The sequence below is a fragment of the Antechinus flavipes genome, chromosome 2 (assembly GCF_016432865.1).
Source record: "Antechinus flavipes isolate AdamAnt ecotype Samford, QLD, Australia chromosome 2, AdamAnt_v2, whole genome shotgun sequence".
In the NCBI taxonomy this organism is placed as follows: domain Eukaryota; kingdom Metazoa; phylum Chordata; class Mammalia; order Dasyuromorphia; family Dasyuridae; genus Antechinus; species Antechinus flavipes.
In genome coordinates this window covers 366,284,562-366,572,919 of record NC_067399.1, presented here as the reverse complement: position 1 = coordinate 366,572,919, position 288,358 = coordinate 366,284,562, and the positions used below count along the sequence as shown (strand labels likewise).

Genomic DNA, 288,358 nt, shown 5'->3' with positions numbered 1-288,358 from the left:
TTTAAAATGAAGAAATTAGAACTATGTAATCTCTAAAGTCCACATTTGTGATACTGTGGATGCAGGCATCCAAAGCAGGGGAAAGCTTGCTTTCTCCTGTAGGTGTTCTTGTCATAGCTAATACCACTCTCTCCCTTCTCTGAATCCCAGTTTTCTTTGATTTTCAATATTTCATTTCTGTTCTTTCTGTTGTGTCCCAGAGCAAGGTCAGCTTAAATCTTATCTGATTAAAATGAGTGCTTTTTTATATGGGAATCAGCATAACATAGTGAACCAAAACACTGGGTTCAAATGTTGTCTCAGATACTTAAAGACTTTGTTAATTATTGTTATATATAATGGTTTTTCTTCTCAGCTACTTTTCTTTGTTGTTATAGCTCTCAACTTAATAACAGAGCAGTTTTTATTGACCTGAGCCCAGAATTCATACCTGTTCTTATCCAGTGGACTCTGTTCATCTGCTTTTTTTATTTTGATGTGTATTAAATTTGATTTAAATAATACTTGGAAATTTTCTTATGTGATTTCCTGAAATAAGTAGAAATTGTCCATATTTCTTAAGAAGTCCAAGTACTTTCAAATTGCCTCTCTGAGTTGTCTTCTAATTGTTAAGTTTTATAAAAGTTTTCAACCTTCCTAGTTGAGATGTCCTTTGATCTTATTTTACTGTTGATCTTCCAGGGAATAATCTTATGTCATGGTGAATTGATATTTTTATTTATATTTTCCACTAGTATCTCAAAACTGTTCAGTTTTGTTTTTGTTTTGTCTTGTTCTTTCTTTACTTAGATCAGATCTCCATATACTAATTATGCTTTACTTGAAGTAATTCTGTCTTTATTTGTCTTTCTATTTATTATAGAGTTTGTTATGTCTCAGTATAGTTATAGCCTTGTTTCTAGAACTATTATTGATGTTAATTTGTTATTTTTTCATCATGGTACAGTATCTAGAAATACTCCCTAACTCTTAGGCAGTTCTCCCAACTGAAAACTATTCCAGATTAAAGAAGAAAAAGGAAAGGATCATTAAGGCAATTTAAAATATATCCATTTAAAAGAACAGAAAGCAATGTGGAAGGAGACAGATAAGCAATATAGGTTTAAAACTAATATGTTGAATGTATTATGTACTTTTTTAAAAGCGCAAGTTGTAATAGAGATATACAGCTTCATGTACAAGCCTTTTTCCTCTTCTTTATAGAAACGTTCATAATATTTGGTATAGCAGTACTCTAAACTTACTTTTCCAGAGCAAGGACAGTTCCATCACTCTCTCAGGGTTATAAGAATAGCTAGAGACATAGGTGGCTATTCTCTAATACTATTAGCTTAAAGCCCCATTCCAGTGTACTGTTACCTATCAGTAATTAGCTCTCCAATTCCATGTAAACAGTTAACATAATTTAGATTTAGATTTTACGAAGAGATATTTACTGCAAAGAGATAGTTAAAACAGAGATACAAATATTCCTTGCCTGGAACGAGGGTATACACCTTTCCTGTGGCTCTTCAATCTCTGAGGAATGTGGGTTCAGTCTTGACAAGAGTTTTCTTTGTAGCACTGATGCCCCCAAATTCATTTCCAAATACAGCCTTGCCTTTGCATGAGTCCTTGTCTCAACTACTGCTGGGCCATTCTAAAGATGATCATGGAAGTGTGTGCAGGCTATAGTGGACATCAAGAGAACCTATTCGACAGGCAGCCTTACCAAGAAATCCCAAGGAACTACGATGTCTATACAGCAGGGTTTACCGAAGAGGAGCAGTTAGAAAGAACGCTCAGAAACAGCCTCCGTGATCGAGGTGGTGTTAACAATGGTCCTCCACCCTATGGATTCAATATACGCCCGGAAGATGAAATGAGAAGGCAAAGACTGAATGTTTGTTGCTGGGCTGATTGGCAGTAAAAACCAGCATGGATTCCAGCTCCAGACTAATGGTTGCTTCTTCCCTTTAACAATAAGATTGTGTCTACTTAAAAATTTATTCTTTGGTCTATTGTATATGCTGAAAATATGAGAAAATAAAAGCAACTTAGACAGTCCAGGACAGACCTTTGAAAGTTCACAAAGCCATAGATATTTCCAGTTTCCATCTAAAATCAGAAACAAACAAACAAAAAAATAGAAGTTAAACAGTAGCAGCAATGGGACTACACAATCATAGGCTTTGTGGTCCCATGTCGAGGCCTGAGGCCTCCCCTCCCAATGAAGGCTTAGTCCTTGCCTCCTTGCTTGCTTATAGCAAGGCGGGAATGAAGAAGACATAGGTTCACTTTAGCCTTTTGATTCCTGCTTAACAGCCGATCAAAAAGGCTTTTCTTCATCATGTGATAAACTGGTGCCTACTTCAGTCCCTGGGGATTTCATCAGTAGAACCCAGGCTCATTGTCTAGTCTTGGCTCTGCTTACTTTACTCTTCATCCGTTCCACTAGATCTTTCCATGTTCTTATCATTTCTTCCTTACATCCATACGCTACAATTTGTTTAGTCGTTTCCTAATTGATATCTAACTTTATTTTCGATTAATTGCTTTTACAAAAGGGGCGGCTATTAATAATTGGTTATATATAGGACTCTTCTATTATCATCGGCCTCCTTGGGATATAAGCCTACTCATAGAATCTCAGAATTAATGATATGAACATTTTAGCCTCTTCATTTGCATAATTATAAATTGCTTTCCAAAATAGTTATACTGATTTACCACTCTACTAACATAACAGGGCACTAACGTGTCTATTTTCCCACAATCCCATCTTTTGTCATCTTTGCTAGTTTTTATATTTGCTGACGTCAAGATGGTTTTGATTTGTATTTCTCTGATTATTGGTGGTTTTGAGTATTCTTTCATATGATTGCTAATAGTTTGCAGTTATTTTGAGAACTTTTTTATCTACTAGAGAATGACTTTTGATAATCTACATTTTACGTATATATGTATACCTATAATTATATCTATATGTACAGACATATTTGTTAATTGTTTATATTTCTTGACCACTAAATCCTTATCCAAGAAATTCGATATGAAGATTATTTTTTCCATTAAAATGTTTCCCTTCTTATTCTAGTTGTAGTAACTATGTAGCAGCATTTGAGTTCCATGTCATCAAAGTTAGTGTTTTTTAGTCTGCAATTACTTCTATTCTTTGTTTGGCTGACAATGTCCTCTAACTTATAGCTGTTAGAGATATGTGATCCTCTTGATTTTTTAATAGTGTGATTTTTAATATTAAGATCATGTATTCATTTAAAATGCATTCTGGATATGGTATAGGTTTAGTCTAAGCCTAATTTCTAATAGACTGATTTCCAGTTTTTCCAGCAGTTTTTAAAATCAGATATAAAGACCTTTCCTAAGTAATTTATATTTTCCACTGCATTAAACACTGAGTTATTGAGTACCATTGTTTTGGATTTTTCCATTGTCTGATTTGGTCCATTGATCTAGCTTTCTATTTTATAAACAATACTAAATGGTTTTAATAATTGCTGCATTATGATGTAGTTTGAGATATGGGAGTACTATTCACTCTTCATCCCTATCTTTTTTTTCATCATTTTTCTTTAATTCTTTCAAATGAATTTTATTAATTTGTTAAGTTTTATGAAATAGTCTTTTGATTGCCTTCCTGGTGTAGACTCAATCTGGGTGTAATGTATAATCTTTTTGATGTGTTGCTGTAAGCTCTTTGCTAATATTTTATTTACAAAATTTTTGTTGATATGCATTACACTTGTTGCTATATAGTTTTCTTTCTCTGTATTGGGCCTTTCTCTGGTTTAGATATCAAGATCATATTTGTATCATAGGAAGAGTGTCTACTTTTGCAAATATTTTCTGTTATATTGGAGTTAAATTTCTTTTAAAGGCTTGATAAAATTTGCTTGTAAATCTGTCTTGTCCTGGATTTTTTCTTTCTTTAGGAATTTATTCATTGTTTGTTCAGTTCTTTTTCTGAAATTCGATTATTTAAATTCTCCATTTTTTTCTGTTAACATAGGAACTTTATATTTTTTATAAATATTCATCTGTTTCATTAAGTTGTTGATTTTTAAAATATTTGTTTGGGTAAAATAATTCCTAATAATTTCCTTCATTTTTGTATTATTTTGTTGTATGAATTCTCCTTTTTCATCTTTGAAACTGATAATTTGTTTTTTTTCCTCTTCCTTTTTAAAATAAAATTAACTAAGAGTTTGTCTTCTTTGTTGTTATTCACCTTCACCCATTCAGTTCCTCGTTTTATTTATTAAATGTTTTAGGGTTAATCTTATTTGTTGTTGTTTTTTTACTTTTAATTTTATTTTCATTTTTATTTTAGTGTTTAATTGGGGTTAAATTTTTTTCTAGTTTTTGAAACCTCTATCTCAGTTCCTTAATCTATTTTCATTGATCTAGATGCTTTTCATTGACATTTGTAAGATCTCCCTTCATCACTATCATCATTCAGTAAGTTCTTGTCCTTTGAAGTTACCTCAATCTATATCTGCCATCCAGTCAAAATTCTGTTAACTGTTGTCTTTTGACCTCTAGGATATTTCACCTTTTTCCAGGATGAAGGGACTGCTGTCATATAGTAGAGAAAGTCCAGGGAGTCAGGAATTGAGTTATGAGAAAGAGGAAATTAGACATGAAGAGAGATCACTGCTGAGGAAGAACATGTTGTCTCTTAACAGATTAAAGTATTTAATTACTTAAAATAAAAAAGCTAAGCAGCAAATGTTTATATAGGAATATGTCTAGTTTTTTTTGTTGTTGTTGTTTTGGGTTTTTTTGTATTTTTAACAAATGCTCCCCGTGGCTCTCCTTCTCTCTCCCCGTGGACTCTGGAAAACTTTAAATTTGGAACTCTAGAATTGAGAATTCCTTGTGAGGAAACCTGCAGGGCTGGAAACATTTATTCCCATAATCACTAGTTTTGACTTTTGTTCAGAAACAGGAAAGCAGAAGGTGGCACTGGATGTCTGAAAACACCCCTCTTAGGCTAGATGCTATATACTCCTCCTGTAACTCTCCTTTTATACCTTTATTTTGGCCTTGTACTCCCAAAGTGAGGCAGACAACAACTTTTCAAGATTCTTGGGGAATCCCTGGAAGTTGGGGTATCTTTTTTCTAATGGTATTATCTTGAGATTCCTTCTATATACTTTCCTGACAGTTATCTACCAGTGTTAATCACACAATTTTATTTAATCAACTAACACAAATTAGCTTTTAGAAAGCTTAGAAGATGTAGTAAATAAAAAGTACACAAATTTCCTCCTAATATCCAAGAGATATGTTTTCTTTTAAATCTCCTCTGTTGTTTGGGATAGTGGGTTTAAATGTCACAGTTTCTATATAATATTGGTCCCACCAAATTTATGTCCACATGCAGTATAACTGCTATTTGAATCTGCACCATAGCTACACACAGAGATGGATACCAAAGGTGGACTAATGTAGATTAACAAACATTTTGATTCTTGGGTATCAATACTGTTGTGGTTGGCTGCAAAACCTAGCATGTACGTCATTCCTAGCTCTCAGGTGGTTCATTGTCTTGATCTTTTGAAGCTCATGAGATTGTGGTTTTCTCTAATCACCCATAACCATGAAAAATAAATGCAAAGAAGCAAAAAGCAGAAACCCATATTCCCAAGCCACATGTTTCCTTGGGTGAGGTGAACCTGAGGCTCTCTCCTTTCAGTATTGTCTCTTCCCCCACCAGAATTCAGCCAAGCAGAAAGAGTCAAACCAAGAGATAGGCTTGGTTTGACTAGTTATGAATGAGCCCCAGTTCCAGCTCCAAAGAGACTCCTCCTCACCACATGATTAGTTGACCAGAACCAGTTACAGAACTGTCAGAACATGCTCCACAGACCATATGGGGACTTTGTCAGTGGCACATTCTGTATATTTTCCTAAATGTGGGACTTATTCCTAAACTCTGTTACTTTTTTTTGCTCCTCTGTCCAAGGGAGCACAAAACTTCCTCTTTTTCCCTTGCTGCATTCTTGTCTGGAAATAAAATAGAGAGTTAGCTATAGCATGATTTTTTATGGACTTAAACTTTTCTGCAGTGTGGAAGAAATAACTGTAGTTTTAATTAATCTAGCATAAGTTTTAGACCAAGTCCTTGGAGTTAGAATGATATTGCCCAGGAATGTTATATAGCTTGTTTAAAAAACCTCAAGAAACACTTCAGTAAAACATCAAGCTAGTTGAAAAATCTGGAGTTATTCAAGATAGGAGCACAGCATTCTGATAATATTGTTGAGGAAGAAGTTTGAGGGTGGGGAAGAAAAAGCCTTGGATTTGGTCTCAGTCTAAACTTCCTCCTTCTGCCTTTACTTTGGAGGAAGACCTTACAAGCCTCGAGTGGTCCAGAGAATTATTGGACCTATATTCCCACAGTGTCCTAGTGGTATCCTGGATCAGTTGGTGATTGGTAACAATGACAGACTAGATATAGATTCATGACTCCACAAGGAGCCTGGCAAAGAAATTGTACCATGCTTGAGGGAAATAGTCTATCACCTCTCTATCCAGAAGTGGGTAACATGCTTTATCTTTTCTTTATGAGATATCTGTTTCTGGGTTATGACAGCCATTAAAAGTGAGTCTTAAAATATAATAAAGTTAGGACAAGGCTTTACATCATTGCATCACAAAGTGATAAACCAAGATTTTTTTTAAAATGATGAAACATATTCAATGACATTATTCTCACTAAAAAAAAAAAGTTACAAAAATGTTTTTGTATTGTTAAATAAAAATTCTTTAAAAATATTTATTTCATCTTTATCTTATCCTTAATATCTACTTTGTGTATGTTTTGTAATGTAGACCATATATGAATGCAGTATGTTTTTAAATTATTATAGTAATCTACATATATTATTTATAACTAGAAACTAAACCAAGGATTTTTCATGCATAGGGAACTCCTTCAGAGTCAAGATGTTCCCTCTATCAGGGCAGGTCAACACCATCTCTGGAAATTGTTTGCAGCCCTGACAGCCTCCTTAGAGACAGATAGATGGTATGTGACTAGAGCACTGGGCCTTAATTCAAATCTGAGCCTCAGATACTCCTTAGTTATGTGACCTGTGGTAAGTTACATAATCTCTGTTTATCTCAGTTTCCTCATTTTAAAATGGGGAGAATAATAGCATCTACCTTGCCCCCCAAGTTCTTAAGAGGATCAAATGAAATAATGTATCTGGCACATAGTAGGTGCTTAATTAATGCTTGTTTGTTTGTTGTTTATTTCCCTGAGAAGTTGTGACTTGTCCAGTATCATAGTCATTATGTCATGGTTGCAGAGAGGAGGAACTAGAAGCCAGGATCTCTTGGGTAACAAAGCTGCTGTCTTTCTTCATTCGGAGCGTGAGCTTGAGTGGTGGGATTTGCATGGAGCCTCCAGATGCCCTTTTACCATCTTTTGTGTTTCCTTCCTTTAACACTGATCCTGTGAGCTTGAAATGGTCCTGAAAGACCATGAGTGCTGTGAAGAAGCAGCTAAATCAACCAAATCAGTGGCAGCTGCATCAAGTCTCACAGGTCCCACAGGACTTTTCTATGGATGCTCAATGATAATACTAATGGAATACATAGGAGAAGCCAAGGGCAGCCAGGGGCCTTAGAAGGAGACTGGTAACTGGGATGCTCAATCTGATCTGTGGGAAGAGGCCCCACTGCCAATTTTTTGTGATAGAGAAAAGCTGTCCTCTGCCCTTTATTGGGATCCATTTTGTCACAAAAAGCAATAGTCTAAGGAAGCCACCAGTCTCTTTTAATGGATGCAGTACTCAGCTCCTTTTCTGCCTCTATGGAAGGGAGAGGATCAAGGGGACAAGTCAGGGTTTATCACATCAAGCCATTCAAAAATATCAAAGCAATCTTTCAGCACTGGGCCACCACATGGTGGGGAAGCAAACCTAGATGTTCTTAATCTCCAAAACCCCAAGGAATGAGTTGTTTTGTCCTTGAAGTTTCTAAGGAATCTCTGAGCACATACTCCTTGGGATAGTCTCTCTATTCTTATTCAGTCTCATTAAAAAGTTTGTTGAGTCTCCCTGAGTCCATGATTAGACAGGCCTTCTCTGTCTGTCTTTGTGTACAAGGGATTCCTTGAGAAATCTTGCTTCAGTGTTCTACTCCACCCTTGCAGTGGCCAGGGAAAGAGCTTCTCAGTGACAGATTCCAGGATCCAACTCCTACCCACTGTTCTCTCAACAACATGATTCAGCTGCTGCAAGAGAACTATTAGCTGGGCCCAGGGAAGAGAAAGAAGAGTCTCCCATAAACTGCCCCAGGAATTTTTGTGTCTAGAAAACTGGGAACCTCTCAGTGATCTTAAGAATTTTCCTATGTCCTATAACAGGAGGGGGACAACATAGTCAGAAATTTCAAACTGTAGTGTCTGATCTCAATGAACATAGCTACTGAAATAAAGTGACATTGTTACTGGCTTATTCATTCTCCAACTATCAACTGAGCTATGCCTAAAAGATCTCAGAAGCATTTGGGGTGGAGGGCAAAGGTCAAGGGGGAGTCCCTTTTCTCCCTCATCTCCTTATAGTTTTGACAGCTCAATCTCTGCTACTTATTCCATGATCAGCCTAAAGCTATTGCTTCACAATGTCAGAATCAGATTCTCTGGCTTGTTTTACTTTAATAGAATAACAACGTCCCCCTTAATATTTTATTCAGTGAATTCAGGGCAAGTCTGTGCACTTGTTGAATCTTGCTGGGGAGATCTCTTAGAACAGGACCATCGTCCTCCTCTTCCCAAGTCTCCAAATAGTTTCCATATCACCTTGTCCTTGGTGGTTAGAATCTTAGAGGAACCTGGTGCACAAAGAGTAATAGTTAGGAAATCAGCAAGTGTTCCGGGTAGTCTATAGATTTTCCAGTTTGAATTTAGGCAATGTCTTGTGGTGTGCTCTTCATATGTGTCTTAGTCTCTCTGATCAGAGTAGGCATAAACATAAATTATTAAACTGCTATGGAAAGAGTTTATAATACCCTTACAACAGTTTCTGGTTCATTCTATCTTCTGTGTGATTAGGAAGAAGCAGTATAATTGAGCTTCTAATTTATGCTTTAAAATCCAAAAAATAAGAGAAAAGAGTAGAGGATAATTCTGATCTTTTGGGATGATAGAAACTGGAGCAAAATCCTGTAAAGGATAATTGGTTTTTGTCTTTTGCTCTTGAAAAGGACCAAAATGACATCACTATGTTGGAGTTAAGGTTCTGTGTGTCCAGCTGTTGCTTGGAATGCTCTACCACAGGTCAGGCAAAATGGTCATATGGACATTTGGGGTGGAGATGTCTCTAAATTTGTGCATGTCACATTTCCTTTAAGCCACTGAATTTTGCTTTGCTTTGAGAGTACAGCATCTTCTTTGATAAAGGTTTGCCAGGCTGGGTGGTCCTTTACCAGGTAGGACTTTTCTGTTCAGCCATATAGCACATGGCAGAAGGATCTATTGAGGGTTTGACTACAATGTTGAAGTTGTGTTCAGGACCTTCTTCTATATCCTGGACTGTAGATGAAGGTCACTGAATAGAATGGGACTGCTAGGGGAACAAATGGGAAGTATAGCCACCTTGGAATTAAATTGCTCCAAATCAAACCAAAAACAAAATATATATTAAGCATCTTATGTATAATGGTTTAATGTTTTTTTCAGTTTCTAAAATGTAATTAAATGACTGAAAAATAAGAAATCACTATGGCCATGGCCTTGATATTTGATATTTATCTTGTGCTGGGGCCTAAAACTAAGAAGAAGAGGATGAACCTCATGGGGAAGCACTGGCATCAGGCATGGAAACTTGCAGAGAAGGTTCTAGTGCTCTTTGAAGGGGAGAGGAAGAACAGCTTAATATTCAATTGGAATCTTCTAGAAGATTAAAGGGAAAAATACACGTAGTTGCTATCCCCTTCAAAAAGCTCTGTGAAGATTATGATGGACAGCCTCTTTTTTTTTTAATCTTCATTTTTCTATTTTATTTATTTATTATTATTTTTTAAAATAACTTTTTATTGACAGAACCCATGCCAGGGTAATTTTTTTTTATAACATTATCCCTTGCACTCGCTTCTGTTCCGATTTTTCCTCTCCCTCCCTCCACCTCCTCCCCCAGATGGCAAGCAGTCCTTTACATGTTAAATATGTTGCAGTATATCCTAGATACAATATATGTGTGTAGAACCGAACAGTTCTCTTGTTGCACAAGGAGAATTGGATTCAGAAAGTATAAATAACCCGGGAAGAAAAACAAAAATGCAAGCAGTTTATATTCATTTCCCAGTGTTCTTTTTTTGGGTGTAGCTGCTTCTGTCCATCCTTGATCAATTGAAACTGAATTAGCTCTCTTTATCGATGAGATCCACTTTATGGATAGCCTCTTCGTCCTGCTTCATCCCACTCATCATTTGAACTTGATTGGAGTTCATGGGCAGCAAATTAATCCTATTAAGTGAGGTAACTTGATTAGGACTCTTGTAACAGAAGCTCAGTGGAAATGACTTCAGAGGAGGAATCTTCTCTCCTCTTTCTTTGTTCACCCCCATCCCCAAAACAGTATTGCCAATGCTTGGAAATGTGCTTTTAGTAATGAGGATGGGTGTTCATGGGCCATCTATATTGTTTCATTCCCCCTTGTGACTAATGCCATGCATTTAAGGGATGGCTATGGTTAGCCTTGCCAATCTGTGGTCAAGATCAAGACATGGGGTATGCTGGAGCCAGTACAAATGTCTTGGCAGAGTCAATTGTTAAATCTTCAAGGTGAGCATTTATACCTTAGAAATTGAAGCATTTGCCACAACCTCTGCAAATTAGGACTTCATTTATTGTTTTGTAGATTGTCGAGACTTAAGAAGAAGATGGAGAAAATGTTACTAGAACAGATTACACTTGAATTATGATTTACAATTTTTTTCTCCTTTCTCCCAGGAAATCTTGGAATTCCAGCCTAGGATTTGATATTTATCTTTCCTTTTAGGATTTTGCCTCTGGACTAGCCCAGTTGGATCTAAATGTTCCAGTCATATAGTGCCTTGTGTCCTTGGTTCAGATACTACTGACTACTGTTAATTAACTGCTGCTTGAAGGTATGTGTTATTGATTACATCAATTTTATTTGCATGTGCAAATGAATTGATTGATATTGCTTGTCTTATAGATATTGCTGTATTTCATTCAGTTATTGTTTTTTGCATTTGCATCTATTTTGTTGCTTGGACCTACATGTTTTATTAGTTGCTTTTTCATTATTGATTTGCTGAATATAGTCTGATTTAAAATTTGAATTAAATGGAAGTTTGTCCAATCCATAAAAATAATGAGCAATGGTTATAAAAATATGACTAGGTCTTTTACTCTTAAATGTAGCCCCTGATTATAAAAATAAGGACATTATAAAAACATTGAAAAAAGCTAAACGAGATCCAGAGATTTATGTGATGATCACTAATAACCTCGAACTAAGTATCAGTCAACCAACAATCATTTATCAAATACATACTGCATGTCAGTCCCTGTGTAAATCACCAAGGGATACAAAACAAAAGTAAAAACAGTCCCTGACCTCAAGGAACTTACCTTCTATTGAGAAAGACTACATACATAAAAATACAACTAGATGATACATTGAATAAGGAGCTGAGCCAGGAGTCAAGATCTAAATTAAAATTTAGCCTTAAATAAGTACTAGCTGTGTGACGCTGGACAAATCAATCGACTTCTGTTTGCTTCAGTTTCCTCATCTATAAAATGATGAGAATAATAATAGCACCTGCTTTCCAGGGTTATTGTGCGGATCAAATGAGAAAATATTTGTAAAAGGTTTAGCACAGTATCTAATATATAGCAAGTGATATATAAATTTTAGTTATTACTAGTTGTTACACACACACACACACACACACACACACACACACACACACACGCAGTAATCTGAAAGGGGGAAGGTCCTACTAGTTGAGGAAACCAAGAAAGACCTCCTTCAGAATGTGACATCTCAGCTATTTTAAAGGAATCTAGAGACCATTACAAAAACACCAGCTGAAGATACGTAAAGAGAGTTTTCTTTTGCTAGAGAAATGTACTACAATGCCACAATTATGTTGATTGTATTTGACAGACAAATTCAGGTTGGATCTGCACAGGCTAATTTCCACTGGACTAACTTCTGCAAACAGGGATAGGATCAGGTACAGGGCTCACCTAGACCCTGAAAATATTTATCTTGATTGTTTCAATAGTTGTTTATAGAATGATTCCACCTGGATACTATTATATATACAGTCAGATAAAGCTAATGTATTGGAGATTTTTCTAAACTGCTTTGTTCCTTATTTTGCTCTCAATTTTACTCTCAGTTATTCTGTATGTATTGCCTATAGTGGTATAACAGAAGAATATAAAAATGTAAATGTGTATAAACTCTTGGACTTTGAATTTTGAGAATTAACATACTCTAATACAACATGGCAAGAATTTAAGATGCCCATAAGATATATCGTTTGCTAGTCTGCCAATGGTTTTCAATGTTGGGTTTACCATGTGGATATTAGTATATTCCTATAACAGAGGAAGAAAAAGAGAAGACGATTTTTGTTTGCCCAACTGGATTTTTACCATTTTAAGTGTATATTCCAAGGTATCTTGAGGTACCTGTCATTTTTCAGTGGCTTTATAGTAGAAAGTAATTGGAAACTCAAGGCATTTAGAAGTGTTGGCTTATCTTAGTAATCTCACTGTTTATATAAAGCTGCTATATGAAATAAAATGAAAAAAGACCAAATGTATTAAATCAGTTCGAGAATGCGGATCTGAAGTTGCCAATTGAGAAACACCAGTTCTGTCAGAGCTTCCATCAAGTGGATGGGTCACATTGGATGAAGCCAGTTGAGAAATATTTTTATCTTTGCTGGATCAACACTCACTCCTTGCTAAAATGCTCACAGCCTTTAATACTGAAGGTCTTGGGGCAGCTAGATGGTGCAGTGGACAGAGCACTGAACTTGGAGTTAGGAGGACCCGAGTTCAAATCCAGTCTTAGATACTTGATCTTTACTAGCCATGTGATCCTGGGCAAGCTATTTAACCCCAATTGCCTCAATAAAACAAAGATTTGAGGTCTCCTTCAGGATTTATTGGTTCTTATTGCAAATCTGTAAAGAATCCTATTAATAAATATTGAATATGAAAAATTTAGAGAAGCCTGAAAAGACTTACATGAACCAATGAAGAATGAAATAAGCAGAATCAGGAAAATAACATATACTAAGAACTCTAATGATGGAAATGGAAAGAACAAAAAAACACAACTGAACCTGGTGTCATTAATTATAACAACCAAACTTGGCCTCAGAAAAAGAATTAAATAAAATTCATCTTCCTCCTTTCTTTGCAGAAGTGGGGGAACTATTGGAAACAAAATATTGCACAGACTATCAGATAGAATTGGTTTTGCTGAACTGTTCTTTTTTTCTTTTTTATTCTTTTTACAAAGGATGGCTTATTAGGGAGGAGAGGAAGAGGATAAATTTGGAAATAAAGGTGACATAAAAATAGAAGATATCAATAAAATTAAAATGAAAGAATTATGTTGCTATTGCTAGACTCAATAAATGCTAATTGACTTCACTGGAATAACCTAGCTGGTAGGTATATGATTGAAGAGGACTACAAGCAAAAATGGCAAGAAAAGTCAGTTTGCCCTATACTCTCTGAAGCCATTTGGAAATCACTGGACTCATAAATGTGAACAAGCTTTTAGAGACTTGTTCTTTAAATACATGCTCTGCTATTGGTCTGTGTCCAAGCAAATCAATTGTCTTGTATGCAGACACTAACTTAGAAAACTAGAGAGCATTCTTATATCAAGAGAACTTGATTTTCATCAAAAACTAATTGCATTTGCCCAAAGATAACTTAGTAACAAATATCATTTTCTCTCACTCATCATGTCCTATCTATTGTTAATTTCACCCTGAAATCATCTCCTGAATACACCCAATTTTCTCTTCTGATACCCTTGTGTAGGCTCTAATCACCCTGTAGCTAGATTGTTGCAATAGTCTAGTCTGAGTTCCCTCCAATCTATCCTCCATTCAGTAGTCAGTGATTTTTCTAAATTGAAGATCTTATCATGTTCCACCTCCCCTCCTCCCAATAAACTCCAGTGGCTCCCTAGCAATTAAAAAGTTCCTTTGGCATTCAAAGCTCTTCATAACCTAGCTCCATCCCCACCCTACTCCAATCCCACTTTGCTTGTCTTTGTATCCTTACATCTTTCTTTACTCTTTGATACAGTAACACTGCCTGCTTGCCATTCCTCAAACAAGATACTCAATCTCTTGGCTCCAGGAATTTTCCCTAACTGTCCCTTATTTTTGGAATGTGCTCCCTCTTCATTTTCACCTCCTGGCTTCCTGATTTCCTTGAAGTCCCAAACTAAAATCTCACCTTCTATGGGAAACTTTCCCCAATTCTGCTTAGTTGTGATTCCTTCCCTCTCTTGATTACTTTCAAATTATCCAGGGTACAGCTTATCTGTACATAGTTATTTGCATGCTGTCTCTCCCATAAGATAATGAGCTCCTCAACCAAAGGGACTGTCATGCTTTTCTTTGTATCTCCAGAGTTTAATACAATGCCTAATAAACTGTACCAGTTACTAGTACAGTTAATATTAATATGAATGATATTAATGCCCAGCCCAAAGTAGGCACTAAATAAGTATTTAGTGACCAACAAATGAGAATTGCAATACATGAACTTGAGTTACTGTTTTTTAAAATGGACATTCATTGAAAAATTTAAGAAATTATGTATGGTGCTAATTTCAGATTTCAAATTTCAACAATCTTATTGTTTGATCTTTTCAGTTATGTCCAACTCTTTATGACCCCATCTGGAGTTTTCCTGACAAAAGTATTGGAATGGTTATGAGGAACTGAGGCAAATAGAATTAAATGACTAGCTATAGTAAGTTCAATCGTGTGTTGAAGACCCTGAAATTCATTTCCACTGTCTGTTGTCCACAGGGGAGTTTTAGCCTTTCTAACGAAGAAAGAAGTGATAAATAGAATCTGGAGAGAAATAACCGTTTTTAGTGATGTAGACTATTTGGACTACGTGATAACTTAGAAAATCATGATTCAGATTGAGAAGACATTGTGTACTACGACCCACTGATTCTGCCTTAACTTGAGAAGGCCTAAAGTCTGAGTGACTGGGAAAGATTGAACCCACCTGAACATCTTTTCAATTGTAGAGATCTTTAAAGTACAGAGGGATTCCAAAATATATGGGCCAACCATCATAAAGTCAAGTTTGAGGATGCAGGTGTTTATGCTTAAAGAACCTTGAAATCAGTTTAGATTAACCACCTTCTCACTCATTATAAAGGCAGAAACAAGTCATAGAGGATTTAACCAAATTAACACAATGTTGCAAGAGATTTAGGAAAAAGTGATTACACAGGAAACTAGCTGATTGCTAATAGATAGCAACATCCTACTACCATGTGACATATCATGAAGGAGTTACTTTGCATGGCACCAGTCTCCCTATTTTTTTTTTCCATGGCTATCTTTGGATTGGAGTCCTGACCATCAAGAATGCTGGAGAGATGGACAAGAGATGCCAAAGTACAGTCAGAGGAATAGGACTACTGTACATGGAGTTGAGTTTGCAGGACCCTGGAAAGCTCCAGAGTCACCTAACTTGAGACAGAGATCATTCACTCCATCTGTAGGGACAGATGAGACCATTCTTCTCCCTTACCTATGACAGAACAGCTCTGCTTTGCCAATGGGAATAATCCACTAAGAATATCGTAGCAGTCCCCTGGGAAAAGTACATGTATGAACTCAGGCATTGATTTAGTGACTGGTACTATTTACTCATGGCTGATGCTTTTTTTTTTTTTTTAAATCAAGCAATGGAAACAGCATTTGGGAGTCTCAACAGAGTGTTCTACTATCTTCCAATTTTTACAATAAATATATCTACATTACAATGTAAATTTGTCTTCCTTCTGGATTCCATAAAATTGAGATGAACATAAGTGAGGAAATGAAACAACTATATTTGGAATTTTTTTTGAATTTTAATCTGGAGTGAGATACAAGCCTAATTTGTGATATTTTTTTATTGTTTTCAGTTATCTTACAGCTAGTATCTGAGGCCAAATTTGAACTCACAAAGATGAGTCTTCCTGACTTCTAATCCAAGACTCTATCCTCTGTGTCACCCAGCTTTATGAAATAATATGTGCAAATTATTTTTTTTTCACTTTTATGGGCAGGGTAAGTGGACACAGTCAGATGTTTGTTGCAGTTTGCCTAATTTTCTGATTATCTTACTAGATAAGTGGAGCAAACTTTTTACTTCTCTATCTACCTTTAATAATGGGAATTTAATAACTAATCTTTTTCATTGCTTTATGTTGAATGACCATCATTATATCCACATGCCTACAGCTCTTCTTTGCCCTCCTTCATGCCCTACTCTGTATTTCTATGTTTCTCTTTATGCGTGTTTTATCTTCCAATAGACTATAAGCTTCTTGAGAATAGGAACTGTTCTGCAAACATATATTGTATCTAGGATATACTGCAACATATCTAACATATATAGGACTGCTTGCCATCTAGGGGAGGGGGTGGAGGGAGGGAGGGGAAAAATCGGAACAGAAACGAGTGCAAGGGATAATGTTGTAAGAAAAATTACCCTGGCATGGATTCTGTCAATATAAAGTTATTATAAAATAAAATAAAATATATATTTAAAAAAACAGAGAATAGGAACTGTTTTGTTTTTGCCTTTGTATTTCTAGCACCTAAAATAGTAGCTGGCACATTTTAGGCACTTAGTAAATATTTTTAAAGTTGAATTAACTATTATTGAACAATACTGTACTGTTACATAGTAGGAAAACACATTGAAAGCACCTGTGGAATCAAAGCAGCTTCCAAATAAGGCAATTTTATGAATCCCTATTAGGATCCAGTTTTCATAATTTTGTCCTTTAAACCAGAGCTAATTTTGAGCTATTTATTTCCAGGGAGCAAAATACCTCTTGCTAAGAATGTCACTTTGAAGACACAGGATTTGGATCAGGACCTAAGCAACAAAATGAAACTTAAAGGAGTGAGGATGTCAAAATAGAGGGAGTGGATACAAGCCACACTCAAAGTTCTCCAAACAACTTTATTTATTTATTTGCTTAGTAACTATTACTTTATTTTTATAATTCAGCTCAGTTGGATATCGACTTATAATTATAGAAGTTTCAGGAACCACATAGTATCAAAAGATTTCAAACTGAAAGGTAACTTAGAAATCAAGTAGCCCAAATTTCTCATTTTAAATCAGAGGTTATTAATCTGGGGGAAATCCATAAACTTGTGGGTATTTCTTTTTTATAGCTTTTTATTGACAGAACATATGCATGGGCAATTTTTTTTCTTTTTTTCAAATGTGAGTTTTATTGGGCTTTTTCTTTTAAAATTATTATTATAGCTTTTTAGTTACAAGATATATGCATAGGTAATTTTTCAGCATTGACAGTTGCAAATCCTTTTGTTCCAACTTTTTCCCTCCTTCCCCCAGATAGCAGGTTGACCAATACATATTAAATATGTTAAAGTATTAGTTAAATACAATATATGTATACATGTCCAAACAGTTATTTTGCTGTACAAAAAGAGTCGGACTTTGAAATAGTGTACAGTTAGCCTGTGAAGGAAATAAAAAATGCAGGCAGACAAAAATATAGGGATTGGGAATTCAATGTAATGGTTCTCAGTCATCTCCCAGAGTTCTTTCCCTGGGTGTAGCGGATTCAGTTCATTATTGCTCTATTGGAACTGATTTGGTTTATCTCATTGTTGAAGATGGCCACATCCATCAAAATTGATCATCATATAGTATTGTTGTTGAAGTATATAATAATCTTCTGATCCTGCTCATTTCACTTAGCATCAGTTCATGTATGTCTCTCCATTATGAAAAGGGCTGCCACAAACATTTTTGCACATACAGGTCCCTTTTCCTTCTTTAAAATCTCTTTGGGATATAAGCCCAGTAATAGCACTGCTGGATCAAAGGGTATGCACAGTTTGATGACTTTTTGAGCATAGTTCCAAATCACTCTCCAGAATGGCTGAATGTATTCACAATTCCACCAACAATGTATTAATGTGCATGGATAATTTTTCAAAATTGACTCTTGCACTCACTTCTATTCCATCTTTTCCCTTACCTTCCTCCACTCCCTCCCCTTGATGGAAGGCAGTCTTATACATGTTAAACATGTTAACGTGTATCTTAAATACAATATATGTGTACATATCTATACAGTTCTCTTGCTGCACAAGAAAAATAGGATTTAGAAATAATGTAAAAATAACCTGAGAAGAAAAACAAAAATGCAAGCAGTCCACACTCATTTCCCAATGTTCTTTCTCTGGGTGTAGCTGGTTCTGTTTATCACTGATAATTGGAACTGATTTGGATCCTCTCATTACTGAAGATAATCACTTCTATCAGAATTGATCATCATACGATATTGTTGTTGAAGTGTACAATGATCTCCTAGTTCTGCCCATTTCACTTAGCATCAGTTCATGTAAGTCTCTCCAGGCCTTTCTGAAATCCTCCTATTGGTCATTTCTTACAGAACAATAATATTCCATAATATTCATATATCACAATTTATTCAGCCATTCTCTAATTGATGGGCTAAAACTTTTGCTAAAGTTCTTATTCTGCTGATAAGTAGCTACAATCTTCTTGCTAATATTTTATTTAAAATGTTTGCATCAATATTCATTAGAGAGATTGGTCTGTAATTTTTTTTCTCTGTTTTGGCTCTTCCTGGTTTGGGTATCAGCACCATATTTGTGTCATAGAAGAAATTTGGCAAGACTTCTTTACCTATTTTTCCAAATAATTTATATATTATTGGAATTAATTGTTTTTTAACTGATACAATTCACTTGGAAATCCTTCTGACCCTGGGGATTTTTTTTGGGGGGGTTCATTGATGGCTTGTTTTATTTCTTTTTCTAAAGTGGGGCTATTTAAGTAACTTATTTCCTCTTCTGTTAAAATGGGCTATTTATATTTTTTAAATATTCAACCATTTCAATTTGATTATCAGATTTGCTGGCATATAGTTGGGCAAAATAGTTCCTAATTATTGCTTTAATTTCTTTTTCATTGGTGTTAAGTTCACCCTTTCCATTATTAATGCTGGCAATTTTTTTCATTCTTTTTCTATTATCTGTTTTGTTAGTTTTTTTTTTCATAAAAACCAACTCTTAGTTTTATTAATACAATAATTTTCTTAGATTCAGTTTTCTTAATCTCTTTTTTGAGTATCAGAATTTCTAATTTGGTATTTAATTGTTTTTTTTATTTGTTCTTTTTCTAGTCTTCCTTTTCCAATATGGCTAATATGGAAATAAGTTTTTACATGATTTCACATGTACAATTGCTATCATATTGTTTGCCTTCTCATTGAGTGGCAGAGGGGGTAAGAGGAAGAAAGAGAATTTAGAACTCAAAATTTAAAAATAAAAGAAAGTGATAAATAAATATTTTTAAAAGAAAGAGGAAAACCAAATTATCAATGTCAAAAATGAAAAGGGTAAATGAAAAACCAGTGAAAATGAAATTAAAGCCATTATTAGAAGCTGCCATGCCAAACAGATAAGTTTAGTGAAATGGATGGCTATAAAAATATAAATTCCCCAGATTAACAGAAGAGGAAATAGAATAACTATTTTATTCTATTTTAGATAATAAATAACCCTATTTTAAAAAAAGAAATCAAATAAACCATCAGTGAGCTCCCTAATAAAAAATCCTTAAGACAAGATGGAATTGCAAGTAAATTCTACCAAACATTTAAGGAACAATCAATCCCAGTACTATATAGAATATTTGAAAATATAGGTAAAAAATGAGCTGTACCAAATTCTTTTTATGTCACAAATATGGTTTTGACACCTAACCCAGGGAGGACAAAAACAGAGAAAGATAACTACAGGACAATTTTGCTGATGAATATTGATTAAAAAAATTAAATATTGACAAAGAGATTATAGCAATATATCACTAAGATCATACACAGTGACCAGGTGGGATTTATACTAGGAATATAGGGTTAATTCAAAATTGGGAAAACTATCAGAATTAGGAAAACTGACCAGATCAGCAACAAACCAATAAAAATCATATGATTACCTCAATATCTACAAACAAGGCTTTTGACAAAATGCAATACTCATTCCTACTAAAACATTAGAAAGTTTAGAAATAAATGTGTTAGAGTGGTTATTAAAAAATAGATATAGTCATACATTGTTGATTGATCTATGAATTGATTCAAACATCCTAAACATAAATTTAAAATAGAAGATCAAAAAGAATACATGATTTAGAAGTAAAGATGATACCATAAGCAAATAAAGGAAGCATGAAATTGTTTACCTGTCATTTACAGATAAGAGAAGAATTTAGGGCCAAACAAGATATTTCAGAGTGGATACAAAATGTACAGTGGATGATTTTGATTATATTAAAAGTTTTTGCACAAAAAAACCCAAGCACAATCAAAATTAGAAAGAAAGTGGGGAAAATGGGGAATTTTTTTTACACCAAGTATTTCTGATAAAAGGCCTCATTTTTCAAATATGTGGAGAACTGAGTCAAATTTATAAGAATACAAGTTATTCTCCAATTGATAAATGGTCAAAAGATATGAACATACAATTCTCAAAGAAATCAAAACTATCTATAGGCATAGAGTAAATGCTTTAAATCACAGTTCATTGGAGAAATGTAAATTTAAATAGTACCACCCCTCACACTGGATAATATGACAAAAAAGGACAATGATAGATGTTGGAGGGGATGAGGAATACTGGAACACTAATGCAATGTTGGTGAAGTTGTGAACTGATCTAACCATTCCGAAGACCAACTTAGAACTGTACTAAAAGGGCAATAAAACTACATGCTCTTTGATCCAGCAATACACTACTAGGTCTGGATTCAAAAGAGATTTTTTTTTAAGGGAAAAGAATCTATCTGTTCAAAAATATTTATATTAGCTCTTTTTGTTATGGATAAGAATTGAATATTGAGGGGATACCTGAATGGCTGAAAAAGTTATATAATTTCTTTTCTTTTCTTTTCTTTTTTTTTTGTTGTTGTTGAGGCAATTGGGATTAAGTGACTTGCCCAGGGTTGCACAGCCCAAAAGTATTAAGTGTTTGAGCCCAAATTTGAACTCAGGTCTTTTTGACTTCAGGGGTGGTGCTCTCTCTACTGCATCACCTAGCCATCCCTTGGTATATAATTTCAATGGAATATTTTTGTGCTGTAAGAAATGATGATCAGGATCATTTTAGAAAAACCTGGAAAGACTTACATGAATTAATATAAAATAAAGTAAGCAGAACCAGAAGAAACTTGTACACAATAACAGCAATATTGTAAAATGATGTATTGTTCTCAGCAATACAGTGATCCAAAAGGATTCATAATGAAAAATGCTATTTGCCTGCTGAGAAAGAATTCATGTTATCTGAATACAGACCAAAGCATACTATTTTTCACTTTCTTTTGTTGTTGTTGTTGTTGTTGTTGTTCTACTTTTCTTGAACAAAATGACTAATGACCTATATCAAATGTTTACCATCTCAGAAAAGGGACAGGGGAAGGAGAGAGGGGTAGAATTTAGATTTTAAAATGTAAAACAAAAGTCAATGGTTTTTGTTCATTTTCCTAGCCTATTACTCTGCTTTTAACTCTGTGTTAAAGTAGAACTATTTCCAGGATGGAGGGTGCATTGTCCCAAGCTTCAGGGTTTTGTGCGGCTATACAGACAAAAATCTTAAAGAAAAATATAGCAGAACTCATGAAAGATATGTATCAAGAATTTTAAAATATTTTTATAAATGAAATGAGAACACTAGAGACAAAAAATAGAAAAGAAATTTAAATAACAGAAGAAAGAAGTGGAAAGGGTATTAAGAGCTTGGCATAAGAGGTAGAAAATCTTATCCATGCAACAAACCCCATAAAAATTAAATGAAGCAAATAGCAATCAATATCTTCATGAGAACATAAGAAATATTAAAACTAAGTCAAAAGATTAAAAACAGAAAAAAAATTGAGATATTTCTTAATAAAAACAATGGACCTGGAAAATGGATAAAGAAGAAAAAAAATTAAGCATCATTGGACTGCCTGAAAGCCTTGATTGAAAAAAAGAGCTTAGATAACATATTGATTTCAAAAAAATCTTAAAAGAAAATTACTCAGATCTGTTAGAATCAGATGGTCAAGTGGAAATAAAATCTGCCAATCATCTCCCAAATGAAAGCTCTGGATGAAAACTCCCAGGAGTATTAGAGCCAAAATCCAGAACTTTCAGGCCAAATTATTAAATTACTAAAAGTGGTAAAAAGAAAAGAATTCAAATACTGAAGAGCCACCACCATGATCACAGAATATTTAATTATCTCTTTATAGGGATGGAGAACTTGGAATAGTCCAGAAGGTAAAGGATATAGATTCACATCCAGCAATAACTTACCTAGCAAAACTAATATAATTACAAGAGAAAAATGGTTTTTTAATGAAATAGAGGACTTCCAAGCATTCCTGATGAAAAGACCAGAGATGCATGAAAACTCTGTAAACATGGAAATTGAAAGAAGTTTTAAAGCGTAAACATGAGTGAACAATGATAAAGAACTAAATGTGGATAAACTGCTTATATTCTAAATGGGGAGATGATATACTTATCCCCTTTACTCTGTTATCATTATGGGGTTATAGAAGCAGTGTAATTAGAAATCTGAGAGGACTTCTGATATGTCTTGATAATCTCAAAAGAAAGGAGAGGGGAATTTTCAGGGGGAAGGGAAAAAAAATTAAAGAAATTTAACTCACATAATCAAGGGATACAAGTAGAAATTTATACAACAAGGGGAGGAAGCAACCAAATATACATATATATATCCATATGTGTATATAATGTGTGTATATGTATATTTACAAGAGTGGGACACAGAAATCAATTTCATTCATAGGGAAATAGGAGGGAAAGGATAGAAGAGAAAAGGGGAATTAGAGGAAAATATTATTCCTAAACAAAACTATATTTAACTCAGGATGCACAAAAATATGTATGACTCATTCTGAGGTGGCAAAAAATGGGAATTTTGAACAGTGCCATCAATTAGGAATGGATATGGGGTGTGTGTGTGTGTGTGTGTGTGTGTGTGTGTGTGTATTGTATATGTATATACACATACATATCTATGTGCTGAAATACTATTGTACTTTAAGAAATGAAGAGGTTTTTCTGAGAAACCAAGAAAGATTTATATGAACCTATGCAGAGTGAAGTGAAAAGAGCAATTTATACAAATACAAGAATATTATAAAAATAAACAACTTTAATAACTTTTTATTGATAGAACCCATACCAGGGTAATTTTTTTACAGCATTATCCCTTGCACTCACTTCTGTTCCGACTTTTCCCCTCCCTCCCTCCATCCTCTCCCCCAGAAGGCAAGCAATCCTTTACATGTTAAATAGGTTACAGTATATCCTAGATATAATACATGTGTGCAGAACTGAACAGTTTTCTTGTTGCACAGGGAGAATTGGATTCAGAAGGTATAAATAACCCGGGAAGAAAAACAAAATGCAAGCAGTTTATATTCATTTCCCAGTGTTCTTTCTTTGGGTGTAGCTGCTTCTGTCCATCTTTGATCTATTGAAACTGAATTAGTTCTCTTTATCGAAGAGATCCACTTCCATCAGAATACATCCTCAAACGGTATCATTGTTGAGGTATATAATGATCTCCTGGTTCTGCTCATTTCACTCAGCATCAGTTCATGTAAGTCTCTCCAAGCCTCTCTGTATTCATCCTGCTGGTCATTTCTTACAGAACAATAATATTCCATAACGTTCATATACCACAATTTACTCAACCATTCTCCAATTGATGGGCATCCATTCATTTTCCAGCTTCTAGCCACTACAAACAGGGCTGCCACAAACATTTTGGCACATACAGGTCTCTTTCCTTTCTTTAGTATCTCTTTGGGGTATAAGCCCAATAGAAACACTGCTGGATCAAAGGGTATGCACAGTTTGATAACTTTTTGAGCATAGTTTCAAATTGTTCTCCAGAATGGCTGGATGTGTTCACAATTCCACCAACAATGTATCAATTTTTCAATTTCAAATCAATTTCAAACAATGTCCCTGTTTTCCCACATCCCCTCCAATATTCTGCATTATCTTTCCCTGTCATTCTAGCCAGTCTGACAGGTGTATAGTGGTATCTCAGAGTTGTCTTAATTTGCATTTCTCTGATTAATACTGATTTGGAGCATATTTTTATATGTCTATAAATAGTTTCAATTTCTTCATCTGAGAATTGTCTGTTCATATCCTTTGACCATTTATCAATTGGAGAATGGTTTGATTTCTTAAAATAAACAACTTTAAATGGGAACTCTTAGGAACTCAGATCAGTGTAATGACTAATCACTTCTAGAGGACTAAAATGAAGCAGACTACCTATTTCCTAATAGAGATGTGAAGAACTTAGAGTGCAGAATGAGACACAGATAAATTCATATATATAGATATATAGATATATAGATAAACATAAACATTTTCTTTTGGACATGATCAATAGGGAAATATGTTTTGCTTCATTACATTTATTTCTAACAGTGGTTTTTTCTTAATTTGGAGGGAATAGGGAGAGAAGCTAGATTTTTGTTGATTGAAAAAATTAAAACTTAATTTTAAGATATTTTGAAATAATTAGAGCATTAAGGTGGCAAAAGAATAGGGATTAGACCTGTGATTTAATTGATATAGAGAGCTCTTGGATAAGGATATTTGTGTAGACAAGGAGTTGATCAATAAGGGTTTGTCTAGCATCTGCACCTATTATTTTGGCAGTGCCAATAAGTAAACTGATTTCAGTGGTGATGAACATATTTAGTTTAAAATGTCAGCATAAAGAGATCATAGAACTAGGAGGTCACAGAATAAAATTATAGCAACTGCTCCTCTAATGAGTCTGACTTTTAAGCTTTAAATTTTGACTCCTTTTAGATTAGGGGCCCTGGAGATTCCTCTTTGTTCTTACAGGGATTTGGTCCTTATATTTAGGATTATTTGGGTCCTTGAAACCATAAAGACCTCAAGTCTCTATTCTGATCCTATTCAGGAGGGAAGCTCCAAGGGCATTGTGTTTGAGATATGATGGAAATTGTTTTTCTTTGAATTAATCAATTAAGGTTTGGGGATTTATGGAGGAGAATCTGCAAGTGTGTCTCCTTCACAGTTTCTCAGGCCAAATGTGATGAATTGAACCAATTAGCTCTGTTCTAAGAGATTTTGCCCAAGAAATTCCTCTCCTTCTCTAATTACATAAATTAACCTCAGCCCTGATGCTGTCAAATAGTGGTTGGTATTACATTGCAATCCGGGTTTATCTTGGAGGAAGATTGGAAAAGCCTTTGTTAAATTTTGAACAAAAAGCAGAAGAGGTGAACAATGGGTCATAATACCCCTTCCTTTGATTCAGATCTCTTCTTTCTTTCCAGACTTGCGTTCTCTGCTTTGAATCCTGACCCACATTTGCCTGACCTCCTCCCCTTCACTCTTAAAAAGCCAGGGTCATTCCTGCCATAACTATATGGCCTTAATAAACCCCTTCTCCCCTGCCCTTTCTGTCTCCCATAAAAGAGAGACAAAATGAATCACACTTTTCATTCTGACATAATGTGGTGAAAGGGCCATAGGACTGGCCATCTGAACCATCCTTTGCCTCTGCTAATATTCTGTATAAATCATCTAGTTTCTACTGGCTTTTAAGGAATGATATGTAGACCCTAATTTGGGGGCATGAGTCATGGAATACTCAGGCTCTCCTCCCAAAAGAAATGAAGATGCAGGTGGGTGACTACATGGCAACATGTACAAACAAGAAATTTTGAAGGTGTGACAGAGCAAAAGATGTCGGCCAGGCATGTGAGGGGACCACTTGGAACGCTCATTCACCATTTTTTTTTTAAATTTTATTTTATTTAATAATAACTTTGTATTGACAGAATCCATGCCAGGATAATTTTTTTTACAACATTATCCCTTGCACTCACTTATGTTTCGTTTTTTCCCCTCCCTCCCTCCACCCCCCCCAAGATGGCAAGCAGTCCTATATATGTTAAATATGTTGCAGTATATCCTAGATACAATACATATTTGCAGAACCGAACAGTTCTCCCGCTGCACAGGGAGAATTGGATTCAGAAGGTAAAAATAACTCGGGTCATTCACCATTGATATCATAGTCAGAGTCAAGAAGACATAAAGATGCGCTTGAACACAGATAAGAGTCGCACAGGATGGGCTTGCATAGATGGGTGGCACCTGACTCCCTGGAGGGAATACTTACATTGATGAGGTTTTAGATCTACTAGTATCTGAAAGTCAGGAAACTCAGTAGTTCAGTCCTATAGCAGCCCTCTTGTCAGGGCTTCCTAACTGCCAAAAGAACCAACCCGAGGTTCCAAGTAAATCTGGACTAAGCTATATTCTGTCCCACTCTTTGTTTTGTTCTCTTCCATCTATGTCTTTATGTTTAAAAGGGCTTCTATTCCTCTGCCTTTCCATTCATTTCTTCCAGTTAAAAATCTGTTAAATTCTAGCTCCAATATCACTTCCATGAAGGCCCTCCCTTTTGCCTGGACCTCCTCTAAAAAGATTCTTTTCTATCATTTTTCAGAGGGCTTTGATGAAACTTTTTTTGTTCTTAAGAGACCCTTCCTTAGGAACATGTTAAAGAGTACAAGCTTCTTGGAGGCATGATTCTGTGTAATTTCATTTTATCTTTCAATACCCTGTGTTTAGCAACGATATTGTATTAAGTTTATCAAATTGATGTGGTATATGAATGTTATGGAATATTATTGTTCTGTAAGGAATGACCAGCAGGATGAATACAGAGAGGACTGGCGAGACTTACATGAACTGATGCTGAGTGAAATGAGCAGAACCAGGAGATCATTATATACCTCAACAATGATACTGTTTGAGGATGTATTCTGATGGAAGTGGATCTCTTCAATAAAGAGAGCTAATTCAGTTTCAATTGATCAAAGATGGGCAGAAGCAGCTATACCCAAAGAACACTGGGAGATGAATATAAACTGCTTGCATTTTTGTTTTTCTTCCCGGATTATTTTTACCTTCTGAATTCAATTCTCCCTGTGCAACAAAACTGTTCGGTTCTGTACACGTATATTGTATCCAGGATATACTGTAACCTATTCAACATGTAAAGGATTGCTTGCCATCTGGGGGAAGGGGTGGAGGAAGGGAGGGGAAAAATCGGAACAGAAGTGAATGCAAGGGATAATGTTGTAAAAAATTACCCTGGCATGAGTTCTATCAATAAAAAGTTATTAATTAAAAAAAAAAGTTTATCAGATTGAATGCTCCACTGTGCATTCTTTCCCTTGAAAAGCGAAGAGGGAGATTTACTATTTCCATTCCTTTTTAAAACCCCAAGTACATGTTACTTGCATCAAAAGGTTAGGCTTGAACAATAAACTAAGAATGATTTCATCAGCATTGACCATCTATGCAGACAATTCTAAGATCTGTTTATCTAGTTCTCTCCTTACCTCTAATCTTTCATCTCCAAATAGCTAGTAGACATCTTGAATAACATAGACATGTTAATCTGCATCCCAAAATCTCTTTTCCCCCAAATCCTCTCTTCTCATCACTTACTACTGTTGAGGGTTCCATCAATCTCCCAATCACCGAAACTCAAAACCCAAATATTACTCTTAATTCTTCGTCTCCCCTATCCATTCATTTTCCAAGTCTTGAGGACTCTTACCTTCATGTCATCTCTCTCACACATGCCCTTCTCTCCTCAAGCCTGTCACTACCTGAGAGCAGGCTTTCCTCACCCTACAACTGGACCGTTTTCCTGGTGTTCCTGCCTACAGTCTCTCCCCACATTAGTCCCTTCAATACTAAGCTTCCAGGCATTTTCCTCAAGTACAGGTCTGAACACCTGACTCCCCAACTCAGCTCAACTCTAGTGACTCCCTATTGCTTTTAGGATCAAACAAACAAACAAAAAAAGCCTTTCACAAGCTGACCCCTTCTAGCCTTTCCAGTTCTTTTTACTTCTGACTTCCAAATTCACTGCAAATTTCTCTGCAGAGCTCCCAGCTCTGCTGATACCAGCCTTCCCTACTGCCTCTCCCTGCCTTCTCTCACTTCCACTTCCTGGCTGCTCCAACATCCTACTTTCTACAGAAAGCCTTTCCCAGTCCTCAATTCTAAGGCTTTCATTTTCTTTATCACCTCCATTCTGTATTTTTTATATATATGTAAATATATATTTTAAGTATATAATGGTTTGCCTCTCCCAGTAAGTAGGGACCTTTTTATCTTTCTTTGTACCCTGAGCTCTTAGCACTGTTTCTGGCACACAGAAAGAGTTTAATAAATGTTGACTTCAAAGCATAAACTGATCCTCATCTTTACTTTCTGATATAAACATTTTTAATAAAAACAAATTTACATATTTACATATGTACAAAGGATCACATACATGACTTAGTAATGGATGGTATTTCAGACTCGAAAGCCAAGGCACATTCATTTCTCTCAAGCACTGTGGGGCACACAGCACTTCCTCAAGTTTATTATTGAAGAATTGGAGGGGGCACTGACTCAAAAGGCAGTATAAATAAATGCAGGTGGTCAAGCGATTTTGGGGGGAGGAGGAAATAGTGTATACATAGCTCAGTGAGGAAAAACTATTCACAGCCAGTTTGTGAACTAGGATTCAGGAGAGGGTTTTCCCTCTAACAGAAAGTCTGGAGGAAGTAACCTTGTACGTGATTCATTTTTCCTTCACATTTCACTGGCCTTAAAACATTTACATGCCAGCCCTAGGGTTTTTAGGGAAAAGGGCTCACTTAGTGCAAACGATTATGAAATAGGGCCATTTTTTTTTTTTTTTTTAGTGCAAATGACTGTTACCAGTGATTCTGGCTGATGCTCTTGTCCAGCACAGCACATCAAGAGGCCTGACTGAACTGACCCTTCCTTCCTTCCCCCACATTGGGATACAGAGCGTTTGTCTAGACCTCCCAGCTGCCACTGGGGCAGCCCAGAATACAGCAGGTGGGAGGTGAAAAGGGGGGAAGCTAATGATAGAAATGGAGTTGCAGCCCCTGCTTCACTGTTTGTCTGCCATGCATTGAAATCCCATTGCCAGTCTTCTTAGGGAACAGGCCCAGACCACAAGGTCTGGCCACAAGGTCTGTTTGAATTAGCCACCAAAACGCTGCCCTCGAGCTCTCTGGAGACAGAAGACACATTACTGCCCGCAGGAAATAGCCTGGATGCTAGGTGTTCTGACAGGTGTCAGCACTGTGTCCATCCAACTTGCATCCAGGGTCCTTAGTTCTGTGAAGGCTCGATGTAGACTCAACTCAATAACCTCTGGAAGAAAATGAAAAAGGAGAGGAGAGATCTGTCAGCCACAGGCTAGATGGACAAAATCTTTTTGCAAGACTTGCAAATTTAAGAGACATGTGGGTGACTTTCCTTACTTCTATCACTGGAAAAGAGAGGGCTCCCAAACCCTACGGTTATTCTTTCATGAGGGATCAAGAGGGTCTTAGGTCTATGACCCAAATATAATCAATAGAAATAGAAAAAAAGATACATGTTGCTGTGCATGAATTCTTTATTTTCTGTCCAAACTTGCATGCCAGTGAGTGAGAGAGCAGCTAGGAAAGCCATTCTTATTTTAGCAGCTTTTCAGGGGGTAAAAAACACTAGCTATTTCTTAATCTGTCGTTAGAATGTGGTTCTCACAGTGAAGGAGGAGTTTAGAATTGGGGATGTTTGGCTTCTGTTACTCTTTGGGACTTGCCCACTAATAACACACCACACTTTTGTCAATCTTTGGTTATGAAGCACCTTCATTATCTCATTTAATCACTCAATTAAAAAGCATTCACTAAGTTCCCCTTATGTGACAGACGGTGTTAGATGCTAGGAACACAAAGATAAAAGCTAAACAATGTCTGTCCAAAGGGCATTTATTTTCTAGGGAGCAGACTAGATAAAAGGTAAAGAGAGGGCAGTACCTGGGGAGATCAGGAAAGATGTTCAGTATTAGGTGGAACTAGAGCTAAGTCTCCAGGGAAAGTAAAAAATTCTAAGAAAAGGGAGTACATTCCAAATGTCGGGGAGCACTCAGAGAGGACAGGAGCTGGGAGTGCAGAGGAACAATTAAGGGTAGTGTAGCTGGTTCGGGGACTAATAAAGAAGGCTGAGGAAGGGCCAGGGTGAATGCCAAACGGAGGGAGTCCTATCTGAAACGCGAAGTCTGGAAGTTGGCTGAGTAGGGGAGTAGCTTGCACTTCAAGGAAAACACTCTAGCCAAGGATGGGCTGGAGTGGAGGGACATCAGGCAGAAACCAGTCAGGATTCTGCGAACATCTGGGCAATGGGTGATGGGAGCCCAGTGGGTGAGTGGGGACAAAGGGAAAGAGAGGATCCTCCTGTCAGCAGCCCAGTGAGGCAGCAAACACAAACCTTATCCTCCCTGTTCTCCAAGGAGGAAAGGGAAACCCAGAGGCCAAATGACCCAGCCCCAAGCTTCCCTTCTCCCACAGGACTGAGCCCAGGCTCTCCCTACCTCCTGACCCGTCCACATCGCTCTCCTCTTCTTTTAAATTGAAGCTGAAGTTACTGCAGAGGGACTGGGTGCCGAGTTCATTAAGCAGATAGCCTTTACCGTCGATGTCAGTCTGCTGCCATTCCGACTGTTCTATTAGCTGGAAGGGAAAAGGAAGAAAGGGGTCATCATCCTGTGTACTTGTTTCCTCACAGACCCCTACACAAAGCAAAGTGCTCAGGGCCAATACTGTAGAGAGGCCAGGTGCGCAAGAGGTTTGAAAGGCAACATTCCCCTCCCTCACAGCAAAACCCTAATTGACCAGCCCACTATACTGACCCCTCAGCCTTATTAACTCCCTAATTCATTATTCTTTCTCTCCATGGCACCTTTTCCACAATGCTCCACCGAGAGCCTGAAGTTAAACTTCAGTCCAAGTTGGAACGGACTTTAGATTATCTAAGTTCAACCCTTCACTTTCCAGATGGGAAAACTGAAGCTCAAAGAGGAGTGACCTACATGGGGTCACACAGACAACAAGTGATAAAATCAAGATTTGAACTGAGGTTTTTGGACTCAATGCTCTTAACTCTATCATACTGTTGTGTTGAGCTTAATTCGATGAGAAAATTTCAAACAAGGCCAGAATTGAAATATAGCTTTCAATTTTCTTCCATCATATCACTCCTTTGTGCAAAAGGTTTCAGTGGTTCCTCACGGCAGACCACACTGTAAAAGGCCTATTGAACATCTTTACCTGTTTGTCCTACAAAACCTTAAACTCAGCATGTCTGAAGCTAAGCCCATCTTTCCTAACATTTTTCTCAGTGGAACGTTGCCTTTCCAGCCACCCAGGCTCCTAGGCCTCAGAGGCATTTTTGGACTTTTCCTAGCTCCTCATTCTTACTCAGTTGTCTAGATTTTAATCATCACAGCATCTTCTGTACTTGACCTCGGCTTTTTATTGATCTGCATACTTCCTTTCCCACTATTGTAACAGTCTCCTGTCATTCTAACTTTCCTGCCTTAACCTGCTCTGATTATATAACTCAACTCAAAATGCTCCAGTACTTTCTCCCCATTGCTTACCAGTTAAATTTTAAATGCCAGACTCTTTCAAATTCTTCCCTAATTTGTCTCCAACTACCTCTCAGCCCAATCTCATCTGCTTCATATACTCTATTTAAATGGTAGCCAAACTGAATTTCTCTCCACCAGTCATTCTCAAATTCTTGCACTCTTGGCTTTCCATGCACTCATGAGCAAAGCATAACCTCATATCTTGAATGGATTCCCTGACTTTAACTCCAACCTGCATCTACTCAAATTGGTTTTTTTTCCTTCTATACCAAACCTAAATACTCCTTCCTCTGTGAATCCAGCTGACTCTCTTACCACTTTCAGCTCAAAGCTAAAATAGTCTCTTCCTTCTTAAGAGAGTGAGACTCAGTGGTCTCTTAAATTTCCTCCCAGCTCTATGGACTATCCCATGTTTCCCCTAATGTCTTGTATGAGTTTTCCACACTCTCTCATGTCATCATTATGTGTGTGTGTTTTCCCTTCACTAGACTATAAGCCTATATTTTATCTAGGTTTGTAAACTCAACAACCTAGCAGTAATAGCTCCTATTCATGTGGTGCCTTAATTATTACAAACACCTTTATACGCATTACCTCTATTTGAACTTTGTAATAACTGTGAGGTAGGTCCCAAGATGAGGAAACAGAAGATGAGAGATTCAGTGACCTGACTAGGGTCACACAGCTCTCTGTTCAGGGAGCAGGGGTCAAACCCAGGGCTTTCTGATACCAAGCCTAGCACTCATTACTAGCCAAATGCCTCAGTGCTTTGTCCATGCCAGCCACTTAATGCTCATTGGACGAAAATTTTCTCTTAAAAAAAACAACTAGGTGCACAAGTTTCCTGCAGCCGGAAGAGATACAATCTTGCATTTCAAGGGTGAATACTAAAGATCAGCCTCCATTCCTTTAGTGCCCACTGACTAATGTGCAGGAAGTTGGCTGAAGAGTCAACCTAAGATGGAACCTCAGGGGATCTTACATTAGCCATATGAAAGTAATGGAGATTTCTTTCTCATTATACAATGCCACCAACAATACTGAGCCTTTTTTCACTTAGATAAAGAGAACTGTAGTAATTTGTGTGTGCCTTCCATTTCTGTGGTAATAAATTAGCACCTGCCATTTTTTTCTCTAAAGGCTTCCTTGTTTTTTGTTTGTTTTGTGTTTTTTTTCATGACTAATAAACTGCCACTTCCTTAAAGCTGACCTTAAAAGGATTTTTTACCTTGATGATGTCTTCAGGTAGTTTTTCCTCCTCTTCCTCATCCGTTGCTAATGTGTTGGGGTGAAGGATAGAGAAAAGGTGGTGGTTGAGTCACTATTCACTCTCTTTGGGAAGCCAGCCCCATCAAACTCTCCCTGAACCTAATTCTATATGCCAGCCTCCTAACAGCAGGAGGGCTCAAAGCTGGACTGACTGGACTACTGGAAACAGAGTCATCACCCAGGGAACTAGTCTGGGCAGTCAGCCATTTCTGGCCTCCTAGATGCCAGGAAACCCAGTCACTGCTCCCACCCCATCTTCTCCATGTTAGAAGAGGGCTATACCAATGGCAACCTACACAGAAACCAAGGAAACAAGCCGTCCCTCCTCCCCCTTTCTAAACCACACCTCTGCCAGTCCTGCCAATAATCCCATCGGACAGGACTGCTTTGTTATGGCCTCTCCTTCTCTCCCATGCCAGCTATAGGCCACCTCTGGCTCATAATGCCAGGGAATCTCTGCCACTTCCTTTCTTTCTGGCCTATCTTTGAAGCTTTCCAGTGAGAAGGAAATGCTAACGTCTCCCTGTTGGGATATTCCAGATGAACCTTCAGGAAAGTGTTACAAAAAATGGGAATCCTAGAATGCTCTCTGTGGTCAAGACTAGCAATAGTTGTATGGGTGGCAGGAGATACAAACCATCGGAGCTGGAAGGCATCGGTGACACCTGGAAGGGGTATATGTCATTGGTGCTGTCAGGGATGATATCCATTGGGACTTGCCAATCAGGGAGGGTGCTGCTGACATCACAGGAGGAGAGATCTGGAAATGGACAAGAGCTTCAAATTTGTGTAAAAGATCTCAGCTCTTCCCATTCAGAGACAGGGAGCTGTCAATTAGGCCAGCTCATAACTGAAAAAAGAAATTCCCATTAAAGCGATCCTGACCCCTCTGCTTGAAGACCTCCAAAAGATTTACTTCCCTTGGCAACCTATTCATTACATTTTTGGAAAGTTCTGATTCTTAAGAAGCTTCCACCCCCCAATTTTAAGTTCTGTGCAATTTCTAGTCATTGCTCCTGGTTTTGACCTCTGGGACCAACTAGAACAAGACTAATAATCCTTCTTTCAAGTGATGGCCTTTCAAATACTTGAAAACAGGAATCAGGTCCATGACTAGTTATTACTCCCAGTTAAAGAGCACAAGTCCTTTCAACCCATTCTCATATGGCACAGATTCAAGGACTACCTACTCTACCAGCCTGATTATCTTCTTCTGGATGCTAACTAGCTTATCAATGTCCTACTTTGGTGTTCAGAACTATATAGAGTACTCTAGGTGTGGTCAGCCAGGGCAGAGTACACTGGGACCATCCCTTCTTTACTCCTAGAAGCTATTCCAGCCTTAATTCAGCCCAACAGTGGATCAGCTTTTTTTTTTTTTTTTTTTTTGGGGGGGGGGGCACTATTTATACTTATAACATAAATCCACTAAGACCTCCAGATTTTCTGGTCCTAAGCTATGGAAATAAGACCCAGATGAGATCTGTATCCACTGGGGAAAAAACAAACATGCAATCTTCAATCATAAACTTTACTCAAGATGTTTTAGGTCCTAAATTTTAGGGGAATGTAAAAGTGCCTAAGGCACAATGTTTAAATTTCTAAACACCAGGTCCTGGATGCCTCTTGTGTCCAGTATCTTTTGAACCTAAAAGTAAATGGACAAACTTGGCTAACAAAGAGCCTAAAGAGCACTAAGAAGATCTTTTCGACCCCTCTTTTAGTAACAATGATCTTGAGAAAGAGCCAAGTTCTTATCCCACCTCTGCCTACTTAACTAGTATGCATATTATTATTTTCAGGAAAATAAGGTTAGACTAAGGTCCCTCCTAGTGCAGGACATTACACTGTGAGGCAGTCAGCCCCATCCTGAGGGCAATAAGGAGCAGGAAGGCTCACATTCACTACTTACCCAGAGAGACTGAGGAGCTCTCCACTTCCATGTCCTGCTCTGCATAAGCATGAGCTGTGTAGCCACTGTGGTCGTCGGGGAGAGTCAAGCTGCTAAGCCCATCTGACTGGGTGTCGGGGCTGGAATCTGCACAGGACTGCCAAAGACAGAAGAGACTCAGGACCCTGATCTCTTTCCGTGTCCCCGGGGTCACCAACCAGAGAATCTCCTTAGAGAAATACCTACCTTTCTCTTGCTCTTGCTTCTAGAGTCTTTGGATGACTTGGACTTTCTCTCTGTGAAACACACATGTGAGATTAGCATCTAGGCCATCCCTTTGAACGTAGCCTCCCTCTTCTCCTCCTATCTGCCCTCCCTTCTTAGCTCCCCTCAGAGGTCTCCTCCCCTGTACCTTTTCGCTGATTCTTAGTTAGAGGTGGGAGCATCCGGTACACTCTCACAGCTGAGCTGCCCTTGTTCCTGCTTTGGTCCTTCACTTCCTCTATGTCAGGGAGCGAATTCATGGCACATCGGAAATTGGCCTTCCAAGTCTTAGGGTCTGGCTCCCTTTCCCCAGCTTTGTATCGGCCTGAAGAGGATAAAAGAGGAAAGCCAAGATCATTGGGAGAAGGCACACTACAGAGTGTCTTATTATTTACCTAGGGAGCCTTAGACTAGAAGTGAAGTTTTTGACAAACATCGCTCTTGACAAAGGCGGTGTCTGCTATGCCCCTAACAGCCTAGTGGAAAAGTTCTATATAACCTCAGGCTATTCTGGCCCGCTCAAAAAAGACCCTATTTAACTCCATGCTTTGGCATTTCCCTATATAATACTGTTTTACAAAGGTATATATTCTAGCTCTCCCATTAGACTATAAATCTTCTTAACTGGTCTATAAGTTCTTAGCTGGTGGTTGATTAACTGGATGGATTAAGTGGCTGTCCAGTAATAAGAAGTAAAAAAGCCATATTTACATATTCCTATATTATCGGTGAAAAGCCCAGACTGAGCTGGGCATTAGGTCAGTCAGAAGAGACTTCACAAAGATTAGCAAAAACAAAGGTCTCTGATGAGAGACTCAATGCAAAGAAAACATTCCTCCTTCTGACAAGAACAAGCTCGAAGCATTTTAAACAAAAATCATGCATTTGGATCTTCATCTCCCATTTTCTTTCACCACTGAGGTTTCCCATAGCAAAGGCCCAACCCCAGGGATAACATTTACCTACCTGTGTGAATGGCCCAGCTCCGAAAAAGACAGGCATCCTTGTTGATGTCCCAGCCTTGCTTTGCTGCATGCTTCCACGGGATCTGGAAGGTCATCTCCTCCTGAAGTGTGAAGCAGAGCTCAGGATGAATATAAAACTGTACCTCTGTGTGTATCCAAAAGTCATAAGAAGCAATAATATGCAATGGCAATGTATATAGACTAAGGTAGGAGTTATACAATAACAAAATAAGAGACAAGAAAATGTATGTCAAGTATAAAATCTGAAGTTGATTCTGATAGGGGACTTCACCTCTCCCCAATTAGACCCCCATTGTGTATAAGACATGATGTCCTTTGGCAAGGGACAGAGGACTTATAAGTTCCTCAGCATATATGCTACATTCACAGCAAAACCATCCCTACCCTTCAAAGGCAATCTCTGACTCTGGCTCTGGGTTTTGTCAGGATCCTTTTTCTGGTAAAAGTCTATTTCCATTCTTCTGAGATGGAGTCCTTCTCTTAGCATAGTGATTCTCAATACTGTTTTCTAAACTGACAGATCCCCTAACAACCACCGGCTGAAGGGTAAGAGACCCAAGTTAGAGCTCAGGATTTGCTGCTAACTCATTATCAAACTTTAAGTAGGTTGCTTCAGTTCTCTGGAATTCAATTCCCTTATCTGTAAAATGAGGATACCTATCTCTATAAAAGTTTATGATGATCAAATGAGATGATGTATAAGACAACTTTGAAAAGTAAAAATAGTATAAAATGAGAGGCAGCATGGGTAGTAAGATAGATACAGGTGGGAGGTAACCCAAGATAACCTGGGTAAAATAGTCCCTCTGACACACATTGGCTGTGAGATCCTAAGGAGATCATGTAATCCCTTAATGTCCCAAGCAGCTCCCTAAAATTAAGTAAGATTACGTAGGCCCCATTTGCTGATCTGCATTGGTAGAGGGAATTTCATCACAGGGGGTTTCCTATGTTGATGAAATCACAAGTCTAGGAAGGAAAATACAAGTTATTATTATTACTACCCTGTATTAGGAAAGGTTGAATAAAGGCTCATCCCTAGTCCTAAAAGTAGAATATACTTCTGGCTGATTGTATTCCTTACAACTCTCAGTCAGAACGTTGTCCTTTGTCTATTTCTGGCACCAGGGGTAGGATTCTGCAAAGGGTAAGGCAGGCCAGTCCTAGGAGCTCAAAATGCTGGAAATGGGCACCACTATAGAACGCTGGTTACTCCTAGGCCGGCTCTTGTCTATGCTAAAACAGGGGGGTGGGAGTGGCCAGAAGTTCTGCCCGCCAAGGAGAGCAGGTGCCTTGCTGATTATGCCTTGTACATTTATAGTATTTCATACAGAGTCTGGCCTGGGAAAACACATTCTTCTGCCTCCTAATCTCTTTCCTCTCCCAGATCCATTGGGACCTTTAGTTCATAAAGCATGAGGTCTTGGCCAATAGGAGAGGAGGAAAAAAACAACAACAACAACAGGTGGAGCTCTCACCTTGTTAATCCAGGTCAGGCCTGGGATTTGGTTGGAATTAATCTGCATCTCTAGCCAGGGTCTCATGCGCATTCTGGCAATGGGCATGTTGTCTGTGAAGCCAAGAAAAAGGCTCAGGTTTAACTGCCGAAGGAAATAACCTGCTCTACACACTCACCTCCATCCCACGGACACAGGGGACACACATATGCAGCTACAACACCGAGGTGATGCACGCATAAGGAAGGACAGCTAAAGCAAGAGGACATGCTTAACACTGAACACAAACATTTTGGATTCTGAACTCTTCCCTTCTCAACAAACGGCCTGAAGACATGAGAGCCAAAGAAGGGCAGGAAATAAGATAAATCGAGAATTCTCTGCAAGAGATTAAGGCCCCTTTTTGTGTTTAAATGCCCAGCCTGCTTTTTTTCACAAATAGAAAATTCTTTGTGAAGGCGGGGCCTTAATTTTTATTTTCTAGGCCACTTGTTGCCAAGAAAAGTATCTCTAGCTATGAATTATCACCGTGGGGATGAACAGTCCACTCTCCACTGTTATTAACAAAACTAATCACTTAGGGCAGCCAGAGATTTCCCTCCCTATTTTGCGAAGGGAAACTTCAACATTTTCTAAACAACTGCAACTTCTCAAAACGCAGCCTTTCCGCAGAGCGTTAACTATACAGTCTCACAGCAAACTTCACCCCACCCACCCCTAGTACTAAGGAGGAGCTCTGCCTCCCAGCCGAATTAACCTTCCTCCAGGAAGCCCCTCCCACGGCTGTCTTGGGGGGCAGTGCCTCCAGTTCGGCCCCGTAACAAATGCCCCAGCTCTTTCCCAGCAAGGAGAATTTGCGCCCAAGCGTCCTGGCTTCCTGGCCTGGGGATCATTGGGGCTTGAGTCTATGCACTTGCTTCTCGAGGACAGGTGGCTCTGAACTAGGTTTTCTGAAACTTGGGGACTAGACGGCAACCGGGTCACTCTTCCCCGAGTTAGGGGGATGGGCAGGTTGGCCCTGAGTTGGCCTTCCCTAGGGTGCACGTGCAACACAGGCTCCGCTGAGGTAGCCGCCCCGTGGCTTCCAGGCCGTGTAGTTAGTTATACCCTCCAGGTGTCCCGGGGTAATGAGCCTGTGCTCCAGGGGTTGAGTAGTTTCACAGCGGCGTGTGCTCTGAAAAAGCAGTTGAATTATCATCATCTTTAGGCCGGAGCCAAAGGATCCCAAATGATCCCAGGACCGAGAACCAAAAGCCAACGGCTTCCTGGCCCGAGGACTTGGGAAGGGAAATGGGTGGAGGGAGGGTCAGCGCGTCCCGGCCTTTCCTCTCTGTGGGCAGCTAGCACCCCCTCCCTCTGGGCTGCCTGTCCTCAAACGCCCTCCCAAGGCCAAGCTCCTCAGGCACAGCAGAGAAGAGCAGTAGAGCAGAGCTCAGCTGAGCTCAGCTCAGCGCACAGCACAGAGCAAGCACGGCACAATACACAGCAGACAGAACACGCTACAACTCAGCTCAGCTGCAGCGGGGGCGCCAGGTTAGCTTTCTTGCTTTTTTTTTTTTTTTTTTTAATGGTCTTTACTTCCTGGTCTGGGGAAGAGACGCCCGAGCTTTTAGGAGATGCAATGACAGGGGCTCCCTAGCCAGGAGTGCGCCCCTCCCCCCGTACCAAAGGGTCAGCCCCGAGCTGCAGACATACAGCTTTCCTACTTTCCGTCCCAGAGCTCTTTCCGGGTGCGAGGGAGGAGGGTAGTATTATGGCCCAGATTGTCCAGAAAAAGATGTGAGCTAAAGGCCCAATTTACCTGGGTCAGGGGCCCGCGCCGCCGTTGCCTTAGAAGTCTGGCTCGGAAGGCTGAAGCTCGTCTTGTTCCCAATTTTCGCCCGCCTAGTTTTGGGCCCGCTGTCGCCTCCCGTGGGGCAGCTCCAGGTTCTTCAAGCAGGGAAGGTTAATCTGCAAATCTGCTAGCCTCACTCCAGGGGTCCGCAGCCGCCTTTAGTCTGCAGAGTTCGTGACAAGGATTCGGCTTCGGCTTCGGCTTCGGCTTCTGCTTCTGCTTCCGCTCCTGCTCCTGGCCTCCTACCTCTTGGACGGCGCCTTTCACTCTGAGCTTAGGTCCTGGAGCCGGCCGCGAAGACTAAACATCGAGCGGGATTCCCCGCTCTGGGCAGAGCCGGTCCCCGCCCAATGGGGAGCCGCGGCCCCGCTGATTGGCGGATCAGAGAGCATCATTTCGGGGAAATCAGGCCGTTGTAGTGCTAGAGGCTAAGGGGGAAGTACAGCGCCTCTTTCCCTCCCTAGTTAGCTTGCTACATCTCCCTCAGCTTTCCTAGCTCTCTTCCCTCTCCTGCCCCCGCGGGTTACGGACACACCCCCGAAAGGCTGTCTGGCTTGCCCAGAAGAGAAATCCTCTGGGCTCCAAGCTTCCAGCTGCCTGCCCTTAGGGAAAAGGAGGGGAGAGGCCATTCAAGAAAACCCTGCTCATGATTTTTTATTTTTCACAACCAGCTTTTGAAATACTGCACTTCTGTACAATTGTCATATTCCTCTTGTTATCTTTGCACTTTCCGGACCAAGATGAACAGAAGGCAGGGGTGTTACCCTAGGGGGAGGGTACTACGCAATGGTGCCAGGGACTCACCTTTCTCTGGAATGTAGTATCTGCCGTCTTCAGGGTGGCCACAGAGATTGAAACCAGGAAAATCAGCACAAGCCATTATACCAGACAGTGAAACACCTGGAGTTTCTACTTCTCCTCTTGCCCTTGCTTTCCCAGTATTAGAGATAGATGGCAGTGAGATCGATCTGTCTGTATCTGTCATTAAATTTGAAAGTAGAAAACTGCCAATCCTGTTTCTGTTACCTTACTTTGATTACAAAGTTATGAGGAAAATGTTTTGTGAACCATAGAACACTAGGAGTAAACGCTACAGGTAGCCTCTTCCCTATCACTGTCTTTCAACTATAAGAGCAGCTTCAGTATGCTGAACTCCTTCATCCCTAGTGATCTGGATTTTGAAGAAGCAGAAGTAGGGTGAATCCACTTGGCAGTTCAGTACAAATTCAGAATAAAATGATAATTTGTTTGGGGGGGGAGACATAAGATTCCCTTCCCCATCTTTCCCTTTTATCAATCTCTTCAGCTTCAATTAAGTCAATAAAAGTTTTTTAAGTAATAAGCACTGTTGAAGCAAAACTCAATCAATAAACATTTATTAAGCACTTACCATGTGCCACTTGCTGTTTGGTGGTATCAAACTCTTCATGATCTCATTTGGGGTTTTCTTGGCAAAGATAGCAGGAGTGTTTGCAATTTCCTTCTCCCAGTTCATTTTACAGATGAGATAATTGAGGCAAACAGGGTTAAGTGATTTGTCACAAGGCTAGTAAGTCTGAGGCTGCATTTGAACTCAGATCTTCCTGATTCCAAGTATGGTGCACTATCCATTGAGCCATATAGCTGTTTGCACTACTTGCCAAGTACTGTGGTGCTAATGATGGGGATACCAAAAGTGGCCCCCAAAAACCCAAAACAAAACAATTTCTGCCCTCAAAGAACTCATACCCTAATGGAGGAATTCATAATCAGCTCCAGTTATTCCAGATAGCAGAGGATTGGTTTCTTCTCATTTTGGCACTTCAAACCCTTCACATTCTGTCTCCAATTTACCTTTTTAAGCTTCCTGTGCACCATCCTCTTTCATACACTGCTTTCTATCTAAACTGGTCTTCTTCTGGTTTCTACTACACTGCATTCCAATCTTCTCCTGTGTCTGCCTCTGTCTAGGTATATTCCCATACCTGGGAAGTTCTATCTTTAATCCTTAGGTTTTTTTCCCCCATCCAAATTACAGTATGTTTATTTTATATATCTTTCTCTCTATACATATTTTTTTCTTTATAGTGTAAGTTCCTTGAGGGCAGAGACTGTTTTATTTTTGTCTTTGGGTGCCCAGTATCTAGCACAGTTCTTGTTGAATGAAATTATGGAAGAACCTCTTTTGTAGACTCATTGTCAAGGGGAGAAGTAGATCTGAAGATGACCTTTAGAAAATTCAGATTTATGATACTTCAGAGACAAAAGAGAAAGTATCAAAGCATGTACCTACACACATATATGGGACACACACACACACACACACATACACACACATACACACAGGAGGTATATTGGAAGGCTTTAAGAACCTGGATATCCATGGGTGATCTATGTGTGGTATTGTGGAAAAGGGCACTGGACTTGATGTCAGAAGACCTGCATTCAAATTCTACCTGTTACCACTATTGTAATTTTCAACAAATGACTTCAGCTCTCTAGGTCTCAGTTTTCTTATCTGTAAAATGAGTTGGACTAAATAGTTCCAAAGATTCCTTTCAATTCTATATCTCTATTCCCATGAGATGAGACTGGATGAGGAAGAACCAAGGCTTCTCTTGTTCTTAGTTATGACTTGATGACATGTCAGAGGGACCAGTAATTAAACTGAGTTATAACCTATTAACCTGGATCAGATTTCAGGCCAGTGAAATTGCTCTCACATAGTTAATCTCTGTGCTATTTGACTTCCTGATACATTAGGTACGACTTTGCTTTCAGATGACCTGTCTAACCTAAGCCCTTCAACCTCGTGAGGAGTTGCTGCCCCAGGAACTTAACTCATTATGTCCCTTACTTCAACTTCTGATTAACAGCCCAGAGAATTAGACTGTTATAATTTGTGATCAGAATTGTATATATGTATATATATATATATATATATATTTCCGCTTTCCAGTGTGTCATTCAATCAACTTTGTTCTTCCTTATGGAAGACTTGTACATCACTGAGCCAACCTTATTAAAGGCAGGGTCAGGGTTTTTCTTCTCACCTATTTTTGGTGTAGTGAAAACAAAGGATGTATTGGAGATATATCAAATAGATCTAGTGAGGGCTTATTGCTAAATTTTCAATGTGATCATTTATATTGCTACAAATCAGGGCTTGATTTAGTGTTGCTTGTCTAGACATAGGAAAATGAAGGAAAAAGTGTTAATAATGCAGATTAAACTTAAAAGTGAGTACTGTATATATTTTCTGTCCCTTTCCCTCCACTTGAGCCAATTGTTACCAACACATCCCTGAATGGAAAGAGGACTGCATATAGTCATAGACCCTGTTCTGTTATTTGTATACCACATAATTTTTGGCAAGTAATTTAATCTTTTTGGACCTCAGTTTCCTCATCTGTAAAATGGGGGAGTAGATCAGTAGTATTTGTTCCTGCTTGGTTGTTGTCTTTCATGCTGAAAGAAAACCAAAATGACATCACTGTGTGAGAGCCAAGGTATCCCATTGTCTGACTGTGGTTGATTCAATAAAATTAGCTTGTAAGGTTCTATTAGAGACTGAGTACAAATAATTCATATGAACATTTAGAGTGGGGATGTCTCCAAATTTGCACATCTCATGTTTCCTTTGAATTACTGCAGTTCTGCTTTATACACAGATAAGAATTGATAAGGACTTGCCATGCTGGGTGGTCCTGCTCCAATATCTTCCACATCTCAATTCCAAAGTTTTCAGAGAGACCTTGAGGGTGACTTTGTCTTGGTTTTCCTGACCTTCAAGTGTGTAAGCACTTGCTTTTTTGTGAGCTCTTTGTAAAACAGTCTTTTAGGCAAACCAGTGTTTGGTATTCAAACAATATAGCCAGCTCAATCAGAGTTGTACTTTGCAGTAGAGTTTGAATGCTTGGGAGTTCAGTTCAAGAACAAAATCTCAGTTTCTAGGATCATCTCTAGCTAGGTGATCTTCAGAATCTAACTAAGACAATTCAAATGGAAGTGATTCAGTTTCTTGGCATGGCACTAGTAGACTGTCTAGGTTTCAGAGGCATATAACAATGAAGTCAGCACAAAAAGTCTGTAGACTTTCAGAATGTTAGACAGCCTAACTTATCTCTCTCATACTTTTCTTCAGAGCCGCTCAAACGCTGTTAGCCTGTAAATGTGTATCTCATCATTTATGTATACATCTCTAGAAAGAATACTGCCAAGGGAAATAAACACCTACAGCATTCAGAATTTCTCCATTTGCTGTAATTAATGGTCCTATAGATGGATGGTGTGATGCTGGCTGACGGAAAACCTATTTTCTAACTAACTAAACTAAACTAAACTAAAAATTTTCTAACTAAACTAAAAAACATGGGAACAAGCATATGCTCCTGTTTTATTCCACTGACAACTGGGAAAACATGAGAGCATTATCTATTATCCAAAACTTGTGCAAGCATGCCGTCACGAAACTAGTGTATAATACTGATAAACTTTTCTGGGCAACCAAATTTTGCTGTGATCTTCCCCAAACTCTCCTGACTGATAGAATCAGAGGCCTTGGACAGATTGACAAACACTATGGACAGTCCTCTATTCTGGTTCTACTATTTCTCCTGGAGTTGTTGGACAGCAAACACCAAACTGATCATTCTTCAGCTCTTCTGAATTTAGGAAGACTCTGGCAAGACTCTTGCCAGCAATGATTAAGAGAGAGATGCCCCTATGATTGTCCCAGGATCATCTATTTCCTTTTCTTTTATAGAGATGGACAATGGAGGCAGTCAGCTTTTATATGAGCAGTGCATCCTTTCCCTTTTCCTTGTAAATCTCAGCTGGAATAGAATGATTGCCAGGCATTTTGTCACACAAGAGGGGCCAAATGACATTTAAAACCTCTTTCTTAGTTGGAAGTCTGGCTAGAGAGGAACTGACTTCAACTGGAGGTATATAAGTCAATGACTTCAGCAATGGTTGATGACAGTCTATTGACAATGCTATGGGAATGTTCATTTTCTCTTTCCAGATCATGTCTTTATCACTAATCAATGTGACTGCACTGAGCAGTGAGTAGTTGAGATGTAGTATAGGTCTTTGGTTCATCAATAGCCTTCAGAGCATCATAAAAACATGTTAGATTGTTATCATCAGCTTAAAAGTGAATATCATCTGCCTTCTTACTGAGCCAAGAATCCTGCATCTTTCTAAGCTTTGTTTGTAGTTTACTTTTCGTACTTTTTTAGAAACAGATGAATTATCCTGCCGGTAAACCCTGTGGAGTTCTTGTTTTTCATTTAGCAACATCTGAATTTCCCCATCGTTTTTGTCAAATCAGTCTTGATGTTTGTGAATTTTCTGTCTGATGAGTAAAAGCAGTGTTCCACACCAAATCTCTGAAAGCTTCCTTCTTTTCTGCTCCACCACTGCCAACCCTGCTCATCCTTCCCTCCAAGACCATAACAGACTATTTACCCATGGAGAAGCACTCTAATCTGTTGACATGGAGTCTTCTGGCATTTGTCTTGATATGGGGGGTTTCTGCTTTAGTGAGTTCCAAGATTTAGCTTGCAGAGGATAAGTCTATGATCAGTCCAGCACCCTGTACCACACATTGACTTCTGCACTCTCACATCCTTTCTCTTCTCTTTACAATGACGTAGTTTATTAAATGTCAGTGTTTGTTTTGAGGGTACATCCACAGACTTTGGAAGACAGTTTTAGTTATGAGAAGGTCATGAGAAGCACAAGTCTTCAATAGTAAGTGACCATTGCTGTTGTATTTCTGACTCTATTCCTCCCAAGGACTCCCTGCCATGTCTGTGCCTACTCTGGCATGAAAGTCACCCAGAATTATAAACTGTCCTCCTGTCATACTGAAGAGGAGAGTCTTCAGGTTTTCACACAATTTTTCTTTGACCTCATCAAGATTAATCCTGGTAGAAACATATACACTGTGATGATGGCGTGGCACTTTTCTGCAAGTGGCAATCACATCACCAGGAACCTTTGTTCATGCCTTTTGTTGAGTAGCTGAGATTTGATTGTGAAACTTATGTAGGCTTCATGATGCTCCCATGATGGCAGCCACTTCAGAAAAACATATATCCAGCTCTGACTTCAGGAAACTGGACTTCATTTGCTAGCCTTGTTTTACACAGTGTTGGTATTGGATGCAATGTCTGCTGAGATCTCTGACAAGAGCTATTTTCAGAGTTTTTTCAGAGAATTCTATTGGATTTCTCGTTGTCCACAAGTGTGCATACTTTCTATGTTCCAGCGGTAAGTAGAATCATCTTTGTAAAAGTTTTTGAACTTTTGTGCTGCAGTGAGCAAGCCAGGGCTAGATTAGTTGAAGTAGATCATTTTTTAGGAAGCCTTTTTTTGCCTCTTTCTTATGCCGGAAAGTGAGCAAGTGTGGTCCTTTAAAAAAAAAAAAAAGCTGAGACTGGGAGAGGGCTGCCAAATCCCACTGCTGTGTTCAGGGGGAAGATGATGCTATGGCTTGGGCCAGCTGTGTGCAGAATTCCTAGTGTATTCACACTTGTTGCTTTGTCACTTGCCTATCACTTCAGGACTTTCATGTAGGTAAAAATGGTAAAGTGGTATGAATATTATCTTTTGACTTGAACATAAATTGAATGAACAGCTCTAACTACCTGAGCACTAGACACAATCTTCTACATAATGTACCTAAAATAAAATAGTACTAATTTTTTTAAATGAAAAAAAATCTATTTTCTGTCCCTCTTCTAATTGTAAAAATGAAAGGAAAAAAAATCATTTTTTGTTTAGGAAAACAAATTCCTGTATTGATTATATCTATAAAATTTGTCTCATTGTGCAACCTGCTTCCATCACCTCACTGTCAGGAAGTGGGTAGTATGCACGGAAGCCTTTTCTAATCCTCTCTGTTGCTTGCTATTCATAACGTCCTGAATTTTAAAAAGAGGTAAAAATTTTTTTGAGCACATGACTAAGGGAGAGCGGTTGTGCAATGCAGTTTAATAGCTTCTAATGCTTTCCCCACCCCAATATTTTGTATCATTTTTGTATACTTCTATATACGTCCATGATATCTTCCTGAGCTAGAGAGTCTATAAGCTCCTTGACATCAAGTATTAAAGTTTTACTTTTGTCTTTGTAACCCCACATTTTGCACAGTGTATGGTACAGCATAGACAGTTGGATTTATTAAGGAATCTTGTATGATCTTAACTTATTCAGGGTGATAATTTGATGGAAGAGAGCTATCCAATTGATAGAAATATAAGAAAGATCTATCCTATTTTCCTCAAAGTCAGCCTGCCTTGTGGTGCCAGAGGGGAAACAAACATTGGATGCTAGTGACCCAGATTAAGTTTGTTGTCGTGGATGTTATCTAACAACAGTGCCTTAATTTGCTGGCACAGTTGAACTCAAGATCAGTACCATTCATTATCCCTTGTTCTTGGAGGAAGAAGGCCACAAGATTGGCAAATGAAGACTAAGGCCCTCTTATACTAAGTCTGTGGCCCTTACTATGTGGGACCTGAGAAAAAGTCAAACTAATCTACAGAAACCACAATTTCCTCTCGGTAAAATGCTTGCAAACAGAATCAATCCTCCAGTTAGATGTTTAGTTTAAAGGTTTGGGTTGTTTTACTTATTTATTTTTAATAAATATTTTACTGGAATTCTTTTCTTTAAACATCTTTACCACTTCTCAGTGATTCTTACCCACTACCTCCCCCAATCAGAATCCTCCTTTCTAACAAAGAATCACAATTAATTAAAACAAACCAACACACTGGCCATATCTATGTCTGCCTCATTCTATGACTAAAGTCTACAACTTCTCTGCCTGCTTCACTCTCATTGCAGTCATAATTGGTAACTTTGATCAATGTTCTGATATCTTCCTGCATTGTTTTCCTTCATATTACTAGGGTCATTGTGCAAATTGTTACTAGCTGATGAGTTTGAGAATAAATGCTGATGCCAGAGGAGTAATATTAAACTTTGAACAGAACAGAGCCTGATAATGATAATTCCCATTTATAGAGGAAGAATAGGATTTCATCTGTTAAAAAGTTCATGGGAATGTGTTTTTTTTGGGTTAAAGGAAACTGCTAAGGATACCAGAAAAAGCTTTTTGTTGATTGAGTGGTTTCAGGGACTTGATGACTCACTCCTTTGTGACAAGGACTTAACCATGAAGAAGCACTTTCATGAAAGCTGTTCATGAATGAAATTATACTTTTTGCTTTGGATTATGATATTCATTTTCAATATTCATCAGTTTGATTCTCATGGTTGGACTTAGGTTGTTTTCTGAGTTCCATTGGAATTTTGATTTTAAAGATTTTTTATTTTACATTACATTTCACATTACATTCTACTTTTTAGAATCAGTTTCTTTGTCCAGTAACTGCTTATTTATCTTGTGTATATGAGCAGGAGGAATTCTTGATAAGAAAATTTTCCAGGTCATTCAGTCAACAAGCTCTTATTAAGTACTTACTATGTGATAGGCATTGTTTAAGCATTGGTGATGTAATGAAGGCAAAACCCAACCTCTGTCACATATAATTCTATAGGAACTCAAGTTAGTTTAACTTTTTTAAAAATCAAAATCTTTTAAAACTACATTGTGCAATTCTTCTCCATTAGACAGCTGAGTACATGGAAAGTAATTTGCCTTTCTCTTGGATGCAGGGCCTTTCACATGAATAGCAAGCAATAATGTGAAGTTGAAAGAACAGGAAGATCTAGGAGCTGACTCCAAATCTGGTACTTGTTCAAATGACAGAAAGATCCTATACATGGTGTCAACCATGTTGTCTATGCTGACTTTAGCCCTGATTATTTCTCCAGACTTACACTTCTAAGTGTAACTGCTTACTGTGCATTTCTACTGACATATACTAGTGATACCTTAAACTCAAGATATCTAAAATAGAAATCATCTTTTCCCCAAAAGGGAGATTTCTTTTGACTTTCCCATTTCTGTCAATATATGATATTTCAGAAATCTTAGTGTGATTTTAAGATTTAATTGATTGTGAGCTCTTTGAGATAAGGCACTTTTTCTTTCTTTTTTCTTTTTCTTTTTTAATATCCCCAAATCCTTAACAAGTTATTGACACATAGTTATTCCTTCTATATTTTGGGGTTAAGGGTATAATACCCCTTCTCAACTTGGAAAATTTCCCTAATTTTTTTTGGCCCTTGCTTTGTACCAGAGAAGAAATATGATTTTTTTTTCTTTTATGAGATGTTAATAGTATCTTATTGCAAAATTTGGGTCAACATGATACCAAACCATACGTATATTTTATGTGTTTCTGAGTTTCTAAACTTTTTTCCATCATCTCCTGGCCTTCAAATATGGGACTTTCACAAATTTCCCAAAAAATTCTCATTTAATTTTTTATGCTGAACCCCAATATAATGAAACCACAATGGGGAAAGTTTCTATGTGGAAGGAATTACTGTAGTAGGTACTTAATAAATGTTCATGCACCAACACCCTAGAACATCACTATTCTTCACTTTAGCTAGGTTCAAAACTTCTGTCATCTTTGTCTTCCCTTCTCACTCCTCCCCATCTGTGGCCTGAATCCAACATTTTTGGATTCTTCTTCCACAGTGTCTCTTATATTTCCTACTCCTTTCAGTTCTCACTGATGCCACAATAGTCTAGGCCTTTTATACCTCTTACCTGAATGATCATAGCTTCTCATTTGGTCTCTGGTTTTTCTCCCTAACAACACAATACTGTAGTTTAATCTTCTAAATGAACTGCTCTGGTCTGATCATCTCTTACTCAAAAACTTTTTAACAAACTCCTCAACAAACTCCTCAGTTACTTGTCCAAAATCCCATAACCTTCCACAAAAGGTTCCAACTTGTACTGAATCTTACATACTTTTATGGAGCTTCTGCTCCAGCCAGTGCTTTATCTTTGCTATTCTTCCAGCATCTCCTTTGGCTTCTGGCGTTTTGCTTTTGCTTTATACTGCCCTCCCTTTGTGAAATGATTTCCCCATCTCCCCACTTAGGGAAACTTCATCCATCCCCAGAGGGTTCATGCCATCATGGATAGAGGGAGAAGTGCTTGACCTTGACTCCCAGAGGTCCTGTCTCTAGCATGGAGTGACTGTCACCCTATCTATGACTCTCCTATTTGGGGTTATCCTCCTTGAGAAGGATCTGCAGGAGGTGCCTCCACTTTCTCTCCTCGCTCTCTCTCCACAATTCTCACAGCATTCTGGCTTCCAACCTTATGGTTCAGATGAAACTGCCCTCATAGAGTTCCCAGTGATCTCCAAGGTGCAAAATCTAATGGCATTTCCTCAGGTCTCATTCTCAATCATTCAGTCTCCACTGACCTCTCTGTAACTTTTGAACACTGTCGGGTCGCTATCCCCTCTTTGATATTCTCTTTCCTTGTTTTCATCATATTGGTTTAAATAAATCAGGGGTCCTCAAACTATGGCCTACGGGCCAGATGCAGCAGCTGAGGACGTTTATCCCCCTCACCCAGGGCTATGAGGTTTCTTTATTTAAAGGCCCACAAAACAAAGTTTTGGCCCTCCAACAGTCAGAGGGAAGTGAACTGGCCCCCTATTTAAAAAGTTTGAGGATCCCTATAAATCATCTTTTCTTTTTGAAGGTTCTTCATCCACATTGTACCCATTAACAGAGGGAATCTCCCAAGATCTGTCCTGAGCTCTCTTCTCTTCTTGCTCTGTACAGTTTCACTTATTATTATTATATATTATTAACATAATAATATATTATTATTATTCAGTTTCCATGGTTTTAATTATCATCTCTATGTAGATGACTTCAGATCAACTTATCTAGCCCTCTCTCTTAACTGACACTCTCTTCCTAAACAATAGTCTCACATCTCTGACTGCTTTTTAGACATCTCCAAATGGATATCTTGCACATTCTCTACAACTTATTCTTAGAAAATCAGGTAGTCAATTATCATTATTAATTAAGTGCCATATGCCAGACATTGTATCCAACTCTGAGGATACAAATAAAGGCAAAACAAATAACAAAATCCAGATATGCTCTCAAGGAGTTAGTCTAGTGGATTCCACAGTCTAGTGGAGATGATAACATGCAAACTGTATTATGTGCAGGCAATGTAGATACAGGATAAATTGAGGGTATTCTCAAAGGAAAGGCACTAAGATTCAGAAGGACTGGGAAAGGCTTCCTGAAGAAGGTAAGAATTTGAAGGAATCCAGGGAAGGTAAAGAGACAGGACATTCCAGCATTCCTGGGACGAGGAATAGCCAGTGAAAATACTCAAAATCAAAAATTAGTGTGAATGAGATAATTCAAGGCAATTCCAATAGACTGGTGAGGAAAGTGCCATCTGCATCTAGAGAAAGAACTATGGAGAATGAATGCGGATTAGAGCATAGTATTGTCACCTTTTTGTTATTTGTTTGCTTTTTTCCCTTTCTTTCTCATATTTTTTTCTCTTTGATCTGATTTTTTTGGCATAACATGACAAATATGGGAATACATTTAGAAGAATCACATATGTTTAATCCATATCGGATTGCTTGCTGTCTAGGGAAGGGGAAGGGAGGGAGAGAGGGGGAAAAATTGGAACACAGGGTTTTGTAGGGAGGAATACTGAAAACTATCTTTGCATATATTTGGAAAAATAAAGTACTATTTAAAAAAAAATAGTGTAAAACAGCCTGGAGGCGATTATTAATAATAAATAAATAAATGAACGATAAATAAATAAATAATAAAGGATGTGAAGCCAAGGAAGGTCTAAGAAGAAGGAAAGGTAAGAAGGAACTGTGTTATAAAGGGCTTTGGAAGCCAAACAGAGGATTTTGTATTTGATTCTGAAAGTGATGGGGGTGGGGGGGCACTGAAAGTTTTTGAATAGGGGAAGGGGTTGAGGACATAGTGAGGCCTTCAATTATGGAAGCCAGTTTGACAGCTGAGTGGAAGATGTACTGGATTGGGGAAAGAATTGGGGTAGGGACACAACCAGAAGGCTATTGCAATAGTCCAAGTCTGTGGTAGTATATACATATACAGAGAAGTATTTTGGAAGTAGAAATTTAGGATTTGACTATTAAGAATTGGGTATGGAGGGAGAAAGTGAGGGAAAGTAAGGAGTAGAGGATGACATAGAGGTTTCAAATCCTGGGTGTCTAGGAAGATGGCAGTGGCCGTGATTGTTTGAGGGGCATGGAGTGGGAATAAGACATCCAGTCGGATGTCTAAGAGGCATACTCAAGTCCCTGTATCCTTGTGTTAGGACTACCTAACAAGATGTGACCAAGCAGAAATTTGGTTAGGTAGCTAGATAGTAGAGTGCTTAGATTGGGCTTGAAAACAAGAAAACTTGAGTTCAAAACTTGCCTTTGACATTTGACTGAGTGACCCTGAACAAGACTTTATTTTTCTCAGCTTCAAGATTTTCATCTACAAAACAAAGGAGGTTAGATTTGATGGCTTGTAGGGTCTCTTCCTGCATCAACTGATGATCCTTTAAGACCCAACTCAAATTCTATCCTTACAGCTGTAAGTGATCATTCCTTCTTAGAATTCCTTGATTCTTACTTTCTATCTTTGGCACTTAATTTCTATTGCCTTGTTTTGGCCCTTTCTCCATCTAGATTATAACCTCCATGGGGCACAGTTCTTATGGTTGGTTTTTTTTTAAACCTTCACAGTACCTTGGATATAATAGTTGCCTAGCAAATGTTATATTGCTCTGACGGTTGGCTGCACTCTTAAAATGAGATCTGTTTGAATGGAAATACACATGCACATACCAGCAAAACATCTCTCCTTCTTCTATATGCTCTGAACACACATGTACTCTGTGGGTATATGTCATATCTATGCATGATTCCTATACATGCTTACTCTTCATAGTGATAGGATTTATATTTTTGGGAGAATGTATCCCAACTTTGTAGGGAAAATGTTTTATTGAGATATTTTTCACTTATTATTGATTAAATGCCCTTCCTTTGAACTAATTGTGTGTACTGGCTGATGGAAGAAAAAAATTAGCATTTGGGGAAGATGCATCGAGAAAGCTAAAGTGCTAGTCTTAAGAGTCAGAAAGAACTGAGTTTACATTCTAGTATAGATTCTAGTTATGGATCCCTTATTCCACCAGTTTCCTCATTTGTAAAATGGAAAAGATAACAGTTTCTACTTAATAGGGTTGTTGTGAGAGTCAACTATCATACAGTGATTTGCAAGCTTTGATACTAAATATTAACTGTTATCAATTAGCAGCAAAATTCTCCTACACCCAGGATTTAGAGAAGCCAGCTTTTGGGGAAACATGTAGCATATATATATTTTTAATCAATATGATATGCTCTCAGGGAAACTACATTGGAAAGGAGCCTGGCATTTGATCTGTGGGTCTAAAGATAATAACTTCTTCACCAAGTACAGCCACTTATTGGGTGTTGTGGATTAGATCTGAACCAAATTACTCTATTTCATAAGTGCAATAGAAGAGTAAACCAAGAACACTAGGCTAAAATCAATGCTACAATTCTATTTCTAATTATGTAAAGTGCTAATATGAATGTAATAGGTGTGATTTCCAAATTCATTTTCATTTGAAAACATTGGGAAATTGCCCATAATCTTATGCTTCCCCACTGGTGCCTCTTCCTATTTATCATAGAAATATGCCTTGGTTTCAGACTCAAGGGACCTAGTCATGATGTCTCTCTTTCAGCTAGGTCCAGGAAGTGAGGATGTCTTATATTAAGAGGGTAGAAAGAGCTTGTTTTTTGGAAAAAGTTTGTGTTCCATCTTTGACAGTCCAATCAACAGGGGAACAAGGAAGCAGGGATAGTTGTGGCAATGGGTGCTAGGCCTTGCAATGGGAAACAGCTCAGGGGAAGCCCAGCCCCTTGCTGGGCTTTCATCCAAGTTTCAATCTGTGGGGAGAGGTCATTCACTGTCTCTACCCTTTTCCTTCGGTAGAACAGTCTGAGGCTGGACGCCTTGATTTTAATACACAGCCTGGGCCTTCCCCTTGGGTTGACTTCCCTTACTATGATTCCTGGGTAATTCCCCTTAGAGACCCTAGCCTCAGACCATTGTAGATGGATAGCCAAAACCAATAAGGTGGTATCACTCGGGAAGAGATTTCTCTTCTTGTGGCAACTATATGTTGTGATGGAGACCACTAAGCTGCTCCCATCCTCTTCACAGGCCTTATCGATCACATCCTTGACTCTCAATTCAGCTGTTCCAATTCAGGTATTTTGGTCAAACTCTTATGTCAGTGGGGGAGAAGGAAAGGATTGTCAGACAAGATGATTTGATTTATTAGAGAAACTTAAGTTCATTGGAGAGAAAGGAAAAGGTTTTTGGGGATATATCTTCAAAAATTTTAAAGTCTTTGGAACTCTTCTCAACTCTCTCTAGTTCTTTTTGGTTCCCCAGTGAGGAACTTGTTCTTGGCTCTTCTAGGACCTTGGGGCTTTGTCACTTGGCAAAATTTCCCTCTGAAATACAACCAGGGAATTACACCCATAGAAAGGAGATGTAGGAAAACCCTTGTGTGAACACTTTTGGCCAAAGTAGGCAGGATCAACTGACAAAATCAATAAGGGCAGTACAAAGATCAGATCAGACACACGGAAGTAGAAATAGTCCTTATCAGGACACAAAATAATTAATTTTTTTTTCACATTTTTTGTTTGTATATAGACTTAAATTTCCCAATGTATCCTTTCCCCCAGAAAGGTGTTCCTTTTAACAAAAATAAAATAAAGAAGAAAAAGAAGTTGGGGAAAAGTAACTAACGTCAAAAAAAGTAACACTGTATGCAGTGTTTCACACTCATAGTTCTCCACCTCTCCAAAGAAGAGTGGGGATAGTATCTTCTGAGAAAACATGTAACTTTACTTTGCAAGTGCTTTCATAATCAACTCAACAAATATTAAAAACAGCATAATTTGTGTTGGCATAACTACACATCAAATGGTGTAAAGCAGTAGGACAATGTTGTTTTGTAGATGAGAAGACTGAGGTCCAGAGAAGTGAGTGATTTGTTTATGATCACAACCCTCTTTTTTCTTTCCCCAGCATTGAGTCTAAGGCCCAGTACAAAGTAGGATACATACCTACTGACCAAGTGACTGGCCTACCCCTCAATCTCAAGGAGAATTCTGGTATCCCTTCTGTTTCTTGCTGTCATCTGGTGTAAATCCTCTTGGCCTATACTTGGATTATTGCTGCAACCTACCTGCTACTTGGTCTCCCTGCTACAAATCTTTCCCCACTCCGGGTTCATCCTCCACTCACCTGTCCAAATGATTTTCCTAAAGTACAGATCTGATAATCCTGTTCAGTATACTCCAGTGGCTCCCTGTCACCTCTAGGATCATATATAAAATCTCTTTGGTTTAAAGTCCTTCACAACCAGCTACCTTCCCCATCACCAACACCCATCTCTGGAGGCAGCAAGGTGACCCAGTGAGTGCTGGGCCAGGAGTCAAGAAGACTTGAATTCAAATCTCACTTTAGACTCAGCTTTGTGGCCTTTGGCAGGTTTGGTTAATCTCTATTTGCTCAATTGTAAAAAGAAAATAAAAATACCCACCTTGAAGGATTATATGAGGATCATATAAAATGAGATAGTAGCCATGATACCTGGTACATAATAGGTGCTATTTGAATGCTTATTTCCTTGCCCTGTCCTTCCTTGCTGTTTCTCAACATAACACTCTGAGCATTTTCACTAGCTGTCCCCAAGCCTGAAACTCTCTCCCTTAACTTTGCCTCCTTGTTTTTCTGCCTCCTTCAGGTAAAGTACCATTTGCAAGAAGCCTTTATCCAGTCTCTTAGACCTTAGTTCCTTACTTCTGAGACTACCTCCAATTTATCCTGTCTTTCTTGTTTGTACATAGTTGTTTGCATATTATTTGCTCCATTAGCTTGTGAGTTCCTTGAGAGAATGGACTAGAATTTTTTTTCTGGCCTCTCTTTGTATCCCCAGCGCTTAGCACAATACTTGAACTTTAAATACTAAACTGAGAAATGTATCGTTATTCTAGAGTCAGTAGGGAACCACTGGAGGTTCTTTTGGGAAAAAAATGGTATATTCTGACTTGTGGCTTGCTTTGGCAGCTTAGATTGGCGAAGCTAAAAGAAGATTATTGCATAACCCAGAGGAGAGGGGCCCGAACTAAAGGAGTAGCTATGTAAATATAGAGGAAAGGGAATGGATTGGAGAGGTTTTGTGGGGATAGAATTGGCTTGATGACTGGTTGGATATTGAGAGTTGTGGGAGAGAAGAGTCAAGGATGATAATGAGATTTTGAACTTGAATCCAAAAAGATAGTGGTCTCTCAATACTTCCCTCATTTAATCTATCCCCATTTAGACAGCTGAATATTAACTAGACTCTTTCCCTCCTCCTTCCTCTCTCTCTTTTTTTTTCACCTTTACTTTTCACCCATGTGCAACAACTTTGCTGATTGTAATCCTGATTGCTGTTTGGAATTTCTCGCTCCTGAACTTTAAGGAGAAACAGGGGGAAAAAATCTGAAAATTCACAGAATCATTGCTTCTTAGGAACTATTTATTGACAGGAATCAGAAAGGGTCTACTACTTAGGACAGGGCAAGCACAACTGTGACTGGGAGTGAGAATATGGTTTATGGGGAGGGGCAGAAATGAGGCCAATTTGTGACTAAGAAACAATCATAATGTTTCTGGGCTTCTGGGAAGGAGATCGTAGGATTATGATATAGGAAGAAATCTTAGGCCAATCCCCTCATTTTATGGCTAAGGAGCTGAGGCCCAGAAAGGCAAAGTCCCTTCCTTGTATCACGAAGGTAGAAATCATATCCAAGGAGAGATCTGAAACCAAGTTCTCTGACTACAATTACAGCATTGTTTCCATCACAAAAGAGAGGCAAGCCTAAGGCTCTGCACTGGTAGAATTTGAAAGGAAAAGAGCTTATCTAGTCCAACACCTTTTTTGCAGGTGGGGAAATTAAGGCCCATAAAGAGATTAAGTGACTTGATCAAGGTCACAGAATCCAAGAACAAGATTTATTAAGATCTTACTCTGTGCAAAGTACTCTTCAGGGTCCTGAATATAAGAGATTAGAGCAAAACAATCCCAACCTTCTAAGAGACTGTGAACATTGCTGGGGGCAGTAAAGGGACTAATTACAAGATATCTACAACACTGATACAAATGCTTCGCCTGAGCACTAGCAACTAGGAGGCATTAAGAGATGGAGCATTCCTTACATCCGGGCAACCTGGGCAAAGGCAAGAGATGGAATGCTGTATACCCCGAACAGATAGATGGCATTTAGATTATGAAGAGCTTTAAATTCGAGGGTCAGATGGGGGGGGGGAGAAATAAGGAGAGGGGTGGTAGTGTATTTTATCTAAGAGGCAGTAGAGAGCCACAGAAGTTTTAAGGGATGGCAGGATTCCTTCGATTTAGGAATACCAATTTGGTAACTGTTGAAGAGGATGGATTGCAGAGGGAAGAAACTAAATGAAAGGAACCCATTTAAGAAGCAGTTCAAGCAAAAGGTGATGAATACACGTGGTTAAGCTGAGAGTCCACTATACCAAGGTGCCCATACAAATCAGAAAGAACTTTGAACCATTTGTCAGGGGAAAAAATCAAATCTATTTATTTTTTTTAAAAGAACTATTTTTAAGAACAAAATTTAGACATTAGAGCTCTTGATAAGAAGTTAGAGTGGGAGCTAAGGAGAGCAGATTTTCCTTTCCTGTAAATGCCTTTTTGAGAGGAAAAAGGCCGGCCTCTAAGACTGTCACATTGTCACAGGGAGACACAATAGCAATAATATTGGCTTGCATTCCTGAACTATTGATAGTGGGTGAATATACTCAGAACAGGGACGGATTAAGTGAATTTGGAATGATCAGGGAGAATGAAGTTTGACTATTCCTGGGCGGCTCATGCTATCAATAAAATTCCTCAGTCTTTTTCTGGTCCCTCCGGCATTCAGCTACTCTCCCCGGCTTTGTAAGGAAAGCGGCTGATTTCCCACCCAGAAAGGGGGGAGGGGATGGGGATAAGAGAGGACTAGGGAGGAGTCCTGGTGAGGAAGCTTTGGAGGTTATAACTGGGCTGATTTCCTGGAAAGGGCTAGAAGAGTCAGCCTCAGCTGTTTTAGGGGGCGCTGTGCAGGTCAGATGAGCTCACCTGTAGCAAAAGCTTCAGCAAAAAAGGTGGGGGGAGGGGAGGGTTACAGAGAGGGGGCAGGGCAGTCTAGCCCGCCCTGGTTTTATGTTCCTTCCTGCACTGTCCCGGGCTCTAGACTCTCCTTTCTCAGGTTTGGCTGGCAGGTGTCCTGGACTGCTAAATAATTAGTCCGAGACGTGCAAAATCCAGAAGGTAAATCTATTGTTGAAAAAAAGTGAATATTCTATAGTCATTGATTATCCACAGTTTGAGAGCCTTTACTCCTCCTCCCTTAAGCATAGGCAATAGGGAGACTGACTTCATGCATATGAAAGATGGATCACCGAGGAAGGAGTTTGGACGATTTCCACTTCCACAGATCAAGTGTGGGAAGAAACAGGACGGTAGATTTTCCCGAACTTAACCGCTTCTTCGGACTGGAAAGGGCTCAGTCCAGTGTTTTATAGAGAGGAAAAAGCGGGCCCATCTCTCCGGGCCTCAGTTTCCTCATCTGTAAAATGAAGGGCTAGGTTTAGAGGACATCAGGTTTCCTCAGCCCCCTCCGGCTGGGCTCCACGGCTGGTTTTCCGGTCAGTGTCCCGAGGCGCCTGGCACAGCGGGAGCCACCACCCCCGTTGCACGCCTCGATCCTGCGCCTCTGGCTGCGGTTTCGGTTTCTTGCAAAGCCCGCTCGGACTGTGAAATCGAGGAGTTTCCGGGAACTGCAAGCTGAGCCACAGTCGGCTCAGCGCGGCCCCGGGCGGGGTGGGGGCGGGACGGGGCTGCCTCGCTGCGGGGGAGCCCCCGGGGTCAAGGGCAGCTGGCTAGGGGGAGTCCCGGCCTGAGTCAGGGTCCTGGCAGAACGGCCTGCAGAAATCCAGAGGCTGGAAGTTCCAAGGGGGAAAACCGGCCCTGGAAAAGCCCAGCAGGAGGACCCCAGCGTTCGCTCTCTTTTTCTCCCTCCCTTCCTTTCCTCCCCCCGGCTCCTTTCTCCAGGCCCCGAGTTCCTGCGTCCGGAAGGCCGCCCGCGCTTCCCCGAGGCCTGGGCTGCAGGCGGGAGGAAGGGCGGAGGGCAGCGCCCCCAAGCGGCCAGTGGCGGCAGTGCCACTGAACCGGAGGGAAGGGAAGGGGAAGAAGGCCCCGGAATTAGGGGAATGAAGCGGAGAAGGACCGATGGCTGTAGGGTGAGGAGAAGAGAGAGAAGGGAAAGGGATCTCCCATTTATTAAATTAAAAGCCATAAACAGCAGAGCTCTGAATCCCTCAGTCCCTCCGTCAGAGGAGGGACCTATTGAGAGTAGTCTACCAGACTTTTTTTTTTTTTTTTTTGGCCACTAGGCTCAAGCCACTAACCCAATCCGACAGAGACATTGCACAGGATTTTCTTTTAGAAATTTTAGTTTGTTTTTTAATATCTAGGCCAAATCCTCTCCCAAATCTTATTTCACATGTAGGACTCTGACTCTCTTTCCTCAGTTCAGGGCCTTTTCCCTTGCCTGGAGGAGGAGTCATCTAGCTTGGCTTCAGTCCCTGGGGCTGATGACCCCGAATAAGTCAAGAGATGGAGGGACAGAAAGGGAGCCGCAGAGCCACTCCCAACATAGCTGGAGTAGGAGGAACATGTATTAGGATTCCCTGTCGCTTAGGTTATTTGAGGTTTTCCTCTAAAAAGGTAGTTGAACTGCCCTTCAGGCTTAATTTTCCCTGGGGACCATCACCTTTGATTTGACTTCAAGATGGCCCAGTACAAAAGCTAGTGCATGAGGAATCAGGGGATCCTCCTTGCAGGAGTTGTATGCAAGCTTGATAGAACACAAAGGCAAAGGGAGCTGTATCCAACTGACCTCAATGCTACACAGCCTTACCATGCCACAGCTAAGTGAACTTGTTTATATTAATTCTTATAAATTCTGGTCAGGTCTGAGGAACAGTAACTCTTAACTACCCATGGTTAGCTTATGGTCATCAGAAATCTACTGCAGAATCAGTTCCCTGAGCCAACTAAATTTCAATGATGGTCTCTAAGGCCCTTTAATGAAAACTAGCCCAATTTACTGGCTATTTTTCCTAAAAAGGTAGGGAAATGATAGGTCAGATTTAATTGACCCATGGACTGAAAACCTGGGCCACTGAAATAGCTTTTTGGTGCTAGAAAACCAGGCCACAAAGAGATAGGGACCACTCTCCTCAAGTTTGTCTGGTTCTCACACGTAACTAGCTCAGAGGAAGAGAAACTACCCAGTGGAATAATGTTATATCTTTCCTGAATAGCCTTTCCATGCTAGGGCTAACTAAGTAAGCTTTCTTTTGTTTGTTAACTCTTAGGTGGTCTGTGAGCATTTCCGTTTTCTACCAGTGCTGGACCTAAACCAACAAGGCATCCTGAGGCTTGCTTTGCCTGGCATTTTCAAAACAAAGTGGGAAGAACTAATGTCAGTAATAGGAATATTGCATAGGGAGTGGGGGAGGAAAAAGGTAAACAGCTGTCAATGGTGAGTCATTTTGTAGAGGATAATAGAGATTTGTGGGAGACCTTCTGGGTTCTCTCCATTATTTGGCTCTCATTCAGCATTAAAAATAGGGGAACATGTATGGCAGAAGAATTGCAAAACACTAACAATATACAAAGCTTCTTGTATGGAGGAATGAATCCCAAGTCCTTTCCCCTTTCTGAAAGCCCCACCCAGGTTAAGATTGTGTAAATCATAAGATCTTCACATGCACCAGAGAGACAAATTGCCTCCCCAGAAAGAGGCCTCTTTGCTTCTCTGTGGGCTGAGAGGTGAGTTCTGTCATCTTGTTTAAGGGCCCCAACCCAAGGTAATACTGTAAAGTACATGGGCTAAGCAGATCATTGGTAAAGGGTAATGGGAGCAGGGACCTTCATTTTATGGAAGAGGAATCTCTTGATTTTCTATGGACTTGACTAAGTTGCATACTGTTAACATAATAGCATTTTTATAATATAAATACAGCTTACCCTCATAACAACCCTGGGAAGCACATACTATCTCCATTTTACAGAATCTCACAAACTATTATATGGTCAGATACCTTGTGAGCCAGAAGACTTGTAAGGAAGAATGCTAATTGTTGAAGTTCTTGGTCCCACTATGTAGGGGCAATGAGATAGAGATGTATATGGGTCTTCAAAATGTACCCAAGTCTTTTGTGTCTAGGAGTCTATGACATAAAGGTTACATAGAGAAACTAAAGCTCAGGCCAGAAATTGCCCAGATAAGAAGCAACAAAATCACCAACCAACCAGTTAGAGCCTCTTATTCTTCCCCCACCACACCATGCTGCCTTTCAATCAAATCTGAATTCTCATTTTAAGGAACATTCCAAGTGTATGTTGCAATGGTTTTGTTTTGTGTATGTTACTATGCTGAGTTGCTTGAACCAGATAGAGAGCCTTCTCTTTTCCCAGCCCTCTTAATTTCATTGCCTTCTTTCTGTTAATCATTTCCTCATCATCCATATATAGCTTGTTTGTACATACATAATTGTTTACTTGTCATCTCTCCATTTGATTGTTAGCTCCTTCAGGGCAAGGGTCCCTCTTTTGCCACTTTTTGTATCTTCCTTGTTTTGCACAGAGGTTGGCACTTAATAACCACTTAATAAATGCTTATTGACTGAGTAAAAGATTCATACAAGGTCAAGGTACAAGGAACAAAGCAACTAAATTCTTGTCATATGTCATCTTGTGTGTGTGTTCACAAGGATTTCATGGGTAGTTTATGAAGATACATTTAGCTCCATTTAAAAAATGGAGATGCTGAGGATAATAAAGCAATTCTTACTTAAACTTCTATTTATATACAGTACCCAAATTTCACTTTTTCTGATGCATTCTCTTTTTTTTTTTTCCTAAAAAAGAAACACACACACATTAACTGAAAGTCAAATACAAGAGTTTATTCTGGGAGAAACAGAAAGGAAGAAAAAATAATAAACATTTATTTAGCACCTACTATGTGCTACACATTGTGCTAAGCACTTTTACAAATATTATCTTATTTAATGCCATACTAGAATTAACCCTTCAATGTAGGTGCTATTATTACCCTGTTTTACAGTTGAGGAAAGTGAGACTTGTGCAAGGTCACCTAGCTAGTTAAATGTGTTTATGTACCATGTTTCCCCGATAATAAGACACTGTCTTATTGATTTTTTGGACCAAAAAAAAAAAAAAAACCCAGAGGGCTTATTTTCAGAGGAGGGCTTATTTTAATGAACATTGACAGCAATTTTAATAAACAGATAAATGTGAACAAAAAAAACCCCTTTATTTAATAATGATCATGTCATCTTCTTCAACAACATTGTCATAAGTGTCCATACCCTGAATTCTGTCCTGGATGTCTTGCGCCTCTATTTCCTTCAGAAGAAGTGGACCCAATCTGTCATGTCCAGCAATATAGCTCTCTTTAAATGACCATGTCTTGTCCAGGTAACCTGCTTGTAGTGCCTTGGCCACACAGCTGTCAGTAATTTTATCCTATGACTTCTTCACCCAAGTCACGACTTCTTGCAGACAGGGCTTCACAAAGTTTCCACGCTGATTTCTTTCCATTCTATTTTCAATGTAGTCATTGACTTCCATGCGCAAATGGTCCTTGAATGGCTTGTTTATTGCAATATCAAGGGTCTGGAGATAGGCAGTCATTCCTGCAGGAATCATTACTTGATCTATTCTTCTCTCTGCAAGGATGTTCTTCATTTCTTTAGCGTGGTGAGTGCTGGCTGAGTTCTTCTTTTATCCTCCATCATGCCCCCCATACTGGGTTTTTAATGTTGTCCTGCCTCAGCTCTCCTCTGCGGCACTGCTCTCAATGGCACCAGCAAGCAAATCACTGGGGAAGAACAGGATGACACACTCACTGCTGCAGCTCTGATTGGATGCAGCTCAGAGCTCGGCGTGCATTTCACCCGGGGGGGGGGGGGGGGGGAGAGAGGAGAGACAGTGCATACAGAGGGTACCGTAATGTAGCATGTAGCACAGGGGATCACCTTCACTACAGTAGCAATCTCAATAGGGTTTATTTTCGGGGGAGGGCTTATTTTAGAGGAATCTTACACAGTAAGGGGAGGGCTTATTTTGGGGATTGGTCTTATTATCGGGGAAACATGGTAGATAGAAAAATAGAAAGACAAATTAAGATTTCATTCTTTTTTTTTTTTTGTGGAGTTTGCAGGGCAGAACAAACCTGAATACTCTGTGATAACAAAATAGAAAACTAATATGTGGCGAGATAGGAACCAAAAACTTTCATAATATATAGGCAGATAGATTGCTTTTGATCGAGAAGATCAGAGTAGTTTAAAGCAAGTAAATAAATCTACATCGTTAACTCTTATTCTACATGAATCCCAAATCTATCTCCAAATACGAAAAAAAAATGGGTAGGCTAAACTGTCAAGACATCCCAAATCTATCTCTGAAGACAGAAAAAAGAAATGGGTAGATCAAATTGTCAAGATTATCCATGTGTATTTTTTATAGACTTATTTTAGATATCCTTACTGTTTTTGGTTTTGTTTTCCCAGTGCCTAACATTAGCACTTGTCTCACAAGGTTGTTGTGAAGATCAAATAAGATAATATTTATGTAGCATTTAATATAATACCTGGCACAAAGTAGGCACTTAAAAATGCTTATTCTCTGAACTGATCCAACCATTCTGGAGAGCAATTTGGAATCAAGACCAAAGGGCTATCAACCTGTCCATACTCTTTGATCCAGCAATATCTCTACTGGGTCTGTATCCCAAAGAGATCATAAAAAGGGAAAAAGGACCCACATGAACAAAAATATTTGTAGCAGCCCAAGTGGTGAGGAAGTGGAAACTGAGTGTATGCCCATCAGTTGGGGAATGGCTGAATAAGTTATAGTATGTGGATTTTATGGAATTTTATTGTTCTATAAGAAATGACCAGCAGGAAGATTTCAGAAAGGCCTGGAGAGACTTACATGAATTAATGCCAAGTGAAGTGAGTAGAACCAAGAGAACATTGTACATGGCAAAAACAACAAGATTATAGGATGATCAATTCTGATGGACAGGGCTCTTTTCAACAATGAAATGATTCAGGCCAATTCCAATAGACATAATTGAGAGAACCATTTGTACCCAGAAAGAGGACTTTGGGGATTGAATGTGGATCATGACATTTTCCCCCACCTTTTTGTTGTTGTTTGCTTACTTTCCCCCCTCCTCTTTTTGATGTGATTTTTCTTGTGCAGCATGATAAATGTGGAAATACGTATAGAAAAATTGCACATAATATATTGGATTTTTATTATCTAGGGAAAGAGGATGGGGAGAAAAAAGGGAGAAAAAATTGGAATACAAGATTTTATAAGGGTGAATTGTTGAAAACTATCTTTGCATGTATTTTGAAGATAAAAAGCAATTGTTAAATTGCATTTTTAACAATTATTTCCTCTCTTCCTCTCTGTCAAAAGGCTTAATAAATACTTTATTATTGATTACATATTTAGCACCATGCTAAGTATTATAGGAGAATCATAAAATACACCCTTGACCACAAGAGGTTTATAGTTTGTCAGGGGAAATAAGACTAAAACAAATGACATAACAGAAGAAAACCATGTGGAAAAGTACTAAATTATGTAGGATAGACATTAGAGAATGAGATGGTACATAATAAATGCTAATTAAATGGTAGAAGAAACAGTACAGTAGAATGAAGGATAGGAGAGAGTAATGAGGCTGGTACAATTTCATAGAGAAATGTAAGCTGATATCAGAGAAAAAATGATAAATGAAATAATTTTTGAAGCATGGCATGGCAATTGAGATTTACAAAGAGATTTCAAAATTTATTCTGAAGAAGGGGCTTGTGGGAAAACTAAAAATTTTACACCTTCAATAACACTGAACCACTTTAAGCACTAAGATTTATGTTGAAACCATTTTTCATGTTTCACATACACATACACTTTCAAAGAGTAAGACTTCCATAAATTTCATGTCAGTCTATCAATAAGCATTTAATTAAGTGCTTTCTATGGGCCATGTACTGTGCTAAAAAATCTGCCAAAGATAGACCCTATCCTCAAGGAACTCACAATCAAATGTAAAATCATAAGCAAATAGTATATGAAAACATGCTACACACAGGATAAATGGGAAATAATTAACTAGAATTAAGGGATTGGAAAAGGTGTTCTATAGATGAGATTTTAGTTGGGACTTGATCCTTCAAGGGGAAAGCCAGGAGGTGATGATGAAGAAGTAGTACATTCCACTTATAGAGAATAGTCAGTGAAAATGCCAGGAGATGGGAGATAGGGTATCATGTTTGTGAACAACAAAGAGGCCAGTGTAAGTACATCAGAGAGTAAATGGAGAGATGTAAAGTATCTTCTGAAACTCAAAACCCATAATCCTTCATAACCTGACTTTTGACATGAGGTTTTATATTGACTTCACTTTTAGTATGCCTTACCCTATCAGAAGGTCTCAGGGGAAGATTTTACCTTTTAACAGTTAGCTGTTCCTCTAAATAAATGTATCCTAAGCTGGGACTCCCCCTTCCCAAGAAAATTCAGTTAAACTTAATTGCCTTTTTTGGATCTTCATCCAGGAAATGCCTGCCAAATGTGGGTGATCTCTTCAGCTTCCATAGATTTCATTTTCATCTGTATGTTGAGGATTCTCAAATATATTAATCCAGTCTTAACTTCTTGGCTGACCAACTAACTAATAGACATCTCCAAGCGGATTTCCTATCTCAAGAAGAACAAAACAGCTCACAATTTGTCCCCCCATCCCATATCCTCCTCTCTTTCAAGTTTCTCTTTTATTATTAAAGGTACCACTATTCTTTACTATCTTTCCTAGCCTCATAATCCAGGTATCATCCCTGACTCCTCACTCTCTCAACTCCCATATCTGTTTTGTGCCAAGACCTGTTGATTTTACCTTCGTAACGTCCCTCCACTATGCCTTTATCTTTCCTCTGATATTACCCCTGCCCTAGTGAAGGCTCTCATCTCCTCAATCTAGACTCTTACAATAGCCTTCTGGTTAGTCTACCTGCCCCAGATCTCTCTTCAATCCAGGCTTCCTCCAGTCAATTGCCAAAGTGATTTTCTTAAAACACAGGTCTAATTATGTCACTTCTTCTTTTCAGTAAACTCCAGTGGCTCCCTGTTACCTCTTAGAGCAAATATAAAATCCATTGACATTCAAAACCTTTTACAACTAACTTCCCTCATCCCCACCTTTTTTGTTTTTGTTTTATATTTTACACTTCCCCCACATACATATTCTTTCACTTAGTGATACCATCCTTGTTGTTCCTTAAAAAACGTACTCCATTTTCTGATTCTGGAACTAGTCACTAGCTCTCTGTTATACTTGAAATGGTTTCCCTCCTCTCTCTGCTATCTTCAGGTCACAGCTAAAATTCCATGTTTTGCAAGAAGCCTTTCCAAATCCCACTTAATTCTAATATTTTCCTCTATTGGTTATATAACATGCTGGAGTTTTTACAAAGTGAATGTTTACTTTATAATCACAGATATACAAATTTGCTTCTTACAACCCATATCTTCCTTCTTTCCTTCTTCATCCCTCCTACTCCCCTTTCCAAATCAGTCTTGAGTAGGGAAGTAGATTAGGGTCATAGTTTAACTTTGTTCCCATAGAGCCTAGGCCCAGTTCCAAGTCCCAAACCTCTCTTGGGCTTGAGTTCCAGGGCTTCATGCTGGCCTGGCTTGCTGTACTTTCCCACCTGCAGTCATGGCCCAAACTTTTGGGCTCATGGAAGCTGGAACAAGGCAATTAACAGAGCAGAAACAAAAGCTGCAAAACTCATTTCTTGGGGCTTCGGTGACAAAGAAGTCACAGGGGAATACAAGTCCTTTCCTTACTATGGCCTCCATGGCAAACAGAGCAGCTAGAAGTTGCTGAAAACAGCTGAGCCAAAAAGATGGTGGTAAAAGAGAGCTCCAGAGCTCCTGGCTTTTCACCTGTTTCATGGTGTTGGATAAGGCCAGCTTCATGTTAGACTAACTGGACAAACTCAAAGGCTTCTTAGAGCCGGCTCTGTGTTAAAACCAGGGAATCTTTAGACTGGTCTAGGGTTATAATTGTTCTCTCTTTATCCTACATTTGGCTTGTTTGTACATAGGTATTTGCATATTGTCTTCCCCATTAGATTGTGAGTACCTCAATGTTAGAGACTGTCTTTTGCCTTTCTTTATATCTCTAGTGCTTAAAACCATGCCTGGCGCACAGTAGGTACTTAATGAATAATTACTGACTGGCTGACTAATGTATATCGCCCTGTGCTTAGTTCTGGGGATACAATAATTAAAAATGACAAAAGTTCATTCCACCAAAGCATCTGAAGTAAAAATAATTAGAGGGACAAAGTATCTGTAGAAAAAAAAAGAAGTGGATTTTTAAAAAGCAATAAAGACAAATGGATAAAGACACACACCTAACTCATAACTTTAAAGGGGAATGGATTAAAAAGTAAAAAGAATGTCAGAATGGTGTTAAAATCAAAATTCCACTATATGTTGCTTATAAGAAACACATTTAAAAAGCAAATAAACATAGAATCAAAATGAGAGGTTGCAAAAAATTTTGTTATGTATCAGGTGAATCCAAAAAAGTATGAATCATGCTGTTAAGGAAAGATTAACAAGAAAAATCCACTACAACATTAAATAAATTGCATCATGCTTAAAAGAATTATGAACAACAATAAAGGAACTAATATCATTATATCAAATTGTGTAACATCTAAATCCATAAATGAAAAATTAATTGAAGTGCAAAAAAGACATGAATAGTAACATAAAAAATTAAATTTAAATGTTCCTTTTGCAGAGATAGACAATGGCAACAAAGAAAAAAAGGAAATTATAGAACTGAAAAAACTCTTGGAGAATTGAAAATAAAAAGATTTATGGTGCCTTTTGAATGAGACCACTAAGAAATTATTTCTCAACACCGTGTGGTAAATAAAATAGACCATGCATTAGACAGAGAAACTAAAATTATAGTCAGTCATTATACATTTATGAAGCACCTAGTAGGTGCTAGGCACTGTGACAAACAGTGGGGAGAAGCTCATAATCTACTGGAGAGGGGGGAGACAACATTCTAACTATATACCAACAAGCTATGTATAGAATAAATAGGACATAATTAACAGAGAGAAGGAACTAGAGTTAAAAGAGATTGGGAAAAGTTTTCTGCAAAAGGTGAGATGAGGAGACAGATATGAAGAGGGAGAGCATTTCAGGCTTGGGGAATAGGCAATGAAAATGTCTAGATCATTTGGTTATATAGAGCATGGTGCAATTAAAAAAACAATTCAGGGATCATAAGCAAAAAACATAGACTTTAAAGGGAGACTTAATAATGACATCCTAAATAATTAATGGGTTAGCAAACATTGTAGAAACAATAACCATCAAAAAAGATAATGATAATGATGGGACAAAATACCAACACTTCTGAGATACAGCTAAAGAATCAATAGAAATAAAATATATCCTTTAAAATATGTAATCAAGCAGAAAAAAAATCCGGTGAACTCAATATACAGTTATGAATTAGACTTTATGTTCCAAATTTTTTCTCCCTCCCTTTCTTTCCTCCCTCCTTCTTAAGACAGGAAGCAGTCTGATATAAGTTACTTACGTGCATGCTTTTAAAAGTGTTTCCATATTTGTCATATTGTGCAAGAAAAATCAGGCCAAAAGGAAAAAAAAAAAAAAAAACACGAGAAAGAAAAAGCAAGCAAGCAAACAAATAGGTGAAAATATTATGCTTCAATACACATTGAGTCTCCATGGTTCTCTCTCTGGATGTGGTTGGCATTTTCCATCTCAAGTCTACTGTAATTGTTTTGGATCAATGCATTGAAAAAGCCAAGTTCATTTTTACATAATCTTGCTGTTACTCTAAGGTTCTCCTGGTTATTCTGACTTCATCCAACATCAGTTCATATAAGTCTTTCCAGGCTTTTCTGAAATCAGCCTGCTCATCATTTCCTATAGAACAAAATATTCCATTACATTTATATACCTTAACTTATTCAGCCATTCCCTGATTGATAGCCATTCGCTCAATTTCTGATTCCTTGCCACTATAAAAAAGAGCTGATAGAAACATTTTTGCACATATGTCCTTTTCCCTCTTTTATGATCCCTAGGATATAGACCTTGTAGTGACACTGTTGGATCAGAGAATATGTAGAGTTGTATAGCCTTTTGGGCATAGTTCCAAATAGCTCTCCAAAATAGTTGGATCATTTCACAACTCCACCAACAATGCATGAGTGTCCCAGTTTTCCCACTTCTTCTTCAACATTTATCATTATCTTTTCCTGTCATGTGAGCCAATCTATAGATGTGAAATGTTACCTCAGCATTCTCTGTCTTCGTCTTCCTCTAATGAATAATGATTTAGAACATTTTTCATATGACTCTAGATCGCTTTAATTTATTCATTTAAAAATTGTTTGTTCAAATCCTTTGATCTTTATCAATTGGAGTATGACTCGTACTCTTATAAATCTGACTCAGTTCTCTGTATATTCTATAAACGAGGTTTTTATCATAAACATTGGTTATAAAAATTATTTCCCATCTTTCTGCTTACCTTCTAATCTTGGCTTGTTTTTGTTTGTGTAAAATCTTTTAAGTTTGATGTAATCAGAATTACCCATTTTTCATTTTAGAATATTCTTTAGTTTTTCTTTTGAACATAAATTCTTCCCTTCTCCACAGATCTGACATGTAAACTATCTCTTACTCTACTTATTTGCTTATAGTATCACCCTTTATATCTAAATGTTGATCTTATTGTGGTCCATTTCAAAGTTTTATGTAATTATTTTCTTCAGTGCATTTTTTGCGCTTCCTTTTCCATTTGACCAATTCTACTTTTTTAAGGAGTCATTTTCTTCAGTGAATTTTTGTAGATTCCCCCCCCCCAACTTTTTGTGTTTCTTTTATCAAAATATTGACTCTTTTTTCACGATTCTTTTATATCACTCTCATTTCCCCCCCTTTCTTCTACTCTTATTTGATTTTAAAAATCCGTTTTGAGCTCTTTCAGGAATTCTTTTTGTGCATGAGACCAATTCACATTTTTTTAAGGCTTCATATGTATCTGACTTCACAATGTTGTTCCTTTATGAATTTGTGTTTTGATCTTCTCTGTCACTATAGTAACTTCTATGGTCAGGTTCTTTTTTTTTTTTATTTTTTGCTCATTTTTTAAGCTTCACTTAACAATTTTTAACTTTATGTTAAAATTGGGCTTTGTTGCTGGGGTAGTAGAGGTACTATCCCAAGTTTCTTGCACCAGAGGCTCATGGCCTCCCTGCTAGTCCCTCCGAGGGATCAGGACCTCACTGCTGGCTTGCCATGAACACCACATACATTGGATTGTGCTCCCTTGTAACTAAGTTGGACAAGTAAGTAAGACAGACTTTTCCTGCTGACCTTCTAAATTGTCTTAGCCTAGAACATTGTTTTACCCCAATCTTGAGGAATTATTTTATAGTTGTTTGGAGGCAAATCTGGGAAAATCCAGGTGAGTTCCTGCCTTACTCTGCCATCTTGACTCCATTCATCTCTTCATGGTATTTAGCTTGTTAGATATTTGTGGTGATCTTCTTTTATAATAAGTGGAATAGTTCTCTCTGGAGAAGAGAGCAGGTTTCTCGGGGGAGGTTTTCTTGGAGGCAGCCTCAGTATCAGTTGAAAGTAATAATCACCTCAAAATGCAGCCAGGTGATAAAAGTTCAGATCTTTTATTGTCTCTAATATAGCCCGGTTAGTTTAGAGCCCTCTGAATGTCTCCAGATCCAAAGGTTTTGTCCTTCAGCCTCTGCCTCTGCTTTCTTCAACCTCCAGCTAGCACAAAGATGGAATGAATCTCTTGTCTCCTTCACTTGGGGCTCGGCTAGCTTTCTGGTGAGTCTTTCAGACCAGCTTGGTCTCAGTGGGGGGAGTGCAGGAGCCCAGTCACCAACCACAGTGGTGTGAGATGAAGATGAATCTGGTTGTCCGCTGAACTCTCGACTCGTAGCTTCTTCCTCTGAAAACTCTTCTTCCGCCACCAGCCAGCCAAGTGGGAATATTCTCTCTTGCCTCGGAGAGAGGGCTTCTGGCGTAATTCCGCTGAAATCTGGACCAAGAGCCTCTTGTCTGTTTCTTTTATACAAGAGGGAGGAATTGTGGGATACGAGAGAGAGGGATTATGGGTTTTCTCCCATAGTGCTCTCTGGCCCTAAGAGCTTCAAGGGAGGTATGAATTCACAAAGTTACAAAGTTTACTTTGTGAATCTCCTATACTTGTGAACTCCAATGAGTAAAGGTGTGAACACAAGCATTGTATCAATTAGTTCTACTTAGTACCTTGTTTCAGGTTCTGGCCCAAAACATCTTCTTGTAAGATCAGATCAATAATCTATCAACTCTAATGAGTTAGCAGTTTGTAAAGATTCCAACAGATATTCATGGGCAGTGTTCTCTCTTCCCTTTCCTTTTTGATTTAAAGACCTTTGATTATATTTATAAGACTCAGCCAGATATGTTTTTGTTAGATCTCATGAATTGCCTTCCATCTCTGTTAATCCTTTGCTTTAAACTGTAATGAAACAAGGCAAGTCTTGAGAGATTTCTCCACATTTCATATATGCTTTCCCAGTTATTGCCTTATTGTTTCCCTATTGTCTGATGGAGACCTCCCAGATTTCTCCTCCTCCATCCTTTCTAGAGCTTTGTTCTAACCTTAGAATTTGAAGGGTCTAACTTTGATTAAGAAGCTAGCTTTCCTGTGTTAAGTGATTATGGGAAAGAGGAAGAAGAGAAGCTACCCTAGCAAGAAAAGGGAAGCCAGGGCAAAGCTGAAGAGAGAAACATGCAGGACCTGAAGTTGCTGGAATAGGGACTGGCAGCAGCCAAGCTCTGGGACAAAAGCCCTTGGAGGCAGTTGGAAAGGCTCTTTGGGCTGTTCTGAAGATTTTAGAACCTAAATTTTAATTTCTTTTTTCTCCACTCTTCCATTGCTTGCTGTAGTCTGGCAGAGCACCATATTACAGTAAGAAAACAAATTGCTGCCCTGGTACCTCTCAATGTGGGGATTGTAAAAACTCTTCTACTTGATTATTTTTCTTCAACTCCTAACTGAGGATGTTTCTCCCATCATCACTTGGATTCTGTTCATTCTTTCTTGGAGCACAAGTTTCCTCTTTAAAGGTCCAGCTCCATCATCTTAATTTTCTAGTAAATTTATTTTTTCTTTATTTTTTTAAAAGAAACATATCCTTATTCTCTTCATTGATTATCTTCCCTTTTCACGTGTTCTAAAATTTTATTCTTCATTTCTATATAGTCCTATTTATTTCTTCTTTAATATTTTAGTATTTTTTATAGCAATTAAAACTTCTAAATTACTGTTTGAGCTCCATCTTCCAGTTAATTTCTACTTAATGACCTTTATATATCTTGCCTTCTTGTAGTTTTTTCCTATTGTGCTTCACTCTTTTTCTGTTTTAATTTTTTTTTTTTTTTAGGCAATTGGGGTTAAGTGACTTGCCCAAGGTCACACAACTAGGACGCGTTAAGTGTTTGAGATTAGATTTGAACTTAGATCTTCCTGACTTTAGAGCTGGTGCTCTATCCACTGTACCACCTAACCCTGTTTCACTCTTAAAAATATTAATTGATGAGGGAAGTAGTGTGACTAGAAGTAGCACTCTATCCATTCAATTCCCCATGATCATTTTCTTTCCTATTGCAATAATGATGCAGAGATGACTCTGGGTGTGTGTCTGCCTTTCTGCCCTCTTCTCTGTGCCAGTTGCCCTTAGAATCTTGAATTTTTCTTTTCCTAAGCTAGGATGTTAATGATTGTGATAAAATACTCTTTCAGAGAAGATGATCTCAAGGCATCACCTCCATTTTAAAATCCCCATCTCCTATCATAAGAATAAATCTTTTCTTTCCATAAGTGCTCTTCAGTGAGGACTCTTTCTCTTTATCTTTTTTTTTTGATACTATCTTTACAATTTTTATTGTAAATATTTATAACCGCCAATAAAAACAAGTAAGAAATAAAATTTAAAACGAAATCTCTAGCATTTAACAGGGTAGAAATAAATTTAATATTCAACAAACATGCAAAGAACATACTTTTGTTCTGCCTTTAAGAAGAGCCAGCTCAAAATTTTACTATCTTCGACCCATGACTCTCCTTTTTTTTCTTCTTTTTCTTTAAAAGACCATTCAACAAATATTTTTAGGTGTATGCTATATTCCAGATATTGGGCTAAGTGCTAAAAATACAAAGATAAAAATAAAATCATTCCTATCACTCAGAAGCTTTTGTCATATGCTAGGTATTGTTAGAATTCTTACAAGGTGCTAAGTCACTGGAATTGATAGACAATAATTACCTAATTTAGCATGGTACTTAACAGTTCTCTAGTTCACTAATGAACTTAGTACTTATTAGCATTACACCTTTCACACCTTTAAGATTCACACCTTTAAGAGAGCATATATAACCTAGGAGCCTCAACCAGGATTGAGTCCAGAGATTCACAAGTCAGAAGCCCACAAACCTGCTCTCGGAGGTGGAGTCAGATTCATTCCAACTTCCACCTTTGTGTTGGCTGGAGATTTGGAGGAAGAGAGGCTGATGCTGGCAGAGGCAAAGGACTAGTGGCAAGAGCTCTTAGAACCAAAGAGAGAGATAGGCCTCTAAGAAAGCTTACTGAGTCTAAGGAAGAATAAGACTTGTACGGAGAAAATAAAGGATTTGGACTTTAATCCCTGGCTGCATTTGAGGTGATTATTACTTTGAGCTGAACCTAAACCTGCTCCCAGAAGCTCCCCAAGAAACCTGCACACAAAGAACATTATATCTTAGAGGAGAACACTACATGCTATGATATATTGTAATTAACATACATACAATTCTGGCTTTACTGATTTAATTATTAATTACATCATATAGGTCTTTTCATATTTCTTTTTTTAGATCCTATAATTATTATTTTTTACATGCATTATTATGTTCCATTACATTAATATACTATAACTTATTTAGCCATTTTCAATTGTTAGATAGAGTTTATTTCTATTTTTTTCTACTATGAATAAAATATATGAATGTTTATAAAACTAGGGACTTTTTTCCTTTTTAATATTATTTTGGGGGTGAAATCCCCCCAAAATATTGCTTGGTAAAAAAGTGTGTGATAATTTTTTGACCCACTGTATGTTGATTCTACAGAATGTTTGTAGTAATATAACTACAATGTCTTAACAACAATGTATTGGAATTCCCATTTCTTTATTCTATGTTGGTTCTGACATTAGAATTTTTTAACTTCTTTTGCCATTCTAGAAGGTATAAGAGGTTTTTTGTTTTCTTGTTTAGGTTTCCTTGATTTCTGATTATTGAGGAATTCACAGTTCTATTTCATCTGGTTATTAACATCTATAAATTGTTCATATTCCTAAGCCATTATTTCCTTGTACAATATAAGTTTTCCAGATATGTAATGTTAACTTATAGGGTCTGGATGACAAACCTTTATGTTTACTGCAAATATTTTCTCCAATCTTTTTTTTTTAATTTTAGAGATATTGCTTTATGTAGGGAAAAATCCATTTTTTTTTGTTTTCGTGTGATTAAACCTATTGATTATTTCAGTACTATGCTCATTATTCTGTTTCTGTCTTTTTCCCTCTCCCAGATTGTCTCAAATTTCTTTTGAATGTCCATCTTTTTTTTTCAATGATGATTAAGCTCAAGTTTGTAGACTTTGTCATTTTGGGTTATAGCTTGAGCTCTTTTGCTTTTCTGATGATTCCATTCTTTTTTTTGAATTTCCCAAATTCATCGAAATTTATTTATTTATGTTAATCTTTTTATTTTTTCTGGAGGTGATCTATGGATTATTTGAATCAAGCCTGTTTTCTAGCCAGAAATTCTAGAAAATTATTTTATGTTACTTCCAGGATTTATCAAAAGCTTTTTAGATTTGTCATGTTCTTTTAAAATTGTCTCTGTCCATCCTATTTTTGAGGTCAATAGCTTATACTGATTGTGAGTTCTTTAATATAGTTACCATTTTCTTTTCTTCAGCCTGATTTTCTTCCACTTCAGCATTTTTATTTTGCACATCTATTATTCTCTCTTTTGTATTTTTTGAGAAACTCTATTATGGATTCAAAAAATTTTCCACATCTCCTCTTTTACTTGTTCATTATTATATTGAAACTTCTTTAATTTTAAAATAAATTTTATTCATGTTTTTATGTCTTCATGGTTCCCCCCGGGTTTTCCTCCTTCAACTCTTCCCAGAGTGCCAAACCAAATAAATAACAAATAGTATTTTTAGGACAAAAAAATGAAAGGAAAAATTAGCATAATTAATAAATACATTGAAAGAGTATAAAAATATGTGCAAAGTGAAGTTCTTGTAGACCTCTCATCTCTGCAGAAGGGTTGGGTAAGAAGAAACATAACTTCTTTTCTTATTGATTTTTTTTTCTCTTTTGGAACATTTTGGAATTGCTATCCAAACTCTCTTGGGATTCAACAAATCCCAAGTTGGGAGTCTGTATTTCATTGGGCATTGATTCCTTCTCCTTTGTTTCATATTTGTTGAGAGCTTTGTAATTTCTTTGTAATTTGTAATTATACTTTACTTACCATTTCTCCTTGTTTTAGAATTCTATGTTGACTTACCAGTTTGTGTTCTGGATTTTTATCGAGCTTTCTTCTTCTAGAAATTTTTGATATTTCAACCTTTCTCTTTTTACAGGATATGTCACCAGAAAGTAATTTCTGATTCCTCTTTTATTTCTGGGCATATATTGTGGTCTGCCTCAGCTTTCTACCTTGTTAGAGAAACAAGATTTCATTGGTCTTAGTTCTTCTCCCCACTAGCCTCTGAGAGCATCAGATTGACCTCAATCATTGAGTTTCATTCTTCTTTTCTTCAGATCTAGTACAGTTTTCTGTGCTATTCCTCTGTCTTTCTTTCTTAGCTCTTGTCCTTTCCTTCTCTGTCTTGGCTGAATAAGTATCACTTTTTTCAGGGTTCTGGGAAGGTTGAAATAGTTTCTTAAGTTTTTGAGCTCTCTAACCTAGGGAATTCTTTTAGGTAGAAGGCAGCATGCTTTGTGCTGATCAGTTACATGCAGGAATGGGAGGCTGGCAGGGAAGGTATACTAATGCAGCTGCAGAGGATTCTAACATGGGCCCATCCACAACATATGGATCAGGTTCGTGTGTGTCTAATAATAAGAGCATGGAGTGTGGTAGAGTAGGGGTGCCGAGGGAGCAGTGTTAAAGTTTTTCATTCTGATATTAACTCAAAAGAATTTTACCATATGGAAACTCACTTTTTTGTTCCCTTAATTCAGCTGTCAGCATTCCACAAAATACATAATTATTCTTTGTGAATTTTTTTGAGAGTTATTAAGGACTGGGAAAAGTATTTGGTCCCCTATTTTGGTCAAGTACCTATATAAATATATTGCATTTTTTTCAGTTATCCTCTGGGTCCATGCTTGGTCATTACATGTTATATAACTCTTTCCATTGATATATTTGTAATCATTGCGAAAATTGTTTTATGAGTCTGCTGAATGTATTAATTCATATTAGACTTCCCATGCTTCCTTGAATTCTTTACATTAATCAGTACTTACAGCATTCATGAACCAATTTGTTTAATCCTTTCCTCATGAATCTATTTTGTTCCCAATTCTTTGCCACCACCAAAAAAATGATTGTAGATATTTCATTTTGTCTTTGACAATATATGCTTGGCATATATTCTTAGTTGTAGACTCTCTAGGTTAAAGTATATGGACATTTTAGTCATTAATTTAGATTGCAAATTGTTTTCCAATAGGATCTAACCAATTTATAGCTCCACTGATAATCTATGTGTGTCTTTTCCCATGGTTCCTTCAACACTTTTTCCATCATTTGTTATCTTTACCAATTTGATTGTTGGTGTAAGGTGAAAACTCAGTTATTTCTATGCTCTTATTAGTCATTTGGAACAATCTTTAATATGGTTGTTAATAGTTTTTGATTCTTTTGAGTACTGCCCTAGTCTTATCCCTTAACCACTTTCTAGATAGGTAATCCTGCAGACATTAAGATCTGGCCTCCCATACTTAAGTTAACAGCTGTATGACTTTAGGTGAATTAATGAACCTCAGGCTGTCTTAATTTCCTCAACTGTAAAATGGAAGTAATGATAGATACTACTTTCTAGGGTAGCTGTGAGGACTAAATAACTTTTTTTTTTTAAACTAGGAAGCGTTAAGTGTCTGAGGTCACATTTGAACTCAGGTCCTCCTGACTTCAGGGCTAGTACTCTATCCACTGCACCAAATAGCTGCCCACTAAATAATATTTGAAAAGCATTTAGCACAGTTCCTGGAACATAGAAGGTGTTTAATAAATGCTTTACTTTTTTTTATTTCCTTCTGTCCATCAGAAAATGACTTTTTAATATTTAGATGTCATTTTGAATTTATTATGGTATATGGAATAAGATGTTGATCTAAACTTAATTTCTGCTAAAAGGTTTTTCATTTGTTTTAGTAGTTCTTATCACATAGGAAGATTTTCCCTGAGTAATTTATATTGGGTTTATTGATCATGAAGTTGTTTAATTCAGTTTTCTTATTTTTCCTTATTTTGTTTATTCCATTGAACTACTTTTCTATTTTTAGCCAGTACCAAATTGTTTTGATGATTACTACTTTATAATTCAATTTGAGGTCTTAAAGTGAAGAGCAGCCATCACTTTGAGGTAGAGGATGGTTTAAGTAAATACATGGAAGAGTGAGCAGGAAGGGGTAACAGCTAGTATTCCATTTTGGTGGTATACAACAGTATTATATATGAAGAGGATCAATATTACTAAAGTTGAAAAAGTAGATGGAAGTCAGTTTGTGGACACCTTTAGATAACTGGCTCAGGAATTTGTACTTTATCTTATGGGTAGGATGCCCTTTGAGAGATTTCTCCAGCAAGGACAATGGGTGACACTAACTTCAGCCCTCTCTCTAACCAAGTTCTGCTGTGTGGCTACTAGGCTACATATTTAAGTCAGTTTAGGGTTGGGAGGATACATCTGTGGGCTGGTTATGGAGAGGTCAATCTGTGAGAGAAGTTTGGGTTGTATAACCAGGATTGCTGGTGGGGGGGGTTGGGTATTAATTTATGGTTGATGAATTTGTTTGTCTCACAAGGAGATCTATTCCATTTCCCTTGGCCATTGAATCAGCCAGCCTGAATTTATACAAAATCATTTGGAAGATAGAGTGGATGATGATAAAATGTTTTATCACTTAGGTAAATAAAGTAGTAGAGGGATACCAGAAGTAAAAGTTGAAGACAACTAACACTTAAAAAAATTGTTTATTAAAGTTTCTTATATCCCTAAGATATCACAGTAGTTTTCACAAAAATGCATTTATGACCAGGTGAAGAATATGCTTTAGTAGTACCATGACAATAGAATCAAGGGGAAAAAAGAAGACAAATAGAAAGCTTACTACCCTCCTACCCTCTTACCCCCCAATAAGTTTCAACTATGGTTGTCACACGACTTAAGTAAGTACCTCTGTTACTTAGATGGGTAGTTATACTCACACCTATAATCTAATAGGAGAAACTCGAATCACATCCACAGTCTTAGTCATTTTTTCCATGATAGAGATCAGAAAAGGAAAGCACCCCATGTCGTCACTTTTGGCATCTATACAAGTGCTAGTAGTATTGGCTTCTAGCAAATATTTACTTACATCCAGTTTATTTGTAGCTGGGCATAGATGGATGAAATTTAGAGACTAGTTAGCCCCCTTTTCCAAATATAATTTGAAGGGAAAAAAGTTGTCCTCTCTATACTCTGCAAGAAAAATTTCAAGACTTTGAGAAAACAGATATTAATCTATTTTTCTCTCCCTAATCTCCTCAACATAGTCTGTGTTTCTACTAGGAAAACAATAACAACCATAACTATAACCATTGATCTCGGAGCAACATTAAAGGTTTGACTTATTTAACAATGGGGAAAAAGTGCAGAGTTATGATGTTTTATTTTATGTGGGTCTGGATAAGTCCAGTCCTAATTTGATCACCCCACTAACTGTACTGAGTAATCAGAGAAATTCTGCTGGTAAACTGCTGCAAGGATGTTGCCATTCTATATAATAAAATCCATTTCCACTCTAACATTCAAATTTTCTCAGTCTCTGTACTTTCTTTAGCCCTTGGGAAACAAGCCTGGTTAAGTATTCCTTGGGAACACAGGAAAACAAGACAAGCAAAATTACCATCTCTCAGCAAATGAAGAAAGGAAGAAAAATAAATATTCAATTTTATTAGTGGCCTTTTTTCCAGAAAATCTCAAATTTACTCTGTAAATTTAGTATATCACCCCCAGATCCATTCAAATACCCATTAATTCTAGTACTTCTTGAGAGAAGCCAAATCCATTCTGATATTTAAAGCAACCTGGGTCTTGATTTCTCTAAGGACAGCGTCTATGTGCCAACTTAACAAACAAGAGAGAAATGGGTTCAATGTCATAAATACCAGGATGTTTTAACACCCAGGACATTCAGTGTTTTCATAAGCCCTCATAGAAAAGTTTTTTGCAATTTCTTACTGAATACAGGCTTCACTAAAAGGCTGTGGTTTTAAGGACTGTGTGTCTCTCTTCTCCTTCTTTTAATATCCTTGTGTCAGTGCTGTTGCTGCTGGGAGTGTGTCTGTATTTTATTCTGTAAGAAAAATGGCAAATGAAATTTAGTAAGAAATGTAGAAAGCCAGCCTCTATCAGAGATATTATCTATTTCAATCATAGCATTTAACATCATATTAGAAAATATTTATGTAAATAAATACATATATATTTATATGTAATGTATATATATTTATAAATATAAATATTTATATTTAAAAGAGTAGAACTTCATTAAGGAAAAAAGGAAAAGTTGTCCTCTCTATACTTTGCAAGAAAAATATCCTATGTCTCTTGTGATTGTTCTTCCCATTGTCTGCAATGGACTAAACCTCTCATTTCTGTGGAGATGATAGGTATAGAGATTATGTTGGGCAGGATCAGATAAGAGGATATATACTGGGAACACCTGTAATGTTTTAATATACCAGAGACTAAATTATTCCCTCACTTCTTCCCCCTCCCTACATCTCTATTCTACTCAGAAAGTATTTCTATGCTATTTCATGGGCCATCTTTCATAGCTGGAATGCTCTCTATCCTCATATTCACCTTCTGGCTTTCTTCAAGAACCAGATAAAATTCCACTTTCTATAGGAAACGTTTCTTGATCCCCCTTAATTCTAGACTATCTCTTGTTTATCTTGTGTGTAGATACGAGTGTGTACAAACACACCCACACATACAAAAAGTTTGTATAGAGTTGTTTGCATGTTGTTTCCTCCATTGGATTCAGAGCATCTTTTTTTTTTTTTTCTTTTTAACTGTTATTTTTTTTTTTATTAAAGCCTTTTATTTTCAAAAAATATTCATGGATAATTTTTCAACACTGACCCTTGCAAATTTCCCCTCTTCCTCCACACCCTCTCCTAGATGGCAAGTAATCCAATATATGTTAAACATGGTAAAAATATATTAAATCCAATATAGGCATACATATTTACGTAATTATCTTGCTGCACAAGAAAAATCAGATCAAAAAGGAAAAAAAGAGAAAGGAAACAAAAATCAAGCAAACAACAACAGAAAGAGTGAAAATGCTATGCTATGATCCATAGTCAGTTCCCACAATCCTTTCTCTGGGTGTAGATGGCTCTCTTCATCACAAGATCATTGGAACTGGCCTGAATCATCTCTGAGCACCTTTGAGAAGAGAGACTGGTATCCCCAGTGTTTAGTTCAGTGCCTGCCACTGAACATAGTAGGTGCTTAATAAACATTTACTAACTGATAGCAAGATCACTGGATCCACTTTCCCTAGTAAGTATTGCATGGAAAGTTCTTTGGGCTTTTCTATTTTTATTTTGGACTACTCCAAGGAAATAAACTATTCCTGTTACACTACATAAAAATCCATAGAGTTCTGTGGTATCCAAATGGAACAGCCGGGGAGAATGCTAACTGTGAGGGTTGATTGAATCAAGAAGAAATGAGATAGACAGGATCTCAGAGGTTTCCTTACCCTTTGACCCTCAGCATCTGATCAATGGTATCTGGGAGAGGGATCCCGAAGCTCTCTGGGAGGAACAAGGTAAGGATGGCTGTCAGGACGGTCAGACTCCCCATGAGGATGTAAGGCAGGAATCGGTCATAGGCACCTAAGACACAGAAGATCTGGGTAATCAATGGGACTGTACCATGCTATTATTTGGCCCTGGTACTTACTGAGGGAGTCTTTCAAGCCTCTATGCTTCCCATCTTCTCTTCCCTATCCCATCCTTGCTTCCCCTCACCAGCTCCCAACACAAAGTTCAGAACAGATTTGCCTATTGGTTCAGCACTGCTGTGACTTACCGGAAGCAAAGGCCAATGGGCTGAGGACCACAGCCTCTTGGGCATCTATATGACTGCAGCTAATCAAGGATGCTCTTGAGGGCCAGTACACTTGGTATTGTTACTGCATGTTTCCCAGTGTCATACTTCCAAAACCACTAGTGCATCAGCTGATAGAAATAACCTGACTAGATGAGCCTCACAGATCTACAGCCTGTCTATGTATTTTTATGCTAGGTAAAGCAAGTTTCCACTTGTTGGAACCACCTGGCTTGTGCATGAAGGACTGCAAATGCTCAAGGGCAGAATACTCCAGATCCAAAGACAGGGATCACAGCTGGGTAAATGTGGCTACCTCTGGCTGAGGAATACTCTACTACAAAGCCAATGCTGGCCACAAGATCATCAAATTAAGAAAAGAAACCAAGTGGTGAAAGCATTTAATTTGAAGTCAGGAAAGAGGAGTCTCAATTCTAGCTTGGGCATTTAATAACTCTATGAACTTAATAAATATGAGAATTTTATATAGTTTCTTTATTCTCAGGATTATATTTATATGGGAGAAAGTAGCTAAGGCAAAAATAATAAAAAACTAAATGTGAGCTTTTATATTTCTTGGTTATTTTCTCATTTGAAAACTAAGGATCTCATTACAGCAAGTATCTATGATAAAGGCCTCACTTCTCAAGTATATAGAGAACTGAGTCAAATTTATAAGAATACAAGCTATTCCCCAATTGATAAATGGTCAAAGGATATTAATAAGCAGTTTCAGACAAATAAATCAAAATTATCTCATCATATGAAGTGCTCTAAATTATTTTTGATTAGAGAAATACAAATTGAAATAACTCTGGGGTATCACCTCATACCTATCAGATTGGCTAATGTGACAAAAAAAGAAAATGATAAATATTGGAGAAGATGTGGGAAAATTGGAACACTAATACACTGTTGGTGAAGTTGTGAACTGATCCAATCATTCTGGAAAGCAATTTGGAACTATGCCAAAGGGCAACCAAACTATGCATATTGGATCTAGCAATATTTTTACTAGTTCTGTATTCTAGAGAGATCATAAAAAAGCTAAAAGGACTTACATGTGAAAAATATTTATATTAGCCCTTTTCATGGTTGTAAAATATTGGAAATTAAGGTGATAACTATCAATTGGGGAATGACTGAATAAGCAGTGGTAGATAAATGTTATAGAACACTATTGTACAATAAGAAATGATGAACAAGCAGATTTCAGAAAAATATGGAGACTTGTACAAACTGATACAAAGTGAAATGAGCAGGACTAGCAAGAAAACATATATAAAACAGCAACATTGTGTGATGATCAACTGTGACTGATTCAATTGTTCCCAGCAACACAATGATCCAAGACAAGTACAAAGAACTCATGAAGGAAAATGCTATCCACATCCAGATAAAGTGATGGATTCTGAATGCAGATTGATGCATACTTTTTTCACTTATTTTACTCTTTTTTTGTTTTTGATTTGTTTCTTCTTTCACAACTATGACTAATATGGAGATTTTTTTTTACAAGTGAGCACATGCATAACCTCTATAATTTTAGAAAGAGGGAAGGGGAAGGAGGAACTCAAAATCTTGTAAAAATGATCTCCCCCCAAATTGTCTTGATATTCAATTGGGGGAAAATAAAATACTATTTTAAAAAAAGAAGAAAAAGTTAAGTTCCATTCCCACAATCAGCCCAGGTCCTTCTTGCCACTAACCCATGAATTATGCTTTTTGGTCACTCAGAGACACCATGTGGTAGAATCATACATTTTCAGAGTTGGAAGGGTCCTTGGAAATCGCTTTTTAACTCTGAACAGAATTTAAGTGATCACCTCACTCTTTATTGAACTTAGCTTTTCATAGAATAATTTTATAGGGAAATCAAGGACTATGTTTGTCAATTAAAGCCAACAGTTTGTTCAAATCTTGTGCTAAATTCTGTCATGTTAGCTTAGGAATATGACTGGTATATTCCTTTTGTCTAGATTGCACATGTTCCATAGTGACTCACCGAGGTAAACAAAATAAGGAGACAAGATGCTGCCCAGTCGAGAAGCCATGGAACTGGCTCCCACACCCATGTTCCTGACCACTGTGGGATAGAGCTCAGCTGTGTACACGTACACCATGGCAAACGCGCAGGTAATCCCGAACTTTCCGATCATCACCAAGGTAGTTGACAAGAGGTATAAATCTGGGGAGAGAGAGCAGGGGCAGGAAGACCATCCTTCAGTGAGGTTTGGAGCAAGTACCCTGCTTGCCACATCACTTGGATCACTTCTAAAGTGCTGATTGACTTCTTCTTGCTTCAAGATTTTCCCCTTATACAGTAAAGACCTTCTCTCCATTTCTTTGTCAGTTTGTATAACTTCCTAATGTAAAAAGAGAGTTGTACCCGAGGTCCTGATTCCAGTCTAGTGCATGTATGAAATCCACCTGGAAACCCTAGGACATGTGGTCAGATGCTGACCACTATCAGAATAGTGTCATGAAGAAATGGAGAGTCTCAGTCTATATATGGAAAGAATACTGCTGAGGTCCTTTCAAGATCCAAATTTTTGACTTTATTATAACCTAAGGGTTGTTATATTTGGCTCTAGAATGTCCTATATATTGGTAGTTATTGAACCTGATCCCCAAACATTCCCACTGTGAATATGCTTTTCTGTTTTTTTTAAGTTTTTAAACTTATCTTAAATTTAAATTCAAAATAAGAAAACATTGCACAGCAGAACATGAGAGGTTTCAATATAAAGCAATAAATTTCCCTTTCAGGAAAACCTATGTAATAAATTCTATACATTATTTTTTTAAATGTCCAGCTTTTCTTTGTTTTCTTTAGGTTTTCTTTTGTTCTCTGCTGTACATTTTTTACTTTGTTTTTCTCCTCTCTCCAAAGAAGGCTACAACTAAATGTATTACATATATATATTTGCACATATCTATATATGCATATATGTAAATATACATATAGACATCTATAAACATACACTAATGTACACTACTATACATATATATGTAAGACCATATGATGCTTATTTCTAGTTGTCATCTGTTTCTCCGTAGGTGGACAGCATCTTCTTTTCTAAGTCCAAGGCTTCCTATGTTTTTTTTAAATCAACCAACTCATCATTTCCTATACCATAGCAATATTCCAGTCCATTCACATTCTGTCTAAGAGACTATGAAAGTTTTTTTTACCCACCTTTTTATATTCCTTTTATTCTTGGCTGCATAGATTTTATTTATACAGGAAAATTTTAATTGATCCATTTTATACTTCAAAAATGCTTTTACCTTACTACTGAATCTGTTTCTTTTACATCTTTTTTCCCCCGGTTCCTTTGAAGTTCTTAATCTTTTGTTCTTCTAAATGAAGTATTTTTGTTTTTTCTAACTTAGAAAGATATTTTCTTAGTAATTTAAATGGGATGTCATTATGTAAATAGATTAGTTATGTAAAATTATCATTTAAAAAAAGTTATATTGGCTTTACCTAACAATGAACAATAAATATTATTTATTTCTGACTTTATTTGGATAAAGTGTTTTATGTTTATATTTGTATAGTTCCTATGTCTGTTTTGGCAGATATACTCTCAAGATATTTTATACTGTCTAGTTATTTTAAGTAGTTTAAAATAATATTGAATAATATGGTTGACCCAGAGTATAGTCTCCCTATTATTCTCTTTTGATTAAATCTGTTTTAAAACTCTTTATCTTTGTCTGAAGTCATGATTACTACCTCAACTTTTTAATATAATTCTATTCATGAAGTTTATGTTTGTATTTCTCATTTTTATAGCATTTCGTAAAAACAACATATTGTCAAATTCAGATTTTTAATACACTATTTTTGTTATATGGACAAATTCATGCTATTCACATTCTAAACTATAATTACTTGTATATTTCCCTCCTTTTTATTTGTCTTCACTTTCTTTCTTACCCTAATCCTACCCCTCCTCACTTTTCTGCTTTACTTCTATCCGCTACTTTGCCTTCCGATTTCTTATCCTACCCTTTCTTTCAAGAATCCTTCTCTTGTTTTCTCCTTCTACCCTATGCCCTTGTCCTCCTATTTCTTTTTGAAGTTACAAGACTTTTATTCTTTTATATATATATTGTTTCCTCTTTAACCCAGTCCTGATGAGAGTAAGATTTATTACCCATCCTCCACCAATACTAACTCCCTCTGCATCAATTTTTCCTTTTTTTTAAAGCCTCATTTATAGGAGATAATTGCTCCTTTTTATCTTTCCTTACACAGCTTTATTTCCATTTTCATTTTTTAAATAACACCATCATATTCAGAGCAGTCCAAACCTTTCTTTCAAACTAATAATAACAAATAAAAATGACAGTCATTTAAAGACTGATATTTTCATATATAAAAATAAATGATTTGATTTTCTTGAGACCTTTATAATAGGTCCTTCTTAGTGTTTTTATTTTTCCAGAATGTTATATGCCAATTTTCCCCTTAAGTTCTGCTCTTTTTGTCACCAATACTTGAAAGTTTCAGTTTGTTAAATGTTCATTTTTTTTTCATTTAGGTTTATACTTAACTTTGCTGGGTAAGCTACCCTTAGTTATAACCCCAGCTCTTTTGCTCTATAAAATATAGTATTTCAAGATGAATTTATTTCTAAAATATGGAGCCCTGTGCTGCATACATTGATATTTACTTCATTTTTAGCTGCCTGTGGAGTTTGTTCCCCAGATGGGTGTTCATATTCTTCTTTTATTCTATTCTGTACTTTTCAAGGCAGATTTCTTCATATCCATCCCAATGTTCCTTAGGTTATTTAACTAGTTTCAGTCAGATAATCCAACAGTGACATGTCAGTGCCATCTCAGAGTCAAAATCTCCTGACATTCTTTAAGTATGCCTCCTCACATTAGTACTTGTATGTAGTTTAGCACTTTGCCTATAATAAATGCTCTGCTAGAAGATCCTGGATAGATTCTGGGAACACTGAAGCTGGTAAGTAATAAAATAATATTTCTCTATTAAGCTATTTCTGTCCATCACATCTTGGCCTGGGTAAATGAAGATCTCTTAGAGGTTAGAAGTAATCTCTTAGTTGGATTTCCCAACCACTGACCTGGCTTGGATCAGGACTCTGTCCCAAGAACATGGGACTAGGAATGGCTACTCACTAAGGATACCTAGTGTCAGCATTTGCCCTCAATTCCTATGTTGCTTTGGCTTCCTTAAGACAGGGAAATGATGCAGTTCAATACAGGACAGGACAAGAATATGACATGGGATATTTGGTTCCTGCCTGTGGTAACAGGATGGTTAGAGGGATAGGAAGAAATAATTCCTGCTTTGCAAGTTTTCCTTTCTTTCTACCAAGAAATATTTCTCACCCGAGAGTCAGATGTGTTGGCCACAATCAAGGCAGTGTCAATGTCTGTAAGAAAAAAGGGTTTTAACAGTGATTGGGCTCATTAAACATAGGTTCATGGTAGGAAAAATGGAACAGGAAATGCTCTTTTCTCCTCTGGAGAGAAAACAATGCCAGACATATTTCTTAACCACTCAGGACTGGGATAAAATTAAAGGAGCTGGAGACCCTTCTCTGAATGCTGGTTTAAAAGAATACCCTGGTCTTATAGAGAAGTGCATATCCAGGGTCCTCAGCCAGTAATGTTAGATCACCTAGTAGGAATGGACACTTGGTTTGCTAGCATGGGAGTGTGCCAAGAAAACAAAAAAAAAAGCATGGCCTACAGGACCCTCACCTGGGGGTACTAGTTGTATGAAGAGAAGAACACTGCCGCCCAGAAAAAGGGCAGATGACATGGAATACCGCCGGGGCAGGGTCCGTAAGAGCAGCCAAGCAATAATGTATGCAGGGACTTCGATCACAGCAGAGAGGAAGCAGTTCACGTAGCTATCCCCGTGTAAGTTTGGAGTGTCAAGTGAAAGGCCAAAATAGCCCACTGATATTGTCATCCTGTTAAGAAATGGTGATAGTTAAGGGGAAAACAAAGCTAGAAAGACAATTCTCATCCCATTCCACAACATGAGTTAACATCTGTGACTAGCCTCTGAGGGAATCTTTTGTGACTTTATTATTGCAAGAAGCAAAGTAGAGGAAACTTCCTGAGTAAATTTGCTGAGAAGGAAGCTACAAGCAAATACATCTATAATACCACCGCAACATTTAGCTTCATCTTCAGATGATTTCATAAGAAATGAACTGTTGCCAGGGTTGATAAAGAAAAAAGAATAATTTCCAATATGCTTTCTAGTCTACCTCTCCCCGAGCATATAATACACAAAAGAACTTGGTCGTTCATCTCAGAAAACCACAAACTAGACACATGGAGGAAGGGTGATCCTGAATTCCCTCTCTGACCACTAAGGAAAAAGTGCAAAGGGCACTTTTATGAGGGCAGATTTATAATGAATATTAAACAATTTAATAACTAGAAACAATCATACTATGAGGGAAGAAATGAGAATTGATGAAAGGTTAATGTTAAAAACATGGCAGGTTGGAGCTGGAAAGTGACCTCAGAATTGATTGCGTTTAACCCTTCTATTTCACAATTGAGGAAATTGAGGCTCAGAGAGATAAAGTAACCTAGTCCAGATCACATAGTGAATCGGTTACAGAACGAGATCAAATGAAAATGAAAAAAGGTAATGATTAGACCCTCTGACTGCAATCATCAGGAAAAAAAAAACCTGATGAGAAAAACAGACAAAAGTCAGCTCTCTAAGGAGAAAGGCCTTTTTTTATCTAAAAAGTTAATTTTTAGAATTTTAGGCTCCTCCCGTACCCTTCATCCCCAGAAGCCCTACTCCTTACTCCATGATCCAGTGATTGACCTCCTTGTTGTACCACATCTCTTTGTCCCCAAGCTTGGAAGGCTCTCCCTCCTCATCCCTATCTCCTGGTATTATCTCTGATTTCCTTCAAGTCCAGACACAATTTCACATTTAAAGGAAGCCTTTTCAGATCTCTCTCTTAATTGTTGTACCTTTCCTTTATTGGTGGTTACTTATTTATCACATTCCCTCTTCCCCCACCCCAGTTCCCTTCACAATGTGGACTCCTTAAGAGCAGTATTTTGACTTTATTTGTGTCCTCAGTGCTTAGCACATCCATAGTAGATGCTTAATAAATGTTCTTTGAGTGAAGCTCAAATAAGAGAATTTATGTTAAATATTCTTAAAATCTCAACAAACTGGCAGTTATTATTTGTAGAATGATTTGCCTTTATAAGAATTAAAGCCTCCAAAAAAATGGACCAGCCACTGATCACTGTCACTACTCCCAAATTCCTACCTTGAAACCTCTCTCATATATAGTCATCCTGATCTCAATTCCAATCTATATTATGTTGTAATATTTCTTTTGTGCCCCACCAATTACAATCACTTATACATTTTTTCCTCACAGAGATTAGAGGTAACTCACAAATTTGTCATTCAGATGGAGAATCTTATTAGGAGGTTCATTTTAATTTAATTTAAAATTACATATTTATATCTTATACCTATAAGGTTTATATATATAATATATAAAATAAAATTAATTTATTTTAATTAAGTCCATGGCCTCTGAATCCTGATATTATTTTATATGGGAGCACTAGGACACAGGATGAAGGGAATACCTTCAACTCCATCCTGACAAATGCACTCTCACCCACACCAAGTCTCAGGGGACCTGATGGACCCCAAGGTTAACTGGACAGAAATATTCTACCCTTATTGGCCCCTGATCATATTTCCATTTATAGGCTGAGTCCTGAATACAGGAAGTGTTTAGTCCATGACACCAAGGAATCAGCACTTATATTCTAGGAGTGAGGTTATGCTGAGTCAGGGTGTGGCAGGTATGATCTGAAGCTAACTTTTAGGGTTATTTTGCATGTTGAAATCCTTATAGATGTTCTTTTTCAAAAGTATTCTTTACTACCTTGAACAACAACTGAAATCACAGTGAAAAGTAGGGAACCACTGAGTGATTCACTGTAGCTTGGAAATTCCCAGTGTGGCTGGGATCCTTGCTGTATCTTGTGTGAGATACTGGCATTTAAGAAACCCATGCTATTCCTTAGAAATGAATGACTCACAAACACCCCCGATCTCTAATATAACATGCCTGGATTTTCTGTTAGAGTAGCTCCATAAAGCACATATGTCATGATTCAGTGTCTGTCTCTGTCTCTCTCTCTCTCTGCCTGAGGCAGGATTTGTACCTGTGTTTTGAACTTCAAGTCTAGTACCCTAGCCATTATACCTTTCCCTTAGAGGCAGGGGATGCTCCATCACTTGGGTGACTTTTCCCAAATTAGGTATATAGGATTTGCTTGAAAATCTTTGAAAGCATTTCCCCCTTCTTACTTAAAGTGCTGAAGATCATTTATCTATCTATAGCAGGAGACACTCTTCAGATTGAAAGCACTGAGAACTTAAAGGCTCTCATAGTTGTAAGTCAGTTGTTGTAAAACACAGTTATTGTAATAGTTCAAAAGGACAAAGAAGACAGAAGCTCAGGTCAGTCATTTCAACTCAATTCCCCCACCCCAAGATAAGCAGAATCCAACACCACATAAAACCCAAAGTTAAGGAGAAGGCTAGAAAAATGATCAAACAATAACAAAAAAGAACCTGACCATAAAAAGCTACTATGGTTGACAGGAAAACTAAGGCTCAAACTCAGAAGAAGACACTGACTTGAAAACATTTATAGACAAAGCTTCAAAGGCAAAAAAGCTAATTAGAACAAGCCCAACAAGAATTCTTAGAAAAAACTACAGAAAGTGATGTTAAAAAGAGCAAAAATACATTCAAAAAATCAAATAATAGTGGTAGAGAAAAACTGGGAAAAGGAATGACAGATGCAAGAAAATTACAAAAAGAGAATTAATGGCTTGGTAAGAAGCCTCTCAAAATACTGAAAAAAATAAGTATTTAAAAATTAAAATTGGCTAAATGGAAAAAGAGGTACAAAAGCTCATTTAAGAAAACAACTACTTAAAAGTTTGAATTGGGGAGATGAAAGCTAATGTATTCATGAAATATCAAGAAACAATAAGGTAAAGTTAAAAGAATGAAAAAATAAATGTTAAATATCTTATAGGAAAAATGACCTGGAAAATTGATTGAGGAGGGATAATTTAAGAATTAATAAACTACCTGAAAGCCATCATTTAAAAAAAGTCTAGACACATTTCAAAAAATTATAAAGGAAAATTGTCTGGATATCTTAAAATCAGAGGGCAAAGTAGAAATTCCTAAAAGAAATTCTAAAATAAAAACTCCTAGAAATATTATAACCCATAACCAGAGATCTGAAGTAAAGGAAAAAATACTGAAAGCAGACAGGAATAAATTATTCAAATATTGTAGACCCGAAGTCAGAATTATACAAGATTTAGCAGTTATCATGTTAAAGGAATAGAAAGTTTGAAATATGATATTCTAGGAGGCAAAAGAGCTAAGATTATAATCAATGATAATTTTCCCACCAAAACTGACTACAGGGAGAAAATATGGATATTTAATAAAATAGAGGACTTTCAAGCATTTTTGATGAAAAGGCCAGAGCTAAATAGATAATCTGACATTTAAACGTAAGATTCAATAAAATCACATGAGTGAAAAATATAAGAAACATAATAAGGTTAAACCTTTTACATTTCTATATGGGAAGATGATGCTTGTAACTCCTAAGAACATTATAATTATTAGGGCAGTTAGGAGTATACTTAAACAGAGGGCATGTCCACGAGTCTATTATATTGAAATGATCTCAAAAAAAGGATAAAAAGGTAAAAAAAAATATGACGCACTAGGAGAATATTAAAGGGAGAGGAAGAATGGTGAAAATTATCATACATAAAAGAGTCATGCAAGAAAATGGAGAAGAAAAGGAAAGTAGCGAATAACCTTACTCTCATGTGAACTGGTATAAGAGGGGAAGGATACAGATACACCCACAATACACCTACAACTGGGTACAGAAATTCATCTTACCCAACAGGGAAGTAGGAAGGAAATGGAAAAAGAGAAAGGCAAGGGGTGATTAGAAGAGGGAGGATTAAAAGAGGCAGTAGTCAGAAGGAAAATATATTTTTGAGGAGGGGACAAGATAAAAAAGAGAAGAATAATTAGAAGAGAATAGGGAGAAGGAAAATAAACAATAATATATAGTTTGTAACAGTATAACTTAAAACATAAATACACAGAATTAAATTAAGAGACAGGAACAAAATCTACTATACTTCCTCTGATGTAAAAAAGGCAGAAATAGCAATTTTGATCTCAGACAATGCATAAGCAAAAATAGACCTAATTAAAAGAGATAATCAGGAAAGCAACATTTTGTTAAAAAGGTACCACAGACAATGAAGTAATATCAATACTGACTCACATATGCACCAACTAGAGTAGCATCCAAATTATAGGTGGTATAACTGTTAGACAAAAAGGCTTTACACAATGTTGTATCTTTAACATTTCACATCTTCACCTGATTTTTTCCTTCAAATTTACATTACTGATTTGATCCCCATCTGCTTTTTTATTTCTAAGAAATTAGGATTTTAAAGTGTGATAATCCAGCCACTAGTAGTCCTGAGGAGACCATACTTACTTACCACAGAATTATAGACATGATGGTGATAGTCCGGATGTTCTGGGTTCGAAGTAGGTCCAAAATACTATGGGATTGTTGCTTCCGAGAATTCAGGTCTTGCAACTATAGGAAAAACAGGGTAGTGAAGGAAGAGACTTCAGCCAGCAGACAAACTTGACTTCAAAGGATAGAAGACCAAGATCTTTTCATAACACAGGGCTTTTTTTCCCTTGAGATTCCAATCTTCTAAAGAATTTCCTAGATCTTAGCAGAAGCAAAATTGGAGGTAAGTTTCTAACTGAAATTTTTATAAAGTTGTGCCACAATGCTAAGACAGCCAATTACTCCTTAGTCTAGAATTCAAGGCCATTTATAATCTGCTGCCACCTTGAGTTTTTAATTTATTTTGCATTAGGCCTCTTCATGTACTTTTATGTTCCAATCAAAGTGGATTTGTTTATTATTCTTTAAATAGTCCCTGGGCTGTCCCACTTCTGTATCTTTACTTAAGTACTATGTCCAAAATGACCTCTTCTCTTTCTTTTCTCCTCCTTTCTTCCCACCCTTATTGAATTTCTACCCATCCTTTGTTTTGTATTTTATAAAATATTTTTATTTCTGTCAACAAAACTATAGTTTACGGAAGTATTTGCTAAATAAATTATGTAATTTTTTTTAACAAGCAACTACCTGAATCACAAATATTTCAAAGACAACATACATATACAACGTAAAGCCCTGTTATGTTTCTCTCTTTCATTTCACTAGTCAACAGTGAAAATATCTTTATAGAAGCAAATGTCCATAAAGTCAGTGCAGACAGGCTATATTGACTCTTGAATGAAATCAGTTTAGACTCCTCAAAACATGAAATTATATGATTATAACTTGAAAAAAGGAGCGGAATTTACACTTTATTCATTATTTCATATTGATGAGTTTTAAAAATAGATATTCAGACTATATATTTGACTTGTATATTATTACTGTATATATGCAAATGAAATAAATAAAAAAAACAATAGAAAACATATGACTTCCAAGTTCCAAAGGGTGATTGGTAACAATATAGAAAATAGCTTAAATATAGTTTATGTAGTTCTCCATAGTTCAATAAGCAACAGCAAACTTTAGGAACATGTGGCTTTTTTTCACATCATTTCTGCCAAGTAAGCAGAGCTATCATTTCTATGGTTTGAAGATCCCCTGATAGCTTTCATTGGTAAAGATAAATCATTACTCTTTGTGTGGCTAGGTTGATCCAAGTTCTGCCTTGTATTGTTGGAGGGCAGAACAGTCACTGTGATCACTTCTGGCTGTGTGTAGAGATTTTCACTTTCTCTTATAAACAGACTTCCAATCCAGGGCATTATCAAGCTGTATTTCCCTGTGCTCTGCTCAGAAGTCAAGTAGATGGTATTGTATTCTAATGTGAAAGTAGAATTTGAAAGTCATCCTTTATTGTTGAATAAAGTGTAGTTCTATCATGTGGGTATATCTCATTGACATACGGAGAAGAAATTGTCACAAAGGAAGCTGCTTCAAACGGGGATAGAGTGCTTGGCACAAAGTCTTATCAGTGCTTGCATCCAGTACTTCTTCATCAAGACTGCTATAGCTGTCCTTTGGTAAGCAAATCATGTGTTTCATCCTTCCCTTCCTGGCTCATAGAAGATATAATTTCTTGTGATGTAGCCTTTAAGGCAGCAATGAAATTATATCTTCTCTTAGAAGGTGAGGACTTTAAAGTTTGGATTTTTTTTAAATTCTGGAATTCAAACTCCCCTTCCCCCCCTTTTTTAGGACCTTTAAAAACATATCTTCATAAAAATTTGGTCTACGGACTGAAATGGTATCCCCATCATAAATAAGTGCTTTCCAGGAATGTTCTAACTTTTTCACTAATCTATATGATTGCAGATTATCAATAATGCCCACATATAAAAGCAGCTTTTCTCCTGTAGCTAGAATGCCTCCCATTGTATTAGTACTCTAGATGATTACAGATTCTTTAGATTTCCCTGGGCCTTGGATAGATTCCATTATCTCAGGCCACTTAGCATCAGCTACAATCTGTGAGCTCTCTCTTTCTTTTTCTTTTAGTGAACTGTCCATATATGGATTCCCAGCAAAAAAAAAACAAAAACACTATAGTTTATTATTTTAAAACTGTCTAACACCTAACAGTGTTGCTGAAGTATCTTCATCAATGCATTGTATGTTTTCTGTATTAAAATATAATCCTTCACATATGTCTTGCAAGAAATCCAAGTCTTTGAATTGTAAGGTTTAATTTTTTTCTCTTCTGGATGCTCATCACTTATAGGCAGAATCTTTCAAGTCATATATAAAGTACATTTTCATTGAACAAGGCAAAATGTTCATCACCAGAATCCTGATGTTAATGCCCTGAGTACATGCAGTAGAGTCCATGAAACTTTGACAAGAGTCCTAGGATTCTGCCTTACATTCATGTAGTAATCTGGCAACAACTTCTGAAAAAGTTCAGCTTCTTTATGTTGTACTGTTTTGATGATAAACTCATTGTCACTAGTTACAAAAACAAGGCCCCAGGGTTGGATAATTCTGTTAAAGGCTTACGCAAATGGGATACAAGTAATCATTTGGCTTGATACCAAAAAGTTCTCTGATTATTGAAATGCTATTGGAGCATATGTCTTTTTTTTTTCCTTAGGCAATTGGGGTTAAATGACTTGCCCAGGTCACATAACTAGGATGTGTTAAGTGTCTGAGGTCAGATTTGAACTCAGGTCCTTCTGACTTCAGGGGTGGTGCTCTATCCACTGCACCATCTAGCTACCCCTAAGGCATATGTCTTAAATCTGAAGTCTGGGTCGTGATGAACTGGGGTCAAATTGTTCCCTTTACTGGGCACTTTCCTTTCTGTCTAGTTTGGAAGTGAAGTTACCCATTGAGTATTCTATTCCTAGCTGGATCACATCCATAATAACAGATGATGCAGTCTTATAGGTTTTTTCCTTATTTTGTTTTCCTGATATTGAATCTCCATTTTCAGTGGCAGACATCTTTGAGGAGTTTATATCAAATCATCTGGACCTAGTAGTAGCAGGTAGCCTAATTATTAGTGCAGTTATTTACTTTTTTCTCTTCCAGTTCTCCAAGGGAAAGATTGCTGGGATGTTAGTAGTTGTTGTCAGAAAACACTGAGATTGATAAGTTCTCAACATCCCTTCAACACTTGTCCTTCGTAGTTGGTGATGGCACTGGAGATCATGAAGGATGCACCAGCTTGAAATTCCTATCCATCTTTTAAAACCCAAATGGAATGAGGCTTTTTCTGATCTCTTCAGGAATGACCTCTTCCCCAATATTATCGACCATTTTGTTTACACTTGATACTTTTGTGTATTGTTTTTTTATCGTTATTTTATTTCCCTGTCAAACTATGATACAAACTCCATGAAGGCAAGGACTTCTTACCTGTCTTACCTGAACACTATCTTTCTCCTGGTGTTAGCCGTAGGCTAGGTGGTATAATGGAGTGTGCCAGACCTGAAATCATAATAGGCCAGACTTGACCTATGTTCAGATTTGTTTCAGATACTCACTAGCTATGTGAACCTGGACAAGTAACTTAGCCCTGTCTGCCTCAGTTTCTTCATCTGCAAAATGAGCTGCAGAAGGAAATGGCAAACCTCTCTAGTATTTTTGCTAAGAAAACCCCAAATGGGGTCATTGAGAGGTTGGACATGACTGAAACAACTCAACAATAACACTTAATGTTTGTTGAACTGAATCATTCCCAGTTGGGCATGAAGCCAGAGCAAGAACACAAACTGACAGTTCATTTCCTTAACTGCCTTGAAAGGATTCATAGAACAGGCTAAAAAGAATACTAATGTCTTTAAATCTTCAGGCTGGAAGAGTTGTAAGGGACATTTGAGATCATCTAGTCTGGTTCTTTCATTTAACAGATGAAGATCCTAAGATATCTGCACCAGTAATTGCAATCTCTGGGCAGGTTTCCTTTGGGCCAGTCCTCTAAATTTAAGTTAAATAAATCATTACAAAAATGAATTCTTATTCATTATTTTTTTCCAAAAAACTGGGATGATTTGCTTTTTTGCCCTGTGCAATTTTTCATTTATGATTTCTTGAAATAAAGCTGAGAAAACAGGCTTTAAAAAAGCCCACTGTATTGACTGGCTAAGATGACAAGAAAAGATAATGATGAATGTTGGGGATGTGGGAAAACTGGGACACTAATACATTGTTGGTAGAGTTGTGAACTGGTTCAACCATTCTGGAAAGCAATTTGGAACTATGCCCAAAGGGCTATCAAACTGTGCATACCCTTTGATCCAGCAGTGTTTCTACTGGGCCTATATCCCAAAGAGATCATAAAGGAAAGACTTCAAGATCTTGGCAGGTTCTCTCATTACTTCCTGGTAAATAGAATGAGAAATAATGGAAGCATTGTCAAATTTTATATTCTTGGGCTCAAAGATCCCTACAGATTGCAGTTGCAACCATGAAATTAAAAGATGCTTACTCCTTGGAAGGAAAGTTGTGGAAAATCTGGACATTATACTAAAAAGCAGAGACATCACCTTGCCAACAAAAGTCTGTGTAGTCAAAGCTGTTTTTTTCCTATAGCATTGTATTGCTGTAAGAATTGCAATATAAGGAAAGCTGAGCACTGAAGAATCAATGCTTTTGAACCGTGAGAAGACTTTTGAGGGTTCTTTCGACAGCAAGTGGATTGCTGTCGTGCACATGTGCAAAAATGTTTGTGACAGCCCTTTTTGTAGTGGCAAGAAACTGGAAACTGAGTAGATGCCCATGAATTGGAGAATGGCTGAGTAAGTTATGGTATATGAATGTTATGGAATATCATTGTTCCATAGGAAACGACCAGCAGGATGATTTCAGAGAGGCCTGGAGAGACTTACATGAATGGATGCTAAGTGAAGTGAATAGAACCAGGAGATCATTGTACATGGCAACAAGATTACATATGATTAATTCTGATGGATGTGGCTCTCTTCAACAATGAGATGATTCAGTCCACTTCCAATGATCTTATGATGAAAAGAGTCATCTGCACCCAGAGAGAGGACTGTGGGAACTGAGTGTGGGTCACAACATAGTATTTCACTTCAAAAAAAAGCCCATTGTGTTTCATGTGGAACTACTTGCTCAGTCTTGGACAAATCTGAGAACCTATAGACCATTGTACTTCACTATCTCTTAAGTTTGTCCAAGTTCATGTTGATTGTTTCTGTGATACTACCTATCTATACATCTTATCTTCTGCCATTCTCTTCTCCTTTTGTCTTCAATTTTCCTCAATATCAGAAGCTATTCCAATGAGTTTTGTCTTCTCATTATGTGAACAAAGTATTTAAGCTTCAGTTTCAGTATTTTACATTCCAGTGAATAGCCTGAATTAATTTTAAGTATTGACTTATTTAATCCACTTGCTGTCGAAAGAACCCTCAAAAGTCTTCTCACGGTTCAAAAGCATTGATTCTTCAGTGCTCAGCTTTCCTTATATTGCAATTCTTACAGCAATACAATGCTATAGGAAAAAAACATAACTTTGACTACACAGACTTTTGTTGGCAAGGTGATGTCTCTGCTTTTTAGTATAATGTCCAGATTTTCCACAACTTTCCTTCCAAGGAGTAAGCATCTTTTAATTTCATGGTTGCAACTGCAATCTGTAGGGATCTTTGAGCCCAAGAATATAAAATTTGACAATGCTTCCATTATTTCTCATTCTATTTACCAGGAAGTAATGAGAGAACCTGCCAAGATCTTGAAGTCTTTTTTGTTTTGTTTTGATGTTAAACTTCAAACTATCATTTATACTCTCTTCTTTCTTTCACTCTCACCTTTAAACCCAAATCATTTTGGCTTTCATTGAACAGCCAATGATAGTCTCCAGCCCAAGCCATTAGATGTTAGGTTTTTAAAAGTTTTTTTTAAATAGCTTTTTATTTTCAAAATATATACAAAGATAATTTTCAACATTTACCTTCGCAAAACCTTGCATTCCAAATCTTTCTCCCTCCCTTCCCTGCACCCCATCTCCTAGACAGCAAATTATCCAATATATGTTAAACATGTGCCATCCTTCTATATATATTTCCACATTCATCATGACACACAAGAAAAATCAGATCAAAAAGGAAAAAAAATGAAAAAAGAAAACAAAAGCAAACAACAACAAAAAAGTGAAAATACCATATTGTGATCCACACTCAGTCCCCACAATCCTCTCTGGGTGTAGATGGTTCTTTCCATCACAAATCTATTGACTTGAATCACCTCATTGTTGAAAAGAGCCATGTCCATCAGAATTATCACGTAGTCCATGTACAATGTTCTCTTGGTTCTATTCATTTCATTTAGCATTAGTTCACTTAAGCCTCTCCCAGGCTCTCTGAAATCATCCTGCTGATTGTATCTTATATAGAACAATAATATTCCATACCACTTATATGCTATAACTTATTCAGCCATTCTACAATTGGACATTCAATTCCTTGCCATCACAAAAGGGACTGTTACAAACATTTTTGCACATGATTTTTTAAAAATCTCTTTGAGATACAGACCCACTGCTAGATCAAAGGGTATGCACAGTTTGATAGCCCTTTGGGCATAGTTCCAAATTGCTCTCCAGAATTGTTGACTCAGTTCACAACTCTACCAACATTAATGTCCCAGTTTTCTCACATACTCTCCAACATTCCTCATTATCTTTTCCTGTCATTTTAGTCAATCTGAGAGGTGTGTAGTGGTACGCCAGAATTGTATTAATTTGCATTTCTCTGATCTATAGTCATTTAGAGCATTTTTTCATATAACTAGAAATGTTTTAATTTCTTTGTGTGAAAATTGTCTGTTCATATCCTTTGGTCATTTAGGAATTGGAGAATAAGCCATTAGGTTTTGATAGCTTAGTATGAATGTAAATAGCTAATGTTTTCTTGTCTGGTCAGAAATTTTGACCAGATAAGTATTTTTATAATAGTAAATTAGATCTTTTTTTGGTTTCAATGCTTATCTAGCCCTCAATCATCGAACAGGTGTTGCTTCAGAAAGGCCAAGATCACCAATTGCATCCTGGGCCATCTCCAGTTGTCCTGACATGTATCTTGCCACTAGATTTTGATGCTACTGGAGGAGCGTGCTCAGTTCTGCCTCACTTAAATCCAATTTAGAACTTATGATGTCACTGGTCCTCTTTGATAATAAAGGCTGAACAACAACAAAGATTTTCAAACAAACAACAACAAGCCATTTTTCTTATTAGTTTCTAGTTCAGGAGCTTGCATCTGATAGGTATTCAATAGATATTTGAACTGTACCCAAACCAGCCTATTTGCTTGGAAGCATTTCTGTTATTTGTTCTCACACTGTATGTTTATAGAACTGGTCCTAGGGAAAAGAGAATTTGGAAAGAAAAACAGGAGAACTGACCCAAGCTTCACCCAGAGTCACTTCCTGTCAAACTTGGTTCAGCCTTAGCCATTAATCAAGCTCATGTCTAAACATTCTGATGTTTCTACTTAAGTAAACCTGACTCTGAGTGGTGGATTTTCCCCCAAGCTAGCAGTTCAATAAAAGGTCAGTTTGTAACTTAATGGGATTCACTGAAACAGTCTTTTTCTCAAAACAGTCTTCTTTTGGAGAGGGATAGATGGTAGTCTCATTTTTTTCTTCAAACATTCTGGTTCACCTAAAATGAACCTTGGTTGAACATATTTCTGTGACCATGCTTCCTTCCTTTTACATTTATCAGGGGCTATCAGTGTTTCCAAGCCTCCCTCCTACTGTAGCGCCAGGATATCTAGGTTAAAGGGTCAGGAAGTATTTAGTTGTGGGCCTTCTCCAAGGAGCAAAGGAAAGGGGAAAGACATAAGCCATTGTAAGGGGGAGGGATCGGACCCAGAGTTTGTGAGGAATAGTTTGTGAGAAGGCTGATAGCTAGGTAAAAGCATTCATGCTCTGAAACATTAGGTAACCTTCTAAAGGCCCTTCTAGATCTAAATCTATGGTCCTATGAGTCTATTGAAGTTGTCAGAGCTCCTGCCTGAAATGAGGGCATTTTTCCTCTTGGATCTCTTCAAAAATCACAACAGACTTGGATTTTGAATGTGATAAAAATGAGAATATCTAACTGTGCCATCCTTCATGTTTCTGCTGTCAGAACCACTACTCTTTCCCTGGAGAATTTCCAGGACCCAGTCTGCAAATTTGATTTCCCAAATCTATGTTCCTGGGAGCTTGCCATAGGTACAGCCATGGCAGAGCTTAGCAACAAACATTCCTGACCTTTTCTGGTTGATGATAGGACCAAGGGAGAATATAGCCCTGCTATAGCTTTGAGTCAAAAAAAGGTAAAGGGAAGTGAGAACAAAAGTAAATAGCCTTCTATAGGGTTCCTGTGTCACAAATTTCAGGATTCAGATACATGTAACAAATTGCCCACATCCCTATGAGTAACTTCTGCCCACAAATTCAAATTCCAAATTTGTTATTGGTTCTTTTAGGTTTATATATGTTAAAAAATTATAGGAGCAGCTAGGTGGTGCAGTGGATAGAGCACCAGCCGTGGAGTCAGGAGGACCCAAGTTCAAATTTGGCCTCAGACACTTAACATTCCCTAGCTGTGTGACCCTGGGCAAATCACTTAACCCCAATTGCCTCAGGGGAAAAAAAATCCCCAAATTATAGGTGATAAGTCTCTGAAATAATATCTACATTTATATATCATTTTGTTTTTAAAGTACTTTTTAAGATACCAATACAAGCAAAATCTCTAAAATAATATCTACATATATATTAAGCAGTCACTTTAACCCTAATTGTCTTGCAAAAAATAAGACTAATAAAGAATATGAACTCCTTGAAAGAAATTTGTGACCAAAGATGAACTAGAGACTATTACTGATCACAAAATAGAAAATTTTGATTATATCAAATTAAAAAGCCTTTGTGCAAACAAAACTAATGCAAACAAGATTAGAAGGGAAGCAACAAACTGGGAAAACATCTTCACAGTTAAAGGTTCTGATAAAGGCCTCATTTCCAAAATATATAGAGAACTGACTCAAATTTATAAGAAATCAAGCCATTCTCCAATTGATAAATGGTCAAAGGATATGAACAGACAATTTTCAGATGATGAAATTGAAACTATTATCACTCATATGAAAGAGTGTTCCAAATTATTATTGATCAGAGAAATGCAAATTAAGACAGCTCTGAGATACCACTACACACTTGCCAGATTGGCTAAGATGACAGGAAAAAATAATGATGAATGTTGGAGGGGATGCGGGAAAACTGGGACACTGATGCATTGTTGATGGAACTGTGAACGAATCCAACCATTCTGGAGAGCAATCTGGAATTATGCTCAAAAAGTTACCAAATTGTGCATACTCTTTGATCCAGCAGTGTTTCTATTGGGCTTATACCCCAAAGAGATACTAAAAATGGGAAAGGGACCTGTATGTGCCAAAATGTTTGTAGTAGCCCTGTTTGTAGTGGCTAGAAACTGGAAATTGAATGGATGCCCATCAATTGGTGAATGGCTGGGTAAATTGTGGTATATGAATGTTATGGAATATTATTGTTCTATAAGAAATGACCAGTAGGATGAATACAGAGAGGCTTGGAGAGACTTACATGAACTGATGCTAAATGAAATGAGCAGAACCAGGAGATCACTTTACACTTTGACAACGATATTGTATGAGGATGTATTCTGATGGAAGTGGATTTCTTAGACAAAGAGACCTAACTGAGTTTCAATTGATAAATGATGGACAGAAGCAGCTACACCCAAAGAAAGAACACTGGGAAACGAATGTGAACTATTTGCATTTTTGTTTTTCTTTCCGAGTTGTTTTTTACCTTCTGAATCCAATTCTCCCTGTGCAACAAGAGAACTGCTCAGTTCTGCACACATATATTGTATCTAGGATATACTGCAACATATTTAATATATATAGGACTGCTTGCCATCTAGGGGAGGGGGTAGAGGAAGGGAGGGGAAAAATCAGAACAGAAGCGAGTGCAAGGGATAATGTTGTAAAAAAAAATTACCCTGGTATGGATTCTGTCAATATAAAGTTATTATAAAATAAAATAAAATATTATAAAAACATATATATATAAACAAGTACATTATAATAAAAACTCATTTTAAAGTAAAAAAAAATAAAAGCTCTCAGCAATCAGATTTAAAAAAAAAAAGAATATGAACTCCTTGAGATCAGGTACTGTTTGCTTATATTTGTATTTTCAATATTAAATGTTTGTCAACTTTAAAAGTATCTTAAAAACAAATATGTAAATGTAGATGTTATTATTTCAGAGACCTATCAGCTATAATTTTTTTTTTTTTTGCTAAGGCAATTGGGGTTAAGTGACTTGCCCAGGGTCACACAGACTGGAGGTGTTAAGTGTCTGAAGCCAAATTTAAACTCGGGTCCTCCTGACTCCAGGACTGGTGCTCTATCCACTGCACCACCTAGCTGCCCCTTGGGAGCGATTCTTTTTTTTTTTTTTTTAATATTTTATTTTATTTTATTTAATAATAACTTTATATTGACAGAATCCATGCCAGGGTAATTTTTTTTTTACAACATTATCCCTTGCACTCATTTTGTTCTGATTTTTCCCCTCTCTCCCTCCACCCCCTCCCCTAGATGGCAAGCAGTCCTATATATGTTAGATATGTTACAGTATATCCTAGATACAATATATGTTTGCAGAACTGAACAGTTCTCTTGTTGCACAGGGAGAATTGGATTCAGAAGGTAAAAAACAACTCGGAAAGAAAAACAAAAATGCAAATAGTTCACATTCGTTTCCCAGTATTCTTTCTTTGGGTGTAGCTGCTTCTGTCCATCATTTATCAATTGAAACTCAGTTAGGTCTCTTTGTCTAAGAGATCCACTTCCATCAGAATATATCCTCATACAGTATCGTTGTTTTAGTATATAATGATCTCCTGGTTCTGCTCATTTCACTTAGCATCAGTTCATGTAAGTCTCGCCAAGCCTCTCTGTATTCATCCTGCTGGTCATTTCTTACAGAACAATAATATTCCATAACATTCATGTACCACACTTTACCCAGCCATTCTCCAATTGATGGGCATCCATTCAATTTCCAGTTTCTAGCCACTACAAACAGGGCTGCTACAAACATTTTGGCACATACAGGTCCCCTTCCCTTTTTTAGTATCTCTTTGGGGTATAAGCCCAATAGAAACACTGCTGGATCAAAGGGTATGCACAATTTGATAACTTTTGGGGCATAATTCCAGATTGCTCTCCAGAATGGTTGGATTCGTTCACAGTTCCACCAACAATGCATCAGTGTCCCAGTTTTCCCTCATCCCCTCCAACATTCATCATTATTTTTTCCTGTCATCTTAGCCAATCTGACAGGTGTGTAGTGGTATCTCAGAGTTGTTTTAATTTGCATTTCTCTGATCAATAATGATTTGGAACACTCTTTCATATGAGTGGTAATAGTTTCAATTTCATCATCTGAAAATTGTCTGTTCATATCCTTTGACCATTTATCAATTGGAGAATGGCTTGATTTCTTATAAATTTGAATCAGTTCTCTATATATTTTGGAAATGAGGCCTTTATCAGAACCTTTAACTGTGAAAATGTTTTCACAGTTTGTTGCTTCCCTTCTAATCTTGTTTGCATTAGTTTTGTTTGTACAAAGGCTTTTTAATTTGATGTAATCAAAATTTTCTATTTTGTGATCAGTAATGATCTCTAGTTCATCTTTGGTCACAAATTCTTTCTCCTCCACAAGTCTGAGAGATAAACTATCCTATATTCCTCTAATTTTTTTATAATCTTATTCTTTATGCCTAGGTCATGGACCCATTTTGATCTTACCTTGGTATATGGTGTTAAGTGTGGGGTCCATGCCTAGTTTCTGCCATACATTAGTATGGCAGTTATTTGGGAGCTATTCTTAAAGGAGAAGACACTAAATAAAAGAAAGCTGAAAAGCTGGGAAAAGTGGGAGTTGAGAGGGCATAAAAGAGAAAGTCCAGGAAATTAGGAGTGGAGATTAATCTTCTTTCATTTGAGTCACACAACAACCCTATGAGATAAGTACTATTATTAGTGAGTAAACTGAAACTCTGAGAGAGTCAGTAACTTGCCAGGGTCACAGAACTGATTTGAACCCAAATCTTAATGATTCCAAGTCCAGCTTTCTATTTACTGTCTCAATTAGCTATTTTGAAGCAGTAAGAAATTCAAATAAATAAAAATGGTGCAAAATGCTAATGTTAGATACTTAATGCTTATTACTAATAAAGGATTATCAATAACCTAATAAATAATAATTGTTTTATAGGAAGCTTCAGCTTTCTACTTTAAGGGAAAAAATAACATTCATCTATAAGGATCAAAACTTGACTGGTGGCTCCTTCACCTTGATCTAATTCTACATTTTTTTTTTATTTGATTGAGTGGCTAGACTAAGAATTCCGTGCTTGAACAGTACCTGCTTCTTCAACAGATATTAGCAAATACAAATCAAGGCTTGATCTCCAATTTTGCCAACAAATCCTTAATTTACCCTAAAGATCAAAGATCCTAAATTTATCTTCAAGAATAAGAAACTGACATCCACTGATACCTGAGGCTCCTTCATCTGAAACTACTCTGCTCCCACTGCCAAGGACAGATAATAGAGTTAGCATGTAACACACTCACAAATAGATGGTCTCTTGATGTAAATTTATGTCTAATTTGTCATCTCTCTTTTGGCACTTACCTCCAGAGGATCAAATATTATCGATGGCCCAACGATCCCATTGATTTTTGCAGCCTTTTGGATGATGACCTCTGCCTCTTTTAACCTTCCCTGAGACAGCAGCCATCTGGGGGACTCAGGAATGACCCTGCAACAGTAAGTTTGATAAGCCTGTTTAATCTAAACTACATGACAATGACAAAGTAAGCACTACCAGGATGCTACAGGGAAAACAGACAGGGTATCCTGATGGACAAGGTTGGGGCAGAAGTCCTATCACCTATATTTAGAAAACCAAACATGAACGCATATCCTAAGTTTTGAGTTTTCCCTACTCAAAGGTGCCAGACCACGATAAAAAATAACCATGAAGATTGCTTGGTAATTTGCCCCCCACTTTTTTTTTTTTTAGTGTAGGTAAATCAAAAGCGACAATTCATAAAATTACAATGATTCTGATTCCAAAGCACTGCAACATAAAAACCATGGTGCCATCTTGTGGACAATGAAAGGAGATAGGAAAATTAATTTTTTTAGATTGTGTTTCAATCAGGCATTTCATTAACAAGAGGTGTGGCAGGAATGGGTTTGTAATGTAGACAGGTTCCTTTGGAATCTGAATGGGAAATTAGAAATATTTCTTGAACATCTCTCATTCTCCCATTCTCCCATTCCCCTAGTCCAGGTTCAACAGCTTTCTGCATACTGCAGACAGGCTGATCTTTCAAAAACAACACAGAACCTCAAAACTCAAATCCCAAATCACGTAATCCCTAGTTTCTACCATGTAAAATTTAAACTTCATTGCCTATCATTCAAAATAATTTCCCACTGCCCTTACTATGTGTACTTTCTCCTAGGCCAAGTCTTCTCGTTCAACCTTCCTCAGGCCATGATTTATTTCTATATCTATCTATGCTTTTGCAATAATTTTATTCTTACTTATTCTTACTTACATCCTCTTCCCTCAGTATATCCAAATTCTATCTGTCCTTTAGAGTTCAAAGTCCCACATCTCCAAAAAAAAGAATTCTTCTGATTACTCTAGCCTTCAGTGTTCTCATATATTTAGCATTGAAAGATTTTTAACCACACAATCTAGCACTTGGTATTGTATGCTAAGTATTTTTTCCTCCTCAAATAGACTCAGAATTTCTGTAGAGAGGAGACTATGTTTTTTCCCTTCTTTTGTAGCTGTAGCTCCAAGAACAGGCTTGTGCATTAATTTATTGATTTAAAAAAAAAATTGTGGGACTGAGAAATAATTTCTTTCAAAAAACTTGAAAAATCACTGGCTTCCTGTTCTTGGATGCTGTGATTAGGATGTAACCAATTTCTTCCCTTCTTTCTTTTTGGGATCAAACTACAGAACACATTAGCTTTATGGCCACATTCAATCAGTTACAATAGTTGTCTCTGTGATTGAGGTCATACTCACCACCAGAGAGGAATACACAGCAACCCTGGCAAGGTTAGGGCCAGTAGTAACATCCTCCATCCTCGGATGAAATAAGCAAACAGAGGCAGGAGCATATAGCCAATTGCATAAAATATGCAAACTCCCAAGGTGGAGAATATTATTCGAACTGATTTGCCCAGAATTTCTGTTCCTTTTAAAAAAAAAAAAGAGGGACATACATTACATTAAAAAAGAGGGACATACATTAGCATTGTAGCTTGCCTATTGAATGTTTATAGCAATATGAGATATTGTTTTTATTTCAGAGACTGAAATTCAGATGAACTAACAAATCTCAAGGATGAGGCAGGAACTACATTAACAATTCCCCAATAGGGGCATGAGACTGTTGCTTGCTCACTCATATGATCTGTCATTTCCCCCTCATAGTAGTCTGAAGAGAATGGAACAAAGCAGAGACCTGATGTTATATTGTATAAGGTATGTGTTTTTTAATAATCAATATTAAATTCCAATGAAGGGAAAAGTAAAAATGTCCCCAGAGAAGACTTAGAGGTAGCGATAATGAAATCAAACCCAAAGGGAATTCTGTTGATTAAGTCTGAAGAGAAAATAATTCCCTTGAAACTGAATAAACCAAAGGAATCCAAAGGCCAGTAATCCTGGAGCCCCAGGTCCAGAGACAAAAGCCTTGGAGAGGAAAGAAGATCTAGCTTCAGCAATTTTTGATTTTCTAGACAGATAATATATCAGAAACCAAAAGCCTTTCTATGGATCTGGCTAGTCTTCTCTGACCCTGCTTACAATTTTAATTAAATAACTGGATAGGAATTATAACCTATATTGATAAAAACCCTTTTCAATAAACATTTTCTTTTAAGTTGTTTCTGTTTTTCTCTGGGAGGGAGCAATTTCTACCTTGATACGATCACTGATCACAACCTTCTTCTTGGAAAACAGTGCCCCTTGATTAATGCAATCCCAAAGATGAAACAACATTCATCTTCCACAGGTCATATTAAGTGCCAAGAAAACTGCTTTATTAGCTAGAGTTTTAGTACATCTCTGTTTTAAAAGGCTCAACAAGAAAAGAATGTAGATATCCAATTGCTTTTGAGATCAAGGCAGCAGTGGAGCTCAGAGGATTAGAAAACAACTCTAATTTTGGGTCTTCTGTTAACTCATGTTGGATAAAATAATTGTTGATTTCTGTTTTGCTTCTTTTTTTATTTCCAGCACTTAGTGCAGTGTCTGGCATATAGTAGACACTAAAAAAAGTGTCTACTTTATTGACCGAATTTTCCTGTTTGCAAACAGGATTCACTAAAGCCTCCTAGTCAGGAATGATCCCATAGGTGAGGGCACTAGGGATATTATGGGAAATATAAAAAATGGGATGAGAATGTGATATACAACAGGTACTTAGCTTAGCTGAGATTGTCATACCAAGAACAAAAGCAGCCACATAGTTAGATATCTGTCCCATGCCCACAAGGACAAATAGTACTGAGAACATCTCATAGCTTGTGGAGAAGACTTGTAGGAAACTAAATCCCGTCTGCATTCCCATCGTCACAAAGAGAACATTCTTCCGGCCAAACCTTAGAGAAAGAGAGAAAGTACATTGACAAGGGAATGACATGAGAACAACACACCTATAGAAAGAAAGTGGAGACTTTTTCTATGGGGATGAGGCCCTTCCTTAAAGACATGGGAAAGCAGAACTTGGAAGTAGAAATGCTAGGTGATCTGGTTTTACCACTCTCTGCTAATGGATGGGTGAGAAATTTCCCAAGCTTGGCCTTAGGTGACATTAGTGTTTTGAATGCAATTTCATACTAACTCATCCTAAACTTGCTTATAGTATATTAAAACCTGGAAGTATTTTTTCCACATAACTATTCTCTAACCACATCTGTTTTCTCTATTGTTGAAGTGTAAGACTTTATATTCATACATATTCAAAATCATCAAATTTTATATAGTCCATTGTTCTGACCTGCTGAGATCTTGTAGATCTTGTCTCTGTCATCCAGCATCTTAGCAATCTGTCCCTGATAGTTTTGTATCATCTAAAAAACGCATTGATTAAACCAGGAGATAGGGAGAGGTTGAATATTAAGAGAGAGAGGGCATTACTGAAGTTTCAATCTGCTGAAGAAGAAGGGAGAGAATAGGATCAAGGAAGGGTACATACTGAAGGGTTTGTCTTGGCAAAGATGAAGGGCTACCTCATTAGAGCTTGAAGCAAAGAGTAGGGGATGATGTCAAGGAGTTTTGAGATGAAAAGCCAAGAAGAGTTTTACAGTAAATGATTTGTTTTCTCAATGAAGTAAAGAGCTCTACTATGTCTGTGTATGTGAGAAAGGAGAAAAGAGGGAGGAGGGGGAAGAAGGAGAGAGGGGAAGAGGGAGAGAGAGGAAAAGGGAAAAGAAGAGATAGGAAAAGGAAAAAAAGAGAGAAGGAGAGGGAGAGAAAGAGAGAGAAAAAGAGGGAGGGGAAGAGGGAGAGAGAAGAAGAGAGAGAAAGAGGAAAAGAGAAAAGGAGGAAGAGGGAGAGGGACAGAGAGGGATAGAGGATGAAAATGGGGAAAGAGAGGAAGAGAGAGTGAAGAAAAGGGAAAAGGAAGGGGGAGAGAGAATGGGAAAGAGAAGAGAAAATATAGAAGGCTTGAGGAGGGTTTGGGAAGGGAAAAAGCATGGGTCAAATACTGTGCTAAGTGCTTTCATAAACATGATCTTATTTGATTCTCATAATAACCCTTTAAAGGTAGGTACTGAAATACATATTATATATTATTATATTCATTTTAATCTGAAGAAACTGAAGCAAATCAAAATTAAGTAACTTGCTTAGGGTCATATAGCTAGTACATGCCTGAGTCCAGATTGGAAATCAGATTTTCCTGACTCCGGGTCCAATACATTAGTCATTGTGCCATCAGCTGCCTCAACAAAAGCTTTTGTGGGAAATGAGAGAGGAAATCAATTAAGAAGAAATAAAAAGATTGCTTTGCTGTAGTGAGGATCCAGTTGAAATTAGATGACATGAATTTATAATGTTTGTGTGATTTCATCCAGTCTGGTTCAGCAGCATGAAAGTAGGAATAGAAGATGGATGACGGAAATATTTGACAAATAGGATTTGGCAAGAGAAAGATGGCCATAAGACAAAAGGGCAAATGATTTTAGAGTTGATAAAAAGTGTGAACTTGAACTAATTAACCAGAAGGTCAGGACTGGGAAGAAAAAAAGTGAAGATGGCCAGGGTAATGGCCTGATCAAGTATTGAGAGGTGGAAGGATCTAATTCCACAATGAGGAAAAGAATAGGTTTGGGAAAGTTAAGGCACAAGGAGAGGTGAAATGATAAAATGTCATGTATGTTCAGGTAGAAAAACGTAAGAGTTTTTGGTCGAAGTAGAACCCTTAGGCAGGGAATAGCAATCGAGGGTATAATGATACCCACATGTGGCTGAAGTGGAATAAAGGAGTAATGGGATTTAAGGAGACCAGAGAATGGGAATATTAGGGAGCATCAGCCTAGTTACTGAACTCCTCTAGGAGGGGAGGAGGAGATAGTATCTATTTTCCCCCTACATCATTTCTCATATCCAACCCTCTCTGCCACACAGCTGTTATTCTAGTGCACCATGTCACCTCATGCTTGGACTAATTTACAATAGCTTCCTAATCCTTCTCTCTGCTTCAAGTCTCTCCCTCTCTAATCCATCCACCATTCAGTTGCTGAATAATCTTAAGGCAAAGGCCCAAATTTGTCAATCCCCTGCTCAAAATCTTCAGGGGGGCAATTTGATTTCAGGATAAAATGCAAAGTCTTAAGGTTGGCATTTAAAATCTTCCACACCAGCCTCATTTCAAATCACTCTCCTTCACTACCTCATGTTCTAACTGAACAGCCTTACTGGTTCTTCTCTAAACTTGATATGCTATCTCTAAACTTGATAAACTTGATATTTTATCTCCATACTGTTTCAAATTTGATAAATTCATCCTTTATCCTTGCTGGTAATATTCTTCTCCTGACCTCTGTCTCTTAGAATTCCTAGCTTTTTCCTTCAAGGAAAAGTTTAAAGACTAGATCCTACTTTAAATCCCAACCACCAACCCATACACATGTTCCTTATTAATGCATTTACCTTTTCAAATTCCTTATCTGTGTATTTTTAATATTTCCCCTATAGAATACAAGCTCCTTGAAGGCAGGAGCTGTTTAGTTTCTTTGTATCACTGCTAGCACTGGAGGCGCTAAAACAGCTATCTTAAATTGAAGGCCTGGTGTGTTGCAAACCCAGACTGGTGGAAAGTAGTACCTACTTTGATGAGATGACAGTTACTGTGAAGAATTTGTAGCCATGGTGCTTGCTGTTCTCCTGCTAATCTTGTTTTCTCTCACTTCATATGAGTCATTCCAAATTTCCATATATTCTTTATATTTATAATTTTATGGCACCATAAGATCCATGAATTGCCTCATTCTCCAGGGATTAGATCTATAGGATGTTTCCAGTTTTTCCACTAATGTAAATAAAGAGGCCAAGAATTTTTTTTTTTATCTCTGGGTCCTTTTTAATGAAAGAAACATTTACAATAAAGTCTCAGTAAGAGCTTGGTCAAAGGGTATGATCAGTTTTAAGACTTATTGTAGATTTTATTCATCCTTTTCCCTTCTTCAATAATTTGTACATAAATCAATCTCCTGATTTCTGCTGTTATTCTAACTGCCTCACTTAGAATTGGAGAATTGGAGACTTGCCAATTCCTTGAGTATTTTGGAATGAAGTTCATTCATACTTTGTGACTTGAACACTGAAGGTAGCTAGGTGTTCCCTACCTATTTAGGGTTTCATTTTCCTGTCAGCTATTGTTCTGTTTTGGCTATTCTTGTCATTTTTATTATATTAGCCTGGGCTAATAGGCTAATGGGCTAATGGGCTAATAGGCAGCTGACTGCCCATAAAACAAATGTTTGTTCATTTACTATTATTTCTATAAAAAGTGTTTTATAGTTAGATTTTAGTTATAGATTATAATTACTGGTTGTTTCTTGGTAGACACCCCAAATTTTTGTAGCTTTTATGGTTATTTTGAATATATACTTGTCCAAATATCACATATTTTCATATTCTGTTTTCTATACCATTTACCTAGCTTGTTTTATGGATGAATCTATCCCATTCACACAAATAAGCTGAAGATTGTTTTCCTTAGTAGAAACAGAAGCATATTAAGAGTTGAATAGTTGTTATCCATCATCATTATCCCAACACTCCTAAATAGTAATCTTATCCCTTCTTTATTCTTTCTTGCCTCCAGTAAAGCTTTAAAAAAGCATTTTCACTTTTTAATATTCTTTTAACAGTTGTAATGCCTCTAACATTACATTCTTGCTCCTCTCTTCTGTATGTCTTTTAAAATCTGTTAGTCGCTAAATGTTATGAACACCTGCATTGGTTTCAGAATACCTATATATATTACACATACACACACGTATATATATATATATATATATTTCATCTTCTCTCCCTTTGCTCTAGGATACATATCATAGTATTTCAGCTTTCCCTTCCTTATCTATCATACCCTATAAAATAACATGGTCACTTTTTCCCAAAATTCTCATCCTTTCTAATACCATTTTCTCCTGCTAAGAATTATCTATAATTTGCCCTAATTATTTACCCTTTTCTAAATATCTATTTTATGTGCAATTATAATCTGTTCTTCCCATTAGTTCCTTTATTGAATAAAAATCCCCCAAAACTCACTCTGAAAAACACAAAACCCTCATTTGCATAGAACTGCAACATAAATTTCCACATTGGTGATGCTTGAAAATGAATGTCTCTCTTTATATTTTAAATTCATTACCTCTCTGACAGGAGGTAAATGGAATGTTTCATTTTCAAGTCTCAGGATTAATAGCTGTCATTGCACTGAATGAGTTCTAATATCTTTCAAAAGTTGTTTTTTTCCACAATTTTGTCATTATATAAATTGTTATTTTAGTTCTACTCATTTTACCATGCACCAATTCATAGAGGTCTTCCTTATTTCCTCAGAAACTATCCTTTTTTCATTTCTTATGGTACAATAATTTTCCAGTACATTCATATACCATAATTATTTTAGACTTTTCCCAATAGAAGGATAATCTCTTAGTTCCCAGTTCAAGGCTACTATAAAAAGAATGCTATGAATACTTTCGCATATGTAAGTCCTTTTCTATTTTCTTTGATTTTTTAAAAAAGCATAGAGTTTATGCTCTTTTACATGCAGAGTTTAATTACTTTTTTGGGCATAGTTCCAAATTACTTTTTAGAATGACTGGAACAACAGTATAAAAAGCAGTAAATGGAGTAGGCCTTTCCCCTTTCAACATTAGTCATTTTTTTTGGTCATGTTTCCATTTGGAGTTTATCTTGGAATATAGGATAAAGTTTTGATATAAATCTAATTTCTGTCAAGCTGTTGTCCAGTTTTCCTAATAGTTTTTGTTAAATGATAAGTCCTTACCCTAATAAATGGGTTTAAAAAACAATATGAACAATATGCTATTGTGTTCAATTACTTCTGTATGTTTATCTAATCCATTGATCAATCAGTAGAGCAACCAAATTGTTTTAATTAATATGGCTACACACTATAAACTGCGGATAATTCTTCTCGGCTTCTTTCCTATCTTTTTTCACTATTGCCTTTGAGATGACTGAATTTTTGTTTCTCCATATGAATTTTTCTGTTATTTTAACATGGCATTAAAAAAGGAAATTATTTTAGCTATTCTTGTTTTTATTATATTAGTCCAGCTGCCAATGAAACAAATGTTTGTCCATTTATTCTTATTTCTATAAAGAGTTTTAAAGATTTTAGTTATAGATTATAATTTCTGGTTGTTTCTTGGAAGACATCCAAATATTTTATAGTTTCTATGCTTCTTTTAAATATAAGATTTTCCAAATCTCATATATTTTCATATTGTTTTCTATACCATTTACCTATCTTCTATTTTATGGATGGATTCATCCATCCCATTCACACTCACAGTTATAACTGTTAAATATGTAATTTTTTTCATCCTGTCCTCTTGTATTGTCTCCTCTGTCTGTTCCTGTACTCCTCTTTACAAACAAGAAGGTGGTAAAAGAGAATGAGTTTGCCTACACTTGTGATGCATGTGTAAAACAGACAGGACTCTTCTCTTCCCCTGGTCCTGACCCTGATTCCAAGTTTATCTCTCTTTCTTCCTTCCTTCCTTTCCTTTTAATACCTCTTTCAAATTACTCTCTACAAAGTGAAAGGTTTTGCTTATGACTATTCACTTTCCTTCTTCATACACTCTTTTGTCATCCTCTCCCTTGCTCCTGTTCTTTCCTATTTCCCTTTTGAATTTAATGTTTTTCTGTACAGAAAGTCTCTTTGTGTATGGTATGTAATTGTTTTTGATCTTTATCTGGTTCAGATGAAATTGATGTTCATGTGATGCCTTCTCCACCATCTCTTCTTCCATGATTATATAATCTTCATCTTACGTACTTCTATTATGTGATAGTGACTTCCCTTCCTTTCCTTTTGGTTCTTCTCCAGAATAGTTTCTTATTCCTTTGATTTTTGTCTTTTTTTCCTGAAACCATCAAAACAGAAAAAAATTCCATCCATAGCCTTCTTTCCCTTTGACAATTCTTTATGATTCTTAAAGATAGATATTAGGGTTTGAGAAGCCATTTTTTTCTATTAATAGGCTAACAATTCTTTCCTACCTATTCCATATTTAACTAGAATATGTGTACTTTTCTGGGTTTTTCTTGGAGCCTGCATTTCTATTTCAAAATGTCTATTCATCTCTGTTTAGTCAGGAATTTTTTGAAATCTTCTATTTAATTAAAGGGCCATTTTCTTTTCTTCCTGAAGGATTATACATAGTTTTGATAGATAAATTAATCTTGATTGTATGTTTTTATCTTTTGCCTTTTGAAATTGTATATTCAAGTTTCTTCTTCCAAGTCTTATATGACCCTGACTGTCCCACCTTGATACTCAATTTCTTTCTTTCTGGATGCTTGTAGTATTTTTTCTTTGACCTGGGAGTTCTGGATTTTGATTATGATATTCCTAGAAATTTTTGTTTGGGAGTCTCTTATAGGAGACCAATAAATTTTTTTCAGGTTGCTTTCTGGTTCTGGGGAGTTTTCATTTTCAATTTCTTGAAAGTTGGTGTCCAGGCTATTTTTGACTATAGTTTTTAATTACTTTATCTGTTTTCCAGACAAGTTTTTAAAATATATATAATTTATTTGATTTTCCTTTTTCTCCAGTTTTTTTATTTTATTGTAACATTTCTTTTCTTATTTAATGGCAGTTTTCTATCTGGTCCATGTCCATTCTCAGGACCTTTATTTCTTGAGTGAGTTTTTCCACTATCTGTTCTAAGACAGCAGTTCTCATTTCCATTCGCTCTCCTTTGGCTAGTCTATTTTGTATCCCGTTTAATTTCTTCCAGCTATTTCATTAATTTTTGTAATTTTTTTCATCCTGGACATATTTTTTGAGGTTTGGTTTGTATTTTTTGTAGGATAGCTGTCTTCCTCAAAGGAAAGCCCTTCCTTGGGCATTTCTTAAAAAAAGGCATTTCCTCATAGCATCTGGAGTTTGCTTTGTTTGACCATCTCAATTTTCAATATCTAGGTAAGGGGTTCTGTATTTGGTCCAGGTCCTGCCACTGAATGGCATGGATATTCTTGGTGCTAAATATGGTATCCAAGACTAGGCATTTCCTTTAGTGATACTGGGGTTATTACATGACTCCTCTTGACCTAAGGGCTCTTTCTTGCCCCAAAGCACCAGGCCCTTCCTCTCTCCTCCCCCAATCAGGCTCTTTCTCTAAAAAAAAAAAAAAAAAAAAAAAAGGCAATTATTAAGCACTTCCTATGTGCCAGGCACTTTTACAAGTATTTTGGGTTTTTTTTAGATATTTAATAGATTTTATTTTGTTTTCCCTCCTCCAATCTTTTGATTGTATTGTAAATTTTGTCCCTTACTGAATTGTTTTCTATCTGGACCAGTTTAATTTTCAGGCATTTATTTCTTTGATCCTCACAACTCTTGAGAGGTAAGTACTATTATTATCTCCATTTTACAGATGACGAAATTGAGGCAGACAGAAGTTAAGTAACGTGTACAAGGTCACACAGATACTGTTTGAGGCTAGCTAGATTGGACTTAGATTCTCCTGACTCTGATTCTGGGGCTCTATTTAGTGTATCACCTTCATGCCTAGAGAACCTTCCTCCTGTTCCTCCTACTAAGAGCTAATGGAATACTTCAGGATTCTAAAGGTCCTTTTGTGTATTATTCCAGGCAGGGTAGAGGATCATAGAGGGTATTCTTATTTCTAATTAAATTGGAACATTTATAAGCCCCATGAGGTGTTAAGGAGAGTTGAAGGGGTATCTTTGTTTCTCCAATATCACCATTTTCTCAAAAGATGAGTTAAGAATTTCTTAGATGTTCTGATTTAGCAAACATGAGCTCAAGCAACCTACTATGCCACAAATTTATCCTGAATTTGTTTGGATGAGAAATCTGTCATCTACTTCCAACTATATTATTTTTATTTCTTCCTGCACTGATTCTCACTCAAATGTTCTGTACTATACTTCCTGAAGTTTCTCACATGGGAATATCTTCTTAATAATGTTATTTAATCTCATCTTTAATCTGAGTCATATTGCAATCAACATCACAACAAGTCTTAAAATATTCCCCAAATTACTATGATATTGACTATATTTTCTTGATTTATGCTCTCTAATTTATATTTTCACTTGTAATGTTTTGAGTATGTATTTAGTTTTGATTTTCTAAATTATAGCTTCTCTTTCCTACATGTTGTCCATTGTGAGTTATCAATCCTTTCCATTGTTAATTGTCTTCCTTAGGTATCTGGATGGGGCAAATGGATGTAAGTAAATTGTTTTTCCTTTCTCCATTTGAAGTCCTCCACATCAGATTCACAAATCTTTAAACAAATACATTTTAAAAATTAACTTTCAGCAGATACACTGGTCAAGATTCCATCATTCCTATACTTCAACCACAGTGCAGAAAACTGAATCTTATTCTCAAATGCCATCATCTCATTTTATTTCTCAAAGTTTTACTTTTTTCTTCCTTGGGAACCCTTACTTTTGATTGACACTAATGAGGAAAATAGAGTTTTAAAATTTTAAATTCTCCAGGCCCTCACCCATAGCTTTGTAATCTTCAAAGAAGGAAATAGAATTTTCTTCGTAAGTTCAGAAGATCTGGAATTCATGTGCACTTTGAGGCAAAATCATTATATTGCCTCCACCAGTTTCCCTTTAATGTGAGAGGATGAGATACTGAATGATGACAGCATAAAATTATATCTGTAATCCCTTTTTGGAGGATTTTGGTCACCAGAAATATTTTAGCAGCTAGAGAAATGACGATCCTCAAAATTATACTCTTTAGCTAAGACACTGCTTTGGGACTGCACCTCTACAGAATGGCCACTATACCTCCATAATTCTGTAAGGTTTTCATTACAACTGTTTTCAATAAAGAAGACAAATACTAGCAATGAGCTTCTGGTTGTGGTCAGGCTAGACTGCTGGAAACGACATAAAAGAATGAAAAGGAAACCTCAAGAAAGTCTTTAGGACTTCTCATTTGTCTTTCCTACTCCAAATTGATGAATAACTTCCATTTCCATGACATTTTTACAGTTTGTAAAGCATTTTCCTCATAACTTTATGAGGAAGTATAGATTTTACCCCATTTGACAGTTGAAATGACCCCATTTGTACCCTGAGGTACAAAGAAGTAATTTTGTAAGATTTACATAGTAGGAAATGGCAAACCAGGACTCAAAGCCAGAATTCCTAATTCCAACGTCAATTCCAGGGTCCTTTCTACTATTTAAAGCTTAACTAGCTCCCTTTCACAAACAAAAATGGTTGCCAAGGAATCTATTTCTGATCATGGAGTCTTTTTTAATCCAAATGGACACTCAGGAATTTGAGGTAGTCTTTTAGTAGTCCTGAAGAAATACCTCCTATTGTAAAATATTACCACTATCTTCTCAATCCTTGATTCATTTGTACCTTTTGTCCACATGACTCCACATATTAGATGCAACTCCTATAAAATACCACATAATCATATTTACTTATTCCTAGCATTTAGGCAAAGCCAGATTTTAAAAAAATCTACCCTAAGGAGCAGGGTTAATTTCTTCTGGCTAGAATATTAAGGACTTTAGACTGAACTGGCTAGAAAAAGCCTGAGAAAGAGTTAGATTAAAAACATTGTGGTTTTTATAAACTGAGTCTTTGTTCATTTGAAAGTTATATAGGATGACTTCCAGTTTTGTCTTCCACTTCACAGAGCAGGTAAAAAAGAAGTACCAAAAAAAGATCTAGAATGTCACCTGGAACCAGTCCAAAGTGGGCTAACATGACAGCTAATCTTGTAGGTTTTCCCCTTAGAATTGAAAGCCTGGGGACAGCATGGAAAAAGCAAAACTTTCTTAATTTCTGTCAAAAGAACAACATTTTCTTCTCTTAAACCCAATCTACCTAGCTAAACTGGTTTGCTTTTTATCTCTTTTCCCTTTCTTAGTCCTTCCTAGAGGAGAAATTCTAAGAAGCAAAAAAATATTGAAAAGCAAAAAAGAGAAAGTAGTCCAGGGAACCCACTGTCTTGGATAAACAATGCCTAATAATATCCAATTCTAAAGAGATAAACTTTTAAGCTTTGGAAAAATACATACATACCTACAACTTGTTTCAAGAAAATTCAACACTAAATATCAAACTATATCTTCTGTCCTTTTACTGTTCCATTAAAAAATATATAGAACATATATTTGTACATATATATATACACACACCCATATATAATAGATTCAAATCTCTGCCAATGTAGATTTAAATCATTCTTAAATTTGGGATCATTTATTTTGTAGAGAAAGAGCTTACATTTTGGCCTACTTACAAAGTGACTGCATGAACAAAGTGTTCATTCAAAATGATAATTAAACTTGCTGTACTTAAAGGTACTAGTCTGCCTTTTCCAACTGCTTTACTAACAACTTACAAGATATTCTAGAGAATTAGGATCAGCTAGAGCTAGAAGGACTTTAGAGATCATCTGGGTTGAAACACCTCATTTTACATAGGATGCTGGAGAAAGAGATGACACAGGTAGTTAGTAAATAGTAGTTCTGGGCTTTGGCAATTATTCTGCCATCAAATCTAGCACTCTTTTCCACAGTACATTTTCCACTCCTTAACTTATGAACTGGTTGTATTCTCAAAATTTGCAAGTTGCTTGGCATTTGGAATGTATTTTCCCGGAGAAACAGGGATCTAAGTGTTAGAATCCCAGGTCAGCCCATATAAATTTATTTAATCAAGAATCTAGTTAAAATATCAATATTGTTTTTGTGAGAAAATGCATTCCATGTGCAGATTCGGCTCGTGATGCTAGAAACAGCTTGTCATCCTAACCTTTTTTGCATCAAGGAGTCTAGTGATTGAAATGAAAACTATGCTCCTAGCCCTCTGCCTAGATACTTTGGGACCTTGATGTGATTGAAGCCAGGAAATCCATTGCCCATAGTCAGGAGGGAGTATCCTGTTGATTAATAACAGCCATTGGTATGGCTGAGATATGGGCATTCCATATTTTAGAAATTGTCACTGTCTTCAATTGTTATCTTCACTTAATCTTGTTTAAAGAAGATTGCACGAATTTTTCTTTCTTTACCTTTGCATGATGCCTTAAAAGAAGCCAATTCTAGTGAGAAACAAACATTAGCTTTCATAGCATTTTGGAATTGGAAGAAATCTCAGAAGTCATCTAAGTTAACCTAGAGAATACCTTCATTAGAAAAAACTCACAGCTTTCTCTTGTAACTCTCATCAATATAAAAATATTTATATAATTTCAACTAATCTTATCTTTGTTCCACAACCTACGGATGTTTTATTTCTAAGGAAAAATTTTTTTCTTTTTATGCTTCTTCCACAGAAAAGCAATCTCAAAGCCCAAAATAGTCAGTAGGAAAGTAATTGAAATGAATGATAGTAGAAGCATAATATATAGCCTTATCATCCTGATCCCTTTGATAACTTTATAGACTCTAAGATCTAGTTGTCCTTCAAGCAGAAGCCCTTCCTATAAAGAAGAGCTTTTCATATATTCATCCTGTAAGATCCAAAAATCCTTTACTCAGAAAGACTATGATTACTCAAAGCCATTATTCTCTAAATCTGATTTTTTTTTCCAGGTAAGGGCACCTAGAAAATTTGAAGAGAAGATCTGGGTGGGAAGATTTCATATAAGAGATGGCCTTTGGCCAATGACGTGAACCTTAAACTCAGGAACTGCTAAAATGAGCCCATTTTGCTCCTTTATAAATTATAATCAGGTCAGTTTCCTAAACTATTTTGTTAAGCAGAGAATGATGAAAAGCTAGAGCTCACCTGACTTTTTCATTCAATCGCTGAGACTATCTTGATTAGCATATCTTTAGACAGTTCTGGGACTTGAAAAGCCAAATGGGTTCCATCTGGTTCCTCCTTGATCCTTGCCTGACCTTTCTCCATCTTTCCCTAGTTCCTCTCCTTACTACCTAAATCTTGCCTCTATTCCCCTTAGCTATAAGAAGCTGTGTCCCCTAAAAGCAAACTGCTCATTTAGTGTGATTGCCTTGGCTTAGGCATTTTTGGACCCATGTAGCTAATCATGTAAAATAAAACAGCAAACCTTTGTAACTTATGATGGATGCCTATGATACAATTTCTTTGTGTCAATTGAACTATTATGCTCTCTCAAATCTATTTCACTCCTGGTACTTTTATTTCCACTTCACAATACTACTTTATGGCAAATACTAAAGAGGTACAAGAAACATAATGGAGGTAAAATGTCTCTAGCACTAATCAGTATTATACCAATTATCCAATCTCTGACTACAAGTGACATCTCTTATAAATAGGACCTACTCATTTGTCAGTTAGATATATGCTGTGAGAATGCAGAGGTTGCAATATAAGCAAGGTTCTGACGTCGCTTGAAGATAGAGGGTTTTGTTTCATTTTATCTATATCGGTAATCTTCTCTCTTTATTCCCCCTACCCTCACTGATCTCACAAATTCCTAGAAGAAAGTGAAGGAATAAAAATCAGGCACAGATATTTTGGGAGTATACAAACAAAAGAAAATGCTGCTTGTCTACTGGGTTTTATAAACAAACCCTTTGAATAGTTCAGGCCTTACACATTTTGATTTTCATTAACTTCCTGAGGTTAGATATCTATCCAGCTTTACAGTGGAACTTGCTAGCAAAAACAAAGCTAGACTTTAAAAATAGAACTCTCAGGCCTAAGGAAGCAACTCAACATACTCCTTCTATCTTTGTCATTTGAGTCTCGGTTGAAAATGTTTCTTATCATGGGAAAATGAAGAAAAGATGCTTAGAGTGGAGTCTATGGGAGAGGTTAAGGACTTCTTCACTGGAAGCAGACTATACAAGTCCTGCTGTTTGATAGTACTTCACACTGAGCACAACTGAGCAGCAAAGAGAGATAGCTAATTGCTTCAGAGCTGGTAGATAGATATACTTTACTTGTCTGAGAGCTGTCCTGAAATAAAGGATCCGACAAGCACACCCACAAAAAATAAGGAGGTAGTTAATGGAGCTTTCCAGTCATCCTCACAGACCAGGTCCCACTGTAAAAAAAACAAAGGAAGACTTCACTTTGACAGTTTATCAAAATCATCTTGGTACATTCTATTAAGAGGCACCCCATTATCCCCCTTGTTTCAGACATTTAGTGAGGATTCCAGTCCCCATGTCTTCAAACATATATGCAAATGTGCATGCAGCTGGCTGCTATATGTTTTATGTCTGTATGTCATTAGGGAAGATAAAGATAAGTGAGAAGAGGAAGAAGTGGGAAATTCTTAGGGTACTTGATGTCATATTCAATCCAATATGCTCAGTAACTAAACAGTTCCAAGACATATTTCACATGGATATATGATGTGGAATTAGAAAAACCCCAGTACATTGGGATTTTTTTTTTTTTCAAAAGACACAGTACTAAGACATTCTTGGGAACAGTAGTCAGTGTTCTCCTGCCCACTCTCCCTCTTCTTTTGTATATTGGCTTAGCAATGAGCCTTCAGGAGAACAAACAAATACAAGCAAAGAAAACCAGTACTTGCACCTCCCAGGACAAAGGGCTACTTTTTGGTTGGAGAACAGTTTTCCTCTCTGACAAAATCAGACAAAAGTCATCCTCTTCCCCCCCAATCCCTGTCTTGAAACAAAGTACAAAACAGTCTTCCTTTGACCTTTCAGAAAAGGGCTAAATTTCTAGTTCTTAGGGCATTCATTAAATAGCCCAGCTTCAGAGATAGGGATCAGCACATGCCCTATATCCATCTGAAGTTCTTAACAGGGAGTACTGCCAATTCCCAACAAGCAACTGAAAAAAAAAGTCTACCACAGAAAGCACTAAGCAACCTAAGAAGGAACTAGTCTTGAACACTCTGCTGGGTGCCAAGATGGTTGAGTGAAGCTCCTGTCTCTGGAGCCAGGTTTGTTTTTTTCCTCATCTCCATCCCTAGTCTTATTTTCTTCCATCTTCCCTAGCCCGCCCTCTCTTTCTATCTTGCAGACCTCTAAAACCCTCTCAGGGTTTCTAGTTCCCTAAAGTAAGTGACGCTGTTTGGGTATAGCTAGGGGACTTCTAAGCCTCTTCTTTTTGTTCTTCAGTAGTTCTTCTGTAATCATATTTGGAATTTTCTCTGCCAAGATACTGAAGTAGTTTTCTATTTTCTTTCCCAGCTGATGGAGCAACTCAGGCAAATGGAGTTAAGTGATTTGTCCAGGTCATACAGCTAGTAAGTGTCTGAGGTCACACTTGAATTCAGGTTTTCCTGATCCAAGACTCAGCAATTTATCAAGTGAGCCACCTTGCTGCCCCTAGACCTGTCTTTAGACACAAACTCAACACTCAAAAGAATTAGTCTATGTTCTCAACATTTAATGTAGAAACCTCTAGATAGACTTTAACTACAGTTATTATCATTAGTGATTTCAAAAGCTTAGAGACTTATCACAGTCTCGGTCAGCAAATAACCTTATGGTGACGTGTTCCCTAAGCATACCTTATATCCCAACCTGGACTATCAAAAGTAGTACAAAACATTTACAACAACATTTATACTTTTCAAATTGAGCTTTTGAGGCATCAAACTCTCCAGTCTTAGCCTTGACCCTATAAGGAAAATTTTGGGCAGAATAAAAAGACTAACAACAGTATGGTGAGAAAGATAAGCAATGGCTTCTTCCATTGCATCTTTTTGTCTGATTTCTGAGTCAGTTGGTGGGGGCTCCACAGCTACAGAACACCTCTACAGCTCAGAGTCAATTAGGAGATACTCAGGGTTCTATTAGGAGGTGAGAAGTAAGCTTGATCATTGCTATTCATAATTTGTAATTCTCTCTTTGCAAAGTGACTGTTCATTTTCTTTGGCCATTATCTACTGAGAAATGATTCTGATTCTTATAAATTTGAATCAGTTCCTTATATTTCTGGTAAATGAGACCCTTATCAGAGAAACTTGCTTGACTTCCCATTTTAGATGCATTATTTTTTTGTGTGCACTAACTTCAATTTTATATAGTCAAAGTTGTCTGTTTTGTCTTCTGTAATTTTCCCTATTCCTTGTCTGACCATAAATTCTTTTTTTACCCATAGATCTAAAAGATTATAATTTCCTTCCTTCTTTAATTTATGGTGTTACTCTTTGTCTAACTTATGTATCCATTTGTATCTTCTCTTTAGCTACTTTTTATGACTTCATTAATGACTTGAAGAGGGAGATATGCTTCTTCTAAAATTAGTTCAAATTGTCTATTTATTGTTTTGTTAATTTGGACAACAGACAAACACATAATGTTTTTTGGGGGAAGAATGAGGCAACTGAGGTTAAAAGACTGGTCCAGAGTCACATAGCTAATCAAAAGTCAAGAATCTGAGACCAGATTTTGATTCAGCTTGTCCAGGGCTGTACAGAAGTCTGTGCCACCTCATTGCCCTCAATAATTTACATTTTTGCAAATACCTATCTACACACAGCTAAATTTAATATCACCTGATTTTATAATATTACTTAATTACAGCCATCACATTTTGTTCCTCTTGGGAAATTTGTGTTCCTCCCTTTCCATCTATCTCTTTCCCTCCTTTTAAAAATTTACATTAGTCATTGATTTGTTAATTTTAATGGTCTTTAAAAAAACTTGCTAAAAATTAGCAAATTTAGCAAACTTGTAGGATATAAAATGAACCCACATAAATCATCAGCATTTCTATAAGTTACCACCAGAGTCCAGTAGCAAGAGATAGAGAAATCCCAATTAAAATAACTGTAGATAATATAAAATATTTGGGAGTCTACCTACCAAGACAAAGACAGGAATTATGTGAACACAACTATAAAACTTTGTGTATTTTACACAAAGTTAGATCTAAACAATTAGAGAAATATCAAATGCTCATGGGTAGGCTGAGCTAATATAATAAAAATGACAATTCTACCTAAAATTAATCTACTTATTCAGTGGCATACCAATCAAACTGTCAAGAAATTACTTTATAGAACTAGAAAAATAATAACAAAATTCATATGGAAGAACAAAAGGTCAAGAATTTTAAGGGAAGTAATGAAAAAAAAATGCAAAGGAAGGTGGCCTAGCCTACCAGAAGTAAAATTATATTATAAAGCAGCAGTCATCAAAACCATCTGGTACTGGCTAAGAAACAGAGTAGTGGGTCAGTGGAATAGATTAGGTTCACAAGAGACAATTGTCAATGATTATAGTAATCTAGTGTTTAATAAACTCAAAGACTCCAGCTTCTGGAAAGACAACTCATTATTTGACAAAAATTTCTGAGAAAATTGGGAAATACTATGTCAGAAACAAGGCACTGACCAATATCTAATACCCTATTTAGACATAATGGGTGATACTATAAGTAAATAAGTAAAGCAAGGGTTAGTCTATGGGTCAGATATGTGGAGAAGGGAAGAATTTATGGCCAAAGAAGAACTAGAGAACATTATGAAATGCAAAATGGAAAATTTTGATTTCATTAAATTAAAAAAGTTTTGTACAAACAAAAACAATTCAGCCAATATTAAAAGGAAGCAAATAACTAGGAAAAAAATTATATCCAATGTTTTTGATAAAGGCCTCATTTCTAAAATATAGAGATAAATGACTCAAATTTCTAAGAATACAGGCCATTTGCCAATACCTGATAAATGGTCAAAGGATATGAAGACAATTTTCAGAAGATTAAATTAAAGCCATTTCTAATCATATGAAAATATTTTCAAAACTACTAGTGATTAGAGGAATGCAAATTGATTAGAGGCACCACTTCATACCTCTTAGATTGGCTAAGATGACTGGAAATAATAATGATAAATGTTAGAGGGAATGTGAGAAAGCTGGAACACTAATGCATTGTTAGTGGGATTGTGAACTGATTCAACCATTCTAGAAAGCAATTCAGAACTTTGCTCAAAGAGCTATCAAATTTTGCATATCTTTGATGCAGCTATGTCTCACTGGGTCTATACTCCAAAGAGATCATAAAGCAGGGAAAAGGATCCACATGTGCAAAAATGTTTGTAGCAGTCTTTTCTGTAGTAGCAAGGAACTGAAAAATGAGTGAATGCCCATCATCTGAAGAATGGCTGAATAAATTATGGTATATGAATGTAATGGAATATTATTGTTCTATAAGAAATTATGAGCAGACTGATTTCAGAAAAGCCTAGAAAGAGTTACATGAGCTGATGATAAGTAAAGTGAGTAGAACCAAGAGAACATTATACACAGCAACAAAAAAACCATATGATGATCAACTGTTATGGGCTTGACTCTTTTCAACAATAATGTGATTCAAGGCAATTCTTATAGACTTGTGATAGAAAGAATCATCCATATTCAGATAGAGAACAGCGGAGACTGAATATGGATCAAAGCATAGTATTTTCACCTTTTTTATTGTTGTTTGTTTGCTTGTTTTTTCTTTCACTTTTTGGTCTGATTTTTCTTTTTAATTTTATATTGAAATTTTTTATTTGTTTATTAATATTTTGATTACTTTTTCTTTTCTACTTTCCTTTAAGGTTTATTCCTGTTCCCCCCCCCCAATGTCATTAACATGCACATATTTCATTTTTTATAAACTTAACCCTAAGTCGCCTTGACACAAATCCAAAAGTGAATCTTCACTTATAACTAAGAAAACCAGTTAAGCAAAAACAATCATTACTAACAAAACATTCCGTTCTGCTCACAGAAAAGAGGTGGGCAAGGGAATTGTTAAGGCAGACTTTTATATTTGATCAGATTTCACTGTATTAAGGTTTATGCTTGTTTTCTTTGTCACAAAAGAGTTCAGTCTGGAAGGGGGAAAATTCTTTTTATAGAAATGAGTGACAAATGCAAAATACATGAAAATAACCCCATATTTAATAATGTATGAGACATTCTGTCTTGGTAGCCTTCTACTTCTGTCAAAAGCCCATGGTTATATTCTATGATCTGTTCTTTGGAATTATCATGACTTAAAAAAATTATTCTGTTTGACTTTCCTTTACTGATCTTTTCATTTACATTGGTTTACTAACTGTACATATTGTTCCCATGATACTATTTACTGTCATCAATTAATGTCTTCTCATGTTGTTCTGCATTTTATATTCATAATTTGTTTATTAATATTTTGATTACTTTTTCTTTTCCTACTTTCCTTTAAGGTTTATTCCTGTTTTCCCCCCAATGTCATTAACATGCACATGTTTCATTTTTCTCTCATTAGGAAAGGATTAGGATCGTGATTAGGAACTTAAAATGGTAGCAAAACAAAGTTAAAATGCTCTGCAGCAAAAATGAGTCAACATCTTCACTTCAATTACAATATTGACATAAAATGATCTGAATCAAGTAATTCAATATCTTACTGAAAGGCAACAAATTCCCTTTGAATAGACTACACAGTCATTTATTGTTTCTTAAATTTTAATAAACTAGGATTGAACTAAAAAAAAGCAAATTGGAATTAACAGATGTCTGGAGAAAATAAAATGGAAAAAAGTAAGGAATATAATTTTTTAAAGTTTAATTTCTTTCATAAAAACAGTTACATATGCAAAAATGACAAATAGAAAATGACAAATAGAATGAGCAAATAGAAAATGATATAACATTTACATACTATTTCAGAAATAATTTAGCAAAATTAGAATTAAGTAAGACTATAATTACAAAAGGAAATGAACAAAATTTGAAGATTAAACTATAAATACCACAAATCAAAATCTTTAAAATATGGCCAAATTTGTTCTCAAATAATGTTCTCTTGGTTCTGCTCATTTTACACTTCATTACGTCATGCAAGTCTTTCTAAATTTTTTTCTAAAAATCAATCCGCTCGTCTTTTCTTACAGCAGAGTAGTATTCCATCACAATCATATACTACAATTTGTTTAAATATTTAGCCATTCCCTAATGGACATTTGCTCAATTTACCTTTTTTTAGTTTTTTTTAATTAAAAAAATTTTTTTTGCCACCACAGAGAGAGTTGCTATAAACATTGTATAATATATATGTACTTTTCCCTTTCCTTGATCACCTAGGAGAATAGACCTAGTAGCAGTATTGCAGGGTCAAAGGGTATACACAATTTGATACTGTTTTACAAAAAATTCCAGATTGCTCTCCAAAATGGTTGTTTTAACAGCAATAATATCCCTATTTTTCTACATCTCTTCCAATATTTATTATTTACCTTTCTATCACTTTAGCCAATGTAATAGGTCTTAAAATTGTTTTAATTTTCATTTTAAATTAATAAATGATTTAGATCATTTTTTCCATGTAGTTTTGATTTCTTCTTTGAAAAACTTCCTGTTCATATACTTTGGACCATATATATATCAACTTGGGAATTCTTATAAATTTGACAAAGTTCTCTATATATTTGAGATGTGAGATCTTTACCTGAGAAACTGTCTATAAAAATTTCTCCCATTTTCTGCTTTTCTTCTTGGCTATATTGGTTTTATTTGTATAAAACCTTCTGAATTCAATGTAACCAAAGTTATCCATTGTACATCTCACAAAACTTGTTTATCCATAAATCTGATAAGGTAATATGAGGCAAAAGGTATACTTCTAGCTATTTTATACTGTAGTTATTTTAAATGGGGTATCTCTTACTAATTCATACAAGGCTTTGCTGGTGATACATAGAAATGCTGATAATTTATGTGGGTTTATTTTGTATCTTGCTACTTTGCTAAAATTATTCATTGGTTCAACTAAGATTTAGTTAAAACTCTAATATTTTTCAAGTATATCATCATATTACCTCATTTCCAATTCTGATTCCTTCAATTTCTTTTTCTTTTCTTATTGCTACTGCTAGCATTTCAAATAAAAGATTGAATAATATTGGTAATAATGGATGTCTTTGATACCCATTCCTGATATTATTGGAAAGACTTCTAGTTTATTCTCATTATAAATAATGCTTCTTATCATTTTAAGGAGAAATCCACTTACACCTATACTTTCAAGTGTTTTTAATAGGCATGAGTACTGCATTTTGTCAAAAGTTTTTACTGAATCTATTGATATAATCATATGATTGTTACTTTTGTCTTTGATGTAATCAATTATGTTAATAAATTTCCTTATGTTAAACCATCCCTGTATTCCTATGTAAAATCCACTTGATCAGCATGTATAATCTTTGTGAAATATTACTGCAGTTTCCTGGATAGTATTTTATTTAGGATTTTTGCATCTATATTCCTTAATGCTATTGGTATATAATTTTCTTTTTTGTTTTTGCTCTTCCTGGTTTAGATATCAGCACCATATTTGTTTTATAAAAGAAGTTTGGTAGAATTCCTTCTTTGTCTGTTATTCCAAATAACTAATTTAATATTAAAATTAGTTGATCTCTAAATGTTTGGTAGAACTTACTGGTAAATCCATCTTGTTCTGATGTTTTTTCCTTAGGAAATTAATTTATGGTCTTTTTCAATTTTCTTTTCTAAAATAGATTTATTTAGGTATTCTCTATTAATCCAGGTAAGTTTTTAAAAGTATTCTTCCATTTCATTTAAATTGTTACATTTATTAGCATATAATTTAGCAAAATAATTCCTGAGAATTACTTTAATTTCATTCTCATTAATGGTATATTTGCTCTTTTCATTTTTGATACTAGCAATTTGTTTTCTTTTTTAAAAAATCATATTAACCAAGGCTTTATCTATTTTATTGTTTTTTCCCCCACATAAAACCAACTCCTATTTTTATTTCTTAACTCACTCTTTTTGCACTTTCAATTTTATACTGTCTCCTTTAATTTTTAGAATTTCTGATTTAGTGTTTAATTGGGGATTTTAAATGTTTTTCTAGTTTTTTGAATTGCATAACCAACTCATTGGTTTGCTTTTTCTCTATTTTTATTGATATAAGTGTTTAGAGATATAGTTTTCCTCTGATTACTGCTTTTGTTGCATTCTATAAGTTTTGGCATGTTGTCTCATTATTTCCATTTTCTTTAATAAAATGATTGTTTTTATGACTTGCTCTTTAACACACTCATTTCTTAAGACTAAGTCATTTTGTCTCCAATGAATTTTTAATTTGTGTTTCCATGATCCCTTGTTAAATATTACTAATATTTCATTATTATATGAAAAGAATGCATTTAATATTTCTACTTCTCTGCACTTAACTATATACCTTTCATCTCTAATACGTAGAGACCTTTTGTAAAGATACCATAAACTACTGAGAAAAAGGCTTATTCTTTTCTATTCTCATTCAATTCTCTCCAGATATCTATCATATCTAGCTTATTTAAGATTCTATTCATTTTCCTGATTTCTTTCTTATTTTTTGGTTAGATTTATCTAAGTCTGATGGGGGAGGTTAAAGTACCCCACTCTTATAGTTCTGTCATCTATTTCCACCTGTAATTCATTTAGATTTTCTTTAAAACTTTGAATGTTATATCATTTGGCTTATATAGATTTCGTTTTGATATTACTTCATTACCCATGGTACCCCATCATATAGTAGTTTCTTTGTTCATCTTTTTAAATTGTCTATACTAGCTTTAATTATGATATCACAGTTGCTATCTCTGCATTTTCATGCAAGTAAGTATATCTAGAAATATAAAATTTCCCCTAATAACTGCTTTGACAGCATCACACAAATTATGTTTTCTCATTATTGTCATCCTCTTGGATAAAATTATTGATTGTGTCTATGATTTGTTATTTTACCCATTCATTCTTTAGGATTAGTTTATTTAGTTTCCAATTAATTTTTGGTCTATTTTCCCCTGGCCTTTTATTGCATGTAATTTTTATTGTATCATGATCTGAAAAAAAATGCATTTGCTATTTCTGCCTTTCTGCATTTAATTTTGAGGTCTTTATGCCCTAATATATGATCAATTTTTGTACAGGTTCCATGAACCACTAAGAAAAAAGTGTATTCCTTTCTGTATGCATTCAATTTTCTCCAAAGATCCTAACTTGTCTAAAATTCTATTTTCCTCCTTAACTTCTCTGTGCTTTGATGTATCTTATTCTGAGAGAACAAGATTGAGATCGCCCACTAGTATAGTTTTGCTGTCTACTTCTTCTTGCAGCTCTCTCAACTTCTCCTCTGTAAATTTGGACACTATATCATTTGGTACATATATGTTTAGTATTGATATTACTTCATTATCTATGGCAGGGATCATCAAACTACAGCCTGCAGGCCAGATGCAGCAGCTGAGGACAATTATCCCCCTCACTCAGGGCCATGAAGTTTCTTTATTTAAAGGCCCATAAAATAAAGTTTTTGTTTTTACTATAGTCCAGCCCTCCAACAGTCTGAGGGACAGTGAACTGGCCTCCTATTTAAAAAGTTTGAGGACCCCTGACATAGTATCCTTTAGCAAAATATAGTTTCCCTCCTTATCACTTTTAATTAGATCTATTTTTGCTTTCGCTTGATCTGAGATCAGGATCACTACGTCTACTTTTTGTTTTGTTTTTTTTTAACTTCACCTGAAGCATAATAGATTCTCTCTAGTCCTTTACCTTTACTCTAAATATATCATTCTGCTTTAAATGTGTTTCTTTTAAATAACATATTGTAGGATTCTGGCTTTTAATTCATTTTGCTATTTGCTTCCGTTTTATGGGAGAATTCATCCCATTCACATTCACAGTTAAAATGACTAATTCTGTATTTCCCGCCATCTTATTTACCCCAAGTTATGCTTTCCCCTCTCCCTAGTATTTTGCTTCTAACCACCACTTCCCTCAACCAGCCCTCCCTCTTTTTAGCTCCTCCCTCTTTCTTATATCTTTCCCCTATTACTTCTGTTTTCCCTTCCTTTAGTTTCCCCCTTTCCTTTCCCCTTTCCTCTCTCACTTCCCTATATGGTGAGACAATTTTCTCTGTGAAACCAAATATATCTAATATTCTCCCTTTGAGCCAACTCTGATGAAAGTAAGATTCACACACATACTCCCTTCTTTCCCTCAATTATAATAGGTCTTCTTTGCCTCTTCATGAGATGTAATTTTCCCTCATTTTACAATCCCCTTTCTACCTCTAATTTCTCTTTTATATTATCACAGTAAAATAAAATCATACCTGCATTCTCTAAATATACCCATAACAGAGAGATAGTTCTCAAGAGTTCTTTCCTCTTTACCTTTTCATGCTTCTCTTGAGTTCTGTATTTGGAGATCAAATTTTTTGTTTAGCTCTGATCTTTTCATCAGAAATAAATGAAACTCATCTATATCATTGAATGTCCATCTTCTTCCCTGAAAGATAATGCTAAACTTAACTGGACAGTTGGTTCTTGGCTGTATTCCAAGTTCCTTTGCCTTTCAAAATATCAGATTCAAGGCCCTTCAATCCTTTAAGCTGGAAGCTGCTAGATCCTGCAGTAATCTTGATTGTGGCTCCTTGATATTTGAATTGTTTCTTCCAGGCTCCTTGCAATATTACTTCTTTGGTCCAATAATTCTGAAATTTAGCTATAATATTCCTTGGAGTTTTCATTTTGGGGTCTCTTTCAGGAGGTGATCGGTGAATTGTTTCAATGGATTATGTCTTGTGATTCTAGGACATCAGGAAAGTTTTTCTTGATGATTTCCTGAAATATAATGTCTAGACTCTTTTTTTCAATGGCTTTCAGGAAGACCAATAATCCTTAAATTGTCTCTTCTAGATCTATTTTCCAGATCAGTTGTTTTTCCAATAAAGTATTTTATATTTTCTTCTATTTTTTTTCTTTTTTTTGGTTTTGACTGATTCTTGATATCTCATTGAATCATTTATTTCCATTTGTTCAGTTCTAATTTTTAGTGAATTATTTCCTTCAGTTACCTTTTTAGTTCTTTTTATATTTGGCCAATTGAATTTTTAAGTGAGTTGTTTTGTTCTATGAATTTTTCCCCCATTTCACAAACTCTGTTTTTATGGAGTTGTTTTCTTTTTCCATTTTTGTCAAATCTATTTTGTAAGAAGTTATATGTTTTTCTTATTTTGCTAAATTTATTTTGTAAGGCGTTTTCTTCACAAAATTTCTGTGTTTCCTTTTCCAAACCCTCTTTCAAAATTCTCATTTCCTGTAATGGGCTGAGGCTTGAATTGATGCACTGAGGTCCCAAGCACATGAGGCTAAATAGTAATTGGACCATACCCTATTAACATATAAGCTTGGAGAAAGAATGGCCCCTGCCCACTCTTTGTGCAAGTCCTGATGTGTTGTATAGGAAATGACGATTTTGGTGGGTGGAGGCAGGGGAGTGGAAAAGGAAGGGGAAAGAGAGACTTTTTGCATTGCCACTGCAACAGTTTGCTCAACTCAGATCTCTCTCTGTTAGCTGGCTTCCCGTCGCAGCTGCCCATATTGCTATTGCAATCTTTCTTGCCCATATTGCTATCGCAATCCTTATTCATCTCTTCACTTCAATAAATATTGAAGATTTTTCCCTTAACCTGAATTCCTGACTCCAGCTGATTTTAAATACGCGGTCATTACAATTTCCTTTCCCCATTTTTCTTCTAGCTCTCTTTTAAGGTGTTTTTTGAATTCTTTTAAGAGAGTCTTGTGAGATGGGGACCAATTTATATCACCCTTTATATAAACCAGCTTTATTTGGAGACAATCTGCTTTTAGTGTCCTCACCATTTGAAATCTGTTCTTCTCTTTCTCCACAAAAACTATTTATGGTCAGAGTTATTTTTTTTTTTTTTTTTTAATTTTAAAGTTGAGGTCTGCTTTAGGGCAAAGGAGAGATTGTCCAAGCTTCCTCTATAAGCAACAGTGGCTGTGTTGGGTCAGTGCTGATTAACTTCTGGTGCTAGGTGGGCATGGCCAGGTCCTGATATTCTGGGGTCTAGGGGCTTCACTATTTGCTTTTTGTATTTGTGTTGGATGTCTCATAGTTAATCTGCTGATCTACTGCCTTGCAATCAGAACAGAGTAGCCAACACTGCTATAGATTACTCCTGGTAGATTCCCTGGCCCAAAGACCCACACTGCCCTGGGACTCTGAACTGCCTGCACTTGGCCAGCTTCCTTCTGTGCAATTGAAACAGAGCTTTTTTGATCTTCCAAATTATCTTCTGCTGGAAATTTGTTACACTCCAAATATTTGTGGGTTCTGTCACTCCAAAACCAGTCTAGAAGCTTAATTTGCTGTTAATTTGAGGGGAGAGCTCAGAAAAAATGTGTCTCCTCTCTGTCATCTTGGCTCTGTTTAAATGTGTTTCTTATAAATTCTGGCTTTTAATCCATTTTTGTTATCTGTTTTCATTTTATGGGTGAATTCATCCCATCGACATTCATAGTTATAATGACTAGTTTTGCATTTCCCTCTATCCTACTTTTCCTCACTGTTTAATATTCTCCTTCTCTTTTTATCTTATTCCTTCTCAAAGTCTAATTTACTTCTATTGCCTCCCTAATCCTTTCCCCTTCTACAAATCTCTCCCTTATCCTCTTCCCTTATTTTTCTATTCCTTAATTTACTACATTTCTAAGAGTCCCTCCCTTATCCTCCTATTTCTTGATCTGCACACCTTTCTAAGAATCTGTCCAATCCCAACACCCTATTGTTTCTTTGCAAGTTAAAAATATTTTTATTCCCTTTTAGATGTTATTTCCTTTTTAACCCAGTTCTGATAAAAATAAATATCTAACACTACCAGTTATCCATTCCCTTCTGCCTCCCATGTAACAGTTCTTTCATTCATACCTTGTTTATATGAGATAATTTCTCCATTTTACTTCGCCCTGTCCAATTTTATTTTTTAGGATCATCCTATCATACTCAATTCAAACCCAAATCTTCCATCTATGTATACTCTTTCAAACTGCCCAAGTAATGATAACATTCTTAAGAGTCACAGAGAATATTGTCTCAAATATGTAACAATTTGACCTTACTAAGTCCCTTATAATTGGTCTTTAATGTTACCTTCTTATGTTTCTACTGATTTTTGTAGGTCAAATTTTTCTTCAGTTCTGGTCTTTTCCTCAGAAATATCTGAAAGTCATTTAATTCATTTTATCTTAATCTTTTTCTTTCTTCTCAATTCTTCCTCCTCCTCCTCTTTCTTTTTCCTATGAGAATTATACTTACCTTTGTTGGGCAAATTCTTCTTGATTACAAATCCAGCTTCTTTATTCTATGGAATACAATGTTCTGTGCCTTTCAGTCTTTTAATAAAGAAGTTGCTAAATCTGTGTTATCCTGCCTGTAGCTCTACAGCTTATAATTACTTGTAGTATTTTCTCCTTAACCTGTGAGTTTTGAAACTTAGCTGTCAGTTTTCATCTTTGTATCTCTTTTGGCTGGTGATTGATGGATTTTTTTCAATTTCTATTTTACCCTCTAATTCTAAAACTTTCAGGCAATTTTCCTTAATAATTTCTTGAAGCACAGTGTTGACTCTTTTTTTATCATAACTTTTAGATAGTCCAGAAGTTCTTATACTACCTCTCCTTGATTTGTTCTCCAGATTAGTTGTTCTTCTAATGAGAATGTTTCACATTCTTTTTAATTTTTTGATTTTATTATTTCTTGCTGTCTTATGAAGTCAATGCTTCCTCTTTCCCAATTCTAATTTTTAATGAGTTATCCTATAAGTTTTAAATTTTTTTTCCAATTGTTTGACCTTTCTGTTCATAATTTTCTTGCATTACTCTTATTTTTTCTCTAATTTTTTTCCTCAACTTCTCTTATTTGATTTTTAAAATTCTTTTTAAGGTCTTCCACAAACTCTTTTTGGGCTTAATGACTATTTTACCTTTTTCTTTGAAGAAGTAGCTGTTTTAATTTCACTGTGCCATCCTATATTTGAACCCACATCTTCTATATCACCATAGTAGTCATTTATGGTTCTTATTACAGATTTCCCTTTACTTCTGTGTACTTGCATTCCAACCTAATGCAATGTTTCTCTTGTTTCTTTGGTGAGATTTGCCATTACAAATTCCAGTTTTTCAATTTTGCTTCATCATCATTTTTTTTGGTTCAGACTATAAAATCTGCTCTCATAATTCTTATTTCTCTTTTAAACTAGAGAGGAATGGCATCTTATCAAATGTTGGGTCATTTTCCTTTGTTTTGAAATATTTATTCCTAGATGCCTGAATCCACTTACTAGATTTTTCCTTGTAGATTTATCTGCTTTTGTTCAAAGTCTTTGAGTTTTCTTCTTGAGATCTTTGGGAATTGCAGTCAGTTTCTTCTCCCCTTCTCCAACCCTTTCCCCATTTTCTCCTATTCACTTCCTGGCTCTCTTTTCTCTGATGGTTTCCTTGGGAGCTGAATTTCAAAAGTGTATCACTCTCCTCCCACGTGAGGCAATTCACAACATACCAGTCTAAAGTTCTACCAACCAAGTGACTTTTGGGTAGTCAGAACTGGCCCCAGCAGGATGCTGAGCACTTTCCCTCAGTCTTAGTGGAAAGCCCAAAGCTATACCCTGCTGTTCCCCTTCACTCTGTAATACACATTGTTTCCAGTCCCATATCTTTTGTTCCTTAACCCCATTCAGAGGACTACCACTCTGGTGCTACTGGGTTAATTTTTTATAATTTAGATCTCTGTGGCTCTGGGAGGAAGGGATGGGGGTAGGATGTGATTTGAACTCTGTATACAACCCAAATACCTATCCCACCCCTTTTGAAGCACTGAGATAGTATTGGCTATTTAATCTCCTTGGTCTAGTGTGCTACAGAGGCATACTTTCTATCTGTCCTGGCCAGAATGGACTTCCACAGGCTGGGTTTACCATAGCTTCTGAATGGAGCCAGAAGCTACACAGCACTGAAAAGAGGAATGGGAGATCAGGTATGCAGTTGGGTTTTGTTTTGATCTCATGTGACTTAATTAGCACAGCCTCACTACTCAATGTGGGATGTGGGCATGGAGTTCTAAGTAAGCTTAGTTTAGATATCAGTTCATGGGTTTTATTTCTTTCATTTGGATTCCATATACCCTAAATTATAAAGATAAGTGAGATTTTCTTCATCTTTGCCTCATAATTTCTGTTCTGGAGAAGTTTTAGTTTCTCTGATACAGGGAAATCAGAAAATGTTTAGTCTTCCATTTTGTTTATAATGTGACCTGTCTTATTTTTCTTGTTGCTATTTCTAGAAGTTTTGTTTCTTTTTGGTTTTCCTGAAGTTGTTGTTACAGAGATTAATGGAAGCTGATACCCCAACTCATTCTCATCCTCTAATCCCTCTGAAGTCCCCAACTGGGTCTATTCTTAAATTCTCTCACCTAAAGTAAGACAGTGACATTATAGAACTGCATTTAAAAAACACACAAACTCCACACTGACTTAGTTCATTTATTGTTTTTGAACATGTAATATTCATTCAGTTCACTCAGAACTATGTTCTCATAAACACAAGGTAACCAGAAGAGATCTGGAGTTCACCTAATGTTTTGAGTGTCTGGTCTAGAGCTATAAGTAGGAGGGAAGGGAAAGGAAATTAGCATTTCTATAGTGCCTCCAATGTGCTAGGCATTAAGTGCTTTGAAAATATCTCATCTGATCTTCACAACAACCCTGTGAGATAGATGCTGTTATTTTACAATTGAGGAAACTGAGACAAATAGATCAAGTGGCTTGCCCACCCTCTCAGCACAGCCAATAAGTGTCTGAAGTCACATGTGTATTCAGGCCTTCCTGTCTCCAAGTCTGGTGCCTGATCCACTGTGCAATCCAGCCTTAAAAAGGTAAAACTCCTTATCTCCCTTCCATGCTACTCTCTATATCCAAACACTCCTCCCACCACTACAAGAATCCTCCCCCAAAGGATTCAAGAACTGCCAACTTAATAACTTTCCTACTCTTCTCTTACTGTCACCCAAGTAGATTTGAATTTCCATCACGCTGTGTGGAAATCTTAGATCTGACTTAGAGACAACACAAGAAGTGGACCAGTTCTCAGCCTAGCTGCCTGGTAAATATTCAAGTAGTTGTTGCTTATAGTCATTTCTTATAACAGGATTTGATTATTACTGGTTTGAATCAGTGTTTGAAAAACTTCCATAGGTATGCATGCATTTTAATTAGTTGCCAAGTAACAAAGATGACTACCATCTTCTTCATTTAAAAAGGAAGAATATGAGGTCCTGACAGATGAAACAGGAGAGTGAGAAGGAAGGAGGTACCAGAGGAGGAGAAGAAAAGAGGAAAACAAGAAAACTTGTTCTCCGTAAAAACCATGAGCTCCATTTCCTCCCAGTCCCAGATCTCAATCTCCTTATTCTGCCTTTGGATCCAGGTCCTGAGCTCTGACTGAATGGAGTCCATCCTAATTTTTTCTCTACTGTACTTTTTAAAAGCTGGGGTCACGGATCATTTAACAGTATTGAGGTGCATTTGAGGGATCTGTATGTAACAGGCAATTTCTGTGGCAATGACACAGATTCATCATCATAAACAAGTTAACAAAAGTCCCCTGACTCTTAGTCTAAGCTTCATTGGACTATACTATGGTTCTAGCAAATCTGAATTCATATCAGGCAAATTCACTAGGGTCAGTAAGCATCCATACAGGATAAGAACAAGGGCATGATTAAAGGTAAGAGTAGATTAGATTAAGGTTCCTTTCAGTTTTAAATCTGGGATACTATATTGTTCTTCATCTATAGGATACATTCCTCATGTTGTCCCTCTGCAGTGGTAAGAGAAAGCTCTCCATTCTCTTTCCATGTGTACTGTGTTGTCTAGATTAGGAAGACCATAAAGCATAGGGATGCCTTAGAACAAAGCCTCTCTTTTGTATAACACTAACTTGTCCATATTACACTAAGCCCACAGCCCTATCTAAATCAGTAGCATGTCCTAAGCCACATCTTGCCACAATCCATCTACTCTTACTTGCCTAAATACTACAAAAGGCAAAAGAAAAAATTCACTTTCCTTAGGTCCATAATCCTTAAGACTCTTCAACCAGACCTTTGAGCATAGAGCATAGAGCAGGAAGGGTCCCCAGAGGGAACTGGGACACAATATTAGAGTTAGATGGAATCTGGTTCATCTGGTTCAGTGAACCTTTCATAGGACAGGGACTTTTTTGTATATTCCTAGAATATAACTTTCTGAAAAGCTGTTTTAATATATGTATTTTCAGTAATACCAGAGAGATTTTACAAAGACCTCATCTGTCCTATTTTATATATTATTTAATTTAGATAAATCATTTTAGTAAAAAGCAAATAAACATTGTCCCCAGAAGACCCTTGTCTAAAGTAAAGTGAGCTCAACTATTAATTTTTTACCTTAGAAGGTAGGCTAGGTTAGGCCTTATAGGAATTAGGCACTAAATAGGTCCCCAGTGGTAAGATAAAGGGAAATATGGTAGCAGCAAGAATTGGGTAGGGTAGGATGAGAAATAACTAAATGAAGACAAATGGAAAGAAAGAAGGCTCAGGTAGGGGCACACTTTATGAAGGAAGAAGAAAGGAGTATGTAAGCACTATTCATCTGTAAAGCTAATGATTTACTAATGACTGCCCATTAATGAGATGATTCAACATTTCGCATTCACATTAATTAATTTTGGCTAAAGGATGATAGGAATACATAATACCTAAGCAGTAAGCCACTAATACCCTATCAGCTCTTGCATTTTACAGATGGAAAAACTGAGGCTGAGTAAGGAGATGTGAATCATCTCATGGATGAATTAATGGTAGAACTGAAAGTTGGAACCTGGAACATCTAACCCCCAGATTGCTACTTGGGTCACTACTTGAGATCAAAAAACATGATTCAGAACTGGTTTTGAGATTATACTCCGTTCAAAATTCAAAACCCTCCAGAGTTGACCTTAACCTACTTGAATCTCCCACAGAACTCCCCTTTGCACATCTCTTGTTTCTGCCAGTCTGCCTTATTTATCACAGACACATCCTGCTCCTTCTTTACTCCTAATTCTATGCCTTTATTTACATCTTCTTCTCTACCTACAGATAATCTTTAACTGCCCAAATCCTCCTTTTTAAAGTCTCTCAGATGCCAGCTCTACTTTAGAGGCCAGCAAACCTTCATCTTTCTAGCTAGAGTTGAGTTCTTCCTTTGTAAACTTTCCTAATAACTTTTTGTCACTTTTTAAAAGAGATTTGTGATTTCATTAGTCTTGAAAACTCCTGGTGAGGAACTTTTTCTAACAATTTGGGTAGGGACCTTTTCTGTTTCTTCTAATCTTTTGTCTAGAACTCTTGAGGGGCTGCCCTAGGATCATATAGCCAGAATGCCAGAAGTGGACCTTGAATTCAGGGTTTCCTGACTCCAACGACACTCTCTGTCTATTACATCACTCCAATGCTATTATATTTAACCTGATAGTTATATTTTAGGCTTATCCCTTACAACCCCCCTAGTAGAAGGTAAACTCCTTGAGGACAGGAATTCAATTACTTTCATTTTTTAAAATCCTTTATAATATAGTACCTAGAAGATGATACTTGCTCATTAAGAATGCACTGAAGAATTATTTTCATTCTTGAGCTGGGAAAACATTTTAGTGATCTTGGCCAAGATAATATGTTAGTCAAATGATATATGGATAGCCCTCGACCAACTTTAAAACACTATATAAATGCTATCCATTATAAATAGTTTTGCAGGCTTTCAAGTGCGATAAGACAGTTATAACTAGGACATCAGGCATCATCATTTCTACACACATCTGGTAATGATTGCAGACTCTGAGGTCTGTGTTTTGTTCTGGCGTTCTCAGATCCCTTGCTCATTTGAATGAAAAAGGAGATGATAATAAAAAGAGAAAAGGGAAAGCAGCTGTAGGCCAATCCTCAAACCAAACCATAAATTCTGATAAAGGCACAGTTTACCTTAAACTACAGTGTTAGGGGGGAAAAAATGGTTCTAAAAAAATAAAGCATAGTGAGATTAGGCATATGAGTTGCCCAACAGTGACAGTTTGTCACAGTGAACAAAGAAATATAAGAGATCAGGCTTAGAGGTTCTCAAGCAAACTTAGGTAGGGATAACTTTGACAGCCTGAAAGTAGGGGAAAGGGCACACAGTTCTTGCGCCATTCCTGAGTTAGCATAAATCACTACTACCTTGTGTGTAAAAAGGTAAGGCTGAGGCTGCTGCTAATTAATTACTCCACCAGTGACAGAATAACAGCCCACTAAACTAGCATCAGTAAATCTAGTAAAGCCTGCCCTTGCTCTGAGCCTTCAGGAAGGCATTTTGAAGAAGAAAAAAGTGAAGCAAAATGAAGAGAAAGATATTTTAAAATGACACAAAAATCAAAACTGGCTTATCTGCTTTGTGTGGTGAAACAAGCTAAAAAGCATCAGAGTAAAAGAGAGAATCCCAGGTAAAGGAAGGAACAGATGAGGGTCTGGTCCAAACCTTCTATCTAGCAAGGAATCCTTCCCTTTTTAAAATCCCTAACTCAGGTATTATCTTCAGCATGGTTAGTAACTATTTATAGTGCTTAGCACCTAGTGAATACCTAATAATACCAGGTGACCAAAGATAACTCTTTTCATTTACAAGCATCTCCAAATCCTACTTTCAAAGGAACCTGGCAGTTATTCAAATCACTTATTTCTATATGCCTCAGGCTAGTTTTAAATGTTTGTAATTATTCTTGAGGAGGATTACCCTAACTTCCATTAAAGAACTGAAACACCATTTTGGATAAAAAAAAAAATCTCTGGTAATGAGATAACTGTTCAGATTGACTCATTATGTTCACCAACATAAATACATAAACATTCTTTTGCCAAAATTCATAAGTTTCACTCTGGTAAAAGCAAAACAGGCCATTGCGAATTTTAAGACTTCAAGTACAATCTTCACACTTCTGTGAGATAATTATTATCCCTATTTTTACAGATAGTAAACTGAGGCTGTTATGTAACTAGTCTATTTTCTGCCATTCTTTCCACAGAACTGTTTTACTTTTGCCACTAAGGAGAAGGAAACCACACACCAACTTTATTGTGAAGTACAGCTGAATGAGACACAAATGATGAGGTCCAGATTTGGAGTATTTAAATGAAATTAGGGTTCAGTTGAGGTCTAGTGGCAGGTTTGGGGTACAGGGAGTCAAACAGAGCTCCCCTGCAACCCCCTTGGATTCAGCGCAAGGATATGGTGGTAAATGAGGTCTAGTAGTGGCTGGAGTGCCCAATAAAGGGACTATCCAATAAAGGTATTTATCGCCCTAAAGCTAGATTGATAAAATAGGTTTTTTATTGGGTTTGGAAGCAAGGTTAAAACATAATTAAGGAAATAGGTGAAGGCAGAGATAAGGAGGGCACTGGACAGAGGGTCCAGTGGACAGAGAGTCCTGACATGGCTAGCATGTTTGGGACCTCTGCGAAGAGGGGGTCCCAGCCTGTCCCTTTTATAATGGGAATTTAGCTAGAGGAGCCTGTGGGTGTAGCCCCAAAATTGACTCAGATCTGGATGGGGGCTGAGACAGGTCCGGATCTTCTATCGGAATACAAAGGGACCAGGATTTGTGAGTTAAAGGGTAATTGCATTAACTGGGAGGAGGGGGAAAGGGGGAGGGGGGAGGGGGGAGGGAAACACAAAGATAGGAATCTTTCTCGGATCAACAAAGACATACAACTCCACAATCCTGAAACCTGAAACACTATGTTTATAGGGAAAGTAAGTTATGATGGACTTCTATAAAGCAAAAGATAATGTCCACAGTAAGAATAACCAGCTTTTCCCTGTCCCCATATTAAAGTCTGATTAGTCATCAGTAATTGTGGTCAATTCAGGAAGAAGAAAAAACTGGTGTAGGCCACAGCCTTGAAGTCTCCTAGGCTAAAAAGAATAGGGAGGGAGGAGAGGAACTTCTGGAGGATTGGCAGCCTTATTATTCCACATATTTCCTTTAGTGTTATGATGTTCACAATCCTTGTTGTCCCTTTGTCTCCTCCGGTACTATAGTTTACACATGTGTTATTCAAATTTTTAAACAACTAATGCAGCAAAATTCTAAACACACTTTCATGAGATTCATACCCAGGTTTTCTGATCACAATCTCTAGTGGTTTTTCCTTTACACTATCCTACCCCTATGCAAGATTTAGAATTGGAAGGTTATTTTTTTTTTAATAAATAACTTGCACTTAACATCTTTCTTTCTTTTTTTTTTTTTTTAAACAGAGATGGAAACTGAAGTTCTAAGAAGTTAAGGAACTTGTCCAAGATGACATGGGTAGTAAGTAGCAAAGCCAGGATTCAAGAACATGATCTCTGACTCTAAATCTAATGTTCTTTCCATTGGTCCATCCTCTTAAAAAAAATGGTAAAACCAAAAATAGTTAAAACTAGAAGACAGCTTAGAGGTAACATAGTCTGATCTCACAACTTTCTCCATTATATTATTTGCCTTTTGTGAACATTGATATATTGATGAAAGAATAAAATTTAAAACTTTTTCATCATCATAAGATATGAACAACTGCCAAAGTTTATCTTATATTTTCAATTGATACCATGAAACCACTTTCAACCTGAACTAAGAAAAAACCATATTTATACCATTTAGGTAGTTGGGTGCCAAGAATGGATTATTAGAGACAGATACACTTGCTTTCATTATAAAATGAAGTTAACATTAGGCTATGGGTAAAAATGGGATGAGTTGCAGAGAAGCAGAAAATATCCCATGGATTTCCATCTCATTTATGCAAAGTTCTTCCATAAAAATGCAGAAGCAATCCCTTAAAACAAATGACCTGGAAAAATTTGTTGGAGAAGAGAGAGGGGGAAGGCTGGTGAAGGATGCCTCTGTGTGTTAGAGAGGAGACAACTCACTTTTCTAACGACTTGTTTGTTCTTTTCTTGTTATCAGTAAAAGTTACTGAAAATAAACAATATTTATTTAACATGTCTTGACATTGTATAAGAGAAAAGGCTGACGACAAAACACCTTTTTATATCTGACATTGCTACTATGTAACCATGAATAAATTATTTCCTCTCTTCGAGCCTCAGTGTCCCCAACTGCAAAAAGAAACACAAGATTTAAGATATCTTTTAGCATCACATTTATTCTAGCAGGTTTCTGAGAGTCCTTTTAATTCTAACCCTCTAGGAATGTTCTATTTCTTCCTGATAGAAAGTATGCCAATGTAGAGCAGGGGGGGGTAGATGGCTATCGGAGCTGTCTCCTAAGGAACTGAAGAATCTAAGAAAGAAAAAAATTGTGAACTTATTTAATTCCGAATATTTTTTGAGACTCCACTTTAAGTGGGTGTGGAAAAGTGCATAACGGGAGAGGCTGAAAGTCATAAAGCTTTCAAGAGTCTTTTTAAATTATCAGTAAAGCAATCAGTGAACCCAGCAGGCTTCAGTAAAAAGTTAGGGTTTACACTTCTTTCGAACTTATCTTCTGCAGTGATGCTTTAAAGGGGCAGAGGCTGCATGAACGATAGTCACTGGCAAAGTGACACCCTGCAACTCAGAGCGAGGAGGGCGACAAGGAGCACTCCTATTTACACAGCAGACACTTGTAGGGGGCCGCCCTACGAACGGCTTTGTCCCCAGCGCCCCGCATGGCCCCGGCCCGGCACCCACCTCGGTGACGATGGTGGACAGGTACGTGTCCCGGCTGTACTCCCAGCCGTCCAGACAGGGCTCCAGCTCCACCTGACTCAGGTTCACGTCTCTGCCGGGCACCAGCCCCTGGGCCGAGAAGTTGGCCAGAGCCGCGAGCTGGTAGCGCCGGCACTTGCTGGGCACCTCGCGGCCGTCCTGCATTTGCCGCGGAATACTGTGGTTTCTCCACTCGCTGCTCAGGTTCGCCGAGGCGGGCACCCGGCACTGGTGCTCGGGGACCCCCGCCAGAAACACCACAGATATGCCATTGAAACCATTGGGGATGATGCTGGCGCTGAGCAGGAAGAAGATGAGGCGCTGGAAGGGTCCCCACTCGCCCAGGAAGGCTGTCACCTCGTCGTAGTCCCGCATGTCGCGGGCGGCGCCGGGGCGATGGAAGGCGGCCCGGACCCCGGAGGGGACGGGCGAGCGGAGGAGCAGCCGGAGTGCGCGTGCGCGGAGGGCCGGCCCGGCAGACTGCTCGACGCGATAGACTAAGCGCCCCCAGCCAACTTCGCACCGGCCTTAACTAGCAGGGGAGGGGAAAGCAGGGCACAACTGAGGAGGAGGGGGCTGGAAGGCCGGGGGCGGGCCGGGGGCGGGGCCACTGACCGTGGGCTTTCTCCTGCGGTGACTTGGGCTCGGACTTCCAGCTCCCTGGCTAGGGAGCTTCAGGATCATGCTTTCCCCCCAGGCACTCGCCCAGCTCGGGGGAAGGCCTTCTTGTCCAAGTCTGGGGCGAGCCCCTGCAGAGAGAGGGCTGCAATTGGCTCTTCCCAGAGGAAGGCGGAGGAAGAGCGCCGGTCTCGTGGTGCTCCTAATCTAGGGGGGAGCTCAGTTAAAGGGACCACCTGCAGGCGAATTCTGTGGAAAGGCGAGAGTTTTGGAAACCCTTTCTAGAGAAGGAGCTTGCTGAGCATGGCTCTGAACCATGCGAACGCCGTCAGGTTTAGTTGCTATGTTAGTTTTGCTGAGCTTTTTTCTTTTTTCTTTATTGTAAGGGATGGCTTGCTGTACTGGAAAAAGATACAATATATAGAAATTGAGGAATTGTAAAAAGAAGTGTAAATAAAATGAAGAAAGAAACCAGACTCAGAAACTTCCACCTATTAAGTACTGGATAGCCCTTAAATTTTCAGTCCTTACTTGACAAACTGAGGCCTGACCTTAATTTAGAAAGGCCCAAGTCATCCACTGCATCCTTGGACTACCTCGTTCTGCTGGACTTCGGTGAATGGAAGAGAAAGGGAAGTTGATGACTTAAGGAAGTTCTGCCTCACTTAAATACAATTCATGCTCAAATAAAGATTTCATCTTGTCTTTGGATCTCTTCCTTAATTGGCGGTTTGCTCAGGTGACTGGGGCTCAAAAGATGAAGAATTTTAAATCATGTATGCATGAAATAATTGAGTGATATGAGCATAACCAAGAGATTGTTTGCATACAAATAGCATGAATGTTGTTCGAAGAACTACTGTGAAGGACTAAATTATTTTAAGTATATATACTCAAATCAACTTCAAAGGACTTAGGAAGGAAGATGCTATCCAACTTCAGAGAAAAAACTATTAAATAAAATCATATATAGTATGGTTTTATACCCACGTGTGTGTCTGTGTCTCTGTAATGGTGTCCTTCTCTAGTGTAGGGTGAGAGAAAAAAAATTAAAAGTGCATAGTAGAGATCAAAAGAAAACTCAAGCACAGAAAAGCTGAGTAGCTTTGAAAACCATATGTAGTATTTTTTACATAGTTTTAAAAAACAGCATGAAATGGAGATTCATGATTTTATATTGAATCCTCTTTTTGTGTTTACATACATGGAAATTTTTTTTCTTTGAGTTCAAAATGAATAAAATAAAATAAAATGCTTTCTAAAAAAAGTTGCAAATGGAGGTTCTTCTTAAATTACTCTTCCCTCACCCTAAGAACGGAGTAGCACTTGAAAGTCTTATAAATCCTAAAATTATTTATATTTGATTTTGAAATGAAAGCAGTTTAGGCAAATCTGATTATTGTGTTTCTGAGCCCCAGGAGCTTCATTAAGAGGCCTACAACCTAGAGGGAAACAACCTATGATGAAAATTATACATTTTTTTCATATCTGTCAGTGATGATCAGGTAGGAATTAGAATGTAAACTTCAACAACTTAAACTATTAGATAACATTAAACCAAAAAAAAATTTCTTTTTTGCTATGATATTGCTGACCTGCTAATAGAAAAAGCACCTTGTCATTTGGATGAAATCATAGTAATAAAGAATATATTTTAGTTTTAACACCCAAACACAAAGATAAACCTCTTAGTATCACAATATTTATTGGGCACAATGAAATATAGCCAGTTCCATAAAATGTGGGAAGTTACAAACAAGTAAAGTTTTACCTCATCCAGCAAATTGAAAAAGATGACAAAAGACAGGAATTTAATTTAGAAGGCATTTGGAAAGACATTGGTAGAATTATGAATTGATCTGACTTTTCAAGAAAGCAAGCTCCAATTATTCTAAAATTATAAAATATCTAGTACCATTTACCCCAGAGATTCCATTGCTAGATTTAATCCAACAGGTCAATGACAGACAGAAAAACCCAATGTACACCAAAATAATTGCTGTATTACTCTTAGGGAATTCTTCAACTCAAAGATCCTAAAATTCTCAAGGGCAGTAATTCCTCCTATTTAGGTCCATTTAATTGACAATCAATAAATTAAGAAACAGCGTCAAAAAATAAAAATTTTAATTTAACATCTATTAATGGATGCTTGCCAGTTGGGTAAGCAATGTTTGGGATAAAGGGAAGTACACATATATACAGTTTTACATGTGAGGTTATTCAGTCACTTTCCTTATTCAGGACAGTAAGTAATAAAAGGACAGAAGATCAAGTGATTTGGAAGAAACTGTGTTAATCTTGGAATTAAAATCTTAATCTCTTGGTATTAGGAGTTGTCAAAAATCAAGTCTGTTCTACTGGTTTGTTTTCTTTGAAATTAATCTCTTCAGAATTTCCTGGTGGGGCAGGAAATCTTTAAAGTAGGAGAGATTTTCTTCAACATAGAAATCATTACATCTCATCCCATCCTTCCTAGTTTGAGGGTCTCTTTTTACACAACCCTATTGCTCTGTTTCTTTTATTTCTAAGGTTATTGTTTCTGAGGAGATGTTTCCTCAAAACTTATAGTTCACTTCCTCCACAACAGCAAAGAATTGAAAACAGTATATATAGTACTTTGTGAAATGGCTAAACAGATTATGGTACATGAATGTAATGGGATATTTCAGTGTTGAAAGAAAGGATGAATATAATGAATACATTCCATCTCTTGACTGGGTATTTTCACTGGCTGTCCCCCATAAAAGGAATGCAATTCCTTTTTATCTCTACCTCCTGGCTTCCTTCTGGTCCCAGATAAAATTTCACTTAATACAGGAAACCTTTCCTGATTGCCCTTAATTCTAGTGCCTTCTCCCATTGACTGTTTCTAATTTATTCCAAATATAGCTTATTTGTACAGTTCTTGCTTTATGTAAATTCATTAAAAATTCCAAAAGAACCATATTAAAAAAGACCCAAACTAATCCTATGTTAATTTTAATGTTCTATACTATAATCTCTCTCTCTCTGCTCATGCCCCTCAATTCAGCCCTTCTCCTTCGTCCCACCTGACTCCCCAAAAAACAAAAAAAGCCCTTGCAAGACAGCCACTATGACTATGGCTGTTTAGGGCTTGGCTTGAGACTTTCAGCGCTGAAAAAGATCTTTGCCTGCCCAGTCCACCTGCCCACATGCCAGGCTTCCAATACTGTTCTGACCCAATGTAGTCCATCCTATCTGTGTCCCAATCTTCCACTCCTTCACCCCTCTACACGTTCCTCCTCTCTATTTTGGCCAGACACTATTTAGTCTGGCTCATCTGCGTGGTGGTCCTTTCCTCCATGGCCACTTCTTCCCTTTTCTCTCCCTTCCCCTTCCCACCCACCAAATCCTGGGCACATTTGCATTCTTTAAAAATTGCTTTATGTAGAGTTCTAAAGACAGGTTCATTTATATAAAGTAAGAACTGTCTCTGTTTGCATATTTTCAAACCATTTAGTTTATGAACTTCTTGAGATCTGGGACTGTCTTCTTATTTTTCTATATCCCCAGTTCTCACCACAATGCTTGATAACTACTGCAGGATTTACTGAATACTGAACCAATACAAAGTAAGCAGAACCAGGAAAAGAATATATGAAAGAAGTTCACCACTACAAATGGAAAAAAAAAACAAAAAACCAAACAAACCACAAAACAATAAAAGCTGAATACTATGAAATTATAATGACCAAACTTGGTCTCCCAGGAGTTATGAGAAGACATGTCCTCTTTCTCTCTTCTTTGTAAAGGTGGGGCATCATAGGTGTGGAATACTAAATACAAATCAAATTCTTTTCAATATCTTGGTTTGGTGAACTGTTGTTTTTTCCCTTTTGTTTTCTTTAATAAAGGAATGACTTTTTGGAAGGATCAGTAGAGTGAATAATGTAAGTGATATTGAAAACAAAAGATATGAATAAAATTTATTTTTTAAAATGGACTGATTAAAATCATTAGCATTACAAAAATGTCACTGATCGTTGCCTCTCTGTGCTCCCATTCTTTTTAAATTGGCGGATTATGCTTTTTACAATTATCTTCATAATTTCTCTATATATTGCCTTTATAAACAAAGCCTTTTCAGGGATTATCTGCCAGAGAAGGATAGTCTTTAATAATAATAATAATATGTAATTTGTTTTCTGTGAAGTGTTTTGATATTTTCAAGTATGTGGATTTTTTTTTTTTTTACTTAGATACACTTCAAGATGAAATTTCCATTCTGTTCTCAGTCTGAGTACCCTGAGAATGCAGATCAGAAGTCCTTTGCATATTAAATGATTTTCTTGAATTTCTGTGAGTAAAAATTCATCACTGAGTCTAATCTGATGATGAATTTACCTTGAATTTATCATATCTGCTCTTTATTTTCATTGAGCTCAAAGACTCATAACCTCAAAAAGCTTTTCTGACTTGTACCAGCTAGAACTTTGGCTCTGCTTTTATATAGTCTTTGAGAACTCACTGTTACTTCTTAGTATCAGAACACATTTTTCATGGAAGATTATTTAACAATTCTGACAAAAACAAGATAAAGTAGATCTAAATTAGTGATTTGTGTCCTGGACCTCTTTGGCAGATTAATGATATCTGTGACTCCTTAAAAACAATTTGTTACTTAACATTTATAATGGAAGAAAATGTTAAATTTCACTTAGTGGTTAGTGAAAATAAAAGTGTAATTTTTTTTTCCACATCCAAGTTCCACATCCACAGATACCTTTGGACCTCAGATTAAGAACTCCTTGGCTAGATTCTTTTTGTACAGCAAAATAACTGTTAGGACATGTATACTTGTATTGTATTTAATTTATACTTTAACATATTTAACATGTATTAGTCAACTTGCCATGGGGAGGGGAAGGGATAGGGGGAAGGAGGAGAAAAATTGGAACAAAAGGTTTGGCAGTTGTCAATGCTGTAAAATTACCCATGCATATAACTTGTAAATAAAAAGCTATTATATATATACTCCTTGTCTAGGAAGATATTTGAAATTTTGATTGGAAAGATATTTGAAATTTTGATTGGATTTGAGCAATTTTTCAAAGGTAATAAATATTTGATTAAAAGTTTTGTATCTTCAGAGATGAGTAAGCATACTAGATGCTTCTTAGCCTGGGATCTGTAGATAGTTTTTAGGGAGTTCTGTGAACTTGGACACAAATCCAAATAATATCTTTACTTTAATATTAGTATTCATTTTAAAAACATTATTCAGAAAAGGGTTTGCCAATTTGCCAGACTGCCAAAATAGGTCCATGACACAAAAAAGTTTAATAATTCCTGATCTAGACATTCATTTTGCCTAAAAGCATCAAACTGGCCCAAATATTCTCAAAAAGTCTCTTCTCGCTCTATGATTGTACAATTCTACAATTAGGTTGACTCAATTCACAAACTAGTTGAAAAAAGAAGTTGTTGGGAGAGCTTTAAACTCTAGACCTTGTCCTGATAATAATAAATTAGTTAAAGAGTTAACATGACTATTTTATCCTACTATAACCAGGAAGAAGGAAGGAAGCAGATTTGGAAGATCTGAGTCCAAAGTTCAAACTCAGTTATATTCATTTAAAAGTCTCTATCTACTGCAGCTTTTTTCTTTCTTGCTTGCTTGCTTCCTTTCTCCCTTCCTCTCTCTCTCTCTCTCTCTCTCTCTCTCTCTCTCTCTCTCTCTCTCTCTCTCTCTCTCTCTCTCTCTTTATTTCTCTCTCTTTCTTTCTTTCTTTTGTTTCCTGACATGTAATTGGATTTGCTAGGTTATTTGTTATTATAATACCTTATAATTATGTCTACAATAGGAACTTAGCAATTTTATTGTCTAGTTATAATGCTTCTCAGGTCAGTTACTCAGTTGAGCAGGACATTAATTAAAATCAGAGTAGGGCTTGAAACATTTTGCAGACTTTAGTAAAATAAATCAAAGTTTGAGAAATATGGGATTAAAAACCAATACTTCAATTACTTGAGCAGCTTAGAAAAACACTCATCCTTAATTTTATGAGCATAAAGTCTATCATTTAAAATCACAATTTACCTTTAAGAGATAAGAACTTACTTTATAATCTTGACAAAATAATAATAAAATTTTTGGGGAAAGTTTAAGATTTTAAGGGAAATAAAATTTAAAATGCTGTAATAAAGGCTTAACATAATCAGATGTTAACGGCAACTAGACAGCTTAGTGGATAGAGAGCTGGCCCTGCAATCAGGAATATCTGAATTCAGATCTCTGGCACTATCTGTGTGGCCTTGGACAAGATACTTATTTCCTTTGCCTTAATTCATTGGAGAAGAAAATGATAAGCCCCTTTAGTATTTTTGCCAAGAAAACTCCATGGACAATATAGCCCATGGGGTCATGAAGAATTGGAAAGGACTGAATGATTGAACTGCAACAAACATTACCAGATTTAGAAATATTTTACAGAACAGATATCATCAAAACAATTTGGCACTGGTTTAAAAAACAGAAAAGTAGATTAGTGAAAGAGGATAAATAAGTCCTATAAACTAAGAAACTTGGTGGTTGACAAACACATTAAACTATTGAAAAGAGTAAAAGGGTGGAAGAAAAAAATTGGTTTAGATTAATAGTTGTACCATATGCCACAATAAATTCTGAATGAATAAGCAACCTAAATGTAAAAGACCATATAATAAAACGAGATGAATGGAAAGAAATACCTTTAAGATTTTTGATTAAGGGGAGAATTCACAATTGAATAAGAGATAGAAGTGATTGCTAAGGCGAATAGATCATTTTATTGACAGAAACCTAAAAAACCCCAATGACTCTTTTGATTAGGATCAATACAACTAGCATACAAATACATTTTTGAATGAAAAGAAATTTTTGCATCAAATATTTTTAATAAAAGTCTGAAAGCCAAGATCTAACATAATTAAAGAAGACCAAGAGCCATTCCCTAATATTTTGCCAAAGATAATGAGCAATTTGCCAGAAATAAATGTAAGAGATAAGGAACCATGGAAAGTATACTAAATACTTTATTTCATTTCATATGCAGCAAATTCTCAAGCATGTTAAAAGACAGAGGGCTATAGGAAATTGTTGTTGAGAAATATACACTGTTGTATTTTAAACTGGCCCAAGGCTTCTGAAAAAAATTTGGAGTTATTTAAGAAAAATTACTAAATAGTCCATACACAATTTTTTGACCTTGTAATTCCACTACTGGGCACATACCTCAGACAGGACAGTCACAGAAGGATTTCTCATGTTCTACATATTCCACACAGATATTTTTATTTTAAAATATGATTAAACTCTTTATTATTCAAATACAAATATATGATCCAAAGTAAAGCTCTGATGTTTGTATAGAAGATAATAGTAGTTGAATAAGATGAAGGTGTAATTGTCAGTGATGTGGCATACATGTGAACTACTAGACATCTGTTTCACCAAGCAGGTGAAGTTAAAGGAGAGCTTTTACAAGTAAATGCTGCTTTAAGGCAGCATGTAAAGCAAGGAAGTTGAGTTGCAAACAGTCATAGATTTAGGTAATACTGACTGAAACTATAAATTGAAGAGTTCCTCATCTACTCCCACTGAGGGAAAGATGACTAACTATCATTTTAGTCACAATCATCAATGTAGTGCTATCATCTTATACCTGACAGACAAGGCCATATTCAAGCTAAAATCACAGGAGAAAAAACAGATTAATAACACTCATTAGATTCCTGTTTATACTTCTCAATGAACTTTAAGCATGTTGTCTATTGTTATTACTAGCCTAAAGTCTTGTGCCTTCTAGCTGTTAGCTTCTGTTAGTGAATTATGACCTCTCAATAGTATTTTCACCAAATATTCTTAGTAGCAGTCTCTGGAAACAAAATGATTGCCCATCTTTTGGAAAATGTTTGAAAAAATGTGGTATGTTAATGTAATGGGTTATTGGTCTATAAGACATGATATAAAAATAAGGAATTCCAATGTACATGTTAAGAACTATGTAAAGTGGTGAAAAGCAAAGATCAAAGTGTGTGTGTGTGTGTGTGTGTGTGTGTGTGTGTGTGTGTGTGTGTGTAGTTGTTGGTACTTCATTTTCAAAGAAGATGTATATATGTATGTGTATGGGCCATAATAGTATAAATGAAAACAACACAAGACATTAGAACTCAGATTCAATTCAATGACCAATCTTATCTTTAGAGGATCAACACAGATGCATGCTTCCATTTGTGAAGAATGTTATTCAATTGTTAAACTCTTTAGAAGAGTTTAATTGTCCTTGGTACAAGAGAGAATGGTGGTGGTAATGTATTAGGAAGTGCAAAAATAACAACAAAAACAGCAATAAAATGCTATTTTAAAGGAGGGGGTCTGAATTTTAAAGAAGGGGATATCATTGAAATAATTATGATTTTGAACAATTGGGATTATCCCTTTAGAGTATTTCAGTGTTCTAAAATCAAACATTAGTGGCTATAAACCAGGGGTTCTTAATTGGAAGTCAGTGAACTTTTAAAATATTTTTATGAGTGCATGTCAATATATTTGTCTTACTTTTTAATCCTTTGTATTTTTATGTACTTAAAAACATTATTTTGAGAAAGAGTCCAGACTGCCAAAGGAATCCATGACAGAAAAAAAAGATTAAGGAGTCCTGCTTTAGAATATGGCTTCAGGACATAGGAGAAGCTCAGTATGTTGTTTTGCTTCTAAAGAAAGTGTGTGGGACAGGTGCTATACCCCTTTCCCAAATTAACTTCTCAGAGATATCTTCAGGTATAAAGAGAAAGCATTTATTTAGTCCCTGCAGGGAGAGGCCCAGACACACACCTGGGAGCCATCCATAGTTCCCGAAGCAGTTTCTTTCCTTAAGTGACTGTTTCTCTGATTGGGTGTCTCTTGTGTTTGTATCTTTAATCCTTCTATTGGACTTTGAGTTCTCTCAAACTAAAGACCTATTGAACAACTTATTCAACTGGGAAAGTTACTTCTAGACTCCACTCATCAGTGGTTCTCAAAATATGGTCTAGAGAACCTTGGGGATCTCTGAAACCTTTTTAGAGAGTCTACAAATTCAAAAATAGTTTTTATTTCCAATATGGTAAGTGTCTATAAATATAATCCAGATAAACAAAAATGCTCAATTTGGAGAGCTCCTCCATAGAGGAGATCCTAAATAATTTTTAATAGGATAAAGATACTGAAAACAAAAGTTTGAGAACCACTCACTGCATAGATGATGAAGAATGGGGAAAAGAAAAGGAAATCCTTATTTCTCTGTCCTCCTCCCAAGACTCTTCTCTACAAAGAACTTCTACTACTTCCTAAATGGAATTATTGTCTAGGATTCAGCTGTTTAAAGTCTGGCAAATGAGTAACTGTTTTGTTTTGTTTTGCTTTGGGTTCAATGAGGGGGTCTTCTTTTAATTCCTTCATTATAAATGGATCATGGAGTAGCATTTTTATAACTAGTTTAATATATCATTAACAAAAATTAAATCCCTATACTATTTGTTGGCTTTATAAACCAGAAGAATGAAGTATGTCTTTTGGGCAACATCAGCTAGTAACAGAGGAATAGACTGGTCCTATTCCAGTCTGAAGTCTCATGCTGTCTAATGCTTTTGTAATTGATTTTAATGACCATGACTTCTGGCCTAGGTACAGAATCATCATCTCCTTTTTCTCCCCCATCTTTATCTTATTTCCATCACTTGTAATATTATGCTCACACATGATGAATCAATGAATCAATTAATAAACATTTACTCATATACTTTGAGGACACAAAAAAACTCAAAAATATTTAGACAGCAAGGATTTGGTCTTCAGCATCTTTCAGAGATAGTGCCATGTAAAGATTGAACAGGAACACAAACATTTCCAGTCTGATTTTTAAGTATATTGGCTAGTCTACCTCAAATACAAACTTTTGCATCTTAATAGGAGTGATAACTTAATCAGTTATCAGGAAAACAACAGGCAAACAAGTTATATGTATGTATGCATATATACATACATATATATTAAGTTTTTTTTCTGTTGGGATTACTTATTGGTCAGAAATAAGGTAGCATAACTGTTAGCAGTATTGTTATCTTGAATTATAAAGAAAACTAGTACATATATTAAGTTTTATATGGGACAAATAGGAAATAATTAAAAGAGGAAAAGAATTGCAATTAATAGGAGTAATTAAAGGCTTCTAGTAGAAAGTGTGACTTAAAAGAAGCCAGCTGGGTGGAGGAGAGCCAGAAAAAATTTCCAGAATACATTAAATGGTATAAAGATATGAAATAAGCACACAGTGGATGGAAAGGGTGGTACAGGTCACTTGGAAAATGGCTCACTTTCCCATAATATATTGAAATCAAAATACATATCCAGGAAAAAAAATAAAGCAAGAGTTGCTAGGAGGAAGAACTATGAAGAAGATGGAAATATGGTTATTATCTCTTCTATAGAAATGGAAGTGTGACATTCTTCACCTCTGGAAATTATGTGTAAAAATTTTTGGCTCTTCCTTTATTTTGGAGAAGTCTGAATTATTATGGTATTAAAAGATTAAAATATGTTGATATACAATGCTACACATATATCATTTCTGAGTTTCTAAACTTTTTCTGTATTGTTTGCTGGCCTTTATGTGTTATTTGCATCTTCTGCAAAGTTCCCCCAAAATTCCCATTTAATTTCTTATGCCAAGCCATGATATAGTTAAATTATGATGGGGAAAGTCTAAATTTGGAATAGATAATCGTAGTTTTCTAGGAGTGGAAACAGTAAGAAAAGCCATGAGCTGGCAACAAGAATTGGATGCAACAAGGTTGCAGATTTATCTGGACAAACCCTAGGACTTATACGTATCCTATACCTTTGTGCTTGGGACTTCAATGCTTGACATCACAACTATTTGCAGAGATTATGACTTCCTGAGAAAGAATTACTATGAATTCCTCAAGTACTTCTAGAAATATCTAGAAAATATTTAATAAATATCTTCTCTCTAGTAGACTTCTTTTACACAGTTAATTAAACCATAATTTGCTTTATAGTTACTAAGTATAATATGAAAAACTTGGAAATATACTAAAAATATCATAGAAATAAAATATACCATATTGACCTTTTCACTTTAAGGCAGAAACAATGTTTAAAGTAAAAAAATTTGACAGTGTAAAAACCCTGATATATCACCCTTGAACTTGTATTTACAGGGATTGGGTGAGGGGAGGGTTGTGCCTCCACCTAGGGGAAAGAGCAGTAAAAGTTTAAATAAAATTTAAATAAATAAGCAGGCAATAGAAATAGAAACATTTTACTCTTTACTAATTTGTAATATCAAATGTTCAAATACAAAGCAACAGATGTTTCCAAAGAAAGCAAAAGATGGTTATAATGAAATAAAATAATTTCTTAGTGATGTCTGTCCTTGGAATCAAACGATGGTTTGAATCCCAGCTGAGCCAGCAGTACATTGCAGTAGATATTATTGGCCTTAGAATCAGGTTTTAATCCCATTTTAGATACTTATTAGCTATATGGACCTTGGTAAGTCACTTCACCTCTCTAGACCTCAGTTTATCCATTTGTAGAATGGGAGAGGGAAAGGTTGGATTAGATAAACTGTAGGGTCTCTTTTAGCCTTTAGCTGTGTGATTGGGCAAGTCACAACTCTTTGTCTCAGTATCTTCATCTGTAAAATGAAGGAACTGGATCAGGTAATCCCTAGGTCCCTTCCTGCTAGAGCATTTATAATCTTTGAAGAATACAGGAAAGTTTAAGGCACTTATTTCTATACATATTGTACCATCTTGAAATCATTGACAGTTTAAAATTCAAGTCATTGTTAACTAGGGAATACATTATGACCTTTCCAAAAATTCTTCTCACTCACTCACTCACAGATCATATTTTTGATCATATATAATTTTCAGGGAGCAAATCATAATAAAAAAAACCACTAAGTGAAACAGTATCATAGGGATGTTACCAAATAACTTTTTTTGCTATTTGACAGTTATTATATATACAATACATCCCTATCAAATGTGCTTAATAAATGCTTAAGCTTTCAGGCCCAGAAGAGGCAGATTTTTTTCCTCCTAGAATATATAAGACTGAATGATAAAATAAGTGAGTGAAAATAGGGAGAGAACCCCCACAATACCAAACATTTAAAAATGCTTATCTGATTTTTTTGCTCTGTAGAGGCCATGAGATTTATAAAATACTTTAATATGTTTAAAATTACATTTGTAATAATTTGCAATAGGTTCAGTGCATCAATGCTTCTACATATATATATGTATATATATATATGCATTTATATGTATATCTAACAAACAATAGCACCCTCTGACAAATTCTCTTTTAAGAAGGTTAATTGATGTTAGTGTCAAAGATTTTGAGATGAGCATATTTAAATGATGAAAAAAAAAAAAAAAAACTTGTTTAGATGCCAAGTCAGAAGTTTCTTTGAAAAGCACTTAGATCTGGAAAGTTTCCTTGTCAAGGACAATTCTTTTCAAGAGCCACTGAGGATATATCAAAAAACTAGTAATCAACAGTGGGTTTTTTTAACATAGAAATTTTTCTGTCAAAGAAAATTCTTTTCAGGAACCACAGAAAACATAAGGAAAAAAAAAAACTTGTGGTCATTAATGGTTTACTTCGGGGCTTAAGATGAGTCAGCTTATTGCAATGATGCTTCAAGTGTTTTTCTATTTTTCTTCAGAAAAAAAACATTTTAAAGAGGAATGCATGTAGACAATATTTAGATAACAAGGATTTGTACAGAGACAGTGTCATGTAAAGATCCGAGCAGGAACATTAACATTTCCAGTCTGATTTTTAAGTGTGTAGGCTAGCCTACATTAAACACAAATTTTTGCATCTTAACAGGAGTGCTAATTTAGTCAATTTACCCTAAATCAAGATGCCTGTCACTGACAATATACAATGGGAAAGATGGGGACACATCTGAACAGTAGTGCTTAGAAACAGAGAACCTATTTCTGGAAAAGAGATGTTTTTAATGATTTTAAAAAAAAACCTATTTCTAGCAGATTCCATTTTAAAGTGTGCTTAGGTCAGATTATTGTCATGAACAAATGAATACTAGTGTGGCAATATCCATGTCAATAAGATGACTTGGTAGTGCACTTTTATTTTAAACTTTTCCTAACATACAATAGAAATATCTGATTTGTAAACACTTGTAGTATAACAGAATAATTCTCATATTCAAAAGGAATACTGAAAAATTTGGAGTTTTCATGAGGATACTTTGTATGAGGATGCTGGTACTAGAGCCAAAGACTATCATCCTAGCTCTATTGTGGGGGTGATGGCAGATGGGTCTCTTTGACCAGCTTCTTTACCTCTACAATTTACCTTTACTATCATAAAGACTTTTGCCATTAGTCTATCTTAAGTCTATCTGGGAAGCAGAGTTAATGTTTTAAAAAATATCTTCAAATATTAGGATAAAAATTTTTTACATTATTATACATCAAACATCGGGAGTAGGAATATTACAAAATTATATCTATATTAAAGGGAATGCCAAATATTTTTGTTTCAGAAATGACTCCATTGGGAATTAAGCTTCGACTAAAAAAAATAAATAAAACCCCAAATATCTCTCAGTACCCAAAACTATACCCTTGCCTTTAACTTCTAAGATAGGAATGCAAAACATTTCTGATGTGAGTGGTATTTGCATGTCTAAAAATAAGTGAGACACCCTGAGCATTTCATTTCTTAGCTATCATGTCCTCAAAAAGCATTGTGGACCTCCTTCACAGACATAAATAAAGTCATTGCATTTGAGAACTCTATGGAAACCTATTTTGATTCTGGTTGACAAGACAAGGCATCAGAAATAGCAGCACCTTAGTTTAATCACATGGCAAATATGGGATGCTCTTTGTGTTTTCCATCAGGTAATTCTTTCTGGCAGGATATGCTTTGGGTTCTCCTCAGTCTCAGAGATCTCCATTTACTAAATTCACAGAAGTTGGTCAGAACGCAGTTATGAGAACCTTAGGAGTCTCCTCTCTTCCAGTGGAGTTCCTTGGTTTTTTCCTGGATCTGAAACTGGAAAAAACATTTCTGCTTAGCTGTTTAGTTAAACAACTAATTTAAAAAAATTAAAGCCGTTTAATAATTTCCCTCTTGTCCCAAATATTTCACGAGCCACACAAACAGAATTTTAGAGATAGAAGAGACTTCAGAGATTATTTCATCTAGTCCAACAACCTGTGCAAGGATCCCCTTTGTCATCACAATCCTCAAATTCACCACTTAATGTCCAATCTGTTGGTGATAAGTCCCTTTGTGTGTAGCTGAATTGCATATTGATTTAACATTTATCAGTTGGTAAAGACATTTTCACTCTTTTTCTTTTTCCTTCTCTGAATCACAATGTGCATGTAATTGGGATAATATCTATACTATTGAGTCTCTGAGTAAATAAGTACATGTGATGAATTCACTAAAGACAAACTAGGAAAAATAGAAAGATTGAAAAGTAGTCTTTTGTACCATGCTGTCCCTTTCTGCTTCTGTAGTGGTTTATTATGAATTCACCCATACATATATTTTTATTTCATGAGGCAATTGGGATTAAGTGACTTGCCCAGGCTCACATAGCTAGGAAGTGCCAAGTGTCTAAGGCTGGATTTGCACTCAGATCTTCCTGATTCCAGGGCTAGTGCTCTATTCATTGTGCCATCTAGCTGCTCTCTAGCTGCTCTCATTAGTACTTTTAAATAAATTTGTATTATGTTAATCATAATGACACTAATACATTTGAAAAATAATAATATATATGCCTGATTTATAGTATTTATTCAATCTAAAAGACCATGTTTGCTTATTTATTTCAATGAGTCATTTCATGAGATAAAGGCAGAGATGGGGATAGAGACAATGAATAAAAATATCTGGAAGTGAGATATGGAATGTTACATTTAGGAATAGCAGGGAAACCATTGTCACTGGGAGTAATGTGTAAGACTGGAATGAAGTGTGTGTGTGTGTGAGGGAATGATGAATTGTCCACTATTAATATCAGGAAGAGATGAAGCTAAAATTGCCAAAGGTATGGTACAAGAACACAACGATCCACTTGGATCTTTAAAAAAGATGTTCATAGAAGATGGAAGTCAGGACAGAAAATGTAAAAACAAAAACATGACATGGTAATATTGGAATAGTATTAAGAGCTCAAAACCTTCTAGAAAATTGAAGTCATCAAATTAATGCTAAGAAAAACAAAATAGACTTTTTCAAATATATTGGAGAAAGAAAAGACTTTTGCAGTGGATGGAATGAGGATAATGAATGATGGAAAGAAATCAGAGCTATTCCATTGTTTAGGAAAAAACTGTGAAGATCAAAAAAAATGCTTAATAGAAGTTAAAAATCAGTACAAATAAGGAGATTGTGAATTTTTATGAGTTTGTGAATTGTATCTGACCTGTGAAGGATATGTTAGAGGCACTGGAAGGAAATTGTAGGGTTAGTTGTAGGCTTTATATAATGAAAAACTATAATAATGATAGTTATTCAAAAGTGGAATGGACCACCTCAGGAAGCAGTGATTTCATTTTCTCTAAGTATCTTCTTCTTCTTCTTCTTCTTCTTCTTCTTCTTCTTCTTCTTCTTCTTCTTCTTCTTCTTCTTCTTCCTCTTCCTCCTCCTCCTCTTCCTTCTTTTTCTTTCTTCTTTCTTCTTCTTTCTCCTTCTTCTTTCTTCTTCTTTGAGGAAAAAAGTTGAGGGGAGGGGGTATATTCAAATATGTTGCAAAGATAATGTCAACAGTACTAGATACAATGAGGAGACCTAGTGAGTCTGAGTCACTAGGAGAATGGTAGTGCCTTTGATAGTAATAGGAAAGTTTGGAAAGAGAAGAGTTTTTGGAGAAAGACAATGAATTCAGTTTTAACCATGTTGAGTTTAAGTTGTCTGCAAAAAGCAGTCCAGTGTCTGATAATTTGGATTTTGAGACTGGAAGTTAAGGAGAGACTGAATTAGGACTGAATAAGTAGATCCGAGAATCATCAGTATATAGTGAAATCCATGGGAACTGATGAGATCATCAAGTGAAGCAGTACAGAAGAAAAAGAGAAGGGTACCCAGGACAGAGACCTGTGGGATACCTGTGGTCAATGGGTTTAATCTACATCATGATCCAGCAAAGGAGATTAAGAAGGAGTGGTTAGATAGGTAGGACCATCAACAGAGAGTAATAACTCAAAAAACCTATTAAGAAGGAAGTATCAGAGAGAAGAGATGATTGACTGACAATGCTGAAAGCTACAGAGAGTTCAAGAAGAATGAAAATCAAGAAAAATGTCATTGGATAGATATAGAGATCACTGGTAGCTTTCCAATTCTGAGAGTCTTCTATTAGAAAAATCAAAGTTGTGACTGACCCAGTGAACAATGGATCACCCTGTGGATGTGATTAGGCCACCTAGCATGAGTTGCAAAAAAAAAGTAGAATTCATTCTTCTTTTACATTGGATAAAAAAGGAAACAGGACATGTCATGTATTAAAACACTGCATGGAATAATGGAAAGGAATCAGAAAGGATCCACATTTGAATTCTGATTTTTACACTTTGTTTAATTACGGGAAAGTCACAACCTCTTTGAGCCTCAGTTTAATAAAAAAGAGGAGACTAATATTTGTAAAATTTACCAGAGAGGGCCTTTAGTAAACATTGAGGCAGCTATATGGCTCAGTAGATAGAATGCTGGGCCTGATGGTCAGGAAAATCCAAGTTCAAATGCAGCCTGACATTTACTAGCTATGTGATGCTGAGCAAGTCATTTAACATCTGTATGCCTCAATTCATAGGAGACTGAAATGGCAAACCACTCTAATATCTTTGTCAAGAAAACCCTAGTGACATGTTATGGTCCACTGGGTCATGAAGAGTTGGACATGACTGAACAAGAAACATTTACTAAGCACTTATAATATGACATTGTGCTATTTAATTGAGATAAATGATGGAGAATGCCACAGCCAATCAATGAAACAAACAATTGAACCACCTCCATTTAGCCCTGACAACATTATCAGGAGAAAAATACATGAATGTTCCCACATGATAAAGATATCAAATGACAATTCTTTCTGTTATTATTATCAACAAATGTGAGACCACAAACAGATAGAAGCTCAAGGGTTACACTGACAGTCTGAGAATAGGCAAACATTTTAAGGAATATTTCCAGTGAGTTGGGTAGATTCTCAATGAAGGATTGGTGAAAGGACACAGGGAGGAATTTCACAGGGTGAGAAGAGATTGATGGGTCTAAATGGGCATTAAAAAAAAAATTATCCAGATAATGAGATCCCTTTAGGTATTGAGATATGTGTTCAATTACAATGATGTATTATGCCGTTTTGTTAATACACACAATTTTATTAACACATAATTTTTGTCAACACGTGATTTTGTTAATGCACAATTTTGTTAACAAACCTTTATTTTTCAAACTTCTTTATCACTTATGAATGAGAACCATCTGAATAAAAGTTAAGATGGTTTGCTAGAGTAGATAGAGAGATAGCCCTGGGTCAGGAAGACCCGGGTTCAAATTCTGTTTCTGATACCCACTAGCTATGGGGATCATGTAAATGGCTTAAACAACTTAAGTGTCTCAAACAACTCTGTAGGACCATAATTATGAGGATTGGGAGTTGTTCCTCTGCATCAGTGATCCAACATTGATGAAGTCATAGACCTGGAATCTTTTCTCTCATCCCCTGACCATGCCAGATATTTTAAGAAAGGAAGAATGAAAAACATAAAAAAGGGTTTGCTTAGTGACAATAAGTTATTACTTAATGATTTTTTCTTTAAACACTTTTGAATGACAATATCAGCTTCACTTTGACTTTAGCAGAGACTGGATCAAATTTACCTACCCTTTTACCTTCTGCATCTGTTCAAAGGTTTCTGGTAGTGCCATTCCAAGGCTTTCTGGGAAAAGCAGGGTAACGATGCCAATAAGCACTGTTAGGCTGCCCATAAGAACATAGGGCAGGATTTTGTCATAAGCACCTAGTAGAAAATGAGAATCATAGAATCAGAGATTTAGTGTTGGAAAGAATCTCAAATGCCTACCTATGCAGGAACTTTTCTATAACTCTTAATTCAGCTTGGTCAGAGGAGACTACTTGTAATAAGGACTCCATGAATGCTACATATGACGATTTCTTTGCTAAGACATCAGCAGAATTTGAAGCTAGGGTTTTAGATTTAAAATCCTTCAAAGGCCAGAAAAAACATATGAAATGTCAGTTTCTTGTTGGCAGCCTCAGTGGAACCTCTGGACTTCCACAATCATTTACTTGCTTAATTTTACATTCCCTTGGGAGCTTCCATGTAAGTTAGCACTCAGTCATCCATGTGAAACAGATTGTTCTTTTAGTGGAGGAATTGAGCTAACTCAGCCCCCACACCCCATTTATTGAAATAAGGTGGGAGAATTTTTTTTTGTTCAGTCATTTTAGTCCTGTCTTACTCTTTGTGATCCCATTTGAGGTTGACAAATATATTGGAATGGTTTAGCATTTTCTTCTCCAGCCCATTTTTTTCCTTCAGCCCATTTTTTAATAGATTAGGAACTGAGACAAACTAAGGGTTAAGTGACTTGTCCAAGATCATATATAACTAGTAAGTGTCTGAGACAAGATTTGAACTCAGGAAGATGAGACCCAGTACTCTATTTACTGTGCCACTTGGCTGCTTCCTAGGGAAACTTAGAGTGAAGCAAAGTGATTGACAGTACTGCTAAAATCAATAGACATTGTAAATGGAGTAAGACTTTGAGAATCCAATATCTAATATTGTTCAGAAAAAAATCAATCTTAAAGTAAAGGAAATAAAATTTAAATAGGGAACCTGAGATATATAAAAAGTCAAAAAACCTCATGGAAATGTATTTTTTTCATTTGTTGGATTGAATACAGTTTCACATGAAGTCATGGTGTCAGTTTGTTTTAGGTAACTAATTTGTTACAGGGTAGGCTTAATGGGGGATGGTCTCTAGTAATGACTATGATATTAAAAACGAAGGCATTGATTGAAAAATACATAATAAAACATACCTCCTCCCTCCTGACAGTGAGTTAGGGGAGTAATGAGGGAGTAATGAATGTTGTATACACATATTTTTGCTTTAATTGTTTTCCTTTGATATGAGATGTTTCAGACTAGAAGGGAAAGGTGGGTGTCTCCAGAAATTATTATTACAAAAACAGAAACCTCAATAAAAACATTTTTTAAAGGTATCAAAATAGAAAAAATCTTTGGAGATTAAGCATTTTAAGGTTTTAATGTACATAGCTGAATTTTTCTTGATTTAGAAAGAATGAACTAGGCATAAGTAAAAAGCTCACCAAGATAAACGAAGTAAGGAGCAATGATACTTCCCACTCTGGAGGACATGGAAGTAGCACCCACAGCCATGTTTCTGACAAGGGTTGGGTAGAGTTCAGCTGTGAAGACGTAGAGCATTGAGAATGCAGAGGTGATTCCAAACTTTCCTAGCATCACTAAGGCAGTGGACAGGAAATGGTATTCTAGAAAATGAATACAATAAGACTATGAGTTTTAGAAGTAATTGTCTAACCCCAATTTCCTTTCCTTTCTATTTTGATGCTGTTTTGTATATTTTCTATTAATTAAGTAAACCTTTTGCTTGGAAAGCTGGTTACTATTTTCCATCATGCAGAAAAGCAACAAATAAGTTTCTTAAGAAACTTTTGGGTCACCCTTTATAAAGAGGAGTCTTCTTCTGAGGTTGCCTATCACTGGCATCACTATCAGATATGGCAAAGGAAGATTGCTTTGTACTTTGTACTACTCTAATCCTAGATCCCTTATGATTTCGATGACCTTTGTACGGCTTCTGTGCATTTGTCACAAATAGTTCCTGACTAAGTCACTAGTGAGTTAATGTAGTTAAACAAATAACAACTCCCAAAGAGAAGGGCTTTTCCTTTCTCTGCTGGTTTTAAAGATGGAAGTATATAGTGTACTTATCACATCACTCTTTAAAGTTTTAATATTTTAACGCTGTGGTCAATTATATAACATGAAAAAAAACTGAATGGATAAATACGCTTACCAGTGAAATTTGTTCTATTTGTTACTTAGCTCTGTGAAGGTCTCACTTAGCCAGAAAATCACTGAACCTAGGCAGGGAATTATATGCTCTATTATCTCTCACAATTAAGGTCATAACATTGATATAATTACTAGCATTTATCTAATACTTTAAGTTTTACAAAGTGCTTTATATATGTTATCTCATTTTGTTCTCAAAACAATCCTGGGAGATGTTGTTATTATTATCCCTATTTTATACATGAGGAAACCAACATAGATTAAATAACTTGCCCAGCTAACAAGTATCTGACTCAAGATTTGAATTCAGATCTTCCTCCCTTCAAGTCCAATGCACCCTCCCATGTATTACCTATTTCTTTTATTACTTCTCGATAAAACCATGTCCTAGTTCATGAGTTAAAACTACTGATGCTTATTTAGCCTTATTTAGCCTTTTTCATACTTGGTATTATGTCTGCTCTATGGCTAGCAATATTTATCTTTTGTTTCTCTACTCCATGGGATTCAGAATTGCAATCTTCAGTGCAATCCCCCTTCCCCTGTTCTTTCTCCTTGTATTCTCATTATTATCCCAGACTTTTTCCTCTCAATTCTTATTTTCTCCTTTGTTATTTTCTTCTACTGGGTTATCTGATGTTGACTCTATCATTAACAAATTTCTCCTTAATTGTGGATGTCTTTCCTTCACATACTTTTTGGGAGAGTATCTGGACTATAAGAACCCAAGCTGTGGGGACTCACTAATCCTGTGGAGATGGGAGCGTCTGGATCCCAAGTATATCTAAAAGGAGCACCAGCATTTTAACCAACAAGTACTAATACTATGTGGGTGGAAGGGCTCTCAAGCATGACCAAAAAGGGATACAGTTGGGATTGACACATTCTGTACAGTGCTAACCAGAAAGGGCTCTGGGCCGAAGCTCATGAATCTGATCTCATTGAGTAGAGTGACTTTTTATTTTTGTCTTTGAATCGTTAATATCTGGCACAGTCCTCACATATGATAGGTACTCAATAAAAACTTGTTAGATTCAATTGTGATGCTCATAGAAATCTAGTTTTCTCCTTAAGAAACTATGGCTCTTGCTGCTCTTTGCAGTACTGGTTCATATTTCTCTCCTACTCAACAATATCAAGAGGATGATTCATCATTCTTCTTGTTCTCCATTGCTACTTTGAGACCTTCTTTCTGCCATTATCCTCAGCCATCTCTTCATATTATAAATTTGCTCCAATTGTCTATATCACATTGTGCAGATATTGCTGTTATCTCCTTAACTCCAGATAAGCTTTCTTCCTTTCTCAGTGGTTTTATTCTCTAGCTCCAGTGATCTACCTTTATCCCTTCAGTATTCATGTTGAAGTCTTTTTGAATGATCTAGAATCTCAGTTTCATATCCTTATCTCTTATGACCCTGGTATTCTCTCTACCTCAGCCAGAAAGAGGGTATGGTTATAAAGATGGCTATTTGCATGGAGACATAGACCAGCTCCAACATACCTACTCCTGTAAGAATCTAAAATTTGCACCAAACTGAACGATCATTAAGAAATCAAATGAGAAACTATAGCAAAGAGAGAGAAGCAGATGCAGAGAGACAAAGAAAGATGGAAAAATACAGAGAAAGAAACAGAGATGTACACAGAGAGAAAAAGAATCAGACAGACAGATACAGAGTCAGACGGACAGATACAGACAGATACACAGAGAGACAGAGGCAGAAACAGAGACAGACTGACAGATGCAGAGAAAGATGGATAGACAAACAGAGAGTTACTTAGGGAATGGACAAAAAAACAGAAGCCCACTGGCAACAGGAAAAGGGAGGCCAACAAAGTCAGTATGAGTGCAAAACAGGCAATAAGCCAATATCTCAGTACAGAAACATGAGATTGGCAAGCCTCTATGTCCAGAGGCAAAAAGAGTAGAGGACTCCCCCAAGAAAGCCTGAGGGTAAGGACCTTGGACAGCCTGAGCAGTGGCATGGAAACATTCAGATTAGGACATCCCAGACTTTTGGGCTCCAAGGTCCCTAGCATCTATCTTGACATATTAAAGAAGACCCAGTATTTTGAACTTCATAAATCTAGGGAGGCCTAATTGTGGGATGTAGAGATCAACATAAGAACTCAAATGACATAGCAAAATCAAACAGGCCCACTTACCACATACAAATACACACCAGGAGTCATAGCCTGGCCCTAGTACAAAGCCCCATTTCAGGAATTAAAAACTGGAGAAGTAAGACTGACTACAATTAAAAATTTTAAATTATATATTAGCAATACTTATAATTATAGATTTGTGAATTTCCCCAAACAAGAAGTTAATAACAGGAATATCTGCAGAAATCCAAAGGAAAAAAATGGATTTCCCATTAGGACTACGTGGATATTTAGAAGAAACAAATGATACATATATGTATGTGTATATATAAATATATATATGTGTGTATGTGCATATACTCACACATATATATTTTGGAGAAAAGAATTGGAAGGAGAAAAATTAGTTTGGAAACTTTGCCTAAATAATGACTGAAAACTAGATTACACTGATTAGAAATCAATGACTCCATAAGACAGCAAGAAATATCAGAACAAAATCAGAAGATTAAAAAAAGAATGAGATGTAAGATATCTGTTATAAACAATAGACCTAAAAATAGGTGAAAATAATTTGAGAATCTTCCGATTCCCTGAAAAGCATGATTCCCCACACTTATCACAAAAGCCTTGAACATTATATTTCAAGAAATCACAAATGAAAACTATCTAGCTCTATTAGAACCAGAAGGCAAAGTAAAAATAGAAAGAATTTACCAATTACCTCCTGAAAGGAACCCTCAAAAGAAAACTAGTAGGAATGTCATAGCTCAAATCCTAATCTTCCTCATCAAAAAAAAAAAAATACATATATACAGTAAGCATTAAGAAACAGTTTACTAAGTTACTAAGGGAACCAACAGTTCGGATTACCCAAAACCTGACAGCTTCCACTAAAGATGAGAGAAGGTCTTAAAATATAATATTCCAAAAGGCAAAAGATAAAGATTTATAACAAACAATAAAGAACTAAGTATCAGCCTATGGGAATGGAAAGGAGGAGAAATGGATTTTTCACAGAATAGAGGACTTTCAAGAATTTCTAACAAAAAGATAAAAGCTGAATAGGAACTTTGAAATACAATACAAAACCTGAGAGAGCTTTTTATCCTTGCAACTGGAAGGAGCCAAATAAAAACCTTTCAGCCTGTCATTTATCTTGAATCTACCTTTCTGACTTTATTTCACATTATCCCTCTTCATGTACTTAATGTTCTGCTCAAACTGGCCCATTAGCTCTTCCTGAAATAAGCCTGGGAGGCACTTGTGCCTGCAATAAACTCCCTCTTCATTTTGACCTAGATCTTATCTTCTAGGAAGATAGGTTCCCCTATCAACTCTTCTAGGTAGTCCTTTCCCCTCCTACAAATGAAAACATTCATTACCTCATCAAATAGTCATTAAGCTCTTTGCCTGGCTCCCCCCTTTCCCTTTACTGCTTCCTCTATTGACTGAGCAAGTATATCTTTCCAACAAAGTAAAACATCCTGAGGAAAGGGACCATTTCCATTTTGTCTGTTTTCAGTGCCCGTCGTGGTGATTTGCATATTGTAGGTTCTTAATAAATGTTTAATTGAATTGAATTAAATCATCATTCACATGTCTAAAACCAGGGCTAATTTTATGGTTCTCTACTGTAAAACGATATTAATATAATTTGTTTTACTAGGAAGTTCAGACAGTAAATTGTGAGAACATATAACATAATATGACATTTTGATGGCCTGAAAAAAAAGTTGTTTTTTTTTTCTTTCTTTCTGTAAAGTTAGTATATGATATCAGCTAAACTTCTCACCAATGGGTACCAGCTGAATGAAAAGGAGAACCCCTCCACCTAGGAATAGTGTCCCAGCAATGATATATCGTCGGGGCAGGCTTCGGAGCAGCAGCCAGGCTATCACATAGGCAGGAACTTCAATGGCAGCAGATAGAAAACAATTCAGATAGACGTCTCCATGCAAATTAGGAGTGTTGAGAGAGAGACCAAAATAACCTACTGACACCAGCATCCTGAAAGACAGAGAAGAAGAAAAGAAAGAAGAGAATTTAATCTTGCCAGTCTCACTTTGGTCAAAGATTGGTCCCAGAGATACTTTATGGACAATACTTCAACAACCTATTGATTCTGGGACTAATTAGGTTGGAAATATCAATTTTTCTCCTATAGAACTTCAATCCTTTATCACTATTATTCAAGGATGAGTTTTTCAGCCTTGCAGATTTTTTTTGTTTGTTTAAAGAAATAGCTTAGAATTCATTCTTAGACCAAAAGATGGGTAGTAGAAGAGGAAGACCTACTTACAGTTAGGTTCAGACACAAAAATGAAACTCATTGTGAGGCAAAAAGAATGAAAAACCCAAACTGCTTCTTATTTCCAGAAGATATGACCTGCACATTGTGTGGTAGTTATATAGTGATAATAAAAGTAAGCATTTATATAGCACCTACTTCTGTGTGCCAAGTGCTTTGCAAATCATCTCATTTCAATCTCACAACAACTCTGGTTGAAAGGTGCTATTATTACACTTATTTTACAAGGAGGAAGAGAGAGGTTAGGGGCCTTGCTGAAGGTCACTACCTTACTATGGTAGCTACACGTATAGCTAGTATATGTGGAAGGCTGGATTGAACTTAACTCTTCCTGACCATTGGTCTAATCCTCTATCTTTTCCTCTTCCCAGTTGCTCAAGTTACAGTTTACTTTCAATTAGAATCTGTTCTGTGTGTGGGGGAAATAACTACACTTTGAAGGTTCTGCTGTATATAAATTGTTGCTATAAAGCACATGATAAGAAAACGGAGGGCCTCCAGATTCTAAGGAGTATATGAGGGAACTATTGGAACTTTTGGTCATTACAGAAATGGATGTAAACAAGTTTATGCTAAGTTAGAAAGCACATGTCCTTAAGAAGTGAGTTAGACACATTTACCTAATAATCTAAATTTCTTTTACTACTCAAATTTAATGAAATTTAGGTTTTTAAATTTTAATTTTAAAAATAAATTAAAATTAAATTTAAAAAATCTGTTAATGAAAATTTATGTAGGCTATATGCAGATAGTTAAAAAAGTGACTCAAGTACATTATTGGTCTCCTGGAGATCTTCCTGCAGGTATAATCCAATTTAGGAAAGTAAGATGGCTAATCACCATACAAAAATAGATTCCTCAATAACCAAAGAAATGAACTTCAACTTTAAGATATTACTCCATAGAGGCTATAAATGGAAAAATAGTCAGAAAAAATGTTGCCAGGCTCTTAGGAAACAAATACTCTATTATTGTTAGTTAAATCATCAACAGGTACAAATATTTTTTAGGGCAATTTGTGATTCTTAAGAGTAAGTAAGAGTCACAAAGCCAATCATGCTTTTGACCCAGAAATTACATTTTTAGGATTTCATTCTATAAACATTGTGCAAAAGAATAAATGATCTCTCTGTACAAAAATATCCATAGTTTATTTATGTATGTAGTAAAAACCTCTAGCTCATATGGCTGAGGATCAATAACTAAAATAATTATAGTAACACTAATCTCCTAGAATTTTGTGGTGCTTTAAAAAGCAATTGATATGAGGAAATCGAGGAAGACCTATAATAAGTGATATTAATCTAAATCTGAAGTATCAGAGTTATAAGCATATGGTCCTTGGTTCTATTTAAAGAAAGGAAACAAAATCAAAAGTGGCAAACCAAGAACTACTGGAGGAGAGGGCACAGGTCAAACCCATTTTTGTTTATGAGTTACTTGTTAATTCAGTTGGCAACACTTTATTAAATGCTAAAGGTTTTTTTCTTATTTAAGACTTTGCTCCTTTATTGTTTGTCCTTGCTGATGATTGTGAAGTTTATAATACTTTTTTTTTTAAGTACAATACAGTTCTGCAGGGAAGGACACCAATATGTCTTTCTGAAAGCGTAGCATGATTAAAAAGAGTGAAAACTTTGTATCTAGGATTCTGTATTTATTTAATCCCAGTATCCACAAATCCACATATCATCTCTATTATCTTTGAGGTTTATTGTTAATTTATTCTAGCATTGGTCTGTCAGGAAGACCTAAGTTCAATTGCAGCCTTAGACACCCAATAGCCATGTAATCCTGGGCAAGTAACTTTACCTACTTGCTTCAATTTCCTCAACTATAAGATAGGGATAGTAATATCATCTATCTCACAGTTGTTGTAAAGATTAAATAAAATGATATTTCTAAAGTGCACAGTGCCTGGCATATATATAGTAGGCACCTTCCATATCACCACAGAGATTATCCCCAGACAGTAAACTTATAAACAATTTTTAAAAATGATATTTTATTATACTTGTTTTTAAAATGTTTCTATTATTAATGTGAATAACATGAACATTTCCATAAATAGTGAAGAAAAGAAAAAGAGGATTATATCCGAAACTGAGAATTTGGATGTGGATTATGCATACAACTTAGTTTTTTAAAAGCATATATTCAATTTAATATGACACTGGCATGCTTGTCATATTTGCTTCTGAACTTCCTTCTACTCTCATCTGTGTACTTTGGTACACACCCTTTCTCCCTCTTTCTCTCCCTCTCTCCTTCCCTCCCTCTCTCCCTCCCTTTCTCCTTCCGTCCCACCCTTCCTTTCTTTCTTTCTTTCTTTCTTTCTTTGTTTCTTTTCTTTCTTTGTTTCTTTGTTTCTTTTCTTTCTTTCTTTCTTTCTTTCTTTCTTTCTTCTTCCTTCCTTCCTTCCTTCCTTCCTTCCTTCCTTCCTTCCTTCCTTCCTTCTTCCTTCCTTCCTTCCTTCCTTCCTCCCTCCTTCCCTCCCTCCCTTCTACTCTCCCTCTCTCTCACTTTCTTCCTTTTCTTTTCCTTCCTTCCTTTTCCTATGGACAATATTTAAGATACTTGCCCAACCCTGAAGTCTGAACTAAAAACTGTATTAGTTTAAAATAAAAGTAGACACTGACTTGGAACAGAACTAAGATGAAAAACAAGTGTGATTTCTCTGGAAAAAAAAAAACTTTTCATACATCTTTAAAATTCCATTAGTTATAACAAAATAATTTAGCATAAGATCCAAGTCTTCTGAAGACCTGTATTATACCTTGGGCCATCTTAGAGGTCATGTGATTTTGTTATGAATTAGCTTAAACTACTAAAACTTAAAATTGCACTGAGATTTTTGGGACATGCTGAACAATGAAGAGTCCCTTATGGACAGCACTAATCATTTTGCTCCCTCCATTCTGAACTTTGGACTACCTGAAGAAATGATCATACAATCATAGGATTAGAATGACAAGGGCCTTTACAAACCATTTAGCTCAGTTCCCTTACTTTACAGATGAAGACGCTGAAGCCCAGAGAACTTAAGTGATGTGCACAATGTCACAGAGGAGGTAAGAAGAAGAGTTGTAGGTTGATTTAGGTCTTCTGGTTCTTTCTTAATTTTGCAATTTTCCCACTCAAAAGTCTTCTGTAACATTATTTTATAGGAAATCAGGCAATTCCATAATTGAAGAAGTTTGTTCATAGGCCTAAATATTGTAATGCAGCTAAAAGTGGATGTATTGTAAAATTGGCAAGTATCTACTGTAAAGCCCTCTGTTTAGAGGCTGCCCTTCCTTTTAGTACTTTGGCAGAGGCCCAATTAGTAGGGGATTCAAGATCTGTGTGCTTTCAGTGTTCAAAAAAATGTCTTATGAAATAAAAATGTAAGGGAATATATGGACTAATAGATAGATTTTTGTCCTGTGGACCATAATGCTTCAAAGACAACGATAGTTTCCAGCTGATATTTCAGAGAACATTTCAAAAAAAATGAAAATTAACAAATCTGAAGTGTATACTCAAGCATATGCATATGATACTTCGTCTAGGTTTAGAAAACTATTTAGCCATTTAATAAAGATAGTCCCTCTTAGCATACATGTCACTCAGAGTTTTCTAAATATGTATGTAAATGTCATATTTATTTCTAAATAAAAACAAATAGCAGCAGCAGTGGGTCAGCTACAGTAGATAGAGTGCCAGGCTTGGGGTGAGGAAGACTCATCATTCTGATTTTAAATCTGACTTAGATATTTATTATTTGTGTGATTCTTAACTCTATATGTAAAATGAATTAGAGAAGGAAATGGCAAACTATTCCAGTATTTTTGTCAGGAAAACCCCAAATGGGGTCACAAAGAGTTGGTCATAACTGAAACAACTGAACAGTAACAACAACAGTAGGCATAGGAGTGGTAGGAGCAGCAGCATCTTCTATATTATAGTCATATCAGGAAATGATGTGGAAGATTTTCATAAACCTATAAGTTATATATAATAGAGATGATTAAATTTTGGCAAGAAGATCTGAGAATGATGGGAACTCAAAATGCACTATATACGACTGGAATCTTTTTGCTCCAACAGTTACCTATTGTTGTCCTGATAGCTTTTATCTGCTTTTCTCCTTTATCCTATTTCTCAGAGGGGGCAATTGACACCTTCAGATCCTAGTCTTGGATCTAAGATAATTTTTAAGTTTAACTATAGCAAGCATATATATATATATATATATATATATATATATATTATATATATATATATATATATATATATATTTTTTTTTTTTTTTGAATTTCATCCTTATCTTTATCTTGCCATTGGACCCAAGTGACTCTGCAGGAGTGGGTGAAGCTGGTGATTTTGCACAGCCCTGCTTCATTTAAGTCCAATTCACTTTTTAAAAATTTATTTTTATTTTCAAAACATATGCATGGATAATTTTTTCACCATTGATCCTTGCAAAACCTTGTGTACCAAATTTTCCCCTCCTTCTCTCCCACTCCCTCCCCTAGATAGCAAGTAATCCAATGTATAGCAAGTACGTTTTTTGAAAATACCCTAATATGACATCATTCAGCATATTTTGTTATGGCACTGGGGAATCTTAGCTTGTTGTTTTTTGGGTTTTTTTTTTGATACAACTAGAAGTCAACAGAATTTCTGTCTTTAAAACTAAAACTCCTGGCTCAGATACCAATCAGGTCAATCATCTTGTTCTTAATCCCAAAGAATTAAGAAGACTTTTTTGGGATGAGGCACAAGGAGCTGCAATTAGGAGTTAAAGTATCTGAGGGAAATTAAGTTGCCAGGTTTTGAGAGAAGGATCAGTGCAACAGACATTCTGGAAGAGGGGTTGATCCATTGCCTAGAGAGCCTGATGCCATTTCATCAGGGTGAAGGAGGAAGGTAGGCCTCAGGACCCTGGGTTGTGAGCCTAGGAGCAGTTGTGCTACTCAGAATGAAATCTTCTTCCCCTCCTCACTTGCTTCCTTGAACCTTGTTGGCACCCTAAGCTAATGGTCTAATTGCTAATAATGGCTTAGGACACAGTTCTAGCAGCCTGTTTTGTCACTTAAAATCAAGAAATCATATGAAGTTCCTGAATATCCATCATTGTCAAATCCCAGAAAGTGAATTTAGAATAAATTCCATACTACTTGGAATATCAGTATTCTTAATTTGTCATTGATATGGCTTCCAGTCCTCGGGCCTATTGCTTCCCCTAACTTAAACAAACAAACCTCAAACAACCCCACAAGCTTCTTTGTAGTGGACATACATTTTTAGGTAATGGTCTAACTTACCACAACATCAAAGACATAATGGTGATTATGGCAATGTGACGAGTTCTGAATAGATCCAGGATGAATGCCTTTTGCTGTTCTAGGGGAGTTAACTCCTGGAGCTAAAAGAATGAAGATAATTTTTAGATCAGATAAAGGAAAACATGAGAAAATTCTTAAACGAACAGTGACACCTGCTTAATCTGGCATCCTCATGGGACAGGATAGTCCCATCTCCTCTCTGCCACAAATGTATTATTGGTCTTTAATTCCATTTGGCATTTGATCATTCTGATTGGTCCTATATGGTTCCATAATTGTTTCATGTTCCTCTAGGAGACTATGAACTCTTCAAAAGCAGGAACATAGGACTTCTGTCTCCCTAGCATAGGATTGAGAGGAACTTACTATTTTCTCAATAAATATTTAAAAAATTGGGTTGAACTCAGAATGGGAACACTGAATAACAATGCCAATTCAGGTAGGTTGGTTAAGTGGAATGATTATTTCAAGGATGGTTTGTACAATGGATCTGCCCTGGGAAGACTAAGCTTTCTGAAGCTTCCCATCATCTGTGAGTATAAATCCAGAATCACTAAATACATATATACAGCTTCCTAGTCTCTGAACTTCTAATGGATGCTGACAAGATCCCCATCCTGCCATTTGCTACTTGTTGGATGTTAGGCAAATATTTTATCCTCTATGGGCCTCCATAGCACATAACACATAATTGGCACTTAATCAGTGCTTGTTGTCTTAACTCTAAAATTAGTGTAAATGACTAGATGACTTGTGATATACCTTTCCATTTTAAAAATCTAAATGACTATGATTTTAGAACTATATCCTGTAGGCTAAGATATCCTGGATGTAGTTCTCCTTTTGATATTTGAGAGGGAGCAGGCTATAGAGAAGGGGTCACTCCACTTGGAATCAGAAAGACTGGATTCAGATGTCATTTTACTAGCTGTGTGACCCTGAGCAAGGCAAATCAGACTTCTTTGTGACTGAGTTTCATTATCTGTAAGATGAGGTTGGACTCAATAATCTTCCAGTCGTAAATCTAAGATAATAATATCAACATTTACACAGCATTATAAAATTTGCCAAAAACCTTAGAATTTATCATTTAATCCTCACAATAATCTGTGAAATAGGTGCTATTTTCATTTTGTAGCAAAGTTAAGAGAAATTAAGTGACTTCTCCAATGTCATACAGTTAAGTGGTATCTGAGATAGAATTTGAAATCAGATCTTCCTGTCTCCAAATCCAGGATTTCAGGTACCATGCTGTCTACCTCCTTACATGATTCTAAAAACATCACAAGATTCTAGTACTTCCTATTATACAGAAACATAGTCTCCACTGCAACAAAACTAATGTCCTTCATGCTTTAAAATGCAGACCAAATCTCACCATTTGCATCACCAAATCTCACTATCACCATTCACCAATTTCTAGGAATCCTTCACAAATTTATGCCAAACTCAGCATAAACCCACAAATCCCTTCAAATTTCACATTACCTTCATCAGTGTGCTTTTAAAATGAAAGCTAAAATGAAAGCTCCCTGAGGGCAGCAATTATTTTTTCTTTGTCTCTCTATCTCTGTATCTGTATACAGGAACCTTCAAGAAGGTAATTGCTTAATGTTTGTTGAATGAGTGAATAATAATTTAGTTGTTCCATGGATAGAGTCATTCAGGCACATCAAAATCTCTTTTCCACTCCTCTGAGGATCATTGACTTTTGATGACATGAAAATCCCTTGGTGCTGGTTATCTGTTGGTTTGTTCTATTTCTCTCATTAGATTAGATTAGATGTGCCAAATGTATAAGCTATATTTGATCTCAGGGAGGGAGGAAGGGAAGAGGAAGGGATGAAGGAATAGAATTTGGAACTCAAAACTTTTTTTAAATGTTAAAAATTGTTTTAACATGAAATTGAAGGAAATTACACTATAAATATGTACATATACATACATATATAATTATTTGTATTTGTGGGAAAGATCTGCACTCAGAATATGGGGTTTAGAGCCTTTCATTTAGTGAATGCTCAATACAAGTTTAGTTCTGAGGAGACTAAAGATATGTTATGGAGTCAAGAGTACATAGTTAGCATCATAGAAAAGAAAAAAATGCTCATAAATGCTTACCTCCAAAGGATCAAATATTATGACTGGTGCGGTCACGTTATTCATTTTTGCAGCCTTTTGGATGATATCTTCTGCCTCTGCAAATCTTCCTTGAGATATCAGCCATCGTGGGGATTCAGGAATAATCCTGTAATTGAGTTTGGGGTTTAGTTCTTATGGGCTATTTATTTTGTTCTCAGAAGCTGTCAATTCCATAATGATAATAAAAAAATCTCAGAAAATAATATTTTTCTTAAAAAATAATTTAAAAAAATTAATGTGTTTTATTAAGAATCCACTCCCCCCCCCCCTGAATTTTTCCCTCTACAAGTTTCTTAATCAGAAACTTATGGTTTGTGGGTATACACCCATTTTAAAGAGGTTTTAGGAATATTGAGACCAGGGTAACCCAAAACACATGGTGACAGAGACATTACTAATTAACACAAGATGTAAGTAGCCAGTGAGATATTCAAGGGGTTACCTGGGTATCTTTGAAGGACTGCCTGGGAGTTATGTGTTAATTCCTTCCTTGTAGAGAGCCACTGTGGTGTGATTGAAAGAGTTCGGGACTTGGAGAGATTCAAGAGACCTGAGTTTAAATTCCACTGTGGGCACTTAGCTAGTTGCACAACTGCAGAGAAATCACTTAACTTCTCAAAAGTTCAATTTCCTCACCTGTAAAATGGGGACATGTGAGATCGTATCTATGTAATAAGGTTGTTTGAGGATCAAAGGAGGTAAGGTATGTTGACAGTTTAGCAAACCTCAAAGTATTGCCTCAGGTATATTATCTGGGCAAGGATGGCACTGCCTTGTACAGGATGGCCATTTAAAATAGTTTTAAAGTATTGAATGAGTCAAACAATCACCTACAATGAGTTATGACACTCTGCTTTGGCAGGGTTCCCTACATAAATGAAATCACAGTTCTTGATAACTTCTTCTCCCCCCAAAACCATGGAGGCAGATAGAGCACTCATTCTGGAGTCAGAAAGACCCAAGAAAAGCCAACTTCAAACCCAGCTGAGTGACCCTATGCAAGCCACTTAAACTTGTTTGCCTCAGTTTCTCAACTGTAAAATAGGGGAAATAATAGTACCTAGCTCTCAGAGGTAATGAAAGGATCAAAAGAGACCATATTTGCAAACTATTTTGCACAATGCATGGCACATTTAATTATTTAACCCTTTTGTCCCCCCACCAGTTTTCAAACACAGCATTGGAAGACATAGCTTTTTCCCTTTCCCATTTCAACCTTTGAATTTCTCAGCTTTTCCATTACCAACTATTGTGAGTTTTTTTTAAAGTAGTTTCCCTGGAAATTTAAATTCTATTGAAACAAAGTATATTTTCCCTCTAATATTATTAGGTTATTTAGTACTAGTGATAACCTAATTGAGAAATGGCCACAAACAAAAACCTTACAAATCACCCCTTGTCTAAGCTCTCTTCCTTGTCTCCGGGAAAAGGGTTTATTGTCTTTCCCCATAAGATTGTAAGCAAATAGAGAATAGAGACTGTCTTTTACCTTCCTTGGTATCCCCAGAATTTAGCACTGTGCCTGGAACACAGTCAATGCTTAATAAATGTTTATTGACTAATTTTAAAAGATCCCATATAAATCCATTTGTCCTTCTTTGAAACAAATGCCTATCAGTCTGCTGACATACATTATTGAGTAGTACTACTTACCCCAAACCCCTCCTGCTGAGTTAATTAGCTTCCACATATATATTCTATAGTACCAAAATATATTTTGATCAAGGATCTTAGCTCATATAAATCTTCGTCTAGTGTTGTATGGTATTATACATATTTATGAATATATACACAAATATTTTATTCACACAGGCAAACACACACATATGTTCAGATATATAAAGTACATGTATGTGTATACACACACATGTATACATATACGTATATGGAAGCATGGAAGGACAAGATATGTATATATATGTGCTGTTTATGTACAAATGTTTGTATATGTGTGTGTACACACACACACACACACACACACACATCCTATTTTTTCACATTTTGACAAATTATAGGGGTCTAATGCCACACGATCCCAGATGGCTGAATTAATTATCTTTCTGCAAGACCATCTGGTGTGAATAGGCAGATTTGGGAATTTCTCCATGGGGTTCTCTATCTAACTCTATAACAATTCTGGTTATTCTGCTGTCTTCTCAGTTCTAGAGTGTGGTGCAAAGGAATTTCATTTTTCCATGTCTCCTGCATGATAATACAACTTTGAATATTTGGTAAAGGCTTTTGGACCTGAAGTTAGAGGCACTAACCTTCTGGCCTATTAGAACAAAGGCTGTGCTGAATTCTGTGTGATGTACAGCTAACAAAGGGAACTCATAATTTACTTGGTACCTATTAAAAAACAACAAAAAGAGAATCATTTCTAGGAATTTTTGTACTGGGATAAAAATAAACTGTGTTTTGGGCAAGTAACATGAAGTGTGCCCTCAGAAGGGGAAGGAAGATACTACCCTATGAGGGTGTGGGAAGGCTCCGGGAATAGGCAAAGATCTACAGTATACTTATGCAAAGTCTCAAGAATGAGCTGGGCAGGGCAAAAGAAGGCTCATCTCAGCATACTATTGGGGAACATCCTATTTAAATTAATGATTCTTGTCAACCAGGTGCTAAGGTTTTTGGTTTCTACAGTCTTCATCTATTTGAGGGAACTGAGAAAATTTTTTCTTGAGAGAAATAATTCATGTTGGACCCTTACTCTATTCCAATTAATATTAATCTATTTGATAGAATCATATCAGAGTTCTGTATATAAGGCCCCAGAGCTGTGACCTACGGGTTCTAAGTTTACTTGCTTAACTATAGAAAGTTAGCTAAAGTCCCTCCACCCTTGTTTTGCCTTGTGATGATGACAACTACATGGAAAATCCCCCCAAATAATTTTGTACCTCTGGATCAACTTTTCCAAAAGGGGCAGATGATTATCTTACGACTTAGGTTGTAAGTCACTTAGGTCACTGATTGTGATGGCTTGTACCATTTTCTTCTGCCCAAATTAAGGAGAATTCTGTCCATCTTATGTGAAGATATTCCTTGCTTCATCCAACTTGTGACCATGCTGAACATATGGCTTATTCAGTGGAATTATTCTACATATGGTAGCTGTTCTGGAATGATTGGACATCTAGGCCTACAAAAATAGGGCCCTGGAAGGAGGCGGCATCTTAGATCGTGAGGAAGATCTGAGGTTCACTTCATTAGAGGGATCCATAGATCCTTTAATAAAGTGCCATTGGCTCAACCTCTGCCTCAGTCTCTCAATTTAAGTGGGATAATTTTAATCTCTAAGTAGGATAAATTTAATCTATCACTGGTGATATTCATTTTAGAGGTCTGGGTGTGGTGGAGAGAGGATGGAACACAGGCATCTGTGTGACTGGTTAGAAGTTTGTGAGTGGAAGCAGAGTGGGAGGAATGATTTCTTGACTGTTCAAGAGCAAGAGGGAGTGGAGGGAGGAGAGACATGAATGAGTATGTTCAGAAGAGACAGAATGAGTGAGTGAACCTGACAAAAAGAGGAGCTGGTGAGCCCTCACTGCTCATTGAATCCTGAACTTGGGTTCAATGATTTTTTCCTCATTCCATTTGTCGGCTGACCAATCCTCACATTGGGGCAGAAGCAAGAGTCTTTAGGGATGTGCTATTTAGAGCAATCTTTTTCTTTTAGGGGGGAAATAATTGTTGAGGCTGGGGCTCTTCAACTGTCAGACTCAGACAGATGGGAGCCAGAACGATTGGAAGTGGATACTATGTCAAAGAAGGAATGAGATAATACTTGTTTTATACAGAGTAATACCTGAGATAGCTTCTGCTCCATATCACGGCCATACCCTCATACTTCCCCTGTTAATTGGGGAACCTGAGAGAAATACTATGTTAAAGCAAGAACAGGTTATTAAGGGATGTGGGATAAAACCAAAATGATGGGTTTCTCCTTTTAAACTGAAGCAGTTTTTGGCCTGCCATTAGGTATAGTGGCATAGTAAATAGAGCACTGAGCTTGGGATTAGGAACACCTGAGTTCAAATCTAGCCTCAGATTCTTACTGGGCAAGTCATTTACTTCAATTGTATTTGATAATAATATAACACCTATCTAGTGTTGTTGTGACAACTAAATGAGGTAATACTTGTAAAATACTTAACATAGTGTCTGGTACTACTTAATGAATGTTTGTTATTTTGTTCCCTTGTTCCATAAGGAAAAGGAAGAAGTTGCCTCTTACAGATTTGTCCTTCTCTTTTCTCCACCTACTTGAATCAGCCAGTTCCTCCTCTTGCCAAACAAGATCAGTGCATTCTGGTACCTGATGTCATTTGGCTAGTAGCTTTCCCATCTCAGGTGAACAGGGAGACCGGAGTCTACCTCTGTCTACCTGACATGACCTAAGGACTCCATGAGAAGATGGATTCAAAAAGAAGACTCAAAATGCAACCCAGCTCAACAGCACACAAGTCAAGAAGGAAGAATGAGTATATGTATAGTCTAGTCAAATCAAGAGCAAGGCAGTGAGGACCACCAAGAGACAAACCCAAGAAAGTTAAATAGGTTTTTCATGGTCAAGGAAGGAAATGAAGAAATCTAGATGCATCCATTGGACTGTACACACAGAACTCCAAACACTTCTGGACATATGTAAAGATAGAGACTGAAGGAAAATTTCTATACCACAAAAACATTACTGAGATAGTAGCAGTAGTAGCAACATCCTATCCCAGAATGAATATTAAAGAGGGTCTCAATAAGGCATAATGGTCAGAAATATAGCTTAAACCTAAACATTACTTCCCTTAGAGTAGAAATATTAAAGGGAGCAGATAGAGATTATTCTAGCTCTCTATCCCTACTTTCTGAGGAGATCAGGATGGCCAACAATGGCCATTCTGGCCCCAGTCTTCTGTTTTTCCTGCTGGCAGGAATTCAAATCTTCCTTGGAGACTGGTAGGAAGAACAGATACTAGAGATATTATTCTTATCTCCATGTAAGGCACATCTAGACAGACCCATATTGGCATCCATAACCTACATGACAAAACACACACACACACACACACACACACACACACACTCCTTACACTTGCAATTAAAATATCCTTTGAAGACAAAGGGACCTAGGAGGACAACATTTGGCCAAAATATATGGCATGTTAGCATTATTCCCAGTTAGAGAATTCAACAGGGTTGCCTTTTTTTGGGTCTCGTCTCCATTACACAGATCAGTCACATTTCTTGGCATAATGAGTCCCTAGAGATTACAGACAGGGAATCTTCATATCCATGCTCATGCTTTATGGGCTAGTTACCAATCAGTATATAAAGGAAAAGACTGCTGTTTTTAAAGAACAGAAGTAAAATGGTTTCTTTTTAAATGGATCCTGTGAAATATAGCTGAAGAGCTTAACAAAGCTGGGGATCTTTGGTTTAGGCAGGGGCCAGAGTGGATTTGAATCCTAATTCTCTTTCTTATTACCTGTATCATTTTAGCCTCTTATCTGTGTCTCAGCTTCTTCATCACAGGAAGCTAAATGATACAGTGGATGGAATGCTGGGCCTGGAGTCATGAAGACCTGAGTTCATATCCTATCTTGGACAATTAATCACTAGCTATGTGACACTAGGCAATTAAGTTGACCTTAGTTTCTGTCTGCCTTAGTTTTCTCAACTCTAAAATGAAGATCATAATAGCCTCTCTCATAGGGTTGTTGTGCTGATTAAATGAGACTAGATAGATATAGTTTTAGCACAATGTCTGGCACATGGTAGGCACTTAATAAATGCTTATTTTGTTCATTCATCTGTGAACTGAAGGGTTTAGCTAGAATGGGCTGTAAATGTCCCTTCTAATTCTAAATTTTCTGAAAAGATTAACTCACTTCCCCTGATTCTACATCCCCCCTCCCCAAGACATCTTAGGCTTATATTGTTAACCTTAACTACAAAATTGATAAGAAGTCATTTTTTTTAAAGAGTTCTAACACACGAGAGAGAGGCAATAGAATTGCTTGGAAGGGAGAATAATTAAGGAGGCATTTATTCTTTCAAGTTTTATCTTCTTTTATTTAGATATTAGGTATTAGGATCTTTTAAAATTGGTCCTGCTTAGTGAAATCAGCCAGTGAGAATGTGGGATGCAAATATAGTCTTCCTGGATGGGATTTCTCTGGGACATCCACCTGCCATTGTGGTTCTATTGTGGATTTCCCTGGGGTAGAGTTGCTTTATAAAGAAGTGGACATAATGTCACCGTGACTTTCCCCTTTGTTCAATTTGACATTCTAACTTAAGTGGTATTCATGAAATCTGCTTAGTAAGCATGAAATTTGGCTCTTGGTTTCAGGATAAGAAAGGGTCAGCTGAATTGGACCTATTTCCAAGCTCTCCCAGGCTCTGTTTCAAAATTTGGGATTAACATGTGAGGGAAAATATCACTGGCTCCCACTCACAAAATTAATTCTAGTGATCCAACTGTCTCATATATTAGGAGGCACTCATAGTTTGTAACAAGAAAGCAGCTTTTCTAGAAGATAAAGAATGGGCCAGATTCTATTTGTGACTATGACAGAATGAAGGAAAAGGTGGGTAGGTAACGTGTTAAATGAATATAACTTTGTGCTATCATCAGATAATGCACACTCTAATATAAAATGAAAAGAGTTTTATGCTCAAAACATGACCAAAGACAATGCCAACCTTTAAGTTCTGAACAAAATACTAAGCCTTGGGAAAAATGATGACAGAGGTTTTCATGATACTAAATAAGAAAATCCCATAAACCAACAAAGGCAGCTTTCCAGATTTATTGATGGAAGATTAGGCTACAGCCAAACCAAGAATAATTATAAGGAATTTTAATGGATTTTTAAAATCTCTCAGAAGAGACAGGATGCTTTCTCTTCCTGCTTCAATATGAAAAATAAAAGAACTAAAACCACAAAAGTCACATCGAAATCATCCACAAAACCTAATGTTGCTCCAAGAAAGTTGGATTAAAAAGCTATCTTTCATTTCTGTGCCTCCCTCAAATGTCAAAAGAGGCAAAGAAATCTATTAAATTCATTGCTCTAACCCCCCTGCCTCCTGTTAAATGAATTCTATTTCAACAGGACTTTGGGTCATTTTTCAAACTCTGGTACCATTTCAAGAGGAAATAAACCACAAATGAGTTGCAAAAAGGCCTGACTAGAAGGAAATTTTTCTTTTTCTTAAAAAAAAAAAAATACTTCTCGGGGCAGCTAATTGGTGTGGTGGATAGAGCACCAGACTTGAAGTCGGGAGGACCTGAGTTCAAATGTGGCCTCGGACACTTGCTGTGTGACCCTGGGCAAGTCACTTAACCCTAATTGCCTCAGCAAAACAAAACAAAACAAAGCAAAAAAACCCAAACCAAAAACCTCTCTGTGTCTCTCTTTGTTCCTCTGTCTTCATCTGTCTGTCTCTCTGCCTGTCTTTTTCTTTCTCGGCCTGCAATCCTATGCAGATAAGCAAATACATCTTAAAAATTGTAGGAAAAGTCCTGTCAGAAATAGTGAAGGACTTTGTATGTATTCATAAACAGAAAAGAGACTATCTAAAGGAAGACAAAAGTGGAAAGGGAAATTAGTAGCATATGAACGAGAAAAACAGGCAACAGAAAGGACAGCTGCAGGTTAAGATCTCTGCTCTGAGAGTGGCACTCAAGTAGTCATGGAGGACCCTAACCACAGTCACCACACTTTTCAGTGAGATGAGGCATGTGGTTTAACTGACCCCAAAGCAGAAGGCCCCATGCTCTTAGCAGGCACCAAGACAAAAAATAAATAAAAAGGAAAAGCCCGAAGCAAGGTAACATTTCCACCCAACTGGTGATCTTAAAACCTGCAGCTCCAGATGTGCCCCTGTGTAGGGGAATGCCTGTGAACACGGTCTCACTCACCACCACAGCGGGACACACAGCACCCCCGGCACGGTCAGAGCCAGTAGCAACATCCGCCAGTCTCTGATGAAGTAAGCAAACAGTGGCAGCAACATGTAGCCAATTGCAAAAAATATGCAAACTCCTAATGTAGAGAATATAATACGAACTGATTTGCCAAGTATCTCTGTTCCTGTTCAAAACAAGGGAGGAGTATTAGCATTGTAACTCACTTATTTTTATATTTTTCTCTTTACATTATTATCTAACTTTGTTATGGAAGTTAGAGTTCAAGTTACCGACACTCTTAAGAAAGAAGGAAGTATTTCTCAGGGATCCATATTCAATTCTAGTGAATAGTTTACAGTGTCCTCCTTATAGTTTGAGAGAAAGTTCCCATGAGATCGTAAAGACCAAAAATGGACCTGACTTGCACAGAATATTGCATACATGGTTTGATGTGTTCATGATGTGTTAAGCTGTAGGGGAAGGGAAGGTATAGAAATGACTATGACATAAAAATAAAAGGCATTAATGAAATGGATTAGAAAAAAAAAAACCCCAATATTGTATCTTAGAAATGGCCCTCCTCAAAGTGAGATAAGCTGAAGGTAATCAAGCCCCTTTTCCTGGAAGCTTAAAAAAATCCAAGACCACTCATCTAATTAGTGAACCTTACTTTATTGTGTGATAGAAGCTTTATGAAAATAGCCCAGAGCAGTCTGGTAATTATGTGAAGAATGAGATGGGATAGTGTGTGTGTGTGTGTGTGTGTGTGTGTGTGTGTGTAGCATGCATTTCTAAGATTCTTCTATGTGACTAAATTTTCTTTGCCACAAATCGAGATGGTTATTAAATTTATCTTGACTTATTGGGAAGTAAAAGAGTTGAAGATTTCTTCTGCTTTTATTTCTAACAGGTCATTGTGACCTTATCAACCCAATGGCACCTAGAAGAGAGAAAAAACTGGACCAAGGGGAAGGAGATAAATTTAACCCTTTATTTTCTTCTTTGATTTCCCAGGACCTGGAATAAAAAGTTCCCCTGCAAAGAGTTTTTGTGCAAAGAATCCCTTTGTAGGTAGAAACCATTTCATGGCACTGAAAGAGAAGGAAGGGCAGTTGCTAATGGCTGGAATATAGGAATTAAAATAAGCTGTGGCCAATGACAATCTTGCTTTCTACATCCCAGGGCAATAGAACCCATTGAAGAGATCTCATTATAGATTACTAGATATAAAACAGGCAGCACTTTAGAATGAAGAAAGGGTTGGATTTGAGGTTAGAAGGCTTTGTTCAAATTGTAGCTCTCTGAATATATTAAGTTGTACAGGATGAATGGAAGGTCCCTTATACCTTGAAATTTGGCAATGACCCTATAATCCAATTTAGTCTAGGACAAAGAAGGTGCATTCCTCATAGGAAAGCTCGTGGTGCTTACTAGCTGTTGGATATCAAGGAAGTTGCTTAACCTTCCATGGCTTTCATTTTCCTCATCCATAAAGTGGTCCTTTCTAATTCAAAATGTATGATCTGACTTACATGTATGAACCCACATGTTCATACATGTTTAAATAAATTTAGTGTATATAAAATACTCATTGTTTGCAATGCTTGTGTAGATCACTGAATACCAGTTCACTGTCATAGAATGTTTTGTTGCCTAAGACCTGCCCAGTTAATTCCAGAGAGATATCACCCAAAGGCTGCCCACCAGAGGATTGTTCTTTCCTCCCTAGTCACAATTGACAAAGACCTTTAACTAAAGAATAATAGAGAAGTAGCCACCTGTGTGAATAGAAGGCACACCTCACTGATGAAATCATTAAGCCCCAAAGTCTTAAAAGGAATTTAGGGCCCTATTTGGTGCTAGAACTGCAAAGATAAAAGTTATTCCACCTGTGTGGGCCCCCACTATAAGTGAATTTTTAGCATTCATCAGAATTCAGCTCAAAGTATTCTTTTGATCTCCTTCAGGTTTTAATGAGGATAAACTATTCATGAAGTATTCTCTAGGAGAAGGAAAATGGGTATTCAAAAACCTTTGCTATCAGTCAGCTAATTACAGAAGTGATGAACTTGGAATCAGAAAATCCGCTTTCCAAATAGTTCTGATACTTCTGAACTCTGTTGCTGGAGATAGTTCTAACCAACTCTAAGATTAATATTATTTAATTTTCCACCCTTTGTTCATTGTTCAACTACACATAATAGTTTGTTCAATAAGTGCTCACTGAATTGCACATAATTCAAGTTGTTTAGGTCAGTCTTTTTTGATGGGAAGTTTAAATTTCTGGTAGCACTGTGAATAGAGACCTAGGTCTGGATCAGGAGAACTGAGGTCAAATCTAGCTAGCATGTGACCCTGAATAGTTACTTTATTTCCGTTTGCCTCAGTTTCCTCATCTGTAAAATAAGGATAATAATAGCACTTATCTCTCAGGAATGTTGTGAGGATCAAATAAGATAGTAATTGTAAAAAGCTTAGCATGGTGCCTGGCACATATAGCATATTCTATGTAAAAACTACTATTATTAAACATTTTTTACAACTTTCTGAAGGATGCTTACTTATAGTAGAACATTTTTTAAGAAAGAGAAAAATTAAAGAACACATGATCTTTATGGTAAATATAACAGAGTTTCAAGCATATTCAGCTGTTTGTGTACAGGACAATAGTGTTGGGGTACCTATCTCCTTAGCTGTGGTCTATTTGCCCCTGCTTTCTGAGGCTCACTGAGGCAGCTTCCTGGCTTACATGTTCCCATCAAGCTTTTGTCTTTTAGGAAAGGGAACTTTGCCTATAGGATGTTCCTATTCCAAAATATCTCTGGGCACACTAGTCTAGATCTTGTATCTGTAGAAAGTTGGGGATTTTTCTAGATTTGGAAATTCTAGGAAGATTTTATAAATGTTCAGGAAGAAACATCTCTGGGAAGGACCTAGATAGAGCCTTTCCAGGTTAGGGCTCAAGATACTCTTACTTTCATGTTTCAGTTTCCAGAGTCATGTCATTTTGCGAAAGTTAATGCTAAGATCTAGGAACTATCATCCTATTTGCTCCATTCCCTATATTCCGATGCTGCCTCCAAAACTTGGTGAATTTCATCCTTCTCTATAGGAATGTCAATGTTACTCCCAACAAGCATTGAGAGGGGGGTCCTGGAGCACTGCCTACTTTGAAGTTAGCTTCATAATTTCTGTTTGAAACTGTAATCATCAAAGTCATCTGGTCTCAGACATCTGTTCCTCTGAAGAGGAAAGCCATGGGCTACACAAAGATAAGGCATAAAATGAGCAAATTTAGCCAATCTTTCTACTTTTATCAGAAAGATAGATGGGAAGACTTGGCTACTATTCTCTGAGTTCCCACAAAAATACTCAATAATCTTTCCAACTGTGGCAGCAAATTAACACATAGGGTCTCACAAATAATAAATGGCAGAGCTGGGATTTGAATTAAGATCCTCTGACTCCAAATCCTCTGTATCTTGATGTTCACTGACTGAAAGAAAATTTCTCTTTTACTGGAGAAATTTTGTTGTTACTCATCCTTCCCTCATTCTCTTCTCAAGTTAAAGTAAAGATTTTTCTTTCCTTTGGTTTCTTATAATGCTTTGTTATACCTATTTTAAGGTACCTTCTCTCTTATAAATACATATGTACATGTCATAATATTAATAATAATAAATAATAATAATAGCATTAATATAGTACTTACTATGTGCCAAGTGCTTTACAAATATTAACTCATTTTATCCTTATGGTAATCCTGGGAGATAGACGACATTGTTATCCCAAATTTACAGATGAGGAAAACTGAGGCAAACAGAAGTTGAGTGACATTCTCAGGATTACATGGCTGGTAAGTGCCTGAGGCTAAATTTGGGCTGAGATTTTCTTGACTTCAGATTCAGTGTTCTACCCACTCTACCCACTACCCACTCTACCCATTCAGTTTCCTTGCCTTCCTTTCTAGACTCTCTGTGAGCTATTTGGAGGCAAGAACTATTTTTTATCTTTATACTTAACATAGAGACAAACACAGTTATTCCACATACTGAGGACTAAATAGATACTTGTGCAATGAATGAAAACAATTTTATTCACCTATCCCTGGTAAGTAACAGCTTCTGATAAGTGAGGAGTTGAAGTTGTATAATAGCTCATCTTGCCTATTAGGAAGAAGAGTCCAGATGAATTCTTTTATTCAGAGCATTCCTGGAGTTTGGTCAGAGTCATCATATCTTCCTTATTTGTTCCAGGTTTGTTGTCTAAAGTTCCTTAAAATCTCTCTGAAATCCTCAAACTACTCTTGGCAGAATATATTATTTAATTACTGTGAGGATCTCTGCCTCAGACCTTAGAATGTTAAAAAAGAGACCTCAGAGGTCATATTGTACAACCCCTGCATTTTATAGATGAAGCCACTGAGGTTCCAAAATATTAAGTGACTTATTCATGGTAATACAAGTAGCAAATGATATATTCTTCGTCTCTGAAAATATATCTCTACTACTTTGTCATTATAATAGTGTTGTGAGGAAGGGATTATAAGGTACTTAAAAAAACAGAACATTTAAAAAATATTGTACCTACTGAATGTAGTAATAGTTTGTTGCATCTTAAATTAGGCAAATGTTGTTGCTTTTTATTTGTTTATTTTTAATTGTATTTTTACTCTCAATTACATGTCAAGACAATTTTAGTATTCATTTTTGGAAGATTTTGAGTTCCAAATTTTCCCTCTTTCTTCCTTATCTTTCCTCTTTCTAAAATGGTAGGCAATTTGATATAGGTTATGCATTTGCTATCATGTAAAACATATTTCCATATTAGTCACAGTTCTGAAAGAAGAAACAGATCAAAAAGAAAAAAACACAAAAAATAATAGTGAATGAAAAACATATGCTTTGGTATTTACATGATTTCTATATCTGGGTATGGATAGCATTTTTTTTTGAGTCCTTTGTACTTGTCTTGGATCATTGTGTTAATGAAAAGATCTGAGTCATTCATAATTGATCATCACAAAGTGTTGCTTTTTTCTGAAATCATAGATTTTTTATTGCATAGTAATATTTCATTATATTCATATGCCACTGCTTGTTCAGTCATGGGCCTCCTCTTAATTTGTAATATTTTGCTACCATGAAAAGGGCTGCTATTAATATTTTTGTACATGTAGGTCCCTTTTCCTTTTTTATGATCTCTTTGGGATATAGAGCTAGCAGTAGTATTACTGAATCAAAGGGTATATAATTTGATTACCATTTGGGAAAAAGTTTTAAATAGCTCTCCAGAATCATTGAATCAGTTTATAACTCCATTATAGCAAGTATCTCTGATAAAGGACTCACTTCTTAAATATATAGAGAACTGAGTCAATTCAGTGTATTAGTGTCCTAATTTTCCTACATTCTCTCCAAAATTTAACATTTTCCTTTTTTTTGTCATATTAGCTAATATTTTAAGTATAAGGTGAAAGCCTAGAGTTATTTTGATTTGCATTATTCTGATCAACAGTGATTTAGAACACTTTTTTATAAGCCTATATATACCTTCAATTTCTTCATTTGAGAACTGCTTGGTTATATTATTTGACCATTTACCAATTGGGGAATAACTTGTATTTTTATAGATTTGACTCAGTTCTCTATATGTTTGAGAAGTGAGGCCTTTATCAGAGATACTTGCTATAAAGATTGTTTCCCAGCTTTCTGCTTTCCTTTTAATCTTGGTTTCATTGGTTTTGTTTGTGTAAAAGCCTTTTAATAGAATTAAAATTATCCATTTTACATTTTGTAATGTTCTCTATCTCTTGTTTGGGTTTGAAATTGTAGGTCACTTAACTTCTTTAATAATTGGAATGCTATATTACTTGGTGCATATATATTTAGCATTGATATTACTACATTGTCTATGGTATCTTTTAGGAAGATGTAGTTTCCTTCCTTATCTCTTTTAATTGTCTATTTTTGCTTTTGTTTTGTCTGAGATCAGGATTGTTCCCACTGCCTTTTTTTTTTTTAACTTCAGCTAAAGCATAATAGATTTTGCTTTAGCTCCTTACCTTTAGAGTGTGTGTGTGTGTGTGTGTGTGTGTGTGTGTGTGTTTGTATGTGTGTGTGTGCGCGCGCTTCAAGTATGTTTCTTGTAAACAACATATTGTAAGATTCTGGTTTCTGATTCATTCTGCTATCCATTTTTTTTCCATTGGAGAGTTCATCCCATTCACATTCACAGTTATGGTTAATAACTGTGTATTTCCCTTCATCCTATTTTTCCTCCTGTTTGCCCTCTTTCTCCTTTCACCCCTTCCTTCCATTTTTGAGCCAATACTGATAAGAGTAAAGTTTAAGTGATTCCCATTGCTCACCCTCCCATCTTCTTCTCCACTGTAACAGATCTTTCAGGCCTCTTCATGTAAAATAATTTACCACAGTCTACCTTTTTCTTCCTTTTGCATCCAATGTACTCATCTTTTTCATTCCTTATTTTTTATGTTATTCTTTCAAATTCATCTTATACCTGTATCCTATAAGTATATTTCTTCTAGCTGTATTATTAGTGGTACAATTTTAAAGAATTACAAATATCATCTTCCCATAAAGGGTTGTAAACAGTTCCATTTAATCCCTTGTGTTTTATTTCCCCTTTTAGGCTTCTTTTGGATCTTGATATTGGAGATCAATTTTTTGTTCAACTCTAGTCTTTTCTTTATGAAAGCTTGAAATCTAATCCTTCTATTTCATCGAATTGCCTTTTTTTTTCTTCTGGGATATTATGCTTAATTTTATCAGGTGAGTGATTCTTGATTGTAATTCCTTTACCTTCTTATCATGTTCTATGACTTCTAATCCTTAGCAGCTGCTAAAATCTCAGCAACTGCTAAAATCTTTATAGTTCTGATAGTGGCTCTCTGATATTTGAATTGTTTCTTTCTGGCTATTTGTAATATTTTTTCCTTGATCTGATAGTATTATAATTTGGCTATAATTGGAGTTTTTATTTTGGAATCTCTTTTCTGTGGTAATTGGAAGATTTTTTTAATGCCTATTTTGTCCTGTGATTTCAGGATATTAGGACACTTTTCTTGGGTAATTTCTTGAAAGATGCTGTTCAGATCTTCCTTTTGATTATGACTTTCAGGTAGTCCAATGATTCTGACATTGTCTCTCTTAGATCTCTTTTCTAGATCTGTAGTTTTTCCAATGAGGCATTTTATATTTTCTTCTTTCATTCTTTTGAATTTATTTGATTCTTGATGTCCCATGTAGTCATTAGCTTCTACTTGCCCAATTCTAGCTTTTAAGAAGTTGTTTTTCCCATTTAGTTTTTGTACTTCCTTTTCTATTTGGCCAGTTGTACTTTTTAGGATATTGTTTTCTTCAGTCAAATTTTTTACCTCCTTTTTCATTTGACCAACTCTATTTTTTAAGCAACTGTTTTTTTTTTTTTTTTGTCTAAGCTGTCAACTTTTTTTTTCATAATTCTCTTGAGTCACTATTATTTTTTTCCCAATATTTATTCTATCTCTCCTTTTTTATGATTTTAAGCCCTGTTTGAGTTCTTCCTTGAGATATTTTTGGGTTTAAGATCACTTCCCATTTTTCTTTTGTATTTTGTCCATATGTGTTTTGACATTGCTGTTCTCTTCAGAATTTGTGTCTTGGTCTTCCCTGTCACCATAACAACTTTCTATGGTCAGATTATTTTTGTTATTTTTTTTTTTTTACGTATCACTTTTTATCATTTTTCCTTTCTTTTAAATTTGAGCTTTCCTACCAGGATAGGAAGGGTACTATGTAAGGCTTCCTGTACCAGTAACTGCAGGCCCTGGCTGTTTACCTGGTGCTGCACTGATGTTACCTTGAAGCCCATGGAAATCCTCATGTCTGATGTTGTACTGAGGGAGTGGAATTGGGAGGGGAGTTGGCGCTGCTGGAGACTGTAGGGATCTGACATTTTACCTGGTGCTGAGTTGGGGTTTTGGTGATAGTGTCTGGCATGTGTTAAGGCCAGTGGAATATTTCTGCCTTTGGCCAGGGCTACATTGAAGCATGTGGCTGTTCTCAGGACTGAAGTCTGCTGGTTCCCCTGGCTATGCTGAGGCACCATGGAGGTCCTGTTGTTGACGTTTGCCTGCTCCACCACACTGGGACTCAGAATTTCTAGACTTGTTATACCTAAGTGAGACAGAGTTTTTCTTGCTGATCCTCCATGTTTTTTAGACTAAAAGACCCTTTTATCCTGTCTTTTTGCTACTTCTGCTGTTCCGGTATTTGTTTTGGGGTACTATTTTATAATTGTCTGGAGATGAATAAGAAAAGGTTATGGCAATTTATTGCTTGCTTTACCAAATTAGCTCCTGGAAGTCCCTGTGTTTGCTTTTTAAAATGCTTTTTATTTAGTGGCAATTTCATGGAATTTAATCAATCTTGAGGTTGGAAGGGGATCTATTCAATTCAACCTTCCACCCCACTCAGGAATTTTCTTTATAATTCTTTGACAATTACCATCTCCTATCTGCTAGTTCATATCCAGTGAATGGAGTTCTTACTTTTTGAAGAGATAATCCATATCAGCTTTCACCATAGGAAATTTTTCCTACAGGTTAATCAAAATCTTGCCTCTATGTAACTTGCTACTGTTACTCCTAGTTTTGTCTTCTTTTGCCAAGGAAAATAAGTCTGATAACTCTTTCATTTGTCATTTTTTCAAATATTTGAAGACAGGAATGATTTCCTCCTGAAACACCCCCTTTTTTCTGGGCTAAACATCACCAATGCCTTTTAAACAATCCTCAGGTAATATACTGATGAGTCTTCTTGCTATCGCCCTTCCTAAGGTAGCTGGGTGACACAGCGGATAGAATACCAGCTTGGTGACAGGAAGAATTGAGTTCAAATATGATTCGGGCATTTCTTTGCTGTGTGACCTTAGGCAAGTAACTTAACTTTTCCTCAGTTTCCTTGTAAAATGTAAAATAATAATCTTTATCTTGCTGCAATGTTATGAGGATCAAATGAGGTAATTGATACATGTGTATGTATGCATATATACAAACAAATATACCCATATATTTATCTCTATGCATATATTTTTAAAAAGAACTTAGCACTGTATTTGGCACATAGTAGTATATAAATGATTATTATAATTATATACCTTATAAATATAATTTATGTGACATATAGCATAATAAGTATAATTATTATTCATAAATAAACAATTACATTATGGTATATATTATAAATGATTGTTTATATATGATTATATACACAATATATAAATGATTATTCCTTTCTCTCCCATTCCCTTTCCTCATTGATTATACTTTGATTATACTCTAGTTCTGCAATGAGAAACTTTTATGAGTGGTATTGGCCAAAGGATGCAAACAACTCCAGATTCTCTGATGACCCTTTTCAAGAACCTGAGCATACATGGCTGATGATTGAGGGCTGAGAGGCATCTGGAGATAGAAACAAGTTTAGTCAGATAAAGAGTTAGGGACTGGACATGTGCTTCCATTGGAATGGAGGACTCCTGACGAGGAAACTCCCTCTACCACTGGAGGTTGGCACTTTCTTTGCAAATTATTCTTAGAGATGTGTCCAAAGAGTAAAGAGATTGTGGCTTGCCCAGTCACATCGTCAGTATATATCAGAGACAAGAGGTGAATCTGAGTCTTCCAGACTGGCTCTCTTAAGATATTGTCTTCAAGTACACAACTATTTAAGCTCTGATCTTAAAAAATAACACTAGATGTCGCTGTTGTAAAACCTTTAGTCCTAGGGAGTATCGCCAGTAAATTTCTCTAGAGTTTGAGAAATTTGCTCAATTTAAATAGATCTGGGATTTACTGGGATGAGAAACAGCTAATTTCCAAAGTCACCACTCACTCGTGTTCTATTTCAGACTTAAATAACCATTCACAAAAATCCCAGAATAATAATAATAGGATATAGAAAAGGGAAGCATCCAGTAGAGTGCATAGACAAGAATGTTACAGCCTTCTGAGTAGAAGACTAGATGAGTCTGCAAAAGCCGTTAACAGCCTCTTAACAGTTTTAAGCAGTCCAGGCAGCTTGGAGAATAGGATAACTCAGACTGTGAAATCAAGAGTCAGGATTCAAGATAGTAGAAAGTCAACAGTTTCTCTCAGTGCCCCACCTCACTTATCACTAACCCAGATGTAGCCTGTGTTCAGGCTGATTTTACCTGGTTAATTCACTTATCCAAACTGAGCTTATCTCTCCTTCTCCAGACTCAACATAAAGTATATCTAGAGAATTATGGCATTGCAGGTTCATAGATTCAGATATACCACGACTTTTTAGAAGTTTAACCCTGGCATTTTACAGATGAGGTTAACAGAAAGAGAAGTGACTTGGCTGGGGTCACACAAGTAGTGAGTAGAGACTATATTTATATATTCCAACATAATCCCAATCCATTCAATTCCAAAGGTCTATACTCCCCTATATACCAAGATGTTTGGAATGGGATAAATTGGAGGCCACTACAAACTGATTCATTTTGGAATCACAGAAAGGCTGAGAGGCTTCTACCAAAGAGATGGTTAAGTAGTACATTAGATAGAATTCTGGATTTGAATGGGCAAGATCTGAATTTAAATTCTGTTTCACACATTCATTTAACTTTACGTACTGAGTAAATCATTTAACTTCCCTGGTTTCAGTTTCCTCATCTGTAAAACGGGCAGAAATAATAGCATCTCTCTCCCAAAGTTGTAATAAGGATCAAATGAGAAAATACATGTGAAACACTTTGAAAATTTTAAAGTGCTACTTAAATGGAGTGTTATCCTGATCTCATATTATCATTAATACTGAAGGAGTTCCATGGCAAGTGGTGCCTAAAAGCAATTCTACTCATTATTTTGGGGAAACTTCTCAATAGCTTAGACCTATACAAGAGGAGTTGACCTGGATTTTTCTGCTACTATTGAGCTCCTGGAGAAGTTATACCAATCAAATTCTTAGGTCTCATTATGTCCTTTTCTCTTTTCATTTAGGGTAGACATGTGATGTCTTTCTCCCAGATTGTTAATCATCTTCCATGTAACATTTTTCATAATTGTTTTCATAGTTTTTGTTAGGGAAAACTTTTTTTTCTTAGGTAATAGATTATTTCCCCAAATAGTCTGTCTTTAGAAAGGCGGTGCACTCAGTATTGACTCATAAATATCATGGTGACAGTTACAAAAATGAAGAAGTCTGGGTTTGCTAAATCTTGAACTGAAACAACACTAAGAAAAAAGTTCCACACAACTTGTTTCCTCCCTTCTAATCTTGCTCTTCTTAATTTCACTGATCTCAGTAAGAGACAGCTAGATGTTTCAATAGATAGAATGCTGGGCTTGGGGTCAGGAAGACTTCAGTTTCAATATGGCCTCAGACATCTACTAACTGTATGACTTTGGACAAATCACTTAACCTGTTTGCCTTAATCCACTGGAGAAAGAAATGGCAAAAAAAATGTCTTTGCCACCTCCCAAAAAAAACAAAAAACTCCCCCCAAAACCAAACAACAACCCACATGAGGTCACATGTTGTCTAAATGACAACAACATTTAGAGTAAATTTGATTCTTTGATTCTAGGCTAAGAATATTTCCAAATAATTATCAAATAAATTAGAAAGATAATCTGACTCAGTGGACAAAACTTAGAGAAAGGAAGAACTGGACACAAATTCTGATTACAACCCTTCTTAGATGTCTGACCACAGACAAGTAATTTAATCTTTCTGAGCCTCAAGCAACTCATTAAATAATAAATTATAAGTAGATTGTGATCATTCAGTGGAGGGAGTTCCCATACCTACAGAAAAATCACAAGTATTTGAAACTGACCTAACAAAAAGCTGCCTGGGAATGTAGAAACTCAGTATAACTCTTTACAAAGCCCATTCACACAGAGGGTACCTTATTTTCTATCTAGTAGTCAGTTTGTGTTGATTTCAATCACTTATCTATCAGCTTTTCTATGCTGATGATTCTCAAATCTACAATTCTGCCCCATCCTCTCTAATCTTGTATTTTCAGCTGCTTTTTGGACATTTTGAACTAGATGTGTTAAACTAGATCTTGAACTCAGCATGTTCAAAACCAAAGTAATTCTCTTTCATCCAAAGTTCTTCCTTTCTTTAACTTCCCATTTCTGTGAGGGTAACATTATCCTCACAGTTCCTTGGGCTTGAAATATAGATGTCATCTTCAATTCCAGACTATCACTATCCCCATATCCAATCTCTTGCCAAAGCCTGTCGATTTCATCTTTGCCACCTCTCTTGGATAAGTCTCCATTCTCTTTTCTGACATGGCTAACACACCTTGTAGGCCCTCCTCACCCCAAACCCAAATTATGAAAATAGTCTTCCTGCTTCAAGTCTCACCCCATTCCAATATATCCTCCATTCAGTAACCAAAATGATTTTTTGTAAAATGCAGGACTATTTTATCCCCTTATTCAGTAAACTCTAGTGCTCCTAATTGCCTTTAGGATCAAATGTAAAAATTCTCTGTCATTCAAAGTCCTTCAACAACCTAGCCCATTCTCACCTTTCTAGTCTTTTTATATCTTAATATCCTACCACAAACTCTTTGATCCAATAATCCTGGTCTCCTTGCTATTCAATGACCAAGACATACCATCTCTAGACTCGTGGCACTTTCTCTGGCCATCCTCCCTGTCTAGAATACTCTCCCTCTTCCTTTCTGCCTGCTGACTTCTCAGGCTTCCATTTTCTCTTTGGTTCACAAGTGCATACTGTATTGTAAACAAATGAAACTCTGAACCTGCTGGACCAAGCCAAATTTAGATAATACATAATAATAAGACAAAGAATCCCTCAAAACTCAACATAGAATTTAAAAAAAGGATCAATCCATATAGCCTCAGACAAAGTTCTGTTCTACATTACACATGTTTCTAAAATGTCCTTTTCTGATGATTGTCCCAATCAATAAGAGGATAAATGAGAGGCAATCTAACTGCAATTTAGAAAGACTTCTTACTGCATTTCAGCTCATAGTCTTATTCAAAGCCAGAAAGATACACAGTAGTCTAAACTCAAGTTGAGGTCTTATTTCAAGGGGGTATTCCCATCAATGGCTGGTGTCAGCAGAGGGATTATAGTTACACACAAAGGCATCAACCCTCTCCATTAATTGTCCACATCTACTAAGTAAAGAGTGAGCAGCTAGGTAGCACAGAGTGTGCTGGGCCTAGAATCAGAAAGAATCATCCTCTGAGTTCCAGATTCTAGCTTGTTACCCTGAGCAAGTCACTTACCTCTGTGTGTTGTTTTTCTCTACTGTAAAATGAGCTGGACAGGAGAATGACCAACTACTGTTATATCTTTGCCAAGAAAGCCCGAGTGGATCATAGAGAAAAATGACCGAACAATAACAATGATAGGCAAAATCCCTGGAATCCTTCAAGACTCAACTTAAATGTTACTTCCTCCTACCAAGGTGGTCTCTCCAGTTGCTAATATGCCTTCTCCAAATTACTCTGCATTGATTGCATACAGTTCATATTCATTTAATGTCTTTATGATGTTGCCCATAATATGATGTAACTCTTTGAAGTCTGGGATTGTTTCATGAATGTCTTTGTAATCTTAGTGCCTAGATACAGACAAATATTTAAGAATTACTTATTGAATGAACTGATGAAAGAATGAAGTATGCAAGTATTCCCAAGGAGGATAGGGTTGTTAAAGCCTTTGAAGACAGGACTTGGACAAAGAGCTTCCAAAATGATGAAAGGAAGGAAGTCAACTTCTGAGGAAAACTGGAGAGTGGTGGTACCAAAAGGGAGGTCTATATGAAGATGTTCAAATTTTCAGGCAGGCAAAGTATCATGTTAAAGACCAATGTTTTATCATCCTATTCCTCCATGGAAGAAAAAGGAGATTGACCTGATGGCAAGACAAGCACAAGGATATCTCACTCCCGGTGAGACACTAATGGTGCATGGAAGGGTAAGTCATTTCTAGAAAGACACCCACCCCTCTTGAGCAGGTTGGGGGTTGACAAACATTGGGTCATTCAGAGAGTCAGGAGTTTGAACTGAATAACCTCTTCAATCCCTTCTTTACAAGTTTATAAGGTATGCAATAGTCCTTGATATTTTAATGACTAGGCAGACCTGGGAAGATGCTACTGAATTCTTTTTATCACAGGGATTTCCAAAATAACTGAAGGGATAAGCAATTGCAGGTATTTCTTGTGTGCTATAAGAGGAGGAATCCTTGGGGGCCTATTCTCTTCTTGAAAAGGGTATAATGAAGACAATGCAATTGTCCTAATGTGCTACTAAGAAGAACATTCAGTGAATACTCTTCTCCAATACTTCCTTTTTGGAGGATTCTGGCTATGATAGGAATTTTTGGCTCTTTATTTCCAGACCAGTATGACTTAGGCTCTAGTAACAGCAGTACCTTGGCTTCTACATACAAAATAATACTCTTTTCAATAAGTCCTCACCTCTAAGTGGGTCACCAGCAATGGTCCCACAGTGATGAGACATTCAAATTATTTCAAAAAGCTTTCCTTACGTTCAATGGCCCATGTCTGTGAGATATCTGGCTAGAGTTATGAGGGAATTTTAAAACTGGAGATAAGGAAGTTATTCTAGGGTAAGTTGGGGTCTTTTTTTTAGTTAAAATTTTTTTTTAAAGTTTAAAAGCTGATCTATAGCCTGGGAACAGAACAAAATCCACTGAGCTATGCAAGAATCAAACCTATCACCTTGGACTTACTTATTCTCATCAAGTCGTAACCAAAGCATAGCCTGATGAAGGCAAATCTTTTAAGTGCTCTGTGGACTCTCCTATAGCACTGGAACATCTAGGTGTTTGTTTTTGATGCAGAGCAATAATTTTTTTTTAATTTCCTTTCTACAAGTCTCATCCAAAATAAAAAATTATCCTCCTATGAATTTACTGAGATTTTATTTTTTGTAGTGACAGTTGAAAAGTAGTTTGTAGGTTTGAAAGTTGTTAAATGACTGTTCTAAGCTACAGAACCAGCTCAACATTGTTTCCTTCCTGATGGTGCTAGGAAAGAACTGTCTATTGTGACTCTGTAGTGATCCTTATCTGTGATTCCCTCAATTCTTGGGCAAAATTTGCCTATGTTTGTCAGTCTCTGATGAAGAGAATATCTGACTAGATAGTTAGAGAGAGGAGAAAGCATTATTTAGTACCACTGGAATATCTTAGGGCCATGAACTCATCTTCCAGTGTACTCCTCTTATCTATAATTTGTCCTACCTTCTCTCTTCCCTGCTTCTTTTTTGACACTGTGACCCATGAACCTTCTCAGTTCCTGGACTTCTGGTCACTTCATCAATGATTGAAGGAATGGAATTTGAGCGTGACATCTGGTTGGTCACAAACAGAGGTTGTAAATATGTTCACTTCAAAGAAAACATATCAGACAAGAGTTGTTCAGGTTTAAAGATCTCTGGGAGGAGGGAGAGTTAACATTCAGGATCAATCATTCTGTCTAAGCTGAAGCTTATTGATTTGTCATATTTTCTTTTTATGAGTCAGAACTTTATGTAAGTAGAAGCTGATTCAAGGCCCTTGCATGACTTAAAAATCCAGAGGATAATCCTGAGATAGGGAAGATATATCTTTCTAAAATTAAGAAATCCTTCTTTCTGAACAAGTTTTTTAAAAAGATAATGTTAAAAGCATCTGGTAACTATACTACAACAATGTAAATAGAAATAAAAAAATAAAAAAAATTCTGAATTTGAAACTTGTGCAATTATAATGACCAAGTATGGCCCCACACAGGAAATGGGAAAATATATCCTCCCCCCTTTTTTTGCCCATGATGAGAACTCTGGGTGAAACACTGCATATATTTAGTCAGATTCTGTTCGTATATTGGGAATTTTTGTTGAGCTCCTTCCCTTCTTATCCCTCTTTAACCTTTCTTTTTTATTTTCTAGGTAGGATAAAGTTGAGATATACTTAGAAATGAAGGTGATATGAAAAAGATAGCAATAAAATTAAGAATTAATAAGATGTCCAGTGAGGATGATAATAGGTTTGATACAATAGAGAAGAGTTAATGAATAGAATTTTAATAGTTCAATGTTTGAGCCATTTTTTTTTGACAAAATAGTCTAAAACTGACTAAATTTTAGTCATATGAAAGATTGCCCTCTCTGTGGAAGAACTGAAGCAAGTTGCTGTTTTGGGTCTTTGGGTTTCAACATAGGAAATTACAGTCTCACCCAGCTCCTCTTTTAATAGTTCAAAGTGTTCCCTTTCATTTACTTAGCTACCCTGACCCCACCTGCACAAAATTCAGTGAGATACTGCAGAATAGGCTGATGGCTCAGGATGTATCAACATTTTCATTGGACCTCTTCCTGAGGGAATGACCCTATTTCTGGATGGAGCTGGATAATGATGAGGAAGAAAGTTAGAGAGGAGTTCTGAGTCTAGGTTTAGGAATGACACCCAGGTGGCCTCATGAATCCCTCAGGCACTTTTTCTGCTTCTTAATAACAAGATTTAAGTAGACTGGCTTCCCAGCTGAGCCTGTGAGTTCATAGCTCCCAACTAGGAGCTATATATATATATACATATAATTATATAATGTATATAATTGTATAATGTATATAATTGTATGGTGAATAACAGAAAATACTTAGCCACTGAGTGGAGGTTCTGATGACCATTTCATCAGGAGGAAGCTTTCTGTAACTTTCTAGAGGGCGGAGACTCTACTTTTTTATTTTTCTGTCTCACCCTTTGTAAAAGCAATCGAAAAGAATTGAGCAAGCCAGAGAAGAGAAGAAAGAAGAGGAAGAAAGGGGAAGAGAAGCACATGACCTTTCTTCCCAGCTCTTCAGCCTACCTAATATGAAGGCCACTACGTAGTTGGAGATCTGGCCCATGCCCACGATGATAAACAGCACAGTGAACATCTCCCAGTTGACTGAGAAGATCTGCAGGAAACTGAAACCGGTTTGCACAGCCATAGTCCCAAAGAGGATATTTTTTCTGCCGAACCTTAAAAACACAATGCAACATACACACACATACATACACATCAGGTTATAGGAATTTCAAAGGGACTAAGAGATTCTCTGGGTTCAGGTAAACATCAATATTAAGACTTGCGTAAAATGAAGTAAGTAGAATCAGGAAAACATGATTTCAATGATTCTAAAAAAGAACAAAATATACCTGAAACAGAATACTGCCGAATTATAATGACCAATCTGGGGCTCTAAGAGGAAATAACAAAATGAATCTTTTTCCTTTCTTTGCAAATATAGGGGATATGGGTGGGTGTAGAAAATTTTATATGCTGTTAGGTTTGGTTGGTGAGCTGGTTAATTTTGCTTAACTACTCTCCTTCCCTCATCCCCCCAATTAAAAAAAATTCTTTGTTACAAGGGATAGCTCAATTGATAGGAGAAGGAGAAGAGGAATAAATTTGGAAGTCAAGTTGATGTAAAAATCAAATAAAAATGCATTAAAAAACAGCAGCAATTCAATAAGCATTGTAATCAAGTGGAGTTTCATTTCTCATACAAGACAAGAAAAGAAACTAAGGGGGTTTACCTCCATGAGACAAGACCTAACTAAAAACCTCCATCTTTCCCCCCACTCTAAAATGAGGAAGTTAGACCAGATGATGTCTAAAGTCAATGAATGGTCCCTGGGTACTAGAGTGTCATGGGATTCTGAATCACAGAGATGACTGACATCCTCAACTGCATGACTAGCTCTCCCTATTTCCTCTATCCTCTGAAGCAGTATTCAGGCACTGCTGAATGGGCCACTTGGGGGTAGATGACCAGCAGAGAATTCTTTTCTCATTGACTGGGGCCTTTGCATAAGTCATCCCTGTCTTTAATTCTAGTGCCTTCCCTCTGTTATCTCCATTTTATCCTGTCTATAGCTTATTTGTACATAATTATATGCACATTGCCTCCCCTGTCTTTTGCTTTATTTTGTATCACCAGTGCTTATTACATTGGCTGGCACATTGTAGGCATTTAATAAATCTTTATGACTGACTCTTAGTCCCTCTCAGGTAATTCTCTAAGACTGAAAGTTGCTAATTCATTATTCTGATCTGAAATGTCTTACCTGAAATTCCCTGTATCAATGAAAGCACAGGTTTCCAGATCTCCTCCCCCCTTCAAACAAAAACTAAAATCAAACAACAAAATTCAAAAGTTGTCAACTGAGAAATGACCAGATGGGAGATGACTAGGCAATGATTCCTATACTTTAATTATTCAAAGATTCATGACTTCCCTGGTATGGGTATTCTCTTTATCAGTTTAGGTTACCTGCTTCACCTAGTTACTTATAAAACAGTTTTCAAGAGTTATTGTTTGAGGTGACCCAAGGCAATTCCAATAGCCTTGGGATAAAAAATGCCATCCACATACAGAGAACTATGGAGGCTGAATATAGTTCAAATAATATTATTTTCACCTTTTTTCCCCTTGTTATTTGTTTGCTCATTTATTTTTTCTTAAGGATTTTTTCTTGAACAACATGACATATAGAAATATGTTTAAAAGAATTGCACATATTTAACCTATATCAGATTGTTTACTATCTTGGAGAAAGGGGAGGGAAGGGAGGAAAAGAAAAAAATTCGGAACACAAAGTTTAACAAAAACTAATATATAGAAAAATAAAATACTATTGAAAAGAAAAGTAGTTATTGTTTCTAAAAGCTTCACCACTTTGGTGCAGTCAGCTTTCCCTATTACTCAATCCTTCAACCTTCTGAATCCTAAGCCTACAGAAGGAGGGAGAGTAACATCCTGCAGACCTGTCTTGTGTTTGTTCTTGCTGTTTTTGTTACCTATTTTAGCCGTTGGGCATTGTAAGACAGAGAAAGGAGGTTGGGAACAGGAGGGAGAGGTCTGCCCCATCCTCTGCCTTGGGTGCCTGTTCTATGTTGTTGTTGTTTAAATATAATATTAGAATAAAAGACCAAAGAATTTAAAAGGGAAATTTGTTTTCACCAAGTTTTCATGGAATCTGAATTCAGCTAAATTGATCCTTGTATAAAAACGTTCTTCACCAGGATTAGATACACATGCTTTACAATTTGTCAGAGTCCGGCTCTGCTGGCTGGAAAAACAAGCAGCCTTGGAGAACCTAGATTATATCCATTACATAATGAGCTTGGTTTAAAAAGCTCAATTTAGAAGAATTTTTTTTTCCTGATTCAAATGGAGACTGTTTAGGATACTGTAGCTACTAAGTGTCTGCTATAACCAGAGGAAACAGCAGCAACAACTGTGGGCTAAGGGAAAGGGGTAGCAAGAAAGAAATAGGGCATATATATATATATAATCCTTAGTTGAATTTTAGCATTATGAGACAACAGCCCTTTGTACTAATGGGAAGGTGACAAAATTTAGAGCACTTTTCTTTGAGCACCTCTTTAAAAGTCAGAAAGTTACATGTTTATGAAGTATGGGCCACTACCCAGGTCAGTCACTAGATCTGTGTTCTAGTCACTAATTAGTTAGTAATCACTCAGTCACTAATTAACTGTGTGATTCTGGACCAGTCACTTCTCCATTCTCAGTTTTTGAATCTGGCAAATGAATAATAAAAAGTGATTCACAGGGTTGTAATGTAATGTAAAGGTGTTTTTGAAAAGTGTGAGGTACTATACAAATTCAAGTTCTTTATATCACTGGTTCTGTAACCTCTTTTTTTTCCTCTGAATATTTTGTTAAAATCTTCTTTAGACAACATAAGGTACTGAGATGAACAGTTCAAAATTCTCCATCTCTTTTCACCTTGACCTTATTTTGTTCAGAAAAGGAGTAAAGGTCACTCTGGGCTGCGGTGTTTGATGCCCTCTGAGTTCTGACTACACTGCTCTCCAGGCTTTTTCACCACCTTTTCAGCCCATCTTCCTTTTTGTTTTTGTTTTTTTCCTTTTTGATTTTCTTTTTCTTTGATTCCTTTTAGGTTTTTTTGTCTGCCATCTTGAGAGAAGGGAAGGAGCCTCTTCATGTCTTTCTTTTTAAAAAATTATTAAAGCTTTTTATTTTCAAAATCTATGCATGAATATTTTTCAATACTGGCCCTTGCAAAACCTTGTGTTTCAAATTTCCTCCCTTTCTCCTCATCCCCCTCCCCTAGATGACAAGTAATCCAATATATGTTAAACATGTTAAAAAGATATGTTAAATCCAATATATGTATATATATTTATCCAGTTATCTTGCTGCACAAGAAAAATCAGATCAAAAAGGAAAAAATGAGAAAGAAAATAAAATGCAAGCAAACAACAAAAAGAATGACAATGCTATGTTATTATCTACACTCAGTTCCCACAGTCCTCTCTCTGGGTGCAGAGGGCTCTCTTCATCACAAGATCATTGAAACTGGCCTCAATCATCTCAATCAATCTACATCTGTCAGAATTGATCATCGCATAGTCTTGTTATTGCCATGTATAATGATCTCCTGGTTCTGCTCACTTCATTTAGCATCAGTTCATGTAAATCTCTACAGGGCTCTTTGAAATCAGCCTGCTGGTCATTTCTTATAGAACAATAGTATCCCATAGCATTCATATGCCACAACTTATTCAGCCATCCTCCACCTGATGGGCATCAATTAAATTTCTAGTTTCTAGCCACTACAAACAGGGCTGCCACAAACATTTTTGCATATGAGGGTCTTTTTCTCTTTTTTATGATCTCTTTGGCATAGAGACCCAAAAGAAACACTGATGGATCAAAGGGTATGCACAGTTTGACAGCCCTTTGGGCATGGTTCCAAATTGTTCTCCAGGATGGTTGGAGCCTCTTCATTTCTTAAAGAGGACCTGGAAGACTGTAATGTGGTCACCGGGCACAACTGAAAATCCTGTTAACTTTTGGGGTCTCTCTAGACAGAAATGAGTGAGACCATTATTGTGGAACTCTTGGACTAGGGAAGATTTTGAGAGGTCAGCTTCCTATCTTTAAGCAGCTTCACACTTCCATTATGTAAGACCAAGGCAGCCAGGTAAGGGGCTTTGCCTCTTAATGTCAGTCCTGGTCAGCCCTCACAACCCTCAGTCCTGGTTGGAGATAGTATAGAATTGGTCTCATTCCTGAATGCTTGTTAAATGTCAGTCAAAGGATTTATCTATCATGGCATTCTTTAGTCAGGATTAAAGAACAGGGCCCCACTCTTCTGCATATTGATAAAGCCGACCAATCGAGGATGTCCTCTAGCCTAGAGATAGATCCTCTTTACCTGTCTGAGAGTTGTCCTGATATGAAGGATCCCATCAGCACGCCCACAAAGAACAATGAGGTTGTCAGTGGAGGTTTCCAGTTTTCATCACACACTATATTCCACTGCCAAACAAGAAACAAGTCATATTAAAATGGAATCACCAGAAGGGATCCAAGAGCTTTGGGCAACCTTGCAATGAAATATCTTCACTCTAAGGTCTAGATTAAACTGAGCATATCTGTAGGAAGAGATAGTTAGAATCACTTAACATATCAATGTGAGGCAGATTCTAGCCATGTTCATGAGTTAGCACATAGTGTTATTTAAAATGTATTTCTCTAATGGAGAGCTTACATCCTTGGTCTTATCCAGAAAGTACCTGGGTCTAACAGGTGCACCAACTCCTGGTTAGCTCTTGGAGGTAGCAGGAGGCTACGTATGGAGAGGGGACAGATGCATGGTTGGGACTATATTTGTCACTTCTTCTGTTCTGAGATCCTCACTGAGTTGTTTTAGGAATAATCCCCTTCACTGTTGTTTGAAAGATTTTCATTCAGGACTGAAGTAAAGAGGACCTGAGTTCAAATTCAACCTCAGACAATTTAAACTTAGCACTTAATTGCCTTGAAAAAAAGAAGAAATTACCATTCTATACATAGTAAACATAAATAAAAGCAAATATTCAAATACACAAAGACATAATAAAATTCGTTAAACATGAAACTATAAATTTACTTTATTTTTTTTTAAATTATAGACTAATTTTTACACAACAGCCAAAAAAAGAGCCCAATTTCCCTTCCTTTTCTAAGATCTGGCCACATCCTCGTAAAGCACCTAGGTAGATAGGTTAAACTAGGTTGAGCATAACTAATAAGCCACAAACCTCTTAGTGAGTTAGGGAGGTGTCTATTCCAAGTATATAAATGAAGATTCCCTTCCCTTCCCCCCTCCTCCCAGAATGGGCAGAAGAAAACAAGTGAGGAGTGCTTAAAACTTGGTAAAACTTTAAAGATGCCAAAGTCATATATCCCCAGCTTTTGTCTTGCAACTGGATGACTCTGGAAGAAAGAGTAAGGCTGACAACTTTGTGCAACTCTGCCTCAAATCCAATTCATGTGCAGGTCAAGATAAGGTGTTGTCATTAGTCCTCTGAAAATGAAAAACAAACAACAGCATCTTAGACTATTGGTCTACTCTCTTTATTATGTATCACTTTACACAAGTCTCCCCATATTTCTTCATATTTGTCATTTGTTAATTTTTTAAAACAGCACAATAAGGGGGAGGAGGCAGTGTGATTGAAGAATTAAGATTTTTTTTTCTGCCACATCTTACTTGTATGTCCCTGTGTTTGGCAATGCATTTGGCTATTGTTGCTATTGGCAGGGGTAGAAGATGGGAGTGTATCAGGATCTGTGATTTCACTGATGTCAGGATTTCCTGTTACGGAAATTCTATAGATCCACCAGTACTGGGTTTCATTATTTAATTTGGCAATTCAATGAATATAAGGCGGAAACCTTAAGTTTTATTAGTTTGCATTGCTCTGATTATTAGAACCTTTTAAAAATGTGATTATATTTTATAATTTGTTTTTCTTCTTCTGAGAAGTGATTGTTAATTTATTTTATTGTGGAATACATCTTAGTCTAAAAAAATCCGTGTCAATTATTTAAGATATTTTAGAATTTTTAATTGATTCTTTGGGGAAGAGCCATTTACATTTCAAAATTTTGTGTTTTTCACTTAATAAGCATTTATTGACTCTTCCTTCCAGCCCCTCCTTAGAAATAAAGAAAAATAAAATTTTTATAACAAATATCCTACTCAAGCAAAACAAATTTCCCTATTGACTATGTCCAAAACTGTATATTTCCTTCTATATTTCTCATTCTCTATTAGGAGATGGGTTATCTACTTTATCAATAATCTACTGGAATTGTGGGTAGTCAATGCATTGATCAGAATGGAAGAACCATTTTTAAAGGGGAATCTGGGGAAGTGCCCTTTGAAATCCTCTGTCTTCCCAGTATTGTTATATTTTCTAAATAGATTCTTTCCTTTCATGTATGAGTTGTACTGGATAATAATTTCTTCAAATATCTTCCAACTCAAATTTGGTTATTCTGTGATTCTTTCAGTGTGTCCCTTGCTTAAGATGCTGCTATGTCTTGTTTTGAGAGAATAATTAAAACAAAATGGGAAATCTGTGAAGTATTGACCCTGCCTGAGCTAAAACTTGTCTTCCCTTCATCTCTTTAAGAGACTCCAAATACACAGGATATAAGAATCTATCTCCTATTTTCTCTCTGATTCCCTACCCATCTCTAATCTCCTTCATTTTACTCAAAGCTGTGCATCCCAGAATTGTGCATACTCTCTCTTTAAATACATAATCTAAGACTTTAGAATATGAGAAAAGAGAGAAAGAAAGAAAGGCTGGGATGATATGTGTCTATCACATCTGTATTTGGCCTAATTTGTAAAATTAGCTTTAGTTCTTCATTCCTCAAAGATGATCCAAAATGCTCCAGAGATTGTCCTAAATGGAATGTCAAAGAAAAGACATTTCAAACTCTTTTTAAACCCAAGTAGAAATCTTTATTTAAATAACAACTTTCCTTTCAAAGGCAGCATCCCTTAGTGATTTAAATCTCAATGAGGTTAAAAAACACCTCAGGCCCTTGCAAGGTTTAAGGAACAAGGCTAAAGGGCACAAGTGCACTTGAAGTGGAAAATACCAGCCTTCTGCGATTTCTCTGCCCATCCCCTGAGATGTTAACATCCCTTGAGGGACTCAAAGCTGAAGTACTAATGGGTGCCCAAATCAGGCCATTCAGTTACAGATTAGCACCTATAATCTTAGAATTAGGTAGAGGAAAGTGAAAAACATTTGCTAGTTTGTGGCTGCCAGTCATGCCTACAGCAAGTAGGTGATGTACCTAGATAGATAAATAATTTTTTGGACTTAGAATCAGAAAGACATAAATTCAAATATTAACTTAGACTCAAGCTGTGGATTAGTTTTGGTTTCCTCATCTGTAAAATAAGGACAATAATAACACTTACCTCACATAGTTTTTGTGAGACAACATATATAAAACAGTTTGTCTTAAAGTGCTATATAAATATTAGATATTATGATCATTATCTACTCTTCCCATATGCCCAAAACATGGCTTACTCCAGAACTTAATGTCACAAAGAAATATGTCAGAAAATCAAAATCTGGTAAAAGTCTTCAATATGTCCTATGTTTAAGATATTAGCAGAACCACTTTTGCCAAGTGTTTCCCAAGTAACTATTAGTGTCTTTTCCTTGGAGACATGACTAGAACATTCCAGTCAAGGATTTTAGCTTGGGCCCTTCTCTTCTGGTTCTAGACCTCTTCCATAAACCCCAACCCACCTTCTTTTCTCCAAGAATATTCTGCCAGTTCTGCATACTGCTTAGCCAGGTCTGTTGAATTCAAATCTTATAGATTTTCAGGTAGGCAAACCTTCCCAGGACTTGACCATTGCATGTTTCAGCTGAGTGATTCAGGGGAACCACACAGCATCTGCTCTCTCTAATGCTATTCAAGAATTCTCATGCCCCGGGGGTGATTCCTGGGAAACATTCTACATGGAGGGGGAGAGGAAAAGGGGAGCAAAAGTTTTTCATGGAGAATTGAGGTGATTAGGCAGGAAGAAGTGAAGAAAGAGGACAAGGTGTTCTGGAGTGTGAGGAACACTCAGATTTTCTTGCAAAGCTGATCACAGAGTCATTTTGCCTAGCATTTTTAGTTTGTTTTTACTGTCTGATAATGTCTGGGTCTCTGTCCACCACCAGCTTGCCCCAGAGCATCTACTAAAGGGGTGAAAATTCATTGGAGAATACTGGCAATATGGCATGGTTCAGTGAAACTGGATTACAAATCAGAAGAATTAGATTTGACTCTCAACTTTGATACTTAAGGGAAATTCAGGTAATTACTGGTCTCACTGGTCCTCAGTTTCTTCATCTCTAAAGTGTGGGGGATGGACTAAGATGATCTGTAAGGAACTTTCCAGTTCTATGTCCCGTGGCCCCCATAATGGACATCATGATTACCAAGATTATCTCCAATCATCTCAAGACATTGTTACATTCTCCAAACATAGGTAATTTCTTTGATCTTAATTTCTTTTTTTTTTAACAAATAGTATTTAATTTTTTTCAAATACATTCCACAATAGTTTTCAATATTCGCCTTTGCAAAACCTTGTAGTCCAAATTTTTTCTCCCTCTCTTCCCTTTCTCCTTCCCCAAGGCAGCAATCCAATGTAGGTTAAAAATGCTATTCTACTAAACATATTTCCATATTCATCATGATATGCAAGAAAAATAAGATCAAAAGGGGAAAAAACCAAGCAAACAAAAAACAATAGCAAAAAGGTGAAAATACAGTGCTTTAATTCACATTTAATCTCTATAGTTTTCTCTGGATATGGAAGGCATTTTCCATCAGAGCTCTATTGGAATTTCTTTGAATCACCTCATTATTGAGCCAAATTTTAATTTCTTAAAAATAAGCATGTATGAATTCGCATTTTAAAGAAGTGGAATATGTGTGCATCCAATTCAATTCAACAAATATTTATTAGTAGGTGATGCTAGAGATGCAATGATAAATATCACATAATTCTCAAAGAGACTAGCAGGAGAGACAAGATATTGTATTATGACATGGATGATAATTATTCATATTCATGAATGCTTGAAATATAAAATGCTATATGACCATAGAAGGTTATCAGAGAAGACTTCATAGAGGAGCTGGCATTTAAATTGAAACTTTGAGGCAACAAATACAAATTCATTAGATGGAGCTTCTCTTTTCCAAAGAATGAGTTAAGATTCTTTTGTTGGGAAGCAATTCCTTGTTGACAAAGAATTATAGGCAAGTGGTAGCTCATTCCCTTTGGAGCAAGGTAGAATGTTCCAGATCTTTTTCAGGTTGTAAACATAGCATGCAACTGAGAAGTTGCCAAGTATTTAGCTCTAGGGGTTATTGAGTGCAGGTGCTGGGCTTGGTGGAGTGGGGAGGCGTGCTGAAAAAGGTAATTCACTTAGCTGTGTACTAAGAATACCCACTGCCTGAAGCTCATGGTCTTCTGAAATGCACTGTAGCATTTACTTCATTGGATCTATGATCCCATCAATACATGGAATTCTCTCCAAAATTCAGGTTTCAACTTATCCAGGTTTTCTCATTCTGTGAGATTCTTGTTTGTGTATTGCCATGATGCTTTATCATCTTTTGTCATCTCTTAACGTGATTATGCATTCAGCCTAATTCCACTAAAATCCATCCTTCACACAGATGCTAAGTTGATACTCCTTAAGCACAGACTTGACCATACCCTCTCCTTCTTAAAAAAAAAAAAAAAAAAAAGGCTTCATTGTTACCCTATTGCTTCTAGGATACAAACAAATTATTTTTTGATATTTAATTTTCCTCACAATCTGGTTCTGATTGTTTCTTTAAAAAGTGTTTTATTAATGCTTTTTTTCTCTTTCACATTTTTCTTTTTGTCAATCTTTCTTACAATTTTTTAAACATCAGTGTTACTTTCCAATGACTTCCTTTCCTCTATGGTTATCTTCCCCATGAAAAATAAGTACAATTAAATTAATACTTGGGGTTATCTGGAAAAGCATGTTCATTTCTGGCCAATAGTTAACCAACTCTCTGTAGACAGTTGGGAGGAATATTTCATCCTAAAATGTTCTGAAATCACAACTGGTAGTGACCAGTTGATTGACTAGATATTGATCAAAGTTCTGAAATCTTCTAAGCATTTTTCAGACCAACTTTGCAATTCTTTGAACAGTGTGGGACAGTGACCCTTACCCAAATTAAAAATCAAAGACACTCAGGTAAAAAAACAAACAAAAAAAGAATTTATTAGGATATCAAAAGAAAGGGCAACTCCTAACAGACAAAGTGTCTGTAGAGGAGAGCAAAGCACAAGACTAAATAGACCCTAAACACAGAAGCCCCTTCCCCTCCAACTCCGACCTTTTCTCCCATTGTCTGGAGGAATCTAGGCTTACAATCTAAACATGGAAATCTACACCAGAAATAAAAGAATAAATAACAAACTCAATTCAAATTTCTCTAGAGAACTGCTATACAAGCAGAAATTCTTGGATGAGAGAATTCTGTTGCCTGACTTCCCAAAACCCTCAACACCTTTAAAAGAAGTACTTAAATGCTAATTAAGAGGTGGGAAAAACAGGAGGAGAAATGTTCATCCAAGACAAACACCTGCAGCTTTTTTAGCTATAGCTCAACTTGTTATTGCAAAGTCTCATTTAGAAGTTAAGGCCACATTCCCATGAGAGAACTTCACTCATTTTATCCCATTTAGTATAAATAAAAACCAATTCACTGATTGCTATGTGTCAAGCACTATCCTAAGTTCTAATAATAGAAATAATAATAAAAACCAAAAAAAGAGACAGAATCTATATCTAAGGAAGGAGAGAACTATTATTTATATAGCATCTACTATGTGCAGGCACTGGGTTAAGTGCTTTGCAAAAATATGTTCTCATTTGATTCTGTGGTGAGCAAAATGAGTCTGAGGCTTAATTTTCTCTAGAGCAAAATAACAGTTGGTTAACAATGACCTGTATAGCTGTTAATAAAGTGAATTACTGGACACTTCAGCAAAGCCAGGGACCTGAACACAACCAATTTATTAGTTAGGCTAGCAATAACCAGTAAGTTGGGTCGATGGCCTCTCTCAATGATCAAAAAGCTGAGTGAAGGTCAACAGCGTCTTTTAAATCCAGGTGTATCTTCCTTCCGATTGGCCTGATGGTGCAACATTTGGACCTTCTCTGGCTAAGGTAAAAAAATCCCTTTTGGTAGTCATACTAATAAGGAAATGGGTTAAAAGTTACCTCAGGTCCTCCCTGTTACTTGCTAACGAATCTAGAGTAAACCTTAAGTAATAGGATTAGTCTGTAGCTCTGCGTGTAGCAGTGGAAAGACAGGAATATAGTCTGCAAGGGAGAGTGTGTGTGCTTTAATTGAATCATTTTGAATAATAAGATGGAGATTCAAACTAAAATGATAGAATTGAGACTCAAATGATCAGGAGCTGCTTGAGTGTTGTTCTTCACTTTTAAAGAAGACCAGAGATATCCCATATGAATTGGATTTAAGTGAGACACAGTTATACAAAATCATCTGCCTCTGGCTTTCTAACAAAGCCATTGAAGTCCAATGGCAAGACAAAAGTAAAAATGTCGGGCAATGTTGTCCAGGATGCAACGAGTACCTTCATGGTTCTTGAAGCAAATTGTTTTCATTCACTCATTTCAGCAGAGTAAGCCTTCACATGCTTGGGGGAGACACTCCCCTACTTATCAGTTTAAGGTCCACCTGTAATGCCGAGGAAACTGAGGCAAGATAGAGATTAGAGAGTTTTTAATATTTTATTTGAATGGGAGAGATATACTAGGACCAAATTAGGAGCAGCCAATGTGAGTTCTCAATGACATATTAATACACAGTAGCTAAACAAAGGCAGGGGGGCAGTCCAAACTCTGGTGAGCGGGAATCTCTAGGTAGGAACCATTGTTCTGATAGGTTGTGGGGTAGGACCATAAATTCTAACAAACTGGGAGTTAAGAAAGTGTCGGACTGCAGACACAATGTCTGGAGTTCCCTTTTCTGAGTTTACACATAGACAATTTATAACCTTAGAGCAAATAGCCCTGAGGTTATACCAGTCTTAATGAACCGGAGAGGGGGGTGTTGCAAGTAAGGAGATTGAAGGAGAACAATAAGGGAAACAGACAGGACCAATTAGGGAAACTGAGGCAGAACAATTTAGGGAAACTGAGTCAGGACAATAAGGGAAACTGAGTTAGGACAATAAAAGAGAACTGTGGCACAACACACCGATTTCCTTCAACATGTTTTAGCCTGTTTGTCTACATGATTTACAGAGTATGGCTGCTATGCATGCTACATCTTGGAGCCACAGGTTAGAGAGAGAGTTGAGTGCCAAGTAGACATCAAAGACATATGAGAAGTCCTGAAAAAGGCTCAGCAATCCCTCACACCAGATGTGCGTGCTCCCTGAACACCCCATGTGTCCTAGCTACCTGAGAAAAGGGTAGAGATAGTTACAAGACAAAAGCTTGACCTTTAGGCAAACTTTTTGAGAATAAAGGTAAAGGGAAATTACTTTACTCTTTTTAGATTCAGATGGCATGGGAGAGTATTAATCTATGACAATTTGATTAAGCCTTAAAAATGAAATTAAAATCAATTTTCAATTTTACAATAATCCTTGAGATAGATGCTGTTATTCTCTACATTTTACAGTTGAAGAAATAGAGACTAAGTGACTTTTCTAGAATCATTAAGTTAGTGGATACATGAGGATACATTTGAACTCAGATCTTTCTGATTCTAAGACCAGTATTCTATCCACTGCATTATCTAGCTATCTCAGAACACGCACTCTTTCTTTTTTTTTTAATTTTTTATTTTAATAACTCTTTATTGACACATGCCAGGGTAATTTTTAACAGCATTCTCCCTTGCACTCACTTCTGTTCCGATTTTTCCCTTCCCTCCCTCTACCCTCTCCCCCAGATAGCAAGCAGTCCTTTACATGTTAAATAGAGAACACCCACTCTCATTGGGGGAGACTAAGTCATAAGAGAAAATTCTATTTCAGGCAAGTCAAGTCAACCAATACTTATTAAAAACTCATGAACTATGAGCCAAGATAATACAAATAAACAGCAAGACAGTCCCTGTCCTCAATGAGCTTACATTCTAACGGAGGAAGACAATATATAAAAAAAGTTGAAAAGAGAGAGATGAATTGGGGGAGGAGGAAGAGGCTGGGAAAAGTCCAGAGAGTCAAGAGTACAGCCTGAAGAGGAACTAAATCATGACTGGCTTGAACTTCCTCCTTATAATGGAGGGCAGAGGGCCCACAAATCCTAAGGGCACATTAGTGGTCAATGGTCAGGCTTTAGATGGGCTTAGATGAGGAGATGAAAAGATCTGGTGGTACTCTATCTCAGTAGAAGGCATGAAATTGTTCACTTCTATCTCATTCTATAAACCAGCCAAACTTGCTATTCCCTATATATGAGTTAAATTTTTTTTTTTATTACCTCTCTGCCTTTACAGATTGTTCACCATGTCTAGGACACTCTTCCTTCTTGCCTCTGTTTTTTGGAATACCCAGGTGTTTTTAAGACTCAGCTCAAGTGCCATCCCCTACCTGAAACTTTGACTTGCTTAGTGATTAAGTGTCTTATTCAATCCCCTCCCTATCCCACTGTGGGAAATTACTTTATTTATTTTGCATATATTTTATATTTATTTATCCATATATTGTTTCCTTCTAGTAGAACATGAGTCTCTTGTTTAATTTTTTGTCTTTATTTCCCAGGCATCTAACATTGTGCCTGTTATATAGTAGGCATTTAGTAAAAATCTGTAAATTACATGAGTTGATGCAAAATGAAGTGAGTAGAAACAGAAAAACACTGTACATATTAACAGCAGTGTTGTTCAATGATCAGCTTTGAATGATTTAATTTTTCTCAGGAATACAATGATCCAAGATAATGCCAAAGGACTTATCATAGAAAATGCTATCCATATCTAGAGAAAGAACTGATGAAGTATGAATGCAGATAAAAACATACTATTTTCAGTTTTCTTATCTTTTTGTGATTTTAAAAATTTTGATCTATTTCTTTTTTCACAGCATGATTAATATGGAAATATGTTTTACATGATTACACATATGTAACCTATTTAAAGTTCTTGTCTTCTCAAGGAAAAGATAGGGGAGGGAGGGAGAAAATTTGAAATTAAACTTTTTAAAAAAAATGAATGTTAAAAATTGTCTTTATGTGTAATTGGAAAAAGTAAAATAGTATTTAAAAAAATAAATACTTGTCAAATTGAATTGTTTACATAATCACTAGCTTTCTGTCTTCAGGCTATCAGTTGCTCTTTTTCAAGGGACAGGATATCAACATTATCTCCTAAAATAGAAGCCTGTTGAAGGAATGAGGCTGGGAATTCTTAATATGGGTAAACACCGTATAGGCAAAGGGCTCCTGCCTGCACTCATGACCATCTCTTGTTATTCAGAATTGGGCTTTAGTAGGGGTCACATGTCTTGGGCAATAGGACATAAGAACTGGGCTTTAATTACTTATCTTTCATGCTGCTCATTCTTTGATTTAGTTTGACACATATCTCCTCTTTGATTCCTTTTCCCCATCTGTGAAGAAAGGCCAAAATCTCTGTCTTCTTCCTCTTGCAAAGGGGTCATGGGAGGATCAAGATAGGAAGGCAATACAGGATGATTTAGCCTTTAAAGGCATCTCTTAAATCCAGCACCTATGCTTGCTTACAGTGTCCTAATGGACCAGCTTTGCTTCCTGATAGGCACAGGGATACCAGGGGAGCTGGTCCTATTGTATATGGTACATGGGTCCTTATTGCACCCAAATGGGAACAAGGTGGGAAAGAAGGGACAAGTATTGTAGTTATTGTTTCACTTTCCTCTTCTGAAGTGAGAATGTGATAAATATGATTATAAATATAAAAATAAATACGTATAGTTAGACTCCACTTTAAGAAAGCATAGCAGTGCTGTAAGAAATGATGAACCCAATGATCTCAGAAAAACATGAATAAAATTGCATGAAATAATGAAGAGTGAAATGAGTAGAGCCAAGAGGACATAAAGCAAGAACTGCAATGTTGTTTTAAAGTCAACTTTGAGTGACTAAGTCATTTTGGTTATTATAAAATCTAAATTAATGACAAAGGAACTAAATAGGAAGATGCTATCTGCTTCCAGAGAAAGAACTGATAAACAGAAGTGTATATAGAATGATTTTACATATATACATATTGCTATCTAGTGGTAGCCATCTTTAGGGTGGGAGGGGAAAAAGGAAAAAAAAGAGAAAGTTATATAACTTTATTATATCTTTAAAAGTTGTACATAATAGATTTGTAGTTTCATGTACAATCATCCTTTTTTTTCTTTTCTACTATGCTTGTTTTATTTCTCAAATTTAGAATAAAATAAAAATGCATTTAAAACATGATTTTGAAAAGACCGTAGACTTTACCAGATTTCACAAAGGGTCTATGACACACAGAAGTTAAGAACCCTATAGTAGGCTAGAGGATATTAAGAATTTCCACTGGAAAAAAAATCACTTACTAGCAAAATATCTAAAACCAGGACACATGTCTTAAGTTGGTATTCAGGGGCCATTGCTGACACTGATCTTAAAGGATTACAAAGATAATGGTATATTATTATCTGATTAAAATTCTAGCTGAGTGCTCTGGATGACTTTTATCTATTCCAGGGGAAAACCAACAGCAGTAATTCTCAATTTTATAGCATGCTTTAAGTTTTGGTACCAGTTTGGTAGTATGTTTTGGTATAAGACTGAATTCTTAATTTATAAAATGGATGTGTGTGTGTGTGTGTGTGTGTGTGTGTGTGTGTGTATGTGTGTGTATGTCACATGGCTAGTATGAAGCTGAGGCAGGATTTGCACCCAGGTCTTCTGACTTCATGTCTAACATTCTCCCTCTTATGTAATTCTCTTACCTGTAAAAGTAAGATTTTTTTTCCTTTAAAATAATGCCTACTTCCTACTTGATTTACCCAAAGAGAAACAAAACTTCTACTTGAGAGGAACCATGATCTTTTGTAAATAAAATTTATGAGTTTTTGTTTTTTTAAATCAACAATCATTTCTAGAACCAACAATCCCATCATTCGATTTCTCTTATGTCCTTCTAACAGTTGCCTATTGCAGCTAGAGAACATACCATGTTGTGATGGTGAATTCCTAATGGATTCTATTATTTTTCCTCAAGTCTTCATTTACAACTTGGAGGTTATAAATGGAATTATTCTGGGAATCAGTAAACAAATCTGCTATTTTATCCTTTCATACACTTTATAGGTCTTACATTTATACAAAGTTCTGCCAAAAAATCATTGAACCTTAAATTGCTTTCAAAATTTCATGCTTCCCAACTCCTTAGTAAAAGGATCACAGATTTAGAATTAGAAGGGTGTTTGGATGTAAGCTAGTTTCAAACCCTTTACTTTACAGATATGGAAACTGAAAGCAAGAGAAAATTTGAAACATTTCTTCAAATCAAATAGTTTAAATGACTTGCTCCAGGTCCAATTGTTGGTATGATGTAGAGCCACAATTTGAACTCAGGTCTACTGACTCCAAATGCAGTGTTCTTTCCTATATCTTCCAAAGAGCACCTTTTCCCCTCTCTCCCCCACCCCAAAATTGTGAAAAATGAAGGAAAAGGAGCACCTAGCAAACAGACTTTGTAGATGAAGAGTTCTATGGATTGCAGTTTAATCTGCCTACAATAGAAAAAGAAACCTAGGGGGAAAAAACAGTACAAAAAGTACAAAAAGGCTCATGTGTTTGAGATGAAGAAGCTGGTCTGGGAGCAGCCAAAATAATGGTTCCCTAACTTTGCCTCCACCCCTGGTCTTGACCCTGAAGCTTGGAGTTTTGAAAAGACCTTTTTTCACATGCATTCTGCCCATCTTTGCCACTAGGAAACCCCAAGTGGCCAGTATGAATTGGATTCTTGGCAGTCGTGGCTTTTTCCTGGTAAATGAAAACCACATTTTTCAGCCTTTGCCCAAAGAATCTCAGCTCTCACCCTCCACACTGTTTCTGTTTGTAGTTATTGTGTCCTCTACAACAACACTTCTTGATTTCAAGAACGTTAACATGAGTAACTTTGAAATGTTTTGCTGATTCTTTTTAAGAAAAGTTACAGCTAGAACTGGCCTAGAGCATGGCTCTGTGTACTAGCCTGTGACAAAACAATATTGTGTACTATGGAACTGGAATGAGAAGACCTCAGCTCTTTCATGTGTCATCTGAGAAAAGTCAATTAATTAGGCCTTACATTATTCATCTGAAAAATGAGATTGAATTAAGCAAACTCTAAGATCCCTTTTAGGACAGCTAGGTAGCACCATGAAAAGAGTGCCAGCTCTAAAGTTAGGAAAACTCATTTTTATGAGTTCAGATCTGGTCTCAGATACATATTAGTTGTGTGACCCTGTGTAAGTCACTAATCTCTGGTTGTCTCACTTTCCTCATCTATAAAATGATCTGGAGAAGGAAATGGCCAGTGTCTGATACTCCGATATCTTTCAGCTCTAAATCATGTGATCATGGAGATTGTAAATCAATACATGCTATCTTTACTTTTTTCTTTTTCTTCTGTGATTTTCCTTTTTTCTCTCAGTTTTTTTATTTGTTCTGATTTTTCTCTGCCAACCATGATTCATAAGAAAACGTATATGTATACATGTATAAATATATATATATACATGTATAAACAGAAAAAAGAATTGTTTTACATGAAACTGGGAAAAATAAAATACAAATAAGTGGGAGGTCAAGGAATTTATTCCAGCTTTCCTCATGGGCATCAAGAATAAAGCTTTTCTCATCACAGTCAGAGCCTGTCCTATTTGGCTTCAGTCATTCATTTAAGCTTTTAATATTCTACCCTAGCGGGTATGAGATGGTTTGGTGGATAGAGGAGTGACCTTGAAGTCAGGAAGACTAATCTTCCTGAGTCACAATCCTATCTCAGACACTTACTAGTTATGTGATCTTGGACAAATCACTGAAATCCATGTTGCCTCAATTTCCTCATCTGCAAAATGAGCTAGAGAAAGAACGGGAAACTACTCCAGTATCTTTGACAAGAAATGGTGTCACATGAAGGGTCAGACATGATTGGAATGACTGAATGACTTTCCCCTAAGCTGACCTTGCTGCCTCTGAAGGCTGTATACCTGAAACTTTACCAAAATATTTTGCACTCTGTGGTGGAATGTCCCAATAAATCATCAAGATCTTAGAGGATTTCAGAGGAATTCAGAGAAACAGTGCTAAGAATTTTTCAGTAAAGGTTTCAAATCCAAAAGAGTTGGACATTTTCAGTGGAACAGATGGTATCCAGGCACACGACAAACTTAGGAAAAGTTCCAGAGATGACTGTGGGGTGCTGTAAGAGTTCTTTTTTCTTAATGCAGGATTTTGAAATGTTTATCTTCTTCTCAGAAAGGAGCATATCCATCTGCAACCCCTTTCTTTTAGAAGTGGGGGAATGAGAGCAAACAATCCACCTGTATAGGATAGATTTGGCTGAGTGATTCCCATGAATATGTTTCACAGCTCCTGACATTCCCATAGCTGCCAAGGAATGCTCATGTGGGAAGCCATTGTGGGATGCAGAAGGAATGGGGAAGAATAAAGAGTGGAATAGTTGTTAAAGGGGCAGTTCAGACTCAAGGCAGTGTTACTCAGGGGCAGTTTGTAGGTTTCTACCTTAAACAACAGTTTGTGGTGAGTAAAGAGAGCAAGTCCTTGGGACATTCCCTCCCAGTGAGCTATTCTCAGCAAAGGATGGATTTTGGTTGTTTCTTGTTTTTAATTAGGGGCCTTTTGCCAGTATTGAGTGTCTTTAAATAGAGAATATGCTACATATTTATTCTGTAGTGTATATTCACTCTTTGTATAGTAATATGTAACAGTTGTATTTCCTTCTTCTTAAAATTCTTTCCAATTAATTTTTTCTCCTCTGATCTCTGCTTCTCTTCTATCAGTAGCACTGAGACAGAATGACTTTCCAGGTCTTATGAGGCATCTGTAGTGAGATCTGCAAGTTAATAGGTTGTAAGGCCCAAGACCGTAAGTCTGTCTGCCTAGAGAGCAAACTGATCTGAAAGCCCAGGTCATTAGGAATATTCTGCCCAGAACCTTATCCCCTAAAATCCAGATGTCACTGAAAAGAGTTTATGCTAAGCTCAATATATGCTATGAATTCATATAGCACTTTGGGTGAAGCAGTCTCCTGGCAGTGACATTCAGTGTTGTAACAGAGCAAAAAACTGGTTTTATTTAAGTTCTGACTTATCTAAAAATGAGCATCCACCTTTTTCAGAGGTCTTCTGAGTTAAACTCTCTTAAAGTCTTTCTAACCTATTTGGAAAATGTTTAGGATTCATTCACTAAATATCTTGCTCAGTAAAATGATTCCCCCCTCCCCCCAGCTCCCTGTCCCCAAATCACAAGGGAAGGGTATCACAGCATGTCTGTAGAAGTATGAGGTGCTTGGAGTGAGATTTGTTCGTTCCTGACAGAATGGGGGTGTTTGGATTCACCAGCTCACTTTTTCCCTTGAAAGGTGACCAGGCCAATCCCCCTGTCATCCTCATTTGAGGGGGTTGCTACATAAATCGAAATTTCCCCAAATTCCATGCCTCATGCTAACGTGCAGCACTGAGATAGAAAGTAGGAAAATATTCACTTGGAACCTTGTCCAGAAAAGTCTGGGATCTGGAACTGCTGTTCAAACTGATAAGATCAGGGTGCTAAAGACCAAGGGATAGACCTTTTTTAAAGAAGAGCTCCCATCCAGATAGGAGAAACTGCCCATTATACAAATCTCAGCAGAGTGCAAATCTTTCATGGTGCCTAAATGATTGAAAATTATGAGTGATTCCTTGGTGATCTAGAGACCTTTTCCAAACTGGCAGGGTTTCCATTTTTCCCACACTTGAAGGGGATAATTGACCCTTCTCACTGTTCTTGACAATGAGGCAGGGGAAATTTTGAGATTAAAAAAAATCCCTGATGCAAACTGTTAAGTTGGACAGTAGTTAGTGCATGGAGGTTATCTGGAGTCAGGAAAATCTGAATTCAAATCCAGCCTCAGACACTTCCTAGTTGTGTAACCTGGACAAGACACTTACGCTCTATTTGCCTCAGTTTCCTCATCTATAAAATAGGGAGAATAATAATATCTGTCTCAAATGGTTGTTGTAAGAATCAAAGGATATTATTTATAAAATACTTAACATAATACCTAGTACATAGTAGGTGCTATATAAAATGGAGCAAAAAATCCTTTCAGTGCCCACTTCACAGTGTTGTAGTAAAGCTTATATGATATGGTATATGTAAATTGCTTTACAAAATTTTAATCAGTTATGCCCAACTGTTCATAACTCCCTGTAGGGTTTTCTTGGCAAAGATACTGAAATGAAGTCAGGAGGACCTGAGTTCAAATCTGACCTCAGACACTTAATATGTCTTAGCTGTGTGATTCTGGGCAAGTCACTTAACCCCAATTGCCTCAGGGGAAAAAAAAAAGATACTGGAATGGTTTGCTATTTCCTTTTGAAGTTAATTTTTCAGATAAGGAAGCTGGGGTTACAGGATTAAGTGGCTTGCCCAGGGTTATCTATCTACTGTACCTCTTAGCTGCCCAAGTATAGAAATAATGATTGTTATTCTTCCATGTAATTTCTCTTCAAATGCTTTGGTTTGGGATTCTTCTCACTTAGAGTTAACCCCAAGAATAGCCACATGTCATCCCCTTGACCTTCTAGAGTCAATCAAATGTTCTTTGTTTCTACTTGATATTCCTTGCTTCCCAGACTATTCCATGTTCCACTTTATCTTTGCCACCTAAGGAGAAGATCTTGTATCAGAGGCAAGCTATGATCCATTTCTATGGTTCATTAACATGGACATTGTGGAGACCTTTGAGTTTTCAGGCATAAAAAGTCATTAAGACTGAGAAAAAACAGTTTTCTTGGGCTTTTTGACATTCACATACAAAATCCTGTGTTCTAAATTTTTCCCTCCCTTTTCCCCCTCCCCTAGGAGGCAAGTGATCCAATATATGCTCCTCATAAAGATGAGTCTTCCTGATTCCAAGCCTTGTGTTCTATCCATTGTGCCACCTAATTGTCCAATATTAGGGATGATAATAATAATTACACATATATACACATACATATACTAATATATATACACATATACTATTAATACCTGTGGATCTTAGTGGAGAAATGAAAATGAATACATCCTAGCAGTTCTATTTGACATTAAGATTTCCCATCAACTTATGTTACTGAAAAACAATATGTAGAATCAAGTGTGTGGACCTGACTTTGAGTTCTTTATGTATCAATTATACCTTTCTTCACCAGTACAGAAATCTGCCCAATACATGAGCCTTCCAAGTGAACCAGTGTCAGGAATCAAAAATGAAAGCAAACTAATGGCTGAGCTCCTGAAGATAGTCTCTTGGCAATGTGTGATTCCTTGCATGGGAAGAGAAAAAAAAAATAATGGTATATTAGGAAACTGGAAAGAATCTTTGTTCATCAGCTACAAACCTTCATTCATTCATAGTTTTTCCAAAAACATTAATTGACAAAGACACTGGCATGAGAGATCACAAGGAATCTTGCCAAAGAAAAGCAATCTTCTCAATATTCAAAAGCAATTGAATGCATCTTCAATAGCATAATGACCAGAAACCCTCAAAATTAATTTTTAAAAAAGCTTTCAAGGAGATAAGCAAGCCGAAGAATTGTGTCTTTCTCTCTCCCTCATTCCTTTTTACCCTCCCTCCTTCCTTCCTTTCTCTCTCAGTCCCTCTCTCTTCTCCCCACTTTTTCCTTCCCATTCCATCTTAAGGAGTTAAAAGAAAAATTAGCAAAAATACATTAAGGTTAAAAAGAGCTGAATGCAGCTAAGGACTCTTAGGACAAAATGAAGTAATAGTTTAGAAATATTCATTGAAAATGTAAACAAATAAAAATAGATTGGATCAAAACCAATTGTTACTGGAGGAAAGAATGACAGAAACAAAGGAAACATAAAAACAAGTCCAATAAATTATTTAACTGAAAAAAGATTTAGAAAAAATATGAACAAAAATGCCAGGAAATAATATACTAAAATATCTCAAATGCTTAAAAATAAGGGATGGATTTTAAATAAATAAAATTCATAGGAAGGGAACCAACAGTGATGAATCCCAAATTCAATTAACCTGGACACATTATTATTAAGCTTCAAAACTATAGGAGACAATTTTATAAGTAGCCAGCAAATTATGGCTTTTATTTAAACAAACCACTAATTAGAATTTTAAAAGATTTTTCTATGAAAACAAGAAAAAACCCAGAAAAGTTTAGAGTATGATTTACCCAAGAAGATAGAAGATTTCATTCTCAAATTGTTTTCCAAGAAAATATAAATATTATTTTTGAAGACAAAAGATAGTAAATAAAAATAATTTGACAAACATGGAAGAGCTATGTTAAAACAATTTTGGACATTCAAAACCAACAAGAGCACAGATTTCTGGCATAGAATTAAATAAACATATCCATAAATTGTTTACAACTGTTATTAAATAGTATCTGTTTGTAATTACCATAAGAAGATGAAAATTGAAACAGAGATAATCCAAGACAAGGTATAAAGTCCTTATTGTTTCCTGATAAGGGTTTTGTTCTGAGATAGACTCAATATCATGGCTGTGTCACATAACTGAGATATGTCTTTGGCCTTGGTCAGAGGTCAGGAATGAGACATAGGAAGTTACTTGACTATTCAGCAGCTTTGAGTTCTTTCTTTTTGTAAGTGGGCCCTATCTAGGATGGACCTGTTAAGTCAATCAATACTGGGTTAAAGTGACAGATCAAAGAAAAGATAAGACATTTAGGATGAATAAGATAACAGTTATTGAGGATGGAGAAAAGGCAAAATTCCTAAACTCTTATTTCATTTTCTCTGTTATGGAAAATAATCTTTAAGCTGAAAAAGCTAATGAAAATAGGGAAAATAAGGAACTTATATCTAAGGTATGTAGGGAGATAGAACACCTAACTATCTTCTGTGAGTCACCTAACCCAGATAAATGATAAACCAGGGTACAAGAAGAAATTTAACTACAATTGCTGAGCCACAGTGAAGGATATTTGAAAGCTGGCAGAAAACAGGAAAGCAGCCAGAGTACTAATGAAAGAGAAAATGTTTTGGTATTTTTTTTTCCCTGTAAATGGAGCTAAAGAATTGTAGATTAGTAAATTCAATTGCAATTTCTAGCAAAATTCTAGAATATATTAAAAGAATGCACATTTAGAAATGGAAGCAATGACCACAAATTTGACCATTTGTGATTTTATGTGATTTTATTAAGAATAGGCCATGCCAGACTAAACATTTCATTTTTTGTCAGGGAAACTAGATAGGTAAATGAAAACACCTACATAATATATATAGATATAATATACCTATATCTTAGCCAGGCATTTGACAAGTCTCTCTCATGTTATTTTTATATATAAAATGAAAAAAATGTGAGCTAGATTACTCACTGATCATTAGAATGGGGACTGTGAGAGCCCAAGTTGGCTCAGATCTGATGGGGGCTGGGACAAACTAGGATCTCCTATTGGAATTCAAAGGGATGCTTTGACTAGTTAGGCTGCAAGGTGGCTAGATGGATAGAATCCTGGATCTCAAGACAAGAAGAACTGAGTTCATTTTTGACCCAAACACTAGTTATGTGAACTTCAGCAAGTCATTTAACTTGTTTGCCTCAGTTTCCTTATCTGTCAAATCAGAACAATAATAATACCTAAGTCCCAGAATTTTGTGAGAATCAAATGAGATAATGATTGTAAGGTGTTTAGCACAGAGTCTGGCATATAGTAAAAGCTTTATTAATGTTTTCTGTCATGATAATGATAGATTAAAAAAACAAGTTAGAAGGATAAATATTAGTGATTAATGGTTCAGTGTCAACTTGAAATAGGTGCTACAGTGGAACAGCCAAAGTAACCTTTGACTTTGTACTGTCCCACTTAAAAACAGTCATTCAAATCTTAAAAAATATTTGTTAAAGATTTTATTATAATTTTTAACATTAATTAAAATTTATTTTAGTCCTGAATGTTTTTCTTCCCTCAGTTCCCATTCCACCTCATAGTGAAGATAAAAAATGTGATATTAATTATATGTGTGAAATTTTACAGAACATTTCAATATTAGTCATATTGCAAAAAGCAAAGCAAGAAAATTGAGTGAAAAATTGTGCTTCAATCTGCATTCAGACTGTATTAGTTCTTTTGCTGGAGGTAGATAGCATTTTTCATCAAAAATCCTTTGGGATTGTCTTAGATCATTGTATGGATCTGATTAACTAATTAATTGATTTATTAGTAAATGGTTGTAAAATATTGCCATTTCTGTGTTCTCCTGGCTCTGCTCACTTCACTTTGCAGCACTTCTCCTTCAATTCTGCCTCAATAAGAGATCCTGCCCCAAGTTCTTTTTCCTTTAAATGAATTTAAGTTTTAACTGCTTGAGGGAGGAATGAAGCAGGTTGTGGTCCCTTTAAGAAACTGTATTTCCTATTGATTCCTTTCAGACTTCCAGCCCCTCTTGGCTGATGTCAGTTGTCAGGCATTTGATGTCAGATGTCAGAAATATCAGTTCTGGAAGCCAGGGCCTTTGATTCACAAATCCTGGTCAAAAGCATCCCTTTGAATTCCAATAGGAGATCCTGGTTTGTCCCAGCCCCCATCGGATCTGAGCCAACTTGGGCTCTCACAGTCCCCATTCTGATGATCTGCTTGGGTTTCCCAACCCCCACCGAGACAAGCAATATAATGAGCTTCCATCAACTAAGGTCTTTGCAGATGGACTTTGGCAGTTCTCTTTTCTGCCAAGATCTTTCTGCCCACTGAGAACTGCATTCTCAGTGCAAAACTCCATTTTCCATAGATATTCTTTTCCAGTGCCATCCTCTCCTTATTCTCACCTATTTCCCTAATGAGACTTTATGTCTCTCTGTCAGGATTTCTAACTTTATTTCCCAATCCCTATAATAAGCCTCTTTTATCAATCTAGGTTTTTGGTTCTGTAACAGAGGACCTCTGCACCGCCAGAAGGGAGTCCCCTAAAACTCCCTACCCTTGTGCCGAATTCTGAGAGGTTGCAGGGGAGCTCCATTTGATTCCCTGAACCCCATACCTGCCACTAGACCTCATTTAATTCCCTGACTACTAGAAACCCTAATTTCATTTGGGTTCCCCAAATCCAAACCTCATCAATACTAGTATTCTAATATAATAATGTACTAATACAATATGATATGTAATATGATACTAATACATTGTATTATAATATATTATATGATTGGTATACTTTATTATATAATCATATTATAACATAAAAGAATCAATCCAATATAATCATATCCCAATACGATCATATCTCACAACTTATTAAGCCACTATCCAATTGATAGTTATCACCTCAATTTACAATTCTTTGCCCATAAATATTCTTTGCTGTAAATATTTTTATACATATAGGTCCTTTTCCTCAGTCTTTCATCTCTTTGGGATATAGACCTATTAGTGGTATTGCTGAGTCAAAAGATATTCATGGTTTTATAACTCTTTGGGCATAGTTCCCAGTTGTTCTCTAGAATGGTTGGATAAGCGTACAATTCTACCAACAACACATTGTTGTTCTTATTGTTGGGTTGTTTCAATCAAATCCAACTCTTTGTGATCCCTTTTTTTTTTTTTTTTTTGGCCCAGATACTGGACTTGTCATTTTCTTCTTCAGCTCATTTTCAAGATGAGAAACTGAAACAAACAGGGTTAAATGGTTTGCTCAGGGTCACACAGCAAGTCAATGTCTGAGATCACATTTGAACTGGAGGTGAGTCTTCCTGATTCCAAGTCCAGTGCTCTATCAGCTTCACTATCTAGCTGCCCCTAATGGTGTATTACTGTCTCTTTTTCCACATCCCTTGCAATACTAGATATTTTCCATTTTTGTCATATTAGCTAATCTGTTAGATAAGATATAGAACCTGGAAATTGTTTTAATTTGCATTTCTCTAATCAGTAGTGATTTAGAGCATTAAAAAATAAAACTACATATATCTTTGACTTCTTTTTCTGAAAACTGTTTATGTCCTTTGACTATGAGTAAGGAATGATATATTATAAATGTGGCTCAAATTCTCTATATATGTAAGAAATATGTAAAAAAAAATTTTTATCCCAGTTTACTCTTTTCCTTCTAAAATAATCTTCTAGATTGGTTTTGTATGTGCAAAACTGTTTAAGTTTAATGTAATCAAAAGTATTCATTATCCCATGGTCCTATCTTTTAGTTGGTCATAAACTCTTCCCTTATGCATAGATATGATAGATAAAATATTACATGTTCTCTAATTTATTTCTGATATACTCTTTCTGGCTGAATCATGTATTCCTTTGTGCATTCACTTGGTGAGAGGTATTGGTCTGTATCTAGTTTCTGCCAATCTGCTTTCCAATTTTCCCAGAAATCTTGTCATCTAATGAGTTCTTGTCCCAGAAGTTTGAATGTTTGAGTTTTCAAATACTAGATTACTATGGTCACTTACAAATATATATTAGGTACCTAATCTATTTCATTGATTCACCTCTCTATTTTTCAGCCAGTAAGATGTTTTGATGATTATTGCTTTGCAATACAATTTGAAATCTGGTACTGCTAGGTACTGTTTCACATATTTTTCATTGATTTCCTTGATATGCTTTTGTACTTCTGGATGAATTTTGTTATAATTTTTGTAACCCTACAAAATAACTTTCTGGTAGTTTGATTGGTATGGCCCTGAATAAGTAAATTAATTTAGGCAGAATTGTCATTCGTATTACATTAACTTGTCTTATCTATGAACAATTTTCCCCAATTATTTATATTTGTCTTTATTTGAGTGAAAAGTAATTTGTAATTGTGTTCATATAATTCCTGGGTTTATCTTGGCAGATAGAATCCCAAGTATTTTATATCATCTGCAGTTATTTTAAATAGAAATTCTCTTTCTGTGTGTTCCCATTAGACTTTGTTGGTAATAAATAGAAATTTGTATGCGTTTACTTTATGACTGTTAGTTCTTTAGAATATTCAAAGTTTTGTTCTCTCATTGCCTATTCTAATTTCTTTTATTTCTTTTTCTTCTTTTATTGCATTTCAAGTATATTATTGAATGATAGTGGTGATAATAGACATCCTTTCTTCACCCCTGATTTTATTGGAAAAATGTCTAGCTTATTTTGATTAGGTGAAAGAGGCCATTCTTTGTCTCAGTTTCTGCTTAGCCTTAATCACTAAATGGGTGAGGCTTCAGTCAAACTGAGACTTGTTAAAAACCTTAACTTAAAAATGTCAAAGTCTTAAATTTGAGGTACCACTACACACCTCTCAGATTAATTAAGATGATAGGAAAATATAATTTTAAATGTTGGAGTAAATATGGAAAAAACTGGGACACTAATACATTGTTGGTGGAGTTGTGAACAGATCCAATCATTCTGGAGAACAATTTGGAGTTATGCCCAAAGGGCTACCAAACTGTGTATACCCTTTGGTCCAGCAGTGTCTCTACCGGTCTGTATCCCAAATAGATCACAAAAAAGGAAAAAGGGTCCACATGTGCAAAAATGTTTGTAACAACCCTTTTTGTAGTGGCAAGGAATTGGAAACTGAGTGAATGCCCATCATTTGGGGAATAGCTAAGTTATGGTATATGAATATTATGGAATATTATTGTTCTATAAGAAAAGATCTTTCAGAAAGGTCTGGAGAGACTTATATGAATTGATGCTAACTGAAGTGAAAAGAACCAAGAGAACATTGTACACAGAATAAGAAGATTATATGATGATCAATTCTGATGGACATGGCTCTTTTCAACAATGAGGTGATTCAAGTCAATTCTAATAGACTTATAATGGAGAGAGTCATCTGCGCTCAGAGAGAGGACTGCGAGGACTAAATGTGGATCACAACATAGTATTTTCACATTTTTGTTGTTTTCTTTTTCTCATTTTTTAATTTTTCATTTTCTCCCTTTTTGATCTGATTTTTCTTGAGCGATATGACAAATGTGAAAATATGTATAGAAGAATTGCACATATTTAACATATATTGGATTGCTTTGTAGTCTAGGGGAGGAGGTAGGGGGAAGAGAGGTAAAATTTTGGAACATAAGGTTTTGCAGGGATGAATGTTGAAAATTATCTTTGCAAACATTTTAAAAATAAAAAAGGTATTACTTTAAAAAAAAAAAAAGCCAAGACTTCCCACTGCATCCAGAGTCATCTTCAGTCTTCTTGATTTATATCTTTCTACTGTACCCAGATGTCTCCAGAAGAGACAGTGAGACAGGTGACTTTGCACAGCTTTCCTTCATTTAAATCCAATTCACTTGAATGTCATGACATCACTTCCCTGATGCATAATCCTTTTTGAGAATGAAGGATAAAAAAACAACAATTACAGATAATGCTTGCTGATGGTTTTAGATAGATAACTACTTAATCATTTTAAGGAAAACTCCATTTATTCTTTTGCTTTCTAGTGTTTTAATGGGAATGAGTGTTATATTTAAGCTTTTGAGATAATTTACTGAGATGATTATGAGGTTTTTATTGGTTTTGCTATCGATATAGTCAATTGTGTTGGTAATTTTCCTAATAATTGGATGAGCCTTACATTCCTGGAATAAGTCCCACCTCATCATAATGTATGATCTCTGTGTTTTATCATTGTAATCTCCTTGCTAGTATTTTATTTTTAAAAATTGTATTAATATTTATGAAAGAAATTGGTTTCTATGCTTTTCTTTATTTTTGCTCCTCCAGGTTTAGGCAACACCACCATATTTATATCATAAAAATAATTTGGTAGGATTCCTTCTTTCCCTATTTTCCCAAATAATTTATATAGTATTGGAACTAATTCTTATTTAAAGATTTAGTAGTATTCACTTGTGAATTCACCTGGTCTTGAAATTATTTTTCTTAGCGACCTCACTGATGGCTTATTTTATATATATATATATATATTTATATATTTAAATATATATATTTAAATAACTTTTTATTGACAGAACCCATGCCAGGGTAATTTTTTACAACATTATCCCTTGCACTCTCTTCTGTTCCGATTTTTCCCCTCCCTCCCCCCACCCCTTCCCCCAGATAGCAAGCAGTCCTATACATGTTAAGTAGGTTACAATATATCCTAGATATAATATATGTGTGCAGAACCGAATAGTTCTCTTGTTGCACAGGGAGAATTGGATTTAGAAGGTATAAATAACCCGGGAAGAAAAACAAAAATGCAAGCAGTTTGTATTCATTTCCCAGTGTTCTTTCTTTGGGTATAGCTGCTTCTGTCCATCCTTGATCAATTGAAACTGAATTAGATCTCTTTATGGAAGAGATCCACTTCCATCAGAATACACAATTTATATTTTTGTAAATATTCATCCATTTCACCTCAACTGTCATACTTATTGGCTTGTAATTGAGTAAAAGAATTCCTAATAATAGCTTTAATTTCATTTTCATTGGTGGTATTGAAGTGGGTTGTGGTCCTTTTAAGAAAATGATTTTTGATCCTTTCAATCCTTTGATTGATTTGTGATTCAGATTACTCCCACCCCTCCTGGCTGATGCATTATCAATTAAAGAAGCTAGGACCTTTGATTCACAAATCCTGGTCAAAAACACCCCTTTGAATTCCAATAGGAGATGTGGGCTTGTCCCAGTCCCCACAGGATCTGAACCAACTTGGGACTCCACCCACCTGCCCCCTTTGGCTAAATCTCTCATTATAAAAAGAGCCAAACTGGAAGCCTCTCTTTGCAGAGGTTTCAACCCCAAGGATCTCTGCCCACTGAAATACTGTTTCCGGTGCCTCTTTATTTTCACCTATTTCCTTAACTAGATTTTAACCTTACTTTCAATCCCTGTAATAAACCTCTTTTATCAATCTAGGTTTTTGGGGCTGTAAATTCCTTTAGAGGGGACTCTGCGCTGCCAGAAAGGGAATCCTCAGAACTCCCTACCATTGTGCCGCCACTAGATCTCATTAAACTCTCTGACTACCAGAAACCCTAATTTTATTTGGGTACCCCAAATCTAAACCTCATCAGTATAGCCACCCTTTACATTTTTGATACTGGTTGAAAAAAATCAGATCAACTAATAGCTTATTTTATTGTTTTCCTGCCATAAAAACAGCTCCTAATTTTACTTGTCAGTTCAATAGTTTTCTTACTTTCAATTTTATTAATCTCTCTTTTGCTTTTTTGATTTTCTAGCTTGATTTTTAATTGGAAATTTTTAATTTGCTCTTTTTTCCATTTTTTAATTGCAAACCCAATTCATTGACCTGCTATTTCTCCTTTTTATGGATGTAAGATATAAAATTTCCTCTAAGTAATACTTTGGTGGTATCACATAAATTTTGGTATGTTGTCATTCTAATGAAATTATTTATTGCTTCAGTGATTTGTTCTTTGACCCACTCATTCTTTAGTATAAGATTATTTAGTTAATGTATGACTATAGGAAAGTCATTAATTTTTTAGTTATCAGGTTTCTCTCCTATGAGATGAGAATAATAAATCCTACCCTACTTACCTTATAGGGTTATTGTGAGGAAAATACATCTTAAAGCACTCTAAAATGAGTAGTTAAGTTTAGGGAAAAAAAAGAGTAAAAAAATTTAAAATAATTAATTACACAATGGTTTCCATCACCAGAACTCAACAGAAAGCATTCACATGAGATTTTTCAGCAGAAGGAAAACAGATTTAATGATGGGAACAATAGGAAAGATGAGAGACATTTAGTTCATTCTTTTATTCATTTGGCCATTCACCAGCCACACATTAAACACCTGCTATGTAAACTTATAGGCACTGGAAGAGACAAAATCAGAAGGAAAATGGCTAAACTTTGGCATATAGATGAAATAATATACAGTTGGGCATTAATAAATTGAGGACATTTGCTGAGAGCCCTCTCATAGGTTTCCCATCCTTCAAATTCCTTTTGTTACTATCTCTTCTTTCACCCCTGTCTCACATGAACAGATTTCTTGGCAAGGTTAATCTCGCTATATTTCATTTTATCTTCTCCATCTGATCACTCTCTCTATGACCTTTACTCTTACTTATCTTCAATTTCTCTCTATCTGTTGATCATTTCCTTTATGCCTATAAACGTGTTCATGCCTCAAAAGTCCTAAATGGATCCATCTAATGCTGGAAAGATTCCTTTCTTTGTGATTCCCAAACCTCTTCCCCCACCCCCAATTTAATTACCCTTTGACTTACAAATCCTGATCCCTTCGTATTCTAATAGAAGATCGGGGCCTATCCCAGTCCCCAAGATGATCTGAGCCAACTCAGAGCTACACCCAAAAGCCCCTCTAGCTAAATCTCCCATTATAAAAAGGACAAGCTGGGACCCCTCTTCGCAGAGGTCCCAAACATGCTAGCCATGTCAGGACTTTCTGTCCCCTGGACCCTCTGTCTGGTATCCTTATCTCTACCTTCGCCTATACCTTAACCTTGCTTCAAAATCCCATAATAAACCTCTTTTATCAATCTAGCTTTTCCGGCGATAAATGCTTGTATTAGGGACTCACTAGACCTCATCTACCGCCGAATCCAAGAGGGTTGCAGGAGGCCTCTATTTGACTCCCTGTATCCCAAACCTGCCATTAGATCTCAACTAAACCCTAATTTCATTTAGGTACCCCATATCTAAACCTCATCACATCCACTCTTGCTAGTTATTATTTTATGTATCTTCTTACTTTTTTTGGACTAAACTTCTTGAGAAAAATTATCTATAATCAGTCTTTCCATTCATTTTCTTCTTAATTTTCTGCAAACTTGCTTTCAACCTTATCATCCACTTGAAATTGTTTTCTCCAAATTTCCCAGTGATTTAATTGCCAATTCCAGTGCCTTTTTCTTAGTTTTCATTCATCTTGACCTTTTTGCAGAATTTGGCACAACATCTTCTCCCGAGGTTTTTGTAACACAATTTTCTCCTACTTTTCCTCTTACTTATCTGACAATTTCTTCTTAATTTCCTTTACATTATCTTCATCCAGGACCTGACTAGGCTCTTGCCTGGGCCTTTTTCTCTTCTTGATCTATACTATTTTACTTGGTGACCTCATCCCCTCCAATGGATTCAATTGCTATTTTTATGCTGATTGATTTACCTAGTCCTAATCTCTTCATTTAGATTATTTTATGGTTTTATATCTCTGTCTCCTGGATATCTTAAACTAGTTTCCCTGTAGATATCTTAAACTCAAACATCTTCAAAAGCTAATTCATTACTTCCCGCCCCACACTAATTTTCCTATTAGTGTCAAAGGTAAAACCGTTTACCCAAGCTCACCAAAGGGACATCCTTGATTCCATACTCTCTCTCATATCCAATCTGTGATCAAGCCTTGTCAATTCTACCTTGACAATATCTCACCTCATGACACTTCTATCACCCTGGTATAGGTCTATTATTACTTCATTCTTGGATGATTGCAATAATAATATTGGTTGCTCTCTACCTCATATTTCCGCATTCCAGTTCATTCTCCACTCACCTTATCAAATGGACCTTTCTAAAGTGCAGTTCTAACCATGAGATCCCCCTACTCAGTAAATTTCAGTAGCTCCCTCAACTCCAGGATCAAATATAAAATTTTGGTTTTACTTTTAAAGCCCTTGCTAACCTAGTTCCCTCCTAACTCTTTAGTCTTCTTATTCTTTACTTACCTTCATGTATACTCCAATAACACTAGTTTCCATGTTGTTCTTTCACAAGAATTCGTCTCCTAACTCTGGGCATTTTTACTAGTCATCCTGTGTGCCTGCAATGCTTTCCCTCCTCATATCCATCTCCTGTTTTCTCTGCCTTCTCCTCCCAGCTAAAATCTCACCTTCTATAGGAAGCCTTTCTTGATCGCTCCTAATTGGAGTGTCTTTCTTCTGTCGATTATTCCAGTTTATTCTTCCTATGGCATGTTGTTGTCTCCCTCATTAGATTGTGAGCTTCTTGGGAGCAGCAGACTGTTCTGCCTTTCTTTGTATTCCCAGTGCTTAGCCCAGTGCCTAGCACATAGTATTTGTCTGATAAGTTATGCTTGAACAGATTCAGAGTAAAAGGACAAGAACCAGAACAATATGAACAATACCTCTAACAATGTAAATAAAGCTGAGCCTGGAGCAAGATTCTAAAATCAGTGATGACCCCAGAGAACATAGAAGGTAACCTAACTTTCTCCCTTTGGGAAAAGTGAAGAATGGAGGTTACAAAGACAAAAATGTTGCATATATTAGTCAGATAAAATCATTGGCTGAGTTGGTTTTGTTGAACTGCTTTCCTTTAATTTTAATCTTTTGTTAATCTGAACTCAACAAACATGAACATTTTCATACACAAAAAAGAGGGAATAAACTTTCATTAAGTGTTTAATGTATTACAGGCATTGTGCTAAATGATTTACAAATATTGCCCATTTGATCTTTATAAAAGATCAATAGGGTAGGCTCTATTATTATTCTCATTTTACAGATGAAGTGACTGAGACCGACAGAAGTTAAGTGCCAAGAGCTGCACAGCTAGAAAGTATCTGAGACTGAATTTGAACTCAAGCTTTGCTGACTCTAGCTCCTATGATGCATTTTAGCTCATTATGCAAAGCATAGAAAAAGGGGATTGTATGTAAAACTATGAGTCTCCATTACATACAGGTTTTATTGTTGTATTTAAAATAAATGCATCACAATTTCAAAGCTGTCCTCTCTGTCTTTATCTCCCTCTGGACTTCCTTCTCTTTTGTGATTTTTTAATGGTTCAGCAACACTTTTCTTCAAAGTGATCTTTCTTTAAAAAAATTTTTTTTAACCTAGATATATCCCATTTGTCATTTTTTTATTTGTTCATTTATTCTCTTATTTATTTATTTATGGTGCATTTTCAGTTGTCTCCCTACCTTGTAAATAGACTCTATTATTATTCTCATTTTACAGATGGAGTAACTGAACTCTGTATTAGAGAAGACCAATATTTGATATGTGTGTTATGTCTGTACATACACATATAAATCCACATAGAAAATATATACGTATAGATGTATAACTATACATATATGTATGTATATGTTTATACATATTTTATATGAATGAAGTCATACAATATATACTTCCATGTATCAGTTCTTTCTCTGGAGATGGATAGCATTTTCTTTCATAAATTTTTGTAGTTAAATTGAGTGATCATATTATTCAAAAGAGCTTAGTCATTAACAGTTACTCTTCAACAATATTGTTGTTACTGTATATAATGTACTCCTGTTTCTGCTCATTTCACTCTGCATTATTTCATGCCTGCTTCTCATTTCTTGTAGCACAATAGTATTCCATTTACAATTATATACCATAACTTATTTAGCCAATCCCCAATTAATGGGCATCCCCGCAATTTCCAATTCTTTGCTACCTCAAAGAAAGCTACTATAAATATTTTAGAACATAGAGGTTCTTTCTCTTTTTCACCTGATCATTTTAGAAAGCAGCCCTAATAGTTGTATTGCTGACTCAAAGGGAATACACAGTTTTATAACTCTGAGTATAATTCTAAATTGTTCTCCAGAATTGTTGGATCAATTTATAACTCTATAACCTTGCATTATAGTGTCTCAGTTTTTCCACATTTCTCCAACATTTGTCATTTTCCCTTTTCTGTCATCTTTATAAATCCATTAGGTGTAAGGTAGTTCCTCAGAGCTGCATTAATTTGCATTCCTTTAATTAATGATTTGGAGCATTTTTATATGACTATACATAGCTTTGATTTCTTTAACTTAAAAACTGTCTGTTCATATTCTTTGACCATTTAACAATTGGAGAATAACTTGTATTCTTATAAATTTGACCAGTTCTCTATATATTTGAATTATGAAGCTTTTATCTGAGAAACTGATTATACTCCATCCCCTGCAATTTTCTGCTTTCCTTCCAATCTTAGCTAAATTGGTTTTATTTGTATAAAACCTTTTAAATTTCATGTAATAAAATCATCCATTTTACATCCCATGATCACTCTATTTATTGTTTACTTATAAATTCTTTCCTTATCCATAAATCTGATAGGTAATATGTTCCATGCTCTACAACTGACTTATGATTTCATCCTTTATGTCTAGGTTATCTATCCATTTTGAAGTTATCTTGGTAAACAGTGTAAGATATTGGTCTATAATTAAGAAAAAACAAAAACAATTAGTAAAGTCTTGTTCCAAAATTTCAGATCTTTGAATTTATCAAACACAAGGTTACTATAATCACTGATTATTGTGTATTATATATCTACTCTATTCACTGATCCACCAATCATTTCTTAGCCAGTACCAGATAGCTTTTATAATCACTGCTTGATATATATATAATCAAGCATATATGTAAATGTATATATATGTATGTATATATGTATATGTATATATACACACACATATATATAAAGATATGAATCTTTAAATCTCCTTCCTCTACATTTTTATAAATTCCTTTGATATATTTTTTCCACATAAATTTTGTTACTATTTTTTTTCTAGCTCAATAAAATATTTTTTGGTAGTTTAATCAGGATGCAATGAATAAGTAGATTAGTTTAGGTAGATTTTTCATTTTTATTACTTTGGCTCAGCCCAACCACAAACAATATTTCTCCAATTATTTAAATCTGACTTTATTCATATACAATGTTTTATAATTATGTTCATACAGTTTCTAGGTTTCTCTTAGCAATACTTTAAAAAACTATTTGCTATTTCTTATCCACTAGTTTTGGGTAACCTCCCAGCTGAATTGAAAATTGCCAGGGACACCAAAAGCCTGCAACATTCTATATCTGGAGGGAGCAAGAGTTGATAAGTCTCTTTAGAAAGTGCCAGGGTGGGAAACTTGGAAACCTTAGGAAGTAATAATATTTGACCAATGTAGTGTATCAACCTGTGAGTGTGAGGGCTGCAACACTGAGACCAGGGCCACCAAGATGCAAAGTTTCTGGGTGTCTAACATTCCATTGTAAGATAACAGAGAAGACCTTTTAGATGAGGACCTCTGAACCTCAAAAATCCAGGTGGTATTTAATCCAAAATCTATGGGACCCAAAGTAAAACCAAGCAGGGTTGACCCTTCCCTTCAAGATTATGGCAGAGGGTAGATAGATAGGATGGAATGAAGACATAATTCAGGACCTAAAGCCAGATAGATGAATGAAACAAATAAAATACCATCAAGTTTAAAAAAATTATTGTAAATCTAACTCAGCACCTCAAAGAGAAAAAATGATTTTCCACAAGGGAAATGACTACCTAGAAGAAATAAAACAAGAGACAAAAAAAAAAAAGACCTCTGAAAAAAATAATGAGAATAGGTAGTTTAAAAGAGGAAGTGGTAAACCTTACTAAAGAATTGGAAACTCAGAAAACCAGGACAGACCAAACAGAAATCAGTTACTCCATGAAACAGCAAAAATATTATAACACAATCAAATGACTGGAAAGTAGAAAAAAATAAAAATAACTGAAAAAAAGCAATTGATCTGAAAAACGATCCAAGGAGAGATAGTTTAGATATCATTAGACTCTGTGAAAATTATGATTAAAAATGTCTTGGTAGCATATTTCACAAATGAAAACTGCCAAGATCTATTATGGATAGAGATCAGAGCAAAAATAAAAAGAATCCACTGATCATTTCTAGAGAGGAATTGCAAAAGGAAAAGTCCCAGGAATGTCATAGCCAATATTGAAGCTCCTACAGCAAAGGAAATCTGGAAAGAAACATTTAAAGTACCAAAGAATTACTGTCTGGATCATACAAGACCTAGCACGTTCTACTAAAAACTAATAAAACAAAACCAAAAAACAAGAAAAGAATATAACATTCCAAAAATAAAAGTATAGGCTTACAACCAAGAATAACTTAACTGCAATGCTGAGTATCATCCTATGGCAAGGAATGGGCCTGGTATATGATTATGATGGAATACTACTGTGCTATAAGAAATTAATGATGAAGAGTGAAATGAGGAGATACAAGAGAATATAGTATATAGTATATACTATATATAGTAACAGTAATATTGTTATAAGAACAACTTTGAATAAGAATTTATGAAGATGCTACTACCTGCTTCCAGAGAAAAAACTAATAGAAATAGAAATAGTGTGCATATGTATGTATGTATGTATATATATATATATATATACACATACATACACATACGTATATACATGCATATATATGTATATATACACATATATACATATCCATATTTGTGACTAATGGTAGCCATATCTATGCTGGGGTGGAGAGGAAAGAAAAGAAAAGGGGCCTTAAAAAATAGAGGAATTTTAATTAATTCTTATGAAAAGAACAGAGCAGAATAAAAACATTGAAATACAAAGAAGGAATCCAAAGAAATCTAGAAAGTTAAATTTATTTGAAAGGAGTTGTATGATAATATAGTGTTCATATTCTAATGAGAAGAAACAATACCTTTTTTCAAAGAGTATTGAGAAAAATAAGAAAAATAGAAGTCTAGGGAAGGGGTGAATTGGTTCTGTTCTAAGGATTTTAAGAGAAGAAAGAGGAGGGAGGATAAAAGAAGGTAAACTAAAGTAGAAAGGAGGAAGAAGGGGATAGAATTTGTTACTTTTCATAGTTGGGATGGATGTTAGGAAAAGTATTCCTCTTCCTTTCAGGGAAGAAGTGTTGCTTTTAGGAAGTGATTAATAGAGTCTATCTTTGCTTTAACTTCTGTATCTCATAGATCCTCACGATTTTTATTTGTGATTTCTTAAAATATAGTGTTCAGGCTTTTTAAAATTTTGATTTTCACAGAGTCCAATTATGCTTAAACATGAAGAAAAGGGTGAGAGAAGCAAGCATTAGATGATTTTAACTCTTACATGAAATGGACAAAGAAAGGTTGAACACATACACAGAAACAGTTTAGTATAGAAATATATCTAACTCAATGGAGAAACAAGTGGAGCTAAGTAAGGGAAATTAAGAGAAAGGATTATACTGAGAAAGGAATAATCATACACAAAACAAATTTCCTAATTTTGAAGGGAGAAATTAAAATGGAACTAGTATCTAAAACATGCATCTTATGTTTTCTCACGTAAGTGAAAATGGCTGATCAAATTGTGGTATGTTGATGTAATGGAATATTATTGCACCATAAGAATGACAAAAGAGATGCTTTTTAAAGAACCCTGGGAAGTATAAACTGATGTAGAATGAAGTGATCAGAAACAATTTCTACAAGGATAATGCCATTGTAAAAAAAAAAAAACAACTTTAAAAAACATAAGGATTCTGATCAAAGCTCTAACCAGTCATGTCTCCAGAGAAACTGTGATGAAACATGTTACCCATTTTCAGATCAGGAGATTATTAACACAAGGTATAGAGATGTACATGTTTGGACTTGGCCACTATATAATTCCTTTTGTTTGACCTTGCTTCTTTGTTATAAGGATTTCCCTCCTTTCTTAGTAAATTAGAAGAAAATTTAAAAAAAGGTAGAATTAACACACACACACACACACACACACAAACACAAACACACTCTCTCTGTCTCTCTCTCTCTCTCTCTCACACACACACACACATACACACACACTGAGGGCCATTGCAACATTAAAAAAAAGTATAATAGACAATAAAAGGAAGTTCAGAAGAAGCACAAACAAGACAGTTGTGAAAACAGAATTTACTTTTTTTTTTTCAAAAAAATCAAACTATGAAATGAAGATTGACGGTTTCCCACAAAATCCTCTTTTTGATTACTGCTCTATGTATGAAATTTTTTTTTCCATGTTTAAATTCAGAATAATAAAATAACACCTATCTCATAGGACTATTGTGAGGATGAACAGAGATACATGTAAAGTGCTTAGCATAGTGTCTGGCACATAATAGATTTTATACAATGTGCTTTCTTTTCTCCTAATTTTTTTTGGTGAGGCAATTGGGGTTAAGTGATTTGCCCATTGTAAGTGTTAAGTGTCTGAGGCCAGATTTAAATTTAGGTGCTCTTGAAATCAGGGTTGGTGCTGTATTCCCTGAACCATGTAACTGCCCCCCATTTTTTGACCCCTAAAATTTTTTAAAAAGTAAATAATAGGGACAGCTAGGTGGCACAGTGGATAGAGCACCAGCCCTGAAGTTAGGAGGGTCTGAGTTCAAATTTGACTTCAGACAGTTATCATTTCCTTGTTGTGTGACCCTGGGCAAGTCACTTAACCCCAATTGCCTCAGCAAAAAAAAAAAAAAAAAGGTAAAAAAAGAGTAAATAAATCATAGCCATTCTCATGAAGTTTCAATGAAATAAGAATGGATAGTTTCAGTTTGTCAAAATTCAAAATTTTGGCTCAATATTACACTCTGTTGCCTCAGTCTTCAATAAATATTACACTCTGTCTTGCTCTATAGTTTCTGTATGATAATAATATTAAATACTTTATGAACTCAGTACTACCTTCTTTAGGAAATGTTTGCTGACTCCCTTCAGTTTGAAATTATATGAACATTTCCTAAAGAAGGTAGTACTGAGTTTTGAAGAGAAAGTAGTATCTTAAAAGGTATTAGTGTGAGCACAGAGATCAGTGTGAACAAAGTCTCAGAAGGAGAAAAGGGAAAGGAAAGGGAAAATGTGGGGCATGTACAAGAGAAATCAAGTGATTCCATTTGGCTACGGAATTACATATGTGGAAAGGAAGAGTGAGAGTTGAAATTGGAACAATTGGATTTGCCAGTTACCTTAAATGTCAGACTAAAGAATTGAGACTTTTTTTCTGTAGTAATTAGAGAACCATGAATGCAATGATCAAAAGACTTATGATGAAACACTTTATGTACCTCTTAGATGATGGAGTAGAAGTACAGATTGAGGCATGCATTTTCAGACAAGGACATGTATCAAACCTTCCCCAACCCTCCTTACTCCCTTGATTTGTTACAAGGAAGAGTTTTGATTTGGAATGTATGTGTATGGGTGTAGGTGGGATGTGAGTTAATGGAGAATGACAGATACAAAAAAAAAAAAGAGGAATATATGAAGAAAATATTAAAAACACAGAAAAAATGAAAATAAATTCAAAAGGGGATTTAAAAAGAGTGATTTTGTTACTATGCTTCATTTGCAAATATTTTTAAAATTACTTTCACAAATAATTCTCTTTTTTTGTTAATTGCATTCATAAAAAAATAAATTTAAAAAACGGACCTAGAAAGTAAAACACTATTAAACAGAGGAATTATCATTATAAGAAAGGCAGGTGGGGCCCAGACCATGGGGATTTATGCTAAAGTTAATATATTCAGTCCTCCCTTTCCTTTCCCACATCTTCTTGCTAGAAACATTCTACCAAAGTCTGGCAGGAAAGACTGTTCCAAGGGTACTATAGAAACTCTCCAAGGTGAAAAGAAGCTGAAGAGAGAAGAGTGGCTTACAGCAACTTTGGGGTGATGAGTCATTAGGCACCCAAAGAGTATCCTCCTGGAGAAGGAAATTGCAAACTGCTTGTCTCTCCCAGAAATATCAAGTTTCATTCCAGTAATAGAGAAAAGGGCAGATGCTTTGGTTCTGCCAAGTCTTAGGCTGTTTCCTTGGTAAGCCTTTATTCACCATTCACTGTTTTTGTGGTACAAACTTTCTCTGGCATCTGGGTTGTCTTTGTGACCTTCAACAAATTATAATACTTGGATTCCTAATCTTTTATCCTGGATTCCTTTGACAATTTGGTGAAGCTTATGAACTTCTCAGAAGAATGTTTTCAAACGCATAAAATAAAATACAAAGGAAGCCAGTTATATTGAAATACAGTTGTCAATACATATAAATATGTATTCTATATACATACATATATATATGTGCATATATATACATACATACATATATATTTCATGGGCCCCGTATTGCTATCCTTTAATATGCATTTTGAAGAAAAATATTTTTGTAATGTAATGGGCAATTATTTATGGTTTAAGGCATTATTAAAGAATGTTTTAATGTGAACCCCTTGGACTTCCTGAGCCATTAAATGGTCATCTTTGGACTATTGTCATAAATCCAAAGAGTTGAAAAATACTAAGTGGGAAATGCTGGGCTAGTATATCAATTGTCGGGGATGTTATAGAAGTGGCTTTTTTGTTTCTTTTTTGTTTCTTTTGTCACAGAGACATAAACCTCTGAAATCCCTCCCAACTCCATAAATAACTTCCAACTCACATAAATAACCCACAAATACATCATAAGAAACCGTAATGGGTTATTTATGTGAAAAGGGATAGTGCTGAGCTATTGAAGCCATTATTGGGAGTATACCTTTAACGTTATCAAAAATAAAAGATGTATTCTGCATGATTTCACATGTATAATTCATATCATATTGCTGCCCTTTCAATGAGATGGGTAAGGACTGGAGGGAGAGAGAGAACTCAGAACTAAAAAAAAAAAAAATTCAGAAATAATTAATTTATTACAAAATAAAAAATAAAAAAGAACTATCTGCTTCAAGATTTTCATAGCAGCATAATTTGTAATTGCAAAAAAATAGAATGTATTCTAAATAGAATGCTAACAAGAGGGGAATGTTCAAATAAACTCTGATATACCAATGTAATAAAAACTAAAATACAACTTAGATAATGAGATTCAGGAATACAAAAAAAAATCTGATAAAATCTATTTGAAATAATGTAAAACAAAAAAATTGGAACTAATTCTGAACATAATAAGGGAAAAAACAATGAAATTGAATAAGCAATATATTTGATGAGAACTTGGAGTGATTAAAAACTCAAGATCTAGAATTTGGCTCACAGGCAGATGATTAGTTCAGGATTTGTGGAATGGAGGTAGGTCTGCAGTACTATGAAGTTCTACTTTTCATTGGGACTAAAAACAAAGACTTGAGAGGAAAATTAGCAGTTTAGCACAACATGTACATAATCTTTCCCAAGTCACAGACTCCTTGAAATTAGAAATGAATTCACTTAAATGTAAATAATTTAGTGATGTTTTAAATTAAGCTGCCAATAAAATAATTATTCTTAATAATATCCTTCTTAAGAAGGAACCCCCACTAGAAAGGTAGACAGACTCCAAGGGGTAGAGACAACTCCAGGTAAAAGCCATTGACAGCTAGTAGGTGTTCTAGATCCAAAGAGTCTGTTGCCAGCACCTCATTTCAAATATCAAACTAGGCTTTGAAGTCTGGTTGCTCAGCACAAGAATGGAGAAAAAGATGGAGACAATCAAGTCAACAAACATAAGTTTCTTTCTCCTTAAATTTCTGACTACAGCTTCCTAGATGATGACAAAAATGCACTTTAGAGCTAGAATATTCCACTTAAAGGAATTGGATAAAGGGCTGGTACTGGTTGAGAAAAATGAAACAAAGAGAGGAGTGAGGTGGCAAAGTGGATAGAGCCCTGGAGGCAGGAGGACCTGAATTCAAATTTGACTCCAACCCTCCCCTTTCCCAAATAAAGAAATTATAGTAGAAAAATATTTTAAAACATTTGAGATGATGCTACAGTATAAGGGAGATAGATACTGGCAGAGAAGATAGAGGGCTAGTCTTAGAGTCAGAAAAATTTTGGTTCAAATTCTGTTCTGACATATACTTTCTTTCTGCCTAGGCAAGATACCCCAACACTTTGTTATTTACTAAGAAAGTTTAGGAAATCGTTAGAAATTTTCACACCTGGAACTCATCCTCCTTGGCAGACAAAATAAGAGATGGCTTCCTGACTTCCATTAACATATCAGTATACAAGAACTTTAATTTTGTAACCTTCAAGAAATATTTATTGTGTCCATTCTGTGCAAGTGTTGGAGGTAGAGAGACAAAAACAGAGTCCCTTACCTTCTGTCCTCCATCCCCAGGATACATTTATAAGTTGGGTGTGAGGGGAATAGTGAATTGAATAGGTACATATTTCAGTGACATTTAAAAAAAAATAACTATGGGGAAAAGTGAGAGTAGGAGTCCAGAAACCTTCCCCAGAAAAGTCATCAAAAGACTGAAATTAGTGGGCCAACTTCAGAGAACCTTCCTGCCTAAGACTGGGCTTCAAGACAAGCCCAGAACAGAACATCATTCAGATTCCAGAAGTGCACACACACACACACACACACACACACAGGGTGACAGAGATAAAGACGGACAGAGAGAGTGAGAGTGAGACAGAGACAGATAGAGACAGAGATACAGACACAAAAATAGAGAGCCATACAGAGAGAGCAGAGACAGAGAGTGAGACAGACAGACGCAAAGTCTGTGTGACTGTGTTGAAGGCCAAAGACACTGAGGGCAAAAAGGGGATGAGAATTAGCCAGGATCTGCCACCGCTAGAGTCAGGCTGCTTCGGGGGCACTTTGGAGCCAGGGTGGAGCTGGTCAGCCAGTCTTCTCTCTCGACTCAGTCATTCCCTTGGAGGAGGGTTGGGGGTGGGTAGGAAGAGACTTCCCCTTCTTTTGGACTGTTCTAATGTTAACATTGACTCAACTATTCTACCTCTGGACAGTTTGCCGCCTGGGGCTGTTGACATGCCAACATTTGGCTCTTGGGAAATAGGTCCAGACCCAGTTATGAAACTGGAGGAAAAAAGGCGTGTTGGGAGTAACGTTTGGCCCTTTGTTGGCTTGGCTGCTCTGGCGCGGCTTCTCTCTCACTCGAGCCCCGGGACCCGCTTCTATCTCAGGGCTCCTATACCCGGAGAGGCGCTTGGGGCGTGTATTAGCTCCTCACCGCAGATCCAAGCCCACCGTTCCTTCCTGGGGTCACGCCGCACCTTTGCTGACACCCAGCAGCGGCCACCCTGACTCAGGCACACAGCCCCGGAGCACCAGAGCATGGAGTCACAATGACATGTGCTCGCTAGCTCTACGGGAAGGCAGCTCTGGCTAAGGGATCCCTGAGGGAGAGCCCGTAGGACTCCCAGGGCTGCGGCACCCCCTCATCCGGGCACAGCACCCACCTCAGTGATGATGGTGGACAGGTACGTGTCCTGGCTGTACTCCCAGCCGTCCAGACAGGGCTCCAGCTCCACCTGACTCAGGTTCACGTCTCTGCCGGGCACCAGCCCCTGGGCCGAGAAGTTGGCCAGAGCCGCGAGCTGGTAGCGCCGGCACTTGCTGGGCACCTCGCGGCCGTCCTGCATTTGCCGCGGAATGCTGTGGTTTCTCCACTCGCTGCTCAGGTTCGCCGAGGCGGGCACCCGGCACTGGTGCTCGGGGATCCCCGCTAGGAATACTATGGACATACTATTGAAACCATTGGGGATGATGCTGGCGCTGAGTAGGAAAAAGATGAGGCGCTGGAAGGGTCCCCACTCGCCCAGGAAGGCTGTCACCTCGTCGTAGTCCCGCATGGCGCAGCTCTAGGGAGATAGAAAGTCCCCGGGAAAAAAAGACTAGGAGATCTAACGCCTTTATTGACTGAAGCCCCGCAGTGGGGTGAGGAGGGGGGTTAGTGAGGCGGGGCCTTCCCAATGTGCTTCTTCCTCCACCCTCCTTCCCTTGCGGTGCCCTGGACGCAGGGAGGTAGGATTGGTCGGCTGCCTCTCTGAGTTCCCTTTGTCCCGCCCCTTCCCACAGGATAGAGGCGGGGGCAAGGTCTCAAACGCTGGAGAGCGCCACTTGCTCTGACCTTAGTCGTACAGTTTCAGGTCACTAGGAATGCTGTCACATATGGGGGTGTGGGGGTGTATGTGTGTGTGGGGGATTATAATTTTCTTTGGGGTCCAATAGCTATAAGGAGTTTAGCGAGTACTTGTGGTCCATGTCCCCATTTGCCCACTCTGCTCCCATAAAGGCAGTAGGGCCTTGGGTTGAAGTCGTGCCCAGATCACGGGAGTGACTCAATACAGCGATTCTCTGCCGGATTAACAACACATCCAGTGTATTGACTTAAATTCTGGGTACCACATTTTAGGAACGACATTGAATTAAGGGCAACATTGATGGGGGACCGGAAATCATAGAAGGGTCTTTAAAAACAAAAACAAAAACAAAAACTGGAGGAGGTAGAGTGGCAGAATGGGTTTCAGTTTAATATAGAAAAGGGTTTAGGAAAGAAAAATAATCACTGCTTTCAATTAAAAGTTATGGTGGGGAAAAGCATGTCCCCAGAAGGGATTAAGTGAAATGGATGGAATTTGAGGAGAGACTAATGTGGGGGCGGATTATGAGAAAACACTTAAAAAGATATGGTCAAGAAAGTGAATTCACTGTAGGTATTCAGAGCTTCTATCTGACACTTATAAAGGATGTATGGCTTAATAAGATACAAAGATTGGAGTAGATGTTTTCAGAGGTTTCCTATATATATATATGTTTATATATATAATATATATAAAAAATCTGGGAGGTCTCCCATTTCATCAAGGCTATCTCCACTTATTTTAGTCTATATCATGCCACTTGCCAGATGGCTCTGAAGGGGAAAGTGAGGCAGGTGACCTTGCCCAGCTCTACCTCACTTAAATCCAATTCACTTGCATGTCATGGCATCACCTCCCTGATGTCATAGTTCTCTTTGAGAAGGAAGGACAAAACACAAAAAGCCAAGTCTGATATTTTGTTAGTTATGTATGTGTGGAGAATTTGGGGAATGGGATAGGGATCAGTTCAAAGAGTTGACATCTCTTCCTCCCCCTCTCTCAATTTGTGTTTTTGTTGTTATTGTTATTGTTGTTGTTAGATTTATCTAGTTCTGAAAGGAAAAGCTAAAAGTTCCCTACTATTATGGTCCTATTATCTATTTCTGCCTGTGACTCATTTAACTTCTCTTTTAAACATTTAGATGTTATAGTATTTGGTACATATTCTGCTAAATATACTATCTCCCTCTGGACAAAGTGAAGAACATCTAAAATGCATGCTTATGGGATCATAGCTCCATTTTGCAAACTTATCTCTACTTGTCTGATAATCCAAAATGTACTCAGTGACAGATTTCCCCTTTCTTCATGCCCATTTATTAATTCTTTATGGTTTCTCTTGCTAATTTTTGTTCTACTTTTCAATCTCCATTGATATCGACGTTTTTTTTTAAACTACCATCACAGAAAGAAATACTGTTGGTATGAAACTGCATGCATTCTTCTTTCTCCTACCCCTCATTTGTTGTCCACTCCCTCAGACTGTTGTAAAACTTAATATGTTTAACTTTGGAGAACTATGAGATTATGATTCTATTAAACTAAGTCCATTTAATTTATGCGCTGAAAGAATGTACAAGATTGCTGTTTGATCAAAATTTCATTTCTCTGTCTCTCTGATATAAATATACAAATTATGTTACAACCCTAATCTGAATGGAGAATTATTTTTCTGAGTTCTGAACCTGTGCATAAACCTAATAAAACCTAAGTTTTAATCTCTGAAATTTTGCTTTGTGATAGGGAAATTCAGCAACATTTACCTATAACTTGAATTCAGTGTGAATATTTTCCTATAACAACTGATTGACTGATTTGAGAGGCTGACCTTTTATCAGAGAGGCAGGAAACAGGTGAGGACAGAAATAAAGGGAAAAAAAAAACCTGTATCTTTTAGATCTTGGAGTTCAGCTGATATATATTTTGTTTGTTTGTTTGTTTCATTTCTTTCTTTCTTTCTTTCTTTTTTTTTTGATGAGCAGAGGTTGAGGTAATTACTTTTCCCCATATCCTGATTCCCAACTGGGTAATTGTCTTTAACTTAAGCAAAAGTTTTGTATCCTCTGTCCCCCAGTGCCAGTTCCAGACAAAATATTTCATTTATCAAGAAGGAAAAGCTCTTTCTGTCAGACATGTCACCTAGAATAGCCTTTATATATCTCCTATGCAAAGGCAGGATTTCTTTCCTTGGGGACAACTTCCCAAGAAGAGCTCTGTTTTAGAGCACATAACTCTAAGGCACGTAAGGCCAAGTGATTGACAAGAGATTTACCTTCAGTTTTTAAAAAATTATGAATGAAGCATTCTCATCATATATAAATAACAGTATAGAATTAAATCTCAAAGAGACTGAAAAATCTGTTTTATATTTTCTCATCATTTACAACACTGGTCTTGGAGTTAGGAAAATTTGAATTCAAATACAACCTGACACAAAACTATGGACAAATCATTTCACCTCAGTCTGTTTCAGCTGTTTCAGCTGTATAAGGGTCACAATAATAACACCTTTTTCGCAGAGTTGTTGTGAAGATCAAATGAGATATTTGTATACTGCTTTGTAAAATTCAAAGGTACTTATAAATGGTAATTAATATTTTTAAATAATATTTTATCATTATTATTTTAAAAGTTCTATTTGTTTTATGTTCTGTTCCACTCTCTTCATCCTCCATGGATTAATTAAGGATTGTTTGTCATTGCTCATTTTAATAAAGTCATAGTCATATGGTGCCCAAAACTATATTCTTCTTTTTGTCAATATATTTTTATTTATTTAATGAAGTTGTATAAATGACAGTTTATTCAGTCATCTACCAATCAATTGACATATAGCTGCTTAAAATTTTTTACTATTACAGCTACAAGGGTCACCCTACTGCTGAATCTTCTCTTCTCCTCTCTCCTCTCTCCTCTCCACTTCTCCTCTTCTTTTTCTTCTCCTCTTTTTCCTTGTCCTTTTAAAAAATTTTTTCCTATACCTTGGGGAGTATTGAACATTTCAACATCAGTGGTATCTGATATTTTAGGTAGGAATTAGAAATCCTATAGCTCAGATATTGTAGTAACTTTAAACTAGGTAGGGGTTCTTAATTTTTATTTGTCATAAACCCTTTGGCAATATGGTTAAGCCTATAGACTCCTTCTAGAATAATGTTTTCGGATAATTGAAAGAAATACTGAGAATGTGTATTTAGTAAGAGGAGTATTGCTTTAAAACAATTTTGAGTGACCGAGTCATTTTGACTGTTATAACCTGAAGGTCCTATGAAGGAATTTGCTGTTTGCAGCCAGAGAAAGAACCTACTCTTCCCCCTCCCCCCCTCCCCACACACACATAGTACATCTCTAAGGTGGAGGAGGGGACAGAGGGGAAAAAATAAAGTTACATAATAACTTTGTTGTATATTTAAAGGCAATATCTACATAATAGATCTGCAATTTCAGGTGAAATCCTCTTTTTTTCTATTCTATTTTGTTATGGAAATGATTATTTTATTTCTTAAGTTCAGAACTTTTAAAAAAAATGTTAAATTTTATTTGTTGTTTGTTCAGTCATTTCAATCATGTTTGATTCTTTATGATCCCATTTGACAATATTTTCTCCCCAGAAATATTGGAGTGTTTTGCCATTTATAGATGAGGAAACTGAAGCATACCAGGTTAAGTGATTTGCCCAAAGTCACACAGCTAGTAAGTGTCTGAACCAAATTTGAACTCAGAAAGATGAATCTTCTTGACTTCAGACATGGTAATTTAGAAGTTAGCAAATATAAATATAGAATTTTTTTCTCATAGCCTCCCAAGGGATCTGTGAACCTTAGATTAAGAACTTTTACTTTAAAGTAATGAGCCAACTTTATATTTAGATAAGAGCTTTTGAAATACTTGGATTCTTTAATAATTAAAGACTCCAAATACAAGTATCTTAGCTACAAATTTCAACTAATGTGGATTCTATATGTGTCATATTCTTTTTTTAAAATTTTTATTTAATAATTACTTTATATTGACACTCGTTTCTGTTCTGATTTTTTTTCCCTCCCTCCCTCCACCCCCTCCCCTAGATGGCAAGCAGTCCTTTATATGTTGGATATGTTGCAGTATATCCTAGATACAATATATGTTTGCAGAACCGAACAGTTCTCTTGTTGCATAGGGAGAATTGGATTCAGAAGGTATAAATAACCCGGGAAGAAAAACAAAAATGCAGATAGTTCACATTCGTTTCCCAGTGTTCTTTCTTTGGATGTAGCTGCTTTTGTCCATCATTTATCAATTGAAACTCAATTAGGTCTCTTTGTCAAAGAAATCCACTTCCATCAAAATATGTCCTCATACAATATCGTTGTCGAAGTGTATAATGATCTCCTGGTTCTGCTCATTTCACTTAGCATCAGTTCATGTAAGTCTCGCCAATCCTCTCTGTATTCATCCTGCTGGTCATTTCTTACAGAACAATAATATTCCATAACATTCATATACCACAATTTACCCAGGCATTCTCCAATTGATGGGCATCCATTCATTTTCCAGTTTCTAGCCACTACAAATAGGGCTGCTACAAACATTTTGGCACATACAGGTCCCTTTCCCTTCTTTAGTATTTCTTTGGGATATAAGCCCAATAGAAACACTGCTGGATCAAAGGGTATGCACAATTTGATAATTTTTTGGGCATAATTCCAGATTGCTCTCCAGAATGGTTGGATTCGTTCACAACTCCACCAACAATGCATTAGTGTCGCAGTTTTCCCACATCCCCTCCAACATTCATCATTATTTTTTCCTGTCATCTTAGCCAATCTGACAGGTGTGTAGTGGTATCTCAGAGTTGTCTTAATTTGCATTTCTCTGATCAATAATGATTTGGAACACTCTTTCATATGAGTGGTAATAGTTTCAATTTCATCCTCTGAAAATTGTTTGTTCATATCCTTTGACCATTTATCAATTGGAGAATGGCTTAATTTCTTATAAATTTGAGTCAGTTCTCTATATATTTTGGAAATGAGGCCTTTATCAGAACCTTTAACTGTGAAGATGTTTTCCCAGTTTGTTGCTTCCCTTCTAATCTTGTTTGCATTAGTTTTATTTGTACAAAGGCTTTTTAATTTGATGTAATCAAAATTTTCTATTTTGTGATCAGTAATGGTCTCTAGTTCATCTTTGGTCACAAATTTCTTTCTCCTCCACAAGTCTGAGAGATAAACTATTCTATGTTCCTCTAATCTATTTATAATCTCGTTCTTTATGCCTAGGTCATGGACTCATTTTGATCTTATCTTGGTATATGGTGTTAAGTGTGGGTCCATGCCTAATTTCTGCCATACTAATTTCCAATTATCCCAGCAGTTTTTATCAAATAATGAATTCTTTTCCCAGAAGTTAGGGGCTTTGGGTTTGTCAAACACTAGATTGCTATAGTTGACTATTCTGTCTTGTGAACCTAGCCTTTTCCACTGATCCACTAATCTATTTCTTAGCCAATACCAAATGGTTTTGGTGACTGCTGCTTTATAATATAATTTTAGATCAGGTACAGCTAGGCCACCTTCATTTGATTTTTTTTTTCATTAATTCCCTTGAGATTCTCGACTTTTTATTGTTCCATATGAATTTTGTTGTTATTTTTTCTAGATCATTAAAATATTTTCTTGGAAGTCTGATTGGTATAGCACTAAATAAATAGATTAGTTTAGGGAGTATTGTCATCTTTATTATGTTCACTCGGCCGATCCAAGAGCACTTAATATTTTTCCAATTATTTAAGTCTGACTTTATTTGTGTGGAGACTTTTTTATAATTTTGCTCATGTAATTCCTGACTTTCCTTTGGTAGATAGATTCCCAAATATTTTATGGTATCAACAGTTATTCTGAATGGAATTTCTCTTTGTATCTCTTGCTGTTGGGTTTTGTTGGTGATGTATAAAAATGCTGAGGATTTATGGGGATTTATTTTGTAGCCAGCTACTTTGCTAAAATTATGAATTATTTCCAATAGCTTTTTAGTAGAATCTCTGGGGTTCTCTAGGTATACCATCATATCATCTGCAAAGAGTGATAGTTTGGTTTCCTCATTGCCTACTCTAATTCCTTTAATATCTTTCTCGACTCTTATTGCCGAGGCTAGTGTTTCTAAAACGATATTAAATAATAATGGTGATAGTGGGCAACCTTGCTTCACTCCAGATCTTACTGGGAAAGGTTCCAGTTTTTCCCCATTGCATATAATGCTTACTGATGGTTTTAAATATATGCTCCTGACTATTTTAAGGAAAAGTCCATTTATTCCTATGCTCTCAAGTGTTTTTATTAGGAGTGGATGTTGGATTTTATCAAATGCTTTTTCTGCATCTATTGAGATGATCATATGGTTTTTGTTTGTTTGGTTATTGATATAGTCAATTATGCTAATAGTTTTCCTAATATTGAACCAGCCCTGCATTCCTGGTATAAATTCTACTTGGTCATAGTGTATTATCCTGGTGATGATTTTCTGTAATCTTTTTGCTAATATTTTATTTAAGATTTTAGCATCAATATTCATTAGGGAGATTGGTCTATAATTTTCTTTCTCTGTTTTCAGCCTACCTGGTTTAGGTATCAGTACCATGTCTGTGTCATAAAAGGAGTTTGGTAGGACTCCTTCAATCCCTATTTTTTCAAATAGTTTATATAGCATTGGAGTTAATTGTTCTTTAAATGTTTGGTAGAATTCACATGTAAATCCATCTGGTCCTGGGGATTTTTTCTTAGGGAGTTGATTGATAGTTTGTTCTATTTCTTTTTCTGAGATGGGACTGTTTAGGATATTTACTTCTTCCTCTGTTAGTTTGGGCAAGCTATATTTTTGGAGGTATTTTTCTATTTCTTTTAAGTTGTCGAATTTATTGGCATAAAGTTGGGCAAAGTAACTCCTAATTATTGCTCTAATTTCCTCTTCGTTAGTGGCGAGTTCTCCCTTTTCATTTTTAAGACTAACAATTTGATTTTCCTCTTTCCTTTTTTTAATCAGATTTACTAAGGGTTTGTCTATTTTGTTGGTTTTTTCATAGAACCAACTCTTAGTTTTATTAATTAATTCAATAGTTTTTTTACTTTCAATTTTATTGATCTCTCCTTTTATTTTTAGAATTTCAAGTTTAGTGTTTGACTGGGGGTTTTTAATTTGTTCCTTTTCTAGCATTTTTAGTTGCAAACCCAATTCATTGACCTTCTCTTTCTCTATTTTATACAAATAGGCCTCTAGAGATATGAAATTTCCCCTTATTACCGCTTTGGCTGCATCCCATACATTTTGGTATGATGTCTCATTATTATTGTTTTCTTGGGTGAAATTATTAATTATGTCTTATGATTTGCTGTTTCACCCAGTCATTCTTTAGTATGAGATTATTTAGTTTCCAATTATTTTTTGGTCTACTTCCCCCTGGTTTTTTGTTGAATGTAATTTTCATTGCATCGTGGTCTGAAAAGGATGCATTTACTATTTCTGCCTTACTGCATTTGAGTTTGAGGTTTTTATGTCCTAATATATGGTCAATTTTTGTATAGGTTCCATGAACTGCTGAAAAGAAAGTGTATTCCTTTCTGTCTCCATTACATTTTCTCCAGAGATCTATCATATCTAACTTTTCTAGTATTCTATTTACCTCTTTGACTTCTTTCTTATTTATTTTGTGGTTTGATTTATCTAATTCTGAGAGTGCAAGGTTAAGATCTCCCACTATTATAGTTTTACTGTCTATTTCTTCTTGCAGCTCTCTTAATTTCTCTTTTAAGAATTTAGATGCCACACCACTTGGTGCATATATGTTTAATATAGATAGTGCTTCATTATCCATGCTACCCTTTAGCAAGATATAGTGCCCTTCCTTATCTCTTTTAATTAGATCAATTTTTGCTTTAGCTTGATCTGAGATCAGGATGGCTACCCCTGCTTTTTTGACTTCACCTGAAGCATAGTAGATTTTGCTCCAACCTTTTACCTTTAACCTGCATGTATCTCCCCGCTTCAGGTGTGTTTCCTGTAAACAACATATTGTAGGATTCTGGCTTTTAATCCATTCTGCTAACCGCTTCCTCTTTATGGGGGAGTTTACCCCGTTCACATTTATGGTTAGAATGACCAATTCTGTATTACTTGCCATCTTGTTAACCCCGGTTTACGCTTTTCTCCCTTCTTTTCCCTTTCCCCCCTTCCCAGTATTAAGCTTGTGAGCACCACTTGCTTCTCACAGCTCTCCCTTTTTAGTATCCCTCCCCCCCCCTTAGAGTTCCTCCCCCTATCTTACCCCCTTCCCTCCCAGTTCCCGTATTCCCTTCCGCTTAGCTTATTCCTTCCCTTTTCACTTTTCCCTTCTCACTTTTCAATGAGGTGGGAGAAGTTTCACCATAGATTGAATATGTCTTAAGATTTTTCACTTAAAGCCAATTCTGAAGGCAGTAAGATACCCACTATATTCATCCCCCTCCATTCTTTCTCTCAGATATAATAGGTTTCCTATGCCTCTTCATGAGATGTACTACCCCCACTTTACCCTTTTTCTGGTACAATGTCCTTTCCACATCAATTTCTAGAACAAGGTATACATGTATTCTTTATACATCTATATAGTCGAAATATAGTTCCCAAGATTAATCTTTACCTTTTTAGATTTCTCTTGAGTTCTATATTTGTAGATCAAACTTTTTGTTAAGTTCTGGCTTTTTCATCAGAAATAGATGAAATTCACTTACTTCATTGAATGTCCATCTTCTTCCCTGGAAAAAGATGCTCATTCTCGCTGGGTAAGTTATTTTTGGTTGCATACCAAGTTCCTTAGCCTTTCGGAATATCATATTCCAGGCCCTTCGATCTTTTAATGTGGATGCTGCCAGATCCTGGGTGATCCTTATTGTGGCTCCTTGATACTTGAATTGGGTTTTTCTAGCCGCTTGCAATATTTTTTCCTTCGTCTGAAGGTTCTGGCATTTGGCCACTATATTCCTTGGTGTTTTGATTTTAGGATCCCTTTCAGTGGGTGATCGATGAATCCTTTCAATGTTTATTTTTTCCTCTGTTCCTATGACTTCTGGGCAGTTCTCTTTGATAATTTCCTGGAAAATAGTGTCCAGGCTCTTTTTTTCATCATGTTTTTCTGGAAGTCCAATGATTCTCAGATTGTCTCTCCTGGATCTGTTTTCCAGGTCTGTTGTCTTCCCCAGAAGGTATTTCACATTCTTTTCCATTGTTTGATTTTTTTGGATTTGCTTGACTGATTCTTCTTGTCTCCTCGAGTCATTCAATTCCACTTGTTCAATTCTGATTTTCAGTGAAGTATTTTCTTCACTCACTTTTTAGAAATCTTTTTCTAATTGTCCCATTGAGTTCTTTTGTTCTGTGGAATTTTTTTCCATTTCGCCAATTTTGTTTTCCAGTTCACCAATCCTATTTTCAAGGATTTTACTTCTTTATCCACTCTCTCTTTAACTGACTTCTCCAGGCTCTTTTGCCAAGCCTCCCTCTCCTTTTCCCAAGCTTCCCTCTCCTTTTGCCAAGCCTCCCTCTCCTTTTGCCAAGCTTCCCTCTCCTTTTGCCAAGCCTCACTCTACTTTCCTCATTTTTCTTCTAGCTCCCTTGTGAGAGCCTTTTTAATCACTTCTATGAGGTTCATCTGTGCTGAGGAACAGATGATCTCCTCCTTTGGGGATTCACCTGGGGACTGTCTGTTTTTAGTCTCCTCAGGGTTTAGAGTCTGCTCTCTATCTGTGTAGAAGCTGTCAAGGGTTAAAGTCCTCTTCAGTTTCTTGCTCATTCTGTCTAATAATCAGAGACAAACTACCAAAGAAAAACAGAAAAAAACTGGAGTCTTTCTTTGGGGGAGGGGCTGGGTGTGTTACCGAGCTTCCTCTCCAGATTGCGGGGGGCAGCAGTGAGGCACTAGCCCGACTGTGCTGTGCCTGCGCTCTGAGATCCCAGAGCGTGCTGAGACACTGTGGGGGGGGGGGGGGGAGGGGGACGGCCAGGTCCTGAGAGACTCCAGCTGTTTGGGGTTGTATTCTTCACCCCCGGTGTTTTTAGCTTCTCTGCTGGGCTGCTGACTTGCTGCCGGAGCAAAGTATCCAAACCTGTAGCGAAGCTCTCCCCGCAGAGACGGCTGCGATCACTCCCCACCCCCTCTCCAGTCTGCTCCCGTGCTCTCACTGCTGCTGCCCGCCGCCTGCGCCCGATCTAAAACCGTCCCAGCCCTCCAGTAAAGACAGACCTTTCTTGGTGAATCTCAAGGATGGCTTCTCTTGTTAACTGTTTGTGGGTTTTTTTTTCAGTCAAGCATTAATTCAGAGGCTTGTAATGAAATGGATAGTGAGAGAAAGCGTGGAGCTTATGCAGCTGTGAGCCTCCTCTCCGCCATCTTAACCGGAAGTCTCGTGTCATATACTTTTAAGTTAATTAGATAATTGGTTCACAAGATCATTCTTTATTTGATGTTCCTTTAAAAAAGTATTATTGCCATTTAAAAATAATAATACCATGTACTCATAAAAATACTATGGTTCTTAAAGTAGCAAGTTAAGAAAGAATGTTTTTCTAGGGATTGGGGAAAAGTTTGGCAAAGATCATTATTCCTTTCAATCTTACTCAATCAGCCTAACTGGTACATGCATGAAATATGAGAGGCATGATAGGAGGTTTGTTGTCTAGGGTAATCTAGTCACCATAACTATAGCTAGGTTTTATATTGGACAGAATATTACACTTGGAATCAGAAAGACCTAGTATGAATCCTTCAAACATTTTCTGTGATGTCACTTTACCATTCATAATATGAGAATAATAATAGCACCTACATCACACGGTTGTTGTGAGATTTGAATGAAATAACATATTTAAAAGTCTTTGCAAATATTAAAGTGCTATGCAAATGTTAGCTATTATAATTAGTTATTATCATAATTCTTTGAAGTTTTGTTATGTGGAACTTCTAGGAATAGTTTTTCTTTCTTTTCTTTTCTTTTCTTTTTTTTTTTTAGGAATCTGGAAAGCAGAGTTCTAATCTACCACTTTTAAAAAAATTTTTTTTTCTTTCCTTTGTTTTCTTTTTTTTTTTTTAATAACTTTTTATTGACAGAACCCATTTCAGGGTAATTTTTTACAACATTATCCCTTGCACTCTCTTCTGTTCCGATTTTTCCCTTCCCTCCCTCCACCCCCTCTCCCAGATGGCAAGCAATCCTATACATGTTAAATAGGTTACAGTATATAGGAATAGTTTTTCTAGTCAAGGGGTATAAGATGAATTAAAGGTTTTCTGACTATAACTCAGATAAGGTGTTTGAGTAAGAAGGGAGGAAAAAGAGAGGGAAGGAAAAAACAATTAACAAGCTACTAGATGGCTGGATACAACTGGCTAGTATCTATATCTCAAAGTGGAATAAATTTTTCAGAAATGTTCACCCTTTAGTTGCCAAGACAATTTAGGAAAGAGGTTGCATGGCAGCTAAGACCAGCAGATGGCAGTGGATCATTGCTCAGTGGGCATATATTTATACACATACACATATACATATAGATATAGATTAATATAACTATATAGATATAGATATAAATATATTTGTTATGTGTGTGTATAGTCTAGAGTAGAAAAGCCCAGAAATCAATTAAATGCCTAACATCTCTAACAACAAATTGACATTAATTCTTCTTTGAATTTGACGTTTCAGCTACCATATTTCTACCTTTACACTATGAGTGCTGAAAGTGCAAAGACAGAGAAAAGATAGTTCTTGCCTTTAAGGAGCTCATAGTCTAAAGGGGAGATAGCATGATCATTTCTATATCCAAATAAATGATATATAGGATAAATTAGAAATAATCAATAGGGTTAAAACACTAGGACTAAGTTTGGTTGAAAAAGGCTGCACATAGAAAATAACATTTTTATCTGGAACTTGAAGGAAATTAGAGAATCCAGGAGTTGGGGATGAGGAAGGTGAGCATTCAAGGCATGGAAGAACAGCCTAAAGCCAAAGGGTGAAGTATCTTGTTGAGGAAACAGCAAGGAGACCAGGAGTTCCTGGATCACAGAGGGTGCAGTAGGAAGGGGGATAATGAAAAGTGTGAGGAGATTGGTAACATGTGTGTGTGAAGTTTACAAAGGCTTAGAATGCCAAAACTATATGACATCATGAGAAGACATTGATCACTCTGTAGCATTCAAAAGGTGAATTGCCTTGATCACATGAGTTACCTGGACAAAAGGGGTTCCCTATGCCAATTGAGGATATATATTGAGAAAGTAATAATTATTTTCATTTATTTTACTAATTTATTTGATTACACATCATTTTCTTTTAATAGAAGAAGAAATATATTATTAGGATCTAGAGCTATGGTTTCAAATAGACACAAATGGGACTCACATGTCAGGGTACACTGGTACTACAACAAATTGACCTATTAATTATTCTTTGAATTTGACGTTTCAGCTGAAATTTTTTCACATAGTCTGTCTTCAGGCCTAGAATACTTGGAAAGCACTCTCTCTACATCTTAGTCTCCAAGAATAATTATCTACCTTCAAAACTTGATTCAGGTGACACCTCTTATGGAAAGTCTTTCCTGACCCCTCACACCCACTTGAGGTTGTTTTTGTACTCACTTTTCAAATTATATAATAATTTGACTAGATAACCTCATTTGCAGGGTCTCTATGACACAGAGTTTATAAAGAGATACCTCAAAATTCTGAAAAGCACTCTGGGAAGAAGATTGATGGCATGGTATGGCATGTTGTGCCAGAGCTTTTGAGATTCTGAGATTTCTCTTCCTTTTTGACAAATTTAGATGTTGTATTGATTGAATGAATGAAACTAGCAATTTCATTGGATCTGAGCTAGCTTAGGAATTAGTTCAATTGAAACTCCAAAAGATCCTGGGCAGATCTTCCTATTCTTCCTATTCTTGGGATAGGTTTCTCTTTTGAGCAGTAGTACTTTCCCATTTCTGATGAGATGTTTCTGTGTTGCAGGGCAAGATTTTAATCAAATGTTTCCAGTTTCCCAAGTTAATCTCAGGAATAGGGTTGGCTAGACTAGAATCACTATCTTCTGTCCATGGAGGTAGTTGTTGTAAGAGAAGAAATTGATTGGGAGTATTTTCCATTGATTTTTTTTTTTAACATCATAAATCTTATTATCTTAATTAAATTGTTTTTGTTTTTAACGTTATGTAGTATTATCTAATTCATGGCAAAACAGCTTGCAATTTAAAATTACAGAACTTAAATTTGGCATTTGGGCTTCTTGAACAGTTAATGAAGTGATTAAATGTGGGATAGCTATTGTGATGACCCATGACTAAGGGACTTTATTGTTATTGTCCTTAGATACTGTTGATTTTATGATTTCTTTTGGCATAATATTATATTACATTCATATATTATAATTTGACTGGATATTCCCAGTAAGTGAGCATTCCCTTAGTTTCTATTTCTGGCTATGCTTCTCTTTTGTTAATCTCTTTGATCTATAAGTCTAGTCAGTTGATATACAAATCTAGTCATTTTCCTCAGATTTGCTTTAATTTGCACTTTATTGATAGTAATTTGGAACATTTTTCATATTGTTTTTCATAGATACATTCCCAAATAATATATATATTTTTTTTCTGTAGTTATTTTAAGTGTATTTATTTATTTAAAACAAAAACAAAATTTAAAAAAGTAAAAAGAAAAATCACAACATAGTAATAGAACAGATTTTATTTGGAATTGCCCATCTTTTCTTTTCTTCCTTGCAGTTTGTTTGTTTTTTGTTCTTTGTAGAGGGCCAGAACTCTGGAGAAGTATGCTTGAAACAGGGATACTTACAACAAGGTGTTAACTCTGTGATTGATGAGATGATGGCTCTCTAGTTCACATATACTTAGTACTTAGTATGGTGGTATAATGGTTCTCTAGTTCACACATACTCAGTATGCTGTAATGATATAATTGTAATAGGATATTTAAGGGCTAAGAGAACTGGGGACAGAGTCAGTCAGTCAGTCAGTCAGAAAGAATAGACTGTGAAGGAGTCAGACTGACAGACACAGACTGTGAAGGAGACACTATTCCTGTCTATCCTCATGCTGAGACCAAGCCTGTCCGAAGGACCTCCAGAAAGCTAGCCTGAACATTACAATTCTTTGCTTTGCACTTTTTATTTCTTTTTTCCTCTTTTCCTTCCCTCACTTCCCTCAGGTAGGTTTAAAATTAAGCACTGATGTATATATAGATATATACATGCCCTACTTAGCCTCCCTGCATATGCAGACACACACATATACACACACACACACATATACATATACATTCACATGCATCTATATAAGATTGTACTATGTTTATTTGTCCCTTATATCTTTGAAGACTGATAACATCCTCCTTCTTAGATCTAAGTTTTTCCATATTTTTCTGTCTGCCAACTCATCATTTCCTATGCCACAGAAATATTCCAACCTTATACTATCTATTTGTTTTGAAATATAGACAATATTAATGTAGTTGACACATAGTTTCCCTATTTTTCCTTTTGATTGAATTTATTTTAACTTTAACTTTGAGATCAATAATTATAACCCCGAATAATGACCTCCTGGTCATTTTTATTGTGTTTATATGTATTTCTTATTTCCTATCCCTACTAAATCTTCTACTTTACTTCTACGTTAGCTCTCCTTGCCAATACTTAACCTATTCCATCTTTCCCAAAATATCCTTCTCTTATCCTTTCCTCCCACTTTTTCCTTCCCTCTTTATCCCATTTCCGTTAGACTACTCATCCTTCTATACCCATCTTATCATACCCCGCTATTTTTTTTAATAGATTTTGAAGTTTATACCTTTCTTGATGTATAAGTTCCTTCTTTAATCCATTCACAATGTGAGTAGGATTCCAGAACTGTCAGCTCTCCTTCAATTCCTCTGTGTCTGTTCTTGCTCTCGAACCTTATTCGTACAGCATAATTACTGTTTTTACCTTTTTCTTTATGGTTTTTATAGAATTACATCATATTCAGCTCTACTTCACCCTTTCTTTTAAACTAAACAATTATTAATGACAATTTTAAAGTTAAAATTTCCACAAATACAAAATATAAATAATTTGCCACTATTGAGTCCCTTCAAATTAATCTTTGATATTTTATCTTGTATTTCTCTTAGCTCTTATATGTCAAATTTTCTGTTAAGTTCAGGATTTTTTGCAGCAAAATCCTGAAAGTCTGGCATTGAATGTTGATTTTTTTTTAATTCAGCCATTATACTTCATTTTGCTGAATGTGATGTCTTTAGCCACAACCCAAGTTAATTTGATTGTCAATACATAGTATCCCAATATTAGTGGTCTTTTATGCTGATATCTTTTAATGCTGATAGGTTTTATGTGATTCTAATTGTGGTTCCAGCATATTTGAATTTTTTGTTGTTGTTGTTTGTAAAATTTTCTCTTTGATCTGGAGATTTCTAAATTTAGCAATGATGTTGCTACAGACTTTTCTTGTACAGTCTCTTTAAAGGTGGTGATTGTTAGTGAATTTTTTCTGTTTCTACTTTCTCTTCTTGTTCTACCACTTCAGGACAATTTTATTTAATTTTATTACAGCAAAATCCTGAAAGTCTGGTATTCTTGTATTATTGAATCAAGATTCTTTATTTTGATTGTAGCTTTCAGAAAGTCTGATTATTTTTATGTTTTTTCTTAATCTGTTCTCCATATCTGTTCTTTTTCTTATGAGATATCTCACATTCTTTTCTATTTTTCATTCTATATATTTTGTTTTATTATTTCTTGGTCTCTTATAACTTTGCTGGCTTCCTCTTGACTGGTTCTAGTTTTCAAAGAGTCATCTTCTTCCTTAAGACCCTCAATCTCCTTTTCTAGTTGTTTGACTTTCTTTTCATAATCTTTTTGGCATGTTTTGGATTGTTCTTATTTAATTGTTTTTTTAGTTTTCCCTCAATCTCTCCCACTTGATTTTTTAAAGTTTTTTTGAGTTCTTCTATAAATTCGTTTTGGTCAGATTACCATTTGATGTTATTTTTTGGGATAAAAGAGGCTTTTTTTTTTTTTTTAAACATCAATATCCTCCTCTGAAGTTGAACCCTGGTCTTCCCTTTTCCCATAGTAACTTTCTAGTTTGGGTTCTTTCTCTTTTGCCTTCTCTCTCTTTTTTTTTTTTTTTAAATAATTGAGTTAATGTAATCATCTCTAGTCCTGGGGTGGGAGAGATGGTGCTTCTGACCTCAGGTCCTCCTTAGGTCCCTCTTCTATCCTGGAACCCAGACTAAGAACTTTACCCTCCTATAAGTACCCACAACCCGAAGCATTTCCTTGCTCCGTTGTTTCTGTACTCCTTCTCATCCAAGGCTACGCTTGACAGCACAGCTGGGCTTGTTATTTTTTATCAGCAGAGATTACTTCAATCTTCCTTGACTCTGACTCCTGACCCTTCACATTATCTGGGAAATGAAAGTTCCTGTAGCTGGAACTGAGGCTACCCAACCCCCCTAACCTCAAGGCTCTCCAATTGTTTCAGTGGAATTATCCAGGAGGTGTTTACATTTCATAAAGTCAAACCTCCATCTTGGTATCTTTTTTCAGATCTTCTCTGTCCCCAAAAGACTATATTGTCCCAGGAGGATCACTGTTCTGTCCCAACTCCTATTTGTTTTTAAATGCTCAATATTCACCTTAAAGTATAATTTTGTTGTGTTTGTGAGGGAAATCTGGAAAGTTTTGCATTTTTTGACCTCCTCTGCCATCTTCCCAGAATTCTCTCTCTCTAGTTATTTTGAATGTAATTTCTTTTTCTCTTTCTTGTTAGTTTTGTAAATATTCAGAAGTGCTGATGGTTTAGGTACATTTTCTTTAATATCCTACAGCTTCACTGAATTTATCCCAATTAATTTTAGTGGACCCTAGAGTTTTCTAAGTAATCAATATATCATTTGGGAAAAAAGCAGTAATTTTGTTTCTTCGTTGCCTGTGTTTATTCCCTTGATTTATCTTTCTTGTTTTGTTATTATAAATGACATTTCTAGGGCTAAATTAAATATGGTGGTGATAACATGTATCTTTGTTTTATCCTTGTTTTTTTTTTATTGAAAATGCCTCTAACTTTTCTCTGTTACATAAAATGTTTGTTTATGATTTTAGATGTATTATTTACTATATTAAAGAAAAATCTAATTATACCAGATTATATTATTATATTAACTAGTTATTTTAGTTATATATTTTTATTATATTAACTAATATTTTTAAAAAAGAAATGTATGTTATATTTTAACAAAAGTCTTTTCAGTATATCTATTGATACAACTATATTGTTTAATTATTAACATATTTATAGTCTTCCATATATTGAGTTAATCCTACATTTCTGATATAAATTCAACCTCATCATAATGTTTTTATATATATTTGTTAATATTTTATTTAAAATATTTACATTAATGTTCATTAGGGTATCAAAACCATATTTGTATCACAAAAAGAGATTAGGAGGATCCTTTTTTATCTATTGTGAAATATAGTTCATGTAACATTGGAATTAGTTATTCTTTGAATGTTTGATAGACTTGTGAGAAATACTAAAAAGTTGGATTTACACAGAGTGTTATAAGTTTCAAGGTATTGTAGGATAGTGGGTACCACTATACAAGAGGTTTTCAGAATGTGAATGTTAAAGGAAGTTTAAGATTCCATAGAACAATTAAGTGATCAATAGAAGCCTTGTACAAACAAGGAATTGGGAAGCTAGGAAGGCACAGGTGGATTCAACCAATAAGAGAAAACCACAAACTTAGCCCATCCAGCCCAAACTAGTTGGGGTCAATGAACTGATTTGACCAAATCACTACTGTACCTGCTTAATAGGCTAATTGAATATTAAACAACACATCCTGAAGGAATTTTCTGTCATCTTTGAACATGGGATATATAATGAGGGAGGGGGACGTATTTATACATATTTAGGGGAAAACATACCGGGCATTATTAGAAAGACTGTAACCCAGAAGGGAACAGGCCAATCTAGTCTCTGAAGGGAAGGACTGTGCCACACTGACAAGTATAAAGCTTAAGCTTCCCCTGCTTCTTTGCTCAGGGTCCCCTCATCCTGAAGAGGATTGAAGTCTGCTTCTGACCAGAAACATTAAAACAATTCCTTAAGATTCTTCTTTAATTAATTTTCCTCGAGGGGCAGCTAGACGGCACCAGCCTTGAAGTCAGGAGATTCTGAGTTCAAAACTAGTCTCAGACACTTAACACTTCCTAGCTGTGTGACCCTGGGCAAGTCACTTAATCTCAATTGCCTCAGCAAAAAAATAAAAATTTTCCTCAATATGTAATTTTCAGTGTCGAGTGTATTTCTAACAAACTTCACTTGTAAATCCTTCTGGCTCTGGAATTTCTTTTCTTCCAGTTTATGGATTCTTTCTGCTTTTGTTATTGGATTATATAAATAGCCTACATTTTTATCTGAGTATTTTATTTTTTGTAAATATCCACTCATTAATTGTAAGTTTTGTTAGCATAATAATTTCTGATAATAACCTCTATTTCCTCTTTAATTGTTGTCAATTCTTTTTTGATTTTTATATGGTTAGTTTTTCCTCTTTTAAATCATATTAGACATCTATTTTGTTAATTTAAATTTTAAAAGCCCAGCCTTTAGTTTTATCTATCAATTAACTGGTGAAGTTTTTGCTTCTAATTTTATTAATCTCTTCTTTAATTTTCAGAATTTCTACTCTCTTGTTCAAATTTTGTTTGTTTGTTTTTTACTTGTGTTTTTTATTTTGGGGATGTGACCAGCCATACTCCCCCTGTTGGCTATGCTTCTGCCCTTTAACCCTGGAACTTCCTCAGCACCTGGGGCTTTCTTGTATTGGAACATATCTTTGTCATGCTGTTTTTCTCCCATTGATGAGTATCTTCCAGGATCTTCCATTTTGCTGACAGACCAGGCTCACTTGTCCATTCCTGGCTGTGTTTTTGACTTTCGATTTTTCCAATGTCCCAACTCATCCCCTCCCTTATTCAGCACTCTTTTATGTGTTGTCTTCCGTCATTAAAATGTCAGCTCCTTGAGAGTTTGTCTTTCTTTTTTATTTGTTTGCATTTTTATACCTAGCATTTAGCACAGTGCCTGACATGCAGGAAGGACCTAATATTGCATTATTGTATGCATAATTAATTAATTTGTTCTTTTGTGGATGGAAGCATTTGATTATATAAATAAAAAGTCATTCTTAAAAGTTTTGGTGTGTTTTCTCATGATTGTCATTTCTTGGATGTAATAAAACAGAAATAGGCCATTTCATTTATATATCACAAGTGTCAGACAAATTCCCTCTCTTTTAACACTTTCTTCTTATTTGTAAAGAATAGAGTGGGAGCAAAGAGAGGAAAAGGCAAAAGAGGACAAGGTGGAGAGAAATAAACAATTAACAAACTACTGCTCTCTGGTTTTCCCTTCCTTTCCTTATACTCTTCTCTCTTGTAGACACTGGAATGTATTTTGATTATGACTATTCCTTACCTCTCTTATCCTTCAAAATGGCAGTGGGAAAAAGAGTCTTTGTTAAGTACACTGCAAATCTTAAAGTACTATATAAATATTACTTTTTATCATTATTATCATACTTACTGTTATCTAGACTAATCCCCTTTATTTTATAATTTGAAGAAGTTGGGACTTTTCACAACTCCTATTTAGCACTCTTTTCCACAATATCACACTGATTTAAAAAAAAAAAAGTAAAAATGTAAAGAAAGAACAAACTGACCACTATTAATTATAATGACCAAACTTTGCTACAGAGAAGAGATGGAAAATGAGCCTCTCTCCTATTTTTGCTATGGGGACCGAATATTGCCCACATAAACTCACTTGTGATATGTTTTTTTTTCCCTTTGTTATCCTTTGTTTAAAAAAAAAAACTATAAAAATTAAATATTAGTTAGTGGTGAGTTAGTGGTGTTATTCCTGTGTAATCTAGTCCTCAGTTTTCTTTGCTATCAATGCAAGACTGGATTAGTGATACTGAAGGTCCCTTCTATAGCAAACATTCTATGCTGCTGTTCATGGTTTTATCTTAAGGCAGAAGAAGTTCCTCTCTTTTTTCTTTGTCTCTCTCTGTCTCTCCTTGTTTGTCTCTGTCTCTGTCTCTGTCTGTCTCTGTCTGTCTCTGTCTGTCTCTGTCTCTGTCTCTGTCTCTGTCTCTCTCTGTCTCTGTCTCTCTGTCTGTCTCTGTCTCTCTGTCTGTCTCTCTGTCTCTGTCTCTGTCTCTCTGTCTCTCTCTCTTTGTCCCTCTACACGTGTTAATGAGTATTTTTCTGTCTCTGTTTCTGTCTTTCTCATCGTGTTCAATCAGTGAGGATTGTCTATCTCCCCTTATCCATTTCCCCATCCCTTTAACTCTATTTGTATAACCCTTCCCATGTAACTCCATTATGTAATATCAAATCACCCAACCTCTTCAGTGCCCCAGATAACTTTTCAAAATTGCAAATTGCAGAGTAGGTACCAATCTTCCTTGCTAAATGGAATTTCTTCATTAGGAATCTCTTTGCCAGTGAAATCATCAGTCAAGCTTTTTCAAATACATGCCCTTGAGAAAGTCTTTCATTATAAGAATAATAGCTCACATCCACATAGAGCCACCATGCTTGTGTTTTCTTTATATACATTATTATCTCATTTTGACCTTCACCACAAAAAGGCACCATCATTACTCCCATTTTACAGATAAAACTGAAGCAGAAAGGATTAAGTGATTAGATGGAGATTATTTTGGCAGGCATCCACATCTGTTCTAGTGGAAAAGGTGCTAACTAGCTCAAAATCTGTAATTCAATGATTCCTATGGAAGGACGAGGGAATTGGAGAATTATGCACAATTTGGGAAGGTTGGGGATAAGGTCTTCAGTTCAAGTGGCCCCTCCCTCCAAATCAATACTGGAAGTGAGCCAGATTCTTGGAACATTGGTTTCAATGTTCCTGATCTGCTTCACCTTGGCTCTCATTATGATAAGTGATGCCATTGTGATGTTTTTCCACATGATGGAAAAACAAGTACCCTGGAATATCTAATCAGTAGAAGGAGTGCTAGATTTAATCAGAGGACTTGAGTTCAGATTCTACCCATCTTTGCTATTTGCTACTTTTGGAAAAATCACTTCATTTCTGAGTTTCCTCATCTGAAAATTGAAGGGATAAATACTAAAATAGCTTTCCTTCCAGCTTTAGGTCTATGACTATGATATAGTGGAGCCAGATAACATTTTAGTAGTCAGAAAAGGGGCTAGTGGGCTGAGGCTTGTTGGTTCCACCCAATAGGAAACATAGAGTGACATACCTATGCAAATCCCAATCTCATGGACAGGTGCTTAGAGAAAATTTCTTTCCCAAATAAAAGGTCTGTGTGGGACTATAAGTGTGTGTGTGTGTGTGTGTGTGTGTGTGTGTGTGTAGTGGTGGTATCACATGACTTTTACTATAGCTCATCCCCCTAGGGCATAATCACATGATTTGCTTAATTCTGTCCATAGCCTATACTCCCATGTGCTGTTTGAATCACCAACACTTAGTATTCTTAGAACAGGTTCTCCAAGGTTGGATTCTGAGTCAGTCCCTGTCTGGACCGAGTGATAATTAGTCTAAGAATTTCAATCTTTTCTGGAGGTGGGGCACAAGAAGGAGGGAAGGAGTCTGAATACATATCAAGCATTTAGAAGAGGTTGCAGGGCCAGGTGGTAAGGGAATAAGCCTAGAAAAGAGGATAGAGACAGGTTATGAAAGGTTTTGAGTGAACAAACAGAGCTGGATATGTGATCTTAGCACAAAGTTTTTAAGGTTTTTTTTGTATCATGGACCCTTTAAGTGGTCTGATGAAGTCAATTGATTCCTTCTTAAAAAAATTTTAAAAGAAAGAAAATGCACAGGAATACTAGTTATATTGATATTATGCAGTTTTCAAAATATTAATAAGAAAAAACCACAAATTCACTGACTTCAGATAAATAACTCAATCCAGAGATAATAGGAAACCACTTTGATTTACTGAGTATGGGAGTGACATACTTATATCTGTGCTTTAGGATTGTCTTTTTGGCAGCTCTGTGGAAGGTACATAGGAAAGGGTAAAAGCTAGATGCTGGAAGACTAATTAGGACCCAGGATTTCTGGCTCCCAAGAAAGGCAGTCTTGGGAGAAAAGCTCCCAAGAAAATACGTTTCTCCTGACTTATTGCTGGAAGAAAAGATCTTTTAGTCTTATCCCTTCAATTTTCAGTTTAAGAAAGTGAGATTCAGAAATGTAGTAATTTGTTTAAGGTCCTAAGGTACATATAATAGCTGAATAAACATTTACTGGACTCCCACTCCCCACCCTTGTGTGCACAGTTCTTTACAAAGTAAACAGAATATTGACCTGGAAGTCAGAAAACCAGATTTCTTTCTTCAGATTTAATATATGGCTTTGGGCAAGTGCTTTTTCTTTAGCTTGTCTCAGTTTTATTGGCATAGTGAAGCTTAAGATTTTATTGGCCCTTCTCATTTCATAAAGGGGGATGGGTAAGAATAAAATGCCCCACAGACAAGGGATATGTATGGTGATTTTTGATGAGACTAATATCTGGAAGAAACTAAAGAAAGCTGAAAAAAAGAATCTTATAGTAAGAACTATGACAAACCAGGAGAAATACTCCAGAGAGCATTTGTTTTGGTTTATATTTGTGAGGATAAAGTAGTATCAAGAATTGATGGAATGGAGAATCTCTGTTTCCAGGAGTCAAGTCCAGGTAGAGTAAGCAGGGAATTGCTGTAACCTTCTCCATGTTACCTCACCTGCTGTGATGGAGCAACCATTAAATAGCTCCCCAAGACAAATCCTGGAGAAGCAGAACCAGCAAAGAAACAGATTGAAACAATTTTTAGCCCATGAAACTTGGACGATTGGCAAGAGAGGTCTCTCTCACTTCAGTAATTGTAGGGTAATGTGCTCAGTCCAAGATAGAAGCTCCCCAGCTCACAGGCAGCAAGCCCCACCTCAGCAAATCTGCAGGAGATCCTGAGCCGCAGGGTGCGGTGTAACAAATGAATCCAACATCAGGAACCACCCCTTCTCCCCTCCACCCCAACATGCCTTGGCAAAACCAGGAGAATCTTCAGGCTCCAACTCTAGGAGTCATTACATCCTCTGCTAGGCAATTCAGCATCCTCCAGGGGCCAGACTGTCTCAGCACATCCCTAGGCAATTAGCAGTCCTCCAGGGAGAAGAACAATACATGTTTCAGTGTAGCATGGAAACAAAAAACCCTATCTGGCCTCAAAACATATCAGATACCATGATTAGGACTCCTCAAGCCTCTAGCAGTGCCAGCTATCCTGCACTCCATCCCTCAGCCAGCGAGGGTCTTCCATGGGTCTAAGGGCAAATATCAGTGCAGCATCTGCTAAAAAGCTAAGGCCTGTAGCCACTGGCACAAGAAGCCTGAGACAGCACTTCTTCCAACTGGGGAGCAGAGCTGAATTTTTTAAAAAAATTTTTTAAATAACTTTTTATTGACAGAACGCATGCCAGGGTAATTTTTTACAGCATTATCCCTTGCATTCATTTCTGTTCCAATTTTTCCCCTCCCTCCCTCCACCCCTTCCCCCAGATGGCAAGAGTCCTTTACACGTTGAATGGGTTGCAGTATATCCTAGATACAACATATGTGTGCAGAACCGAACAGTTTTCTTGTTGCACAGGGAGAATTGAATTCAGAAGGTATAAATAACCCGGGAAGAAAAACAAAAATGCAAGCAGTTTATATTCATTTCCCAGTGTTCTTTCTCTGGGTGTAGCTGCTTCTGTCCATCTTTGATCAATTAAGGCTCTCTTTATCGAAGAGATCCACTTCCATCAGAATACATCCTCAAACAGTACCGTTGTTGAGGTATATAATGATCTTCTGGTTCTGCTCATTTCACTTAGCATCAGTTCATGTAAGTCTTGCCAGTCTTCTCTGTATTCATCCTGCTGGTCATTCCTTACAGAACAATAATATTCCATAACATCATATACCACAATTTACTCAACCATTCTCCAATTGATGGACATCCTTTCATTTTCCAGCTTTTAGTCACTACAAACAGGGCTGCCACAAACATTTTGGCACATACAGGTCCCTTTCCCTTCTTTAGTATCTCTTTGGGGTATAAGCCCAGTAGTAACACTGCTGGATCAAAAGGTATGCACAGTTTGATAACTTTTTGAGCATAGTTCCAAATTGCTCTCCAGAATGGCTGGATGTGTTCACAATTCCAATAACAATGTATCTAGAAGGCCATCTTGCTGAAACCAGGTGCAAACCAATATTTCAAAAGCAAATTCCTTATGGGTACCTGACTTAAACATGAAGAATAATATCACAAACAAATTAGAGGAGCAAATTTTTATCTCTATTGTAATGAATTCAGTGGAACCTCCACATAGAAGGTCTGAGAGACTTCGAAGACAGAGGTGGGGAGGCTGTCTAGATGTTGCTGCTGCTCTTGCTCCAATAAGAAAAGCATTTCCAAAAGTTATGCTATTACATTATATGGATGATATATTGGGATGTGCACCTGAGGAACAAATGCTGGAAGCATGTCTACAAAAAACCATAGAAACACTAAGATACTACAAACTTCATATCGCTACAGAAAAAATTCAAAGGCATGCTCCTTTTCAATATTTAGGATATGAAATATATCCTAAGGCACTTACTCTACAAAAACTGTCTTTAAGAACAGAGAGGTTGAACACCTTAAATGATTTCCAAAAATTAATAGGAGATATCCAATGGATGCGTCCAGTATTAGGTTTAACTACCAATCAATTGCAACCCCTATATGACATTTTAAGGGGAGACACTGCTTTAAATTCACCACGCTGGCTTACAAAAGAAGCTCAAGAGACCTTGAGAGAAATTGAACTGGCTTTATCTAATGTAGTTGAGAGAGTAACTCAAAAACCCTTGGAAATATCAGTTTTTGCTACAAAAGAAGCACCCACAGCAGTCTGTTTTCCCACATCCCCTCCAACATTCCCCATTATCTTTCCCTGTCATTCTAGCCAATCTGACAGGTGTGTAGTGGTATCTCAGAGTTGTCTTAATTTGCATTTCTCTGATTAATAATGATTTGGAGCATATTTTCATATGTCTATAAATAGTTTCAATTTCTTCCTCTGAGAATTGTCTGTTCATATCCTTTGACCATTTATCAATTGGAGAATGGTTTGATTTCTTATAGATTAGAGTCAATTCTCTATATATTTTGGAAATGAGGCCTTTATCAGAACCTTTGATTGTAAAAATGTTTTCCCAGTTTATTGTTTCCCTTCTAATCTTGTTTGCATTTGTTTTGTTTGTACAAAAACTTTTCAATTTGATATAATCAAAATTTTCTATGTTGTGGTCAATAGTGATCTCTAGTTCTTCTTTGGTCATAAATTCCTCCCTCTTCCACAGGTCTGCGAGGTAAACTAGCCTATGCTCTTCCAATTTATTTATCATCTCATTCTTTATGCCTAGATCATGAACCCATTTTGACCTTATCTTGGTGTATGGTGTTAAGTGTAGGTCAATGCCTAGTTTCTGCCATACTGATTTCCAATTTTCCCAGCAATTTTTGTCAAATAATGCATTCTTATCCCAGAAACTGGTGTCTTTGGGTTTGTCAAACACTATATTATTTAAGTTATTGGCTGTTTTGTCCTTTGAACCTAACCTATTCCATTGATCAACTAGTCTATTTCTTAGCCAATACCAGATGGTTTTAGTAACTGCTGCTTTATAATATAATTTTAGATCTGGTACAGCAGAGCTGAATTTTTTTAAAAAGTGAAAAGTACAAAAGGAGAGGAGAGAGAGGGAGAGAGAGGAGAAGGAAGAAAAAAGAAGGGGAAGGAGAAGGAAGAGGAGAAGGAGAAAAAGAAAGAGAAGAAGGAGGAGGAGGAGGAGGAGGAGGAGGACAAGTAGGAAGAGGAGAAGGAGGAGGAGGAAGAGGATGAGGGAAGGAGGCAAAAAAGAAGAGGAGGGAAAGAAGGAGGAAGAAAAGGAGGGGAGAGGAGGGGAGGAAGGGAGGGAGAGAGAGAAAGAGAGAGAGAGAGAGAGAGAGAGAGAGAGAGAGAGAGAGAGAATTAAAAAGCATTTGACCATAGAAAATTACTATGGTGATAGGGAAAACCAAGACACAAACTCAGAAAGCAACAACAATGCCAAAACATCTTTGTGTAAAACCCCAGAGATAAAATGGAAGTAAGTGGTCTTAAGATCAGTCAGAAAGAACTCATGAAAGTGTTCAAAAAGGAATCTAAAAATCATATAAGAGAGATATAAGAAATAATGGGAAAAGAAATGAAAGTGATGCAAGAGAATTATGAAAAAAAGCTTGGAAAATTGCTTAAAAGCAAAACTGGAGAAATGGAAAAGGAGATACAAAAATACACCGAAGAAAACAATTCTTTAAAAAGTACAACTGGCCAAGTAGAAAATAAAGTACAAATGCTAGTTGAGGAAAATAACACTTTAAAGGCTAGATGTGGGCATGTGGCATTAGTTTCCACTAATGACTCTGAGACATCAAGACTATGAGACATTAAGAAAAATTAAAAAAAAAAACAGAAGCACATATAAAATATTTCATGGTAAAACCAACTAATTTGGAAAATAGATCCAGGAGATACAATATCTCCTGTAACTGGACCAGCTGAAAACCATAATCAAAAGGAAGACCTAGATAATATCTTTCAAGAAATTATCAAGGAAAACTGCCCTGATGTCCTAGAACCAGAGGACAAAACAGTCATTGAAGAAAAATTCACTAATCACTTCAGGAAAAAGACTTCAAAAGAAAGACTCCAAGAAACATTTTAACTAAATTTTAAAATTATCAGGTCAGGAAAAAATATTATAACTGTCTGGAATGAAAACATTGGGGAGTAACTATCTGTATTACACAGGACCTGGCAGCTGCAACAGTAAAGGACTAGAGATCATGGGACATGAAGAAGGCAAGGGAGCTAGAACCACAATCAAGAATCACCTACCTAGTCAAATTAAGCATATTACTTTAAGGGAAATAAATGGCCATTTAGTTAAAAAGAATGATTTCAAACTTTCATAAGAAGATCTGCACTAAATAAAAAATCTGACCTCCAATATCAAAACCCAAGAGAAAGATAAAAAGATAAAAATGGAAAAGAAAACATAATGGATTCAATAGAGCTAAACTGTTTATATCCCTATTACAAAAAATGATACTTTAAATCCTGAATTATTATGTCATTCATAGTGCAATTAGAAGTAACATACATGCAGGGCATGAGTATAAGATGGATTTGAGGTAATGACATAAAAATTAAGTGGTGAGAAAGAGGAGTACACTAGGTGCAGAAGAAGGGGAGAAGTAGAGTGTTGTAAATTATTTCACATGAAGAGATGCAAAAAACCTTATTATAGTGGAGGAGAAGAGAGAAGAATAGGTGATAAGCATCCCTTGAACCTTACTGTTATCTGTAGTGGCTCAAAGATGGAATAATATATACAGTTGAATATAGAAATCTATCTCACTTGACAGAGAAGTTGAAGGGGAGAAGATGAAGTAAAGGAGGTAAGGTGGAGACTGATATAAAGGAGAGCAGTTCAGGAGAGGTGATAGACAGGAACAAAACACTGATGAGGAGGGAAAAGGTGAAAGGAGAAATAGGAGGAAGAACAGGATAGAGGGAAATACACAGATAGTAATCATAACTGTGAATATGAATGTGATGAACTTTCCCATAAAATGGAAGAAGATAGCAGATCACTCTGATTAAAAAACAGAATCATGCAATATGTTATTGACAAGAAACACACTTGAAGCAGAGACACACACAAAATAAAGGTAAGAGAATGAAGCAGAATCTGTTATGGCTCAGTTGAAGTAAAAAAGGCAGAAATAGCAATCTTGATCTCAGACAAAGCAAAAGCAAACCTAAACCTAATTAAAAGAGATAAGAAAACTACATATTGCTAAGAGGTAGTATAAACAATGAAACAATATCAATACTAAATATATATGAATCAAATGGTATAGCATCCAAATTCTTGTTTGTGTGTGTGGTTTTTTGAGGCAAATAGGGTTAAGTGACTTGTTCATAGTCACACAGCTAGTAAGTATTAAATGTTTAGGGCCAGATTTGAACTTAGATGCTCCTGACTCCAGCACCAGTGCTCTACCAATTGTACCATCTAGCTGCCCTACCCCTAGTATCTAAATTAGAAAGTAAAAGTTAAATGAATTACAGGAAGAAATAAACAGCAAAACTATCCTAGCAGATCTTAATTGTCCCCTCTAAAAATCTAATAAATCCAATCAAAAGATAACACACAAGAAAGAAACTAAGGAGGTAAAATATTTTAAAAGTCAGATATGACAGACCTTTGGAGACAATTGAATACAAATAGAAAGGAATATACTTTTTCTCAGCAGCGTATGACACCTAACAATAAATAGACCATGTGTGGCAGCCAGATGGAGCAGTGGATAGAGCACCAGCCCTGAAGTCAGGAGAAGCTGAATTCAAATCTGGCCTGACATTTAACACTTCCTAGCAGTGTGACCCTGGGCAAGTTACTTAACTCCAGTTGCCTCAGCCAAAAAAAAAAAAAAAAAAAAAAATGACCACGTAATTGGGCATAAAAACCTCAAAATCAAATGTAAAAAAGACAGAAATGTTAAATTCATTCTTTTCAAATTATAATGCAATAAAAATTACATTCAACAAAGGGCGATGGAAGGAAAGATTAAAAATTAAATAATCTAATCCTAAAAAATAAGTGGGTCAAAGAACAAAACATGGAAACAATCAATAATTTCATTAAAGAAAGTGACAACAATGAGTCAACATATCAAAATTTATAGGATACAGCCAAAGCTGTACTTAGGGGAAAATTTATATCTTTAAATTTTTACATAAACAAAATGGAAAAAAGACAGAATATTGACTTAGATATAGAATTTAAAAAATGAATACAAAATGAAAATCTTTGATTAAGCATCAAATTGGGAATCCTGAAAATCAAAAGCAAGATTAATAAAAATGAACATTAGCAGAATAGGTCAGAAAATTCCAAGCTCTCCATATTTACTTCACAAACAAAACAAGATTGTGCCTCAGGGTGACCATAGACCAGTAGGGGAAAAAAAGAGTTGGGGTAGAAAACTGATCCTTCTGGGACAATAAGAGAAGATCTGAAGAAAGATACTAGGATAGAGATTTGGCTTTCATGAAGTGTAAAGGCTAGTTATCCAGGCTAGTTCAACTGTGGTTAGCTGGGTTTGGAGATAACCTCAACTCCAGCTATAGGAACTTTTCACCTTCTGCACAGTGTGAGGAGTGTGTGTGTGTGTGTGTGTGTGTGTGTGTGTGTGTGTGTGTGTGTGTAGGGACTGAGTCTGGGAAGATTGGGGAAACCTTTGGTAATAAAGAATGCCAGATCCAGTTGTGCTGCTGACATGCTGCCCCAAGTGAGAAGAAAGCAGCACATTCCTTGTGAATACAGAGGCAGTGGGATAGAAAGCTGCTACCTGAAGGCACTAACTAAGGGTGAAGTTCTTAGTTTTGGATTTCTAGCTAGAGGGAAGAATTGAAGTAAAGCTAGAGGTACCATCCCTCTACTCCAGAACCAGAGATGATAATAAGCCTTTATTTTTAAAAAAAGGAGAAAGAACTCAATCATAGAAAATTACTATGGCAACAGGGAAAACTAGAGTTCATCTTCAGAAAAGGATACTAAAGTAAAAAAAAAAAAAAAAAAAAAAAAGAAGCCTATCCCACCTCACTTACCCCCTCAAAAAATTTATAGAACTCAAAAAAGACTTTAAAAATCAAATGAGAAAGATTGAAGAAAAAAACTAAAAAAAAAATCTAAGAAAAACAAGATTATGAAAAGAAAGTCAACCAAAAGAGATTGAGAGTCTTAAGAATGAAAACAACTTCAAATATAGTCATGTCACCAAAACAATGAGCAGAGATTCTGACCAGGTGCTATACATTGAAAGAGGCCCCTATAAGAAATCAATATCATTATCTGGAAGAGTATGCCATTGCCCTGGAAAGAAAGAAATATTTGAATTCTAACTGCCATATTCTGTTAAAATGCTATAGGAATGACAGGTATCAGAAAAATAGGGCTATTGCTAAAATTTCAAAGAACCTGCAGTTGATGAATAGGACACATTGAAAATGAAAAAACTAACTGTTGTGGATGGATATTTTGGAGGTTCTGGTTAATTCTTTCAGAAGGTCAGAGAATTCTGAGGATCTATATAATAATAACCCAAGAGGAGCAAAGTGAGAAGCAACCAAGAAGTATAAATGTCCAATTGTATACTAAGGTTAGAAAAGTTGCCACAGAAAATGTATGACTACAGTAATTTTCAAATGAGTGCTAAGAGTTTCAGCAAGGTACCTTGAACTATATGGGAAAATCTTTGCTAAACTGTATGGGACTTACACCAGTAATTATATTCACTTGCCCAGCTTTTAATTCTATAAGTGTACCTCAATGCCAATACTAATTTGTGTCATGAATAAAAATATTAAAAATAATTGAGCTACAATAATGTAAATAAACTTACTATAAATACTCAGCTCAACCTTCTGTTAACCAGTCTTGACCCCAGGGAAGAAATAAGAGATTATACCACATTCCTTTCATTGGATAAAGGGGGTAAACATGGAGGTAGACTTTATGTACTGCTTGACAAAGCATTTCTGTTGATTTTGCTTAACTTTGCTGCAAGAAAAGAATCACTAGGAGGAAGAGTTATATACAGAAATGACATTGAAATAAAAAATAGAAGTCATCAATAAAATTATAAAAAATCAGTTTAAATTATAATAATCAAACTTCACCTAGAGTCAATGTACTTCTCTATCATTTTTTGCAGTGGTTGAGGACAAAGTGTGTGGAACAATATATACACACATACACAACATAAAAATAATATAAACAACAGAAGATTTCGATAAAAATTAGATTTAAGTAGTGATTAAAGATATGGTGACATTTGGAGCATGGGTTATATTAGGTTTGTCTGAGTAATTAGAGGGATCTTAGATGATGAAATGTTATCATGGCAACTAAAGCTGTCTGAAAAACAGGACTTTTGTTATTCACAAGTGATAAAAGCGATCCAGTAAGAAGAAAAATAATAAGGGGAACTCTTAGGAAATATATGTATATATTAGCCAAAATGGTCCCTATGCTTCCAGGCCAAGTATTGAGCAGTATAAAGGGGAATTTGATGAACCAATTCCAGATCTTGGAATATGCTCACTAAGAGAGCATATCAAAAAGTTAAAATATTGGTTTTGTACCTAGGAGTACCACAAGGTTGATCTACTGTTGTCATTGTGGTCAGGACAACCTCCTATGTGCTGAATGTGCCTAAATGCATTCTAGGTATGACAGCAACAGAACAGGAGTCACCAGTAGAAGGTGAAGGTTTGGAGTCAGATGGTACCTTCGATAATGACTCTTCCTAGATCCATTCTTTTAGGACTCACAGGGCCAAGGAATGGAATGAATATAAAGACTGAGGAACTGGAATGCTTAACTGTGCTTGTTAGTAGGCCACTATACCTGAATCATTCTGTAAGCAAATCTGGAGGCATCTATCTTTATACCTTCTAAGAAGAGAAGACCTCTATGGATTTAGTGACAAGGACTATTCAGATCAGGAGTTCATCATAAGACATCTGAAACTCCCAGGGAAGCCCTGGGAACCTGAAAGGAGGTGGGCATAGCTATCTTGATGTTTCCAGATACAAGTGTTATTCTGGATATTTTGGCTTTGATTAAGAAAAAACTCAAGCTTTTGTGGAGTAGAAACTTGGCCAAAGTAGAACTTACTTAGTAAGTTCTAGCTGAATAGGTAGCAAGTGTGAACCCAGTTTTTGAAAACCCTGTCTTCTTAGTAGAAGCTTGTAAGAGAATAGAATTAGAGAGTCCCAAAAAAGGAAAGGGCCATAGAAGGTATTTAGTCCTTCCTTCATATTACTAATGAGAAAATAGAGACCCAGGGAAGTTAAAGGATTTTCCTAAGATCAGATAAGTATTTCTATTGGCAAAGTCAAAATGTGAACCCAGGTTCCAATTTAGTACTCCAAATTCAGTCCCCTTAACTACACCTGCTAATACTGGCAGAACTCACTAAGTTTTTCTCTAACTAGCACTCTGAGGCCTTTCTCTGAGGTACTATTGATATGAGTCCTTAGAGATTTGGTTTTGGAAATTTTGTGATACATGAGGAATGAAAAAATTATGTAAGGAAGAAAATCTACATGACATCTGTAGTATTTTCTCTTCGTGGTTGTGATGTAGCAGTGCTCAGGGAATTGTGTACCCCTTAACCCTTAACCATTCTGAGAATGGTCTAGTAAAATGGCCTTGTCTGAGGTGAAGGCTATAAGGAACCAGCTGAGAGTTGCCAACTTAATGAGATTGTTGTTAAAACTTCATAATAATGGGATGAAAGAAAATTGGGAAAATCAAGATTTACATAGACTACTCAATCTTGAATCTAAGAACTAAATAAGATTGTACACTACACTATGAGCCTGGAATGCTATTGGTTGTCTTCTACAGAGCAGAAGTTTTGGAGGTTTTATTCATGTTCAGTTGTATTCAGTGATATCATTTGTTTGTTTGCTGTTGTTTTGCAAGAATACTGGAATAGTTGCCATTTCCCTCTCCAGTTCATTTTATAGCTGAGTAAATTGAGGCAAATAAGGTTAAGTGACTTGCCTAGCTAGTAAGTGTCTGAGGTCAGATTTGAACTCAGGAAGCTGAGTCTTACTCTAGGCCTTGCCCACTATCTGATGCACAATCTAGCTGTGTTAGATCTGACTATTCACTAGTAGCAGTTCCTCATGGAAGAGGAAAATAAGGAGTAAATTTTCTCTTAGGAGCAGAATGTTTATCTTTGTCCCTTGGGGTTCTAGTAGAGGAATAATGAATGCTGTTTTGCTGGTAATGGTAGTGGCAGTAGTAGTGATGGTGGTGATGGTGGGTAACTACGAGGTTGATTTCTTTGGAGTAAAGATTTAGTACCAGTATAGCTGGGTCAAAGGATATATATAGTTTATAGACTTTGGGGGCATAGTTCCAAATTACTTTCCAGATTGACTAGACAATTCACAGCTTCACTAACAATGCATTACAGTACTTTCCTTCCTATCACCCCTTCAACAGTAGTGACAATTCTCTATTTAGTATTAACTGTCATTTCTAGATATTAGAATTAATTCTTCATACATTTTGGAATTAGACTTTTATCAGATAAAATTGCTACAAAGGATTTCTCCACTTAATCATTTCCTTTCTAATTTTAACTGCATTGATTTTGTTTGTGCAAAACTTTACAATTTTGCATGATCAAAATTATCCATTTTGCATTTTATGAACTTCTTTATATCTTGTCTGGTCATGGATTCTTCCCTGATATGGAAATTAGGAATTTTACGAGACAGAAATATTTGAAGCATGAGACACAGCGCAAACACAGTAATAGGAGATATTGCATAAGGAATGAAAAGAGAAGATCTATCTAGTTAGATTGTGTAGAGGGTCACAGTCAGTGAGGAAACTCTGGGTGAGGTATAAGACCCTTCAGCTCAGAGAGAAGCTGCTAACAATGAGTGGTTTGGCTCCCCATCTCCCCTAAGGGCTCTCAGCCTTCCTGAGAAGTCAGGGGATGGTGACAACCTGTGTTGTGATAGAAGCACAGTGATACCAGGTGTAAGAATGATACCAGGTGGCAATCTACAATGATAGCAAGTTGTTCATGTGGTCCCATGTGTGAAGTATATACTTAGTGCATGCCCCGTGTTGTTTTGTTACATATGGGTATGAGGGTATAAAAGGGGGAACGACCTTGTAATAAATGGATTTCATTTTTTCACCATCCTCAGGAGTCCCGCCTCATCACTTCTCCACTGGGATGGTATATTTTAATCACCCTGGCATGGGGGCTCTAGAAAGCATGGTACATTTTGTCACCCCAACTTGGGGGCTCTCGAAAGCAGGATATTTTAATCACCTCAGTGTGGGGGCTCGAGAAAGCAGGACACAACAAGATTGTAGTGGAGCTATATACAATTTGTTTGGAAAGGTAGGTTGGAGTCAGGTTGAGAAGTTTAAATGTCAAATACAGGAGTTTGTATTTGATCCTAGATGCAATAGGAACAACTAAAACTTATTGAGTAGGAGAATGACATGATCAGATCTGTGCTTTGGAAATATAACTTTTACAACTATATGAAGTATAGGTTAGAGGAAAGGGGGAGAAGGGAATTAGAAATCTGAAATAAAAGCCCAGGTAGAAAACTTATTGTGGTCCTGGTGAGAGCCATTAAGGGTCTGAAGTAGGTTGGTAAATATATGAACTGAAGAGGAAGGCTGTAGAAACATTAGAAGAAAGACTTGAAGGAATAAGGCAGCAACATCTAGGGGAAAGATTTCCCATCATCTTGTACCAATTAAAGGATTCTATCAATACTCACTCTAAACTGATCTGGGAAACTGGGGGACTAGATGTTAGCCCAGAGATGAAGTAAGAATAAAGAAGAAAAAAGAGGGGAAAGGAAGAGACACCTTCATTCTTTGTGTAACAAGAAACATCTAGGAGAAGCAGGACAAGACAGACTTGTGGGAAAAGGCTTCATTTAGAGGAACCCTCATACTTGGGACTTACACAAATCTGTAGATTATTGATTCCTCATTTAAGTATGTCTAATTTGTTTTCTTCTGAAAAAAATATTCTCTGTAATTGTGTGAGGGTTACTATACTTACATGTTCCCAGGTTTCCAAGGTAGGGGGCTATGAGTCAAGAAAATTAAAGTGTTCTCCAAGTCCTTCAGGTCATGAGACAATTCCTGACCCAAAGGTTACATTTGTAAAATGGGAACAGCAATGCTTTCCCTCTTTTATGAGGCATGGTGAGGAATAAGAGATCATGTATGTGCAAGGGCTTCAGGGAACTTTATAGGGCAGTGCCCAGGTGAGGGAAAGGAGCAGACATGTCTATGCCTCTAGGGAGTTCACAGCTCATTTTATATATTGAGTTATCCATTGAGAAATATTGGAAGTAGCAGCTGGTGTAGGAACCATATATATGAGGGCACATATGAGTATGAACATGTCCCTTTTCCAGTGGAGTGAAGATGAATTCAGAAGCCGCCTTATTGAGTGGAAAGTGACTCAGGACATTTTTTTTCTGAAATGAACTATTTTTCTTTTGAGTAAGACCTTGCAAAATCATATCAACTCACATCTGGAAGAGATCTCTAATTGTGTCATGTTAACATAAGTTATTTTCATTGGAATCTATTTTAACCCTATAAGCAATATTTCTCCTTCTATAACCTGGAGTCCATGAACTTGTTTAAAAATATATGTGAATACACACACACACACACACATATGTGTGTGTGAATTTCAATATAATTAGTTTCATTTGCAATCTTATATATTTTATGCATTTAAAAAATTATTCTGAGAAGGGGTCCATAGGGTTCATCAGACTGCCAAAAAGGTACAATAGATTATAAAAATGATATAAAAAACGGTTAAGAGCATCCACTCAGTCATTTTGAACAGTATTATTCAAGTTCTATTTGAAGACATCCCATGATAGTAAACTCACCACCTCCCAAGAGAGTACATTCTACTTTTCAACAGTTATACTTGCTAACAGGTTTTTCCTGACATCTGGTTGAAATTTGCTTCTCCGCAATTTTTCTGCCCTTTGTTCCTAACTCTGTCTTTTGGCATGAAAAATAGATTTAATTCTCCTTCTATATAGCCAACTCTACTTTAAATAATAACAATAATAAATATTTATATAGCACATTAAGTTTTGCAAAGTATCTACAAATATTATCTCATTTAAGAATGGTAATGATGCTGTCAATAAAAAGTTATATTAAAAAAAAGAATGGCAATGATAAATAACATTTATATTGTTTTTACCATGTGCTAGGCACTTGCTAAGCACTTTCAAGATTTCATTTGATTCCCACAACAATCCTGGGAAATAGGTATTATTTATACCTCCGTTTTACAGATGAGGAAATTGAGGCAGACAAATGTAAAGTGACTTGGCTAGGGTTATACAACTAGTAAGTGTCTGGGACTGGATTTAAAGCACAGTTTCCGGAGTCCCTGCTCAGTACTCTATTCAATGAGTCACCTAACTTCCTCTTTTCACACTAAATATTATAGTTCCTTCAATTGATTATGATGTGCTATTGTTTCTCCCCTCTTCCCTTTTCTCCCCCCCCCCCCCCACCGCTAATGTATGGATCACCCTATGGTGGATGTGAACCCACAATGTACTATACAGAGCTGGATTCCTCATATTCCAGACTTCATCTGCCCAGATGCACAATGTTTTTGAAAAGTTGCGTGAGAATCTAATTTTCACAGTGGAACAAAATGAAATGTCCTTTGGAAGTTTGCCCCTAAGGACTCCCACTGTGAATTCTTGTATAAAGTGGAAAATACTCTGTCAGCTGAAGAAATGTCCCTTAGTTTATAATCTCAAGGAATCTGGGTTTTCCTGGTTCAGGCTGGCTCAGGGATATGCACAGACATTTGTTTTGGGAAAACAGTTGATGATGACGTGTAGCCAGCCTACACGAATTTTTACAAATTAACTGCTATATAAAAGTTTATTGAGAGAAACAATGTCTCCCATGGTGACAAGAGTATCCATAGTATCAACCTTTAATAACACTTAGAAAAGTTTTGGATAGAAATAGACCCGTGCATGAAATTGGATGGACCCTGATTTCTTTTGTAGTTCTATATCATATAAACTACTGCTTTCAAAAGAGGAAAGTTGTTTAATCTTTTTCATTCATGTCTGGCTCTTTGTGACCCCACTTGGATTTTCTTGGCAAAGATATTGGAGTGATTTGCCATTTTCTTCTCCAGCTCATCTTACAAATGGGGAACTGAGGCAAACAGGGTGAAGTGACTTGCCCTGGATCCCACAACTAATGTCTGAGATTATATTTGAATTCAGCTCTTCCTGACTTCTGACCTGGCACTCTATCCACAGCTCCATCTAGCTGCCCAAAGAGGAATGTACCAAATGATAAATCTCCCTCATTAGGATCAAGCCCCAAACCCTGCTTAGCTGGGAATCTCTAATGTCATCTAAAATCAATTTGTGCAAGACTAGTAAAATCAGATAAGGAATATTAATTTTAAAAGTAAAACTTTTAAATGGGTATAAATTATCAAAAGAACAAAGGAAGCAATCCATAAATAAGGTAGCAGTTTTCAAATTTTTTGGTCTCAGGGTCCCTTTTCACTCTTAAAAATTATTGAGGACCCCCAAAGAGCTTTTGTTTACATGAGTTATATCTATCAATATTTAACATATTAGACATTGAAAATGATTATGAATTTTCACACAGAAATATAATTGGAAAAAGGAGGATTATTTTAGTAGCCTTTTCAGAAAATTGTGGTTATTTTTTGATAATTCAACATCAAAAACTGGGCAAGTCGTAATTACTTAAAGGGTTAGTTGCAAAGCAGAATCTGAAGCCAGATCAACAAACTTTTTAAACTTAGTTACATTAAAATTCATTAGACCATCTTACACTTAAGAGTAGATTTTTTATCCATATGTGATTTTATAATGTCAGCACTGTATATTTAGAAAATATTGGTTGTTCATTGAGTCATACAGATCTTCCAAATATCAACACATTTCATCATATATCAAAAAAGATCACATTTGTAAATATCACTAACAATTGAATTAGAATAATCTTTAAATACTGGGCAGCTATCAAGCTCACAGTTGTCAATAATATACTATGCTTTTCAAATTTTTAATTTCTACTTGAATACTCAAAGTTTATCATTAGCAAGAAATACCATCAACTGTTTTTCTTGAAATGACAGAAATAAGGAACACTCATTTGAATGAATAAAATGATGGCTCCTTTCATTCATTTTTGAGAAAAAATGTCAATGAAGCAGCTAAGTAGTATAGTGGATAGAGTACTAACCCTGGAGTCAGGAAGGCTTGACTTCAAATATAACCTCAGACACTTACTAGCTACCTTGTCGCTGAGCAAATCCCTTAACTCTGATTGCCTCAAAAAAGGAAGAAAGAAAGAAAAAGAAAGAAAAAAGAAAGGAAAGAAAGAAAAAAGAAAAGAAAGGAAAAAGAAAATATCTGCCAAATAGTGCTCTGTGAAGAAAGCAATGAGTTCAGCTTGCAAACTCTGTCATACATGTGCTGCTCTTTTTCTAAACAACTTTGGTGTACAGTAGAAGTGCTTTATTTGTACTTCTCTTTTCATCACCCAGAATGTAAAATTAATGATTTTTATTGCTTCAAGGACATTCTTAAGTGAACTGGCATATTTTAAAATAGCAAATATGTAGCAATAAAGGCTCCCTTTCCCTTTAGAGATCTTTTCATCCATTTAGTATTTTAGACTTGTAATACAATTATTTATCCCTTCTCATTATATATGAAACACTTGGGAAAACCTTTTTCACATGTGTAATTCCAGAAAAGCTAACCAATATTTAAAATATGCTGTGAAATAGTATTCACTCCAAACTGCAGCTTATGATTGCAGGCAAGAATAAATGCTAAAGCAATGAAAACAGAATTTTTGTCCTTTGCTGTCCCATTCTTGTTCCATATTCCTCCCCTTATTTTTGTCTCCTCTTTTTCTTCTTACCTGTAGACCAATTCTTCTCAAGCTCATTTGATGACTAATCAGCCAAACCACTTCCCCTGAAAGATTATATTCTCTAAAATTGCCCGGGCCTTCTAATCTTCTCTTCCAAAATTCTCTCTTGTTGACCTTATCATTGGTTTAATTATTATTTCTACAAAGATGATGCATAGATCTCTATATGCACTCCAATCTCTCCCGGACAGTTTAGTTGTTGTGGTATAGTCACTTCCCTTAAATTTGATTAATCCTCTAGGTCTCATTGTATAATTCAGCTTGCTCAGATTAGCGGGGTTCTTGCATACTTTAACCCATTCCCAGATAGTCTCAGTCACATAAAGATAATGGGTCAGACTTGGAATTTGACAGGTTTTCAAAAAAATAAAGCTACAAGGGCTGATATACTATATATCCTTGCCCTCCCCAAGCAGGTATTATGAGACCCATTCATTCTCCAAACCCTTTCTCCAGATGAAAATCCTCAGACCCAACATAATCAAAATAAAAGGTTATGGGAGGGAAGGTGAGTCATACCCTGCTCAAATGTCTGACTTGTGCCCTGCAGTGTTCCACTGGAACCATAAAATATTTTTGAATTGATTTTTGGATCCTTTACTTTTTTTAATCCACCCATTCATTTCCCAACAATTCCATGTCTAGGGAATTGGCTCATTTAAAGCAATCTGCCAAAGTCACATAGTACAAGCTGTCTTCTGGGCATTTCAAACTGGATGTTGTAAAGACACTCAAGTTCATTATATTCATCATGGAACTTTATCGTGTATTCCTCCTTCTTTCCTCTGATAATGACATCTGAGGGGCTGGTGCAAGCCCTCATCACCTCACATCTGCAGGTTGGTCTTCTGACTCATTGCCCACTCCAACCCATCTTCCACTCAGCTGTCATACTGATCTTCTAGAGCTTGAGTCTGACCTTTTCCCCCTTCCTCCAATTCAATCAATTCCCATGGCTCCCTATTGCCTACAAAATCAAATATAAAATCCTCTGTATGCCTTTTAAAATCTTCCAAAACCTGTTTCCTTCTTACCATCTATGCTTTTTATACCTCATTCTCCTTCATTTATTGTCATCCAGTGACACTGGATTCCTTGCTGTTGCTTACACAAGCCCCTCCTTTCTTAACTCTAGGCATTTCCTATGGCTGTCCTCCATCCCTGGCATGTTCTTTAAACTCATTTCTGCCTCCTAGCTTCCCTTGCTTCCCTGAAGTCTCAGCTGAAGTTTCACCTTCTTTAAAAAGCCTTTCCCAGTCCTCAAACTTAATGCTTTATCTGTTGATTAATTCCAATTTATCTTGGAAATTGCTTGTTTGTATGTAGTTGTTTTCATGTTCTTCACAATCCATTAGACCGCAAACTCCTTGAGAACTGGGACTGTTTTTGCCTTTCTTTGTATCCCTAATATTTAGCACAACACTTGGCACATAGTGGGTGCTTAATAAATGTTAATTGACTGATTCAACTTCCCCCTAAAGCCTACCCCTATTTCCAAATTTACCTTTCTGTGTAATGCAGTCTCTGAACTCCTCACTTGTCCTAATCCCACATATACAACCAGTTGTTAAACGGTCCCTTTTCTTCTTCCACAAAATTTTTGACATTCGACTTCTATTCTCTACTTACGCAGCTTCCACACATTCAGGTGTTTGTTTTTAACCTACACCATTACAGTGGCCTCCTTATTGATCAGTTTCCCAGAATAAGGCTACCTATACATTCCTTAGGTTTCTAGGGGAAATCCCGAAGGGTCAGGAGTGTTTTTCTCTAATGTTCTCCTCAGTATCTTAATAATTTGTTAGCACTTTACTTTTATATAACTATTCAGCATTAGTGAGATTTTACAGAGGGATATTATTGAGAAGATACTGTAAGAACAGAAGGACAAATGCTTTCCCTTAATATTTTACTGTCTACTAGTCCCTGAGAAGAGTGGGTTCAAACTTAGAGTAGTTTGTGAGTCTTTGCCCCCCAACTTCAATTCTAAATGTTGCATGGTCAATGGATAGATGACTTTGCATTTCTACTGTCATTGGACCAGATAAAGTGGGCCAAAACTTTGCTCTGCCCAGCCTCCCTTGAATTCCAGCATGAACTCTGGATCTATTGGATTTCTGTCACTATTCCAACCTATTTTAAGCTCACAATGTTGTAGTGATCTCTAATGTCACTTCATCCAAAATCAGGAAAAGTAGAAACAAAATATAAGAACAACAGCCAGGCCCCTGAAAGACCCTTGCTCCCTCATTTGAGCATAGTTAGCAGGAAAGAAGACGAGAAATTCATTTCCTTTATCCTTCTGAATGTATTACAATTCCAATTTAGCAATGTAGTAATCTAAGACAGTTCCAATAAACTTGGGGTGGAAAGTGCCATCTGCATCCAGAGGAAGAACTATGGAGATTGAATGTGGATTGAAGAATACTATCCCCCCTCCACTTTTGTTTGTTTGCTTTTTCTTTCTTGTGGTTTTCACCCTTTTGTTTTGATTTTTCTTTTTCAACATGACTAATATGGAAATATGTTTAAAATGATTGTACATGTATAACCTATATCAGATTGCATGCTATCTTGGGGGGATGGGAGATATAAAAAATTTGCAAAATCTTGCAAAAAATGAGTGTTGAAAACTATCTATCCATGTAATTGGAAAAATAAAATAGCGTTTAAAAAAAGAATTCCATCTCAGCAACCAATTATCATTTTGTTTCTTGATTATATAACTTTTTTTACTAGACCAATTATGGGATATTTATGTATGCTGCAAACTGAGGAGCAGAACCTTTTCAATATATGTCATCATATGACTTTCTGGAAGTCTCTCCAACATCTTCCACTTGGACTGGCAGCAAACAGAACATTCTGGTCATGCTTGGAGTATAACTCCATTGACTAGGCTTCTGTAACATGTGGAATGCATCCACTTGTCACCTATGCCTCTTTTCCTTCAAGAGACAACTCAAGCACACCACCTTCTACTTGAAGCTTTTCTGGATTTCCTAAACTTCTAGTATCTTTCTTTTTTAATTACCTTGCATTTATTTTCTTGATATTTATACTGCACATACTTATAAATGTACTTATTTGCTCTACCATAAGAATGCATATTCTTTAGGAATTGGGATTGTTCTATTCTCCATATTTGTATTTGTATACCTATGGGAACATGAAGCATTTGTAGGCTTTTAATGAATGTTTTCTTACTGGTTACTAAGATATTTAAAGAGGGAGGAAAAGAAGGAAGGACAGAGGAAAGGAAGGGAGGAAATAGGGGAGGAAGATAGGAAAGAGGAAGGAAGAAAGAAAGGAAGGAAGGAAGGAAAGAAAGAAGGAAAGAAGGAAGAAAGGGGGAGGGAGCCAACTGGATCCAGTAGCAGATATAAATCAGGATGACTGGAGAGATGTTTATACTCAGTACATAGTGGTATCTAAAATTCACCTCAATTTAAAAGAAATTTATTAAGAATATCAAGTATGATGGGCCTTGGAGATCCAGAAATGAACAAAGATATCTGCCCTTAAGTTTATAGGTATGAAGTGGTACTTCAGAGTTTTTTAATTTGCAGCTTTCTAACCAACAATG

The 288,358-nt window shown here is 36.3% G+C and overlaps 3 protein-coding genes and 1 pseudogene across 5 annotated transcripts; all 4 read right to left on the bottom strand.

Moving 5' to 3' along the window:
• Positions 1-28,641: 28,641 nt before the first annotated feature.
• On the bottom strand, positions 28,642-39,878 carry IRF1 (interferon regulatory factor 1). Of its 2 annotated transcripts, XM_051978231.1 has the most exons (10): positions 39,547-39,878; positions 37,767-37,858; positions 36,269-36,368; positions 35,451-35,627; positions 35,285-35,334; positions 35,060-35,195; positions 33,785-33,907; positions 33,107-33,153; positions 30,820-30,958; positions 28,642-29,612 (listed from the first exon to the last, which is right to left on the bottom strand). In XM_051978231.1, exons 2-10 carry the CDS (start codon positions 37,851-37,853, stop codon positions 29,488-29,490), a joined length of 984 nt encoding a protein of 327 aa, XP_051834191.1. In that variant the 5' UTR covers positions 37,854-37,858; positions 39,547-39,878; the 3' UTR covers positions 28,642-29,487. The 2 variants fall into 2 exon arrangements, with proteins under 2 accessions (XP_051834191.1, XP_051834192.1); XM_051978232.1 differs by lacking the exon at positions 37,767-37,858 and having other exon boundaries at positions 39,547-39,877.
• A 38,327-nt stretch (positions 39,879-78,205) lies between these two features.
• LOC127549844 (solute carrier family 22 member 5-like) lies at positions 78,206-145,322 on the bottom strand. Of its 2 annotated transcripts, XM_051978229.1 has the most exons (10): positions 143,485-145,288; positions 120,864-120,967; positions 107,635-107,789; positions 106,207-106,378; positions 104,790-104,916; positions 91,990-92,090; positions 87,112-87,326; positions 83,369-83,551; positions 81,014-81,149; positions 78,206-79,591 (listed from the first exon to the last, which is right to left on the bottom strand). In XM_051978229.1, the coding sequence occupies exons 1-10, from the start codon at positions 143,875-143,877 to the stop codon at positions 79,492-79,494; spliced, it is 1,686 nt and encodes a 561-aa protein (XP_051834189.1). In that variant the 5' UTR covers positions 143,878-145,288; the 3' UTR covers positions 78,206-79,491. The 2 variants fall into 2 exon arrangements, with proteins under 2 accessions (XP_051834189.1, XP_051834190.1); XM_051978230.1 differs by lacking the exons at positions 78,206-79,591; positions 81,014-81,149 and adding an exon at positions 86,737-86,780 and having other exon boundaries at positions 83,422-83,551; positions 143,485-145,322.
• On the bottom strand, positions 93,290-95,583 carry LOC127549845 (phosphatidylinositol 4-phosphate 5-kinase type-1 beta-like; annotated as a pseudogene).
• Positions 145,323-155,433: 10,111 nt separating the features above from the next.
• Positions 155,434-245,880, bottom strand: SLC22A4 (solute carrier family 22 member 4). Its single transcript, XM_051978228.1, has 10 exons — positions 245,250-245,880; positions 205,387-205,490; positions 201,002-201,156; positions 184,106-184,277; positions 176,158-176,284; positions 174,016-174,116; positions 168,191-168,405; positions 163,557-163,739; positions 162,081-162,216; positions 155,434-158,230 (listed from the first exon to the last, which is right to left on the bottom strand). The coding sequence occupies exons 1-10, from the start codon at positions 245,640-245,642 to the stop codon at positions 158,155-158,157; spliced, it is 1,662 nt and encodes a 553-aa protein (XP_051834188.1). The 5' UTR covers positions 245,643-245,880; the 3' UTR covers positions 155,434-158,154.
• Between the last annotated feature and the right edge of the window lie 42,478 nt (positions 245,881-288,358).

Excerpts from the sequence above, each read along its gene's own strand:
- SLC22A4 (XM_051978228.1), bottom strand. The coding sequence starts at position 245,642 with ATGCGGGACTACGACGAGGTGACAGCCTTCCTGGGCGAGTGGGGACCC. Across the intron at positions 184,278-201,001 it reads CGTAGTGGCCTTCATATTAG|GAACAGAGATACTTGGCAAA; the intron begins GTAGGCTGAAGA and ends TGTTTTGAACAG. Across the intron at positions 176,285-184,105 it reads CTGTGTGTCCCGCTGTGGTG|GATTATTCCTGAATCCCCAC; the intron begins GTGAGTGAGACC and ends ACTCAATTACAG.
- IRF1 (XM_051978231.1), bottom strand. The coding sequence starts at position 37,853 with ATGCCCATTGCCAGAATGCGCATGAGACCCTGGCTAGAGATGCAGATT. Across the intron at positions 35,335-35,450 it reads AACTAAGAATCAGCGAAAAG|AGAGAAAGTCCAAGTCATCC; the intron begins GTACAGGGGAGG and ends TGTGTTTCACAG. Across the intron at positions 33,908-35,059 it reads GAGCTCCTCAGTCTCTCTGG|ATCTCTCCTCCTGTGATGTC; the intron begins GTAAGTAGTGAA and ends GTCCATTTCCAG.
- LOC127549844 (XM_051978229.1), bottom strand. The coding sequence starts at position 143,877 with ATGCGGGACTACGACGAGGTGACAGCCTTCCTGGGCGAGTGGGGACCC. Across the intron at positions 107,790-120,863 it reads TCAGGACAGCTCTCAGACAA|GTTTGGCCGGAAGAATGTTC; the intron begins GTAAAGTATATC and ends TCTTTCTCTAAG. Across the intron at positions 83,552-87,111 it reads CATACAACTAGTACCCCCAG|ATTTATACCTCTTGTCAACT; the intron begins GTGAGGGTCCTG and ends CTCTCTCCCCAG.